Source organism: Eubalaena glacialis, chromosome 17, assembly GCF_028564815.1.
Source record: "Eubalaena glacialis isolate mEubGla1 chromosome 17, mEubGla1.1.hap2.+ XY, whole genome shotgun sequence".
Classification (NCBI taxonomy): Eukaryota; Metazoa; Chordata; class Mammalia; order Artiodactyla; family Balaenidae; genus Eubalaena; species Eubalaena glacialis.
This window is the reverse complement of record NC_083732.1, coordinates 11,968,377-12,256,734: the sequence shown is the minus strand read 5'-3', so window position 1 is coordinate 12,256,734 and position 288,358 is coordinate 11,968,377. Positions and strand designations below refer to the sequence as shown.

Here is a 288,358-nt window from a genome sequence, read left to right as displayed (position 1 = left end):
TAGGCGTGCGGGCTTCAGCAGTTGTGGCCTGCGGGCTCTAGAGTGCAGGCTCAGTAGTTGTGATGTACAGGCTTAGTTGCTCCGCGGCATGTGGGATCTTCCCGGACCAGGGCTCGAACCCGTGCCCCCTGCATTTGCAGGCGGATTCTCAACCACTGCGCCACCAGGGAAGCCCCTGGTTCCAAGTTTTGGCAATTATGAACAAAGCTGCTAAAAATATCCATGTGCAGGTTTTTGTGTGGTATAAGTTTTCTTTTTTTTTTTTAAATGGCATCTCATTTTATTTATTTATTTTTAATTGGAGTATAATTGCTTTACAATGTTGTGTTAGTTTCTGCTGTACAACAAAGTGAATCAGCTATACATATACATATATCCCCTCCCTCTTGAGCCTCCCTCCCACCCCACCCCCCAATCCCACCCCTCTAGGTCATCACAGAGCACCGAGCTTGTCTCCCTGTGCTATACAGCAGCTTCCCACTAGCTACCTGTTTTACACATGGTAGTGTATATATGTCAATGCTACTCTCTCAATTAGTCCCACCCTCTCCTTACCACCCTGTGTCCACAAGTCCATTCTCTACGTCTGCGTCTCTATTCCTGCCCTGCAAATAGGTTCATCAGTACCATTTTTCTAGATTCCACATATATGTGTTAATATACTGTATTTGTTTTTCTCTTTCTGACTTACTTCACTCTGTATGACAGACTCTAGGTCCATCCACATCACTACAAATGACCCAATTGTGTTCCTTTTTATGGCTGAGTAATATTCCATTGTATATATGTACCACAACTTCTTTATCCATTCATCTCTTGATGGACATTTAGGTTGCTTCCATGTCCTGGCTATTGTAAATAGTGCTGCAGTGAACATTGGGGTACATGTATCTTTTTGAATTATGGTTTTCTCAGGGTATATGCCCAGTACTGGGATTGCTGGGTCATATGGTTTTTTAAGGGACCTCCATACTGTATCAATTTACATTCCCACCAACAGTGCAAGAGGGTTCTCTTTTCTCCACACCCTCTCCAGCATTTGTTTGTAGATTTTTTGATGATGGCCATTCTGACCAGTGTGAGATGATACCTCATTGTGGTTTTAATTTGCATTTCTCTAATGATTAGTGACGTTGAGCATCCTTTCATGTGTTTGTTGGCCATCCATATGTCTTCTTTGGAGAAATGTCTATTTAGGTCTTCACCCATTTTTTGATTGGGTTGTTTGTTTTTCTGATATTGAGCTACATGAGCTGCTTGTATATTTTGGAGATTAATCCTTTGTCAGTTGCTTCATTTGCAAATATTTTCTCCCATTCTGAGGGTTGTCTTTTCGTCTTGTTTATGGTTTCCTTTGCTGTGCAAAAGCTTTTAAGTGTAATTAGGTCCGATTTATTTATTTTTGTTTTTATTTCATTACTCTAGGAGCTGGTTCAAAAAGGATCTTGCTGTGATTTATGTCCAAGAATGTTCTGCCTATGTTTTCAATTCCTTTGGGTAAATACCAAAGAGCACCACTGCTATATCATATGGTAAGAATATGTTTAGTTTTATAAGAAACTGCCAGACTGTCTTCCAAAGTGGCTATACCCACGAGTGATGGGTATAGCATTCCCATGAGTGATGTATGAGAGTTCCTGTTGTTCCACATCCTCACCAGCACTTGATCTTGTCAGTGTTCTAGATTTTGACCATTGTAATAGTTGTGTAGTGATATATCATTGTTGTTTTAATTTGCATTTCCCTGATGACCTGCAATGTGAGGCATCTTTTCATATGTTTATTTGCCATCCTTATATCTTCTTTGATAAGGTGTCTGTTAAGGTCTTTGGTCCATTTTTCAATTGGGTTATTTGTTTTCTTATTGTTGAGTTTTAAGAGTTATTTTTATATTTTGGATAATAGTCCTTTATCAGATGTGTCCTTTGCAAATATTTTCTCCCATTCTGTGACTTGGCTTCTCATTCTCTTAACATCATCTTTCACAGAGCAGGAGTTTTCAATGTTAATGAAGTCTAGATTATCAATTATTTCTTTCATGGATTGTGCCTTTGGTATTCTTTCTTTTTTTTAAAAATATTTATTTATTTATTTGGCTATGCTGGGTCTTAGTTGCAGCTCGTGGGATCTTCTTTGCCACGTACAGGATCTTTAGTTGCAGCATGTGGGATCTTTTAGTTGCAGCATGCAGGATCTTTTAGTTGCAGCGTGCGGGATCTAGTTCCCTGACCAGGGATTGAACCTGGGCCCCCTGCATTGGGAGTGTGGAGTCTTAACCACTGGACCACCAGGGAAGTCCCTGGTATTCCTTCTAAGAAAGGCATCACTATACGCCAAATTATCTAGGTTTTCTCCTCTATGTTATCTTCTGGAGTTTTATAGTTTTGCATTTTACAGTTAGGTCTATGATCCATTTTGAGTTAATTTTTAGGAAAGTTATAAAGTCTGTGTTTAGATTCTTTTTTTTTTTTTTTGCATGTGGGTGTCTACTTCCACCTTTTTTAAAAGATTTAAAATTATATAAAATAATATTTAGAACTATATTATTGAATTTATAAAATATATAGGTGTAATATGTAAAATAATAACAATAGCACAAAAGTGGGGAAGAAGGACTAGAGTTAAATAGGAGTAACATTTCTATATCTCACTGGAATAGTGAGTGTCAATCTGTAATAGATCCTGATAAGATGCATATGATAAGCCTTAGAGCAACCACTAAGAAAATAACCCAAAAAATCATGAAAATAATAATTAAAGGAATTAAAATATTAACTAGAAAATATTCACTTAATGCAAAAGAAAGCAGTAAAGGAAAAATAGAGGAGCAGAAGAGGCTTGAGACATATAGGAAAGAAAAAGTGAAATGGCAGACAGAAATTCAGCCATATCAGTGATAACATTAAATGTGACTGGATTAAATAATCCAACCCAAAGTCAGAGATTATGAAACTGGATTTAAAAAACCAGATCCAACTTTTTGCTGCCTACAGCACACTTTAGATTCAAAGATACAAATAGATTGAAAGTGAAAGAGTAGAAAAAGATTTATCAATGGGTCAAAGAAAACTCAGCAGGGAAATAAGAAAATGCACTGAGATGAATAAAAATGAAGATACAACATACCATAACTTAAGGGATGCAGCTAAACAGTGCTTAGAGGGAACTTTACAACTATAAATTCCTATATTCAAAAAGAAGAAAGATCTCAAGTCAATAATCTAACCTTCTACCTTAAGACACTGGATAAAGAACAAACTAAACTCAAAGCAAACAAATGGAATGCAGTAATAAAAATTAGAGCAAAAATTAATGAAATAGAGAATAGAAAAACAGTAGAGAAAGTTCAATGAAACAAAAAGCTGGTTCTTTGAAAATATCTACAAAATTGGCAAATCTTTAGCAAGATAGACCAAGAAATAAGTAAAGAGACTCAAATTACTAGAATCAGAAATGAAAGAGAGGACATTACTACTAACCATAGAAAAATAAAATGGATTATAAAGAAATACTGTGAACAATTGAACATCAAATACTGTAAGATGAAATGAAAAACTTTCTAGAAAAACACAAACTACTAAGACTAACTCAAGAAGTAATAGACAATCTGAACAGGCCTTTAACAAGTAAAAGATTGAATCAAAACTACTCAGAAAGAAGAACCCAGGCCCTGACTTCACTGCTGAATTCTACCAATGAAAAATTAATACCAATTCTTACGAACACTTCCCCAAAATAATTACTCTCTTTTGAGCAATTATGTTGTTTTTAATTTTAAATATGATAAATAATGTTATAATAGGCACCCATATGCATAAAAGATGAAAAGACCCTTATCATTTCTGGTGCTTTCCTCAGGATAAATATAAAAATCTGGAGAGGAAGTATTTTGCAGTATTAACAATCTTATCTCGGAGTGGGGGAATTATGGGTGATTTTTATTTTTTCTACCATTTTCTATACTGTATTACTTTTATAATCAGAAGAAAATTTAAAGTATAGCCTTTATATTATTTACATTTACATGAACTTGGAAAGAATTAACTAGTTGAATATAATATATATCCAGAAATAAATGATACTACTAAGAAATGTTCAGGTCTTCCACTATTGATGTGAATAAAGAATTTACCTTATTGCAGAGACCATTAAAGTGTATAGAAGCTGCAAATGAGAAAGGAAGCCATGATGACTAAGTTCCTGGTATGACACTAGCACGGTGCTAAGTTTTGTAAGACGTATGAATGTCTGATAAAAGGGCCGATATCTAGCAGGACCTTTTTACTTCAGTAATTTATAATTGAGACATGGAAAGAATAATAAGAAACAAACAAAAATGTATATAAAATCATTCCAAATGGCACATGGTTAGATTATATATTGCTCGAAGTCTTGGACTATACCTGACCCTTCTTTTTATCTCCCATACACTTAGGAGGTGCGCAATCATATTTGTTGACTTTTTTTTATCAAGTGCTCAATAGCATGTAGGCTCAAAATCTTCTACCAATGTAAGACTGTATTGCACTTTTGTGAAAAGAGACTTTAATACATAATTCACTATAACTATAACATACTTATGTAAATATATCCATGACCATTAATTATTTAATGATCCCATTGCATGTTAGTCTCTGGTAACAAAATGAGAAATTGCCCCACATTCCAAGGAATATTTTATCAGCATATAAACACTCCTTCTGTAAATGTCTGTCTAGATTTTTGCTCCATTTTCTGATCCTTCCAGAGACAATCAGCAAAGGTATGTGTGGTCAGGAACCCATGTGCAAAAGGTCAGTTGACCAGAGAGCATCAGTAGTGCCGCTGACTGGGAGAGGCCTTACTAGCTCAGGGTGGGGGGATAGTTGGAACAGCAGTAAGATTTGAAAAGTGGTTTAGGCCAACCCAGCTGCTCTGGAGGCAACTCGCAGCCCTAGGATTTAAGAAACATCCCAGAAAAAAAAAGAAGCATTGAGAACTTTTCATTTGGTGGATGGGAGCCATTGATCAAGAGGACTTGGAGATAAATTCTTAGTTTGGCCTTGCTTAGGATCCCCAGGCTGGTGAGTTGTAGAAACATGGTAAATATGATGAATTCTAAACCCCTCAGCCTGTCATACAAGACCCTTTAACAAACTGGCTTCCAACTTCCTCACCAGTCCTGTCTCCCAGCTCTCACCAACCTCGGTAGTGACACTTCTCACCAAGGGGCAGTCTAGTGTGGTCATAAAGATCATGCTCTGTGGGGCTGCACAGCCTGGGCCTCCCGTCCCCTCTCTGTTGCTTCCTAGCTGAGGGACCTTGGGCAAGTTGCTAACCCTCTCTATGCCTCAGTTTCCTCATATGTGTAGTGAGGGGCATGTTAATAATCACTGTATCTTCCTCACAGGATTAACGCGAGTGCAGATTAGATGAATTCGCCAGTTAAGCACCAGTAAGAGTCAGCCGTTATTATTCTCCCTAACCGTTCTTGCACATTGCCACATTTTTTTTACTTGTAGTTTGCTCGGTCTAGAATTCTGTCCACCTTGCTCCCTCCACTCTGTTTCCCTTCTTCCACAGCCAGGTGCTCAACGGCCTTTAAATTTCAACCAAAGACTCCCCTCTCTCAAATCCTCCTGCATTCTACCAAAGTATTCATTTCTCTTCTGGGCCTCCAAAGTATTTATTCATTACTTTTGTCCTCTTTGCATAAAAAAGAATCGCTATAGTACATCTGTGATGGAGGCATGAGGGCTCAGAAGAGAGAGGCTCAAAGAGCTTCTATCATCGTATTGCAAAGGAAGACACTATGCTTAATTGTGAACTTGAAGCAACTAAAGATGGAGAGAATAAGGGTTTTCTGCAGTTTGGCATAAAGTCCTGATTACTTCCTTCTTAAAGACATTTCCAGTGCCTTCTGTTCACATGGACAATAGGAAACAGAAACTTAAATTTCATCTCTGAATCTAGGAAACATCTGTAACCCCAAACCACATTATACTAGGAGGGAAATCAGATGGAAGAATGATAAATGACTTAGCAGAACACAGGGAGGTCAAATCTAAGTGCCTGCAGAGGTGATACTGGCCAGAAGCAAGCCAGTTTGACTCACAGGATCCCAGTATGGCTCAGAAAGCGGAGACACCAGCACCCTGAAAGGTGAGGATGTTAATAAGAAGTGTTAATAAGAAGAAGATCATTGAGAAGTTTGTAAAAGGAAAAATTGAGTTGTCACATCTTCATTCCTACCTCTCTCAGCCTGGTGACCATCCCTCTGGAGAAATTTGAACTAGAGAGGATACTAACGAAGAGATTGGTCAGGTGAACAAGAGTAAAACCAGGATTTTAAGCAAAAGTCTGCATATTAAAGCTCAAGAGCCCTGCCAGCACCCTCCCTTTGCCCATTCTAAACGTGAGCATCCAGGTTTTTACCTTCTGGTAGGGGACTGGAAGATTCTTCCGTGGAGAAGCTGACCACACGCACCAGAGGAAAGTCCTTTAGCTATTGACATAGCGGGTCCACAATGAGAAAGCATGCTGGCCATACCCCTACACCAGGGTTTCTTAATTAAGCACTACTGACATTTTGGACCAGATAATTCTTTGTTGGGGGAGCAGGAATAGAGGGGACACTGCTGTCAAATGTCCCTGGGTGGTGGGGTGGGTGGTATAGAGAACTACTGACTGACAGTGACGCTTATCAGTCTGCAAGCCACTCCCTACACAGAGTTTCTAATCTACTTTCTTGTGTGTCACCAGTTCTTTGAGCATAGCCTCTGACACAAAAGTTAGAGACCGAAAGAAATCATAAACTGTAATTAATATCCCCAGAGAGATAAGGGAAGATGTTTCATATTTAAACAAGAAAAATATGTTATATAAAAGGAACAGAGAATAAGAACTCTTCTTTTGTTTTGTTTTGTTTGGGGTTTTCTTGGCCATGCTGTGCAGCCTGCAGGATCCTAGTTCCCTGACCAGGGACTGAACCCAGGCCCTCAGCAGTGAAAGCACAGAGTCCCAACCACTGGACCGCCAGAGAGTTCCCAGAATAAACTCTTGAAAATAAAAATATCATCAAAAACTTTTTAATTTGATAGAAGTGTTAGAAGGAAAAGTTAAACAAATCTCACCAAATGTAAAACAAGCAGACAAAGCTTGAACATAAAACATAAGAATATTAGAGTACCAGTCCTAGAAAACTGGTACCACATCGAACTAATAAGCGTTCCAGGAGGAAAAAAGGAAAACTAAGTGGGGAAAGTTACCAAATAATTTGAGAAAATTGTCCAAAACTGAAGGACAAGAATTTCCAGATATTAGTGGCTAAATGCCTAGTAAAATAGATTTTAAGAAAATACCCATATCAACTTCACTATATTGAATTGTAGGGGGAAAAAAAGGAAGATCCTAAAACCTTCCAGAGAGAGGAAAAACACAGACATACAAAAGACTGGGAATCAGAATGGCATCAAACTTTTCCATAGCAACGTTAAAATTAGAAGACAATGGATCAATGCATTTAAAAATCTTTTGGTAAATGATTTGTATCCCTGGATTTTATACCCAATCAAATTATCAGTCAAGATGTTTAGGATAAGTATGGCACAGAAAGATTAGTCATAGATTAAAAGAAAAACTAGGAAAATTAAGGAAAGTTGATTATCAACTGGAAAAATAGAAAAGGTAATCATAGTACATTTTTCTGATTCAGCATTGAATATTTTCATAGTCAAAGCAGGAAAACATTGAATATAGAATAAGCAAAACAAAAACAAAGCTAAACTAAACTGAAAGCCCCTGTGTTGTACAAAATCAAGAGGATGGAGAGTGGAGAGGAAAAGGGTGTGAGAAAGATAAAAATTCTCATCTGCCACAGAAAAAAAAAAATAACAGAGGACCTCCATTTCTGGTAATATGGTGGTTATATGCTGAAAACAATTGAGAGTCCTGGATAAAAGGTAAAACATCATCTTTTTAAAAGCATTAGTGAGCTGATAAAAGAAGAAAAGAATTCTCAGGCCACGTGTTCCTTCTCCATAAGGCTGGGACTTCAAAAGTCTACACCCTCAGAGCACAGGTGAACTGTAAATAAATCTGTACTCTCCTTCCCCCCAGGGACTGTGAGGAGAATCACACAGCAGCGTGGGTCTATCCCTCAGAGCCCAGCAGGAAACAGCACAACTTTAACTAAGGAATTAAAGAGAATTAATAATTAGTCTATGTATAGAAGTGTGAGCAGGGTTTAGGGAAACCAACAGAAGATGGGGAAGAACCCTGGTGCTAGCAATTGCAGGGAGCTCTTAACACCTCTAGGCATGAACAGTGGGGTTGCCAGAATCCAAAGAAAGTGCTGTTTGAAGAGGGTTGCCAGAGAACACAGCCACTCATAGCCCCCAGCAAGGAGCAAGCCAGGGATCCCACTTTCTTCTCACCCCCTGATGTCCTACAGGTTCTTCTCTGTGCAGGCCTGAGACTTTCACTGTGAGCATTTTTAAGGCAGGTTCTGACCTTCAGTGAAGCAGGGTTCTTTACTTACTGCTCTGAGCCCACATCAGACCCTTTCTCATGGACGGCCATACAGCTCACAGAGAAGGCTGTCATTGAAGTCAGCTGTCTCCCAGGTCCAGAATCAAATTCGGTGTACACTTTAACTTCAAGTCTCATCATTTCTTTAGGGAAGTTCCTATCTGAGACATGCTTGTTAACATGCAGCTCTTTTGTAGAGAAGAGATTATTGATGTATAGAAATTGAAATTGATCAGCTCTGGTTTTCAGATTTGTCCTTTTACCTAGAATTGCTTTGCTTACTTGCCACCAACTAGTTATCTCTTGCAAAATGATCGTTGGTTGTGATCATTATAACTTATGTAATATATACAGCATCCTACGAAGACATTTTGAATGGCTGTTATTTCTTAAGGAACTCACAATGAGAGACATGATTGTGGAAAAACTTAATTGCACTTCAATGTGAGAAATGCTATAATAGAAGCATAGAATGAAGGATCTTCATTTTGATATCATAAGCCCCAAATACTCTATATCTGCTTAGCTGCATAGAGTCTAAGTGTAAAAGATAAAAAAACTAGTTCTTTCAAGATTTTAAAATATCTTTTACCTGTTCTTGTACTTAAAGGGGAGAATCAAACGAAAAGCTAGTTCTTTCTAATTTGTCCTTTTTTTCTCACTGAAAATGCATAGAGAGGTGATGTAAATGTAAATGTGGTTATAAAAAGTTACAATTATGAATAATTGCTACTGTCAGTTATGGATCCTGATAAATTGCTGATATATAGAATCATTAAGATAATTGGCAGTGGAACGTTATAAAATCAGATACTCCTTCCCTAGGAGATTATTATGGGGAAATAGCATCAGAATAGAGAAAATGAAGCTGATTTTATTTGGGCTTTACTGTCTTTCACTGAGTAATGTATTCTTCATAAAACTGCATAGTATGGGTCAATTTCTAGAAGGTTTACTTTGACGGGGAAAGGAGAGCAAAACTCTGGGAAAAAGAATGTAAGTCCAGAACCAGAAAGCGTCTTCACATTTTAAAGAGTTGTTTTGTATTTCTCATATCTACACCAAGGACGAAGAAAATATAAAATGAATTGTGGAGAAGGGAGATGAGGAATATTAGTTATGATCTTGGGAACAGCTGTAGGAATGGAGATTATGGGTCATTTCACTGGGCTTCCCATTTTAAGTCTGGTTTATCTTAGAGATTATATCCGGCCCTCATCTCGAAGAGTCAGTTATCAGTAGGACATATCTCAGTGGTGCAAGTTGTAGACTGTATCAGGCATTTGTGGTGCCTTGCACACATGCACCAGTTCATCTGATGAGAGTTTAAGCTATAGTTTTACTGAGATACTAATTTTATCAAAATTGTAAGTTTTGTTTTGTTTTAAAATGACTCTACTGCCAGTGAGGGTGTTGTGAAATAGGTTAATGTTCAGGATTTCAGTTAATAGATGATGTTACCAGCACAAGTAACAAAAGAAAAAGTAGATAAATTGGACATCATCTACATTAAAATTTTTGTGCCTCAAAAGACACCATCAAGGAAGTGTAAAGACAGCCCACAAATTGAGAGAACATTTTTGCAAATCATATACCTAATAAAGGACTTGTGCCTGGAATATATTAAGAACTCTTACAATTCAATAATAAAAAGACAAATATCTCAATTAAAAATGGGCAAAGGGTCTGAATGGACATTACTCCAAAGAAAATGTTACATGGCAAACAAAGCACTAGAAGAGATGCTCAGCATCATTAGTCATCAGGGAAATGCAAATTCAAACCACAGTGAGCTACTACTTCACACCCTATAATCAAAAAGGATGGCTATAAAAAAAAAAAAGACAGCTAATAATAGGTGTTGGCAAAGATGTGGAGAAATCGGAACCCTTGTACATTGCTGTTGGAAATGTAAAATGGTGTAGCCACTTTGGAAAACAGCCTGATAGTTTCTCAAAATGCTAAACGTAAACCTAGCAACCCCACTCTCAGATATATACCCAAGTGAAATGAAAACTTATGTTCATGGGAATTCCCTGGCAGTCCAGTGGTTAGGACTCTGCGCTTCCACTGCAGGGGGCGAGGGTTCGATCCCTGGACAGGGAACTAAGATCCCACAAGCCATGTGGCAGCGCAGCCAAAAATAAAAAAGAAAAGAAAGAAAACTTATGTTCACCCAGAACTAGTACACAAATGTTTAGAGCAGCATTATTCAAATAGCCAAAAACGTCCATCAATTAATGAATAGATTTTTAAAACTCCTGCATGTCCGTACAATGGAATATTATTCAGCAATAAAAATAAGTGAAATATTAGTAGTAGGTACAAGGTGGATGAACGCAGAAAACATAATGCTTGGTGAAAGAAGCCAATCCAAAGGACCACATATTGTATGATTCCAAGTATGTGACATGTCCAGAATAGGCAAATCCATAGATACATGAAGTAGATTAGTGATTGCCTAGGGTTGGGGAGGTGGGAGGGAAATAGGAAGTGTTTGCTAATAGGTAGAGATTTGGGGGAAAGAGGGGATGAAAATGTTCTAAAATTGATTGTAATGATGGAAGCACAACTCTGAATATACTAAAAGCCATTGAACTATAAACTGTAAATGGGTGAGTGGTATGGTATGTGAATTATATAATATATCAATAAAGCTGTGATTTAATAATAGGGTAAACTAAGGTGTGGCGAATATGGAAACTCTCTGCACTATCTTCCCAATTTTTCTATACATCTAAAACTATTCTAAAATAAAACATTTATTTAAAAAATCATGATGTCACCATCCCCAACTATTGCTTAAAATGATGGAGGTCCAGTATGGGGAGATCAGTAAACTGTTGAAGAAATATTGGCTTTGGTGTGTCGGTCAAAGTTCAATCAGAGAGGCAGAACTACTAGGAGATATGAATATATACAAAAGAGGATCAGCTACAGCAGACATTATGTAATTGTGAAGCTGCTTAATAAATCTCTGTAAGGCTGTTGTCTCTGCTTCTGATGCTGAAGATTGATGCAGGCAAATTGGAAGGGAAGATTGACATAAGTTTGGGGAAAGCAAATACGAGCTAGAGCCCACAAACATGAGCTGGAACCCAGGAGGGTGTACTGAAATTTGTGTCAGGTATTGTTGCTTCTAACCTTGATGGTGTTGGTGTTCTGTAGAAGCCAGTGGAAAGCTGAGCTGACACTCTTTCCCCAACTTGGAGGCAACAAGGTGGTGCAAGCTGATGCCCCATTTTCATCAAAAAAGGTGTGAGTGGGGCTTGTTAAGCTGAGCAAGCAAACTCACCTGTCCCATGATACACCTCAAAAGGAGGCTGCTGCTTTAAAAGAAGATTAAAGAGAATCTGGACTCTTAATATAATATCCCAAATGTTCAGGATATAATTGAAAATTACTTGTTATATAAATAACCATGAAAATTATAACTTACATAAGAAAAAACAATAAAAAGATGCCAACACTCTTTATGCAATACTGTTTACTGCATTTGTTTATCCATTCTAGCCCTGTTAGACTCATCTGACAAGGATTTTAAAGCAACCATCATAAAAATACTTCAAAAAGTAGTTACAAATTCTCCTGAAACACATGAAAATATGGAAAATCTAGCCAAAAAAAGTTATAAAAAACCCAAAAATTTTGAACTGAAAAATACAATTCAGAAATAAAACGCTCAGTGGATGGGTTCAATAGTAGAGTGATGACAGAGAATGGAGTTAGTACCTTGAAAACGGATTAATAAAATTTATCCTATCTGAAAAAACAGAGAGAAAACAAACTGAAAACAACAACAACAGTATCAGGAACCTATGGTACAATAACAAAAGAGCTAACATTTGACTCATTGAAATCCCAGAATGAGAGAAAAGAGAGAGTGAGACTAAAATAATATTTGAAAAAGAAGGGCTGAAAATTCCTCCAAAAATTTTTGGGGAAATATAAACCTACAGATTCATGAAGCTGAGAAAGCCCCAAGTAGGATAAAACCAAATACATTGACATCAAGTAAATCATAATTAATCTTCTGAAAACTAAAAACAAAGAAAAAAATCTCGAAAGCAGCCAGAGAGAAATGATGCAATATTTACAAGGGTACACCAATTCGAATGACAGCAGATTTTGCGTCTGAAACCATGGAGGTCAGAAAAAAGTGGCACATTTTTCAAGGCCTGATAGAAAAGAACTGTAAGCCATGAATTTTATATCTGTCAAAAATATCCTTCTGAAATGAAAGGGAAATGAAGACATTCTCAGACAAAGGAAAACTAAAGAATTTCTTTGCTAAAAAAACCCTACCCTTAAAGAATAGCTATAGGAAGTTTCTGTAAACAGCAAAGGAATGATAGCACAAGAAGGCTTGGAACTTCAGAGAGAAATGAAAGAACATCAGAAGGGATAAAAATGGGGGTAAATATAATAGATTATCCTCATACATTTCTTTTTTTAAAAATTCACTTTATTAAAGGATATAATTCAGTGATTTTTAGAATATTCACAAAGTTGTATAATCATCATCACTATCTAAATCCAGATTATTTTCATCACCCCAAAAGAAACCCCTTACCCATTAACAGTCACTCTCTATCCCCAACTCCCACCTCTCAGCTGCTGGCAACCACTAATCTATTGATACTTTCTGTCTCTATGGATTTTCCTATTCCAGGCGTTTCATGTCAGTTAGATAATATGATACATGTCCTTTCGTGAATGGCTTCTTTCATGGACCATAATGTTTTCAAAGTACAGTCAGCCCTTTGTATCACCAGGTTTCACATCCGTGAATTTAACTAACCGTGGGTCGAAGTTTTAGTCCAACTGTGGACTATTTTACATTCCCACAAGCAATGTAGAGGGTTCTAATTTCTTCACATTCTTGAAAACTCTTGTTATCATCTGACTTTTTGATTACAGCCATCCTAGTTGGGATCTCATTGTGGTTTTGATTTGCATTTCTCTGATGATTAATGATGTTGAGCATCTTTCCCTTTGCTTGTTGGCCACTTGTGTATCTTCTTTGGAGAAATGTTTGTTTTTGTATATGGTGCAAGGTAAGGGTCCCATTTCATTCTTTTGCATGCGGATATCCAGTTGTCCCAGCACCATTTGTGGAAAAGACTAATTTTCCCCCATTGAAACAGTGGGTACCCTTGTTGAAAATCAATTAACCATAAGTTTCAGGGTTTATTTCTGGACTCTCAATCTATTCACTGTAATCCTTATGCCTCATGTTTCTCTTAAATCATTTTGATGGTGAAAGTAGAAAGCATAACACTGTCTGATGTGGTGCTCATTTTATTGTAACACTTAGGACAACCATATTTTAAAAGTGGAGAGGATAAAGAAGCTTCAATAGAAGTAAGTTTTCTATACTTCACTCAAATTGGGAAAACATCGATACCAGTAGATTGTGAGAAATTACATGTGTATATGTAATACCTAGAGCAACCACTAAGAAAACTATATAAAGTGATACACTAAAACAAAACAAAACAAACAGTAAATAAATCAAGATGGAATCTGAGAAATATTCAAGTAACCCACAGGAGGGTAAAAATAGAAACAGTGGAATGAGAAACAGGAAACAGATAAAAAAGAAATTATAAAATGGTAGACTTAAACCCTAACATATAAATAATTAGTTTAAATGTAAACGGCCTGACTATATCACTTTAAGGACAGATTGGCAGAGTGGATTAAAAAACATGATCTGACAATAGGCTGTCTACAAGAAACTCACCTCAAATACAATTACATAAGTGGGTTAGAGATAAAAGGATGGAGAAAGATGCTTATATCATGTAAGCATTATTTTTTTTAAAAAGCAGTAGTGGCTATATTAATATCAAGTAGACTTTGGAGAAAAGAAAATGACTAGAGACAAAGAGAGACATTTTATAATGACAAAAGGATCAATCTACCAGGAAGACATAATGATTCTAAATATAACAGCACCAAACAACGGAGCATCAAAATACATAAAACAAAGGTATTCCAGTCATCCTGTACCCACTCCAGGAAAGGGGCTGGGTGGTGGGCTAGAACAACATGTGTAATTACAGTGGGTTTAGGACAAAGTCTTACATGGCTTATCACAGCTGGTATGCAGGGAACCAGAAGACAAGAAAAGATACCACACTTAAGAGAGAGCTCCAAGGACCAGAGCCAAAGACACATGTCTAGAGTAGTGGCCACAGGAAGAAAGGCTTTAGATAAGGGAGTCAAAGACTCAGAGAGCTGGGAACATAGAGCACAGAATTGTAGGTTGAAACACACAAGCAGTAGTATGAGGGATTTCTTGCTACAGGTGAACAAGTGCCATGCTCAGACTGCATGTTGCATGAAATCCATGGATACTTTTAAAAGGCCTAGGATAATGAATTGGGAGATTGGGGTTGACATATATACACTAATATGTATAAAATAGATAAGTAATAAGAACCTGCTGTATAAAAAAATAAAATTAAATTCAAAAAAGAAAGGCCTAGGACATCATTAAAACTTGCAGATGAATGAATTATGACCTAAACTTTTCCCAAAATAATAAAAAAGTCACTAACATTGATTGAGCACTTACTATTTGTCAGGCGATAGTAACATATATGCATTATCTCGTAATTTTCACAATGGCCCTATAGTATTAGTTTTTGTTTGCTGCTGCAACAAGTTGCCATAACCTCGATGGCTTACAAGGACACAAATGTATTATATTCCAGTTTGGTAGGTCAGAAATGTGACATGGGTCTCACTGGAATAAATTTAAGGCATTGGCAGGGCTATGTTCCTTCCTGTACATTCTTGGTAGGACCTGTTTTCTTTGCATTTTCAAGCGTCTACAAGCTACCCACATTCCTTGGCTTGTGGATCTCTACCCATCTTCAAAGCTAGCAAAGGTAATCCAAGTCCTTCTCACATCATATCAACTCTGACCTCTTCTGCTTCACCCTTTCACTTATAAGGATACTTGTGATTATACTGGGTCCACCCAGATAATCCAGAGTAATCTCCCTATTTTAAGGTCACCTGACTGGCAACCGAAGTTCCATCTGCAACCTTAATCCCCCTTTACCATGTAAGGTAGCATCATCATAGGTTCCAAGCATTAGGATAGGGATATCTTCAGAGGCTATTATTCTGCCTACCATACCTATGAAGTGGGTTCTATAATTCATAATTTTAACATCTGAAGCAGTGATTTCCAGCCAGGGGTGATGTGCAATGTCTGGAGACATTTTTGATTGTCATGACTGGGGGGAACTTCTACTGTCAACTAGTGAGTAGAGATGCCAAACATTCTACAATGCCCAGAACATTCCCCCACAATAAAGAATTATCAAAATGTCAGTAGAACCAATGTTGAGAAACCCTGGTCTAAAGAAACTGAGAGTCAGAGAGAATAAGTATCTTGACCACAGTCACAGCTAAGTTTCAGAGCCATGATCTGAACCCAGGTCCACCTGACACTTTCCAGCTTTGCCACATGCAGTACTGTGCCATCAGTTGTCCTGTGACAAGCAAAACTTAATGGCCCCTCCATGGGTGGATTCATACACAATGATATGAGGACTTCTTTAGTCTCTTAACTCTGAACATACAAATGTCCAGCTCCAACTAACCGGTGCCTTGGTGATTTGGACAATGCAGTCTTGTTCAGTAGTTGAAGCAGGTGTAGTTGTTTCATGGAAGCATTCACTCAATATAGTTCACTCAGGCCTTAGAGTAATAAAACCAATATGAGGAGTAGCATGCTCTCTCAGTGCTACAGGTAGGAAAGGAATTGGTCCTGTAAGATGAAATATCATGTCAGTCTTTTGCTTCTTTTTACCCATCTCCCTAGTTTGTGTTGCTTCACTTACCAGAATGTCAGTTGCTGACAACATTCAGAAATATGTGTTTCTATGAGGATGGATAAATACCAGAGTCTGTGCATTCTCAGTACACACTAAGTGTGAACCTTGGAAAGTCCTATCCCAGCATATTTATATAGATGAACCATGTATGAAAGTAACGCATGACATTTATCATCCAGCATGTGAAGAAAGTATTGCTTTAGCATAATGCAACAAAAATTAGATTGTCAGTCACAGATTTTTTAAATGATAACATATTTAGCTGTTTTCAATAATCACGTCATTAACAACCCGTTGCATCTGAACATTAACATTGCATAAGCCATTACATCATTAAATAAACACTGAAAATAATTATAGCAAGATTATTATTTTCTATAGCCACATGTTCCCTGAAGCTCCAAGAATTCATTTGAACATAATTATGGCATCTCAACTGTACAAATATCAGCATGAACTTAAAAGACTTTAATTAGAGAACACCTTTAGCTTTCATTGGGTAAACAGTTACCTTCCAACATCAATAACAGCAATTTACGTAATTACATATTTGTGTACAGGGTTTAGTTGGTCTAAATTATTTAACAGTTTGAATCAATTTTACTGCCTTATAGAGGTTCAAACTCAGACTATCACAGTGCCACCAAAAAAGAAAATAACATCAGCTAAATGTAACATGACATACATGTGAAGGAAGTTGCAGATCTTTAAGAAGTGGTCACTAATGATCTAAGGCTCCATAAAAATCAGTCACCCTCTGCTTACCCTGAGTTGTACTGATTAGAAAATTAATCCATTTTCCAAGAAGCTCCAAGAAGCTAGTGATTTTCTCAAGGTCACCCAGCTCCCAAAATCAGATCTAAGACCAAGTCTCAGGTCTTCCAATTCCAAGCTACTTAAAATAACAGATCACATCTTCCTCATTCCTGTTCCACCCTGAGGGGCTTGCTTAGTGTCTGGCACAGAGTCAGGTATCTGCTGGATTGAGTTCTCAGTCTAATACTCCATTTACTCACCACACAAACGTCTTGTTTTATGTTCAGAGCTGATATTCAGCTAAATTCCCAGGCTATTGATCCCACCTCTGGACTAGCCAGTAATCCAAGAACTAAATGGAATTTATTGACCTTCTGGACCCTGCAGGGTTACGGTCAGTATCCATTCTGATTGTCAGGTGTCCCTGCCATAACTACTGTTAAAGGCTGTGAACATCACCCTGGTTTATATCTAACAAACTTCAAACTTTACTTTAAGTAAGTTACCTAACCTCTCCTCTCATCTTAAAATGAGGGTGAAAAGAATAATGGCTCTCTTCTTAGGATCGTAAGGATTATATGAGATCATTTGCTTAAGGTACTTAACACAGTGCTTGGCATACAGTAAATTCTTAATAAATGTTAGCTGTCATTAGCTTGCTAGCAAAAAATTAGTTTCTTAAAATGAAAGAAGCCAGTACACAGCTATTTAAGATGCTCAAAATGCCCAGATTCAATATTCAAGATTCAATACATTTCACATTTTAAATGATTTTTTATGTAATAAGAGTAAGAATAATTATAACTGTAGAATTACACTTGGGTAGAACCTTTACTAAATAACGTTTAAAAAGTGCTTTCTTACACATAATTGAATTTATACCATGAACTAAAAAATAGTGGCTAGCCTTAGAGATCCTGTTAAAGATAACTTCATCTTAGTCAGAAGGGGAGTTATATATGATTTTAATTTGAGGAACACTAAAGAAAGCTTAATGCACAATATATTTCTCCAATCCAAATGCCACAGTGTCTGAATTCCATTACTGTAGTAAAGATAATAGCTTTATTTTTGCCAGCTCCTCCTTTAAAACGCCATTACTTCTTGAACTGCTGATAGCTCAGGCCATATATATATATATATATTTTTTTTTTTTTTAGGTTTTTATCATATATATATATATATTTTAGGTTTTTATCATGCCTACTGCCCAAAATGACTCTGGACTTCTTAACACAATGTAAAACAGGACAATTAGGAATAAGAACAGAAGTCATTTAAAAAGAGCAGAAAAGTACGGAATGCCAAACTTTGAAGAGTTAAAGTTGGGCACTGAATTTATTTTAATATCTTGGAAACTGTGGCAGAAGTTGGAAGCATCTTGTGTAACATGATCTACATTTTCTGACCCAAAAAACAAACGAACAAACAAAACACCAAACACATTTGTCTGCAAACACAAGTAGTACCAGAAAGATTGCCACAACTCCTCTAGCTTGAGTGTGAATCTCTTAGAATTGACTCCTCATCTTAAGGGCAAGAGGTCAAGTGTGGAATTTAGACCCTTCTCGTCTAGTTAGGATTCTCCTGTCACGGTTGAATGAAAATCTGCCTGCCTTTGTCTGGTTAACTTTTGCCCTTCCTATGCATGTCATATAAAACCACAAGATTGACCAAAGTTAGTCTCAGCTATTAAAATAAAAGAAAATGTATTACAGTTAATTTAACATGTATAAATTTATTATTTATCATCAATCACACTAAAATATAAGATAAATTCTAAGTAGAGTACGAATAATGATTATAGCAATACCACGTGTATAAAACTTTACAGTGTACGAAAATGTTTTCACAGACATTATTGATATGCATTGATTAATTCAACAAATATTTATTGAAAATTAATTATGTGTTAGGTATTTGTGCCCGGAGAGAATAGTATAAAATATAAACATGGTTCTTGCCTTCTCAGAACTCACAGTTTAGTGGAGGAAGTTATACCTTGAAGAAATTCCTAACCAAGTAATTAATAAATTACATTTGTGATAAGTACCATGATGGAGAGTCTCCGACAGGGGAGCCAGACCTAGACTAGGGCACTGGGGAGAGTTTCCCTGAGGAAGTGAAAGGAAGGTTGAGACCTGAAGAATGAATGAATCAACGTTAGCAAAGAAGAGTGTGAGCACTAGAAGCCAAGGAAATAGCTGTGCAACAGGCCTGAGTTTGGAAGGGGTGCAGCCTATTCTAGGCAGTGATGAGAGAACACCGGGGTGGCTGGGCATCCAGATCCCAGAGACAAGTCACATAAGAAGAGAGAGAATAGGCAGGGAGGCTTGGGCTCACATCATGCTGAGTTTTGAAGACTACCATCTTCTGAGAAATTGATCATAGGACCTCATAAATTAATACATACTGGTGGATAGTGCAGGGCAAAGCCAGGCAGTAATGCATGGGTGGGTTCCACGTGGTTTCATTTAGTCACATTAAGGAAAGTTGAATGCCCCATATCAATCCAGCTGGCTACAAACTACAGTAGCTAACAGCTATAGAAGAGTTAACTTGGCTCTCTAAGTATCTAAATGACTTCAGAGAGTCAGTCAGGGTATTGGCGGTTAACAGTCAAGCTTTCTCACCTTAATTCCAATTCTGACTCATGGCTTTATGACTGTGGGCAAACCTTTAGCTACTCTGAGCTTCAGCTTTTTTGTTTACAGAATGGAGATAATTTTTGCCTCACCTGGTTATTGTGAGGATTAACAAAGGAAAGGACTTTGCAATGATAAAAATAAATGCTCAATGTTTATAGTTTTATGATTCTGACTCATGCCATGTTTTCCTTAGTGAAAGTCTTAAGTAATATTTTATTATAGAAGGTTTTAGAATGCCCTCTTTCATATGCTTAAAAGATAGCTTGGTGTAATAGAAAAAGCTTTGGCGTTGGAAACACCTGAAGTCAAATGCCAGTCCTGGCACTTCCTAGCTGGATGACAATGGGAAGATTGAGCCTCAGTTTTTTCATCTGCTAATTGGGGACAATAGATTATACCTCTGTTGTTATTGTAGGTATTCAATGATATAGCATTGGTGATTCTCATACTATAGTGCCTATTACATAGCAAATCTGCAGTAAATGTCTGTGCCCTACTTCTAGCTCTCTTTCTCCAAGGAGAAAAAAATTTCTGTGTTGCATTTAAGAAAGCAGGGTAGACTAGTGCTTCACAGACATCAAATATGCATAGGAAACACTTGGGGATTTGCTAAAATGCAGATTCTGATTTGGGAGGTCTAGGATGATACCCAAGATTAGGCATTTCTAACAAGCTTCCAGGTCATGCTGTCCCAGCTGGTCCACAGGTCACAGTTTAAGTGTCAAGGGTCTAGATGATCTTCCTAGTTTACTAATATCATCAAACTGCTGTCCACATCAGAATAAGTTAGCTAATATTGGGATGTATCTTAGTAGGCTTCCATGCTTCCTGGAAAAAAATTTAGGGCTTCTTATTGTTTGATTTCATTTACATTTCTTGATCCAGAAATAAGAAACATATGCCTAGAAAATCTAGGTGAGATAGAAAAATCTAATAAGAATCATTTTTAATATAGAAGTTTGATGATCACTCATTTGAGGGTCTCTCAGGCATGCTAAGAAAAACTAAACATGAGCAAAAGCATGCCCATTGCAAGCAAAAACAAAGTTTGTCTTGCTTTTCAACTAAAACAGTGATTATGGAAGCCAAGAAATTACTCAAAATATGGCAGAGAAGGCAACAAAGGATAAAATTCTTCTTTTGTTTTTATTGTGGTAAAATATACGTAACCTAAAATTTACCATTTCAATCATTTTTAAGTATAAATTCACTGGCGTTAAGTACATTCACATTGCTGTGCAACCATTCACCACTATTTATCTCCAGAACTTTTTCATCATCCCAAAAAGAAACTCTGTACTCATTAAATAATAATTCCCCATGCTCCCTCTCTTAGCCCCGATAACCACTATTTTACTTTCTGACTCCATAATTTTGACTCTTTGGGGCTCCTCCCACAAGTGGAGGCATACTATATTTATCCTTTTGTGTCTGGCTTATTTCACTTAGCATAAAGTCTTTAAGGTTCATCCATGTTGTAGCATGTATCACAATTTTATTTCTTTTTAAAGCTGAACAACATCCCAATTGTCTGTATGTATTTGCCACATTTTGTGTATTCCATTCACCTATTGATGAACTTTGGAGTTGTTTCTACCTTTTGGCTATTGTGTATAATGTTGCTATGAGCACTGATGTACAAATATCTTTTTAAGTCCCAGCTTTCAATTCTTATGGGTATATGCCCAGAATGGGATTTCTGGGTCGTATAGTAATTCTATTTCTAATTTTTTGAGGAACCACCATACTGTTTTCCACATAGGCTGTACCATTTTACATTTCCATCAGGAATGCCTGTCTCTTCTGAAAAGAAGAAAAATCATGTTTTTCAATAAGGAATCATTTTTTAAAAGATGCCATGGGGGGACTTTCCTGGTGGTGCAGTGGTTAAGAATCCGCCTGCCAATGCAGGGGACACGGGTTCGAGCCCTGGTCCAGGAAGATCCCACATGCCACGGGACAACTAAGCCCATGCGCCACAACTACTGAGCCTGCGCTCTAGAGCCCACGAGCCACAACTGCTGAGCCCGTGTGCCACAACTACTGAAGCCTGTGCGCCTAGAGCCCGTGCTCTGCAACAAGAGAAGCCACCACAATGAGAAGCCCACGCACCATGACGAAGAGTGGCCCCCTCTCGCCACAACTAGAGAAAGCCCGTGTGCAGCAACGAAAACCCAACGCAGCCAAAAAACAAAAAAAAACAACAACAAAAAAAGAAGATGCCACGTGACAGCAACTCCCTCCTAAAATGCACTACCTTTTAGGGCCTCTGATGAGACAAATGAGCCGATTTTGCTGACTTTACTTACTTATTATTTACCACATATTTTCCCCAGAACTTTATTTTCTTTTTGTTTCTCCTGGTTCTTCAAAGGACCTCCTTTAGACAGGGAAGATAGTGTGCTTGTAGCAGAAAGAACAAGGCATTTTGACTGGTGTATCAGAAAGAACAAGGATTTGGGGCTGTAAGATCTGGGTTCTAATCCTGACTCTGCCCCATACTGGGTGTGTGACTTTAAATAAGTCACTAAGCCACTCTAAATCATTTTCCTCAAGTGTAAACTAGGAACAATAGAAATGCCTTCCCCATTGATGTGGAGGCCAAATGAGGCATGTCATTGATTTTCATGGAAGAAAGTGAACCCCAAGGCAACACCTCCCAACCAACACACACACACACACACACACACACACACACACACACACACAGAGTAAACTTCAACAGAGCAACTCCACTTTTATTTTACCTATTAGTTTTCCCTGTGAGACTGATTTGAAGAAACAGCTCTAACAGAAATTGAAAACCGTTGAAATATGTGGACATTTCTCTCTCATTTTTTCTTTTTAAGTAGTTTTAACTGTTTTTGCTCTCTCCTGGCCATCTTCATACATGCAGGTCTCTTCTCTAGTGGAGAGAAAGTGGAACAAGGCAACTCTTCTTTTAACCCCTTCCACTCCTCCCAGATAATTTACTATTTTTCTACTTTCTTCATTGCTAAATTCTTATAAGGAGTGACCCTACTTTCTGCTTCTATTTTCTCTCCACTACTCTCCTTTTACTCCCTTACTATGTGAATTCCGGCCCGAGGATTCCGTTGCAACTATGCACTTAAGCTCAACTTCTCACTAAATTCCATCCCCATTCTCTTAGCAGCTTTTGAAATAGTTTACTCCCCACTCTCTTCCTCGAAACCCCTTTCTTCCTGGTGTTCAGAGATGCAGTGAGATTCTGGCATACCCCCTTTTTCCCCGGCAGCTGCTTCCTGGACTCCTCCTGTCCCAGGACAGTGGTGGGCCCCCGAGGGTCAGCTGTCAGCCCTCTGCTCCTGTCCCCCCAAGCCCTCCCTCAGAAATCTTGTCCAGCTTCACAGCATCAGCTGTCGCACTGTGAAGACCCAAGGTGTAACTAGGACCACTCCTCAGCTCCAGTTCCCTGGCTTCAATGACCTGCTGGACTTTTCATTTCACATGTCTGGCCCTGACAATTGCTGATTAAACCATTTACCTAGACCCAAAATGCCTCCCGCTCCAGACTTCCTGTTTATGTTACGGCATCGGCAGTCTCGCTGTTCTGAGAGTTAACATCACCCTCATGCTTGCTGATTCCTTGTCCTCATCCCTCTCCTCCCATGTCTGATCCACCACAAGCTTCCACTGACTCTTACCCCTCAATGCTTCAGAAACCTCTTCCTCCTCCTTCACCCCTTCCTCTGGCGTTCGAGTCCAGACCCTTTAACAGGACCATGGCAGTCGTCTGCAAAGACTTATCTTCAGAGTCCGTCTTCCATCAGCTTCTCCCGTGCACCATTTCTTTACTTTTGTCAATCTCCTATTCAAAACCTTTCATTTCTCCCTTTGACCTCTAAGACACAATTCAAACTCCTTAATCTGGCACGCTGTGCCTTCTACAACCCGACCTCAACTTACTTTTCTGAACCTATTTTCTGTCTCCCTTACTTTAAGTTGTATCTTACTTTAGTCAAATATATGACCTCACTGACTCCAGTTCCAAGAAGTGAGAGTTCTAAGAAGAGAGAGTGCTATAAGTTTATTTTAAATAAAAGGCCCAACGCTGGTCTAGTTGGCTACCGTCTAGGAGTCAGGGTCATGCTCAGGTTTGCCTTCTCTGAGTATGGATAGAGGAGTTTTCTACCTTGGAAGTACAGGCAAGGAGAAAATTATTGCTAGTACTGAGAAAATGCTAAGCCAGTGCCAGCACCAAGAAAAGGGTGGGGGCAGGCTTTACCCGCTCCCCCTGACCCACCCTAATTGTCATACATCTTCCTGTAATATGTGTGGACATAAATGGTCACTTGGAGCTTCCTCAATCTTTTGCAAATATAGTCTCTGGTCCCCTCCCCCACTGCGACAGGCTGCAGCCCAGAAGCCCCTGCCTTCTGAGATATCCGAGACCAGTCACTGAAGATCTGTACAGGGATGGTTCCTTTGTTGGACATTTGACTTGGCCAAAATGACAGCTAAATTAAGTTTATTTGCATATTTTGTTCTGAGGCTACAAAATATGATAATTGTACTAAAAATATTGAAACTAAAATTTGATATCCCTTACATACAGGATTGGTCCAATATTTTGCTCTCTTGACTCTCTGATCAATTATTAGGACGAATAACAGACCCTACTGCGTATATGAAGCCCGAAGGACACTAGTTATGACAACTCACTTTTATTTACCTCTTTACCAAGATATTTTGGATTCTATGTTGTCCTAAATAAAAGCTCATGTCAAGTTTATTCATGTCATAGAATAAATATTAAACTTTAGCATAAATATGAAGAACTATTTTAAGAGAATGGAGGAAATGTAGTGACTCCAATGAACAGGTGAAGAACTTGATATTGAAATGAATTTGTCAACAAAGTAAGAAAGAACATGGAAGTGTCTTCACATTGTGTAAGGGATAGAAATTCTGTTATCTAAAGAGATGTTGTAGAGCAACTAAGTTAAACAGTCTTATTTTTCTTTTTTATAGCTTTATTGAGATAATTCATATACCATAAAATTTACCCATTTAAAGTTTAAAGTTCAGTGGTTTTTAGTATATTCACAGAGTTGTGCAACCATTACAAGAATCTAATTATAAAACATTTTTGTGGGTTAAAAGAAGCCTGACAACCTAGCCCCTGACAACCATTAATCTACTTTCTGTCTCTGATATGCCTATTCTGGACATTTCACATGCATGGAATCATACAATATGTTTTCAAGGTTCATCCATGTTATAGCTCATGTCAGTATCTTGTTTCTTTTTATGGTTGAATAATACTCTGTTGTGTGGATATGCCACGTTCTGTTTGTCCAGTTGATGGATATTTAGGTTGTTTCTACTTCTTGGCAATAATTAACAATGCTGCTGAGAACATTTATTTTGGTGTGGACATATGTTTTCATTTCTCTTGTTTGTATACCTAGTTGTAGAATTGCTAGGTCATATTCTAACACATTATATGCTATATGATATACATACATATATATAAAGAATATATTAAACACTATATCTAAAATATATTAAATATATTAACTTTATGTTTAATATTTTTAGGAACTGCTAAACTATTTTTCAAAGTGGCTGCACCATATTACATTCCCATCAGCAGTATACTAGGTTTCCAATTTCTCTTCATTCTTGCCAACACTTGTTATTGCCTGTATTTTTTGTTTTAAGTATCCTAATGAGTTTAAAGTAGTATCTCATTGTGGTTTTGAATCATTCTTATTTTTAGCAAGAGGAAGCAAGTCTTGAGTCTCGTGCTTTGTTTCCCAGCTAGTCATGGGCAAAATCTGATCTATAGAGCTGTGTTGTCTTAGAGAAAGGTATGAGAAAATACCTAACTAATTGTCAGTTTTAGCTACTAGAAGGTGGCGATTTAGGAAAGGAAACGGGGAGACTATTAACTTTTTTCTTTATGTTCATCTATTGTTAAAATGAGCATTTTACGTATATGTTTTGCTTTAATAATTAAAACAAAACTATAAGAAAACAAAATGAGAAAATCCGTGTCTTCTGATTTCCAGTTCTGTAGTTAATCCTTTGGGGGTTTGGGTTAAAATCTTTTTGTGTATAACGATTACCTATATATGTATATAAGTTATATAATATTGATATTAGATAATACATTTAATAATAGACATATATAAAAACTTACTTAAAATACTGGCAGGGTCAAACTTGGCCAAATAGAATCTGAGTATTCTGTGGCAAGTGTTACACAATGGCTAATGATTTGCTGGAATGTTTGAATAAAAGTGTTACACTATCAGTATTTTCAGATTATAGAGCATTTGCCTGGAAGAAATTTGTTTTTTTGTGAGTAAAATGCAGTAGAGGTATAATGGTTCATATTCTCCTCACAATCCTTGAACAGTTTAATAAACAGAAAAGGCTTTTGACTTGATAAGCACCAAGCTGCGCCATTTGGCAGATTTGCGGCCATGCTTCTGGGGACTGATTTTTCTGATCTGGTGTAACAGTCTACAGAAAGTCATTCATACTGGCTTAGCCGTTCACAAACCTCTACTGAGTCATTCTTCCAACACAAAGAACACAATAGATTTAACTAATTGCAAATACTTAATGGCAATAAAACCAACATGTAGATTAAATGTAGTTCCTCAAGTGGATAAAATTTATGAAATTTTTAAAAAAATGAAGCTTAATGCAACTTCTGTATATCTTCTCAAAACTTTTTTGATAAAATATTTTTTTTTTCCTGAAGTCTTGGCCCAGAGGCCAGTGACCTTGGTAACTGTTTTTTTTGTTTGTTTTTTTAAAATATTTATTTATTTATTTGGTTGCACCGGGTCTTAGTGGTGGCTTGCAAACTCTTAGTTGTGGCATGCATGTGGGATCTAGTTCCCTGACCCCGGATCGAACCTGGACTCCCTGCATTGGCAGTGTGGAGTCCCATCCACTGCACCACCAGGGAAGTCCCCGATATAATATTTTTTATACATCCATGTTGCATTAGGATGTGTGGAAAACATGACAGATGCAAGCTGTTTCCCATAATTGGATTTTCTAAATGCTTTGTTGTGCTCCATCACAATTTGAGCAAAACTGTCTAGTAGTTCTTTTAGCAGAGCTCAAGCAAAAGAGAGAGAAAAGCAGACAGGGCAGGATCTTAACAGAGTCTCAATCCAGTTATTATCATTAATCAACTACATACTGCCTGTAAGATTTATACTGGAGAATGAAAACCTGATAATAAATACTCCAGAAAAAAGGATCTATCTCCAGAATGAAAAGATAAAAATTCAAGCAGCAGCGGAAGTAGAAGACAGTTTCTTTGTGCTTTTCCTGCAATACCATTACCCTTTCATTATGAAGGTCGGTCAATTGGAAACCAAGAGTGAATAGCACTTTTGAGGGCTTTGGGTACATGTTTGGGATAGACAGGATCAGAAACTCCCAGATCTCAAAAAGATAACAAGGAATGCAAATTCCAGACACAAGAATCTACCACCAACAATGTGCCTTTGCTTGCCCCGGAAATTCAGACCTTTGGAATGAAGAGCAAGAATTAACTAATCATCCTAACAAGAATTTATAGAGGCAGCACCAAGAAAACTGGTTCTAAGACACTGTAATAATCTATAGCTTGACATGTCACTGACACTTAGTTACACTTTCTGAGGAGCTGAATTTGTACATACACTTGAAATGAAAAGTAGGCTCCCCTGGACAGAACCCTGCTTAAGTAGGTAGGAAAGACAATTCAATTCAATAATCCACTGAGTACCTTACGTATATGTTTTGGGCTTGTGTTGTTTAGAGAAAATTCCTCTAATATGAATGGAAGAATTCATAAAATATTCTGGTGACAAAAACACCCTCAAAAGTAAGTTTTTAAAAAAATGTTTAACATTAATATTCCTCCAGTGCTAAGCAACTAATAGTATATTTTGGAATAGGAGAGAAGAAGTGAAGCTCAAAAAATACAGTAAAAATTTAAATATAGAAGCAAGTCACATACTTTCCCTTATGTAATCTCATCTAAACCTATGACCATCATATCCACCAAGAGAAAATATGTTTTTATTTTTAAAAAAAGATACGTCTTACTCCTTGCCTAGCTTATAGCACCTTGATTATTTTTATTTTTACTATTTTTCTTACTAACTTCATTTCTTATTTGATTAGCTCATTGTGTCAGATGCCAGGAATCAGCTTGACTTAGATCATCTCATTTCATTCAGAGGCAGATTCAGGTTTTGTACAGATGCAAGCTTACATAATTGGGGGCCCTTCTTTAAATAAAAGAATACAAAATTATGGGGCTTCCCTGGTGGTCCAGCAGTTAAGACTCCACACTCCCAATGCAGGGGGCCCAGGTTTGATCCCTGGTCAGGGAACTAGATCCCACATGCCGCATCTAAAGATCACACGTGCCGCATCTAAAGATCACATGTGCCACAACTAAGACCCGGCGCAGCCAAATAAATAAATAAATATTAAAAAAAATAAAGTTATCTGTTTTTAAAAAAAAAAGAATACAAAATTATGAATGCAAAATGAGGTTAAAAATTAGAATGATAATACAAATTACAATAAGTTAAAAACATACTAATGCTGACAAATAACCATTAATAATGCAAACTTAAGGAAAATTACATGATATTTTTATTAATTAACTTCCTGACATACCATTATATTACTTTTCTTACACATTTTTTTGGTTTAATGCACTTCGGTAGCTTCTTTATACAACAGCTATTTTGTAATATCATCTTCTATAAAGAGAATAGAAAAGTAATTCAGTCTTTCTTGTGGTATAGTTGATTAAAATTTGTTGTACATATTGAGACTTGGGATGCATAAATCATCACAACCTCATACACAGACATACTTGCTATTTTTAGTACTGCTGCAAGTTTGTGGCCTAAAATCAAAAGAATTTTGATCAATTCTATTTCACACAATTCTCATCACAAAAGAAAGACATATATGGTGTGTTGTTAATTGTACATTACATCATCATATATATTCCAACTGGAAAGCCATGGTTATGCCTAGGCTTCTATGCAAACTGAATCCTCTACTCACAGTTTTATACATCTGATGATTGGAAGAATTTTCCACACACTAGCTTAGGACATTTCAAACACGTTTCTCCACGACTTGCCTACACAATCCTGGTAAGAGGTGTGATAGGACCCATTCATGTTGTATAAACCCGGCTTTGCCCCTTTATGTCATGGCGCCAGGTAGCTCAGCATAATGGGAGTTACAAGTTTTCCTGGAAGCCATTCCTTCACCAGGACACCTAGCTGTAACTTAACTTACCACAGAAATGACTGCAAACCACATAAAGATACCCTATGAGACCTAAACTAACAGTATCACCAACTTAACTTCCACTTACCAGGATCCTATAATGTCCACAGCCACTCCAGCACACCTAACACAAGGACAAACACTACAGGGGGCAAGTCAAAGGGGCGAGAGAGTACTGTTAACTGAGGGTGGCTTAAATATCTTCATTTTACAAATTTTGCGAAAACATATGGCACGTGAACACATTGCTTAGGCCTTTCCCAAAGCCTTGGAAAGACCGGTGTAAAAAGAGGACCTGAAGCTTCAGCATCCCCTACTTTAACCCATCTGCTCCTGATCCCATCTTTTTTTTTTTTTTTTTTTTAATAAATTTATTTATTTATTTATTTTTGGCTGTGTTGGGTCTTCGTTGCTGCGTGCGGGCTTTCTCTAGTTGCGGTGAGTGGGGGCCACTCTTCGTTGTGGTGCGTGGGCTTCTCACTGTCGTGGCTTCTCTTGTTGCGGAGCACGGGCTCTAGGCGCGCGGGCTCAGTAGTTGTGGCACATGGGCTCAGTAGTGGTGGCTCGCGGACTCTAGAGCGCAGGCTCAGTAGTTGTGGCACACGGGCTTAGTTGCTCCGCGGCATGTGGCATCTTCTCAGACCAGGGCTCGAACCCGTGTCCCCTGCATTGGCAGGTGGATTCTTAACCACTGTGCCACCAGGGAAGCCCTCCTGATCCCATCTTATCTCACTTCTGGAATGCTCACCCGGAGAGGCACACATGGAGAAGCACATACATCTCTACACAGAAATAAATCATTATTTAAAAGAAGTTAGTCTGCTTCTCCAGAAGAAAGAAGTTCACTTCCTATTATAGCGAATAAACTTGACAACTAACTGAAGCCATATTTCTCTGAGACTTCAGGAATTTTCAGTAGAATTTTCTAGGGACGATGAAGGGAAATTACCTAGTTGAGAGAATAAGGAACAAATACCATGGAAATGAAGCCCAGGCTCAGTCAGGGAGAATCCTCTGAGTGCCAGCTCAGCCAGCCTGCCTGGACCGCTAGCCCATGGCTGTTATCACAGGGTGAGCCAGGCAGGGCACCAGGTAGGGCCTGGAAGAAAGGAGGCCCCACTAGGGGAAATGGGAAACATCAAAGAGGAACTGGGCTATCTCCAGAGTTAATGCCTGGGGCAGATTTTACCAGGCGCCCTAAAAGAAATCTAGATGCAGAATCCGAGACCATCCCAGCAGGTCGGCACAACTGAAAGGAAAACCAGCAGTGTTGAGAAAAGCGTTTTAGCTCCCTACAAAAAACTTTCCTTCCAGATTAGATCAAGACTTATTTGTACCTGAAAGCAGACGTGATTAGATGATTTCTTACAGCATTCGTCATCAATCTACGATAGCATATGAAAAAAGGATGAAAATTTATTCTCAGGGGAGGATGAATGACAGACGTGTGGATTTGAAAACTATTCTTTTAATGCTCTATAAATCTTATAGGCTCTTTAAGCCTTTCAATATTTAAGATGTTATAATTTTCCCACTTGAGAAAACAGAAAAGAAGCAGTGAGATGATTTTAAATGTGCCTTGAAAATACCATAGAAAAATCACCGAAATGTTATTCTCTAATGTATTTTCTTTAGGTTCTTCTCAATTAATTTTTCCATTTCTATTTGAATAGGAATATGATAGAATTTTCACAAGTATGATTAAGTAATATGTAAAATCTGAATTCATAACAGACCATTAAGCTAGGAAAACCAACACTTCTTTTGCAGCAGTCTCTCTACATAAATATTACAGCTTTAATGATCCTTAGAACACTAAATTAGAAAAATCATGGAACTTCAACTGTACCTAATATTTTCATTTCCTAGGAGATTTGACCTCCTGACAAGTTAAAGCTTTCCTTTCCTTTTATTTCTCCTTTGTAATTGTAAACTCTCAACAGTTTTCTCACGTTCATTGTCCTGGTGATGTCACATCTTCCATGGCAACGCTTTGTCAGTCTATTGTAAATAAGCTACAAAATTCTTGGTTGTATTTTTTTTAAAAATTATATAGTTCCTTAAAATGTCAGATATTATATCTGTCTATTTTCCCCAAAAATTGAATGAAATATTGGGGGTGGGATACTTTAAAATATGAGCAGAAAATGAAATTTAGGCCAAACTGGGAAGGTCAGATAACAAGCTAGAGATTTGAGTAATCAGCGCTAAGATTATGTAACAACAACGCTTTCCTCTCTGGCCCTTCACACTTGATGTTTATGAACCCAGGCTTAGTTAAATGTCACCCAAGGAGGTAAACGGCAACAATGACTTTTGAAAAATGAGCTTTTGAATAATGCCATTATTTTAAGAAAGAGGATCTGAAATTGCAACCACACAAATATATATTTACCTATCAACAGGACTGGAAAGTAACATGCAAAAATGAAAAGAATTGGAGCGTCAGGGGTGAGAGAGTAATTTTTTTTTTTTTTTAAGTTTTTAACCTCATTGTTCTCTCAGCATCTCCATAACAATGATTTGAATCATGGGTGCATCGTTTGGTTAAAAAAAGAGAATCATGTAGTCTGGCTTTGCTGCCTGCGACCTCTCAACCCGGTGCATCTGGAAGCCAACAAGAGAGTAGCTGTGCTCTCAAAGGAAAGACTAAATCTGGGAATTTATTTCCATACCTCACTGCGAGGGAAGCAATAACAGAAATCATTTTATAAGCTTAACACCTCTCAAGACAAAGGGCTAGACAATAAACAGCTGAGTCCTCTCCCCCAACCTGCTCCAGAGGTTTCTTTTTATTTCTTAGCTCTGAAAGAGAAAGCTTGTCCCACTCCTAGTGACAGCTATCTATGACAGAAGCTATGTGGACCTTAATTCCAAGTTTTAGAGAGTCATCTACAAATTCAAGGATTTTGTGAGACTTTGATAAAATAATAAATTATCAATTTCATTCTTTAATGGTTAGAAAAGAGAGGACAGCACTGAAGTAAAAATGGCATCATACCACCTTAATAAAGCATTTGTCTAATTCTGAATTTAAAAACAGCATTCATCTAAATGCTTAATTGTTATAATGAAGAGTTAAGACTTGAGACGGGAATGATACCTGTGTTTAAAACATATTTAAGGAATTAACAGAACCTTGACATCACAAAAGATTCAGAGTTGGGTGTATAGTTTGCCTTTCAAGTCTTGTCTGTTTCTGGAACACTTCTGATGATTTTATCTCTTGTTAAGATGATATATTTAGAGCAGCAGTGCTTTTGAGTTTCCTTTCTCTTATTCTTTCCATTTTCTCTCCTTTTTCTGTCCCACTGTCTTCCTTCCTTCCTTCCTTTCTATCTTTGTATCTATCTATCTATCTACCTACCTACCTACCTATTTATCATGGTTTTCCCAAGTATCTCTTCTCTGTCTGTTTTCCTGAGGGACCAGAAAATTGGATTCATGCTATGGCTTTGTTAGCAGTTAAAGTCTGTGACAGGGAGAAATTTTTATTAAAGCTGGGACTTGTCAGATCTGACTTTATCCTATATAGATTCTTTTTTTTTAATTGAGATATAATTGACATATAACATTGTATTAGTTTCAGGTGTACAACATAGCCATTCAGTATTTGTATACATTGCAAAATGATCACAATGAGTCTGGTTAACACTGGTCACCGTAAATAGTTACATTTTTTTCTTGTGATAAGAACGTTCAAGGTCTACTCTCGGGAGTTCCCTGGCAGTCCAATGGTTAGGACTCTGCCCTTCCACTGCAGGGGGCATGGGTTCGATCCCTGGTTGGGGAACTAAGATCCTGCATGCGGCGCAATGTGGGCCCCCCCCCCCAAAAAAATCTACTCTCTTAGCTACTGTCAAATATGCAGTACAGTATTATTAACTGTAATACTGTAGTCACCATGCTGTACATTACATTCCCATGACTTATTTATTTTATAACTGGAAATGTGTACCTTTCAACCTGTTCACCTAGTTCTTCTGCCCTCCCCCCCCCCCCGCCTCTGGCAACCACCAGTCTGTTCTCTTTATCTATGATCTATGACCCCCCCCCCTTTTTTTTTCAGATTTCACATATAAGTGAGATCATATGGTGTTTGTCTTTATCTGACATCTTCACTTAGCATAACGCCCTCTACGTCCATCCGTGTTGTCACAAATGGGAAGATTTCCTTCTTTTTATGGCTGAGTAATAGTTCATTGTGTGTATACACACACGCGCGTGCACACACACACACACACACCCCCCACATCTTCTTTATCCATTTATATGTTGGTAGACACTTATGTTGTTTCCATGTCTTGGCTATTGTAATATTGCAGTGAACATGGGGGTGCAGATATCTTTTTGAATTAGTGTTTTTACTTTCTTTGAATAAACACCCAGAAGTGGAATTGCTGGGTCATATGGTAGTTCTGCTTTTAATTTTTTGAGGAACCTGCATACTGCTTTCCATAGCAATTACTCTTGTAGAGACTAGATCTCCCAAGAATCTTCTAAGGTAGGATGCCAGGCCAGAACTTATTTGCAAAACCATATATAAGGACAAATACACAAAAGAGTTTTGAGTTCCATGTATGAAAAATATCACATAAATAATAGACTGAAATTTCTCTTAGCAGCCTTTGATACTCAGTATTCCAGGCTAAGCCATCTATTTCCTTTCTCTTTTACTTTAATAAGTAACAAAATGAAAGCTAAATAGTCCTAAGATCTCTATCATTATTCTACATGCTCTAATTTTTGAGTTGATATAAACTAGTAAGAAAACTGTAAGCTTTTTTAAATTGATAAACAGAAGATATGGAAGAAAACTTGGGGGAGGGTCTGTAGGAAAGGTCCTCAGGAAAAGAAAAAATAGAGAAAATTAGATGAGGAAATAAATCATCTACAGGGTAAGGAAAAGGAAATTTTCTAAAAGGGAGAAATAATGAGAAGCTGATGACAGAACAATTGAAGGCTGATTACCCCTTATAGGAAAGAAGTTGCTTCTGGCATGATGCTGAAAAAGCAGTAACTATGCTCATAAGACTCAACAGATTCTCTTTCATAGAATTATAGTCGACCCTCAGTATCCACAAGGGTTTAGTTCCAGGACCCGCCTGATACCAAAATCCTCAGATGCTCAAGTCCCTTATATCAAATGGCTGTATTATAGTCAGCCCTCATATCTGCTGGCTTCTCATCCAGGGATTCCAGATATGGAGGGCCAACTGTATCTTGTTGTAACTCGAAATATCCTAACTTTTGATGAGTGAGAATTTGCTTTTCCTTGGGATAATAACTTCTTTAAGGCTGATTAATAGAATGGACAATTTCAATGGCTTTTCATTTTCTACTAAAATAATTAATTTTATGACACTGAATTCTATTTCAAAAGCAATAAGCCCAAGTGATTCAAATACCATCTTCAATGCATAATAATTTTTTAATGGAATTTCTGCCAAAAATACTTAACTGGCTAAAATGTAAATGAAATCAGGAAAGTAAAACTCACAAAATCAAAACAAAGTGCATTCTGGAAGTAGAGACAGAAATAATAACCTTTCCCACCAAACCAAACCAAAACCAAACCCTCTTTGAAAGAAACTTTATGTTGAAGGCCACCAAAACATGGATCTGGCAAATCAGCAGTTGGAATGGAATCCCAAGGGTTGAGAGGAGATTATTCTTGAGAATTTTGCTGTGCCATTTCTAGAAGGTTTCATTTGGAAAGACAGTGTCTAAAGTACACCAATGTTCACTGCTTTACTCGAATTTAGAGTTAAAGGCAGTCTGATGAAAACAGATGCCTTGATCTGCCACAATAATCTTAATGACTGTCATCAGCAATACCACAACTCTCTCCTTGAAGCAAAAAGGAAACCAGTTTGGCTTGCAGTGTAGGTCTTATGGATATCTTTGGGCCAGAACTGGACACTGCAAGGTCACAATGTGGTAGCCAGACATGTGTTTCTAAGCAGTGTAGCTTAGAAAGACAACCAGTATTGTTAAGAGTGTTTTATGTCTAATTTTTAAAATGTTAGAGAATGCCCTGTGTGGTCTTGGGCAGTTCACTAACCCTCTTTGAGGCTTGTTTTCTCATCTGTAAAATGTGAGTAAAAATACCTACTTCACTGGGTGGTTGTGAGAAATAAATGAGATAGTATTTACGAAGCACTTAACAAAGTACTGAGTACATAGAAATGACTTCAGTAAATGGGTAACTTCACTATGTAATAATCAAACTTGACCTATCCAGCCTTGCAGAGACTGTCCTCTGATAATAGTTTTTGAGCAGATGACCGCTGTAAGTCAGGAAGGGAATTCCAGAGAGCAGAACCAGGATTTTGCTGGGAAAGCAAAAGATCTGATTGGAGTAACATAGCAGAGGCAGCCATACTTGGGCAAGAGCAAGAAAAAGATGGAAGGAAAAACTCATCATGAATATTTTCAGAACTCATAATTAGTTTTTGCTAAGAGATGCTGGACATACTCTGGATTTTGATTATAGATTTCGGGGAATTCTTAAAGCTGGAGGGGAACTTAAAGAGATCATTTCTCCAAACTTATTTTACAGATGAGGAAACTGAGGGCTAGACAGATGAAGAACTCTTCTGAAACTACATGATCAGTTAATGACCACAGTGGGTTTCAGAACTGCCGACTTTGATTCTAGTGTTTTTTCCATGACTTAATACCCTTCGTCACATAAAAGTGAGCAAGACTTCATGAGAGGTTTGGACAGGTGCATTAGGGTCATTTGCACCCAAAGGCAATGGTGTCATTAGCATAAGGAGAACAGAGGAAGAAATTTGGGCAGGGAAGATGATCATTTCCACTGTAGATTTAGTGAGTTTAAGGTTTAAAGAGGCAACTTGGTGCAGAAATCTCACAGGCAGTCAGAAATAAGGGGCTGAAACTTGAGAGAACCATAGGACTGAAGATGGGAATGGAGATTTTGGAGTCACGTTCATAGAGGTGAGAGAGAGCTGAAGCAGTGGAGAGATGGCCGTGGTGGAGGGATATGTGTATCTGAGTGTGTGAATCTACACTCTTGTCAGTAGTGTAGACAAGAGAATAGGGTCCAGGAGAGATCTTTGGAGAACATCTGTATTTAGGGGTCCGGAGAGATCATTTATGTACACAATAAATAAAATCATACCATGCAGAAATGGGAGTGCCTTAAGAGAAGTACAGATGGTCTTACAGGACCTCCTAAGAGAGAGATTGCTTCCAGCTGAGAATTCAGGAAAGGCTTCATTGAAGATGGATATTTAAACTGCATCAGATGATATGTGGGATTCGAACTTGGGGAACCTGGGTGGGCTGGATGGGAAGGAATGGGTCCTCAATTCAGAGAGAATAGCATGAGCAAAGACGTGTAGACAAAAGGGCAAGGCACTTGTGGGAACAGAAGTTTAGAAATGCTAGAGTGAGGGCTGTGAGGATACCAGTAACTCCGAAGACTCCGAGTCATGTGAGTTGTGCAGAAGCCAGAGCATCCTCTCCCCTCACTGCCATTTCTGGCCACTTGTTTTCCAGAACAATTGGCGTGTTTTTTCACTGGTAAGTTTTATTCATGCCTGTGCAAACAGTTTTATTTCTACTTCTCTGAGAATTTTCGTCATTGCTGCATTTGTTAATAAGTCTGAACAGCCTGATTTCACTTAAACGTGATAGAGTGCGGGAGGGGCATCTGTGGGTTATTTGTCAGGTGAAACTCTCCACAGATTAAGGAAAACATTTATTCCAGTTATCTCTTTCATGAGACTGAACTTTGTCTAAAGTAAAAGCAACTTGTTTCTTGTGGTTCCAGAGGTATTTTTATTTATTTATTTAATTTATTTATTTTTGGCTGCGTTGGGTCTTCGTTGCTGCGCACGGGCCTTCTCTAGTTGCGGCGAGTGGGGGCTACTCTTCGTTGCGGTGCGTGGGCTTCTCATTGCGGTGGCTTCTCTTGTTGCGGAGCACGGGCTCTAGGCGCGCGGGCTTCAGTAGTTGTGGCACGTGGGCTCAGTAGTTGTGGCTCGCGGGCTCTAGAGCGCAGGCTCAGTAGTTGTGGCCCACGGGCTTAGTTGCTCCGTGGCATGTGAGATCTTCCCAGACCAGGGCTCGAACCCGTGTCCCTGAATTGGCAGGCGGATTCTTAACCACTGTGCCACCAGGGAAGTCCTGTTGCCCATTTTTAAACTGAGTTGTTTGTCCTGGGAAAATTTTTTTAAAGCTTTGACCTTGGATCATTTCATTTTCTAGAGTCAATGACCATTATTACTAATTATATTCACTTATTTCCAAATGAACAAATTTCACTTTCAACTTAACTGAATTTTGAATACTGACTCCTTTCACTCTAAGAATTGTGAAGTTTTACTAATTCTTAGACAATGTGAGATTTCTAAATACTGTAAGTAGAAGAATTATTTTGGTTGCATTTAAAAATTGATTTGATACTGCTAATATATACATAATATTTTGCTATACCTTGTAAATTTTTAATTATATAAGTTGTTTACCTAAAAAAAAATAATGCTGAGATTTTTCAATAGCAGTTTCATTTTTATTCCTCAACTTTACAGTTATTTTGTTTTTGAGCTGTGAATAAGGTGTTCTAAATGGATGTTAACTGGTTTATTCAGAAACTCTGGCTAGCATCTGCTCTAAAGAAGTTCACGGGCGGACTTTCCCGGTGGTCCAGTGGTTAGGACTCTGCACTTTCACTGCCGAGGGCCCAGGTTCAATCCCGGGTCGGGGAACTAAGATCCCACAAGCTGCATGGCGTGGCCAAAAAAAAGGAAGTTCAGTGGATGTGGAAGAACCCCATGATTCTGTGATTTTTAGCTTGAAAAGGGGATGATGTTTGTTGGCTTAGATGGTTATCTATAAATAACCACCATCTCTCTTTCAGGCTATTTAAAAGCTGTTCAACTGATCTCCTTGCTTCTACTTTTTGTCTAGAAACCATTGTCTACAGAGCACCCAGAGAGATCTTTAAAACATACAAATCAGAGAATGTCACTTCTCTGGTTAAACAAAACAAAACAATAAAACATTCCAGTGGCTTCCCGTCACACTTAGAATAATATCCAAATCCTTAACCAGGCCTATCAGAGCCTACATTGATTTGGTCTCATCTCCCTTCCCTGCTTCTCAGTCACTGTATTCCCTCGACATCGGCCTTACTCACGTGCCGGGTGTTTGTACTGTTTCCCTCTATCAAGAAAGTTCTTCTGTACCCACTGATCCTTGCCTAGCTTACTTCCTTACTTCATTCAGGACTCAGATGTCATCTTCTCAATGATACCTTCCATAAACTTCTAAATACCACTTTCTAATACACTTCCCTGTTTTATATTTCTTCACAGCACCTAAAACTAGCTTGTTACGTGATGCTATGTGTTTATTTGTTTACCACTCTTCTCCATTAGAGTTTTCACTTCATTCAGACAGGGACCTTTCTCTGTCTTATTTTATCTCTAGTGACTAGAGGAGGGCTTAACACATAGTAGTCACTCAACGACTATTTAATGAATAAACAAATGAATGAACAAACTGGAATTGAAAAAATTTTAAAGGACTCTTTCCCTCACCCCAGGTATTATAATTTTGATAAAAGCCCTGAATATTTTGTTTTTTGGGGACATCTTGCTTTATTTATTTATTTATTTATTTATTTATTTATTTATTTGGCTGCATCGGGTCTTAGTTGCAGCGCATGGTCTCTTTGTTGCAGCATGTGGGCTTCTCTCTAGTTGTGGCATGCAGGCTCAGTAGCTGCAGCACGCGGGCTGTAGAGCACACGGGCATAGTTGTCCCGCAGCATGTGGGATCTTAGTTTCCCCCACCAGGGATTGAACCTGTGTCCCCTGCACTGGAAGGCGGATTCTTAACCACTGGACCACCACGGAAGTCCCAGCCCTGAATATTTGTTTCCTAGGACTGCCGTTCAAAGTTTCACAAACTGGGTGGCTAATGGTAAATTTTATGTTATGCTGTATAACCTGGGTGGCTTAAAACAAGAGAAATTTATTCTCTCACAGTTCTGGAGACCAGAAGTTCAAAATCAAGGTGTCTGCAGGGTTGGTTCCTTCTCAGTGCTCTGAGGGAGACTCTGTTCCATGTCTCCATGCTAGTCTCTGGTGACAGCCAGTGATCCTTGGCTTGTAGATGCATCTGTCCAGTCTCTGCCTCCACCTTCACATGTTTGTCTTCTTATGAAAACACCCGTCATAATGGATTATGGGCCCATCCTAATTCATTGTGACCTCATCTTAATTTAACTAACTATATCTCTAATGACCTTATTTCCAAATATGGTCACATTCTGAGATACTGCGGGTTAGGATCTCAATGTATCTTTTTTTTGTGGGGGGAAGGGGTGGGGAGGAGCTGACATAATTCAACCCATAACACCCTGTAACCAACTGCTTTAAGATCTTCAATATCTCATTACTTGAGATATCTCATTATTTTTAAGAAGATATTGGACCCTAAGACAAGACACTGGAATTAAAAGTATAGGAAATGTAAATAACACCAGTGGTTTCTTTAAATCTGTTACTATTTCATATAAAAATGACAGTTAACAAGTTCAGAGATACTTATTAGTTGGATAAAATGTTTAGTAATCAATTTTCAGGTCCACTTTAAAAGAGTTTGCTGTTTTGGGGACTTCCCTGGTGGCACAGTGGTTAAGAATCCGCCTGCCAATGCAGGGGGCACGGGTTCAAGCCCTGCTCTGGGAAGATCCCAGATGCTGCAGAGCAACTAAGCCCATGCACCACAACTACTGAGCCTGAGCTCTAGAGCCACAGCTACTGAGCCCGCGTGCCACAACTACTGCAGCCCGCACACCTAGAGCCTATGCTCCACAACAAGAGAAGCCACCGCAATGAGAAGCCCGTGCACTGCAACGAAGAGTAGCCCCCGCTCACCGCAACTAGAGAAAAGCCCATGCACAGCCAAGAAGACCCAACGCAGCCAAAAATTAAAAAAAAAAATTTTTTTTTAATTGAAAAAAAAAAAGAGTTTGCTGTTTTGAATAATGTTCACTCTGTTCAACATTTTACATTATTATTGTGCAGGGTGTGAAGGAAAAGGGCCCTATCCTTTATAACTATTCTTCTCCAGAGATAGCAGGAGAGAAGGGTATTTTAAAAAACAGAAAGTAAATCTCAGGCAGGCGTACACTTAAATATTTATAACTAGAGACCAAAATTCGTGCTTCACATTTGCCAGTTCTCCCACGTCCCTTAATTGAACAGATGGGTTTTATACTGTGCCCTAAAAAAACAAACAAAAAAAACCCAGCTAACTTGATTAGTTTTTTTTTAACCTCAAGTGTGGAAATGTACTTAGAAGAATTGATCCTCTGTCAAACATCTCCTGCTCCAATTCAGATACACAGAAGTTGAGTAACACGATTGTATTAGTTTCCTTAGGCTGCCGTAACAAATTACCATAAACTGGGTGACTTAGAAAAACAGAAACGTATTCTCTCATAGTTCTGGAGGCTTGAAGTCCAAAATCAAGATGTTGGCAACGCCATGCTCCCTCTGAAGGCTCTAGAAGAGAATTTGTTTCATTCCTTTCTCTTAGCTTCTCGTGGTCGCTGGCAGTCCTTGATGTTCCTTGGCTTGTAGACTTAACACTCCAATCTCAGTCTCTGTCTTCACATGGCTTTCTTCCCTGTGTTTATGTGGGCCTCCAAATCCCCCTCTTCTTATAAGGACACCAGTTGTCGGGTGTCAGGCCCACCCTAATCCCATATGACCTTATCTTAACTTGATTACATCTGCAAAGACCCTATTTCCAAATAAGGTCATAAGTACCAGAAAAACTATGTAACCAGAAGTTAGGACTTAAACATATCTTTTGGGGAACACAGTTGAACTCACTATAATTATTTTAATTTTTTTTAAATAAATTTATTTATTTTTGGCTGCATTGGGTCTTTGTTGCTGCACACGGGCTTTCTCTAGCTGAGGCGAGCAGGGGCTACTCTTCATTGCAGAGCACAGGCTTCTCATTGCAGTGGCTTCTCTTGTTGTAGAGCATGCGCTCTAGGCATGTGGGCTTTAGAAGTTGTGGCACATGGGCTCAGTAGTTGTGGCTCACGGGCTCTAGAGCGCAGGCTCAGTAGTTGTGGCTCACGGGCTTAGTTGCTCAGCGGCATGTGGGATCTTCCCGGACCAGGGCTTGAACCCGTGTCCCCTGCATCGGCAGGCAGATTCTTAACCACTGGGTCACCAGGGAAGCCCTATTTTAATTTTTTAATGAGAAAAATAATACATAGTTTTTAGAGTTCAGTAGTTCTACTATATTATAATAAACCTAGGAGCGTCTTGTTCCATCCCAATATTCTACCAGTTCCTGCTCTGCTGAGGCAAGAATGTTCACTGTTTTAAATTGCTCCTAACAGTATTTAGCTCCATATTATTAACTCACATCCCAATTTTAGATATTATCTATTAATAGATATTATTGGGTTTTTTTTTTTTTGGAGGGAGGATTCTCTCTATTGTTTCTGTTTCTTCTTGTTTGTTTTTCTGTTTTTTCTATTGTCTCTCATTTTATGATATTTATTCAAATTCTGGTAATGCTTGATTGTTCTTTCACATTTAAGAATGAGACACTGATAATGCTATTTGTAACTCCATGTATATGGGTAGGACTTACCTTAGATTTATGTGTGGACCCACTTATTTGGTTGGAAGACTCCAAACTGATAGAACCTGTAAAACTTTTGCCTTCGATAGGTTCACTTTCTAAAAGAGAAATCTTCCAACCCCTTGCCTCAAGGATATTAACTTGGCTGTCAACAAGTAGACAGATTCTCATTTATTCCACTGCTTTCTATATGGTACTCTAACCCCACTCTCAGTTCTGCCTGGTGAACCCATGTCCAGAGCCTGTTTGGTTCAATCTATCCAATCTTCTGCTGAGGTGAAGGAGAGCACAAGGTTGTGGAGGAGATCTGGGGTTCTAACCACTTGTTTTAAAGAACTTCAATTGATCTGTCTCTTTTTCAGCCCACTTACATCCTTGCCTTCCAAAACAGCTAGGGCCTCTAATTTCTGCAGTTATTCTGGGCCTTTGCAGCAGGAATTGGCTGGATGTAGACCTCCCCATTTGTAAGCTTAGGTTTTAGCTTTCTGTTCTGCCAAGACGAGTACAACTTGTCCATTCCCTTTCAGTTTCTAGAAGACAAACTTGTCAGTTTTCATTTCCCCTTCTTTTCTCTTTGTCTCTCTGGGTTTATGCCTTATTTGCTTCCTTCAGTGTCATTTAGTTAGGGTTTGGGGAGGGAACAATGATGGATGCATGTATGTAATCTGCTGTGTTTAGCCAGATGTCCTCTGACTGATTATTTATTAGTATACCACCAAGAAAGGTGTGCTTGTCAATTAGTGTTGAGCTACTAAATAGTCTAGAGCAACCAACCCTCAGGTGAAAATTTCCTTCAATTGTCTTTTATTTCATTAAACATTCATCATTGCATTTTGAACATTTTATTTTTATTCATAGTTTATATTTTTAACAAATTAATTTTTGTTACAAAATAGCATGTTTATCTTAGAAAACTTGGCAAATAGACTTGATCAAGAAAACATTTTAAAAGAAAAGGAAAAACCATAATCCGACCACTTCTAACATTTGGGGGATGTACCTTGGGGACTATTTGGAGGGAGTATACAGAGCTTACTTTATAAGCATTATTAAGTAGAGAAATTGAATTAATAATTTTAAATCCTCCATAAAGAAAAATCCAGGTCCAGATAGTTTCACTGGTGAATCCTATCAGATATTTATGTAAAAAATGATACCACTTGTATGCAAAATCTTTTAGAAAATAGAAGAGTAAGGTTTATTTCCCAGCTCATTTTATGAGACCAACATCACCTTAAACCCAAAGCCAAACAAAGTTAAAAAAAAAAAAAAAAAAGAAAGAAAACTATAAGCCAGCGAGAGCAGAGCATATATTATTTTTAACAATTTAACCTACCTGGGGCTGCCTGAAGGACTGGTCTCTGCTTTGTCTAACTTGGATTTCAAGCAGGAAGAAGCAGTAAATGCTGCTCAGGAAAATTAAAGGGAGACTGGCCCACAGATACTTGGAGTAAGAGATTATGGGTAGAGGCCCCAAAAAGAGACACTTTGGGATATTAAGACTATTAAAAGCAGCTGTATACACAGGGAAATCAAAAAAGTCAAACACAGCCCCAAGCAAGATGCACGTGCAGTAAAGACCTTATGATTTCTCCTTGGACTGATCCCAAAGCTTAGAACCGAGGGTCAGGTAATTAGTGACACATTTCCCTGACACAGGACCAGTCTACAAAGTCTGAGATAGGTGGCTATTTTTTAAATGTCCAGTGATCAACAATTAAATATCACAAGACATAAAAAGAAACAGGAAAACATGACCCACTCAAAGGAAGAAAATGAAGTGGCAGAAACCAGCCCTGAAAAAAACACAGGCATCATACTTAACAAAGACTTTAAAACAACTGTTTTTAAATACATACAAGTTGCTAAGGGACAACACAGACAAACAATTAAAGGAAATCAGGAAAATGATATATGAACAAAATGAAAATATCAATGAAGAGGTAGAAATTATAAAATGAAACCAATAGAAATTCTGAAATTGAAAAATGCAATAACTGAATTGAAAAAAATAACCAGAAGTGTTCAATAGCAGACTTGAGCAGGCAGAAGAGTCAGCAAACTTCAAGATAGGATATTTGAAGTCATCAAGTCTCAGAAGCAGAAAAAAAAAGTTGAAGAAAAGTGAACAGAGTCTAAGGGAATCAAGTGGACCAATACCTGTATTACAGGAGTCCTTGAAGTAGAAGAGAGAGAAGGAGGCAGAGAGGTTACTTGAAGAAATAATGGCAGAAAACTTTTCAAGTTTGTGGAAACATGAATCTACAAATCCAAGATCAATGGACTCCACTACGATAAAGGAGACCCACACAGAGACACATTATAGTCAAACTGTTGAAAGACAAAGAGAAAATTTTGAAAGCAACAAGAGAAAAGTGATTCCTGATATATTAATACACGAGATCTTCATTAAGATTATCCACCAGTTTCTCAAAAGAAGGCTTGAAGTCCAGAAGGCAGTAAGATGATGTTTAAAGTGCTGAAAGAAAACAAAAAAACAAAAAAACTGCCAACCAAAAATTCTACATTTGGCAGAATCATCCTTCAAAATTTAGAGAGGAATTAAAATGTTCCAAGATAAGTGAAAGCCGAGGGAGTTCATTCCACTAGACTTGTCCTATAAGAAATGCTAAAAGCAGTCCTTAAAATTGAAATGAAAGGACACTAGACAATAACTTGAAGCCATATGAAGATATAAAGATCTCCAGTAAAGGTAAATACATGGACAAATATAAAAAACAGTATTATTGTAATTTTGGTCTGTAACTACACTTTCCATTTTCTACAGGATTTTGAAGACAAATACCTAAAAAAATAAGTATTAATTTATGTTAACTGGTACACAATACATAAAGCTAAAACTTGTGACATCAATAACATAAAGTGGGAGGAGAGCTGTAAAAGAGTACAGTTTTTATAGTGATGGCAGTTAAGTTGGTGTCAATTCAAAATTAATTGTTACAGTTTTAGTATGATATATGTAATCCCCATTGTAACCACAAAGAAAATATCTAATGAGAATGGAATCCAAACATGCCACTATGTAAAAATCAATTAAACACGAAGGAAGGCAGTTTTAGAGGAAATGGGGGTCCAAAGAACCATAAGACATATGGAAAACAAATAACAAAATGACAAAGTAAGTTCTTTCCTATCAATAATTACTATAAATGTAAATGGATTGAAATTCCCAAACAAAAGGTATAGATTTACAGAATAGACTTTAAAAAACATGATCCAACTATATGATATCTACAAGACACTCACTTTAGCTCTAAGAGAATGCACAGGTTGAAAGTGAAAGGATAGAAGAAGATATTCTATGCAAATAATAAACAAAAGAGAGCTGGGTGGCTATATCAATATTAGACAAAATCATTTTTTTATTGTAGTTGATTTACAGCATTTCAGGTGTACAGCAAAGTGATTCCTTTTCAGATTCTTTTCCATTGTAGGTTATTACAAGATATTGACTATAGTTCCTTGTGCTATACTGTAGGTCCTTGCTGTTTATCTATTGGGTTGGCCAAAAATTTCGTTCGGGTTTTTCATGTTACAGAAAAACCCGAACGAACTTTTTGGCCAACCCAATGTTTTCTATTTAATAACGTTTATCTGTTAATCCCAAATTCCTAATTTATCCCTGCCCCCTCCTTTCCCCTTTGGTAACCACAAGTTTGTTTTCTGTGTCTGTGAGTCTATTTCTATGTTGTAAATAAGTTACTTTGTATCATTTTTTAGATTCCACATATAAATATCAGTTAATATTTGTCTTTCTCTGTCTGATTTACTTCACTCAGTGTGATAATCTCTGGGTCCATCCATGTTGCTGCAAATGGCATTATTTCATTCTTTTTTTATGGCTGAGCAGTATTCCATTGTTTATGTATACCACATCTTCCTTATCCATTCATCTGTCAATGCACATTTAGGTTGCTGCCATGTCTTGGCTATTGTAAATAGTGATGCTATGAACATTGGGGTGCATGTATCTTTTTGAACTAGAGTTTTCATCTTTTCTAGATATATGCCCAGATATATAATCCCAGGAGTGGGATTGCTGGATCATACAGTAGTTCTTTTTTTTTTTAAGAAAACTAATACTGTTCTCCATAGTGGCTGCAGCAATTTACATTCCCACCAACAGTGTAGGAGGATTCCCTTTTCTCCACACCCTCTTCAGCATTTCTTATTTGTAGACTTTTTGGTGATGGTAGACAAAATAGTCTTTAGGACAAAAACTGTTATGAGACAAAGAAGAACATGATATCACTATTAAAGAGACAATTCACCAAGAGGATATAACAATTACAAATATATATCCATCAGACATCAGAGATCCAAGTTATATGAAGTAAACATTAACAGAACTGAAGGGGAAAATAGACAGTTCCACAGTAATACCAGGAGACTTCAATACCCCATTTTCTTCTCTTTTTAAAAAAATTTTTAATTGAAGTATAGTTGATTTACAATATTGTGTTAGTTTCTGATGTTCAGCAAAGTGATTCAGATATATATATATCTTTTTTAATATTCTTTTCTATTATGGTTTATTATAGGATATTGAATATATGTCCCTGTACTGTACAGTAGGACCTTGTTGTTTATCTATTTTATATATAGTAGTTGGTATCTGCTAATCCCCAACTCCTAATTTATCCCTCCCCCACCCCCTTTCCCCCTAGCCATGAGTCTGTTTTCTATGTCTGTGAGTCTGTTTGTCTTTCATAGATAAGTTCATTTGTATCATATTTAAGATTCTACATATAAGTGATATCATATGGCATTTGCCTTTCTCTTTCTGGCTTACTTAATTTAGTATGATAATCTCTGGGTCCGTCCATGTTGCTGCAAATGGCATTACTTCGTTATTTTTTATGGCTGAGTAGTAGTCCATTGTATATATATACCACATCTTTGTCCATTCATCTGTCAAAGGACATTTAGGTTGCTTCCGTGTCTTGGCTCTTGTAAATAACGCTGCATGAACATTGGAATACCCCATTTTCAATGATGGATAGACAACTAGATAGAAGATTAATATGGAAATAGATGGCTTTAACAACAATATAGATGAATTGGACCTAACAGACATAGATAACATACAGAACACTCCACCAAACAGCAGTAGAACATACATTTTTCTCAAGTGCACATGAAACATTCTCAAGGATAGATCAAATACTAGACTACAAAGCAAATCTTAATAAATGTAAAAGGATTGATATTATACAAAAGAATCTTCTCCAGCCCTTGTGAAATGAAGTTAGAAATCAACAGCAAAAAAACTGGAAAATTCAGAAATATGTGGAAATTGACACATCCTTAAATGTCAATGGTCAAAAAATAAATCACAAAGGATATTAGAATCTTGAGACCATTCAATGGGGAAAGGGCAGTCTTTTTTAACAAATGGTGCTGGGTAAACTAGATATCCACATGCAAAAGAATGTGATTGGACTCTTACCATACACCATATACAAAAATTAACTCCAAAGGGATTAAAGACCTAAACATAAATTGTAAAACTCTTGGAAGAAAACATAGAGGAAAGCTTCATGACTTTGGATTTGGCAATGGTTTTTGGCTATGACACCAAAAGCACAAGCATTAAAAGAAAAAATAGATAGATTCCATCAAAATTCAAAACTTTTGAGCATCAAAGTACACTATCAGGAGAATAAAAAGATCACCCAAAGAATGGAAGAAAATAATTGCAAATTACATATCTGTTAAGGAATTAATATCCGGAACATATAAAGAACTACTAAAACACTACAAATAAACAACTCAATTCAAAAATGAAGAAAGGATTTGAATAGACTTTTCTCCAAAGAAGATATGCAAATGATCAAATAGCACATGAAAAAATGCTCAACATCACTAATCATTAGGGAAATGCAAACCAAAACTACGAGATAGCACTTCACATCCACTAGGATGGCTATTATCAAAAAACAAATTACAAGTGTCGGAAAGGATGTGGAGAAATTGGAACAATTGTGTATCTCTGGTGGGGATGTAAAATGGCACAGCTGATGTGGAAAACAGTATGGAAGTTCCCCCCAAATTTTAAATATAGAATTACCATATTATCCAGCAATTCCATTTCTGGATATATGTTTTAAAATTGAAAGCAAGGGGCTTCCCTGGTGGCTCAGTGGTTAAGAATCCGCCTGCCAATGCAGAGAACACGGGTTCAAGCCCTGGTTGGGGAAGATCCCACATGCCACAGAGCAACTAAGCCCGTGTGCCACAACTACTGAGCCTGTGCTCTAGAGTCCGTGAGCCACAACTACCGAAGCCCGTGCGCCTACAGCCCGTGCCCCGCCACAAGAGAAGCCACTGCAATGAGAAGGCCGCGCACCGCAACAAAGAGTAGCCCCCGCTCGCGGCAACTAGAGAAAGCCCGCACGCAGCAACGAAGACCCAACGCAGCCAAAAATAAATAAATAAAATTTAAAAATAAAATAAAGTAAAATAAAATAGAAAGCAGGGACTTAGATATTTATACGCCCATAGTTCATAGTAGTTCATAGTAGTAATATTCACAGTAGCCAAAAGGTGGAAACAACCCAAATGTCCATTGACAGATGGACAAATTACGTATAGATATATGAATATTATATATGAATATATACGAATATTATTCAGTCTGAAAAAAGAATGTAATTCTGTTATATGCTACAACATGGATGAACCTTGAAGACACTGTGCTAAGCGAGATAAGGTGGATACAATCAGATAAATACTGTATGATTCCACTTATATAAGGTAACTAAAGTAGTGAAATTCACAGAGATGGAAAGTACAATACTGGTTACCAGGGGCTGGGCAGGAGGAAATGGTGAATTATTGTTTAATGAGTACAGTTTCATATGGGGATGATGAAAAGTTCTGGTGGTGGTGATGTTGCACAATGTGAATGTAGTTAATGCTACTGACTTCTACACTTAAAAGTGATTAAAATGGTAAAAGTTATGTTATTTATATTTTATGACAATAAAAAAAATGAAAGGCTGGGTGGAGCTCAGAGCAAGAGAAGAGTATGTAAGGAATCCATACTGCCATATAAGCTTCTCTGTCACTTGGGCTATATGACCCAGCAGATATGCTGCTGTGATAGGTTAGGGATACCATATAAAGCCTTTGGTGATCCTCTATAATTGAATCAGTGCAGGCTTTTAGGATATTGGAACAAAGCTATGTCATCTTCTCTACATAACAATTCCCCTTTTGAGAAATTATTCTTGCTTCCGCTGGGCCCTAGTAGAAACTAAATGCTTGATCACGAACTATCAAATTACCTTGTGACCTGAGCAACCCAAAGTGTACTAAATGTATTCTGATACACCAAACCATAAAGCTGGTCGTGCCTAGCAGCACTCCGTCAAGTGGAAGTGGTATACATGAGATCAGGCTCCAGCAGGTCTTTTGAGGTGCAGGTAAATTTTATAATCTAGTGGCCCAGATGCCCATCATTCCTATTACTACTACAATGTCTCCTCCCTCTCAACTTTCATCTAAGGTATCATGGGGAGCCCCCTATCTCCTGTTGAGTGATAGAAGAAAAAGATTTTATTTGGGACTGTCTTACAGATAGTTCTGTATTCTGTCGTGCAGAAAGTGGATAGCTACAGCACTATGACCACTCTTTGGGGGTAGCCCTGAAGGTAGTGAAGAGAAATACTCCCAGCGGGAGAACTTGGAGCAGTACTCCTGGTTGTTCATTTTTTCTGAAGAGAGAGAGCTAGATATGCAGATCATACTGATGGGCAGTGTCTGACTGTTTGGCTGTATGGTCTGGAACTTGGAAGGAACATAATTAGACAATTGGTGATAAGGAGGTCTGGGAAAGGTGTATATGTGGATAGATTGAATAAGCAGGGTGTGAATATATTTGTGTCTCATGTGATTCCTAAGAGGAGTCTCATTAGAGGATGATCATAATAATCAGGTGGATGAGATGATACATTCTGTGTATGTCAGTCAGCCTTTTCCTCCATCTACCCCTGGTCTTGCCCAACAGACTCATGAACAACATGGCCATGGTGGCAGGACGAGGGTTAGATGTGGCTTCAGCAGGATTGATTTCCACTCAACAAGGCCAATCTGGCTACAGCTATTGCTAAGTGCTCAAGTTGCCTACAGCAGAGTATAAGACTAAGCTTCCATTTCCTGGAGGTATCGCTTAGCCATCAGGTACATTGCATTAAGCCTCTTCCATTATGAAGAAGCAGCCCTTTTTTTCTCCCTGAATAGATACTTATTCTGGAAATGAGTTTCCTTCCCTGATTGCAGTGCTTCTATCAAAAGCACCATGCATGGACTTACACCATCACACTGTTCCACCCAGTGTTACTTCTAACCAAGAAACTCCTTTTACAGCAAATAAAGCAATGGGTTCCTGCTCATAGAATTTACTGGTCTTATTATGTTGCCTATTACCCTGAAGTAGCTGGCTTAATAGGATGATCAAATTGCCTTTCTCTTTATTGTGATAAAAATTACAATTTTAACCATTTAAAAATGTACAATTCAGTGGCATTAAGGACATTCACAATGCTGTGCAACCATCACCTCTATCTAGCTCCAGAACTTTTTCATTACTCCAAAAGGAAACCCCATACCCATTAAGCAGTCTCCCCATTCCTCCCTCTCCCCAGCCCCTGGCAAGCACTAATTAGCTTTCTGTCTCTATGGTTTGCCTATTCTGGATATTTCATATAAATGGAGTCATACAATATTTAGCATTTTGTATCTGGCTTCTTTCACTTAGCATGTTTTAAGGTTCATTGGAATGGCCTTTTGAAGACTCAATAATTAATCGTACCAACTGGGTGGCAATACCTCGTGTAGTGAGGATAATATTCTCCGGGTTTTGGCATATGTTCTAAATCTAAATGTATATTCATGATCCAGGAATCAAGGAGTGGGACTGGGAGTAGATCCTCTTACTTTTACCCCTAGTGCAAAATTTTGCTTCCCAGTCCTGCAACTTTGGGCTCTCCTGGTCCAGAGGTCTTCGTTCTCAAAGAAGAATGTTTCCACCAGGGTACAAAGCAAGAGTTCAATTAAACTGGAAGTTGAGACTGCCACTTGGCCATTTGGGGAGCCTTGTGCTAGTTAACCAACATGCAAAGAAAGGGGTTACTCTACTGCCTGGGGTGATTGACCCTGGCTACTAAGCAGATTTTGAGTTGTTGCTACACAATGGGAAAAGGGAGGAACATGGCTGGAATGCAGGAGATTCTTTGGGGGTGCCTCTTAGTACTTAGTACTCCAATGCTCCGTGTTATGACAGTGGAGAACTACAACCAAGAGTACTTTTACCGATAGCAGTAGAACCTCTGCTGGCCCAGATCCTTTAGGAATGAAGGTTTGGGTCACTCCACAAGGCAAGTGGAGTGACCCACATCATTTTCAGCTGAGATGCTTGCTGAAGGCAAACGGGATATGAGACAGGTCATGGGAGCAAGAAAATAGTTATAAATAGTAATTATGATCATGTTGTCAGCTGCAGATACAAGGACTATAATAGTTCTGAGCATTTTTCCTAATTTTGATATGAATTTATCTGTGTATTTATTAACCAATTATTTTCTTTTTCTCCTCTCTCATTCCCCTATGATGTGTTAATAGTAGGTAAACTTATATCTTAGTATATAAGTTACAGGATAGCCAAGGTATATACTGTGACTTGTCAAGAAGAGGAATTAACATCACTCAAAGACTCCATCCTCTTGGGGAAGGAGGGAGCTGTTTTGGGTTATATGAAAGAGAGTTGCATCATATGGACAGAGGCATGATTTTGCTATCGTCTTTATTTGAAAATTAAATACAATTAAAAGAGTGTGTATGGATGTCAAGTTGGCAAGTGTTGGACTGGGCTGGTTATGTTCTGACAGCTTAGCTAAGTTGGAACTACATTTCCCAGAATTCTCTTCCTTTTATAGTTTTGGTTATGGTTGGCCACAATAGAAATTTGCAAAAGGATTAAAAAGTGGAAGTGAAGCACCAGCCATTACACTTGAAAGGTCCCTGCAGCATCCCAGGCACCACTGTGATTTTGCACATGATCCACTAGCTCTCCTCACTGGCAAGGGGGCAGCTCCTCCAGCTTCTCTGCCCTCTGGAGGAGGAACATGTGTGGCAAATCAATCTTGCTCTCCCTCTCTCTCACTGTCTCTCTTGCGCTCTCTCTCTTGCTCTCTCTCCCTAGCTCTCTCTGACTCGCTGTGTATATACCCTATAGGTTCTGCTTTTCTGAAGAACCCTAATACACTCTCCAATACAGTAAACAACACTGAAAACAGCTGAAGTTCTGGTCTTGAGCAACCACACGGTGTGGTGGAAACGCATGGCTCTGAAATCATACAGAACAGAGTTCAGTGGCACAAATGATTTATGGCCTCGAAACCTGATTCCCCATCTGTAGAGTTGGGATCCAGTTTTTACTTTTGCAGCTGTTGCGTAGGGCTAAGTTAAACACTGTATGTAGAATACCTATCACAGTTCGCAGTGGGTGCGTAGTAAATGTTAGCTCCCCTCTCTGCTGAGGGAGATCTGAGTCTTGTTAAATGATTTCATCAAGTCTCTTAGATGTTATTAAATATGACAGAGTTACTTGGCATATACTGTCTGATATCATGCTTTCTGGGTGTTTAGATGAACACAGAATTCAGACATTATTTGAGGTAAGTTCTGCCATTTATCTGTGGAAGATCTAAGGCAAGTCATGTTTCCCTGAGCCTCGTTTCAATTTAGAAACTATTACCTCATGGGGTTTTTGTCAGACGTAAATACATGGGAGAACTCAGCTTAATCACAAGTATACAGAGGATGCTCAAATCTGCTAGACATCGTGGGAGTAATTAGGGTTTCAAAGATGACTTGGGTCAGTTGTTGGGAGACAGGCTGGGATCTGCTGCAGTGGTTACACCTGGACCAACAGCTCCTCAAGCAAGAGAACACAAAGAAACAATAAGGGACTAAAAATAAATGCATGCATACACAGCTGGGGCAAATTATGAACAACAAGCTACAAAAAGACCAAAAACCCAACTGCCACTTCTGAGGTGTCCGGAGCAAAAGCAGGGTACAGTGCATGATCCCTGCACACAACACCGTCAAAGGGGTGGGTAGACTGCCTAAGCCACCCCCCCAGCACGACCCCAGGATCCTCCCCTCCCTCACCCCATCTAAGGGACCAGCTCAGGACTTCCCCCCCTTCCCCCCTCCCGCCCGCCCAGTTAGCAAGGGAACCTGTTACTTGTTTTCACTCCCTCCTGCAGTAGCAAAAGGCCCAATAAAGCCTTGCTTGAGCTTCCCGTCTGGCCTCTTAAGAACGAGTACAAGAACCCCGGTTGGTAACAGTTTCGCTGAAGGGAAGCTTACCATCTAGTGAAGACAAAAATCCATGAAACCACATTGGAAGTGATATCCTTTTAATAGTAGAAAGCAGACAAGTAGAAAAATGCCCACGAGAAGGTAGAAAGTTTTAAGTGATATAAAAGAAACAGATGTCATGGAAAGACGATAAAAGGTCTTGTAGACTTCTGTTGATCTATGGGATCAAGAGCACATGTTACCTGATCTCATCGGTACTGGCTATGCAGTACTTTCAGAGACCTGCCACCTTGCCAGTGGCTGGCTGGGCATAGCACAGAAGTGGAAGCCTGGGTGACCTGAAAGCAGAGCCAAATCAACAATTTTGCCAGCAGGGGAAAGCTTGTTCAGGCTGATGTCCCAGAGGCTGGAATGCACTTGAAACAAAGGGTTGCAGCTGAAAAGCTTTGATGGTTTGGGAAGAAATGTGACAAAATGAACCTGCAGTTTACAAACCACGTCAAGAGTTATTTTCTCCTGCCTTCTACAAATCAAAGCCAAGAAACGAAAACACTTTTGGTAAAAGGGCATTCAGTCTCCTTTCCCCCTCTGGCTTCTCATTTTCATCCTTCCCTTCTCATATTTTCCAGTGCATACTCTCACTTCTTCTTTTTCAGTCTTGGTGTTCCCCCCACCCCCACCCCTCGCCCCCTCCCGACGCCCGCGCTCTCGGCTCCGCTCTTGGCCCCTCCGCCTGGGACGGCCCTGGGGCCGCACCTGCCAGGGGAGCGCCCATCCCGACCCCGCCGGGGGACTGGCAGTGACGTAGCGGGGAGGACGGTGCCCGCGCGGCCCGCTGACGTCACTGCCGCAGCGGTCCCGAACGAAGCCCAAGAATGGGAATTCGAGGGAAACACGGCGGTGACCCCGCGGTCGGGGCTGGGCGCAGCGAGTGGGCCGCGTGCTTTGGGTTTTTGGAGCCGAAAAGCCGGAACCGCGCCTCTAGTGTAGGCTGAGCCCACCCCACACCCTCAGCGCGCCCGAACGCCAGAGTTTAGCGATAAGGGGAATGTCCCGAAACGGCGGGGCCTCGTGCGCACGCGCCTTGGCTGGGGGGCCTGCAGGACGAGGATTGGTGGGGGAGGAGGGCAGCGTGAAGCGGGAGAGCACGGTGACTGAGCGCCAAGGTGCGGCACAGGAGGAGGGCAGCTCAACCCCTCCGCTGCTAGCCGGTCTCCCTGGACGCTGCGGCGGCGCGGGGCCTGCGGCGCAGCGTCGTGACGTCACGGTGGCGGCGGCGGTGGTTGGCGCAGGGTCCGCGGCTGCAAAGTGTGAATTACGCCGGGCTCGCGCTGGCGGCGGAGTGAAGTCAGGCTCCGGGGGAGGGGAGGGGAGGGGCAGGACCGCGGCGGCGGCGGCCGGAGCTGGTGGCTGCACCCGAGCCCCGCGCGCCCTGCGTCTCGCCGCTGGCTCCAGCAGTCTTTTCTTGCACCGGTTTGCTCTGTCCTTGCTCCGCTCCTGCGCCGCTGGCCCCGGACCCTCTCCTCTCGGCCGAAGAGCCTGGCGGCGCCGGGGTTCCCCCTCCGACTTGGCTCGTGCTGCCCCCGCTTACACCCCGGAGCCGGGCGCGCGCTACTCTTCGTAACCGTAGCCGCGGCCCCCGCAGCGCCTTGCCGCCGGCAACCCGGGTGGAGTGTTGGGGTGGGGGAGGCGTGAGCGCGGCTTCCCGGCCCGGGGTCGACGCCCGCCCGCCCTGCCCCCGCCTCGGCCCGGAGCCCCCGAGCCGCGGCCCCTTCCCAGCGCAGGGGCCGGCGGCCGCGGCAGGGCGGGCGCCGCGCGGGGGCAGGGCGGGCGTATTCAATGGAAGTATGTTACCAGCTGCCGGTGCTGCCCCTGGACAGGCCGGTGCCCCAGCACGTCCTCAGCCGCCGAGGGGCCATCAGCTTCAGCTCCAGCTCCGCGCTCTTCGGCTGCCCCAATCCCCGGCAGCTCTCACAGGTAAACGCCGCCGCCGCCGCCGCCGGTGGCCCACGCCTGGGGGCTTCTCTGTTGTTTCCCTCCTCTCACCTGGCTTCACCTCCGCGACCCCTACTCCCCAGTCCTCGCCGTTCACCCCAGATCCACCACTGCCCATTGTTCGGGGATTTCTAGTCTGCCCCCTCGATTCGAGAGCCTTTTCCTTGACCCTCGGGGCTTCAGCCCCCCGGCCTACTCAAGCCTGGACTGGGGTGGGCTCTGGGAGCCCTGCAGACCCTTCCCAGGCCCGCCCCGCTCCGTGCTCAGCAGCTTAAGACTCAGGAATGACTTCGTCTTCCTCCCTTTCTCGACGTCTCGGTCTGGAAGTTGGGACTCTCTTCGTCGGCGGTGGCCCTGGGCACACCTGGCCACCCTCACGCCCACACACCTGTGCTGGGTGCGCGCCTCACCTCCCGCAGCTCCCGCGCGCCCTGCGGTGCTCGGACGGTCCTGCGGTCCTCCGAACAATAGGCCGATTCCCGGTTGCTCTTCTCCCCGACTCCTTCGATGATGTGGATGGACCCTAAGTGGTATCGGTCTCCAGAGTGCTTCCTCGAAGCTTCGGTTTTCGTAAAGTTGATAGCCAGGAACCAGTTTTGTTTTTAATTGGATAAGGAGGTTTTAATAGAAAAACTACTGATGGAGCACTCCCAGGAAGACTTTGTTTTGAATGGTCCAATACCGGTTGCTCCTGAGAATTTCGTGTTTTGTTTTTTCTATGGTGATGCTGTTGGCCCAGCTTCTACTTCTGGCTGATTTTGATTGCCGGATTTAAAATAGGGAGGCTAAAAGAATTTTGTTTTGTTTACATTTGAACTGAGTGAGTGCCCTCCATTTCTGCTGCCAAAACGTCACATGTTCACGATCACTTTTTAAATCACGTATATTTATTTTTCCTGTTGATTAATATTAGCTTCTTTTATGGGGTATATGTTTTTCTCTCCTGTTATATTGTAAATATTTTGAGCCCGGTCTGTATTTCTTTTGGTTTTTACTGGTAATGTGGGTAGCACCCGATAGAGATTTACTTACCGTAGGTGTGTCCAGTAAATATTTGCCATTTGCTTCTTTGCCTAAATTGTTTGTAGAGAGAGAGCAGTAGCCTATATTTGGGTTTCTCTGTGAATTGTTTTTATTTAAAATCAGACTTCTTTCGCAGGACAAGGTGGTATGCTAATGAGGTCAGAACCAACTTGTAAAGATTACTATAATATTAAGTGACATCTAAAAATAATGCTACATAGTTACTTTTAAAGTTAGGTCCGTGATCTGCCTTTACAGTACTGCTTAAAGCATTTTCAGGTTCCAAATTTAATACTGAAGAGATACTAATGCATTAAAAAGGTTTTTAATGGCAGTAACTTTTTCATTTCTTATATCAGCAGCACATGACTAATACCCATTTCCGGTTCAGTCTAAATAATCAAGGCAGTCAGTAATCATTTGTAAAATTATAAAATGTGAATAAAGTTACTTGTGCTCCCCAAGGAGAAAATGAATGAGATGGGAGATTCCAAGGGAGCTAAAACAAGTCAGGCTGATGTCAGGGAGTTTACCTGATGTCTTAATTAATCCACAGAGACCAACTTTAAGCTCCATTCCTTCTTGACTCATTTCCTAGCCTTAGATTTAAATGGGTAATGGAATTTTAAAAATATGATTGGCAGATAAAGCAAATATTGTATAGTCACATCATACTTACTATTCAAACTTAAAAAAATTGTTTGTACCCCAAAGTGAAGTGTATAGGAACTTCTGAAAATTGGACAGAAGTTTTCCTGAACTAACACTTTTTTCAAATTAGCGATGCACAACATTAAAATGACAGTAAACTTACCATGATGTTGAATGGGTATATTTATCATTATCAAGACTTTGATTATCATTTAATACTAAAACATATGTCATAGTGATTTCTTTAGGGCCAGATCGGAATTTGTAATAGACTGAACAAGAGGTAGAAAATCTTGGAATCTTATTCAGAGCTCTATAAAGTAAATATTTGGTTAAATCAAAAGCTTTCTTTACCCTTGAATCTTCAGTTTCTAAGTCTTAAGTTACAGGAATTATAAAAAGTTTGGGTGGTTTTATAGTTTCATTTAAAAGACTTTAAGAAATCTGTTTTTCTTTTTCTTTTTTTTCCCTTAGGCACTAAATAGAACAGTTATTTATATTAGAGTACTTGTATTTTAAAATATGTTCGCAACTAGCAGTCTTTTCAATTTTCATTGTACTATGGGAGCCCAGTTCTTAGTAGGGACTTAGTGATATTGGTTGAATGAGTGAATGGCTAATGAAGTTAACTCTGACTGAGCATCAGTTGAGAATAGGACATCAACGAAAGGACTTTCATCCAGGTGTAGCAGTAACTCTTTTATCCAAAACTTGGCTATCCAGATTTTAACAGATTCAGGAAGTAAGCGAAGACTCTGAGCAACCAAAGTAGATTTGGAGATCCTCTCAAAGCCAGTGTGTTTTAGGCAAAATTCTGACAAACTCGTTTTCCAAGTAGCAGCAGATTTGAAGGGGGATGGGAGGCTGCTAGAGTCAGGTTCATACTGATAGCAGCAAAAGTTGACAGCTGACGCACCAAGGGCTCGGGATCAAAAGAAACACTCTTCAAAGCCAAAAACTTTTAAAAAGGACATAAAGTTTGGCATCTTGAGTGTTATACAACACAGTTATGTTTTTGACATTAATCAAAATAGTATTTAATAGAGTCTGTTTTTAAAAGTTGAAAGATTTGTACTGTTTAAAAAAAAAAGAAAAATCTCCATGCCGAACAGTTTAAGTGTTGATGTTTAAATGGACGAGCCCGAGTTATCTGGAAAATTCATTTATGTGGAGCACCAACTCTCCCAAGGATGCCAAGTAAATGAAGCATTAACTTTTTGTTTTAAACCAGGTCATGTACTACTTTCTCAAATGGTTAATACAAATTTTTTAATTACTTGAAAAATAAGGATAATAGAAGATGACTGATCATTGTTTTCGCCATTTGGGGGATATCTGTTGTTGATAGTTGAATATAAAAACATTCATCTTGCAGAATACGTTTCTTATTTGGAAAAAAATATTGTGAGAGCAGAAGTTATCTTGTTCACCGCTGTGGCCACATTGCTTTGCATAGGTAGGTGTTTATTAAGCATGGAAGTTGAGTTAGTGTATTGATAGCATGCCAAAACACCGCACCTGGGATTATTTCAGTCAGATTTTCTATGCACTGGAAACAAATCTTATTTGGGTTAGAAATCTGAGGTTTAATTTTTAAAATTTAACATAAATCTATGATACATATTATTATTGAACAAAATTTTGGGATCTAACATGTAAACATATGCTTTTAATACCATAATAAGCTAAATTTGATTTCTAATTTAGCATCTGTATCTTTTTTCTTAAATAGACTTGATTTTTTTAGAGCAGTTTTAGGTTCACAGCACTGAGTGGAACACGCAGAGATTTCCCTCACCTGGAACATGCATAGCTTCCCATCATCAGTATCCCCAACACGAGCGGTACATGAACCTCCCTAATACATCAGTATCGCCCAGAGTCCATAGTTTACCACAGGGTTCATTCTTGGCGTCTTTTTTTTTAATCCAGAAACTATTCCACAAATATTTACTGAACACCTCTGTGAACCAGGTTCCTTGTGTTAGGTGCTGAGAAAATGTAAAGAATTAGTAGTTAAAAAAAAAAAAAAAAAAAATCACTTGTGAGCCTGCCAACCTAACCAGGTTTTTCTTTGAAGCATTGCCTTCCTTATTCATACACATTTTTCACCTGTAGTCACAGTCTACATCTCTGTTGTCTTTGGTAATGTTCTAAGTATATGACAAATTATCGAGGTCCTGTATGTGCCAGAACAGTTCAGAGCCCCTTGGGTAAAAGTTGGTTTCTCCTTGAAAAAGCTTACAGGATTGTGGTGGGGAAAATGGTATGCTTATATGTGATGTAATTTTTGTACTGGGGTTATCAAGGTGTAATGAGACTACAAGAAGGTCTACCTAAATTTCCTGGGTAAATCAGGGGAAGCCTCACATGGTAGTTGAGCCTTAGGCTAAGGCCTGAAGGTTAAGGAGATGTTTCTCGGTAAATGGGTGCATGTAGGGGAGGAGGAGAGAGGTTGGCGCAGGTAGCTATGTAGATCAGCACTATGAAAAGAAGTTTCTGTGATGATGGAAATGTTCTCTGCAGTATCTAAGATAATAGTCACTAGCCATATGGCTAGGTGAGCCCTTGAAATATGACTAGTTTTGACTGAGGGATTGAATTTTAAATACAGTTTTGTTTAAATAGCTCCATATGGCTAGTGGCTACTGTATTGGCAGAGCAGGTGTGTAGTGTGCTTAATGATGGTTAGTAGTGATGTCATGTTGATCTGTCCGTAGCACATTCTCCGGATGCGGAACATGAGAGCTACTTTCAGGTTGTTGCTGTTGGCTGCAAAACTTCATTTAATACCTTCATGCAAGTTTGATAAAGTCCTTAGAGTGGAAGCACTAGATTGGGTCGAGAGGTAGGAACACTTTTTGGCTTTCTAGAATTCTCTCTTCTTTTACAGTGCAAAGATGAATGAGCATATCCCTTTCATCTCCAATCACGTAGTATTAAATTGTAATACTTATATGTTAAATAACCATTTTATAAATATTTTATAAACATTTATATAAATGTTTTACTGCTTCAGTAGATGTGCTGTGGTACACCGAGTTTGTTTTCACTTGCAGTAAGCAAGAGTGTACAATTTCTCAACTGTTTTTTGTAGATTTGCATTACCTCTTTTGTGACGTTTCATTTGCATATCCTGTGCTTATTTATGGAGGCTCTTATATATCTAATATGAGTTTGTAAATTGCATCATTTCAGATATTGTTAGCATAGTTGTTGCCTTTTCACAAGCCTGCGTTCAGAAGCCAGTACAGGGGTCGTGTGAACAGTGGTGAACGGGGGAGTGATTCTGTTCCTGACACCTTCCTCCCTGCCCACTCCCAAGACACTCCTTTGGTTGGGACCTTGGTTTCATTTTTCTGTTTTCAGAAATGCTTCGTATTTTGATTTAAATTCAGTACTACCGTGTTTTGGCTTGTACTTCAGAACAAATATGTATTTATACTATACTTCAAATAACATGCTCAAGCATAATATTAATGTAAATTGATAGTGTATTTGCACTGCAGATTTGATTGTGGAGTAGGGTGTTCAAATTACTGGTTTATAAGTTGTCATCAGGAATACATGTAGTCTGTGGCATGTGAATTGAGAGGTTTTAGACCTATGTCCAGATTTTGCTGCTTTGTTGCAATGCCTAGAGTTCTGTCAGTTGTACATACTGTCTACTCAAAAAAATTTTTTTAAACACAAATGTCCTGCAAGAGATAAAATATTAAGCTCTTTGCAGGAGTTAGGAAGATTAGGGCGCCCATTTTGGGTGGAAAGAGGGAGAGGGATGTACCGTCCATTCTCTTCGAGGCAGTTTGATAAGACTTCTGCTAACACTTTAGTGTAAATTTCAGCTCTTCCTTTCCCCTTCCCTCCTTCCCTCCCTTCCTCCCTTCATTCCTTTTTTCCTTTTTCAGAAAGGATTACAGCAGTTTTAGAGAATTGACTTCTTTTCTGGGGATGGATATAGAGACAGGCTTGGAAGAAGAGAGCTGAAGAAAGGGAAACGGACAAAGTTTAGCTTAACTCAGTTTTTGTCTGGGATCATTAATAGTCATAAAGACACCTAGGAAATTTAGATGATAAAGAACCCTCATTGCATGCAGATCCTCTTAATGAATTTAATTTTTTTCTTTTTCTGTACTAAAGACTGTGTGTATCACATTTGTTGTGTGGCTATAAAATCTTTCTAATTTTGTTAGAAGTCTCTTGACTCAATATCTTTAGTGGAAGTTTTCTGGACATTCTTACATTCCCTTTGGCCACTCCAGAAAACTTCAACAATTAATTTTTAATCTTCTAATTTAAAAACAACTCAAAATATTTTTTTCTGGCTACAAATTGCTCATATTTTATGATTATTTTGAATTGAGAGACAATTGAGTGCATATTCTCTTCCACATTTAAATGGCCTGTTCTTGCCTGAAAATAAGGTAGACCGTTAATTTTTACATTGTTGCCAAATATGCCTTTCAAAAGATTATTCACAAGTAAATGATCTTTTTGCATGGTTGCATTCAGATGTAAGTGTTCATGCGATCAGTATGTGAGGAAAGGAATAAAAACTAATTTGTAGATGAGCCTTCTAAGCTTGCGGGGCTTCATTTTGGCTGCTGGCAGGAAGCCTTCTGAAGGGATCTATGCCACTGATCCTGTGGTTGACATCAGAGTCTCTCTTGCTTATAATTTTGAGTAGGAATTTTGGATTATTGCTCCATGCCTCCACCTGCTGGTAGGGATGGCTCTTCGTTTTCTGAAGATGATGGCTAGAGGGAGGAGAGGGCAAAGGCAGGGCATAATTTGGGGAAGAAAAATTATTAATCAGATAACTAAATTTCGGCAAAACCTACTCTGTTTCTCGAAGTTTTGAGTAGACCAAACTCTAGCTCAGGACCATGTAAAGTACTTGGTAAACAGTGCTTAATAAAGATGCAGTAATCTTGCTTCAGTATTAATTATAATTATTTGTTTCCATTTATTGAGGACCTCCTACATGCCAGATACTGTAATTGATGTTTTTAATCTTTACAAAAGATTACTTTATGAGATAATTGGTAGTACTCTCATTTTCACCAAGGAGTGAGTAAACTGAGCTTAGAGACATTAAATCCCATTTTTACCAAGAAGTAAGTAAACTGAGCTTACAGGCAAGTTAAATCACTTGTCTGAGGCATCAGGCAAGATCTTGGAGAAGAGCCTGTCATGTTCCACACCCTTACTTTCAAACTGGTCTCCCGCATTGGTGAAGGTGAGTGGAATATAGTTAGACTTTTAGGTTTACGGATTATAGATTTTGTTGGTTCATTGATCTTGATAAAGAAAACAAATTTGATGATTTGAGACGATTATTTGAAATGATAACCTTCGCTCTGGTCTTTTCAAACCATGTCTGGAATATTTTGTTCTAGATGCCATGTTCTAGGAGGAGATGATTAAGCTAAATCAGACTCTGAAGATAGTGACCAGGGTGGTAAGGTGATTTGAAAACTGTATTGTTTGACAGGTAACTGAAGAAATTGGAGACATTTAGTCTGGAGAAAAAAGACTCAGGTTTTGGGCCAGGAGGGGCGGGAATGGAGGTGGGGAATGCTTGGTGAGAGATGGTGGAGCATTGCTGTCTTCCAGTATTTGAAGGATTGCCATGTGAATGAGAGGGAGGAGAAGAGGATTAATTTAGATTTTGATTGGTTGTATGTTCTTGATTGCTATACCCTTTTCCTACTTTGTGAGGTCAGTTGCTAATATACAGGAAGAGATCCAAGCTTAAAGTTGTCACTTGTCCAAGGGCACACAACTAGGTACTGGAAATGGATTAAACTGTGGGTCATTCTGACCCTAAAGCCCATGCATTCTCTTCTACTTCCTCGTACTGCGTGGAAAAAGGATGTTACCTCAGAGGGTAGATAAGGACCAATAGGTAGAAACAATAGAAATAGAAAGGGAGATCTTGTGTTTAAGCACACTAGTAATAGAAGAAATGCAGGTTAAAAGAATGATACTGATTTTTGCTTTCAGATTGACAAATTTTTAAAAAATAAGTGTATAGCTTGAAGATTATACTCATGTAACACTAGTAGGAGTCTAATTGTTTTACGTTTTCTGAAAAGTAATTTGGCAATTGAATAAAAAAATTAATACTTAGAAAATTAATACTTTCGCTTGATAATTTACTTTTGGGTATCTGTCCTGAGCAAATAACTAGAAATGTAGATAAAGATTAATGATCTTCAAGGATATTCATCATGTATTTATCACTGAAAAATTGAAAACAAATAATTTATAAATGGTTAAATTAACTATAGTATTTCTTATTGTGAGTATATGGTATTTATTTTTATATTGTGTGACCACTAAAATGCATTGAAGAATTTAAAGTATGTATAGTGTAAACAGTTTACAAATGGCTAAATAAATTTTAGTATTTTCTACTATTTCTGTATTGTGTACCCACTAGAATACTTGGAAGAATTTGAAGACTATTTAATTGCATGAAGAATTGCTTACAACCTTAAGCTAGCAAACAAACAAAAAAAAACCTCAGGGTATTTACAGATTTATCCCGATTTTGTTTAAAAATAAATCACAAAATATATACATATTCACATACTGTGCATGATTGCAAAAGGAAAAAAAGCCAATATATGTCCCAAAATGCTAACTGAAGTTATCTCTGGATGCTGAGATTATAAGTAATTTTTAACTTTTTGTTTAGAATTTTGTGTAATTTTACGTGTTCTTCTTTTCACATGAATCTCCGTTTTAACTACAATAATCCTAGAAAAAGTCAAACAAGTTGTATTTGGGCCCAGATCTCTGACAGAGATGTCCAGAGAGGAAGTACACTGCCTCATGAGATTAAAAAGTCCCGAAAGATACTTGGATGAGGTTCTTGTCAGGGGGTTTGACTTTTCTGGTTCTGTCTGACTTCACGATTCTGTAATTCTTTGGGTGACTCAGCTGTATGCGTGACAGGTATTTTTGTATAGCTCTGATAAGGATAAAGTAGCTTCACTCTCCATGGGAGATGTTGGGAAGTAAATTTAAGTATAGTTATTGTTTTAAAGAAGAGCTGTTGGATGACAGCGCGTGAAGAGATTTTGAACAGTGGCAGTGGTGGAAGGAATAGAGATAGGAAGTCAGGAGTTAGGTCCTCGGAACTGATTTGATTTGAGAGGTTAAAAACAAACAAACAAAAAACTTCACCTTTTAAATTTGGGAAACCAGGTAGATCATGAAGCTAGTAATAAAAATACAAAAGGGAGAAGAGGCAGGTTTTATTTTTCTTCTTGTCCTCTTTTGTGTATGTGTGTGGAGGATTGGGGGAGGGTGGTGGAGTACATTATAAGTTTACTTTTTAAATATGTTGAGTTCAAGTGTCTGGGAGTCCTCCAGGTTGGGATGTCCAGTAGGCAGTATCTTAGGACGAAGGTTAAGACTAATGACATATTTTGACTTCTACTACAAGGGTTTTCAAACATTTTTTGCTCACATATCCCTTTGAAAAACTAGGGGGAAAAAACCCTCAAAAAACTGGATACCTTCTTACATATCTAGAATTTTTCTTCCAAGTGTAATTGTAAATGATGTAGATTTTGGTGCATTATTTAAATCACAGTTTTAAATACATCCAGGGGAATTTTTAAAATTTGATATCCCCATCATCTGTTTTAATAAAACGTGAGCAAGCTCTTAATTTTAACAGAATCTTTACATTCCTTATTTTTCTCTTTGAACTCATTTCTGTTTGACATTCTCTACATATTCTTATCCTAATGTATTCTTTTATACTTGAAAGCATTTTATCAATCACAGTGTCATACTTTTCTACAACAAAAGTAAATTCATTCATTAATTTAATAGATGGAAATAGAAAGTACTTAAGCAGTGTCACCCAGTTCTTCTGAGTTCTATGCAAAAACAGTTATAATTTAAAACATTTGAAATTTCCTGTGTCTGTAAGGCTGTGTCAGATTTATTTTGGATTGAGTTACCAATACAGTGATAACCAGTAGACAATCAAAACAACATGTGAGTTATTAAATTTAATAAGTATTAAATAGTGAAAATTTAATTGGAAATGCATTTTGTTTATTTTAAATCATTTAGAAATCTATTTCATCCATTTATAAGTATTATTAGAAAAGATGAGGTTCTGCACTGATTCTCTTCCTTTTTTACTTTAAAGTATTGAGAAATCTTGTCCACAAATTTAGTAGATGGTAATAAAAAGTGCTTTATTTTAGCAGTATCATCCATTCTTTTGAGTTGACAGCAAAGTGATCCACAATCAAAAATACTTTTAAGGCTTTCTCAAGTAGCACATGGATTTGGTTCTCCTTCCATTTTCATGGAAATAGGAGCTGGTGACCACTTGATTTGAAAAAAATTTGATACCCAGTCTGGAGAGCAATTAACTTTTTCAACATTAATATTTTAAACTCTCCTTTTGGCTCCTCAGCTGTTGTTAGGCCCCAGCTCCACAGTAAGTTTCAGGACTTGTAGAGATTTATGTAGGGCAGAAGAGGAGAGGTGAAAGGGGAGAGGAGGTAAATGAAAACTGACGTGTCAGTAGAATGGTTCTACAAAATTGTACATATGGAAGTTGAAGACCTAGAAATCAATTCCGTTGAAACTCTCCATGCCCAGGTGCTCCTCAGGGTACGTATGCATGACCCAGTTTGTAGACCACTGTTTACTGTATTTCACCTTATTACCTTGTTGCTGTATTTTACTGTTCTCCATAGGCATACAGAAATAATACCTTATACGTCAGGGTTTTTTTTTTCCTGGTTTTGATTGCTCATAATCCTGGATCTCCATACTTAATCATTCTAGGCCTTCTTTAGGAATGGAATCAGAATATTAATGCTTGAAAGAGACCTTATAAGTAATTTAATTTATCTTCAACAGTTTGAAGATTTGATTGTCGAGACTCAGAAAGGTCAGGATTTCTCCAAGATCACACAATTAGAAAGTGGAAAAATTAAAGCTGTAAACTTAGTTCTTCCAACTTTTAATCTGTTGCTTTTCTCACTATACCCCTACTTCCTTATAAAAGGATTGATTTGTAGGATTCCCGTAAGTAGCAGTCTTTCTTTACTGAACATTATTCCTTTGAGTAGCATTTGCTGATAGACCAGTGATTATTTGAACAAGTTAGAGGACAAACACACTCAATTTTTAAGATGTCTGAGTTACTTCTACTTAAAATATAGTCAGATAAAGCAAAACCATTACTGAAAGTGTATTGGGCCTGTTGGGAAGATATTTGTTAAAATGTGATTTGTGTGTAACTTAGCAGGAATAACCTTTTAAAAAGGAACATATATTTCACCTGTATTTCAAAAATTAACTTAAGAATAAAACTTTTTTTTCCACTTTAGGGAATAAAAGAATTTTAGCAAATAAAAGAATGTTCTTGATATACAAAGAGCTCACTCTCTAAACCATTTATGTGTTTACTATGTATGAAAGGGTGAGTGGTAGAATTTTTTTTTTTTACTTCATTTTACTTTTTGCTTGAATTCTTCATAGTGCACATATATTTTAAGAAAAACAATGAAGTTATTGTAAAAAGCAAACTTTTTTTTAAGAGCAGTTTTAGTTTCACAGTAAAATTAAGAGGAACGTCAGAGATTTTCCATTTATCTCCTGTCCCTACACATGCTTATTAGCCTCCCCCATGATCAGCTTCCCCCCGCAACAAAGTGGTACACTTGTTACAATTGATGAACCTAAATTGATATATCATAATCATGCAAATTCCGTACTATGTGTATACATTAGGGTTCACTGTTGGTGTTGTACGGTCTGTGAGCTTGGACAAATGTATAATGAAATGTATCCATCAGTATAGTATCATACAGAGAATTTTCACTACCCTAAAAATCCTCTGTGCTCCGCCTAATTATCCCTACCCCTCAATTCCCAACAACCACTGATGTTTTTACTCTCTCTATAGTTTTCCCTTCTCCAGAATGTCATATAATTGGATTCATACAGTCCTCTGCCTTTTCAGGTTGGCGTCTTTAACTTTGTAATGTGCATTTAAGGTTCCTCCTTGTTTTTTCATGGCTTGGTAACTCATTTCTTTTTAGCACTGAATACTATTTCATTGGATGTATCACAGTTTATTTATCCATTCATCTACTGAAGGACATCTTAATTGGCTTCCAGGTTTTGGCACCGTGAATAATGCTGCTACAAACATCTGCTGGTTTTTTGTGTGGACGTAAGTTTTCAACTCCTTTGGGTAAATACCAAAGGAGTGTGATTGTAGGATCGTATGGGTAAAAGTATATTTAGTTTTGTAGGAAAACGCCAAACTATCTTCAAAGTGGCTGTACCTCTTTGCATTCCCACCAGCAGTGAATGAGAATTCCTGTTGCTCCACATCATCACCAACATTTAGTATTGTCAGTGGTCTGGATTTTAGCCATTCTAATAGGTGTGTAGTGATAGCTCATTGTTTTAATTTGTATTTCCCTGATGACATCTTTTCACATGCTTTTTGCTATCTGTATACCTTCTTCAGTGAAGTGTCTCTTAAAGTTCTATGGCCCATTTTTAATTGAGTTGTTTTCTTATTGTTGAATTTTAAGAGTTCTTTATATACTTTGGATAATAGGTCTTTATCAGATGTCTCCTTTGCAGATATTTTCTCCCAGTGCATGGCTTGTCTTCTCATTCTCTTGACATTGTCTTTTGTAGAGCAGAAGTTTCAGCTTACCAGTTTTGATTTTTTTTTTTTTGGTGGACTGTGTCTTTGGTGCTGTATCTAAAAAGTCATCACCATACCCAAGGTCATCTAGATTTTTTCCTGTGTTTTCTTCTAAGAGTTCTATAGTTTTGTATTTTATATTTAGGTCTATGATTCATTTTGGGTTAATTTTTTTAAATTTATTGGAGTATAGTTGCTTTACAGTGTTGTGTTAGTTTCTACTGTACACCAAAGTGAATCAGCTATACGTGTACATATATCCCCTCTTTTTTGGGTTTCCTTCCCACTTAGGTCACCACAGAGCATCAAGTAGAGTTCCCTGAGCTATACAGTAGGGTCTCATTAGTTATCTACGTTTTGGGTTAATTTTTGTGAAAAGTGTAAAGTCTGTATCTAGATTCATTTTTGCATGAGGATGTCCAGTTGTTCCAGCACCATTTGTTAAAGAGACTATCTTTGCTCCAGACTGTCTTTGTTCTGTTGTCAAAGATCAATTAACTGTACTTCTGTGGCTCTATTTCTGGGCTCTCCATTCTGTTCCATTGATCTATTTGTCTATTCTTTCATCAGTACCACACTCTGTAGATTATTGTAGCTTCATAGTAAGTCTGGAAGTTGGGTAGTGTCAGTCCTCTGACTTTGGTCTTCTTCTTCAATATTGAGTTGGCTATTCTCAGATTTTTGCCTCTCCATATAAACTTTAGGATCAGTTTGTCAATATCTCCCAGGATAACTTGCTGGGGGAATTTTCTGGCAGTCCAGTGGTTAGGACTCTGTGTTCTCACTGCTGAGGGCCTGGGTTCGATTCCTGGTCGGGGAACTAAGATCCCACAAGCCTCATGGTGCAGCCCAAAAAAAAAAAAAAAAAAAAAAAGATAACTTGCTGGGATTTTTGATTGGGATTCCATTGAATCTGTAGATCATGTTGTGAAGAACTGACATTTTGACAATATTGAGTCTTCCTATCTATGAACGTGGAATGTCTCTCCATTTATTTAGTTGTTTGATTTGGTTCATCCAAGTTTTGTAGTTTTCTTCCTATAGATCTTGTACACATTTATACCTAAATATTTCATTTTGCGGGGTGCTAATGTAAATGGAATTGTGTTTTTAATTTTAAATTGCAGTTGTTCATTGCTGGTATATAGGAAAGCTGTTGACTTTGTATATTACCCTTGTATCCAGCAACCTAGCTGTAATAACTCATTAGTTCCAGGAGTTTTTTTGTCTATTTTTTTCCAATTTTCTACATAAATGATCATGCGATCTGTGAACAAAGAGAGTTTTATGTCTTCCTTTCTAATCAATATACCTTTTATTTCCTTTTATTGTCTTATTGCATTAGCAAGGATTTCCAGTATGATGTTGAAAAGGAGTGGTGAGTGGCCTTAGTCCTTGAAGGATTCTTTACTTTTAACAGGGCAATATAATAAGATCTATAGGAAAAAAATTAAGACTACTCAGCAGAAGGTTAGCAGAAGACTCAATCAGTTCCAGGAAGAAATACAAATGTAGGAAAATAGGTTCAACTTTGCTAGTAATAAAGGAGATGCAAAATAAAATAAATAAAAAAAATTTGGGGAGTGGGGGAAACATTTTCTTACTAGCAAAGACTGGCAAAACCCAATCTTAGCAGGGTGTGAGAAAACAGGGTCTTTTTTTTTGTTTTTGTTTTTTAAATTTATTTATTTATTTATTTTATTTTGGCTGCGTTGGGTCTTCCTTGCTGCACGCCGGCTTTCTCTAGTTGCGGTGAGCGGGGGCTACTCTTTGTTGTGGTGCATGGGCTTCTCCTTGCAGTGGCTTCTCTTGTTGCGGAGCACAGGCTCTAGGCACGTGGGTTCTGTAAGCGCAGGCTCAGTAGTTGGGGCGCACGGGCTTAATAGCTCCACGGCATGTGGGATCTTCCCGGACCAGGGCTAGAACCCGCGTCTTCTGCATTGGCAGGGAGATTCCCAACCACTGTGCCACCAGGGAAGTCCCAAAAATAGGTATTCTTATAAATGGAGCTGGGAGCATCATTTGATTCAATCTTTTGGGAATACAGTAGGTCTTTACAAATCAAAATTTTAAATGTGAATACTACCCTTTCTGCAGTCCTATAATTTATCCAAAGGGACAGTTAGAACAATTTGCTAAGATACATGTGAATAGATTTTTGGCAACAATTTGCAATATTGATAATGATGGATGTTTAGGTTATTTCAGTGCTTATCATTGGATATTGTTAAAATACGGTGTTTTAATTCAGCGTAAAACTCTATATCCAGTAAAATGACGCCACAGATCCATATTTGTCTTGGAAAGGTATACATAACAGTTTGAATGGGGAAAATTTTAGCTGAAAAGTGGCATGTATATATTAGCCTGTTGATTTAACTTTCTATGTAATACCTGTATTTGGCAATAAAAACATGGAGGATATTGTATATACCAGTGTATGAATACATACAAGTCTGGAAGGTCACTCAGCAAAATGTTAACAGTGGCTATCTTTGGGTAGTGGGATTTCTGGTAACTTTTACTATTTTTGTACTTTTGTGGTTTGTTGTGTTTTTTGTTTTTTTTTGTAATCAGAGAAATCAGATTTTTAAAAAAACATTAAAAAAGTAACTTACGCTCTCAGGTGGAATACCATTTAAGTAGAAATAAAATTATGAAGAAACTTAGGTCTAGTTAGCTAATAATTTATTATAGGTTGGTCAGAAACGAGTTATTCACTGGCACATAGTAGGTATTCAAAGTGGTTTATTAAAATGGAATTATAGTGGAGGAATGATGTGTGGAGGAATGCATTGCATTTTTAATGGAAAAATGAAGTGAGTTTGGAGGCAGATAGTTTACAAAAAATATTATGCCTATTTCAGAGCTGAGAAGGTAAGCTTTCTGCTATAATATTTGTGACCTGGAATCGTAGAACATCAATGTTAGAAGAGTCTGTGGAAGTCAGCCCCCTCAACATCCAGATAAGTAAACTGAAACCAAGGAGGTTAAAGGACACACTGGGCAATCCGGAAGTCTCTTCTGTTGAACATCCTGATTTTGGCTGCTCAGTTTTTGCTTGAACATTTTTGGAATGAGAAGATTACCACTTTATAAGGCAGTCCGTTTTGGTGTTGAAAGGTGTAATGGGTTGAATAGTGTCCACCAAAAATTCATGTCTACTTGGAACCTCAGAATGTGAGCTTATTTGGAATGAGGATCTTTGCAAATGCAATCAAGATGAGGTCATATGGGTTAGGGCAAGCCCTAAGTCCAATGACTGAAGTCTGTCTAAGAAGAGGAGAGGACACACAGAGCCTCTGACACACACACAAGAAAGAAGGTCATTTGAAGAGGGAGCAGAGATTGGAGTGACGCAGCTACAAGCCAGGAACTCCAAAGATTGCTGGGATACACCAGAAACTACTGAGATGCAAGGAAGGATTCCTCCCTAAAGCCTTCATTCAGAGGCAGCACAGCCCTGCCGACACCTTGATTTTGGACTTCTGGCCTCCAGAACTGAGAGAGAATAATCTGTTGTTTTAAGCCACCCAGCTGGTGGTACTTTGTTACAGCAGCCCTAGGAAACTAATACAAATGGCTTCGAATATTTTAAATGTATTTGTTCGCTCTTGCAATCAACAGATGTTTATGGAGCACTCTTTATGTGCCAGGCGCTTGGCTAGGTATATCAGAGATAAGTAAGACATGCTTCCTGCCTCCATTCCTAGAGTGTGTCCATCAGGAAAGACAGCTATGTAAATACATGATTGCAGTACTTGATTAGGATTGTGTGTGAAGTTCAGTGGCGGCACAGTGGAGTTGGGAGAACCAGGGACGGTTTTACAAGAGACCTTTATGGTTGGTTTGAAACAAAGAGCTGAAATCAACCTCTGTGGGAATTCTGCTTGATTCTGCCACCACTAGTGCTATCACTCCTACCTAGTTCAAGGTAGGTAGCATCCTGTTACTAGAATTCTCTCACCACAGACCAGTCGAAGTAATTTTTATTTTTATTTTCTTATTTTGCCTGCGCCGCGTGGCTTGCGGGATCTCAGCTCCCTGACCAGGGATTGAACCTGGGCCTCTGCAGTGAAAGCACCGAATCCTAACCACTAGAGCATCAGGGAACTCCCCGAAGTAATTTTTAAGATGCAACCAGATCATGCTCCTCTGCTGAAAACATCAATGGGTTCTTATCACAATGAAAATAAAATCCAAACTCCTTTTCATCATACAGCCCCATAAAATCTGATCTCTCCTAACTTCAGTCTCATCTCCTTATGCAGTGATTTTCTTGCTGTCTGTGAACACTGTCAGGTTTGTTCCCATCTTGGACTTTGCACCTGCTCTGCCCTCAGACCCAAGATCTTCCGTGGCTCCTCTTCCTTCAAGTCTCAGCTCACTCTTTGCAGAGGAGCCTTCCCTGACCACCCTATTTAAAAGCCCCCTCCCCCATCTGTCTATTACCTTGTTTTATTTATGGTACGTACCACTAACTGGATTTGTCTGTTTCTGCCTGGCTTCCACCCTGCATCCCTGCCACCATAGAATGTGTGGTCTGGAAGCAGGGATCTTGTTTATACTGTTCGCTGCTTATACTGTTCACTGCTGTGTCCCTAGTGTACAACACATAGGAAGTGTTCAGTACAGAAGAAAGAAGAAAAACTTACTCTTTTAGTCTCATGCTTATCATGTCAGATCATATGTCACCATGACTCTCTTTGGGATGAATCCCAAACTGTATTCTTATAACTTCATTTTATAGTCCCAGCCTATTCCCTCCCCCCAAAAGTGCACCTTCATCTTCATACCCTTTCTGAGCTGCCCTCTGTGGTATTGGAGCTATCTTAATTTCTGAAATTGTGTAATCTTATTTAAGGATGCATTGAGTTTTAGAAAAGTTGCCCAAAGTAACACAGCCATAAATGGTGTTGCTAGGATTTGAACTTAGGTCTCTCCCTGACTAGAGCGCCTTTCTGGTCGTGCGCCTATGGGGGTTTTTGGTGAGTGGGAGGTAAAAATTCAGAATTAAAATAGGAGCCCTGTCCATTTGGACTAGAAATAGCAGACACTTATTATTTGTTTCTATAAAAAGAGCTGCGTGATATTTGTTGAAAGGAATTCTGAAAAGTAACTTTAATTTTTTTTCAACTAAAGTTAATTTGCTTGTTATAAAGAAGAAAGTAAACATCATCCGTAGTCTGCCACCCAGAGACAACTGCTGTTAACATTTTAGAACATTTTTATCCAATATTTTTCTGTGCAGAAATAAAATAATGTTATATCATTTTCCTACACAAATCTTTCTCTGAATTTTGAAATAATTTCCTAGTGTAATTAGATCAAAGCATATTGCCAAATTTTTTTCCAGAAAGGTGACCCCAATTTACATTTCCATGAGCAGCACATGAGTGCCTTTTCATACCTTTCCAATATTTTTGGTTTCCACTTCTTGGATTTTTCTTGATATTAACCTTGGAATACATGTTTATTAGTTACCTACTAACTATCTTGGAATTGTATATATCCATTGCCTATTTTTCTATTGGCAGCTTAGTATATTTTAAATCAGTTTTTGAATTTTATATTGATAATGAAAATTTTGTCATATTTGTGGCAAACTTCCACCTTTTTGACTTATTTTTATTTTTTTTAATTTATTTTATTTATTTATTTTTGGCTGTGTTGGCTCTTCATTGCTGCGTGCTGGCTTTCTGTAGTTGCAGTGAGCAGGGGCTACTCTTTGTTGCGGTGTGCGGGCTTCTCATTGTGGTGGCTTCTCCTGTTGCGGAGCACGGGCTTTAGGCACGCAGGCTTCAGTAGTTGTGGCACGTAGGCTCAGTAGTTGTGGCTTGTGGGCTCTAGAGTGCAGGCTCAGTAGTTGTGGCTTAGCTGCTCCGCGGCATCTGGGATTCTCCTGGACCAGGGCTCGAACCCATGTCCCCTGCATTGGCAGGTGGATTCCTAACCTCTGTGCCACCAGGGAAGTCCCTTGACCTATTTTTAATAAAATGATGTTCTACCTGTACTGCTAAGCCTTTATCTAGTAAGTCTTATCTCTTTAATGATGTAGTCATCAGAGGGAATTTTTGTTAATAAAAGTTTTCAGCATTTTAAATTCTTCCACACAAACTTTTTGTCTTCAGCGTACTAATTTGATAAAGATCTTTTTTATTTTAATAAGTTGTATGGATTAATTGTCAGTAACAAATTATGGCTAATTATCTCTTTGTATTTTAAATATATTGTAAAAGGAAGGTGACATAAGTACTTTTCCAGAATAGAACTAAGAATGTGAAATTGGAGGAAAAATTTTATGCTTGGAAAATATATAGAAAATGAATGACTTGAGAACTTCTGAATGTACTTTCTAAGCATTCTCACCACTAAAGCAATTGGCATGTAACCTATCCCCCTCATGCAAACATTTTTAATTTTGTGATAATAACTCAAATTTTGTAGTAAGAAAAATGGAAAGTAACACCCATTTTACATGGCTTTTCTAAAATCTCTAAAATTTTAGAGAGAATTTATGTCTTACAAACATTTAAGAGGATTTTTAATGGCTTATAATATTAACATAAAAGAGGACAATTTGAAGATAAAAGCAAAAACATAGATTACCTGCAATGTGTAGAACCAACATTTTCATTTTTCTTTCATCATAGTGAAAATACTCCAAATTCATTTTCAGAGAAAAACTTTCCAGAAGTGACTTCAAGAATTTTTTGTGGTTGGCCTCAGTTCATTTCCATTTGAGGTGTAGTTTTAATAACTTTTTCAAGGCTTTCCACATTTGTTTCCCCATCAGTGGTGTTTTTTAATTTCCTTTTTGTCGTTTTTTTGTTTGTTTGGTTAAGTCCCTTAGAGCAGGATTCAAGAGGGCTGTGCAAGAAAAGCCATTGAAGATGTAAAAATAAAATTTTAGAATGTTTATTTATGTTTATTTTTAACCTTATGGTTTCAGATCCTAATTTTATTTATGTTACATGGAGTACATAAAATTATATGTATCTAATTCATAAATAAATGCATTACAAGTTTGGAGACTACTATCTCAGAGAATCTGTTGATTGTAATGTATTTCTCACACGCACGTGTGTGCATGCACACACACACACACAGGTCATGCAGGAACATACACAACATTTCAAAGGGTTCTTGGAGTCCGTCCATCATACCTCTAGAATACTCGCATTCCCGTTTAACCATAACCTGCCTTGCTTCCTGAGTGCACTTAGCCGCAGCTCTTTGTCTACTGATTTATTTAATTTTATTAACCAACTCTGATTTCCATCCTTAAGGTTCCAGCCGAGGGTTAACTCTTAGAAGAGCCACCTTGTGTACCTATCTGTCCTGATTTCAGTTTGGTTAAACTATGAGCTCCTTAAGAGTGGTCACTGTTTATTTAGCTCTGTTCAGCCCAGTGCTTCATACAAAGTAGATATTTAGCAAATGAAAAGAGTGCGTCAAACCTTTATAAAGTCCTGTCAGTGACCCATCCTACAGAGTCCAGCTTCCTGCTCTCCCCACACTCCCTCCTATTTCCCCCTTCCCACAGTGCCACCTCATACGCTGCTGTGGCAACAGTCATTTCTGTCTTAAAGGATCTTCTGCCATCTCAAGGTGGCCACTCTTAATTCTTTGACGACTGAAGAATTTCTGGAGGGCCTCAAAGTGGTAGTAGTATTCAGATCCCCTCATATAAAGCTGGTAAATGACATGGTCAGGATCAGGGATGGGCTTTCAACCTTGAGGACTTTATAAAAGGTCTCTAGGGCTTCCCTGGTGGTGCAGTGGTTACGAATCCGCCTGCCAATGCAGGGGACACGGGTTCGAGCCCTGGTCCGGGAAGATCCCGCATGCCACGGGGCAACTAAGCCCGTGCGCCACAACTACTGAGCCTGCGCTCTAGAGCCTGCAAGCCACAACTACTGAGCCCCCGTGCTACAACTACTGAAGCCTGCGCACCTAGAGCCCGTGCTCCACAACAAGAGAAGCCATGGAAATGAGAAGCCCACGCATCACAACAAAGGGTAGCCGCCGCTCGCTGCAATTAGAGAAAGCCAGCGCGTAGCAACAAAGACCCAACACAGCCAATAAATAAATAAATAAATAAAATTACAAAAAAAAAAAAAAAGGTCTCTGGATTTCTCCTCCTGGGGCTTTGGTTGTTGTAGTGGATTATAGACCCTTGTTGTTGAGTAACCAGGTGATGACTATAGGTAGCCCTTTTCTTCAGTACACTGTGGGATGTAGCCCCAGGTCAACACACCCTCTTTATGCTTTAGCATATAAGTGTGAAACTAGAGAACACTAAGCCGAAAGAAAATGGTTATAAAATTTTTCTTGTTAGAAACTAGACTGCTTGGTTCAGGTATAACACCAGTGATACCCAATAGAAATACAGTGTGAGCCATGTATGTCATTTAAAACTTTCCTGTAGCCACATTTAAAACATTAAAATGAAACAGGTGTAATTGGTTTTAATGTATGTTATTTAACCAACTCTATCCTAAATATTATTAATTTAACATGTAATCAATACAAAAAAGATGTTAGTGATAAATGTTATGTATTTTTGGAGCACACATCTCGGTTCTGACCAGCACTATTTCAAGCACTCCGTAGCCACAGTGGCTACTGATTCACTGGGCAGCGTGGCTCTAGAAATAATATTTTATAGTACATCTTGTTAGAGGGCGCCAAGGCCACCTCTTTTTTCTATAATTAGACACATTTGTTGTTACATTTTATGGGGTTCTGTACATTTCCCCTATTCAAACCTTGTTTACTTATTAGGCTTGGAAATACCAAGATACCAGTATAAGTTAGCTGCATTTTTAGAGAGACTGTATATAGTAGTCCCCCACCTTGTCTGCGGGGAATATGTCCCAAGACCCCCAGGAGATGCCTGAAACTGTGGATGGTACCAAACCCTGTACATACTCTGTTTTTTCCTATACACACGTGTGATAAAGTTTAACTTAAAAATTAGGCACAGTAAGAGATTAACAACAATAATAAAATAGAACAATTATAGAACAATTATATAGAACAATTATAATAGAACAATTATAATAATACACTGTAGTAAAAGTTAAGTGGATGTATCTCTCTCAAAATCTTAGTGTACAAATCTAATGCCTTTTCCATCTTAACTAAGCACTTGAAATGTACTGTGGCCATAACTTTTGCAGTTTGAGGTGTGACAGCAAAACTAGCACAAATTTCTTTTTCCTTCACAATTTCACAGAAGAGTTGTTCTTACCATAGATCTTAGCAGCCTCAGCATACAATTTTTTTTCTTAAGTCAAGAACTTTCACCTCTTCACTTAAAGGAAGCACTTTACGGCCTCTCTCTGGCATATCTGAGTCACCAGCATCACTACTTTTGCACTTGGAAGCCGTTATTAAGTGAAGAATTATTAAGTAAGATAAGGGTTACTTGAATACAAGCATTGAGATACGGTGTTGTTCTGATAACTGAGATGGCTACTAAGTAACTAATGGGCAGGATACGCTGGACAAAGGGATGGTTCATGTCCCAGGTGGGGCAGTTCGAGATTTCATCACGCTGTTCAGAAGGATGCACATTTTAAAACTTGTGTATTGTTTATTTCTGGAATTTTCCATTTAATATTTTCGAACTACGGTTAACTGGGGGTAATTGAAACCGTGGAGTGCGGAACCTGAAATAAGAGGGGACTGCTGACTACTGTAGTTTGAAAAATGAGAGGACAACAGAGTTTTTAGTAGCTCTGTTTTGCTTTCTTTGGGCTTGGCTGTTTTAGTTTTTTAGTTCTGGGGTGTAGGAACTTCAATCTTAAAAGCTATGCTTTTCATAGTGGGGCCAGCTCTTGTCCTTCTCCAGAAGGATTTTTTTAGGTTGAGGGAAGTTGCTGGTGAGAAAAGGCATAAAGCTTCTTGTTGGTTCAGGTTCTGTATACCCCCTTGCACACATGGAGACTAGACTTTGTTTCCTCTAAGAAATACAAATGTGAAAGATGAAGCAAAAGGTTTTTTGTTGTTGTTGTTTTGTTTTTTGTTTGTTTTTTACAAAGTAGAAATAGTTTAGTTATGTGAAGCCAGTCTTGTTTGGGTAAGGCTGCTAGCTAGTACCCTAGAGGAACATGGGTAAATAATTCTGCATTGTTAAAGAAAGAACACAGTGGCAGGGTTGCAGACCAGGTACCTTGGATGTGAACATTGGCCAGAGGATCCATGCTTTATACCACTATGAAAGTGTATAGGATAAAAATCCTTTAAATGTGGGACTTCCCTGGCAGTCCAGTGGTTAACACTCCACGCTTTCAGTGCACGGGGCACGGGTTCGATCCCTGATCAGGGAAGAAAGATCCCACATGTGTCACGGCTGAAAAAATTAAAAATAAATAAAAAATAGTGAAAATTTATTTTTTAAAAAATCCTTTAAATCTGTTTTGAAACCATTTTTTAAGACAGTCTTAAAACAGAATGGAAAGTATTTCAAAGCAGATTTAATTCAACAATTTCAACTTTTTAAATTATCAGACTAACTTAATATTATTGAAAGTTTGAAAGGAATGGTCATCCATAATCCTACCATTATAGCATTATTATTTTTATGCAGTTACCATGTTTTTATATGTATTTTAAGGTAGTTGTGATGAATGGGTACATTTAATTTTGTAGCTTTTTAGAATATGTTACTTTTTAAAATGTGGATTTGTAATGTTACTCAGTAATAAGATACCTTTTTATTTAGTTGTCATACAGTAGCCTGAAAATAGATACAGCCTGGTGAAGTGATTCCATTCCTTGAAGTAATACAGGGATTTCATTTGTCATGGTTGTCTGTGAGTTGCTGCCAGTCTGTGGGAACGGGAAAGAGAGGAAGGTCAGGGCAGTTTACATCGAGGAGGTGAGCAGGAAGCTGTGGTATCTCTTCCACTCTTGTCGCATTGGTGAGCACTTGCGTGGCTCCACTTAGCCGTACAGGAGGCTGTAAGGGAGAAGTAACACAGTAGGAACGTGCTGTACACAGCTTTCTCCACATTGTGGGTTTCCCTAGGATGGTTTTTATAGAACTGGGATTACTGGTCCAAAGAGTATGAACATTTGAATAGAATATTTATTTCTACATTACTTTTGTAAAGCAACCATTTCATTACTCTGGAGACTGACCAAAGGCCAATTGCATAAAGCTTTGAAAAGTGTAATGCTGTCAAACTTGGAGTAAGAAAAATGGGAATCTCTGGCATTCTTGGTTGGGGCTGCGCACATTCCACCCTCCTCTCTCCCAGCTTGGTTGGCATGAGGTTCTGCCAGCAAGAAGCAGGCCGTGAAGACCTCACCTTGAAGAGGGCTCAGCCCTTTGGAGTGGCGGGTGATGCCCAGTGGCATTTTCTGTGGGTGTGGATTTCAGAGGTGCGTGGGAGGGCCAGTGGCTCCGCTCGTACAGCAGACTGCAGTACTGTTTGGGGCAGACAGATTCCTGGATGAGGCTGAGCATAAGCACAGAAGAGATCTGAGCAGGCCCAGGGTGTTCACGTACTTCTGACGGACCCTGAAGTTCCAGCATGCACCTAGGAGGTGTGAAAGGGCCTGAGGAAAGGTAAACCTGGGGCAAACTGGAAAACAGACTGAATTTCGCAGGAGCTCCCCTACCCACGCACATACCCATCAGTAGAGGTGGGAGCCTCACTGGCTCGAGGTGTTTGAGCATAACCTCTGTCCAGTCACAAGCTGACCATGAAATTATGCAAAGCTGCAACCCCTTAGGAAGTCAGGCTTAAAAATAAAAAGATACATTTAAGACAAGACTGAGCAGAGACATCAGTGGTGGCGTATCACAGGGAGACAGAGTTTACATATTTAGCCCAGACATGATACCAGACAGAAACAAAAGTAAGACAGCAACAATACCTATTAGGGGGAAAAGAATCAGAGTCCAGAGTTGCTATATTATATTATATAAAATCCATAGGTTTAACAACAACAAAATTACAAGCCACGGAAGGAAACAGGAAAAAAAGTGTGACTAGTTCACAGGGAAAAAAAGCAGTCAAAAAAAGTGTCTCTGAATGTCCCCAAATGTTAGATTTAGTAATGATTTCAAATCAACTATTATAACTATGTTAAAAGAACCAAAGGAAACCATATTTAAATAATTAAAGGAAAATATAACAACAGTAAATCAACAAATGGAGATTCTCAATAAGGGTATAGAAATTATTTTAAAAAACAATAAAAACCAAACAAACAAAAAACAAACCACTCGCCTCTGTACTGTTCTTTCCCAGGACTTAGAACCTGAGTCCAATCATGAGAAAACAGCAGAAAGAGTGAAACTTGGGATCATGCTACGTGAGCACCTGACCAGTACTCTTGAAAACTGTCAAGGTCATGAAAAACTGAGAAATTATTACAGATTAGAGGAGACTAAGGAGACATAATGGCTGAATGCAATGTGGTATCCTGTATTGGATCCTGGAACAGAAAAAAAGACATTGATGGGAAAGCTGGTGAAATCTGAATAAAGTCTATAGTTTTGTACTAATATTAATTTCTTTCTTTTGATAGATATATCATGATTATGTAAGATATTAACATTAGGAGAAGCTAGGTGAAGCATATACAGGCACTCTCTGTACTGCCTTTGCAACTTCTTTGCAAATCTAAATGTATTCCGAAGTAAAAAGTTAAAATGGAAATTCTAGACTTGAAGACTACAATACTTGAAATGAAAAATTCACTAGAGGGGCTCAACAGCAGTTCTGAGATGCTAATAAAAAGAATCAGTGAATTTAAAGACAGACCAGTAGATATGATTCAATCTGAAAAACAGAGAAAAATGATGGGAGGAAAATGAACAGAGCCTCAGAGTCAAGCATACAACATAGGTGTAATGGGAGTCTCAGAAGGAGAGAGAAAGGTGCAGAAAATAGCCTTTTGGGAAGCTTTCCAAATTTGATGAAAAACTTTAAACTACACATCCAGAAGCTCAGTGAATCTTAGGATAAGTATGAGACCTGTGCCTAGACACAACATAGACAATCTCGTTGAAAGACAAGGAGAAAACCTTGAGAGCAGCAAGAGAAAAAGCACGCATTGCATACAGAGGATCATGGGTATGATCAGTGGCTGCCTTCTCGTCAGAAACACTTGAGGCAGTGGGGTGGCACACCTGAAGTGCTGAAAGAAAAACTGTCTATGAATAATTCTATATTTAGCAAAGCTATCATTCAGAAACGAGGGTGAAATACATTCCTGTGCAGAGACTGAGAGAATTTGTGGCAAGCAGACCTGCCTTACAAGAAATATGAGAAGTTCTTAAGGTTGTCAGGAAATGACACCAGATGGTAACTCAGATCCACAGGATGAAATGAAGACACTGGAAATCTAAATATGTAGGTTAATATGAAAACTTTAAATACATTTTCCCCATTTCTTAACTTTTTAAAAAGGCATTGAGTTATATCTAAAAACAAATTAAGTATCTGTAACATTTCATTTCCCCCCCCACCTCCACCATGTTATAATTCATTCATCCCAGTTGTACACAAATTGTTCCCAGCTGTTTGCCTTTTGGTCTGTACGATCTCAAAATTTTTGGTTTCAGGACCCCTTTCCACTCTAAAAAATTGTTGAAGACTCCAAAGAGCTTTTGTTTATATGGGTTTCATCTATTGATATGTTTTTGCATTAGAAAATAAAATAGAAGAATTCAAATAGAAGAATTCATTTAAAAATAACTGTAATACCAATTGCCTGTTAACATAATGTTTTTTAATGGAAAAAAATCTATATTTTCCAAAGCAAAAAAGTTAATGAGGAGAGTGGCATTGATTTACACTTTGCAAATCTCATTAGTTTTGGCTTAATAGCAGACAGTCTGCTTGGAACTTGTTGCTTTGGCTGAAGTACATGAAGAAAATCTGGCCCTGCTAGTTGGAAAAGAGAGGGGTATTGTAGTAGCCTGTCCTTATAATTGCGGATATTTTTCTTTGATATGAACCAGAACTCAAGAAATGGTAGTTTCTGTGAAGTTAGTTGCAATGTGGGATCTAAAATATATCAGTGAATTTTTTGATTCATTGTTACATTAAACTTTGTTCCATTAAAACTCATTCCTGGGGGCTTCCCTGGTGGTGCAGTGGTTGAGAATCTGCCTGCTAATGCAGGGGACACGGGTTAGAGCCCTGGTCTGGGAGGATCCCACATGCCGCGGAGCAACTAGGCCCGTGAGCCACAACTACTGAGCCTGGGCGTCTGGAGCCTGTGCTCCGCAACAAGAGAGGCCGCCATAGTGAGAGGCCCGCGCACCACGATTAAGAGTGGCCCCCGCTTGCCACAACTAGAGAAAGCCCTCGCACAGAAACGAAGACCCAACACAGCCAAAAATAAAAAAATAAAAATAAAAATAAATAAAAAAGAGAATGAGTTAAAAAAAAAACAAAACTCATTCCTGTTTAAAGGATAATGGAATAAAAAGTTTGCTCTCTGAAGTAATACATTTGGAAAAAAACTATTAGGGTAATCAAGTATTGTGTAAGAATGTCTTTTGAAAGGCTTTTCATTAACTAGCATTTGAGATTTCTAAGTTAGGACTTAGTTTAAACTCCTGGGGCTGGAATCACAGATTTTCTATATCATTACTAGGTACTTAATTTAGAGCTTAGTTATAGCATCATCATCACCACCATCATTATTGTAAAAGTAATACCTCCTTGTGGTAAAATTAAAAAATTCAGAAGGGTATAGAATGCAGTTAAGGAAGCCTTTCCTTCCCAATTCCCCAGAGGTAAGTAGTGTTTATAGTTTCTTGAAGGTTTTTTTGCAAATTTGTTCACATATAAACACCTTGATATGTATGACAAGTATACATAGGAAAATCTTTTTTAAACACGTGGGATCATAATAAACATTGTTCCGTAAATACACAAATCTTGAGCATCTTTGTATCAGTATAGTAGGTATGTCGTTCTCTTAGAGACTGCTTAGTATGTATGTTACTAGATTGGTTATTGGAAGAAAAAAATTTAGTAATAAAGCACCACTGTTAAAATTTGTTCCCACTTAAGTATTGTTCCTGATGCATTATTAACATTTTTATGGGTCAAATACAATAAAATCAGCTGCAAAATGAAATTGCTTATCTTGTAAAAAGTATGCAGGTTTTCATAAAATTCGTGGGTGTGACATTAAAAAATTCAAAGCTATTGACAGACTGCCAACTGAAGATCAAAGATGATAACATACTAGATGTTTTTATTTTTTTTAACATCTTTATTGGAGTATGATTGCTTTACAATGGTGTGTTAGTTTCTGCTTTATAACAAAGAGAATCAGCTATACATATACATATATCCCCATATCTCCTCCCTCTTGCATCTCCCTCCCACCCTCCCTATCCCACCCCTCTAGGTGGTCACAAAGCACTGAGCTGATCTCCCTGTGCTGTGTGGCTACTTCCCACTAGCTATCTATTTTACATTTGGTAGTGTATATATGTCCATGCCACTCTCTCACTTCGTCCCAGCTTACCCTTCCCCTTCCCCCTCCCCGTGTCCTCAAGTCCATTCTCTACGTCTGTGTCTTTATTCCTGTCCTACCCCTAGGTTCTTCAGAACCTTCTTTTTTCTTTTTTTTTTTAGATTCCATATATATGTGTTAGCATAGGGTATTTGTTTTTCTCTTTCTGACTTACTTCACTCTGTATGACAGACTCTAGGTCCATCCACCTCACTACAAATAATGCAGTTTCGTTTCTTTTTATGGCTGAGTAATATTCCATTGTATATATGTGCCACATCTTCTTTATCCATTCATCTATCGATGGACACTTAGGTTGCTTCCATGTCCTGGCTATTGTAAATAGAGCTGCAATGAACATTGTGGTACATGACTCTTTTTGAATTATGGTTTTCTCAGGGTATATGCCCAGTAGTGGGATTACTGGGTCGTAATAACATGCTAGCTGTTTTTTAAGGGAGCCCGATTCAATTGCAGTGAGTTTTGATGCAAATGATTATAGAGAGACCCTTAGGAAAAATGGATGAAGCCATTCAATATTTTTGAAAAGATGATCATTGTGATTGAGAAAAAGACATGAAGGCTGTATTATATTATGTTATCATACAGTTTTGTTGAAAAGCTTACACTAAAAAATAAAGTCAGCACGATTCTTTTTTTTATTCTTAGAATTTGTGCATAGTTAAAATTATAACTTAAATCTTGTTAACTGTAACTTAAACTTGTTTTTACGTGTTATTTTTCAAGTCAAAATCTTGAAAATCAGTTATCATTTTCAATTTTATGATTACATTTTGGTGCTTAGTTTGAGACAGTTCACTAAGTGGCCTTTTCCCAGTATCAGTCATCTCCGGAAGACTAGGAACTCATGAATTCCATTGCATGGATGTACTTTAACTTAGGTCCCTGTCAATTAAGATATTTAGGCTGGCGAATTCCCTGGCGGTCCAGTGGTTAGGACTCAGCGCTTTCACTGCCGGGGCCTGGGTTCAGTCCCTGGTGGGGGAACTAAGATCCCGCAGGCCACGTTGGTGCGGCCAAAAAACAAAAGATATTTAGGCTAACAGTATTTTTTTGTGCCTCTTATAAACAGTGCTGCAGTGAATGTCCTGTGCACATATCTTTACATTCCCATGTATGTCCATGGTATACATTTCTGGAAGGGGAAGAACGTGGGTCGAAAGCTACATGCATTTACAATGTTGCTAGCTCCAAAAGGGTTGCATCAATTGACATTCTCACTACAAAACTATGTATACTTCACAGTGTATTCCTTGTTGTCCAGATCTTTTCTTAAATTAGCATAGTGAGAGTTTGTACAGTGAGTTCAAATAGTGAAAGGCGAGGTGTTGTTGAAATCCGTTTAGTTCCTGAGCTTTGGATGGCCAGAGTAGGGACGGTCTGGACAATGGGGGTCCATTTGAAAACTGATCGTACTCTGGTTCCTGAGTTAGATGGTGAGAGTTTGAATAATGCAGAATACCAGCTGTTTCTTTCTTCTGTCATCTCCATACCCTCACTGGCAGTGAGGTATTATCAATGTTTTTAGTCCTTGACAGCGTGATGGGTTAAAATAAAAAGGTGTCTCATTGGGTCTGTTTCGCTTCTCTTTAGTTATAAGTGATCCTATGCATATTTTTATTTTAATGGCATTTATATTTTAAAATAATATGTAAAATACCTTGTTGTATCATAAGAGTAATTCTTCACCATTAGGGAAATAAATTCGTTTTATAATATTACTAATATTTTATCTAATTTCTTTTTACTTTTTATGGTAATTTTTTGTCTATGGTAGTTTTATTTAGTGAAATGTATAATTTTTCCCCTTTTAAGACTTCTGGTTCTATGTCATACTTATAGAGTATTATCTGCTATGCCTCAAGATAATAGATCTTTCATGTATTCTTCTACAGTCTTTTACATTATTCTTTTGATAATTCTATTTCCACAGTTTGTTTTTCATGTTTTGATCTTTGCTCCATCTCTGGAATTTATTGTGGTGTAAGGAGTAAGGCAGAAATCTAGCTTTTTTCCTCTATTTACTATCCAGTTTCCCCTAAATCGTTTATCAAATAACACACCTTTTCCCCCATGTATTTGAAATGCCGCCTTTATCGTGTGTGAAGTTGTTGTGTCTGTTTGGTCTATCGCTGGGCTCTATTGTGTTTCAGTGAGCGGTCTATTCATGTGCCAGGATTAAACTGTTTTAATTATTATAGCTTAATAATATTTTAAAATATGTAATAGGACTATTCTCCCCTCTTTTCTCTCCTACCTGATTGTGCATGCATGGTTATTATTCTAGAAGAATTTATCATTAGTCAAAAACTCCCCTCTCACTACCCGTAAAATATCCTGTGGGTATTTTTTACTGGGATTGTTGGAATTTGTTGTTTGGGCAAACTGGCATTATTAGAATTAATCCAAATAAAGTGGTTAGAGCAGTGCCTGGCATAGACTAAACAGTCAAAAGAGACTAGCTGCTGTGCTGGATATTCTTTTTGCGCTTTCAATGTATTCACTCCCTCCCTCTTGCTCTGTGCTTCAGGAGGCTGACCTTTATGGACTGCCTCATCCGGGCTGTCTTGCCACTGGCTTCTTGTTGGACTTGGCAGGACTAGTGGGAGATGGGAGGGTGGGAGGGAAGAGAGGTTAGGGTGTATTTCCCAGCCTGTCACCCTCTTAGCACTGTTTGTCTCCTGAAGGCTCACCTTCTGCCTGATGTTTCCTTGTCCATGGTGAGAGTCCTCACTAGGGTCTGGAAGTAACAGTGGTAACAGCTTCCTGCTGCTGTTGCTGCCTCTGGGAGCTTCACCCTGCCCAGTCCTTAGTAAATAGTTCTTTCATGAATTTCTCCTCAGTTACTCCTTGAAGTGTGTCATCAGTTTTCCTGCCAGGAGCCTGACTGATACAGCTGCTCTCATCCTAATACTGAATCTTTCTATTCTAGTCTTTTTTGAGATCCCTCAATAGAGATGAAAACTAGAGTCCATTATCATTTTTGTTGTTTATACCCAGGTTTACTTCTCTTTGGTTGCAATTGTCAACGGAATCTTTTCTCTCATTATGGTTTCTGTTTGTAAATAGACAAACTATTGATTTTTGTATGTTAATTTTGTCGTCAGCTGCATACTGAATTTTCTAATAGTTTTTCAGTACCTTTTCTTGTTTATTTCATAATCACTTGCAAATAATGATAACTTTGCCCTTTTATCTTTACTTCATTGGGAGTATTTATTTGGGAATGGTTGTTTATTTTATTCAAATGCATTTTGGGGCATTTGAGATGCTTAAAGTTTTTCACCTTTGATCTACTAATTTGGTAAATTATCCTAAATTATCTAAAATTAACTTACTGTTATATTCCTAGAATGATTCTTACTTGGTTAAGGTATATTATTCTTTTAATGGTTCTACTTGCTAGTATTTTGTCATAGGACTTTTGCAGCAATATCCCTTACAGAAAATTATCTATAGCTTTCTCTCCCCATCCAGTATCATGTTGCAGTAATAATACTCTATTGGTATCATTCTTGTATTTTTTGAGGCAAGTCAAAAACAGTAAGGCAGCAAAGAAAAGAAAATTTTTTTTAAATACAAAGCTTTTTAAAGCAGTGAGGAAGTTAACTGGTTACCAGGGAAACTAGCATCATACATTGCTAGTTATAAGGATGTCTTTTGTATCAAAGTGGAACAAAATACAATTGTTACAAGACTTAAGATGTGTCTGTAATGAAGTGGTGACACATAATACCATCTTTCACTTAATAGTTCTTTCATCTACTTTGTCTCATACTGTGAAGAGAAATGGGTAGGTATTAGCCCCATTTAACACATGCGAAGGTTTAGGTTCAGAGAGGTTGCTGCTTGCCAGAGGCATAGGGCTAATAAGGTTGACCTCTAGACCTAAAAACCAAATCTTTTGACTCATGGCCAATGCTCCTTTACTTCATTATCTTTAAGAATAGAGTTAATGCAGTTTCACGGATCATATCACATACGTATTTCAAAATGGGAGAGATTTTGGCTTAGAGTTTATGTTTAAAATGATTATGTGAATTCCGCACTCTTCTTATAATGCATATTATAATTCATTTTCTGCCTGCAACATCTTCCTGGGGGTAGTGTCAGAGAACAAGGTTATAACTTTGTACTATAGATAGTAGCACAGAATCATCCGATTTAGAAACTGGAACTACCTTCCTACCTGCGGAGAATTATATAGGCTCTACCTGGATACAAATGAAATAAAAATAGTGTCTTCTTGTGTTCATGAACAAAAAACACTAAATTTCTTCCTTTTAAAAGCATAAATTGTGTTTTTCTTCATTACTAAGGTAATACATGTTCATGATGGAAAATTTAGGGGAAAAAATAGTCATGCAAAAACTATAAGAATCATCTGTAATTCTACCACCCAGAGATGACAGTGTGAACATATTGGTGTCGAGCTCAACAATCCTAGTATCTGTCTATCTAAATATATTCTCTCTTTCTGTCTCTTACTGTGCATAATGTTTTATAATCTTTTTTTAATTTACATTATCAGTAATTTTTCATATGGAGTATTTTATAGCAGTATTTCAGATACTTGAGGTTTTTTTTTTTTTCTAAATAAAGTCTTATTAGAAACCCAAATATATGCAGTATTCTACTGGTAAATTTGGTAAATGCTAATTTATAGCTTCATTATGGGAATAAAAAGGTTGGTTGAATGAACAGAAAATTTGAAATTGGGTTGTATCCAGTGGCGTGCTGGGAAGTGTTTATGATGACTGGATCTCTGAGTTGTGGTGTTTGCCAGTTTCTGTAGTGTCCTTACTCTTAGCATGGTTGATATGAAGCTCTCGATGTAAAATCAGTGAACGAGATGTTGGGACAAGTGCAGAACTGGCTGTCTTGAGCCAGTGTGCGCAGGCTCCAGCTCACCACTCATTATACAAATAGAGTGTTGTTAGTTGCAGGTAGCAAAAAAACTAATTCCAGTTTCTGCAAACAAAAGACTTACCAAGAAGACTCAGGAGTGGCTCCAGATTTGGTTAATTCAGCAGCTCCGTATCATCATTACTGACCCAGGTTCTTTCTGTCTTTCTGTTTTGCTAGCTTCAGTATGTTGGAGTTGTGCTCATGCCATGGCTGCACAGTGGCTTTAGTAGTTCCATGTATTCAGACATGACAGCTTCCAGAGGAAGAAGTGGGCTGTCTTCCTCCCTTTTGTCTCATTTTAAGTTCAAAGAAACCCATCCCATGAGGCTCTCCGCCGCAGACTTTGCGTCACACCTGTTGTACGTGGCCATTTCTAACTCAGTCTCTGGCAAGAGAGATGGACCCATTATGACCGGTTTGGACCAGTCAGGGCCCACTCTTCAGGGCTGAGGCTGCCTGCACTCCCCTGAAGCACATGGCTGCCCAGACACCTGAACAAAATGTTGCTTTAGGAAGGAGGGAAGGAGGGGTGGATATTGAACATACAGCCAACAGTGTTGTCTGCACAGGGTTGTGGATGGCTCTTCCAATCATATTATCAGCTTCGGTATTTATTTTTCTATTTTATTTTGACTGTGTGATAAAATTTTTCATTCATCGAGAAAAATTGCAAATATTAACAGTATTCTTCTCAACTCATTCTATGAGGCCAGCATTACCCTGATACCAAAACCCAACAAAGACATCACAGGAAAAGGAGACCACAGACCAATATATCGTATGAATATGGACACAGAAATCCTGAACAAAATACTAACAAACTGAATCCAACAACATATATAAAGAATTATACACCCTGACCAAGTGGGATTATCTCAGGAATGCAGGGTGGTTTAACGTTCAAAAATCAATTAACGTGAGTTGTCCCTGGATCACGGGAGCCTGGCCGTGGCGGGCTGCACAGTCTCCCGGGAGAGGCGGTGTGGAGAGTGACCTGTGCTCGCACACAGGCTTCTTGGTGGCGGCAGCAGCAGCCTTAGCGTCCCATGCCCGTCTCTGGGGTCCGCGCTGATAGCCGCGGCTCACGCTTGTCTCTGGAGCTCGTTTAGGCGGCGCTCTGAATCCCCTCTCCTCGCGCACCAGGAAACAAAGAGGCGCAGGAATGTACCTCTATCTCCAGGAATCAAGAGCATGTCACAGGAGTTCAAAAAAGAAAAGTACAGATTTTCCACAGTCCACAATGGGATTACATCCTGAGAAACCCACTCCACACAGCTTGGCTTGTGGGATAGTTCCCGACCAGGGATTGAAACCGTGCCCGCTGCAGTGGAAGCACGGACGGGCTGCTAACCACTGGACCACCAGGGAATTCCCATCATTTTATCTTTTTAAAAATATATGTACTCTATGTGGTTTTCCTAGAGTTCTCAAATATAGTATTTAAAGAAATGGTTTTCAATGATTAGTGTGTATAAAAATAACTGGCATATTTGATAAAAATGCAAATTTCAGAGTTGCATTCTTAGAGAATCTGATTCTACGTGTATGACGTGGGGCATTTTTCTTCACCTCTAATTATTAATTTGAAAAAAACACTCATATTTGAATTAGCATGAAAAGAGAAGCCATTTTCTTTATTAGGGTGTTCATCTATGATCTTAGGACAAAGATTGAAGACAGCTATTCTGGTCCCCAAAGAATCTTAATGGATATCCTAAGTTCAGATCTTTCATTTTACCGATGCTGGCCTAAGGCAGTAATAAATCATGTTTCAAACAGTACACTGAATAAAAGAAACTACAAATACCCTTGGATCAATAGCCTGGGGTTTTATCATTATACTATAATTACTAACATAATTTAACTCTAATGCCATCTAAAATTGAGTTTAATTACCTAAAGAGAACAAAATGATGGAATACAGCATATGAGCTAAAAATTACAAAAGTTATTTTGACAAATATAGACCTACAGTGGAAACATTTTCCTAACTAGGTTAGACAATTAGATAGCCACTTGAACTTCACATTAGCAATCTGAAATCACTAAAACATAAAAGGGTAGGCAATAGCTTTGTCAAATGGTAAATATTACTGGGATGTTGTTCCATAAATTTAAAAACAAAAACCTCCTTTTCTATCTTCCATCATCTGGCTACCGCATAATAACCATTTTTATTTTTTAAATTCTACTTTGACTGTATTTAGTTTTAATAAACTTCTTATTCTTTATTCATCTGTTGGCAAAAATCCTTGTTATTTTACCACTGAAACTTTATCTTTACCTGATGCATTTATGTCATCTGCCTAAAGGGAGAATGATTGAGACTACTTAGTAGGAATGGCTGAAATTTTTACAAATCAGTTAAAATATTTTATTTGAATGTTTTTTTATTCCTTGATTTTCAAATATACTGCAAATATTTTCAATAAACTGTATTTCAAGCTAATGGTATCAATATAGTAACCTAAATAAAACAGTAAACTGAGGCAAGCTCCAAAAAAAAAAAAAAAAAAAATCAACATAATAACCATGTCAATAATAATACACCCAGAGAACTAGGAATAGAAGTGAACTTCCTCAGCCTGATAAAGGGTATTTATGAAAACCCATAGCTAACATCCTACTTGATGGTGAAACTTTCCCCATAAGATCTGGAACAAGGCAGGATGTCCAGTCATGCTACTTCTATTCAACATTGTGCTAGAGGTTCTAGCCGGGTCAATTAGGCAGGAAGAAGAAAAGGCATCCAGATCAGAAAGGAAGAAGAAACACTCTATTCACAGATGACATGATCCTCTTTTTAGAAAATACTAAGGAATTATTAGAACTAATAAATTAGTTCAGCAAGGTTGCAAGATACAAGGTTAATATACAGAAATCAGTTGTTTCTATACTCTAGAACAACTGAAAATGAAATTAAGACAATTCCATTTACAGTAGCATTAAAAAATAAAATCCTCAGGTTGTTTTTTTAATATTGAGTTGTATGAGTTCTTTATATATTTTGGATATTACCCTTATTGGACATATCATTTGCAAATACCTTCTCCAATTCAGTAGGTTGCCTTTCCGTTTTGTTGATGGTTTCCTTTCCTGTGCAAAAGCTTTTTAGGTTGATGTGGTCCTATTTGTTTATTTTTGCCTTTGTTGCCTTTGCCTGAGGAGACAGATCCAAAAAAATACTGCTAAGACCAGTGTCACATCACATACTTGTCTGTTTTCTTCTAGAAGTTTTATGGTTTCAGGTCTTACATTTAAGTCTTTAATCCATTTTGAGTTTATTTTTGTATATGATGTAAAAAAAAATGGTCCAGTTTTATCCTTTTGCATGTAGATGTTCAGTTTTCCCAATATCATTTGTTGAAGATGCTATCTTTTCCCCATTGTATATTCTTGCCTCCTTTATCGTGGATTAATTGAACACATGTGCATGGGTTTATTTGGGGGATCTCTATTCTGTTGCATTGATCTGTGTGTCTGTGTTTGTGCTAATACCATACTGTTTTGATTACTGTAGCTTTGTAGTATAGTTTGAAGTCAGGGAGCATGGTACCTCCAGCTTTGTCCTTTTCTCTCAAGATTGCTTTGGCTATTTGGGGTCTTTTGTGGTTCCACACTAATTTTAGGATTATTTGTTCTAGTTCTGTGCAAGAGGCCATTAGTATTTTTATAGGGATTGCACTGACTCTGTAGATTGCTTTGGGTAGTATGGGTATTTTAACGTTAGTTCTTCCAGTCCACAAGCATGGTATATCTTTCCATTTATTTGTGTTATCTTCAGTTTCTTTCATCAATGTCTTATAGTTTCAGAGCACAGGTCTTTTTTTACCCATTGGATAAATTTATTCTTAGGTATTTTTTTTTGATACAAACAATCTGGCTGACAAATGGGAAGAGGACGCAAATAGGCATTTTTCCGAAGGAGACGTACAGATGGCCAACAGGCACATGAAAAGATGCTCAACATCACTAATCATCAGGGAAATGCAAATCAAAACCACAGTGAGATATCACCTCACGCCTGTCAGAATGGCTTTCATCAGAAAGACAAGAAATAGCAAGTGTTGGTGAGGATGTGGAGAAAAGGAAACTCTTAAGCACTGTTGGTGGGAATGTAAATTGGTGCAGCCGCTATGGAGAACAGTGCGGGGGTTCCTCAAAAAGTTAAAAATAGAACTACCAGGGGCTTCCCTGGCGGTCCAGTGGTCAAGACTCCACATTCCCAATGCTGGGGGCCCAGGTTCGATCCCTGGTCGGGGAACTAGATCCCACATGCAACAACTAAGAGCCTGCGCACCGCAACTAAGAGCCTGCATGCTGCAACTGAAGATCCCATGTGTGCAACTAAGACCCAGCACAGCCAAATAAATAAATAAATATTTAAAAATTAAAAAAAAAATAGAACTACCATATGATCCAGCAATTCTACTTACAGGTATTTATCCAAAGAAAACAAAAACAATAATTTGAAAAGATATACGCACAGAAATATTCATTGCAGCATTATTTACAATAGCCGAGATATGGAAACAACCTAAGTGTCCATCAACAGATGAATGGATAAAGAAAACATGGTGTTTATTTTTATACATAGATACATACATATATATATGTGTGTGTATGTGCCACACAGTGGAATATTACTCAGTGCTGAAAAGGAATGAAATCTTGCCATTTGTGACAGCATGGATGAACCTAGAGGGTATTATGCTAAGTGAAATAAGCCATACAAAGAAAGATAGATACTGTATGTTTTCACTTATATGTGGGAATCTAAAAAACAAAACAAATTAACAAATATGAACCAGACTCACAGATAAAGAGAACCAATGAATTGGGGGGTGGGGCAATAAGCAAAATAGGTAAAGGGGATTAAGAGGTACAAAGTACCAGGTATAAAATAAATAAGTCACAGGATATAATGTGTAGCACAGAGAATATAGTTAATATTTTAATAACTGTGATGTGTAATGTATAAAAATATCAAATTACTCTGTTGTACACCTGAAACTAATATAATATTGTAAGCCAACGATACTTCAATTTAAAAAAAAAAGAATGAAATACTTAGGAATAAATTTAACAAAAGAAGTGCAAAACATTCTCTGAAAACCACAAAACATTGAAAGAAATCAAAAATCCAAATAAATGGGAAAATACCCTATGTTCATGGATCAAAAGATGAAATACTGATAAGGTGGCAGTACTCCTCAAGTTGATCTATAGTTTCAGCACAGAATCTCAGCTTATTTCTCTGTAGAAATTGATAAGCTGACTTGAAAATTTATATGGAATTGCAAGGGACCCAGAATAGCAATAAACAATCTTTCAAAAAGAGAGAACAAAATAGGAGGACTCACACTTCCTGATTTCAAAACTTACTAATACAAAGCAACAGCAGTCAGGACAGTGTGGTACTGGCACTTAAGCTTGCAGTACTTACCTTTTGTACTTAAAGACATATAGATCAATGGAATGAATTGAGAGTTGAGATAGAAACCCATGTGTCTTTGATCAACTGAGTTTTGAGAAAAGTGCCCAAACCATTCAATGCGGAAAGAGTACCTTTTCAGTGAACTGTGGTAGAACAACTGGATAGCCACATGCAAAAGGATGAAGCTGATCCTTATAAGTTAAAATGGATCAAAGATCTCATTTTAGGAACCGAAACTATAAAACTTAGAAGAAAACATAGGGTGAATCTTTATGACCTTGGATTTGGAAAGGATTCTTTGATCTGAAAAACGCATGAGCAACAAAAGAAAAAAATAGTTACATTAGATTTCATCAAAGTTAAAAACTTTTGTACTTCACAGTACACTATCAAGAAAGTGAAAAGACAACCCACATAGTGGGAGAAAATAATTGCAAATCATATACCTAATAAGGGAGTCATTTCTAGGATAGAAAAGGAACTCGAGGGACTTCCCTGGTGGCATAGTGGTTGGGAATCTGCCTGCCAGTGCAGGGGACACGGGTTCGAGCCCTGGTCCAGGAGGATCCCACATGCCACGGAGCAACCGGGCCTGTGCGCCACAACTGCTGAGCCTGCGCTCTAGAGCCTGCAAGCCACAGCTACTGAGCCCATGTGCCACAACTACTGGAGCCTGTGCTCCGCAGCAGGGGAGGCCACCGCAATGAGAGGCCCACGCGCCGCGGCGAGGGGTGGCCCCTGCTTGCTGCAACTAGAGAAGGCCTGTGTGCAGCAATGAAGACCCAACACAGCCATAAATAAATTTTAAAAAGGAGACAATGCAATTAAAAAATGGACCAAGGGTCTGAATGGTCATTTCTCCAAAGAAGATATACAAATGGCCAAAAACACATGAAAGATGCTCCAACATCTTTTCCATCAGGGAAATGCAGATCAGAACCACAGTGAGAGATGGCTAGAATAAAAAAATCAAGATAGTAAGTCTTAGCAAGGGTGTGGAGAAATCAGAACCCTCGTGCACTACTGGTGGGGATGTGAAATGACACAGCCTCTTTGGATAGCAGTTTGGCAGTTCCTCAAGATGCTAAACATAGAGTTACCACATGACCCAGCAGTCTCACTTCTAGGTATATACCTAAGAGAAAGGAAAACGGGGCCACACGAAAATTTGTACATGAATGTTTATATCAGTAACAACATTATTAAATAACCAAATGGTAGAAATACCCTGAATGTTCATCAACTGATAAACAGATAGACAAAAAGTGTTATGTCCATAATGGAATATTATTAAACAATAAAAAGTATTAAATTTCTGATACATGCTACAACTTGGGTGAACCTCGAAAACATGCTGAGACACAAAATAAGCCAGACACAAAAGGTCACATTGGGTGTGATTCCATTTATATAAAATATCCAAAAACTTGATTGCTGTAAGGATAGAAACAAGATAGGTCGTTGCTGTGGGCTGGGGGAGGGAGAATGGGGACTGACTGCTCACAAGTATGGGGCTTCCTTTGGGGTGAGAAAAATATTATTAACAGTGGTGATGGTTGCACATATGTGCGACTACACTGAAAACCATCGTACTGTGTATTTAAATGGGGGAATTGTATGATTTGTAAACTGTATCTCAAGAAAGCTGTTTAAAAAATCTTAACAGCATTTTATTTAGAGATTTCCTTGCAGTTTCAGAATATTTTTAAATTAATGATCCAGAAGTTTGAAGGAAAAATAGTCGGAAATGTTAGTTTCAATGTATTGTCAGTAATAATATCTAAAATTTTGTCCATCTTGTTTGTCATAAATATAAAGTCTGAAAAGTAAGCCAAAGTTGTACTAAGCATTAAAATTATAATATACAACCCCAGTGTGTTCTTACATGTTCATCTGTTAGTATAAAACTGCTTCGTTTTAATGAAAATATATGCTGAACAGATGCATCTGAGCTTTTCCTTGCATTTGTTTATGGAGCTTAGTTCCTTTGGTGGAGCACAGTTTTACACGAGGAACCATGCACAGGCACAAATGAAAAAAGAGAAGGTTAATTCAGAGCCCAAACTTTGCTAATCAGTAACACGTGTATGAAACAGTCAGATCCATATACAGAGATGCCAGAGGATGGCCTAATTTAAGATATATGTGAAAATATGTTACTCTGGGAGCATAAATTAATATTTTGGTAGGAGTCCCCAAAGAGTTAAAATTTAAATGTTTGAATATGTGCATTTTTTGAGAAATGACTCACATAGCATAAAATTCACCCTTTTAAAATGTACAATGTGCTTTTTAGTGTATTCGCAAAGTTTTGCAATATTGTACACCTTCACTACGATCTAATTTCGGAACGTTTTCATCACCTAAAAAAGAAACTCTACCCACAGTCATTCCTCACCCTCCCTCCCCAGCCCCTGCAACTAGTCATCTACTTTCTCCCTGTATTTACATGTGGAATATGTGCATTGTTTTTACTACAAATTTGAAATAGTTAAAAGTATCCAAGAATTAAACTAAATCTTTTTGAAGACAGAACATTTATGTTTTATAGCATTCACTTTAAATGATTGTAGGTAGTCCATATTTCACTTTAGTAATCAACCAGTCAGTCAATTACGGTAATTTCCTTAAGATTATTTCCTAGAAGTGGTATGACTAGTTAAAATGTTAGGTGTAGATTAAAGCCTTTTGATAAACATTGCCAAACTACCTTCCAGAAAGCTTATATCAATTTATACTCAAACAGTAATGTAAGAAAGACTCATGTAAGTTGTAAAGTATAATAATACAAGTAACTAAATTTGTATATAGGGAGAGAGGTTCATAACTGCCTTTCAATTAAATGTTTACTTGTCTAATTTTGAAAATTGTTTTCTCCTCAACACTTCAGAAACTTTTCAGTGAACAGGAGTCAATTTTTAAATCAATTGTACTTGAAACATTACCTCAAATTAGGAATGCAGCTGCATAGTACCAGTTTGTATTCCAGGTTCAAAACAAGAAACTCTTTAAATATATCTTATTCATCAGTTGTAAATTGCCTGTACTTTATGTAACTGGCTCTTAATTGTTCATACAATAAATCTTTCAACTGTATCAAATTACGTATTTCAGTTAGTTTTTTTTTTTTTTTTTTTTAAACGCTTCCTCAGTAAATCTTGAAATAAGCCATTTGGATGGCCCAAATGACTGATTATTTTTCTCTTTATACAACTGCATCTTGGAGATGTTAAAACTGATGTGACTTTCCCAAGTGGAAGGGAATTTATTCCAGATAGAGGAAATGAGTTGGGTACAGGTGTGGCAGTGGTCATGTCCAGGCTCTGATCAGGAAATTGTGAGCAAATTATTTGGTTGGAATTGGGGTACATAAAAGGTGAAAATGAGATAATAAGGTTAAATTTGTGCCATAAAAGGCAAATATTAACTGGCTTTCTGTATCTTCTTGGTAATAAAAAATAATGCTGCTAATAGGGTATAGGGGAGGATGCATGATAAGGTGCTGTGTATGCAGTTTGATGAGAGGGTTAAAGATTTTGTGCTCTTTGGAGTGTCCCCCTTTTAACCTTGATCGTATAGGTTTTTCTTATATCAGTTTTTCTCATATCAGCTTTTCCCCTTCAGTTTTATCAGGTTTTTTTTTTTTTTTTTTTTAAGTGATATGATGGTGTACTGAAGGGGGCATATCTCTTTCAGAAGTGTGTGTATTTGGGTGGGGATGAGGGGGAAGGGGGAAGGGCATGCATACACACACACCTGGCCTTATCATCCTCTGACCAGTAGTTCCTAATTGATAATGGCAAATCCCAGAAGAATCTGGGATTTTGGCAAGGGATTCATGAATCCACATGTATTTGCAATAGTAAACTTAAAAATACAAACTCATACATATATATATTATTGTTTTTCAAATATAAGTAGATACACCTGTGATTAATTAAATCAAATTCATTTAAACATAACTACTGAACTCTCAGTGTTATATCACTTTGTATTTTCTCGATCAGTGGATATGTTTTATATTCTTTTATGAGATGGTCAGTCACATTAGTCAGCCACAAGAGGACACATGGGAAAAGCTCACGAAGAAACAAGGTGTATTATGCTCACGGGTCCTAGAGACAGGAGCCCTGGTACGCCACACAGGGCCACGTGGGAAAACACCAGGGTGGTCAGAAGGCAGAAGACAGGAGTGAAGGGAAAGTTAGGCCATGGCCTCTATTCAGGTTTCCTAGGGAAAGGCAAGGCAGGGCAGAGTGAATGGTTCAGGATTGGTTAATTTGAATCATTTTGCAGGCTTTGGGCTACAGGAGTGGTCCCTAGTTGCCTGGTACCTGACCCTGGGATGATTAGTTGTTTTGAGATGCAAGGGTCTGATGGAGGTCTGGCTCTGGATTGGCTGGTTTGTATAATCAAAGACATGCTTCTGGCTATCTTTAAGAGTTGGCTATCCCATGGAGGGGCAAGTCTCCCCAGTCAGAAAGGTTTTTAAGATGTCAAAACAGCATTATATGCGGATAATAATGGTATAAAATTACACGCAGTGCGGGATGTCAGAAGAGTAACCCGTATCATGTGAGGTGCACGGACTATTGGACACTTAGGAAGGTTAACCACCGCCTATGCCTGCCATGTCTGATCTACAAAAGGGGTAGAATTGTGACTTAGACCCTGAATTACTTGGGCAAATTTCTGATTGTTACGTGCCTGCCTGTTTTTGATGCCACTGACTGAAAATGGACTATTACCATTGGGTAATGACTGACAAAAATTTGATAAGGGGAGCATTATGGTCAAGCTTTTACCATGAGCAAAAACAATGAGTAAATGAGTTGTTTTTTTTTTTTTAATTCCATGGCTGTCTTACATTGTAACTTAGAGAACCTGCTAATTTAAATAGGAGCTAGGTTGATTAATGTCTGCTCTGTAGAGAGGGGAAAGCCATTTTATAGAATTTGATTTGAGTCTTTGATATGCCTGAATATATTAAAGCACTGGTTAGACAGTGTTAAATGATTTTTAAAGGCTTATATATTTTAGTTAATGACCCTTCCCTTGGACTGTGTTGGAGAATTGGGTAAGAACACCTCGGTGACGTTCCTGGATTATCTTTAAGCATACCTTAGCTGTCTACTTTCCCATTATCCAGCTGGAGGAAGCCAAGGCTTTTAGAATGTAACTTTTGTATCAAGACTCCATGATAGGAAGGGTAGACCTCAGATTTGAACCCATGATCGCGTACGTGATCCAAAGTCTCTGCTCTCCTGGTTCAATTTTAAGAAGATAGTTGTTGGCATGAATTTCAAACTTAAGAGAATTCCAGACTTTGAGGAAAATTAGATGAAAATATTTTTCCTCTGTACTTTTAAAATTGTACTAAAATACGCCTAACATAAAATTTATTATTTTAACCATTTTTAGATGTACAAACCATCATTTCTCTCCATTTGCCCAGCTTTCTCATTGGCCACACAGAAACTGTGTACCCATTAAACAGTAATTGTTAGTCCCTTCTTTCCCAGCCCCTGGAAACCTCTATTGTGCTTTTTGTGTCTATGAAGAAAATTTCTTTGTAATGAGAGAATTTGTTGATGTTAGATGATATAAATTAAGTTTTAAATTTCTTTGTAGAGTGTTGATTATAAAGGCATTTCTTTTGAACAAAGAAGTACCACGTACTTCAATGTAAATTAAAAGTTATTTTTGCCCTTTTAATTCTTTGCGTGTTCTGTTTTAAACAAAATATTATAATTACGTATGCAAAGTACAGAAGCCTTCCTGTTCTCATTTTATTAAATGTAAACAAATGGTGTTAATTTAAGAGAAAATAGTTCTTTTTTCTGAACCTTACCAAATTGCTTTTTATACATTGTTCCAGTTCGAGCTCCTTAAGGTAACATTAGTCTTAATTGCCTTTGCAATTAAGTTCATCAAAATGGTAGCAAATTCAAAAGATGACAATCTTTTTGCTAGCCTGCATAAATTTGTATCATGTTCTCCTAGCTGATGGTTGTCAAATTGCACATGATTTGATTCAAGCTATTTTTTTAAATGAGCACAGAATGTTATTATTATTGCTCATTGTATTGCATTAGCAATAGTTACTGGGAGGTGCTCTATACATTGTCCAGACCCTGGGCTTTGGGCTTTTTTTGTTCGATATACTCAGGAGGTTGTGAAAAACGCAGAGTTCAGGTTCACCCACTTTACTTTGACCTTGCAGTGAGAGCCAGCTTCAGTACTCTGCCTGCCTTTATGCATTCCTGCCTTTACGTAGTTTTTGCCTGAGTGTTCCTTATTTTATTACCAGCTCATGGATTCATTTCAGTAGGTATTTTCTGTATTGCCCAGCATTTTCAGTTGTTTTCAGTGGTAGGGTCCATTCTCTAAACTAGTCTGCTGTTGGAAATGATCCTGTGATCAAATGACTCCTGTGATCTCAGAGACTTAAACCGAATCATTACAGCCACCAGGTAAATAATAATAGGAATAGGAACACAGGTTTTGTCTTATTAGCTATAATTTATTCTTGGCTGCTTCTTCCAAATCAGTGTCTGTTACAGAACCGGATGGCAGAATTTTTAATATTATCTGCTGTATCTTGCTTTCATTTTGTAAAGGAACTAAGGGAGCCTAGATTGGAGGAAGTGGCTGAACCAAAAGTTCCTTCTCTAGCCTAGGTCTGGAAGAAACTATTACAAGCCCTACAGGGGATGCAGTTTGAAATTTGTTGAGCATTGGCCTTCTTGTCACTTGCTTTTTGTGTTACAGTTAAAGCTGCTTCTTATTGGCTTTAATGTTACAGAGGTATAAGAGGGAATGTTATTTATATTTGTGTGAGAGAAAATAAACGCGTGGGGATGCGCTGTTTAGTTTGAATAGTTACCATTTGCGAGTTTTGGTCTTTTGCCCTCCCAGACCTTTCCTGTTTGTAAGCCTGAAGATTTTGGTTTTAACCGTCTTATCTTCTCTCCTTGAGTAATCTTACCACATGGTCTTGAGTGCTTGGGAGGGGATTACTCCCAAATCCCTTCTTCAGCTCACCACAAGCCAGACTCCTGTATGGACATTTCCACTTACTTGTCCCTGGGGCACTGAGCCCTCTCCTGAAACAGAGCACATTAGTCTCCTGAATCCTGTCACCTTTCTCTGTTCCTGTGACCGCTACCCTAATCTCAGCCATCGTTTTATTCTGGATTAAGGCAGCAGCCTTCTTACAGAGCTCCTGACGACTGAAGTCTTCCACTGTATTAATCCATTCCATCCACTGGCACCCAAAGTATTTTTTCCAAAATATAATTTATGCATCACTCTCCTAAATAAAACCTTTCAGTGGGTTCCTTTTGTCCTTTGTACACAATTCAGACCTGTCAATATTGTTGCCAGTCCTTATTCTCTAGTCTCAATCCCTTACCACTCCCACCTTCACTTTGCACTGTAACCTGTACTGAACTTCCTTTGTGGGCGGGAGGGAATAGATTTTGCTCCTCTTTTTGAAATTAAACTTTATGGAGGTATAATTTATACAATGTGATGAGTTTTAACAAATGTGTACACCTATGCAGCTACTATCCTAATCAAGATACTGTGCTCTTCAATCACCCCCAGAAGTTCCCTTGGGCTCCTGCCCCAGACCACCACTACTGATTCGTTTTGCTTGTTTTCGAACTTCATATAAATGGAATCATACAGAATGTAGTCTTTTTTTCCTGATTTTTTTTTTCACTTAGCACAGTGTTTTTTGAGGTTTATCCATGTCATTGCACATATCAGTAGTTTCATTTTGTTGCTGAGCAGTATTCCATTGTATGGATATACCACAGTTTATTTATCCGTTAATTAGTTGTTGGATGCATGTGTTGTTACCAGCTTTGACTATGGGCATACGTCATTTTATTGCACTTTGCAGGTATTGTGTTTTTTACAAACAAGATTTGTGGCAACCCTGCATTGTCAAATGATGGTTATCATTTTTTTTTTTTTTAGCAATGAAGTATTTTTAAATTAAGGTATGTACATTGTTTTTTTGGACATAATGCTATTACACACTGAATAGACCACAGTATAGTGTAAACATAACTTTTATATGCACTGGGAAACCAAAAAATTCATGTGACTTGCTTTATTGTGACATTTGCTTTATTGCAGTGGTCTGGAACTGAACATTTAATATCTCTGAGGGATGCCTATATGAATGAAGCTATGAACATTCAGGTCATTTTGGGGACATATGTTTCATTTGCAGAGTTCTAATTGCTCCACATCCCAACACTAGATATTGCCAGTCTTTTTAATTTTAGCTATTCTTGTTGGGTGTGTAGTGGTATCTTGTGGTTTTAATTTTCATTAAATTTAATTTTCATTTAATTTTCATTTCTCCAGTGATTAAACATGTTGAGCATCTTTTCGTGTGTGTATTAGCTATTCGTATATCTTCGTATATCTTCTTTTGTGACTTTTCTGTTCAAGTTTTTAGCCTATATTTTAAATTGAATTAGTTGTGATTAAGATATGAGTTGTCATTAATATATGTATAATATATTCTGGATCAAATCCTTGGTCATATATTTATATTGCAAATATCTGAGTCTGTGGTTTGCATTTTCATATCTTAACACTGTCTTTGAAGAGAAGTTTTTAATTATAATTAAGCATAATTAACATTTTTTATGACTAGTGTTTTTTGTATCTAGAAATCTTCACTTAACCCCAAATCATGAATATATTCTCGTACTTTTTCTAAGAAATTTTATTGTTTTAGTCTTTATGGTTAGATATAATGATCTGTGTTAATTTTTTGTATAGCATGAGATCGCACGTTGAGATTTTTTTTTCATAAGTTTATATAGTTTTTCCAGTGCCATTTGTTGAAAAGATTACATTTTCCCTTGAATTACTTGGGCACCTTTGTCAAATATCGGTTGACCACATAAGTGTGGGTCTGTTTTTGAACTCTGTTGAGTTCTGATGCTCTACGTCTGCCTTTGTGTAAAAACCACATTGTCTGTAGCTTTAAATTAAGTCTTGAAATCAGGTAGTGCAAGTCCTCCAATCTTCTTTTTTCTTTCCAAAACATTTTTGGCTATTCTAGATCTTTAGTGTTTCCATATAGATTTTAGAATTTGCTTGTCAGTTTCTTTAAAAAAAAAAATGCTGGAATTTTCATTGGGACTGTGTTGGATTTATAGATTAACTTGAGAAAAATTGGAAACAATATTGAGCCTTCCAATCCGTAAACATGTGTATTAGTTTCCTAGGGCTGCCAAAACAAAGTATTACAAACTGGATGGCTTATAGTACAGAAACTTATTTTCATGGTCCTAGAAGCTAGAAGTCAGAAGTTAAGGTGTCAGCAGGGCCATGTTCTCTCTGAAGGCTCTTGGGGAGGAATCCTTCCTTGTCTCTTCTAGCTTCTTGTGGTTGCCGGCCATCCTTGTTATTCCTTGGCTTGTAGATGCATTACTCCAGTCTCTGCCTTTGTCTTCACATGGCCTTTACCTTTGTGTGGTTGTGTGTCTGTGTCCAGATTTCTCTCTTCTTATAAGGACATGAGTTATATTGGATTTCAAGCCCACTCTAACCCAATATACTGTTATCTTAAACTTGATTACATCTGCAAGGAACCAAATAAAGTCATATTCATAGGTACTGGGCGTTATGACCTTGACAAATCTTTTGGAGAAAACACAATTCAGTCTAGTAACAGCATGATATATTTCTCCATTTATTTAGGTCTTTAATTTCTCTCAAAAATGTTTTATAATTTTCATTGTACAGCTCTTGCTCACATTCTATTAAATTTGTCTTAAGTATTCATGTTTGTGGATGCTATTGGAAATAGTATTTTTTTAATTTCATTTTTCAATCGTTTTTTACGAGTATATAGAAATGCAATTGATTTTTATATATCAAATTTGTGTCCTGTGACGTTGCTAAATTTTTATTAGTTCCAGAAATTCTTTTGTAGGGTTTTTATGATTTTCTATATAGATGATAATATTGTCTGCAAATAAAAGACAGTTTTTCTACTTTCTTTCCAATTTGTATGCTGTATGTTTCTTTTTCTTGCCTTAATGCATTGGCTCTGACTTTAAATACCATATTAAAGATGTAAAGCAGACATCCTTGTCTTTTTTGTGATCTTAGGGCAAAGGCATTTAATTTTTTATTTTTAAGTATGATGATGGCTGTAGGTTTTTTAATAGATGTCCTTTATCAGATGAGGGAGTTTCCTATTATTCCTAGTTTGGTAAGAGTGTTTAGCATAAATGAGTTGAATTTTGTTCAGTGTCTGTATCAGTTGAAATGATTATGTGATTTTTTTTTAATTCTAGTATGTTGAATTACATTTATTGTTTTTTTGAACAGAAAACCAATTTTGGATTCTTGGGATAATCTCCACTTAGTCATAATGCATTTCCTTTTTATATATTGTTGGATTTGATTTACTAATATTTTCTTATAGATCTTTGTGTCTATGTTTATGAGTGATTTGGTTTATGATTCCCTTTTGTAATGTCTTTGGTTTTGGTATCAGTTTTTCTTTTAGTAATTTTATTGTGATGTAGCTTGGTGTGACTTTCTTTATGTTTCTCCTATTTGGGGTTCATTGAGCTTCTTTGACATCTGGATTAATAGTTGTCATCAAATTTAGAAAATGTTTAGGTAATTTCTGTTGATGTCGTCTATAGCATTTAGTCTGCCGTTAAGCCCAACTGCGAATTTTTAGTTTAGATGTTGTATTTTTTAGCTATAAGTGATCCATTTTTTTTTAAGTTTCAATTTCTTTTTTCATAGTGTGCATGTTTTCTTTAAAATCTTTGGATATATTTACAGTAACATTGTAAAAGTCCTTAATCTACCAATTCCATCATCTTGTTCATTTCTGGGTTTTTATTGACTCCCCACCATCACCCCGTTTGGGGTCACATTTTCTTGTTTATTCTCCTAATTTGTTATATTTCACTTGTCATCTTTAAAAGAGTGTTGAGTTTTGATCTGGTAAGCAATTTAGTTACTTGTGGATCAGCCTGATCCTTTTAGGCATATTTTAAGCATTATTAGTGTGGGTCCAGAACAATGCTGTCCAGTAGAATGTTCTGCATTGATGGGCTACATTTGCCCTCCTCCTGTGCTATGGCATTTCTTGGGTCGCTATGAAATGTCCCAGGTATTCTGTGAGAGCTCTTCACTGTGGTTGGTGGGGACCAAATGTTTCCCAACTCCCCTGTAGTTGTTCTTTTCCCAGCCTCATGGTATCTCTTTCTACACATGGCTAGCTTAGTATTTAGCCAAAGACTCAAGGAGACCCATTTTCGGACTTCTGGAGCCCGTTATCTTCACGGCTCTTCCTGTCTGGTACTCAGCTCTGTAAAATCCAAGTATTGTACCCTCCCGGAACTGCAGTCTCTGTGTCCTCAGCTTTGTGAGACTTCTTGCTCTGCAGGGTTACTCTGCTCTGCTTTGGGGTTTGGTAACTGCTTTCAAGAAACCTGGGCAATTATAGGTCTCACCTTGTTTGTTTTCTTCCCCCTTCTCTCAGGGATCAAAGTCCTATACTACTTGTGTAACATCTGAAAGCAATGTTTCACATAGATAGCCTAGTTCTCTAGTTGTTCATGATGGGAGTGCTGGTCCACTACCAGTTGTCCTATCATTTATTGAACCTTGTTTATATTTTTATAGACAAGCCGTGGTTTTGCTTACCTCGGATTTTTGCACATACGGCTTTTTCTGTGCTTGGAACTCTTTCCCCCACCTCCTGTGTGACAAACTCTTATGAAATCATTTAAGGGTCAGATTATGTGTCACTTTTTCCCAGTGGTCTTCCTAGCTACTACTGAATCCTGGGTTAAGTGTCATATTTGGCACTCATAGCATCTTACATTTGCTTGTAATTGTGGTTATTTGTTATGATTGTTTGTAGTCCCCACAAAAATCTGAGCTGTATGAAGGCAAGGACTGTGTCCATTTATGTTATATCCTTCATGCCCAACACAGTGGAGATCTCAAAATCTCTTTCTGCGTCTCCTTCTGTCCCTTGCAGTACTATATGTGGAGATGAAATAGTACTATTCAGTGTGCCTCAAGTATACTTCAGAAATTTTTTGTGCTTCTACTCTGATTGGTTTGGAGAGGGGAACAATTGTTGACAGTTGGCGTTTCCTTTTTAAATTTGACCAATCTCTGAGAGAGTAGTATTTTTCTTCTTTAGTATTTGTGTTATAAATATTTTGATATATATTTACCCACAAGTAGTGGTCAGTTCGTAGTATTATTTTTAGCGTGAAGTTTTTTTCCTTACCTACAAATAGTTCTCATTTAAAAATTATCTTTTGAGATAAATACCAGTAACCACTTAGATGTTAGTAACTTTGAGGAAATCAGTATGGCTAGGTCTGTGGGGTGTGGTGGCGGATGAATTTCCCATTGAAGAGCCTTTAATAACAGCTTTCTTAGAAAGGCTTCTTTGATTATGAAATCGAGTCAGGTATAGTATTGTGGGATCTTAGAACTGGCAGAGACCTTGAAGGTCGTTTTTTCTAGCCTGCTCCACAACCCCCTTGACAGAGGCTAGTTTGAGGCAGCTCCTTTCAGTTTCCATGGTTCTAACTGTAGAAAGTTCTTAGAAAGTAATATTGAATCAAATTCTATTTTCCACAAACTTGTACCCATTGGTCTACTTCCACCTTTCATAATTTCACAGAATAAAGCTGAACTCCTTGGCTTATTTTATCTTATAGCAGTTTATATATTATCCTTATCTGCATTTAAAAATGTTATGTATGAATGCATCTTCCAGTGTAATATGGAGAACTGAATTCAGTCTTATAAATGTGGCCTGTATTGAGAACAGTGGAGTATCCTTGATTTGGATACTTATCTGACTCTCAGTGCTTCCTAAGATTGCCTTTACTTACTGTCTCTTATTAATTTAGAGTTTAAACATTCTGGCCTTTTTTTTTTTTTTAAGGGAACTTGTAAACTCCATTTCCACTGTTCCATATGCATGCAGTTTATTTTATATTAAAATTCATACTTCATTCTCTTTTTAAGTTATTTTGTAATTAAGCACGGTAGCTTATACTTTGTGTTTTATATGCAGATATGATATGCATTAGTCCGATCTGCATCCCAATAAATAAACTGTGGAACAAGACAAAGTCAAATGTAGAGTTCTGTTAGCTACCTCTAGAATTCTTCCACTAGCTTGATATCCGGTACTTAAACTCTGGTTATGTTTGTTCAGTCAGCTAGGAGTCAGCCTAACATTGCTCTGTTTTGTTCTCAAGGATGCCTCCAGAGACTATGTGTGCAGCCTTGCTGAAATTAAAGTGTCCGGTGTCTGTGACATTCTCCTGGTCTTATATACTAGCAGCCTAAGTCCAAACTCTACAGTTGTCAAATCTACACCACTGATTTTTTTTTTTTCCTTCTGGAAATTGTGACCATTTCTACTTTTCCATAATTTTTTTTTCTGACAAAAGGTCTCACATATTTATTACTGAGCCAAAGCACTAGTGCAGAAGCACAAAGAGAAAAATCATTTTCCCAATAAAACACATCCAGCTGTTCAGATAGTAGTGATGTTCTCAGAGTGATATGGTAAGATGCAAGTGACCTTGACACAGCATAAATATGTGTGCCACTTCATACGCGAGGCTCCTTATAGACCCAGCTTGATTCTTCTCCAAGGTCTTCTCTTGGAGTTGTACCTAATTTTATTACCAGTTTTCATTCGAATCCATTGGGGGATGGGACGATTCTGCTTTCGTTTCTTGGCCGGGAATCACTTGATCCTGAAAGTCTTGTGAGAAGACATGGCGAGGAGCAAATTCCCATAATTTTTTAAATACTGTGAACAGTCGTTCAATAAGCAAATCTCTGAGTTCTTTTAATAGCATAAAATGTAGTTTTCTGGACCAGAAGACTTGAATGTTTGTAAAAGGTCAGGGTGTTTTTATTATTGAATACTGCCTTCATACCAAGACTAATCACATGTTCATTGCCATTAATTACTATCCAACAGAAAACTTAATTCAGCACTCTAAATCAGTATGACACAAAGGTCTTAATTAAGTGGTAAAACTCCCATGTTACCATAGTTTTAAAATAATTTTTGTTACTTATCAAGGATTAATTTTTTGGTCAGTTTCATATCTCTTGAAATTCATAACATTTGAAAAATAATAAGCTCCGATATGTGGTTTTTAGTAAAAGAAATAAAAAACCCGCCCTGATTTACTATTTGGTATTAATATTGGCTGGAATTCAAAATGCTAAAAGCACAGTTGGAAGGTTTAGACTATAGTATTCACATTTTTCTATTATAAACTTGGTTATAATTTCCAGCAGACACTACATTTGTATAAAGAACTCTGGGATAGGCTCTTCTTGTCAACAGGATTCCAAAATTATAGACACTGATGTCAATGCAGATGAGGTTAGCCTAATTTGGTCAAGAGAAGGACATGCTGAGTCTCTATATGGATAGCTAAAGGCTATTGCCAAGATTGACAGGTGTCCTGTGAGTGGCAAAGAGCCCCAGGGATAAAATTTGCGCTTGGATTACTTCTCTTATGACACAGTGATCAAAGCTGTACCTTTTCCTTCTATAGATCATGCTCCTAAAATAGTGAGATTTGCTTTTAATACCCTGACTGTTCAGATATTACTTTTATAAGCCCCAGAAAGGTAAAGAGTTTTATACTTTTTTCTTACAGTATTAAATTCTGTTTTCAAAAGCTTAGCTGTCTCCTATGCATTAATTTTTCTAGTAGAGTCAAGTGATTTTTTTTGTTGCTCTGTCATGTTTCACTAAGGCTTTGAGACAGGTGAGAAATGTTAAAAGAATACATTTGTTATTATTGTAAAAGAGGTAACTATTTCTTTATGGGATAATAAATTATTTTATATTTAGAAAGATTAATTTTAAGATAATCTTCTAAGAAATAGACATAATATCATAAAGGAGTGTTAATACAATTTGATAACAGCTTTTGTTTCTATTTCGTCTCATTGAAAATTTTTTATTAAGAGAAGCCTTATACTTTATCAAGATAAATTATTGATAAATATTTCATGTCTCAGAATAGGAAAAAGTTTTAAAGCCATTAGGTCCGTGCCATTAAGAAAGGTAAGTGTACTGTTTTAAGAAAAACTTGTATTGCCTGAGTTTTTTGTAAGATTTGAGTGATGTAAATGTGTCATCAGCAACGAAGGAGCTATGATTTTAGGCATAAACTTAGTAGCTATTTCTATTCAAATAGGAAATTTTCTGATCTGGAAGGACTGTGTCTTGATTATCTCTGTATTTCAGTGTCAGACATACAGTAGATATTTAAGGAAGAGGATGCTGGGGAACCATTTTAGGGAGCCAGCCTATTCACTGGTGTGAAAAATGACCTTATTAGCCCTACCAGGCCTCAGAAGAGGTTCCCAGGGCACTGGGCAAGCACAGCACACGTTGCCCTCATGAACCATGTGATTTCAGCTAAGCCCAGAGTTGGGGTGGAACTGGAGTGGTTAGGTCATGATCATTGTTAGGTCTTAATTTTTTAATTTGGACTTGGCTACATGTTATTGAGAGCCTGCTCTGAGTGAGGTATTCTTTTACAGATGTTATTTAACTCCTGTGAAGGGAGGAAAGCAAGGCCCTTACAGGTGGTGATTCACCCAGGTTCACTCAGCTCTTGGCAGTACAGCTGGGAAATAAACCCAGGTTCTTGACTCCAAACCCAGTAGAGTTTTGAGATGGTGGGATAATCTCGACAGAAGTTCATTTAAATGAGAGAATTTTTAGGACTGCCTTTCTTTTTTTCCTGTGTGTCTCAGTTCTGATTCTTTCCCTCTTCCCTTGTTCAATCCTTCACTTGCATTTATTTACTTCTTTTTGGCTCCGCCCTGCCGCATGTGGGATCTAGTTCCCCGACGAGGGGTCGAACCCGCGCCTCCTGCCATGGAAGCTCGAAGTCTTAACCACTGGACCACCAGGGAGTCCCAGTCCTCCACTTTTAGACGAAAAGCAAGTTGAGATTCCTGACCTCACTGTTAACCAAAAAGGCATTTATCAAAGTGTACCAAAAATAACACTATTGTATTTGCTTCTTAGAATTCAACTTTTCGAGCAGCTGACTGGCTGGGAACAGTGAGGATAAGAAGTATTTCTGGGCTGACATCGAGGTAGTAGGCTCATTTGGAGTGTGCAGCCCAGGCTAGCTCGGCAGATAATGAATGATGACCACCAGCAATTCTCCTGAGAGTGGGGCTGATTACATTTGGCTGCTCTGTCCTATTCCTGGGCATCCTTTGAGTTTGCTAGCTGGAACCTTACTGCCCAGAGAGTAATCCAAGACCCTGACAATCTCATGTCACACCTAGTTTCATGACAGACTAAAAAAGTTATCTCCATTTGTGCAGGGATTAGCATTACGGCTTGTTAGTTCAGTAGAAAGAAGATATATATATATATATATATATATATATATATATATATATATATATAATGTATAAGGTGTAGTGGGAAATGTATGGCCGTATGTTATGTATAGCTTCAATTTAGAAAAATTGTGATGTGCATCTGTAATTTGAATTTATGCCTCATTTTGACAGGTGGAGAATTAACTTTAAAAAAAAATAAACTCTTCCTACTGAGGATTGGATAATGAAAACAGCATTGGTATTTGAACTATTTGGGCTGTTTTCAAATATTTTAGAACCGTCATGTGGGTACCGCCACTAGGCAGATGCCTTTGTCTCGCCATGAACTGCAGCCCATGACGTAGTCCTGTCGCATCCGGAGTGTTTCCCAGCCCGTCCACCTCTCCCCCCAACACAGGCCGTGAATGCCTCTCCTGGGCCTCCGCTGTGGCCTCCTGACCGCCCCCCAGCCCCTACCCCAATGAGCTGCACTTGACCCTAACCTGCTAAAGTCTCCAGCAGTGTGGGAGTAGCTTTTAGGATGCAGACGAAGCCCCTTCTCGGGGCCTCCGCTGTGGCGGTCCCACAGCCTGCAGTCCAGCCTCCTCTGCTCTTCTTCCCGAATCTTCTGCTTGTCTTTGTTGTGCGTTGCCATGTCTGTGAGGACCATTCTTCCCATCCTCTTCGTGTTCTTGCCCTTTCAGTTCAGCTCAGGGACATTTCAGGGCCTCTGGGAAGAAGCCCCTGACCTCCTAACCGGGTCAGACCCGGGGCTTTGTTGGTGGTTCCTGTCTCAGGTCCATTGTACTTGTTTCAGTTGCAGTTTTGTATTTATTTGCAGACTTTTTTTTTTAATGTATTTATTTATTTATTTATTTTTGGCTGCATTGGGTCTTCGTTGCTACACGCGGGCTTTCTCTAGTTGCGGTGAGCGGGGGGCTACTCTTCTTTGCGGTGCGTGGGCTTCTCATTGTGGTGGCTTCTCTTGTTGCGGAGCACAGGCTCTAGGTCCATGGACTTCAGTAGTTGTGGCACACGGGCTTCAGTAGTTGTGACTCGCAGGCTCTAGAGTGCAGGCTCAGCAGTTGTGGCGCACCGGCTTAGTTGCTCCGCGGCATGTGGGATCTTCCCGGACCAGGGCTCGAACCCGTGTCCCCTGCATTGGCAGGCGGATTCTTAACCACTGCGCCACCAGGGAAGTCCCATATTTGCAGACTTTGATTAATGTAGACTGACTAAACTGTACGTTTCGGGAGGGCAGGAGCCCTTTCTGTTTTCACTCAGAGATTATACCCCTGGCGTCCAGCAAAGGGCCTGGTACCTAGTTGCGGCTTAATGAATACTTGCATGAAAGTTTCATGAAAAGCTTTTTCTCTGCTGGCTGCTGTGAGAGATCATGAAGATGAATAGAGGCCCACTTTGCTTTCACCAAGCTCACTCACAGCCAGCCGAGAGAAGAATGAGACGCGTAACACAAATATTATCATGTAAGCTAGATTGCAAGTCGGGCTTAGAAATAGTGTACTTTTAATTGCTTGAAAAATGCAGATAGGCTGGCCTTTGTCAATAAATCCATAATGAGTGAATTATAATGTTAAATAGCACAACATTATCTATGAAAGCCCCTAGCATTCATAAAGTAATCCTAGCTCTAAAGGAAATAAAGAGTTGACCAAATTCAGTATTAGAAGTTGAAAAAATAGAATCAAATGCATTAATATTTTTAAATGCCAGGACATTATACCTGTGACGCTGGTCTACGTGGAGGAAATGAGGAAATTTTTAGTACTGCCAAACATTTTTTGGAAGTTATTTGAAAGCATTCCTGGTGTTAAGGTCGAGGATGTGCTTGGGGCCAGCTGGAGACCTCGTTTGCCTACAATTTGTGAGACTGTTAGGTCAGCGCTCACGAAGGTGTTTCCTCCCCTCTTCCAGCTTTACTGACTCTCCTTCCCCAGCGCTGGGCTGTGGCATTAACCACGCGCTGGTAGGAAGGCCGGCTGGCAGCGTTTTCTCAGAGAGTCAGGTGACCCTTGTTTGAAGGCAGCTGCGTGAGGTTCAAGGCAGGCAGTGTCCCCTCTCTTCTGCCTCGGGACAGCTGGTTATTGTCAGATCCTAACAAATCTTCCTTGCCCATTGCTCTCTGGGAGAGGAGGGAGGCTATGCAGGGGGCTTTTCATTGATCCAATGGGAATTACATTGATCTGGTGTCTGGCCTTGGTTCTTATCAAGTGGATCGCCTCTAAGGTAGGCCATCTTTATTTTTAGGATTGTGACATTAATCATTAGTTTATATATGGGTAGGAATGAACTTGCTAGTCAAATTTCTTCTCCTTTTGCCTGTTTTATTTCTCTGATTAAAAGAGCTACACGTTTTACCTGTCAGCTGAGAAGCTTGAGATTACTGCATGTAATTTTTATTCTTCTCCCACCTATTCGTCCTGAAGGGCTTTTTATGGTATCATTCCTTGGTATCGAGGTAGCTTTCCTCAGGATCATTCCTTTAAAGAAGTGTTTACACTTAAAGAAGTTCAACTTTTAAGATTATGGAATTAAACAGTTTAGACATTTGGTGTACGTATTTTAAACATTCTCTTCTGGAGATAGCAAATTTACTGTTGCTTATAAATTTAAAGTATAATTATTGAGGATTTCTAAACAATTAAAAACTTTTTAAAAACTAAATACCACTGTCTCTCATGTTCTCACTTAAGGTCTTCCTGCTGCTGAAATATATGCCTTACTTATAATATGTTGAAAAGAGTAAGATTATTATATATCTGTTGTTTTTAAATTTGGATTCCAAATATCGGGCTTAAGAAATGCTTGCTATAGTATTTCATCAACTGAATCTAGCATTCCGTATTAACTTGTCTTCATTATTCCCTATTAAAATTATGCTATGATTTAAAAAAAAAAAAAGAAAGAAATGCTTGCTAGAATGCTAGCCATTTGCCATCCGAATGAGAGTCCGAAGTAGGAAATACTTAAGATTATACTATTTGAAATTATTTTTCTATACTTGTATAAAAATGATGGTCTTTCATCCACCAGGCAGCTTTTGTCTTCCTTTATTAAGAAATTGAAAAGTGTGAATAGTAACTTAAAATGTATAAGGCCATCACTGTTTGCTAATAAGCAACACAAAAGCTTCTTTTATATTTCTTCAAGCGAGGTTTGAATCCCTGATAATGTAATGTTTTTCACATTTAAGCATATTGTTTTAAGCATAATTGTCTTTTTCTTGAAGCAGTCCTGTTTTCTTAGTGAATACGATTGAAGAAATCTCTTAAAGAAAAACAGTGCACTCAGATTTTTAAAATCTTGTGTTTTGTAAGTTAAGAATTAATTTTGTTGCACTCACACCAATTTACTAATTGTTTTTAAAGGATTAGCTTGCCAAGTTACTGAATGAAGGTCAAGTTAATATTAATAATGCATTAGTTGAATTGTGGATGTTTTCAGAGATTTTTTTACTTTTGTTATAACCACCAAAAAATTTAAATTAAGTTTTTAAACAAAAAGAATGCTAGTATTTTAAGAGTGTGATTTTTTTTTTTTTTTTAATATATTGTTTGCATAGGGAAGAGGATTGGGAAGGATAGTGTTCAGTGGATGGATTCGTACTTGGATAGGCACTCAGGTGCGAACGCTTTCCTAGCATATGTAAGATGAATACAGTCTGAAAAAGCTCACTTTACTGCATCAGAGAAAACTGCTTTCAGAACTTTGGGCTTCATCTTTTGTAGAGTGTTACCATTTTTGTAACGTTACCCAAAAATGTATTTAGTGCTGTTGTGTTTAAGCCCTGTGACCTGTTTACTAATCTCCAAAACCCGGCGTATAAGACCTGCCTCGCAGAGGTCTTATATGAAAGCGCCTGGAGCATTTTCTGGCACAGAGTAGGAGCGCAGCAAGGAGTTAATATATCATTACTTCACCATCTAAGGGAAATACACACGCCTTTGCACAATAGATTATTTTACTGGAAAACCCGAACAAGATAAAAACCATAGCACTTAAAATATCTTTGCTCGGTTTTAAAACATGTCTGTCTTGGGAATTCCCTGGCGGTCCAGTGGTTAGGACTCGGCGCTTCCACTGCCGAGGGCGCGGGTTCAATCCCTGGTTGGGGAACTAAGATCTCATAAGCCGCGCCAAAACAAACAAAAAAAATGTCTGTCTTTAAAAGTTATGTATTGGGGCTTCCCTGGTGGCGCAGTGGTTGAGAATCTGCCTGCCAATGCAGGGGACACGGGTTCGAACCCTGGTCTGGGAAGATCCCACATGCCACGGAGCAACTAGGCCCGTGAGCCACAACTACTGAGCCTGCGCGTCTGGAGCCTGTGCTCCGCAACAAGAGAGGCCGCGATAGTGAGAGGCCCGTGCACCGCGATGAAGAGTGGCCCCCGCTTGCCACAACTAGAGAAAGCCCTCGCACAGAAACGAAGACCCAACACAGCCATAAATAAATTAAAAAAAAAAAAAGTTATGTATTAACTAATATCAGGAACAACTTTTACGCCTTTTGTCATTTACCTTGTAAGTCAGATCTTTTGCGGAAGAGCGGCAATTCACCCTGATGCATGGTTAAGTGTCTTACCAGGGCACTCAGAACTCCTGTCTGTGTGGTGGTGGATCCTTTGGAACCTTAGAGTTTAACTTGTTTATGCTGCGGCTGTCAGTTTCTGATTAGCTCGGCCTCACCCGTGTTTTGACTTACACTAGTTTGCTTTACGAGCTGTTCCCAGGATGGCTAAATTAGAAAAGTCACGAGTAGAAGCTTCTCAGTTATTTCCATTCACTGGTGAGGTGAGGTGGGAATGTGGATGATAGCTCCGAGTGTTTTATGACTGACAGTGTGACAGGGGAATTTGATTAAATTTGTTTTACTGTCTTTATTAAAAACAATTTTACTAGTATATGGCTTTAAAAATGATAGTCTTTTACAAAGATATATGTTAAGTCTGTGCTGCAGTCTTGGTGTATAAAGCACATATAATTATTTTTCAAAATAACATTCTAACATGGAAATCAAATTTTTAACGTTACAATTTATAATTTATAGTATATTTATTCAAAAAGAGTTACTCCAGATTATTTTACCTAGACTGCTTACAGTTTAATAATATTCATTTAAATCTTGGTCTGTGAGGCAATAAATGAGTAAATTATCACTCAGAATGTATTCATTGATGGGTCCACCTTTTTTCTAAGTCCATTCTTAAAAAATTTTTCTGTTATCTCATTTGGATTTGTTTCATGAGAGTTGTGTCTTGCAGGTTAGGATAGCATTTAAGCTAAGTATTTGTGGACCAGGCTTACTTAAATTAGTAATGAATAAGATAACTTGAATATTTTGCACATCCCTAAGTAATTTGTTAAAATACATTAAAATTAAATTCTACCCTTTTTGCCAAGTTTTTGTAATGGTTAACTAATACAGACCCTAAGTTAGTGCCTCTATAAATAAGTCTAAAGCGATTACCTTAAAATAAATTTAGTGTCATAGTTATAATCTAGGTTCTGTTCATTACCCAGTTTTTTACTTAAACTATTTTAACAGCTGATGTTAGTCTTTCTCAATCCTTAAAGTGATAAATGAGACTTTACCTTTCTAATTAGTGGCTCTTTTAGTAAATACCCTTCCCCTTGTTTAAAAAAAAAAGGCAACCCTTCTCCTAAAGAGAACTGTTAGAGATAACAGGTTAAAATTTGTTTCAACAAGCTATTTACCCAATTTAATTGGATACTACTAGTGGGTTGATAGGTCCTGACCATGACAAACTATTACATAATTATATCTGTGGTTTCATGACTATGATTTGGCCGATAGACATATTTATTTCCACATATGTGCTCTCCAGACTACTAGGTTTTCCTCTAATATGGTGGTATTAAGGGGAGTCATGAAATCTAATAAGATAAATATCTTGGGGTAGAGATGGGAACAGCAGGTGTGAGTCGTGCCTTTTAATACCAAGTGATTACAGTGGCTGTTTGCTCCAGAATAAGTAGTTTACCATGAAACACTGCAGGAGGCTTAGGGTCTTCTGTTGGTGGAAGACACTAACTTTATTAAGCATGATGCTGCCAGGAGTGTGTTCTGTATGATTTAGTCCCTGGGGTTTTGAGATCATCCATTTCTTTGTAGATTTCTTTGTAGTACATTCTTACTGTAGCTTTAAATTTTAGTTCGATGTATTTTGTGAATATATAATAAATACACATGCTACAAAATTCAAAAGATATTCATTGAAAAGTCGTCTTCCTACCCTTGTGTCTGTCCTTCAGCTTCCCTGGAGGCAGCCAATGTTGAAAATTAGAATTTTATTTTTGCTTGTGACTTGTGTTCCTTTTATATTTCCTGAACTGTTAGAGTTTTTTGTTTGTTTAAGGCTACATTAAGTCATACAGCAGTTTAATTGATGTTTTTCTCTTAAATGATAAGCACCGAGGAGATAATAACAATGACTAGGGGAGCTATTTTGCATACTAAATCCAAATGAGAGCTTTAAATACAGTAACTTTTCTTTATAATAACAGTAAAAAAAAAATGATTATTTTTCCTTGAGATTTCTAGGTATATGTTGAAGAGTTGTAAATTTCATGCTAGGGGTTTGTGAGGAAAGAAGATCATTAATATGTAAAAATACCATCTCATTTCCTTAATATGTATTTTGTTAATGAAGTCAAGCATTTTTTCTTGTGTTTATTAGTTTATTATTTCTCTTTCTGTGAGTAGTGTATTTATGTCCTACCTGTTTTTCTACACTATTATTCATCATTTTGTAATTGAGTTGTAAGACACTTCTTTTTTCTCCCTTCATTTTTAGGTGTAGCAGGGAAAAATTAGCCCTTTGTTGTATCTGTTGAACTCATTTTTCTTCGTTTGGAGTTTGTCTTTTGCCTATGTTTATGATATATTTTGCCATACATAATTTAACTTTTATGTGGCGAAATTGATTTGTTTTTCATGACTTCTGGATTTTATAGAACAGTTAGAAAGGCCTTTCCTATTTAAGATTTCTTTTTGAGTCGTTATTTAAATTAAAAAAAACTTTATTGAAGTATAGTTGATTTACAATGTTGTGTTAGTTTCAGGTGTACAGCAAAGTGATTCAGTTATACATATGTATATTCTTTTTAGATCCTTTTCCATTATAGGTTATTATAAGATATTGAATATAGTTCCCTGTGTTATACAGTAGGTCCTTGTTATTTGAGATTTTTTTTTAATACAGTCATGTTTTCTTCTAATATTTTCATGCTTTTTATTTACATTAAAATTTCTGTTCCATGTGTAATTTATTTTGGAGTAGGAAGGTAATAATACAGCTTTATGTTTTTCCAGATAACAACCACTTAATCTAACATTTTAAATCAAATAATTAATATTTTCCCCACAGACTTGATTTTTTTTTTTTTTTTTTTTGGCTGCGTCACACAGCTTGTGGGATCTTAGTTCCCCGATCAGGGATTGAACCCCAGCCCTCGGCAGTGAAAGTGCTGAGTCCTAACCACTGGACCGCCAGGGAATTTCCTCTCCCCAGATTTTAGATCCTTTATTTAGCATATACAAAATTTCTGTATATTCTTGGATTTGATTCTAGATTCTCTGTTAAATATTTGTCTATTTCTTTGCAGTGTCACACTACTTTATAATAGCTCATGACGCTAGTTCTATTTATTACTGTTTTTTAAGAATTTGCTTGCCTGTTTATTCAGCTAATATTATTGATTACATTAGAATGTGCTGGGCACTATTCTAAATGTTGGGATTTATTCTATATCTGGTGATACAGCGTTGAACAAAGTCTCTGCCTCCACAGAGGTTAGATTCTGATATGAGGTTTGGTTAATTTTATATTCTAGATGTTTAGTTTGTCTTTATATCAATTCTGTTCATTAATTTATTCATCAACTTAATTTGTAAATGATTATTCACTAATTTATTTACAATAAGTGCATTCAGTCATTTATTTACCAAATATTTACTTAGCATCTACTAAATAATAGTAGTTTTAAGGGCCAAGGATACAATGGTGAATAAGTCAGACATGGTTCTTGCTCTTGTGGAGCTTTTGTTTTAGAACAAGCTAACAAGAGTAGGTCAGCTAGGTGTGCTGTACAGAGCATGAAGGTAGGGAGCTTTGGCGAGGGTGACTGTCTGGTGACTTTAGGTTTGATGGTCTGGGACTGCCTCTCTGAAGAGATGACATTTCATCTGGTACCTGAGAGGTAAGAAGGGAACAATGACGCAGTGATCCTGGACAGAACAGCAGGTATCAAGGCTGTGCATTTGGCGTGGTTGAGGAAGGGCAAGGCGGCCAGGATGGCTGGCTCTTAGTGGTAGAAAGAGGGCGGTAGGACAAGAGGACTGAGGGGTAGGCAGATCATGGAGAGTTAGGTGTTTGGAGTTTATTCCAAGTGTAGTGGGGGCCATTGGAGGACTTCTGAGCAGTGGCTGGAACGTTCACTCTTGCTTCTGTGTGAATGGACTGGGGGCCAAGAGATGCAGCAGGAAAACCAGTCAGCAGGGCAGAACATTGCAGGAGTCCAGGTGAGAGATGCCTGAGACAGAACAAAGAAGTGGAGATCGAGGAAGGGAGATGAGTGTGAAGGTGGAGTTGGCAGAACTTGCTGAGGGTGTTTCAGGTCTTACAAAGGTGTTTTTTTGGTTTTTTTGTTTTGGGGTTTTTTTGGTAATTATATTTAAAATATTTGCAATACTCATTTTTTTTATAATGGCTTTATTGAGGTATAGTTCATGTACCATACAATTCACCCATTTAAAGTGGGTGATTTTTTTAAATTCAGTGCTTTTTGGTATATTCACAGAGTTGTGCAGTCATTACCACAGTTAATTTGAGAACACTTTCATCATTGCAGGTAGAAACCCTGTGCCCATTAGCATTCACTCTCCAGTTCCCACCAACTCTCCCAACTCTAGGCAACCACCAGTCTATTTTCTGATTCTGTGGATTTGCCTGTTTGGGATATTTCATATAATTGGAAACATATGCTTTGTGGTCCTTTGTGACTGGCTCCTTTCACTCAATATACTGTTCTCAGGGTTCAACCATGTTGTAACATGTATCAGTACTTCAGTCCTTTTTATGTCTGAATAACAACACTAGATATTGAATACTGAATAATATTGTACAGCTGTACCGCATTAGTTGGTAGACATTTGGATTGTTTCCAGTTGGGGGCCATTATGAGTAATGTTGCAAGATACTTTTTATACCTGTTTATTTTTAAGCTCAAAATGTATTTTTAAATCTGTTCTCTTTCAGTGACACCCCATTTTTTGTTTTACTCAAATTTCTTTGAGTGCACTAATTACATTTTTTAAATTCTCTTATTTCTTGTAGCTTCTGGGCCATTTGGTTTTTCATTTTGTTCCATTTACTTCTAGCTAAAGAGTTTCTTCAAATGTCTGATGATTCTTGTTTGCTTATTCATTCATGTTTAAATGAAGGGAATAGTGAAGTAGTTGAACTGTGTCTCTCCATCAATTCCGTCTACCTCTGCAGAAGCTCTCTCTTCAAGTGGGCTTGTATGATGTACTCTGACATTAAATTTCCACCTACTGTGTTCCTCACTCTGTATCCACTTCTCCAGTAACGCTTAATCATATTGTATTATAATTATTTGTCTTCCTCACAACTAGAGATTTCAAGAGCAAATGCTGTATTTAATTTCATTTTGTATATCCCAACATCTCTTGCACAGTGCGTCACAGAAAATAATAAATACATGTTTGTTGAATTGAATTTTATATCACATTTTAAATTGTCATGCATTAAAATGTGTGTGTTTTTTTTTCTAGAGGCGTGGAGCTATCTCCTATGACAGCTCTGATCAGACTGCGTTGTACATTCGTATGCTAGGTAAGAATTATTTATTTTGCACCAATATCAGTTAATTTTGTTATCTGCTGTTATTTCAAGATTGAGATATCTTTCATTAGGTAGCTGTTCATCACTGTTTGCAGCAGAAATGACCTATTACTTTGAAGTTGAGTCTAGAAGCCAAAATTAATATGTGAATAAAGAGGGGCATCTTAGAGTTTGGGTAATTGAGAAATCTCTGGCTTAATAACTGGGACTCTGTGATTAGTATACAATTTTAAGTTGCATCCTGATTATTCTTCATAAAAAGAGTCTTAGATTTGTACAGTTGCTGAATACCAAACGGTAACATGAACAAAGACGAGACCGTGGATTACCTGATCACGTAGTCCTGTCACTGGATGTGTTTGTTCTCAGTTGGCTGGTGAGAAGGCCATTTGTCTTCTCCTAGTCTCAGTTCTTAAATCTTTAATGTATTACTCAAGTGATGTGTGTATATATACATATATAATTGATATATATATATAGACACACATACATATATGTGTGTAGTTTCTCTGTTTCCCTCTCTTTGCCAGATTTTTCTCTTCATCCACACACTCCTTGATCCCTTGTACTTTAATTCATACTATTAAAAACATACTATAAAGATTCCAGTAGGCACCTTTACTCATCTTTTCTTACTGTCTTTTCTTCATGACTGCTCTCCTTATACTCAGAATTCCTCACTCAATTTCTATGATATTTAGTCATCCTTATTCTTCACCTGCTTCTGGGGTGGTGATTTGGTTTTGGGGTTTTTGTTTGTTTGTTTGTGCCTCTTTCACTCACTCCTTTTCATAGTCTTAAGCCTGTGTGTTCTCCATGTCCTGTTTTTGCTCTTCTTCCCTTTTTCCCTCTTTAATTTACCTTGTGTATCTTACCTGCCTAGTTCCATTCTACTCTAGCACATATTTTCCCCCAGGAATGTTGAGCCTTTTCTTCTTTACTGTCTCCATCTCTCTCTGTAGACATGTCAGGATTCTGCTCTCCTTAAAACAGAGTTTTGACTCCTGTCTTCTTCACTCTGTAGAACATCTCCACATGGTTATGGGTACCTCACATTTAACATATGTGTTAAAAGATTTGTGTTCCCCAGGTCTGTGATTTTGCATTCTTTCACCATCTCAGAAAATGGAACTCCATTCTTCTGGTTGTCAGGTCAGGAACCTTGGCGTCATTCTTGACTCTTATTTCTTATTTCCTCTGCGTTTACTTCATCACCAAATCCTCTTGGCTGATACCTTCAAAGTGTATCCAGAATTTCACCACCCCAATGCTGTTACCATCCCTAACTGAACCACAGTTACTCGGTTTTTTATCGGTAGCTGTCGTCACATAGTTGTACATTAGATCTCCAGAACTTCCCTTGCGTAACTGAAACTTTGTACCCCCTTGACCAGCATCTCCCCATATCCCCCTCCCCGCAGGCCGTAGCTGTTGCCTCGTTGAATGCACTCACTCCTTAAGTGTCTCCTTGCGTCTACCTGTACGTCTCTACTTGATTCTTGTCTGTGCAGCCAGAGTGAACCTTTTCAGACCTAAGTTAAGTCCATCTCACCCCTCTGTTCTGAATCTTCCGATAGTTTTCTATCTTGGAGTAACAGCCAAAGCTATTATAATGGCCCATTGAAGGTCCAGTGTGATGTGGCCCTACTATTTCTCTGACCACACCTCCTACCAGTTCCCCTCAGTCACCTCACTCCAGCCATGCGGGCCTCTTTGCTTGGCCTTGAACGTGACAAGCATGCTTCCGTCTCAGGGTATTCATACTTGCTCTCCCTACGTCTGGACCCATCTTCATCCAGGTAGCCGTGTGGCTCACTGCTTCACTGCCTTCAGGTCTCTGCTCAGATGTCTCCTGTTCACTGAGGTCTCTGACCACAGTCATGAATCACTTCTCCCCTACTCCTCCCTCCCTGTTCTTCTTTCCTTGCTTTAGTTTTCTGCATGGTGCTTATTACCGTCTTCCGTAGAATGAAATTAGTTATTTGTTTTATTATTTGTGTCACTCCATGAAAGGGTGAGCTTCATGAAGACAGGGGCTTTATATATTTTGCTCACTGCTGTGTTACCTGACATGTAGTGAGTGCTCAGGAAACATCCGATAGAGAGTGAAGGCATCTCCACATGAGAGAAGTGATTAATCGTTGTGGGATGGACTCACGGTGGATGACAGGCACCTTGAAACAAACAAAAAGCAGGAAAGCCTTCCAGGCAAGCGGAATTGCGAGGGCACAGGAATAGGGACTGGAGACTTAAAGGTTATAAACTCGGAGGCTATGGAAGTGTAGTTGGAAAGGTGCTGCCTTTGGAGCCCGCAGAGCTAGGTTTAAACCCTGGCACACCTTTACACTAGCTTTGTGGCATGTGCATGCTCTTAAACATCTAAAAATCTCAGTTTCTGCATCTGAGAATGGGGGTTAAGATTCCTATCTCTCAGAGTTGGTTAGAGAATTAAATGAAATAATGTCTACAAGGCACAAAAAGAGTACCTGGCAGAAGATTGCAGTGGTTATGTTGCTGTATGGAGAAGTAGATCCAAACGTCATATGAATACAGGAAGAAACAGTACTGAGCTTATAAACAACAAAGTTTAAGACCCAACTAAAGACCTTGACTATACCCACTGTCAATGAGAAAAAAGAAGATTGATCAAATTAAACATTTCAGGCAAAATCTTTAACATTTTAATTTTCTGTACATTTAAAAGATTATAAGCTGCTTGAGAATAGGTAATATATTTTCTATTTCTTTATATCCCTTATAGTATAGTGTTAGGCACAGAGTAAACACTTAATAAATATTTGCTTCTCATTGTGGCTTTTTAAAGTTTTGTGCTGAGGATTTTTTTTAACTCCGTGTGAGTAATAAGATACGAGGTTGGATTATCATATACATGAATCATCTTTCAGAAGGTGACTCTAAAATAGAGATTATAATTATTATAGGGGTAGGTTAAAAAAAACCTCATCTAGCCTTATAACTCAGTGCCAAAAATTTGTAAACCCTTTCAAATAAATCAGCTCTTAACTACTTATTCCATTTATATCATTAGTAGCCTGAGTTATGGGTATGATCCCACATAGACCTTTATTGCATGTGGGAGCTTCTTCCTGAACGGCAGCCTTCTAAACTTATGTTTTATTCCTGATTCTGTCCAGGAGATGTACGTGTAAGGAGTCGAGCAGGATTTGAATCAGAAAGGAGAGGTTCTCATCCATATATTGATTTTCGTATTTTTCACGGTAAGTGTTAGCAGATACAGTATTTCTCTCAGACTTCCAGTAAAAGATCTTCATAAAATTATGTAATTTTAATTTCAGATCTTCATAAAATTATGTACTTTTCCAAGGGAAAATGAATAAAAGGAAAAACATGTTTAAAATGTTTTAAAAATACTGGGTCATGATAAATGACACTTTATTTCTAAATAATGCTTGTAAATGTTTAGAGGCAAGTAGAATTGGAAAGTATCAAAATATGAAAGCTGATATGGTTTTTCTTTCTAATTTAAATGTGAAATTACTTTGGTACATTTTTTTCTTTTTAAAACCTATATTTTCAAAAAGTTGTTTTATTCTAAATGTTTTGTCTTCACTACTCTAGATAAAATGTTTTTGTGCAGGTGACGTCATATAAAGGTATCTCATAGTTAACAAGGTATATATCCTTTGGATTTATTTTAAAATGCACATACCCCTGAAAGATGTTTGGTAGAATGCGTATTTTGAAAACAAACATTGTTTGGTTCCGGTGCATAATGGGAGAAAAAGGGAAAAAACAGGACTTCTAAAACCCTTAAATATTAACCATATTAAATCTGTTTTTGGAGGAGTTCCTCTTTTGGTAATGTTGGATAAATTACTTGGATTAACACTACAATTTAAAAAATTAGAAAAACTGGACACAATAGAAAAGACGTGTATTTGGGTGTATCAGGGTGCTGTTGAGGCAAGGACGAGCCAGGCATTTCAGGCTACTTTTCCCCTCAGTGGCATCTGCTGATGCTGGGAAAAGTGGGTGAGAAGCTGAGCAGAGCTTTTGTTGGACACTTGAGGCTAGAAAAACAAAAACAGGTGTTCGTAGCTCACCAAGGTTGGGGAATTGTCCTGGTAAACTCTCTATGCTTCAGTTAGAGACCCAAAGTGCTTTATATTAGAAATAAATCCCAGCTTTAAACTCTCTCAAATAATGATTAGATTAAGGTGGTCTGTGATTTTAGTGCCTCTAAGCCACCTGCTTAGAAGTAAGTGTTAATCCTCTTTGGAGGAAGGAGACTCTTCTGGATTTGGTTTGCTAATATTTTATTGAGAATTTCTGCATTTATATGCATGAGAGAGAATGGTCTGTGATTTTCTTTTTTTATAATGTCTGATTAGAGTGAGTTAGGAAGTGTTACCTGTGCTTCTAGCCTCTGAAAGAGATTTTAGAGGATTGGTATAATTTCTTCCTTAAAGAATTCACCAGTGAACCCCTCTAAGCCTGATGTTTTCTGTTTTGGAAGGTTGCTGATTATTGATTCAATTTCTTTAATAGATATAGGCCTTTTCAGATTGGTACCTTCTTCTTGTGTGAGTTCTGGCAGACATTTACTGTGGGATTAACCTGGTCAAGCTCCTGGAGGTAAATCTCACAAAATTCTGCCCCCCATTCCCACCCCATGACTGGATTTCCCTGGAGTTTTTAACTCTCAGAGAAGCCTCCAGAAGTTCATCAATTATAGTTCAGGTTTCTCTGCCCCGGCACCGGTTCCCAAGGAGGTTTCCATTTGTGAGTCTCTGTGCCAGTAAGTTGTCTCTCTTCACCCGTCTCTCCAATCTTGGGGCAGTGAGTTGCCCTGTGTCCTCACCTCTTCAGTGGATCCTAGAAGAGTTGTTGATTTTTCAATCTGTTCAGCTTTTTATGTGTTGTTAGGACAGAATGGCAACTTCTAAGCTCCTTATATTGCAGATCCAGAAACCAGAAGTCCTATTATGTTATTTTTAAATGAAATGATAAATAAGTATTTTGAATTTTTGTTTTAATTTCTATTATGGAAAATATCCATAGATACAACACACATAAACTAAAGCTCTTTGGGGCAGTAAATAATTTTAAGAATGTAGAAGAGTTCTGGGGTCAACATGTTGGAGAAAGCTGCACAAGAGTTACCTCTGTAAAAGCATGAGGTCCAGAGATTTTACAGGCAAATTATTCAGGATCTTTAAGAGACTGATAATTAGTTTCACAGCACTTTAAATTCTTTCAGATTACGAAAAAGGAGTCATTCAGAGTTATTTTTATAGAGCAAATATAACTTCCAAGAGGCAAATGTAATACTCTAAGTGTAAATGTCTATAAAAAAAATCTTTGGAAAAAATATTAGCAAAAAGAATACCAACAGCATAAAAGAATAATACTCCAGGCTTGGTGGGTTTGTCTGGGGAAGGAAGCGAGAGTGATTCAATATGTAGTTTTTTTCTGTAACAACACATTAGACCTTAGTAACATGGGTTGCCTCCAGGAGAGAAACTGGGTGGCTTGAGGACGTGAGAGAGAAAGAAGCTGTTTGTTGTACACCCTTTTGAATTTGGATTCATGTGAACATATGACTCACTGAAAAGTTTAAATAAAATTGTTTGTAAATATTGTAATACACAAAGATTGGCTCTGAGTAAGGATATCAGTAAAATGGTTAAGTCTCAATATTGACCTAAAGAAAAGCACAGTTGCATTGGGAGTCTCTAGGTTACCCCTTGTCTTCTACTGCATTTAGTGAAAGAGAGGATTTGAAAATTATAATTGTTATAAGATGCTGGAACTCTTAAATAGGAGACATAATGGGACATTTCTGTGGGAGAGGGAAGTTGCAAATGACCAAATTGTTGGAGGTACCCTCTCATGGAATTCAAATAGGATGTTTATCTTCTAAATCATTATGAAACCAGGAGCAAATGATGTAAAATCTTAAGGACAAAATGAGAAAAGTACGACCAAAGGTATCAATGATGGCAGTAAAGGTAAACGGATAAAATATTCCTTCTAAGAGATAAAGATGCGCAGATTGGGTGAAAAATGAAACCTAGTGGCAAGAAATGGTTGAAAGCAGTGTGCAGCAATCCCAGGCTTGAGGATGTTCCCCGGGCTTGGGGATCTCCACTTGCATCCTGACCTCCTGACGTGGAGCCTCTGTGGTCTGGTGTCTCAGGACAGCAGAGGCCACTAGGCTTCTAGATATGCAGATTCTCTTCACGACCCCATCGTGACAAATGTCTAAGACTCTAGGCTGTAGCTGGAAATTGTCACTGTGGAACTGACCCTGTAGTTATTATAAAACAAGAGTATCTCTCTAAGCCAAAATGATAACGTAATTTGGAGGGGTTTTTTAAATAGAGAAAAATGAGTCATTCTTTCCTACTCGTGTCATAGGTTCTGTTTATCACACAGCTCAGAATTCTGAAAAGAAAAAATTTTCATCCAGCGTATTTTGTGAAATGTGATCTAATCAGGGGGTGAGCACATGCCCCTGCTGTGGCTGAAGCCGCCCGAGTGCCGCCTTCAGGCCGTGTCCTGCAGACCTGGCCAGCGCTGCGGGGTGGGCGTAATCCCTCGAGGGCCTGAGCAGTCGGGCTTCAGTAATGTGCCCTCTCCTTTGTATACAATTAAAAATAAGATTTTATTTTTCACAGTGACATAAATATTTGCATGCTGAAGTTAAAATAGTTTCTAGAATGTTCTGAATACAAAATTCTGGATAGGTGTATTAAATTCATTGAAGCTAGAATTTTCTCTGTGTACAGCTCCTCACCCCACGCCTTCTGTGCATCTCTTTGGTTTTACCTTAAACTCACTATCAACTTTCCCTGTTGTAAAATTCTTGTCTCTCTCAGTTCTTTCATTGCTTACATCCAGTCTGCATTCAGTCCCATGTATTTAGTAACCGAAAATAGCTGTCATTCTCCTCTCCTTTCTGTCCTCCTTATCTCCTATCCTGCTTGATTCAGACCTCTGTTACCACTGTCTGGGGTTATTCTGGTGTTCTCTTAACCGTTGTCCTTACTTTTAGGATTCTGTCTTGTAATCTGTCCTCCCAGGGCAGGGTCTTTTTAAAGAGAGAGAAAGCTTAAAATACAGGAGAAAATGCATATCAACAGGTTAGAAACATATATTATACTATTAGTACATTATAACTACTACTTGTCTGTAATTTTGTATTTCTTCTATATGTTCTATTTGTGAGGTGCTGCTGATGTGTGTTTAGGTGCTGGAATAGTTTTAACTTGTTTCTGGATTACGATTTTCTCCACGTCGCACATAATTGTCTTTATTAAATTTGCCTAGAAATTAGACATCTACACTGCAATATTGAGCTTTTTTTGAAAGATTCTTTTATATATACGGTTTATTATAAACAGTGTTTGGGTTTACCATCGCGAGGTGCATTCTCCTCTAGCTGTTTATCCAGTTAGAGAACAATTACAGGCCCCAAAGTTAGCAAGTGAGACCTCAGTAATAATTTTATTATGTAAATATTGCAGTTTTTTCTGCCTTGAGTTTTTGTGGTTTGGATTATCTTTTGTCATAAATCCTTATTCTCATTCTCGTGAGGCCTATAAATGGATCTTCACAATAGGCTTTGCCGTGGGCATTAGTATCATGCAGCAAGTTCTGACTGAGTCTTTCTAAAAGGGTATAAAGAGGCAAAAGAAGAAAATTAGCTGAACACATGAGTACATTAAATACAGAAACAGTGTTCAACTTCACTACTAAACAAATTCCTATCAAATTTAGAAAGTTAAGCAAACGATCAGCTAAGGTGCTAGTGATAGAAGTTTGAGTTATTACAAACTTTTTAGAAGGCAGTTCGTCACGATGCATCAAGAGTCTTAAACATTTTTTTTCTCTTTGATTTCAGCACTAGACATGTGTGCAAAGGGAATAATCTTACACAAATGTCGATGTATGTGCGAAGACATTCACATTGGTCTCATTTATAATAGGAACATGTATTAGGTTGTGGTGTCATTCACCGAAGTATTTGAGGGTAAAAGACCAGAATGTTTATAACCTACCCTCAGATGTTCAGAAAAAGAATCAAGTACACACCACACACACACACACACACACACACACAGTACAAATGGTAAAACAGGTGGATAAAATGTTAACAATGGCAAATCTGAGTAAAGGGTACGTGATAAAGGGTATTCCCTGTACTATTTAGTTTTGCAACTTTTTGCATTTTTTATTCGTATTTCAACACGATCTCTAAACAAAAAGTTTTTAAAGTATGGTAATTAAATTATGCATTTATTAAAAATCATGGGTTTATAGTCGGAGTGCCGATTTGTTAACTGGTATTAGACCAGTCTGTGGTTGTTTATAAAGAAGTGGGAGAATTCAAACTTTGGGATGACGTTTTGAAACTAACCTGTATTCATGGTTACAGGGGGTGAAAAGGGATTTTGAAGATCATGAATCCTCTTTGCCAGGAAGTGTTTGCAAAAGACCTGGTATAAATCTGCAGTCAGGGTTAGTCTGGCAATTTGTCACAGATTCTGCTTTAATCAATAAATTCTACTATAATTTTTAAGTTATCATACAGAAGCTTTCATTCTTAACTAGGTTTTGTTGTTGTTGTTTGGGGGTTTTTGTTTGTTCGTTTGTTTTTTGGTCTCTGCTGCTTTAAGTAGACTGTTCATGCTAACTTCTTTGTGAATTTATCAGGTGTTATTATCTTGGTTCTATGGGGCAAGAAAACAAATTTTCCCAGATACCATCTCTCACTGAAGAGATTTTATGAAGCATTCTTTTACCTTTGTTTGTGTTCTTATTACCTGTGTTATAGTGCAAAAGATAATATATATCATACGTATTTACATAGTTTGAGTTTGAGAAAGGGATTTTTCATGTAAGGAAGTCATTGTTGACATTATTTTAGGATGATCAAAAACATTCCTTGGAATATTGTTTTTTCAAACCAATATTTTCTTTTCTGGGGAGTGTTCCATTTTGCAGTTTAGATAGAACATGTGTATCAGTGGGAATTATATGATGGGTTGTGTTTATTAAGAAATTCGGAAGATCTTAGTTCATTAAAGATACTGCTGAAATTTTCAGATGCTCATGTTAGTCAGAAATTTTTATTCAGCCCAAAAGGAGATGTGAAATTGCTTATTGAATAGAAAGCAGTTTCTGGTTATACTGCTTAAAAAGTGTCATGACAGTCCATGAGTATTCACAGTATGCTAATCACTAATTATTTGTTTAGATAACAAAACACTAAGATTGGTGCTTCTTACTTAACCTCTTTGTCCCTTGTCTGTCCCCCAGAGCTGCACATGGAATCCTGTAATGGTGTTTAGGGCTATCGGATTACTAGCAGATAATGCAGCTAGCTCTTCTAAGCGTGTCATCATTTTATATAACTTTTTGTTTTTTTAAGGATTGGTCCACTTTCTCAATAGGCAGATGATTAGTTTCTGACAAATATTTAAACTTCAGTGTTAATATTAATACTTCTTTGACACCTACTGAAAAACTTCAGCTTTCATCCCATTTTTAGAAGATCCCTAACCTTTCAGACCTGCCCTATCTTGGAATTACTCCCACTAAGGTCCAGATTTCTGGTCCTCCAGCATTTAATAAACTGATTCTTGATGTCCCGCATTCAACTAATTTTAACCTATTTAGTCTCCTGACCTTATGTTGTGAAAATTCGAGGTTCGAGGCACCTGATAATGATGAGCAATATATACACTACCAAATTGGGAGAAGGAGGTAATGGGGGGGGGGGTAGAGAAGAAGGCTGGGGAGAGAGAAGCTGATTGATTAGAGAGTGGCAGAGCTGTTAGGCTGCTTGGCTGGGTGGTGTGAACTGAAGAGTGCCCCAGAGCTGGGTCTCCCTGCCGTGGCTCCGTTGCCCCTGAGCATCACTCCTTAACATGAGAGCTCCTCCTCCGCAGGCTTTCTCAAGTTCTGCTTCCACTGGGCTCTCTGTGGAGAGAGAACCAGGAGCCTCCCTCCTGTCAGTTTCCTCCTTTTGAGTATGTTGGCTTTAGTAACCATCTTTCCCTAGGGTGGATTAAGAGCCCCAAATTTTCCTACAGATATTTTTCTATGTCCAATTGGCCGTACACCTGGTCTCTTGAAATATAATATTTTCACTTTTAAATTAGTTGGACTTAATGAAATGGATTCCATATTGACTTTTTGTCAGAATTCATCTCTTGTTTGCTCTAAATGTAATGCCCCTAAATTTAGTAAATTATTCTTTTAGTTACACATTCTTTTTAGCTTACATAGTAACAAATTCTAATATCTTGAAACATAAAAGCATTATTATAATTCTGCTCCACATGTGTACTTAGAAAAACTGATATCTTCCTTTGAAAGATTCTGGCATGGTTATTAAGTAGTAAGGGAAGCTGCCAGCTTGAAATTTTCATGGAATTCACCAACGCTCATTGACGTCATCCAGACTGGAAGCCGTGGTGTCTCTGCCAACGTTGGACAAGATGTAATACGAGGAGAATGTCTTTTCATGTCCACACAAGCACAGTTTTCCGTTTTCTTTTACTCCTGACACATGGTAATGTTCCATTCTATGTAAATGTGTTTCGCCCATTATCTTGAGCCTTTTTATTCATTTTAGCACTTTATTCCACCCCATACTAGGGAACCTTTCAGGATATTTACATTGTAGCCTAAAAGGCTTTTTAGCCTTACTCATCTTTTTGTTCCTGGTTTCTGGCAGCCTCTGGCTCATTGTAGAGATTGAATATATTCCTGTTGCATCAAATTGACTAGAACTGTATATCTTCTACCAGTTAGACTTCATAGGGTCCCATTTGTATTTCTCTAAGTATGATCTGTATTAGCTGTAAACTGAATTCAGGCTGGCTCCTGCCCTTCTGTTGAATCAAATGTCTCATATTGTCTTTAATATAATGACCCACTCTGAAAGCAGACAGAACTCTGCTTAAGTTTTGCCTTAGACCCTCAGGTGCATTTGATTTTATGTTGTTTCTTATCTTCCTAACAGGGCTGTGTTAGACTTGGATACTTGTTTCATACTTAGTGATATGATCAGAAAGAACATCTGTTTCTGTGTTTATTTTGAGCTTAAAAGCTTATGTCGTACTCATTTTATTGTCTTAGTTTATCTTAGTCTTTAATGTATAGTAAACTCCCACACAAACTCAGGTCCTCTTATATTCCGAAGCTTTTACTGCTTCTTCCCTTTAAGAATAGAAGTTGTTGCGTGGCGTTTCCCTCAGCCGTGACTTTTTCTGTGTTACATTGTTTTTCTTGTTATCTTTCATACTGTACTGCCTGGTCATCACTTTCCTATTTACAAGCGTATTTTTTTTTTTTTTTTTTAGCCATTATTTGTTTGATTTGCTAAGGTGGCTGTCCATGATTTGTAATTTAGTCTCTCATTCAGATGTGAGTGTGCCAGCCTCTACTTATAGTTCTGGTATTATAGACTAAGGTCATATCTGTCTGGAGTTTCTATTAAATTTTAGTTTGTTCCCAGTCATTCATTTATCTTGAAATCATGTCTGGTTGTTTCAGAAACATTTCTGTAATAGTTCATAGTCACAGGAAACAATCTCATGTCCTTTTCCCCTGTCTGTTCATCATGCGTGTTCCTGCCTCCTTCCTCTAACAATCCCCTTGCCAAGCAGTGCCTGTAGAGATGAGTACTGCTGTGCTGAATCGAATTAGGAAACAGAGCATTCTGCCCCACCTGTATGTATTTTTTTTAATGTATCTAGTTTTCCAGGTGATTGTGAAGTGCCTGCATTTGAAAAACCACTGATTTTTGTTTCTTTTTTTGTCTCAGATTGAAAGAATATCTTATCTCCTAGATATCTTCTCTAACTTCATAGCATAAATTAGGGAACCGATACGGTTTGGACCTTAACCTTAATAAAATTTAATGATAGTTTAATTCTGCCTGTCCTTTGGAGAATTGGAGATTTAACTTTAAGCTTTATTTTGTATGTTACACAGTAAGGCTTGTGTGCTTTCTTTTCCTTCTTTTTCTCTCAGCTCACTAATAAGGGAATTAGGAATGTAACAAATAAGGAGCTGTGTTCAAGTCCTAAGTTTGAGCATAAGAGGGACCCAACGTGTCACATATCTCATCTCTGTAGGAGAGTTGGGAGTGATACTGCTCAAGACGTGTTGATTTCCCAGCCCTTTTGTTTCTTTAACCTATTACCTATATTTCTTTTTTCTGTCCATTTTCTAATATGAAGGAGAAAAGAAATGCCGAATCCATAACAATAAGAGTAATCTTTTAAAAAGGGTTTTATATTGACTTTTATCAAATCCTGTCAAAGTGAATATTGAATTCTGCAAACTAAAGTTATAAGAATTGCTTAAGGGAAAGAATATTAGTTTATTCTCATGTTAACATTGATCTAATTTTAGATTATGAGTAGCTCATTTATTTCTTTGATTTGTAGTGAAGCTTGGAATGTCTATATATTTGTTTTAAAGTAATGACGCATGCATATTTTGAAATCTTTAAATATGTGCATTTAATTCTACAGTACGTAAAAGTATACAGTGGTCTTCAGGATGAAGTTATGCTGTCATGAAGAATAAATCTGGCTTTGTTAAAATAAATAGTATGAAGTCATGTGCTTAAAAATATTTAAGCATGAAACCAATGTTATATGTCAATTATACATATTGTTTTAAAAAAATTGATATCTGTAACAACTATAGCCATTAATGTTAGTGTTTATTCTTTGCCCAAAAAGACATATTGCTGTATTATCTCATTTGATTTTTACAACAGTTCTGTAAGACCTGTTTTACAATGAGGAAACTGAGAATCAGTTCAATAACTTAAATAACTTTCCTAATGTCACAAAACTAGTAAAAGGGGCAGGGCTGGGATTCAAAATCAGATATGTAACTCCAAAGCTGATGTCTTTATTTGCCCTGCTGTACTGCTTCTCTGTATCAGAACAAGCTACTCTACTGAAGACCATTGCTCTAAACACCTAGCTGTTTTTTCTGCATTTATCCATGCATGCTAAATGTAAAAATTCTTCCAGGAAAACTTGAATTTAGATGTAGCTAAATGTGTTTATTCAGTATTAACAGTAGGCTTTCTGATACGGCTTCCGTTCTTTTTAAGGAAAATTAAAGAGGAGATTAGAACGAAGAATGTCTTAATATTTTTTATTCAGTTATCATTCAATATGACCTTGCCTTAGACTAGAGTTAAAACCTTACAGCACTGAATTTTAAAAAACATTTTATAACAGTCTCCTAGGGTAATTCATGCTAATGCATCGAAATGATTGTTATGGTTTTAAGGTAGCAGATATAGTGACTGCAGGACTCCCTCTTGTGGACAATTAAAGCAAGTAGTGGTCAAGTCTCAAGATCCAAAGGCTTTTCTGTTAAAAACCTCTTTTGTCTAATAACTAAATATCAGTGACATCTTGGCCATGCCATTTGGATGACAGAGAAGAGGGTCTGTAGGAGAGTTGGGAGTGATTACTGCTCAAGACATGTTGATTTTCCAGCCCTTTTGTTTCCTTAACCTATTACCTATATTTCTTTTTTCTGTCCACTTTCTGATATGAAGGAGAAAAGCAAGAGAAAAACATGGCTTCTAAATTTGCTGCTATCCCACATTTCATTACTGGCTCAGAGAAGCCAGGAGTGGATGACTGGAAGTAATTCCCATGATCATTAAGTAACGATGCTCATTTAGTTTTGGTGGGTTGATTAGTTCGTTCGTGATCACAGAGTGAGGTAATGTGATATTTTAGACGACAACCAGCAGCGCCAACAGTTCTTAATAGTAACTTGATTAAGTCACTGAGCCCTGTCGGCTTTCTAAGCTGGATTGGAATGTAGGTAACCATGTAAACTAGAACAAGCCCGAGACTTAAAATAAATAGTCCTAGCCTGGTGGAAGCTGGACTTTAATAAAGGCAACTTTAATCTGTTGTCTGTTATGCTGTGAAATAAATACTGGTGTGTCTCATGTCACAAAATGAGTTCGTGAGAATCTTGGTTAATAGGGTCAGATTTTATGTAATATGGTCAGGGGGTGAGCCTTTTAGCCATTTAACTGAATGAAAGTACTAGTTTGTTCTCAGGATCTTGTTCCCAGTTCCCCATGTATCCTCTTTTTATCTGTTCCTAAATGATACTACTTATTCAACTTGACACCTTCTCAATAGTGGCCTCTACTTGCTTGTTTCAGTGTAGGAATTTTATTTTTAATCATTATGGGGAATCAGTGTGTATCTGTGTGTGGAGGAGGGCTGGGGGTGGGGTGAAGCAAACCTGAAGAAACTAAAATTTTCCATCTTAACATGATCTCATCATGCTTCATCCTTGATTCATAGTTACTGATTCCCTTTTCTTAGATTATATTTTGGAAGCTATTCTAGGATAGCTCTGGAAACGTCTCTAATTTTCTTTTAGAAAACCTATTCTCCAGTTTGATAATGCGTTTTAGAAGCCATTGAAATGTGCTCCTATGTGCTTGTTCCACTTCTGAGGGTTTGTTCTAAGGGAATCAGGACGTGTGTGAAGATTTAGTTATAAGAATGTTTATTACAGAATTGTTGGTAAGAAAAATGAAAGTTAGGGGCAGCCTAACAGCAAAAAGATTTAGTAAATTATGATAGTTTCATACTTTAGAATAATATGTGGCTAGTAAAAATGATGGCACGTGTAAGTGCCATTTATTGACTTGAAAAGATGTTCGTGAATTTTTAAGTTAAAAAAATGCTGTGAACTGTCTGGGATAAAAGAGAAACTGTATGTTTACGCATATATAGGAAATAATTCATAGAAAAATACCTAGAGCACCAGGCTGTTGATAGTTTGTTGTTTCTGGACTGCTAAGCCTTTCCATGCAACTTGTCCCCATTCTCAAACCCAGGTTGAGCGGAAGAGACGGCTTAGGGCAGCTACTCCCAGAAAGGACCAGGAAAAACATCTTTTAAAGGAAAGGGACAGTGTGGCTCAAAAATAATAGGGTAGGAAGCTCTAGGGGTTGGTTCCTCCATCAAAACAACCACTAAACTGGAAAAAAAAAATGGCAGAATTAACTATTTCAGGACTCTGGACCCTGATTGGACACTTATAACAACCAGGGGAGTGCCTGATGAGGGAGGGGCTGCTGTTCCTTGGCAGTTGAGCAGTGTGCACAAACCAGTGATCATCCCCCGCTCCTCAGCCCCTCGACCTGTGGGGAGAGTGGCCCGTGTTTCTTTAGTGACTTGCTGAAGCCGGGTGGGCAGTGGGGACCTAGTCCTCCAGAAAGTTGGGGTTGTTTCTTGACGTCAGTCTGGCAGATCCTGAGGGTTAGGCACAGATGTTTGCCTTGGTTTCAGCCCTTTCAGCTGCAGAGGCTTTGCCCAGAAGCATCTACCAGAAGATTTAAAGAATCGGTACTTCTCTCCCCACCCCCCCAGCCTTTGGAGCCAGACATTTAAGGGAACTCTGTGTTGGGTCTTTGGCTGACTGCAGAGATACTGTAGCAGGAATTTTAGTGACCACACCCAACAAGGAATAAACAGAGTCAAATAGATATGCAAAGACAAAAATAGTTTGGTCACAAAAGAGTCACAAAACAGATGGCTTCCGCCCACAACAAGCAGAAATAAATAGCCCTGGAAGAGTGAGAGATTAGATTTCCAGTTGCCCCAGCATAATACTCACAATGTCCAGTTCTCAGTTAAAAACTATAAAACATACAAAGAAAATGGAAAGTATGGTCCATACATATGAAAAAGAACTTCACAAAAATCATCCTGAGGAAGCCCATACATTGGAATTGCTAATCAAAGATGTTAAATCAACTGTCTTAAATGCTCAGTGAACTAAAGGAAACCACGGGCAAAGAACTAAAGGAAATCAGGAAAACGTTGTATGAACAAAATCAGAATCTCAATAAATAGAAATTATAAAAAAGAACCCAACAAGTTCTGGAGCTGACAAGTATGATAACTGAAATGAGAAATTCACTAGAGGGATTCAGCAGCAGATTTGAGCAGGCAGAAGAAAGGATTGGCAAACTTGAAGATAAGAACATTGAAATAATCCAGACTGAGAAGCAGAAAGAAAAAAGAATGAAGAAAAATGATGAGAGCCCAAGAAACCAGTGGGGGAATCATCGTGGGTACCAACATATGACTCATAGGAGACCCAGCAGGAGAAAGAAGAGAGAAAGGGGCAGAAAAAATGATTTGAATGGTGGAAAACTTCCCAAATCTGATGAAGACATGGATATACACATCCAAGAAGCTCAGTGAACTCCAAGCAGGATAAACTCAAAGAGATCCACGCAGAGATACGTTATAGTCAAATAGTTGAAACCCAAAGGCAAAAAGAAAGATAACTGGGGCAGCCATGGTAAAAGCACCATAAAAAAAACATATTCAATGCTAGAGCTGAACTTAAAATGCAAATGGGGATTGGAGTGAAAGGGGGAAAAAAGCACTCTAACAACTAACAAACACCGAAAGAGGAAAAGGGAAAGAAGATGGGATATAGAGTGATTTCCTGTATAGTGTTATTTCCTGTTTGTAATAATAAAACATTAAAGGATGATATCTAAGGCTGACAACTAGTGGAAAACAAGTAGTGGAAATATAAGCATATTTAATAAAATGAAGGTATTTTTGCAAATTGTGAAGTTGTAGCAGTGCCCTTCAGTAGAGGATTGGTTAAATAGATTATGGTCCATCCATATGATGGAATACTTTGTAGCCTCAAAATGAGGAAGGTCTCTGTGTACTGATAGGGAAAGAGCTCTAAGATAAATTTTAAAAGTGCAGAACAGGTTATATGGTATGCTGCCATTTACGTAAAAGAAGTAGAAGCATAGTATATAATGATGTTTCCATATATTTGATCCAAAAACTCAGAAAGGATACCCGCAAAACTTTTAAAAGGTGATCATTTTAGGGGAGAGTTTGGCAGTTGGTTGGATCAGAAACTGGGTAGGGGTAAGGTTTTTCACTGTGTTCTTTTCTCCCTCCCTCCTTCTTTCCCTCCTTGATTTTCATTTTTGAAACGTGAGTGCAGTACATATTAAAAATTAGATTAATGAAAAAAAAATCAGATACCACCCCTCCCCCCATTTTGGTCCTATAAGTCTCAGGCAAAGCTTTGAGGTAGTTTTAATTACCATCTCTGCAAAGTCTCATGGGATTTTCAGTTCTTTTTAGAATGTAATCTTCTTAGGTATAGGCTCCTCAGGCCCCCTAGGTGAAGAAAATTCTTTTCACTGGATGATTTGCCATTTCATTTGGACAGGTTCTCTGTCCTTTCTTAGATTGTATGTGAAATAATCAGTAATTGTTAAGGCTGGTTCTATCACTAAGTGAAGGTCTGTTTCTTATCCTGTTGTGTAGGTTATTTGTGGAATTAGTCTTGCTGGAAGGAATTGGGTTCCTATGATGAGTGAGCTTTTCCCCTTCAGTTAATATCTAATATTCATGTTCAACTTAGTATGGTCAAAACAGAATTCTTGATAATGAGTCCCAACTTCAGGGCTCTGTGAAACAGGAAAAAAGACACGAATTATGGTTAGTTTTTTTTCAGTTAAGGAAAATGAGACATTGAGAAGTTGTGACTTGTGAGAAGTCACCTAGAAAATAGGAATAAGGCAGGGGGAGGTACAGCCATGATCTCGTGGGTAGAGCCCTGACTCCCAGACAGTGCCATCTGTCTTAACTATTGACAGTGTGAATCCTGCCATGTTGATGTAGGGACTTAGCACAGTGGATTGAGCCCCTTCAAATGAGGCTTACTAATTTTTTGGACCTTATGTAGTTATCCTCCCAAAGAGATTCTCAAGTTTACTTCAAGGGTGGATTAGTTTGGACATACAATTTGGGAGCAGTGATCCTACTATCAGTGTCCACACACAGGATGCAAAGGAATTGCCAGTGATAAAATTGTTACCTTTTGTGTGTGATTTAAGATAGTAAATTGAAGGGAATGCTCATGAAGTCATGCTTATGACCTTGAACTCTTTTAGGTTGCTTTTCCATAATGAATAGAATATGTGTCTTCTGCAACATTTTTTAGAAACTTTCTAAATGCCTTGGCTATAATGCGTTAATTGTATTGCATTTCTACTTTGGTTTCTAAGGTTATATTTGTAAAATGGGGATGATAATCTTTGCCATCTTCACAGGATTGTTGTGATTATTAAATGGGATGGCAGATGTGAACGTGCTTTTTGTAAAACAGTAAAGTGCCTTGTAAATGCAGAGATGGCAGTACTCATATTGTATTAATTAGTTCTCATCTGCTCCGCATGTATTCGTGTCATTCCACTCTGTCCCTTCCAGGTCCAGTCTTTTCTAGGAATAAGACTAGAAGGGTCATATTAAATACTTGTATTTCTGGGACTTCCCTGGTGGCGCAGTGGTTAAGACTCCGCACTCCCAATGCAGGAGGCCTGGATTCGATCCCTGGTCAGGGAACTAGATCCCACGTGCATGCTGCAACTTAAGAGTTCGCATGCCACAACTAAAGAGCCCATATGCTGCGACTAAGACCCAGCACAACCAAATAAATAAATAAATAAATAATATATATATATATATGTATTTAATTAAATACTTTTATTTCTGTACATTAGCTTTTTTCCCTCTGTTTCTTTCTGTACATACTTTCATCTAAATAAGGACAATTTTGAATAATGGTATACACAGAATTTTATCATAAACAGTCAATAAACCATACTGTAGAGATGTAATAAGAAACTTGTGAGTAATACTGTGGACACACAGGCTTTGTCAACAGATCTGTGTTTTAAAATCTAGTTGTCAGGGACTTCCCTGGTGGTGCAGTGGTTAAGAATCCGCCTGCCAGTGCAGGGGACACGGGTTTGATCCCTGGTCCGGGAAGATCCCACATGTCACGGAGCAGCTAAGCCTGTGTGCCACAACTACTGAGCCTGTGCTCTACAGCCCTCGAGCCACAACTACTGAGCCCAAGAGCCTCAACTACTGAAGCCCGCACGCCTAGAGCCCGTGCTCCGCAGCAAGAGAAGCCACCGCGAAGAGAAGCCTGCACACCGCAGCAAAGAGTAGCCCCTGCTCACTGCAACTAGAGAAAGCCCGCGTGCAGCAATGAAGACCCAACACAGCCAAAATAAATAAATAAATAAATTTATTTTTTAAAGAAATCTAGTTGTCCCTCTATATTGGCTGTATGATCTTATATATAATCTCTTGTAGAGTCAGTGTGCTCATGTATAAAGTGGAAGATAACAATACTCGTTTTTTTTTTTACATTGTTGAGGGCTAGGTGAGATACCTTTTTTTTTTTCAATTTATTCATTTTATTTATTTATTTTTGGCTGTGCTGGGTCTTCGCCGCTGCGCGTGGGCTTTCTCCAGCTGCGGCGAGCAGAAGCTACTGTTCGTTGCAGTGCACGGGCCTCTCATTGCAGTGGCCTCTCCCATTGCAGAGCATGGGCTCCAGGCACACGGGCTCAGTAGTTGCGGCTCGCGGGCTCCAGAGCACAGGCTCAGTAGTTGTGGCGCATGGGTTCAGTTGCTCCGCGGCATGTGGCATCCTCCTGGACCAGGGCTTGAACCCATGTCCCCTGCATTGGCAGGCGGACTCCCAACCACTGCGCCACCAGGGAAGCCCTAGATACCTTTTTTTAAAGCACTTGGAACATTACTTTCACTGAACTTATTGAACTAACCTCATTTCCTCAAACATACTAATTCCAGTTCAAACATAATCGCTTGATATTAATAACGTTACCATTTTGGTGCTAGTCCTTTTAATGTAAGTTACATTGATAAAGATCAAAATTTAACTCCACACTTGTTCTAGATACTCTATTTTAGATCCACTGGGATGAAAAATGAAAAAAAACCCACATAACTGTGCGTTATCTTATTTCTGGCTTCTGTGAGTGTATGGGAACCTCAGAACTCGTCAGGTATTTCAAAATCAGTATGCATTTATTCATTTACTCAATATGTTTTATACATACCTACATGGCACTATTATTAGGCTTTGGAATACAAAGATGAAAAAAAATAATCCGTGCCTGTATTGGAGGTCATCATTTGTTGAAGGAGACAGATAAATAGGCAATTGTAGTAACAGCATCAAAAGTAGTGTGATAGGTGTCTGCACGGGTAGCCTTGAGAACCCAGAGGAGGTGCCTCCCATCTCTCCTAGATGGGGAATGTGTATATATAGGTGTCCAGGTGTGCTTCCCAGGGAAGGTGTCATCTGAGTTGAGTCTGGAGAGAGCCAGAACCTGGAGCATGAAGCCTTTTCTTCCAGGCCAAGAAGATGGAGTTCATTTTAAAATGATGAGGGGGGGGCTTCCCTGGTGGCGCAGTGGTTGAGAATCTGCCTGCCAATGCGAGGGACACGGGTTCGAGCCCTGGTCTGGGAAGATCCCACATGCCGCGGAGCAACTAGGCCCGTGAGCCACAATTACTGAGCCTGCGCGTCTGGACCCTGTGCTCCGAAACAAGAGAGGCCGCGATAATGAGAGGCCCGCGCACCGTGATGAAGAGTGGCCCCCACTTGCCGCAACTAGAGAAAGCCCTCGCACAGAAACGAAGACCCAACACAGCCATAAATAAAAATAAATAAAGAAAGAAAGAAATATGCTTGTACTTTAAAAAAAAGAAAAAGAAAAAGATTTAAAATGATGAGGGATCAGTGAATACTTTTATTTAGAGCAACATAAACTGATTTGGAACTTAGGATAATTACCTAGATGCATACCTCCAAGCAGTGGCATCAACATCAATTTTATTGTCCTCTACATTGCCATCATTTATTTAATACCTATTATATATCTGACTCATATGTATATTATCTCATTTAATCCAGCACCCTTTGAACTAGATATTATTGCCATTATTTTATAGATGAGAAAACACTGGGTGATAGAGGTTAATAGAACAGTTAGTGACTGGACACACAAGAATGTGTTTGATTACCTGTCATTCCACCAGTGGGATGTTAATGGAAGGTAAGATGAGAAATGATGATCTGTTGATCCTTAGTCTTCACTTTCATGTTTTGTATTATGAACATTTCACTTAACTTAGTTAGATTCTAGAATTTAAAGATAACATTCACGCCCTACAGGACAGCTTGTAACCAATGTCTTTTATTTTGTCTGGTGCCCCAGAAACTTTGGTTCATTCTAACACTGCAGGGACACATGACTGTTAGACTCATGGAAAGAAAACATATCCATATCCAATGTGGAACCACATTTTTTTTTCTAGAGTTTTTTATCTTGCAGGATTTTTATCCCTATTCTTTAGAACTCTTACAGGGTATAAGCTACTTTATTCTCCATTCCATCTCCTTTTCCTCTGAATAAAATTCTCTTAAGGAAAGATTTGAAATGATACCTCATTAGGATTTGAGATGTTTGAGTTGTATAATTAATTCTTAAAGTCTCATATATAACTTGGGACCTGGCTTCTCAATATGAAGGATAGTTTGAAACTAGATTTTGTCTTTCTGCTTCATAGTGTTTGTATAGTGTATTGAATCAATGGAGTGAAAGGTAATAATTCTTAGGAAGTTAAAAAAAAAACTGATTATTAATCTAACCACACTCCTCATTAGCTTTCTAAATGCTGATAAAATTGGCGATTTGCCCCTTCATTCTTAACTCTTTAATTGAAAGTACAAATAAAGTAACTCTTCTCTCCTAGAAATATGGCATGGCAGCTGATTAATTTTAAAGAAATATTTGTATGTAACTAGAAGGGGTACAACAAAGATAGGGTATGCACAGTTTTGAGTCGCTCTACTCACCTTTTACTCCTTTTATTTCAGCTCAATCTGAAATCGAAGTTTCTGTGTCTGCAAGGAATATCAGAAGGTTACTAAGTTTCCAGAGGTATCTTAGATCGTCACGCTTTTTTCGTGGTACCAGCGTTTCGAATTCTCTAAACATTTTAGATGATGATTATAATGGACAAGCCAAGGTGTGTATGGCTTTTTCAAGAAGACTAATTTTTAGATAAGTTTAACGAAGCCTTCTTTTTCCCATATGGTACTGATTTATAGAGCCTTTTTTTGTATGTGAAATCAGTTGAACCCATTTTTCAGGTTTTCCCTTTAGAGCAGCTAGCTGTTCATCCTATAATTAGGTATTACAGAGGAAGGAACATTTCTGAAGTAACTAAAATAATGAAAATGTTTTCGATTTATTATAATAGCAAGTAGATCAATAGAAAGTTAAGCTATAAGATCACACTTAACTCTGGGAAGAATATTATGGATTATCTGGTCTAATTTCTGTATTCTGTAGGTAAGAACAGTATGGCCTTAAAAAAAAAAAGAACACTATGGCCTAAATAGTATAAGGGACTTGGTTGAGCTCCCCAAGCTGGTTAGAAGTAAACCCAGCACAGGAAGACTCGTGACTTTCAGTCAAATGATTTTTCATAGTCTCTTGTATAAGTGAGATATTTGGAAGATTTAGATTTTTTAAAAATGAAACTCAGTGATTGTGTGCATTGTTTTCTTTATATAGTTTAAAAGAAGTATGTTAATGAAGGTGGAAGTTAGTTGAGGTTGTTTTTGACCAAATGAGGATTTTTTTAATAATCTTATGTTTCTAATATTTGTAAAAATATTCTTTGACTTAATACTTACAGGCCAGATGTTGTCAGTTTGTGTAGATAGGGTCAGGGTACCCACTCTACGGTTATACTAAAGTGAAAGAATTTGCCTCCCAGTTTGATAAAACAGATCAGTGGAAAAGTACTGATGCTTTCCTTAAATTTTAAAAAGTTCACAAGTTTTGTTTTTTAGAATGAGAACATTATGTGTATCATTGGTTGTTAGTATTATAATCTCAACCAGTAGTACCTTCATGTTGCTTATGTCGATTAGGTCATAAATGTATACAACAGTGAACTTTTGGATACAAAATAAAAATTTTTTCTTGAAAATAAAGTCCAAAAAATTTTCAGGTTACAAATATATGGTGTAATAATATCTACTTGAGTTTTAGGGTTGTGGGATTTATTTACTTGGCTGAAATAACCATCAACCTAAAAATGAATGTAGTAAATGCTATTGACTATTTTATAAGGATATTTAAAGAATATAAATAAATACCCATAAATTGGGAGTGTATTTTCAGAAAACGAATAACAAATAATTTAAGTGTAGTATAGTGTAGGTGTCTGGTGCCTAGGTTCCAGAATCAGACCACCTGACTTCAGATCCCAGCTCTGTTACTTTCTTGCTGAGCAAGTTAGTACTTTTTGCCTCTTTCCCCATCTATAAATGAGGATTGAAAACAATGCCTCCTTGATAGTGTCGGTATGAAGACTAAGAGTGAGTAAAGAGTAAAGCACTTTTAACAGTTCCTGGGATATAGCAAGTATTCGGCTATTATAATTTACTTTTATTCGATTTTAAAAATCTGGTTTCTAGACCATGCAGTGTATGAACCACACTTCTGTGATGTTAAGTTATATTAGAATTCTTGACCGCTCATGGGAGTATAGGAATAAGTCGAAGGGAACACTAACCTGACCTTATACATTTATTAACTGGAAAACAAAATAATAATTGTTTTTTCAAATGGAATTTATCCCTTTGGACATATTCTGGAGCCGTTTGGAAAGGTCATGATTAAAGGGAGAATGATACTTAACATTTCTTAAAGTAAATCAACCACTTGCCATTTTCATTAACTTCCCTGTGGACTGTCTACAAAAGACGGAGAATGTTACTGAAATTAAATTACAGTAGGAATGTTTGGTTTTCATTTCAGTGTATGCTGGAAAAAGTTGGAAATTGGAATTTTGATATCTTTCTATTTGATAGACTAACAAATGGTAAGTGGAGAATTTGACTTACTCAAGTTAATGTATTCTCGAGATTGCTGCACTGATGGTGCAGCCGCTGGTGGGCTGCTGCTTTCATTTACTTAGGTTAGGAGCCCTCTGCTGGCAGAGGGAGCATTGTGGTATTGCTTCTTTAGTGACTGATTTGTAAGCCTAGAGAATCAATCTAAAATTTTGTTTTTTGATTATTACTCTTAGTAGCAATCCAAAGTAACCACTGTCATCATCACTTGGGCATCCCTTATTAATGCTACTGTTACTAATAACCCAAGGCAAACATCACCATCTCATTGTTCTTGGTTTTTCTTTTTTGGTTTCTTTTGTACTGTAGTCACAGTGACATCCTCTGATCTTGCATTCCAGTTTTGACAGCCCCAGATATGTGGTAGATTAATGACCTTTTGAGAGATGGCTTTTCTTCTAGCTCTGGCCCCTAGGCCTTCCTTTCTCTGCGCACTTGAGAGATGGCGTGTTGTGATCAGCCACAGTGGTTCATTCTAGCACCGCTTCCCAGTGGCGGGGTCGGGGGTGGGTGGGGAACAGCTCGTGGCTTCTTGAGGGGGTGTATCAGAATCTACGGAAAGTATGAGTACTTTGAAAAAGACAGGTGATGCTGATCTGTTTACCTCTTTCTGAGTTTTGTTTTGCTTTGTGGGAAGGGTTCATTTTTCTTTACTCTGTTTGGGAATGGGAACAGAATTCCCTTTGAGAATCATTCTTTATTTAGTGTAAAATTCTTGGCATTAAAAAAAAGGTGGTACCTGTAGTCCAACTAGACTTTGCCCCTTTTGCCTTAATATGTTTTAAATGAAGCAGAGTGGAAAGTTCACTGAGAGGAAGTCAGTTCTGATGGTTGAGAATGAAATAAATATGTGATTCACTGCTATACTTTGAAATCACTTTTTTTTTCCTATTTTACTTTGGAATAAAGCTCCTTTCCTAAGAAAGCCAAATATGGGAAATGGACAAGCAAATAGAACTGTATTCATCCAGAGAATAGCATGGGCCCAGCTTTTTAGTATCACTGCATCATTCGCTCTGAGCTGTACGGCCAGGCATAGTGAGGATACCTTTGTGATCACCTTCTAGTTGTCTGTGGACTGCTGACCGAAAATAAACTGGAGCGACCCAGGCACAAGTGTAAAGACAGTAAAGTTCTCCTCAGTGGCAGAGCCTCCCTCCCGCTTCCCTGCCTTTTGTGTTTCCCCCTTTTCTCTTCCTGCTCCCCTCTCTTTTGCCCTCTGGTGACTAGTGTCTGTTCCTCTCCCTGCCCCCCCTTGGGCCTGTCCACACAGAAAAGGCTCTAATATCCTTTAGGGCCTATCAGAGGCTCTTACTATCAGCTGTCCTTCCTTGCAGCCATCCCCTTTTTGAAAATATAGGTGCCTCAGCTTCTTCTAGATCTGGGAAACTCCCCTTCCCTAATGCACCACGACTATTACTTTAGTCATTATCTCAAGGTAAACATAGATAAGACAGTGCCGGCCCGTAACACCTTCAAGGTCTAGCCTCACATAAGCACTAGCAGCTCTTAGCCTATTCTTAGTCTCCTGGGACACTTGTCACCCACTGAAATAGTTGATTGTTTTTCTCTAGATTTTATTTTTAAAAAGAACATCCCTGCTAGTCAGGGGGCGTGGCGATAAAAGCGGAATGAGGGTGACAGTGCAGGATGGGCAGAAGTAGTAGCCACTACTCCACGGCAGTTAACTTAGCACTTGGCTGTCCTTTAATCGCCTCACTCCTTTTTGTGGAGAAGGTGGCCGAATGGTTTCTTCCTGGAGTTGTTAGGGGTTAGTAGAAACGACCCATGGTTAGCCACCCACCTGGTTAGCCAGCCACCTGCTTTTACAGATGGTGATATCTATGTTCAGTTCACTACAGTCACCCAAAAGTTACAGGAATTCTATACATGAAGAGATATTATTGGGAAACAAATGGGCAGAAGAAAATTCCTTTAACTTGCATTATTTAATTGGATCTGCTTTCCTTTCAAAGCTGCTTAGCCTGAAATGAATTCTGGATGATATACGTACATAGTATCCAAGTATATAGTTTTCCCTTCTTGCTATTGATCCGGTGTGTTCTGTGTTTCTTCTCTGGTGATTTCCCAAATGATACTGTGAGGAGGGCAGGGAAGAAACAAAACTCTGATTCCCAGCTTGTCCACTGCAAAGCGGGAAGTAGTTACTATCTGGTAGGATATATTTGATGTTGCTTTTGCAGGAATGAGTTAGGTTACATGAGATAGCAAGATAGGGCTTGTCACCCCCAAAAGTCACTGGCGCATGAGGACCCTCGTTGCCAGGCCTGTGTTATAGCCGTAGCCCAATCCTGCCAGCTCCCAAGTATTGAAGAGAATCACATCCTAAAACCTGTCCAGAGCCATAACACCTTAGGCAGGTCCGTCCTTTGATATATCTTTATATAAAGGGTAACTTTTCTATAAGTACAATTTTCTTTTCCAAGAAGGTGTTTCCATTCTCATATAAAATAACCGCTATGCCTGTTTCTTGTTTAACTTATCGACTAAGCATCATCACTTGCTTTGAAATGTTTCATTGACTTGTGTTCTTATTTACTGGTATTAAGTCAGTTGGTATCTTATAAACTGAAAATGAGAAAAAATGTTGCATACAGTTTTTCATTTTGATATGGGTGGTACACTTTGATAGATTGGTTCTTGTCAGATTCCCCTAGGGTTCTTGGTGGAGGACATTAACATGCGTTCCTTACTGCCATTTGCCTGAATTCCAGATGAGGGTATTTTACCATTTGATTGCAGCTTTCTTAAAACTTATTCTAGACCCTAGAAATTGGTAATTTATTTCATTAGGTTTGGGAAACAATTTTGGGAGAATCCTGTGATTACCTAAATATACAGAATGAATATATATTCTCTTTTTTAAATTGAGGCATAAGTGACATATAACATTATGTTAGCTTCAAACATACAATGTAATGACCTGCTATTTGTATGTACTGCAAAATAATTGCCACAGTGGGTCTAGTTAACATCCGTCAGCATACATAGTCACAGTTTTATTCATTATGATGAGAATTTTTAAGACCTTCTCTCAGCAGCATTCAAATACACAATGCACCCATTTTGTCCCCTTGCCCTACCTCTGACAGCCAACCGCCGGTCTGTTCTCTGTGTCTGTGAGCTCGAGATTTTGTTGTTTTTGTTTTAGATTCCACATATAAGTGAGATTATACAGCATTTATCTTTCTCTGTCTGACTTACTTCACTTAGCACAGTGCCCTCAAACTCCATCTGTGTTGTCGCACATGGCAAGATTTCCGCCTTTCTTATGGCTGGGTAATATTCCTCTGCATATACACCACGTTTTCTTTATCTATTCGTCCATCGATAGGCTCTTAGGTTGATTCCATGTCTTGGCTATTGTAAATAATGCTTCAGTGAAGATGGGGGTGCAGGTATCTCTTTGAGATAGTGATTCCATCTCCTTCAGATATATACCAGCCAGTGGGATTGCTGGATCATACGGTAGTTCTACTTTAAATTTCTTGAGGAACCTCCATGGTTCTCCATAGTGGCTGCACCAGTTTACAATCCCACCAACAGTGCACCAAGGGTTCCCTTTTCTTCACATCCTCGCTAACACTTGTTATCTCTTGTCTTTTTGATAATAGCCATTCTGACAGGTGTGAGTTGATATCTCATTGTGGTTTTAATTTGCATTTCCCTGATGATTAGTGATGCTGAGCAGCTTTTCTTGTACCTGTTGACCATTTGTATGTCTTTGGAAAAATATCTATTCAGATTCTCTGCCCATTTTTTAAAACCAGATTGTTTTTTGAATATACATTCGGAAATATCTCTATATATGCCCTAAGAAAAGTTGGTTGTTACAGTGGTTATAACAGAAACATAGCTCACTTCTTCACAAATGATTCTAGACCACATGGGCTCATGTTTGTACCAGTAGAGTGTTACTAGGATTTGAATGCATTTTTACATTTAACTCCTTAAAGGTAAAAGATTTGGAACGGTTTTTCTTTCTGTTGGAAGGTGATGTGTCGGATGGTTTTTAGGAAGACTCTCTCTTGGTTGCCACCTCCTTTCCAGTGTTGCTTATGCAAACCTTGTTCCAGTTAGTTAACTTTTTTCCTCATCTATGGGCTTCTAAACAGTTGTTCAGGCAGTTCTGGATAATTAGTTTAGCCTGATAGTTCTTTGTAATTCTTCATAAATATTATTACTACAAATTTTCATTGTGGAACTAGTTGGGTCTTTTATACATGTTTGTAAGAATCATAGATTTCTTTCGAGAATACTGGAATCATGTTTATGTTATCGTTATTGTCTGAACGCTGGCAGTAATTTATGAGCTCACACACCTTTAAAACCTACAGTCTGTTTAATTGTTAAATAACATAGCATATGCAGCCAAGGCGCTTTGCTCTGGGACACCCCCATACAGAGCAGCGTGGTGGAGGGATGGTTATGAGGAGGTTAAGTGCAGCCATGTTTTAGTTGCTTTGGGAAATTGAATTAAACTTAGTGTGGATAATTTTCAAAGTTTTCTATCAATTCTAATTATTTTGGTGTCTTTAAAAAAAAAAAACTCATCTATTCAAAAATGTTTATCTTCCAGTTGTTTGGTTTTGGAAAAATAAAACCAAAAAATCTTTTTTTCTTAGAATAGAAAGAACGTGTGATATTTAAAATTCAAAACTGGTAAAATAAGTTGTAAATTTTAGATAGACAAAAAGTAGGACTTAGTACTCTTTATGTTTTATATTCAAACCTATATTTGGAAGCACAGTGCAGTTACATTAGCTTGTATTCCTGCTAATATCTCCTCTTCTTCCTTTTTAGGAAATAGTCTAGTAAGTTTAACCTTTCATTTATTTAGTCTTCATGGATTAATTGAGTACTTCCATTTAGATATGATGAAACTTCGTAGATTTTTAGGTAAGTGATTCTAACCCATTTAACAGTAATAAGATTTATACTGGTACTTGTTTAACTTTTCTCTCAATTATATCAGCTGTTGCTCTGAAACTAATCACCCCAAAGTTAGTGGCTTAAAAAAAGCACACGTTTATTTAGCCCTGAGTCTGCGGGGCTGTGGAGCGCTGCTTCTGGTCTGGCTGAGCTTGGTTGCGTCCCCGCCCTTGACACCCAGTGAGCTGCACAGCGGCTTCGTGGGCCTCAGCTGGGACACCGGGCCTGACCCGGCTCAGCTCTACATGATCTCCTGTTAAATTAAAAGGAGGCAGAGGAGTTTGGCACCATCATAGAGCCACTTTAAAAACAAAAAAGGAAAAAAAATTATTTTACAACAAGCCGAGCTTGTTCAAAGAGCGGTGGCCAGTTGGCAGGAGAGTACTGGCACATCCAGACCCCCGAGCCCAGCCTGGACACTGGCCTGCCTTGCTGTCCGCCGCATGCCGGTGGCCAGAGCCCGTCAGATGGAGGGGGGGGGGCACATCTCTGGGTGGGGGAGCTGCGAACGCCCAGTGCCGCTGGGGGCTGGAGGTGTGTGGTGAGGAGCTGGGTCAGCTTTGCTGTCAGTCTCCCACGTCAGCCACGGCTTTCTCACAAAGGTGACAGTTTCTGTCCTTTCCTAAAGTTTTGAAGGCTAAAACCTTAAAAGATCCAGGTACATTGCACTGGGGTCTCCTCTTTTTCTGATCCCAGAAATCTCGACAGTAAACTTCAAAGATTATTTTGAATATGTTTGAATGTGCAGAGTGATATTTAAGAGCACTCTGCTAGGAAAAAAATTGGAGTCTTCACCAAATAAAGAAAAATGTTAGAAGAAAATTAGCATGAGGATTCTTATTTTTGTAACGAAGGTGATAATATTTTCTTTCCTCTTAATTAGCAAACTAAGATAAATGTATTACCTAAGACGTTGAGAAACTTCTAATGCTTATTTATTTACAAATTGTATGCCTGCAATACTGTACTAACATCTGTTATAAAACACATAAATAGATATTAACACGAGTATTTAGAAAACTATTTTAAAGGATGGGATCAAAGTAAATACAGAATTCTAATGCTCTTCGCCTCTCACGAGCGAGTCCTAGTTCACCACCTTGGGGTTGGCTCCCCGTACCTGGAGATCACTGGATTGAGTGTTAGGCTGTGGGGGCCACAGTGCAGGTTTGGTGGCAGTGGGGACAGCTCTACCCCCTCATCCTAGTCTATTTTTTCGTGGTAGCATAATGCAGACACTGAGCAGAGAAGGCAGGGTTAACAGATCATCCTTCCCTACCACTGAAAAACTAATTGCAGATCTGAAGCTCACCGCACTGATGGAGCATCCCAAGGACCGTGTTCACATTCCCCAACATCTGTATTATTTGAGCCTCATAAAGATTTTTGTTCTCTGATGAATTCCTAGTTCCTAGAACAGTATCTACTACAATGAGTATTTGTTGAATGAATTGTACAGTTTTTATTAAACGGAGAAACTCTTTTTAAATAAAAAAAAAAATAAGTCAGAGGAGTGTGGCACAATGATAGATTGACATTTTAAAAGAGAAAAAAAGGAAAAAATAATTTTATAATTTTGACATGAATACCTTCATGCCATTTAAAGAGTTTCAAACAAGAGTCAAAGTGGTGTCGATGCCTTGGGTATACATGTGAGTTATGGTAAGTGATTATCATCTCCCCGAATCGCAACAGTTAGCTGATAGCCACATGAGAAGGGTAAGTGGAGAATGCATAACTGTTGCAATTTTTGTATTTGTACGTGCCTCCCGTTCGCAGTTAAATTTGGGGTCTTTCTTTTTTCTTTGATGCAGTTATGATCCAAGAAGATTACCACAGTCAGAACCCTTACCACAATGCAGTCCATGCTGCAGATGTTACTCAGGCCATGCACTGTTACCTAAAAGAACCTAAGGTAAGCTGTTGGCATTTACAGTCAGTGAAAATCCTGAGAAAATGCCCTTGATTTAATTTCAAATACTTTTCCTTAAGTGAATGATTTAATCAGACTTAAAATCAGAAGCTTCCTTCACAAGAATGAGATGTAGCCGGATCAAGTTTCCAGGTGTGGCTGTATTTGTAAGTTGACAGCTAGAGAACTGGGGTGATTGTCGAGAGTGACACTGGAGAAGCCCAAGCGAGGGCCAGGCCGTACGGCCCGGCCGCACGTGTCAAGTCACCTGGCGTTTACGCTGAGCTCCACGAGGGCAGGGATGACACTCGTCAGGTCCCGTGATGAATAGGGAGCTACGGAACGGAAGCAGGAGACTTCACAAAGCTATCCTGGCTGTGGGGGGAGAATAACTCAGACAAGACCAGAAACATGCACGCTGCCTGTCAGGAGCTGTTTCGATAGCCTTGGGGCAGGAGAGAGGCAGACGGCTGGTGAGATCTCTTGGGAATCAGGACATGGAGGATGTGGTGTCTGGATGCATCTAGGGGAGTGAAATAGGGAGAGGAGTCGGTGGAGACTGTCCCCGGCCGCCGAGTAGCAGGTGGGAGTCGCTGTGAGGGAGAGAATGTAGAAAGGGACGGGGGGCTGGCAGAGATGATGAGCTCCATTGTGGGCACGTGCGGTTAAATGTATTCGAGCCATATCCGAATGCAGGTGTCTAGTAGAGAGTTGGATAGGAGTCTGAAGCATAGCAGAGAAATCAGAGTTGGGGACCATCAGCTGTAGATGTTAATGGAAGCCGTGTTTGCCCATGGACGTTTCCTGTTCCTGGAGGTTGTAAAGTTACATCTGCCACCCTTAGCCCTACTTCTGAACTCGCCTCCTCAGGGATCTTAGTTCCGGCCAGATGTTGGGAGGGAAGCAGGCTGACGGAGCCAGTTGGTGCTAGTTGATGCCAACTCTGAGAATACAGCCGTGTGCTTGCCAGTCTTCTGATTTTTCAAGAGATGTGGAGTATGTGAAAGTACCCCAATTTTTAAAGTATATTATGACTTTAAAAAAAAAATTAACTTTATTGTGGCATCATTTATATGCAGTAGTAAAATGCATACATTTTATGTGTGTAGTTTTGATAAATGAATACTCCCATGCACCCCAATTTTTTAACTAAAGTTTAAAACAAACTTTGGGCCAAGCCTCAAGTGTCTCTGTTTAACAGTCTTGTGGGAGAAGTTGGTAAGTAATCACCATACAGCCAGGGAAGTAGAATGATGGAGCTAATGGCCACACCCAGCCCGAAGGCAGGCACCCAGCAGACCCAGAGGGGCAGAGAGTGTGCAGGGTGAATGTGGGTACAGACACTGTCCTACCCGTGCAGCTCTGGCAGCACTGATTTTAAACACTTTTTGCCTATGTAGCTCTGATCATTCTTATTTTAAACACTTTTCATCATTAACATACTCAGTGAACTCTTCAGTCAAAGCTTCAGTTAAGGATACAGATAAAATCACTAAGATTTAAAATACAGCAATTCCCTTCTCCCTTATCATAGAGATAAGAAAATAGAAATAGAGTCACTCAGAGTTGACTTGTACCTCTTTTACTTCCTGGTCCTTTACAAGGCATCGCATTGTCGAGTGTTTTCATTCATTTGTTCTGTCCGTTTTCCTGGCGCTAGGAATCCAGTGGTAAACAAGACAGGAAAGGTCCCTGGCCTTCAAAAAGTTGCCCTCCCAGTGGGGGGCAGGGAGGGCAGTCTTTAAACAGATAAACAGAACTTTGACCTCTACTGTGGTAACTGCTGCTGTGAAGTCACGTAAATAGGGTAATGTGCTGGAGAGTGGCTGGGTGGCTGGCGAGAGCTCACAACTTCAGACAGACGATCGGGAACCATATAAACCGAGAGGGAGTGTTTGAGAAGGAGGCAGCCACGGAGAAGAATCCAGGTGCAGAGGGGACCGTAAAGAGAAAGCCTTATATACAGTGTTTAGTGGGAAATCTGCTTCCGTTTGTTTGTTTAAACACCAACTTTTATTTTATGGATTGGTGCTGTTATTGGTTTTTTTTATTGTTTTTTATTTTATTTATTTTTGGCTGCGTTGGGTCTTCGTTGCTGCGCACGGGCTTTCTCTAGTTGTGGCGAGCGGGGGCTACTCTTCCTTGCGGTGCACAGGCCTCTCATTAAAGTGGCTTCTCTTGTTGCGGAGCACGGGCTCTAGGCACGTGGGCTTTAGTAGTTGTGGCACGTGGGCTCAGTAGTTGTGGCACACGGGCTCTAGAGTGCAGGCTCAGTAGTTGTGGCGCGTGGGCTCTAAAGCGCAGGCTCAGTAGTTGTGGCGCACGGGCTTAGTTGCTCCGCGGCATGTGGGGTCTTCCCAGACCAGGGCTCGAACCTGTGTCCCCTGCACGGGGGAATCAGCATTGGCAGGCGGATTCTTAACCATTGCACCACCAGGGAAGTCCTGCTTTCAGTTTTTATATCTTATGATTTATATGTAAGAGCTAATTCCTGGCTCTTCTAAGTAAAAAAAAAAAAAGAAAGAAAAAGATATTTGAAAACCAAGAAATTATTGAAAGTTCCTTCTGTGTGTACTTGTATCAGCTCTAACTTTAGTATTTATTTCTTATGTCCTCAAAGCTGAACCTCAAAATATAGATTATAATTTTGTTCCAGTTGAGCCTAACGGCACCTAATAGCAACAGAAATAGGAATAACATTTGTCTTTTTCAAAAAAATCTAGTTTTAAAAATTGCATTAATGTCATTGACTTCCTTGTCTTTGTTAGGAAACTCATAAAGTTTTTTATCTGATGAAAGATTTTTGTAACAAGCAGAAATGTTGCATTTTTATTCAAAATTTTTTTTGCATGTGTGATTTGTTTTCAAACTTAGAACTTACTTTTCCTTCACAGAACTTTAACAACCCAACTGCTACTTCTCATGTTTCTATTTTTAATAGTTAACTCTTTAATCTGCCTGAGACTGTTTGATGTCATGTGTAAGTCATACATTAATTTTTAACAATTCTGGATTATTGCATTCTCCCAGGCTGGTACACGTCTGTTCTTCTGCCAAAGTTATCATAAAAATATAACACTTCTGAATATTGCTTAACAAATCACATGTTCTTAAGATATCCACAGCCATGCCTACATTTTTATGTCAGGAGGGGATGTAGCTTTATATGCAGGATGCTCCGTGGAGTGTGCCTTCTGTTCATCTTGATTAGTAAGCAGCACTCTTTTTATTTATTTATTTATTTTGGGCTGCATTGGGTCTTCGTTGCTGCATGCGGGCTTTCTCTAGTTGCGGCGAGCAGGGGCTACTCTTCCTTGCGGTGCGCGGGCTTCTCACTGCGGTGGCTTCTCTTGTTGCGGAGCATGGGCTCTAGGCGCGCAGGCTTCAGTAGTTGTGGCTCGTGGGCTCAGTAATTGTGGCTCACGGGCTCTAGAGCGCAGGCTCAGTAGTTGTGGCGCACGGGGCTTAGTTGCTCCGCGACATGTGGGATCTTCCCAGACCAGGGCTTGAACCCGTGTCCCCTGCATTGGCAGGTGGATTTGTAACCACTGTGCTACCAGGGAAGTCCAAGCAGCACTTTTAAAATCTTTTTTTTTTTTTTTATGCTTTTGCATATCCTAAAGAGGAAATAATTGTCTTCACCATCTTCTACCCATTCATTGCGTTTCTCTATATACCATTTACAGGTAATACAAAAATAAATAATTTACATTCTCTGCCCTCAAACAGCTTACACTATTTTAGTGGATTCAGGCCCTCCGACAGTGGTTTTTTTCAGACCAAGATGAACTTGGCGCAGGGGATGGAAAAAAAATCCATTCTGGCATAGAAAGAATATACTAGAATTTGAATCAAAAATTTTTTTATCTCGTATTTTAAAACTTTTCAGTTTTCATCCGTGTTTTATCATGTGCAATATGGGTTGGCTCCGTGTTGTAATCTGTAAGTAAGTATACCTATATTGGTGGCATATGCTCAGAACACTTTTCTACTGTTAGGGCACAGGACCCTGCACGTTTAGAGAGCACTGCCCTAGTGTAAAGCTAAACAGGCGCACGCTGCGCTCTGGCAGCGTTGGTGTGGCGGGATGTGAAATGTGCTGCAAGAATGCAGTCAGTCATTTGTGGGCCGGGGCTGGGCGAGGGCTGGGCCTTAAAGGGAGAGTAGAAGCTTGCCGGGAAGCAAGAGGTGGTTCATGAAAAGTAGGTGTGACACACTCCGGGTGAGCATTTTTTGTCGTTGAAAACTTCAGTCAGGTAAATAAGCTTATTTATTGTGGTTATTTTGTCAAGAATAGTAAATGACTGTGGAGAATAAAATTATAATGGCTAGTGTACCGGATGGCTTTTCCTGAGATGAATACACTGTGTATGCTGTTCTGAACTGTCCATCCATTGGGAGAGGATTTCATTACCAACCTGACATAAACTTCCGCTCCGTGATGACTCAGTAGCTTCCTTCAACATTTGGGACCTCAGTAGTAACCTTGCATTTGGGTTCTTGATTGAAACCCAGTAACCAATTTATTGATAAACACACACCCTCAGTCATAGGTTTGCAGTATTGTACACTTAAGCATCTGTTAGAAGGGTAGATCTCACCTTAAGTGTTCTCACCATGATAAAAATTTTTTTAAAACCTCATAGGCCTTCTCTGACAACAGTAACAGAAATACTCAAATCTCTGTTTGTTGTTTGAAAACTTTTATTTCTCAAAATGGTGGTTTATACTTTAGCTGTCATCTTAATTATGCTAGTTTCAAATGAAGGATGAGGTGCATCCTTGAATTCCACGTGGGCAGGGACACCATTATACCACGCCTGCCGCCAGGGTCGGGAGGAGGCCAGCCCCTGGCAGGCACGCCGTGGCCTGGATGAGCAGTCTGAGACACGTGGCGGGAGGAGACCATCGACACTCATTCGGGGCTGATTTAGAACAGCTACTGTAATGGCGCAGAGCGTGTTTGCAATATGTCTGTAATCAGTTACTCCTTGCCGCACTCCAGCTTGCCAATTCTGTAACTCCTTGGGACGTCTTGCTGAGCTTAATTGCAGCTGCAACTCATGATCTGGATCATCCAGGTGTTAATCAACCTTTCCTTATTAAAACTAACCATTACTTGGCAACTTTATACAAGGTTAGTGCAATTTTATCCTCAAAATTTAATATTCTTGCATTCTAGAAAATGTGTCATGTTTTAAAGAAGTGAAAGGAGTAAATAAATTCTCAATGAATGTTTGAATTTTAATCAGATTAATATTACTTACAAATAATTCTTTATGTTCAGAAAAAGACTTACCATTTACTCAGATATGCCCGGTTTTTTTTTTTGTAGAATACCTCAGTACTGGAAAATCACCACTGGAGATCTGCAGTGGGTTTATTGAGAGAATCCGGTTTATTCTCACATATGCCATTAGAAAGCAGGTAGGTTGGACTAAGACAAAATTAATTAGTTATGAACTGTGGAAATTAAGTTGCAAAAACAACCGTATAAAGTTTTTAAAATTATGTTGTTATATTCAGGTGTTCCACAATTTTTGGGTAAATTATCTTATTTTACAAGTTTACATCAAAATTTTAATAATTTAAACCTGTTCTGAAATACAGTCAGTAGTAATTTTTTTTCAGTGAATTTTTATGAAGGATCACTCATAGATACTATAAAATCCACTCCAAATACACAATGGCTTAGTCATGGTTTACTGCTTATTTATGTAAATGGTATTACCTATTTCCATTTTATGCTCTTTTGAATTAAACCGTAAGTTCTAGCTGTAAAGGTAAATTGGATAGAAAGTAAACAATCTGTATAAGAAATAGATCATTAAAACCTGTTCCAGGAAGTTTTCAAAACTGATAAGACGTGAAAAGCATGCTTTGTATCCTCAATAACATAGTCCTAGAGTCACTGCTAGAGTTATAGGATAAAATAATGAATTGAAAGAACAGAAAATACTACATTTTTTTTTAGAAAATATCATTTGATGTTGAGCAGGCCATTTGAAAGGCTAATAAAAAGCATTCATGTAAATGAGCCCAATATGATAATGATGGTGGTGGTCAACAAAATCTCATGTCATTGGTCCACAAACTGAAGCTTTTAATGATGCCTCAGCAAGAGAAGCTGCACTTAGGAAAACCATGTCAGTGGATATAAACCACCTACTTCTAGAAAAAAGGTGTGAGACATAAAAATACATTTGGGTATCAAGATTTAAGTTACTGTCATTGTTCTTTCCTTTCTCCCTTTCACAATTTAAAACAACTTCATAAAAAAACAAAAATGTTTTTGGTAATGTCCGTGAGAAAAAAGCTGGACTTTACTTTTTATTTTTTTAAATCTGTATTCATGGATACCATTTGGAGTTATGACAGTACTTCTGGTAAGTAAAATTGTTTCTTGTCATAGTACAAATATAAAAACTGCTTAAACCACGCGGTGTTTGTATATATAAGTTCTCTTTTTCTTGACTAAGGCAGATTAAATTGTTTGCTTCATTATTCCCTTTTTATCATGTTTTGCATTTGATGATTAACCCTGTTGAATTCTCATATTTTAGTACAAATAAAAACTGAAAATAAGGAATACTGCGTAATAGCATTCTTTTATGTTTGCTTAGGGTTTGTTTTATTTACTGTTCAATATTGTGAGCCTTTTATTTTTTAATTTTATATTTTTCTGAAACAAAGAATATGACTTTATTCGGAAAGTTGGCAGACCAAGAAGATGGCGGACTAGGGTCCCCAAAAAAACCATCTTAGAGCCTTTTACTCTATTGACCGCTCTTTACTGATGATTATACAAAGATAATGTTTGTGATGGCCCATTGAAACAAGGAATTTTTAAACATTTCTCTTATTTGACTTGAAACAGTTTTTTTTTTTAATATCTTTATTGGAGTATAATTGCTTTACAATGGTGTGTTAGTTTCTGCTTTATAACAAAGTGAATCAGCTATACATATACATATATCCCCATATCCCCTCCCTCTTGAGCCTCCCTCCCACCCTCCCTATCCCACCCCTCTAGGTGCACACAGCGCACCGAGCTGATCTCCCTGTGCTATGCAGCTGCTTCCCACTAGCCATCTCTTTTACATTTGGTAGTGTATATATGTCAGTGCTACGCTCTCACTTTGTCCCAGCTTCCCTTTCCCCAGCTGTGTCCTGAAGTCCGTTCTCTACGTCTGCGTCTTTATTCCTGCCCTGCCACTAGGTTCATCAGTACAGTTTTTTTAGATTCCATATGCATGCATTAGCATACGGTATTTGTTTTTGAGGCGGTTTTTTAAATGATATAATGTATTTGTTATTTGTAGTAACATGTTACCTTTTCCCTTCCAGAAAATTTGGATAATTAATTCTTGAATTTGGCCCTGAAAACATAGTTGAGTCTAAACTTTATTAAATTGGTGGAACTTCATCAGGTTTTAGTCAGACATCTTCAAATGTCTGCAGAAGTCAGTGTGGTTGAATGGGCTGTTCTTCCCCCATCTGACCCTCCTTCTGCCTCTCAGATCTCAGGCACCAAAAAAGAGTCCAAAGTTGTTCACTGCATCCCGGCGAAGAATTTTCTCAAGCAGCATGCCAATCTTACATAGACTTTCTTAGGCATATAATTCCACCTTTAGGCATTCTTTTTGGAGTGTTTGCATATTGGTATTTTCCTACAAACTCTCTTGGTTTTAGTTTTGATTATTTTAGTAGGTTTTTTAAATGCATTCTTTAAATCCATCTTTTTGGTAGGTTAAAAGTTGAATGGCAGTTAGAATATCTTAGGGCCCTGTAAAGCTTTCTGAGTATTAAGACTTAAGGAAAAAGGGCTTCCCTGGTGGCGCAGTGGTTGAGAATCCGCCTGAAAATGCAGGGGACACGGGTTCGAGCCCTGGTCTGGGAAGATCCCACATGCCACGGAGCAACTAGGCCTGTGAGCTACAACTACTGAGCCTGCGCGTCTGGAGCCTGTGCTCCGCAACGAGAGGCCACGATAGTGAGAGGCCCGCGCACCGCGATGAAGAGTGGCCCCCGCTTGCCGCAACTAGAGAAAGCCCTCGCACAGAAACGAAGACCCAACACAGCCAAAAATAAAATATATATATATATAAAAAAATTAATTAATTAAAATAAGATTTAAAAAAAAAAAAGACTTAAGGAAAAAATAATCAAGAAGTGGCTATTCAGTTGAAAGACTTGTGTTTCTCTAATTCCAGACAACAGATGGAGGCTCAGATAGGCGCTCTGATACTGGCCACGGACATCAGCCGGCAGAACGAGTACCTGTCCTTGTTTAGGGCCCATCTGGACAAAGGCGACTTACGTCTGGAAGACGCCAGGCATAGGCATTTGGTTTTACAGGTAAAATGAGCTTGGAAAGATTCTATTTCTAGAGCAAATCATATGACTATTAGAATAAAAATGAAATATTCTCGTGTAGTCTTCTGAGTGGTTAAATCTTGAGGGAAAGCATTTCATTTTATTTTAATAAGTTCTCATATCTAAAAAATGAGAGAGAAGTGGCTGATTTCTTTGTAGCTTTCTGGTTAGTGCAGTCCTATGCTTGCCTCTCCAGAATTATCAAGCGTGTATAACTTGGTTAGTAGGCTTTCAGTGTTTCTGCAAAAATGATTGTTACAACCAATAGTATCGTAAAATCAGTATAAAGGATAATGAATTTCCTGTTGCAACATTTTCTTTTTCTTTTCTAAGGTGTTCTTTTCCCCACTATTAGCGTATATTAAGCTTAGTAAAATTGAAATTTTACTTTTTTCCTTAAGACAATTTTAATATTTTCCTTGCTAGATGGCTTTGAAATGTGCTGATATTTGTAACCCCTGTCGGACCTGGGAATTAAGCAAGCAGTGGAGTGAAAAAGTAACAGAGGAGTTCTTCCATCAAGGCAAGTTACAGTATTGAGTGATAATCTATTCAGTTCATTTTTTAGCATCATATGAATAAAATAACTCAGACAATTGCAGAGTCTAGCAGTAGGTGCCTGATAGTTTTAGTGACAATTCGCAGTAGATGTACATATAACCAATAATGCACAAATTGAGCATCTGTTTTGAAAATTAGCAGTTCTCTTTTGAAATGATCTGATGTGTGTGTAGGCATTTATGAATTAGACGTGGAGCGGGCTGGAAGTTTTTCTGTACAGAAAGATTTTCCTGCCCTTGCTCCATCCTGGTCTTGTGTGGAGGTCATGGCCACATGACCCTGTAAGACATGTTTTGTGATTTAAAGCCAGGAACCAAGGATCTTCGTTCCATGCACCTTCCTTTCAGAAATCTGAGTTTTAAATTAAAATGCTGACAGAATTACAGTCTTGGGATAACACCTAGTAAAAGTTTTCCACCCTCTCCATTTAAAATAGGATGTCGGCTTGGCAGCCTTTTCTATGTATGAATAACTTAAAGTTTAAAAAAAGAACTAATTTAGAAGGCATCGTCTCATGAGGATTAAGTGTGTTACATTATTCCTAAGGAATTTACAGGTGAGGTGAAGACTTCCGTTATATATTTAACCAGTAGGTATATTCCACATTAAGAATTCTGTTTTCTTTTTTAATTTCTAGGAGACGTAGAAAAAAAGTACCATCTGGCTGTGAGTCCACTTTGCGACCGTCAGACCGAATCTATTGCCAACATCCAGATTGGTAACTATGCACACTTAGATGTAACTGGTTTTTAAAATGCCACTGATTTTAAGTTTGTCAAGAAGAGAGAGGTACATCTGAAATATCAGTATTAAAATTATGCCTATTTCTAATTTTTAAATAATTTAAGAAATTTTATTCTTGTTTTTCCTTTTTTTGGCTCTTATAATTTACTCTCATTTGATTTTAGTTCCTAAAAAGCAGAGCAGGTAGCAATAACTTTCTGTTCTAAAATGGAAAGAAAGCATCATTTTCCCATGTGGGAGCCTCATTGGCGTCATTCTGGGACCGCTGGGCCTGACGGTCAGGGGAAGACCAGCTTCCACGACTGCCAGCTTTTCTCTCACCGCTGCCTGCTGGTTGAAGCTAACTCTTCAGCACCTCACACAGGCCCCTTGTAACCTGGCCTCGAATTGTCTCTTCCGTCTTCTCCCCAACACCTTCCCCCCTCGTTTCTCTACAGCAACTTGGGACTCCCCGGGGCTCCCCAAATCCCTGGTGCTCCTTCACTCTGTGCCTCGCCAGGCCCCCCATCTACCTAATAGGCTCCTTTTTCTTGAGGATCCACCTCAGATGTCACCCCCAGAAGCCACCTTTCACTCTCTCCGGGCAGTCGTCCCCCCTCTGGAGGCGCTAGATGCCCGTCGTCATAGCTGCCAGGTGCTGACCTGGCCTTTGGAGGGGTGTTGCCAGGGGCGCGGTCACGTGAGAACTGCTTGTTGAGTGGATTGTGGCTGTAAGAGGCAGCACCGCGAAGGGGCTGTGATTCAAGACTGTGCAGCTTGTTGTAGACGAGCCGAGGGAAGATGGGCCAGGTTTGGGGTGTGCTGGGTGGATTGCCAGGTGGGGGTCACTCAGAAGGATATGGAGGGATGGGCGTAATTTTGGTGGCTGATACTGAGCAGGACCTCTCAGGACGCGGTTGACAATAGTGAAGTGTGTCCAGAAACTTCAGACAGAGAAAGTTTCTAGAAATTCAGAAGATAGCACAATACTGTGGCATAATACCCGGAAAAGAGGACTGTGCTGGAGGGTCAGAAATTCAGAAACAGAATTCTAACATTGTACAGCAGTTGCAGAGGATCCTCCGGGGGAGGCAGTGGGTAGCAATGATCTGGCTGCAGAGGGGGCAGTAGAGATGCAGGAGAGCGAGGCCCAGGCCTGCGGGGACAGCGCGGGGACGCCGGGTCCCCCGGGAGCTCGGACTGGTCAGGAGCGCTGGGGAGGGAGGCGGGAGGGGAGGGGGTGACAGGACAAGAAACCGATCTGCTCTGCCCTGATCCTCAAGGGGAATAACCTTCGAATGCGGACGAGCGGATGAAATGTGGGCAGAGGGGACTGAGTTGAAGAGGAGGGGGTGGCTTGTGCACACGCTCCAGCTTACTTCTTGCCTCAGTAAGTTACTCCCTTGATTCACGAGAGACGTTGCAAATGAGGTTTAAAAAACTGCAATTTTTAAAAGGGACAAGAAGCTAGATCCCTTAAACCGTTCTTGTCGTTTCTGACCTTGTCAGCGTTGGGCAGTTGTGGACCCGGTCTCCCGGGGGCAGGGATAAGGTAGAAGGCGGTGACGGTTGACGTGGGCCGACCCCTCACGGCACCCGAGGACACAGGCGCTGCTGGTGTTCTTTTCCACATAGTTTGCCCAGTTTGTACAGATAACAGGTGCTGGTCTTTCTGACATCAAATCCTAGGTAAAATGGGGCTTGCAGAGACCCTCTTCCTAGGGTAAGTCGGGACGATCAGAATGAACTCCGTGCTAAGCAGCAGTTACTCGGAGCCAGCATATGGTCAGTAGGTAGAAGTCATGTTTAATTAATACGGTTTTCTTCTTTGGTAGGAACACTAGGTCCTGTCACGTACCGGGTAAGGGTGAGGCATTGGACACAGCGTCCTGCGGTATCTGAGGAGAAGAGATAGAGGCGCGTGGGCTGGGACAGTTAAGGGGGTTCACAGGTGGATGAGCTCACGAGTAGCGTCCCGCCACGTGGCTGTGTCCGTGGCCCCGGCCTCTGCATTGTTATCAGGTACTTAAGACCTAAAAGAATCCTGGGTACCATAGAGCCAGAAGTGCGAGCTGATGTGTTGGATGCGAGAAGCAGGATGCAGCTCTCAACCAGTTGGAACAGCAGGAGAATCAAAGAAGATGGATCGCGTGAAACCTGTGGTAATAAGGTTCTGCATTTGGGTGCAACACTCCGGCTGCTAACGACTTGACTGTGGCACCTGGAAAAGACAGGGCTCTGGCAGCTGGCTCAGCCTGACCCGGGGGTGAAGGGGTGGCTTGGCTGCCAGAAGCCGCTCTGCTCTTTGACTGCAGTGATGCCGTTTTCCCGTGTCCTCTCTCTCCTCACTAGACGTAACTTGTGGAGAGCACATCTTGTCTGTCTGTCTGTCCACTGCTTATCCGTGGCCACCCCAGAGCAGTGCCTGGCATCTAGAAGGTTCTCAGTTAACATGTGTGGAGGGGATGGAAGAGATGAAAGAAAGAAATGGAGGACTTCCCTGGTGGCGCAGTGGCTGAGAATCTGCCTGCCAGTGCAGGGGACACGGGTTCAAGCCCTGGTCCGGGAAGATCCCACATGCCGCGGAGCAACTAAGCCCGTGTGCCACAACTACTGAGCCTGTGCTCTAGAGCCCGCGAGCTACAGCTACTGAGCCCACGTGCCACAACTACTGAAGCCCATGCGCCTAGAGCCCGTGCTCCACAACAAGAGAAGCCACCGCAATGAGAAGCCCGCGCACCACAACAAAGAGTAGCCCCCGCTCACCGCAACTAGAGAAAGCCCACACGCAGCAACAAAGACCCAACGCAGCCAAAAAAAAATAAATTTTTTAAAAAAAGAAAGAAAGAAATGGAAGAAAGCCTTATTTCCAATATCGTAACTACTACTTCAGATACCATAATTTGTACACTTAAAAAAATTCAATCATCAGACCATATATGACTTTTCTAATTAAAAGTAGTGGGTGCTTTATTTCCAGTGAGATTTCTTTTGTTGGCTAAACGGAACCTGTGTTTTCTGTGGTCCATGTGGTCTTTTGCTGAAAAGAAACAGTTTTGGAGATGAAGAAAATTTTAAAACTGTTAAACAAGCAGTGATAGAATTTGAATGTACATTTTCCTGTCCTTGATCAAAAGTTTAGGAAGATAATGTTATTTGCTTCTCCTAATAGATGTGATCTGATTGTTAAGGCATTTTCTAGGAGGCTTCTTTCACCCTGTGTAAGACACTATGTAGTATTAAGTCAGCTGTAATGTGGGCTCGAGTGCTGTGTAACCCCGAGATGCAGACAGGCCCGAGACCACTCCTTCTCCTTTTCTGACTGTGAATTAAGGGAGATCGATTGTAGGAACTGTCTGTAAAGTAGGCCCCTGGTACACTTTTGATGTTCACTTTCCTAATTGTCTAAACTAATCTCCTCTGTTCGTTTTAGACTCACACTTTGTGGCATGCGTTTTGGCTTTATAAATCCTGAGGTTCGTAGCAGGCCCACTGTGCTCATGACCAGGTGTGACGATTACCAGCCCGGACGGTAGGGCAGCCGCGCCTCAGTCCGGCCTCGTCACCCGCAGCCCCGGGGGGACCCCCTTAGCCTTGGGCACACTGTGCCCTACTCCTCAGGGTTGAGGGCCGCTGCGGGTTTGCTGAAATAGAAGGATATGGTTGGTGCAGCTGAGAGGAGTCGTCAGAAGAGATGGGCTATGTTTGTCAGTTCACCTTTACTTCAGGTTTCAGTAAGTTACCTAAATAGATTCTTCAGAGAAGATATGTAAATCTACACACACATCTTTTGAAAAAGAAGAGGTAATATTGGAATAGGACCGAAGAGAGTAAACACTATCTCGACGTTGTAAAGTTTCAGAACATCCACTAATACCTTTTCTCTTACTGTCTCAGGTTTCATGACGTATCTCGTGGAGCCTCTGTTCACAGAATGGGCCCGGTTCTCCAACAGCAGGCTGTCGCAGACAATGCTCGGACACGTGGGGCTGAACAAAGCCAGCTGGAAGGGACTGCAGCGAGAACAGTCCAGCAGCGAGGACACTGGTGCTGCATTTGAGGAGCTGAATTCACAGTTATTACCTCAGGAGAACCGGTTATCCTAACCACCACCCCCCCACCCCCCCGCCGTCAGGGGGCAGACTGCCTCTGGAGGTCGTTAGAAATGTGAATGGGGTCTTGAGGTGAGAGAACTTTACTCTTGACTGCCAAGGGAAGTGAATGACGCCAGCATTATTTATTTCCAAGATTTCCTCTGTTGGATCATTTGAACCCACTTTTTAATTATAAGACTCGAACATACAGCAATATGCATTTGGCTTTCGTGTGAAACCTTGAATATGCAAAGCCCAGCGGGAGCGAACCAAAGGGAATAACAAAGTTTTGCAGGAAGTTGTGCGGTGGCCCTCGTGCTTCTCGAAGCATCCTGAAACTTGAACCGAAGCCTTCAGCAGAAATCTTTGGAATTTAACCCGTCTGATGCAACAGTGTGTATCTGTACCTTCCACTAAGTTCTCTCGGAGAAAATGGAAATGTGAAGTGCCCAGCCTCTGCGCCTCTGGCCAGACTCGATGTTTACAGACCAACTCTGAAATATTGGTTCTCAATCCGCCTTGGAGCATGATTGTGAAGGAACCACTAAGAATTTTAAAGATCAAACCTAAACTGCAGCTCTTTCCCCCGGTTTGCCTTTCTTCTTCTTTGGATGCCACCAAAGCCTCCCATTTGCTATCGTTTTATTTTGTGCACTGGAAACTGAGCATTTATCCTAGAGTGCCGCCGAGCTTTCACTCCAGTGCTGTTTGGCAATGCAATTTTTTTAACTCTTAGTTTTTAATTTGGGGTGGGAGGGGCAGAACCCCAGTGTCCTAGCTGTATTATGATTCCGCAGTGAAGACGTTGCATGTTGTTTTCACTAATGTACACTTGACCTGCACATGCAAGAAAAGGGTGGAATGTTTAAAACACCATAATCAGCTCAGGGTATTGCCAATCTGAAATAAAGTGGGATGGGCAAGTGTGTCCTTCAGAGCAAGGGTACTAAAGTCCCTCTCGCAGGGAGTGAGAGGCGTGTTGTGTGTGTGCGGATGTGTGTCTGGGGCACGCTCGTGCATGTGTGACTGTGCATGTGTTCTATTTATCCACGTGGGAGGGATTGGGAACGTCAGCTTTTATTTATTATTTTAGAATGTGACATAATGAGCAGCCACACGTGGGGAGGGGAAGGGAGGTCAGCTGTAACAGATCGCTCCAGATGCCTTAAACTATGCACAAAGCTAAGTGACCAAACTTCTTGTTTTGATTTGAAAAAAGTGCATTGTTTTCTTGTCCCTCCCCCTTTGATGAAACGTTACCCTTTGATGGGCCTTTTGATGTGAACAGATGTTTTCTAGGACAAAATCTAAGGACTAATTTTAAACTTACAACATTCCACTTTTGTAATTTGTTTTAAAATGTTTTATGTGTAGTAAGCACAACTGTAATCTAGTTTTAAGAGAAACCGGTGCTTTCTTTTAGTTCAATTGTATTTCCCTTGTTACTGTAAAGGACTGTTTATTAATTATGTTTACAAGTTTGTTGCAACAGTCATTTTCTTGGGAGAAAGCTTGAGTGTAAAGCCATTTGTAAAAGGCTTTGCCATACTCATTTTAATACGTGCCTGTTGCTGTTAACTTTTGATGAATAAAAACCTATCTTTTCACATTTTCATCTTTGATATTTACCTATAAGTCAGTCCGTTGGAAATCATAACGCTAAATTACTAGGGAAGCAAAGAATTTGCTTCTTGGCTCCGGCATTCGCTCGCCGCACGTTTGTTCAGGCAGAGCTGGGCGCAGGCAGAGTCCTGCGGGCCCGTGTGCTGCCTGCACCTCACGGGTGAGCTAGCGGAGGCCGGGATGTAGTGGACAGAGTCCTAACAGCCGGGAGAAGTCGGCTCTGAGCCCAGCCTCTTGACTCCACAGCCCTTTGTTCCCACGGCGGGAACCTCAGGCCTTCGTGCAGGTACTAACATACTACTCGTATTGGCCTTTTAAAAGTCAAGTAATAAGAAACGGCCACTTAATACTACTTTTGGTATCAGCGTAAGAAAGGTACCACTGGGCCTCTCCTGGATCCTCCCAAGTCCATTTTATTAGAAGGGATACCTGTAAACTTTGAACTCAAACATAGTCATTATTTGCATAGAAGAGTGATGTCTGATAGAAATACAGTGTGAGCCGAGTCAGTGATTGTCAATTTCCAAGGAGTCACATTTTAAAAAAAGGAAAAAGAAACAGCTGGAATTAATTTTATTAATTAATAAATAATTTTATTAATTATTTTATTAATCTATTTTATAATTATATTTATTCCAACATATCCAAAATATTTTATCATGTCAATATGTAGTCATTCTAAAAAACTATTGAGATGTTTTACATTCCTTTTTCTGTTACAAAGTCTTTGAAATCTGGCGTGTATTTTATGCTTACAGCACGTCTCAGTTCGGACCAGCCATGCTTCAGGTGCCCGGTCTCCACATGTGGCTCGTGGCCACCACACTGGACAGCTGGGTGCAGGAGTCTGATGGTGGTGGAGCCGAGGGCCATCTCGGGAAGGTCAGTTGGCCACTTATATGAGGAGTATCATCTTGGCAAATTTGACGCATCCAGTGTCTGATAAGGAAACTCGCAAGCTCACACACCTAGTATGTCAGCACATGGAAAGCAGAACTATATCTCATAGCAAACTCACATTAACCAATTTCACAGAAACTGATGGTTTTTTTAAGTGTTAATAGTTTAATTTACAGTGAGAAATATAACTATCAATCATTCTCTCCCTTTAGGCAAACGTTCTCGGGAAGCCAAACGACGATCAGCCGGTTGCTTGAGCGTGGATTCTGAGCAAGGGAAGCAAGTCGCCTCACGCGTCCTGCAGGGACGGACCTGCTGATACTCGTTTGTGGACCACGGTTCCCCTGAACGAGGCTACAGATTCTCTGCCAGGAGCTGCTTCTCCACGCCTGCCTGATTGGCACATCCAGCAGACATGTCAGACCTTCAGCCTTGCGTCAGCTGAGCCTGCCTGGGCTCCATCTGCCAGTGTATGATTGCTTTCTTCTTCTCTGACCTGTTACATGTTTCTCACTGTTTGATATTCAGAGGATTATCTTCTTACTGCCATTCTCAAGGGGGAGACACCTGAGTGTTGCTCCCGTCTCCTGCCTACACATAAAATAAACCCACTGCAAAGATATGTTTTGTTACATATATATCGTATTACCGTCTGTAGCCCTGCTTCTTCAACAGGACCTACATTCTTTGAACATCGGTTTTCTAGAAAAATTTGAGGCAACAGTACAGTAATTTAGAAGGTCACATGTTAAATAAGTAGTTAAATAGTACGGAAGAGAATGCAAAATTCACATAAATTTTTAAGATAAAACAGGAGACTTCAAAGAATTGTTGAGCGTTGCAGCAGCCCTTTGGGGCTCTGGGCCAGCCCTTAGTCATGGGGGCAGCTCCTCTGCTCTAGGCTAAAGGTCCTCGGAGAGAGAATTGTGGTAAGCCTTAGCTTAACAAAAACAATCTGGTTCCTGGTCAGTATGTGCACTCCGTGAGTGTGGTGGTTTATGATGATCCTCTTTACATAAAAGAAGTAAATATTTTATGTCCTTTGTCCAACCTGGGAAATATGTTTGTACCTTAGGTACAGGTTAGAGGTGCAAATAATTCTCTGAAGATTCCTATGACAGCCTCTCTTTCCAAAATTCTTTCTTGACTCTTAAAGCTTTCGATTTTCTTAAAACTTTAAAATTTTCACATTGGAGGTTTACGGTGTTTTCATGTGTACTTTTTAAAATGTATAAATATTTTGTTTAAATCTCCTCCCAATCAGTATCTCCTGCTTGGGACAATGACCGACAGCTAACCTGCATTCAGTAATGTTTTTAAATAAATGTGACATTAATCACCATACTAGCAGCACATATTTGAAACACATAGTTATCCAGATATGTGCAAGACTTAGCCTGAGCCATTCCTTGTTCGCTAAGGATTTGCAGACAGCCTGTGTCCTCTGGAAGGCCCCCAGTTGTCCATTGTCTCCAGGGGAAGTGACCGCTACTTGGGGTGGACTGCCAGGGGCGCACAGCCGTCTCCTCCACCTTCTTGTCTCTTGTGCTTAGCATAGGGCTAGCGTAAACTGTGCCGTCAGTAAATGCTGAACAGATTAACTTGGTATTGTGTTTCCTTTTTAGCTATCAGTCTATCATCATGAGCAATTATGTGGAAACTAGTCTGTCAATGCCGAAGTCACGTGGCCACAGTATCCGAGTTCCTGTTGTGTGCAGAACTGCACTGGATGTAATAAAGGTATTAAAACTAAATACCGAGACGGGGTCTCTGTTCTCAAAACGTTTGGGTGGCAAAATGATGTGTGGAAAGCATCTGTTATGTAATATGGGAGGTTTCTATATTGCACAAAGTGAGTGTAAAGTGTTGGGGTATTGTTGAGAATGAATGATTTTGTTGGGTTCATGATGAAAATGACACCATTTCCAGTAATTATTGAATCTTATTAACATCTGTGACTGGTAAAATCATTTAGCTTTCAAATTTGATTCTAAAATATGTGTCTTAGCTGTTCACTGTGATACTTTTAGTAAAATACTAATAACTTTCATCAATCACAGTAACATTTTTTTACTTTTACAGCTACGCTAAGTCGTCCTGAACCTATCCTGAAGTCTGGTAGAATGGTCGGGGAAAAAGAAACACCCCCATTTTTAATATTAGATTCTTTTTAGCTGTATTTTAAAACTGAAGCACAGTGACCTATTGGTTTACTGCAGCTTTCCACTGGTCCCATCAATAGTCTTGTTAAGAAAGTTCATCTTATATTACATTTATGTTTAAGCTATGCATTGTTTGAGAATTTTGAGCATAAATTTGAAGTCTTTCTTTACTGTTGAGCCGCATCCTATAAAGAATCGGGAGGCTGCATGGTATCCCAGGGTGCTTTATCTTTTGCAGAAAGTATCATAAAGGAGTGTTTAAAGCTCCTAGTTGAACATGTGCAGAAAACAGTTTCTGAATTTCCATCTAAGAATCCTCACAAGCTAGGGGTTAACTTTTCCACTGTAGGGGACAGAGTCTCCCTCAGATCACTGCAGGGTAACTGGAGCTTTATCTTGAGGATCCATGTTCACGCTAATGAGACAAACCCTATGAAGGCTGCCGAAGCAGAACCCGGGGTCGAAGCGCTCTGAGATGTAGCTGCTTGCTGCATCTGCTTCTTCCCACACGTCTGCTCCTCTTCCTGTCTCTTCTCTACCTTGGAGTGTCTGCTTGGAAAGGCAGTAAAGTTTTTAAAATGTTGTTTTTATGGCTAGATGATAGACTGTGTTTAGGTCTTTTGTCATGTATTAGCGAGTCACCTAATCTTTTGAGTGGCTTCCTAACCTGTAAAATGTCTGCCTCGTAAAGGTAAAATAATGTACCGACACACAGTTCAGTCTCAGTGTCCTTGTTCATGTCCTCATCATCTGTTTTGTATAAACTGCTCGTGGGCACACCTGTACCTCATGGCATGCTTATTTGGGCTCCAGGTACCAACTGTGCCCCTCTCTCAAGGTTTCCTATTCAGATTCCCAAGGGAGGATCTGGACCAGCTTGTCCGGGCTGCGTCCTGAGTCACAGGTGTCTCTGCATTAGCTGGTGCTCCCCTTGCAGAGGGCGGTCTGCGCCAGAGCTGCGTTAGAGAGATCATCGTGCAGAGGATCACGTGCTCTCCACCGTCACTGCTCACACCTGCGTTACACAACAATGTCCCACCACACCTGCTTCGCACCCTTTTTCATCCTCTGATAGCAAGCGTGACTGGCCAATGAAGAGGGACGGCTCCTAGGCCATGGGAACAGAAAGCTGTTCACAACTCTGGTAAAAATCCTGTTGTGAAGAGTGTCTTTGTCCCCAGATTACGGCTTTTCCAGCTGGGAAGACAGCGGTTAGGAGGGACTGGACTGCCCGGTAACAGCCACAGCAGTTTGGGGTGGAATGGGAGGCACTATTTAGCTTCCTGGTCAATGTCTAAATTACACTCGTGTTACTCTCTCAGCTTACAGAAGGAGCTCTCTGACCTTCAGAAGAGGCTGGAGAATCTTCCAGGGGACAGAAGTTTGAGAAGCTCCAGCTAGAGGAACATTAAGTTTTCCAGTCCCTACCAAGTGGACTAAGGACAACAGCTTTCAGGGAAACATCCAAGATTTCTGGATCCTTCCATGGGTATGCTATTTTTATTATCCTATCTGTTCTCAAGTGATCACACTAGTACGAATGAAGAACTAGCCTGCTTACAAGGTTTACAAGGAAAAACTAATAAGAATTTTAAGAAAAAGGCTCAGTGGGGTAGCTCAGAAGAATGCTGACTCTAGGATGAGAAGGGGGAAGAGGACTCGGGAATGGCTAAAGGCTCATGGGAAAGATTGTGACAGTTAACAGGCAGAACAGTGATACTGCTGTAAAACCAAGTGCCTCCTTCTGCCTGGCAATCCCAGAGCTGGTGCTACTGGGCTAACACCTGAAAGTTTAAACTTGTATCTGCCAGATCTAACCTACAGAGAGGAGTCACCAGAGGATGGTTTGTCTCCAGTAGTTGTTACCTCATGTTTTCTTCCTTCACCACTGAGGCACAGACTCATAGGAAATCTTAATACAGCAAGAGGACAGCGGAATTCCCTGGTGGTCCAGTGGTTAAGACTCTGTGCTTCCAATGCAAGGGCTGCGGTTTCGATCCCTGGTCGGGGAACTAAGATCCCACATGCCATGCAGTGTGGTCAAAAAATTTAAAAAAAGAAAAAATGAGGACAGGATTCTTCTGCAGAAGGGCCTATGACTGGGAAGACAACCAGAACTGAAGACTAAGACCTACTGCTCCACCCAGGCCCATGCACAGAATGACACCTTTTCCAGGTGCCAGGAACGTTGGAGAAATCCGTCTACTGGGAACTACAGTGACCTTGTGTAAAATAATGTAATAACTTATTTAGCATGCTGCCATTCACAGAACGTGTTCAAAATCATTATTTAATCCTAATTTTTTGAACTGAGCATTAGTCCCATTTTAAAAACAGAGGTGTGACTTGGCCAGGATCACATACATGGATCGTGTTTAACTCCGGTCCAGCAGCGCTCTCTGACTCACACTCATTATGTATACAGTTGACCCTTGAACAACACAGGTTTGAACTGCATGGCTCCACTTACATGTGGACTTGTTTCAATAAATAATATAGTACCTGTATTTTCACTTTACAGATCTTTAAATTACATACGGGGAGAAGTTTGTGTTTGACCAGAGATCACAGTACATGGAGTCAAAGAAACTAAGGTTTGAGTCCTGATCCTATCCAAACTGTTTCAGCTTCCTACCCACCCTTGGGTGAGTCATTTACCAATTCATTTGCTGTTGAGGCAGAGAGAGAGAGCAATGCGTGGATTTTTGACTGGGGATGAGAGGGAGTCAGTGCCCCTAACAAACACCCATGTTTTCTTTCTTTTTTTAAACTTTGATATGGACCAACTTTAAAGTCTTAATTAATTGCATTTGTTACAATATTGCTTCTGTTTTATGTTTTGGTTTTTGTCCAGGAGGCATGGGGATCTTAGCTCCCTGACCAGGGATGGAACCCACACCCCCTCCATTGGAAGGTGAAGTCTTAACCACTGGACTGCCAGGGAACTCCCGCCCCCCACGTTTTCAAGGGTCCACTCTATAAGAGTGAGTCCCTAGACTAGTCAAAAATCACAGGAGAGAAAACATTACACCAGTTATTTAACTTTTTGAGCCTCAGCTGTAAAATGTAGAGTTTAACTATTTTTAAGATCTTTCACTTCAGGTATTGTGTTGGGTGGGAGAGCCGGAAACTGAATGAGATGGGTGTAGGGGAAGATGAGAAAAGAGCTTGCACCAGTCCTAGAGGTGGATTATAGGCTTGAGAACCCTGAGGAAACTCATCCCAAGTGACTGCCTTTCTCTTTTTAATGATGAAGTCCTTTTAAGAGAAAGATCAATGAGAGGTGATATATTTTAGGCAATATATTTCCACTTGAAAAATGCAGAAAGCACATAATTCTAAAGAAGCTGCATGTATAATATAAAAGAATCTTGCCTATTGTGGAAAAAAAAAAGGAAAGCATTTGTATAGGCATTATGGCCCAAGGAAAGTAAAAGTTTATTTCAAAACAGTAACTTCCTTGTAATTGGAGCACTGCCCAAAATTCAATACTGACACAAATATACATACTTTGACCTCCTAAGAAATTTATATCAAGCGAATTTTCTGAATTCCTTTTAAAGGCAGAATTTTTAAACCATAGAAAACAATCAGAAACAATATAACAACATGTGTAAAATAAGCCACAGTTCAAAGTTAAGCTGAATAACCAAACCATGAAAATTACCTCCACCTAATATTTGCTATTATTTAGAACACTGCACATATTTTCAATAACTTAAGTGTCTTCACATCTCCTAATCCCCCCAGGAAGTACAACTTTCTTTTCACTAGATTTAAATAATACTTCCAAATATTTACTCATAGTAGGAGGTTCTGACATTAACTAACTATGTGTGTTTAACAGAAATGTAGAAAATCATGAAGATACATGCAGCATTTAAAAATGATCACTTGTAGCTATTCCTAAGAAGTCGTAGAGGAGAAAGGCAGTTGTCTACTTCCTAACAGCACCTAAGGTTTACGCTACATAATGTAATTCAGCAAAACAGCATTCTGACCAATGATAAGCACCTTATAGAAAATTCTTTCGCCTATTCAATGTTTCATTATAAAGCTACTATTTTGACCAATATTAAAATTTTTTTAACTCCATTATGCTGACATTTCCAGAAGTATTAGCATTAGCAAGTTATCTTCATGCCATTTATTAAACTGAAAGAAAAAGATGGTACATTCTAGTTTTTACTTTAAAAGAGATTTAATTCAATCATTTGATTCCTCACTATTTGAAAACTACATTTTCTTCCTCAGCACTGGACGGCACTACAGTGAAAACAGTTTCCATGATCCTTGACTTCCCCCTTTAAAGGAAAGCATTATGGAATTTCAGCAGCGAACATTAGCAGGTTCCTACTCAAACCCCATCTCCAAGCCAAGAAAACGTGAGAGAGAATCTAAGGTAAAAAGTTCTGTTCAAGGTAAGAAGAAATTCCAATCTCAAAAACATTTCACTCCAACAACTTGGTTATCCCAGCTGCTCCATCACTGAATAGAAATGATCACTGAAAACAAATGACACTATCAGCACCCTCGTCACCCCCTTGCTAAATCTTATGTCCTGTTTTATATCCAAATACATGCACTTAAAACATCTGTACAGATAAATTAGTGTTAAGAATTAAAAACTCACATCTACAAAGGTCCTTTCTTTGTTCTGAAATCTATATAATTGTTTTCCAGACTGGAAATCTAAACATCTTGGCTACACATTAAAAACATGTCAGAATATAAATATGTTATGGAAAACTTCAGAACGGACCTCCTTTTAAAAGGAAACAGACTTAGAGTGCTTTTGTTATAGCTTAATCCTCTGAGACTTAAAAGGAGACACTAAATTCAGGTATTTACCAAACAGTGTTGATTTCTACTAGCAGAACAGCCCTAATCCACCAACAGCTGAACTAGTAGGATAGTCTCTCTCAGCTCACTATTAGGAAGTTGAAACATTTTCGATTAAAGCCTTCATTTTTCCTGTAGACTTCAACATGTGTGGCCCAAACTAGAAAAGAAACAAAAAAGACACTGGTTCATGTAACAGTAATGATATGCCCCCCTCCCAATCGTGGATCAAAGGTATGTTCTTCATGAAAAACCAAACAGCTAGTAATATTAAAACCTTTATGAATTGACAGGTTGTTATAAACATGATATAGCAAAAGAGTGAAAGACAAAGAGACAACAAAATTAACAATATTATGCCCTAGAAAACTATAATTACCTTAGCAAGAGCCTAGCTTAGTCCAATTTTACTTCTCCGAATAAAAGAAGGAAGGTACAGAGATTCCTTTTCAATGTCTGAAGAGTTTCAAAGATGCTAGAATTTCTAAGATATCTACATCTCTGGAATAGATAAACACATATCCCCCGTGACAGTACCCTGAATAAAGGTAATGTATAAATTAAGATATTTGAGAGCGTCCATGAATCTGCTCAGTCTCCACCTTTGGCATGCCCACAGCCTGCAAGGCCCTGGTCAAATGTCTCTCCCTCTTCAGGAGACTTCCTCACAGGTGCCCTAAGAGAAAATGATCTTTCCTTTCTATATCACAGCATTTTTATTGTCCTCAGATATAAATTTTATTGTAATGAATTTCACTTCATTATACTTAAATAAAATAGCATGGAAAATTTAACATAGGAGACACTAAGCAATGAAACCAGGGGTTAACTTTTGCTTCCTTCTCTGTGTTCTTCTATAATAGGTAATCTAGCTGTAGGTAGGGACTAAATCCTGTAGCACACATCCTTTTGAATCTTGCAGGCAAACACAGCTGAATGTCTTGCAGTGTGCAGCTGTGAAGTGAACTACCAGGCTGTACTAGGAGAGAAGTCTGCCCAGTACTCACCAACACTCTTTCTGACGTGGCCTCTGATTCAGACTTTGGAATTCCTTTTTCAACTTCACCTTGGCTATCACATCGATACCGATAAGCAAACTTCTTTTTCAGAGCCTCTGCTATGAGGGCAGCAGGGTCAGAAACGTCCACTGGTTTGGGCTTTGTATCTTCTTCTGACCTGAGAGAAATGAACATAAACCAAGGGGGCGCTGATCCCTCCAGGAAGCACACAGGGAGCCTGACAGCACTTCTCTGGCGTCAGATACACTTGACAAAGACACTGACACATACTGATGCAGCGAAGTGAAAACCCTAGATTTAAGGCTCGATGAAAGAGCACAAAGGTGCCCCAATGAACAGTCACTCAGGTCATCTCAGGAGCAGAGATTATGTGCTCCTTCAGGGCAATTAGGGTTCCATTCTTCTCCGAAAGCCTGGTGACTACCATAGCAGGGACGTGACACAGCAACAAAAAGCCTTCAAATGCAATTGGGCGAGAAACTGGAAAGTTACCTGCAAGTGTTTATTCTGCTAATCTCTTAGACTCCTGTACATCATTAACTATCTTTTTTAAATTAAAAACTTAGAGCTACTCATGTAGTCATGTTATAAAACAAAGTTCTCAAGAACTCTAGTACTTGGGAGATTGGTTCAAGGTGGCAGAGTAGAAGGACGTGCTCTCCCTCCTATGAGAGCACCGGAATCACAACTAACTGCTGAACAGTCATCGACAGGAAGACACTGGAACTCACCAAAAAAGATACCCCACATCCAGAGACAAAGGAGAAGCCACAATGAGACGGTAGGAGGGGCGTGATCACAATAAACTCAAATCCCATAACCGCTGGGTGGGTGACTCACACACTGGAGAACACTTATACCACAGAAGTCCACCCACTGGAGTGAAGCTTCTGAGCCCCATGTCAGGCTTCCCGACCTGGGGGTCCAGCAATGGGAGGAGGAATTCCTAGAGAATCAAGACTTTGAAGGATAGCAGGATTTGATTGAAGGACTTCGACAGGACTGGGGGAAACAGACTCCACTCTTGGAGGGTACACACAAAGTAGTGTGCGCATCGGGACCCAGGGGAAGGACCCCATGTGAGACTGAACCAGACCTACCTGCTAGTGTTGGAGGGTCTCCTGCAGAGGTGGGGGGTGGCTGTGTCTCACCATGAGGACAAGGACACTGGCAGCGGAAGTTCTGGGAAGTACTCCTTGGCGTGAGCCCTCCCAGAGTCCACCATTAGCCCCACCAAAGAGCTGGGTAGGCTGCAGTGCTGGGTCGCCTCAGGCCAAACAACCAACAGGGAGGGAACCCAGTCCCACCCATCAGCAGACAAGCAGATTAAAGTTTTACGGAGCTCTGCCCACCACAGCAACAGCCAGCTCTACCCACCACCAGTCCCTCCCATCAGGAAACTTGCACAAGCCTCTTAGATAGCCTCATCCACCAGAGGACAGACAGCAGAAGCAAGAAGAACTACAATTCTACAGCCTGTGGAACAAAAACCACATTCACAGAAAGACAACATGAAAATGCAGAGGACTACGTACCAGATGAAGGAACAAGATAAAACCCCAGAAAACAACTAAATGAAGTGGAAATAGGCAACCTTCCATAAAAAGATTTCAGAATAATGATAGTGAAGATGATCCAGGACCTCGGAAAAAGAATGGAGGCAAAGACTGAGAAGATGCAAGAAATGTTTAACAAAGACCTAGAAGAATTAAAGAACAAACAAATAACTGAAATGAAAAACACACTAGAAGGAATCAATAGCAGAATAACTGAGGCAGAAGAACGGATAAGTGACCTGGAAGACAGATGGTGGAATTCACTGCTGTGGAAATGGGTAAATAAAAATGAATGAAAAGAAATGAAGACAGCCTAAGAGACCTCTGGGACAACATTAAATGCAACAACATTCACATTATAGGGGTCCCAGAAGGAGAAGGGAGAGAGAAATGACTCGAGAAAATATTTGAAGAAATTATAGTCAAAAACTTCCCTAACATGGGAAAGGAAACAGCCACCTAAGTCCAGGAAGCGCAGAGTCCCATACAGGATAAACCCAAGGAGAAACACGCCAAGACACATAGTAATCAAATAGGCAAAAATTAAAGACAAAGAAAAATTATTGAAAGCAGCAAGGGAAAAACGACAAATAACCTTATGGGAGTTCCCTTGTATGTTAGCAGCTGATTTCTCAGCAGAAACTCTACAAGCCAGAAAGGAGTGGCATGACATATTTAAAGTGATGAAAGGGAAGAACCTACAACCAAGATTACTCTACCCAGCAAGGATCCATTCAGATTTGAGGGAGAAATTAAAAGCTTTACAGACAAGCAAAAGCTAAGAGAATTCAGCACCACCAAACCAGCTCTACAACAAATGCTAAAGGAACTTCTCTAAGTGGAACACAAGAGAAGAAAAGGACCTACAAAAACAAACCCAAAACAATTAAGAAAATGGTCATAGGAACATACATATCAATAATTACCTTAAACGTGAATGGATTAAATGCTCAACCAAAAGACACAGGCTCACTGAATGGATACAAAAATAAGACCCATATATATGCTGTCTACAAGAGACCCACTTCAGACCTAGGGAGATACAGACAGAAAGTGAGGGGATGGAAAAAGATATTCCATGCAAAGGGAAATCAAAAGAAAGCTGGAGTAGCAAAACTCATATCAGATAAAATAGACTTTTAAAATAAAGAATGTTACAAGAGATAAGGAAGGACACTACATAATGATCACAGGATCAATCCAAGAAGAAGATGTAACAATTATAAATATATATGCACCCAACATAGGAGCACCTCAATACATAAGGCAACTGCTAACAGCTATAAAAGAGGAAATCTACAGTAACACAATAATAGTAGGGGACTTTAACACCTCACTTACACCAATGGACAGATCATCTAAACAGAAAATTAATAAGGAAACACAAGCTTTAAATGACACAATAGACCAGATAGATTTAATTGATATTTATAGGACATTCCATCCAAAAACAGCAGATTACACTTTCTTCTCAAGTGCACACGGAACATTCTCCAGGATAGATCACATCTTGGGTCACAAATCAAGCCTCAGTAAATTTAAGAAAACAAATCATATCAAACATTTTTTTCTGAGCACAACGCTCTGAGATTAGAAATCAGTTACAGGGAAAAAAACGTAAAAAACACAAACACATGAAGGCTAAACAATACGGTACTAAATAACCAAGAGATCACTGAAGAAATCAAAGAGGAAACCAAAAAATACTAGAGACAAATGACAACAAAAACACGACGATCCAAAACCTATGGGATGCAGCAAAAGCAGGTCTAAGAGGGAAGTTTATAGCAATACAAGCTTACTTCAAGAAACAAGAAAAGTCTCAAATAAACAACCTAACCTTACACCTAAAGGAACTAGAGAAAGAAGAACAAACAAACCCCAAAGTTAGCAGAAGGAAAGAAATCATAAAGATCAGAGCAGAAATAAATGAAATAGAAAGAAAGACAACAATAGCAAAGATCAATAAAACTAAAAGCTGGTTCTTTGAGAAGATAAAATTGATAAACCATTAGCCAGACTCATCAAGAAAAAGAGGGAGAGGACTCAAATCAATAAAATTAGAAATGAAAAAGGAGAAGTTATAACAGACACTGCAGAAATACGAAGCATCCTAAGAGACTACCACAAGCAACTCTATGCCAATAAAATGGACAACCTGGAAGAAATGGACAAATTCTTAGAAAGGTATAACCTTCCAAGACTGAACCAGGAAGAAATAGAAAATATGATCAGATCAATCACAAGTAATGAAATTGAAACTGTGATTAAAAATCTTCCAACAAACAGAAGTCCAGGACCAGATGGCTTCACAGGTGAATTCTATCAAACATTTAGAGAAGAGCTAGCACCCATCCTTCTCAAACTCTTCCAAAAAATTGCAGAGGAAGGAACATTCCCAAACTCATTCTATGAGGCCACCATCACCCTGATACCAAAACCAGACAAAGATACTACAAAACAAGAAAATTACAGACCAAAATCACTGATGAATATAGATGCAAAAATCCTCAACCAAATACTAGCAAACAGAATCCAACAACCCATTAAAAGGATCATACACCATGATCAAGTGGGATTTACCCCAGGGATGCAAGGATTCTTCAATATACGCAAATCAATCAATATGATACACCATATTAACAAATTGAAGAATAAAAACCATATGATCATCTCAATAGATGAAGAAAAAAGCTTCTGACAAAATTCAACACCCATTTGAGGAACACCCATTTGAGGAACCTACCTCAACATAATAAAGGCCATATATGACAAACCCACAGCAAACATCATTCTCAATGGTGAAAAACTGAAAGCATTTTCTCTAAGATCAGGATCAAGACAAGGATGTCCACTCTCACCACTATTATTCAACATCGTTTTGGAAGTCCTAGCCACAGCAATCAGAGAAGAAAAAGAAATAAAAGGAATATAAATTGGAAAAGAAGTAAAACTGTCACTGTTTGCAGATGACATGATACTACACATAAAGAATCCTAAAGATGCCACCAGAAAACTACTAGAGCTAATCAATGAATTTGGTAAAGTTGCAGGATACAAAATTAATGCACAGAAATCTCTTGCATTCCTATACACTAATGATGAAAAATCTGAAAGAGAAATTAAGGAAAAACACTCCCATTTACCACTGCAACAAAAAGAATAAAATACCTAGGAATAAACCTACCTAGGGAGACAAAAGGTCTGTATGCAGAAAACTATAAGACACTTATGAAAGAAATTAAAGATGATACAAACAGATGGAGAGATATACCATGTTCTTGGATTGGAAGAATCAACACTGTGAAAATGACTATACTACCCAAAGCAATCTACAGATTCAATGCAATCCCTATCAAATTACCAATGGCATTTTTTACAGAACTAGAACAAAAAAATCTTAAAGAGGAATCAGACGCCCTGCCTTCAGACTATACTACAAAGCTACAGTAATCAAGAGAATATGGTACTGGCACAGAAACAGAAATATAGGTCAATGGAACAAGATAGAAAGCCCAGAGATAAACCCACGCACCTATGGTCAACTAGTCTATGACAAAGAAGGCAAGGATATACAATGGAGAAAAGACAGCCTCTTCAATAAGTGGTGCTGGGAAAACTGGACAGCTACATGTAAAAGAATGAAAATAGAACACTCCCTAACACCATACACAAAAATAAACTCAAAATGGATTAGAGACCTAAATGTAAGACCGGACACTATAAAACTCTTAGAGGAAAACATAGGAAGAACACTCTTTTACATAAATCACAGCAAGACCTTCTTTGATCTGCCTCCTAAAGTAACGGAAATAAAAACAAAAATGAACAAATGGGACCTAAGGAAACTTAAAAGCTTTATGCAAAGCAAAGGAAACTACAAACAAGACGAAAAGTAAACCTCAGAATGGGAGAAAATATTTGCAAATGAATCAATGGACAAAGGATTAATCTCCAAAATATATAAACAGCTCATACAGCTCAATATTAAAAAAACAACCCAATCCAAAAATGGGCAGAAGACCTAAATAGACATTTCTCCAAAGAAGACATACAGGTGGCCAAGAAGCACGTGAAAAGCTGCTTAACATCACTAATTATTAGAGAAATGCAAATCAAAACTACACTGAGGTATCACCTCACACCAGTTAGAATGGCCATCATCAGAAAATCTACAAACAGCAAATGCTGGAGAGGGTGTGGAGAAAAGGGAACCCTCTTGCACTGTTGGTGAGAATGTAAATTGATACAGCCACTATGGAGAACAGTATGGAGGGTCCTTGAAAAACTCAAAATAGAACTACCATATGACCCAGCAATCCCACTACTGGGCATATACCCAGAGAAAACCATAATTCAAAAAGACACATGTACCCCAGTGTTCATTGCAGCACTATTTACAACAGCCAGGTCATGGAAGCAACCTAAATGCCCATCAACATACAAATGGATAAAGAAGACGTGGTACATATATACAATGGAATATTACTCAGCCATAAAAAGGAACGAAATTGAGTCATTTGTAGAGATGTGGATGAATCTAGAGACTGTCATAAAGAGTGAAGTAAGTCAGAAAGAGAAAAACAAGTATCGTATATTAACACATATATGTGGAACCTAGAAAAATGGTACAGATGAACCGGTTTGCAGTGCAGAAATTGAGACACAGATGTAGAGAACAAACGTATGGACACTAAGGGGGGAAGCTGGCGGCGGGTCGTGGTGGTGGTGTGATGAATTGGGAGATTGGGATTGACATGTATTCACTGATGTGTATAAAATGGATGACTAATAAGAACCTGCTGTATAAAAAAAATTAATAAAATCCAAAAATTCAAAAAAGAAAAGAAACCTAGTACTTGGTTTTAGGCATAAAAAATCAAGGGAAGTGAGAAAGAAGGCAAATGTATCCTCACCTTTTTACGGACCGAAGTTTCACGCTGTTCATGTCTTTAAGGATCTCCAGCATATTTGGCATATCAGATTTCTTTGGACTGCTCTTGACCGAAGTCTTTCCAGCACAGGCGTTTTTCTCTCTTCGATCTCTAATCAGATCAATAGCAGATGTGCTTTGGTGGAGCCCTGACGGAGGGAGGGGAGGTGGCGGAGGGGGAGGTGGCGGGACAGAGGGTGGCGCTGTGGCAACAGATGCCGTAGATTCTAAGTCACCTACAGAAACAAGGGAAAGTCAGTTTGATCCTGCTGGTAATAGGCAAATAAACTATTTTAAAAGCAACACTATGTTAAGGACTTTATATCTGAAAACAGTATCCTTAAAAAGAATCGAAGTTACGTAAGTAGAAAGGAAGTTTCAGTTACTTGGTTGGAATCTAAATGCCTGCATCTCAGTCACTGTATCATTTAATCCCAAACTCTCCAGATGGAAACATTCCATTTAACTTAACAGGGCGCTTTTGTGATCTCCAGTGTTCAAGTCTGACTGCTGCCAAGTGTGTAGCTACTTTTAGATGAAACAGAGCATCTGTACTGCACACTTAACTATCTTCAGTATATACAGTTTGACAATTTAGTACTAGAGTAACTATTTCAAAAAAACATTTGATACATTTGTGGTTCATTTTAAGTATATTTACATAGAAGATTTAATTGAGCATTAACTAGAATGTGCATTGACCAAAGTGTGTTTAAAGTTTTAGATTTACTGTTGAACAAATTTCTGGGAGGAAAAAAAAAGTTATAGTTAATTTCCAAAACAAGAAGTAACCAAGAGTTAAAGTGGTTCTAAAATAAAGACCTAAAAATTCATCTTTCTGCATAATTGGAGATTAGAAAGTTGTTTTGGGGGTGAACTATATTGATTAGGGGGAACTCGATGCAAATGAGTTTTACTCAAGGGATTTGGATTGTAAATAGAAGTCTAACATAAATCCCCAAATTATCTCACAATTTATAGCAGTTTTCTAGTCTGCCAGAAGAGGGAGGTAAAGCAAAAGAGAAATGTAATTCATAGGTTAAACAGAAAAGGGTAGGACTTTGGTTTTTCATAAGTTATGTGCAAATTTCACTTAAGTAACACCAGGTGCGGGGAGTGCACTCACCCTCTGCCCATGTTGGCCTGACCCAGGTTGGGTGAGGTTTCCGTGTGGGGTTACATTAAACTCTAGGACCACAAGCAAAGTGGCTCAGAGGCAGAATAACTGTCCTATCCTTTAACCTTTAGAGTTGGCTTACGCTGAGTCTCGCCAGGACTCAGGAACAACACTCGGAAAAACCACCACTACCTACCAGCAGGTTAATGGGCTAGGATTTCAAGGCTATAGTTTCTTCTCCAAAGTGACAGTGCCACACAAATAAAAGCAACAGTAGTAGTCCAGGAGTCCAAGGACCTGAATTCAGTTTCCACTCCAGGCAAGAGGGAGAAAAATGACTACTGAATAGCTACTATGTGGCTAAAGGTATCGTATATAATCTCCACGTTTACTCCCTACCATAGGTAACTACTATCCCCATTTTAGAGCAGGAAAGGGAGGTAGAAAGGCCAAGTACTTGCCTCAGGACATGTAGGTCGGTAAACAGCATTCAACCCTGTCAGGGTTGTTTTTTGGATTACCTCCTGTCTGATGTGAATGGTGCCATTATCACAGACAACTAAGTTTACCACAGCATTCACATGAGTAGCAATTCAACTGTATCAATGTATGTATATGTTGTGTTTTCAAAATACACTCATCATCCTCTCTGACAGCATTAAGATTGTTCAAAACAAACAAAAACTACTTAACCTTCACTGGGTCCTGTACTGGACCATGCAGAGGACTGACCCCTGATTTTCCAACAAGCCCAATGGCTGTTACTTTTTTTTTTTTTTTTTTTAACTTGTACTGTAATATAGTTGATTTACAATGTTGTGTTAGTTTCAGGTGTATAGCAAAGTGATTCAGTTACACTTTTTTTTTTTTCTTTTCAAATTAGTGGCATTCTCCTAATTTCCAGTTTGCTGGTTAAAACAAATGTAGGACTTCCAGACCTGCACCGAGGTTTTGCTGCTCTTGGAGGGTCACAATTTTGGCAATCTGAGCTCTGAGGGCAGCAAGCTCACTTTCGAGGGCACAGATCTTCTGCAGTGCTTCCTCGTTGGCCAGTGTCCTGGTCTGCAGTGGAGGCTCTTCCAGAGACAGGTTTGGTAAGGAAAACTGCCTTCCTGGGGGCTTCTCAAAGAAAGGAAGATCATCCTGAAGGGGTTGCCTTGACCGGATCTCTGTCCTGCAAGGAAGACAGAAGGTTGGCTGTCACAGGCTTTGTTAGGGAATATAAAAAAATCAGCATTTCAAAGTTAATCAGAACACAGGAGAACATAACATCTGAGAACCACTTTTCAGGCTGACCTTACATAAAACCCCTGCTGTAAGTTTCAAAACAACAAAGCACTTGTCAACCTGATGTAGATACACACCACGCCAGGTTTCTTGTTGGCATCATTCTTCTTAATCTTTATCTCTACATTATATGCACAAGCCAGCACTATCCGGAGGAATCACAGATTCCAACAATGTTTTTGCTAATTCATGTTTTGTTTTGGTGGTTTGAACTAAGGTGATGCAACTTTTAATGCTGTGAAAAATGGTAAACTAATTATTGGTTATATTTGACAATCAAATCAAATCAGTAATCCATTAGCCTTTCCCCAGGGTCTTGGTTTCTGCATTTCGATGTCCGTGTTTTCCACTTGTGATAGAATATACCAAACTGCAAGACACACTGTAACAATATGGGCCAAATTACAGCATAAGAAACTGAAAAGGGGGGGAAAAAGTAATTATAATTGAACCCATGCAGTAATTATACAGATGGTCTCATTTTCACTTGAGCTTGAAGAAAGGTTTTCTAATATGCACTGCTTCGTAGGTTGAGAATAAAATTCAGATTTCAACTGTCAATTTATATATTTATCCATTTCCTCCTATTTTCTACAATTAGGTTTTTCCGGCCTCTAAGCCCTTTTCTCTTTTTTCTTCATCCAGCTTTATTGTGGAATAATTGACAAATATTGTGTGTGTGTGTGTGTGTGTATATATATTTCTATATATATACACACACACACACATATATATATAGTACAGCATGATGATTTGTTAATGTGTATACATTTTGAAATAATCACCACAATCAAGTTAATTAACATATCCCAGTTTCCCTCACAGTCTCATGTGGTCATGTGACCGAGCTGTATCTAACAAGATGGTGAGCCACCTCGGAAGGCTGCTTAGAGGGCAATGACTCAACTCTACAAGAAAGAAAGTCCTTTTATCTCTAGCCCTACCCACTTTTCCTGCTCCTGAGAGCCCTGAGAGTCGCTGAAGGCCAGAAGCTAACCTTGACAGGAAAGCCAAAGCTAAGGATGGCAAAGAGCCTGGCTAGTCCCTGAGGACACAGTGGAGCCACTGTCAGCTTCAGACTATCCACTCTGGATGTTTTTGACTTGAGAAAAATAAACTTCCATCACCATTATTTTGGGCTTCTGTTTGATGTAGTCAAACTTAGATTGACTGTTATAACATTCACCAACATTATATTGTATTTTAGTTTTCCTTTAACTGAATATTGCTGTTTTATTTTTGAGAGCTATGATAATTCATTCTACCTAGTGTTTGAATGAATGAATTCTTGGACCTTTAGCTTTTGGTATTTTGCACTGAATTCGGTTGTTTTTCTTCACATCTAATTTTGATTATGCCCTGTTAATTAAACTATCATACAATTTACCTGTAGTATTAATTATTAAACTATCATACAATTTACCTGTAGTATTAATTATTAAACAAAAATATTTGGAGAATAAATGTCCTCGTTATTACCTAACACTACTACCTAGCTAGCAACCAACTTTAATAATACTAACCTCATTCACTTTATTTAATTTGGAATATCTGTGGGGTAGGGAAATATATTTGGCTTGCAAAGCTTTAATTACCATTTCCTTTCTTACCCCACACTGGGAAGAAACAGGTGATGAAATGTCTAAAAAAAGTACATGACAATTAAACAAAGGTAAAAACTTTTATAAGAAACAATACCAATGCTCTGATTAAATACATTAATATGTTCTTTGAAAGATTATATGTTATATAAGTTCAGATGCATGTGCTCTAATCAACCTGCAATGAAGAAAGTAATTTTAATAAGACATTAAATTTTTTTTTAATCACTATGGCTTTTTGTTAATATAACAGACTGAATTCTGATTTCTACTTACCTTTCATAGGGTAGGTCAAATAATTTCATTAAACATCTCTATACAATAAACACATTAAATTACAAGAAGATAGAAATTAGTCAATCTACTGAATGAAGTTTTTTGGGGGGAGGATATTTACATAGAGTAATTTTATTTAATCAGTATAATGTCAAATATTTAATATGCTTCCTCAACTATATTCTTGACAACTGTTTAATAAAACATATTAAAACACTACTTTTAAAATAGTGTTTTAAAATACTATTTTAAAAATACTACTTTTTGAAAGAACTAAGGAAACCACTGGTTGGTAGAATATTGGCAGAGACAGAATTCTAGTCTTGAGAAAAGATCTGGGTAAAATATAGAAATCTCAAATAAATGTACAATTAAAGTATCACACTTGTTCAAAACAACAGTGGAGAAAGGAGGAAGACTGCTAGTAGGAACGGAGACTGTGGGTCTCGAGCAGGAGATGCATCAGAAGCAGAGAGTTCTCAGGACAGAGGACAGATGCCCTCGCCACAGGCAGCAGGGGTGCAGGGGAGGCATCTGGAGGGTGACCACTGGATGGAAGTGGAGCTGAGCAGAGAGAAGCACGAGAGCCTGGAGGTAAAGACTCATCTCTACCCCCTGCCGTCTCCCATTTTCCATGAAAGTTGGATTTTGCTTTGTTTATCTAAACTTACCTAAGAGAATGAATATTTTGTTGGGAACGTAAGCGAGGATGATGGTTTGTTTTCGTATTATGTTTGAGTGCAAAGATTTCATAAAGTCTATATTATAATAGCAAATAAAGATAAATTTTGAATGCCAGAATCTTTAGTGCTATTAAACAAAAAAATGATGTTATAATAACTGTTTTTTCAAGAACTCGTAGTCACTTTAGTAGTGAGTATACCCTCCCAGATCACAGGATCCAAAAGTATTATATCCTTTTACGTTTGTTTTAAAATGTTATCACTCAAGTAAGCCAATCGTCTAATCCCATGAACATTTACTTTTCGATACCCAGAAATGGAACAAGATAATAGGGCAGTTTGGATTAAGAGATCAGTTGATCAGTTGATGTTTGAACAGCTTCCTTTCTTTAAGATATCTTCCAGCCAAAATACATTGTAAGAGGAAATTAACGAATACTTAACAGCAAACTACACTGTTTAAGAAAAACAAGAATTAAGCTTCTACCTCTCCCCATAACTCCTCCAGATGAATTCTATCCTTTTGATTTTGCATCTACTGAGAATTAAGGGATAAGCACTCATTAATCTTGAAAACCAGTGTGCCAGGGTAAGAGAAAAAAAGTTTAGGACCTTTAGCAAAATGATTTAAGTAACAGTGTCAGATCATCTATATTTTATATGTCTACACTATTTTTATAACTTTGGTATAGAGTCTGCATTTCCCTGTGTGAAGTACTGTTGACAGCTATGGGTTCAAACAAATTATAGGAAATGTGGAAGTTTAAATGTGGATTTTTAGAAGCTGGAAAAGGAAAATAATCCTGAAATGATCATGTATTCTCAAAGACACAGAAAGATTTGACATTTACAGAAGCTTGAGAACCAAAGGCAAAAAAATAAAAAGAGTTGCTCTGTAATGTTCTTATATATGGAAAAGCTTAGGTTTTATGAAAATTCTCATACATGTCCCTTCCTTTAAAACTATAAACACACACACACCCTTTTCCCACAGACATCTGTTTTATAAGGCAGTCTACAAATAACTCGTTCTCAGAACCAATCTGTTTTGCCATCCTTCAGAATACAAGGCTATTAAAGAGCTAGAATATAGAGGCAAAAGTAATTCAAACTAAGAAATGCTCTTTTCTACTAAATTTGTGTATAATTCAGAGAAATTTTAAGAAAACAAATATAAAAACAAAAAGAACAAAAGAGGCGTCAAGTACGGATGTCACAAAAGCAGAAGACAAACAGCCAAAGTATGATCGTTTCTTAAACATACTGTCTGCCGCAGACCTACTAAAGACCAGACTTGAGGATACGGGGAGGGGGAAGGGTAAGCTGGGACAAAGTGAGAGAGTGGCATGGACATATATACCCTACCAAACGTAAAACAGATAGCTAGTGGGAAGCAGCCACATAGCACAGGGAGATCAGCTCGGTGCTTTGTGACCACCTAGAGGGGTGGGATAGGGAGGGTGGGAGGGAGGGAGATACAAGAGGGAAGAGATATGGGGACATATGTTTATGTATAACGGATTCACTTTGTTATAAAGCAGAAACTAACACACCATTGTAAAGCAATTATACTCCAATAAAGATGTTAAAAAAAAATACTGTCTGCATACTGCCTTGTGCTGGCGAGATTTCTACCCTTTTTGTTTGATTTGGCTCTGAAGTGCCTTATGGCACAAGGGTGCAGGCTCCCCTTCAGAGTAGCATCCACACGAAGTGTCTGGCTCGCTTACCTTTTCAATGTTAGTATCAAGGGCGGCCACTCTGAAGTACAACATACACAGACATGAAGGGCTTTTTAAGCTCCACTGACTATTTTAAAGAAAATCCTCAATTAAATACAATGTACCTCTGGGGTCCTTTCCCCTTACCTCACAGTTAATGAAAACTCAAAATCTGAGATTGTTTTAAATGAGCCCAGTGCCCTATGAAAGATGGTATTCCCCGGATGACTTTTATTGACTCTCCCTCACTGTTTTAGTTGAGAGAATAGCTTAGAAAGGTACAGAAATACATGCTATTGTCAATAGGGTGCAGAGAAGGGGGGAAAACTGGTAATTTAGTTCCCTGAAAGCACAAAGTTGGGTAGAAAGCTAACAATATTTTTCAAAGTGAGCAAATAGCTGGATAAAGACAACTGGATTAGGGAACTTATTCTGAGGGAAGTAATCCATGAAAGGACCATAGTGGGGAATAGTCAGGACCGTCATGAGGCTGCAGACCCAGATGACTAGTGGGATTCATCGCCTATTCTAGATTCTGTTCAACACAAGTCTCTTGTTTTGTATTTTAAAAGCTGGATCTTCCTATAAGTGATAGTTAGTGGCAATGACATTTCTTCCTTGAATGCAGTACTGTATTGATGTACATTACTAGTTAATGTCTAGTGTCAAATACTTAAGATTAAACTGGGAATGAGTAATACCTGCTGTTTGCGGTGCTGTGAGTAGGAAACCGTCTTGCCCTGATCCTTTGTGTCTCCTGGTCTACACTCGCACCTATGGCGCTGTGGCCAGCCAGCCTGCTTGCTTGCTGAGTCATTTCCTTTGGAGTCTTGTTACTCACTGTCATCCTCTATGAGGTTGGGGTTCTTCCCCGACACTCCTTAAAAAACAGCACATTCCATTTTACACTTGATATCTTTAGTCAAAGCCTTCAGTGTCACTCTATTCACTATTCTTATATCAGATTTTTGTAAATAAGTTCATCTTAAGTCATTAGATTACAAACATTCTGGTATAAGAAAAAGGGCTACCTCAAATACTTTCAAGTCCTATGAACCTGTAAATTTTTATTTAATACATACTCAGTTTGAGATGTACATGGGCACTCAGAATTAAGAATTAGATACAAATAGAAATTAACATATTAATAAAGAATGAACAAAGTGGAGTTAAACTTGAAACATTTCAATATTCCTTAAATAATGTTCTACTCCAGGGAGAAAATGTGTGCAAATGATGGGACCAACAAGGGTTTAATTTCCAAAATATATGAACAGCTCATAAAACTCAACAACAAAAACACAACCCAAATGAAAAACGGGCAGAAGACCTAAATAGACATTTCTCCAAAGAAGACATACAGATGGTCAACAGGCACATGGAAAGATGTTCAACATCCCTTATTATTAAAGAAATGCAAATCAAAACTACAATGAGATACCACCTCACATCAGTCAGAATGGCCATCATTAAAAAGTCTACAAATAACAAATGCTGGAGGGACTTCCCTGGTGGTCCAGTGGTAAAGAATCCCCCTTCCAATGCAGGGGACGCGGGTTTGATCCCTGGTCGGGGAACTAAGATCCCACATGCTGCAGGGCAACTAAGCCCACACGCCACAACTACTGAGCTTGTGCGCCTCAATGAGAGAGCCTGTGTGCCGCAAACTACATAGCCCATGCTCCCTGGAACCCGCACACCACAACTAGAGAGAAGCCCGCGTGCTGCAACTAACACCCAACACAGTCAAAAATAAATAAATACATACATACATACGTACATAAATAAATGCTGGAGAGGGTGTGGAGAAAAGGGGACCCTCCTACACTGTTAGTGGGAATGTAAATTGGTGCAGCCACTACGTAAAACAGTATGGAGGTTCCTTAAAAAACTAAAAATAGAGCTGACACATGATCCAGCAATGCCACTCCTGGGCATATATCCAGAGAAAACTCTAATTCAAAAAGATACACGCACCCCTATGTTCATAGCAGCACTATTCACAATAGTCAAGACATGGAAACAGCCTAAATGCCCATCAACAGATGAATGGATAAAAAAGATGTGGTATATATATACAATGGAGTACTACTCAGCCATAAAAAAAAGAATGAAATAATGCCATTTGCAGCAAAATGGGTGGACCTAGAGGTTATCATACTAAGTGAAGTATGTCAGAAAGAGAAAGACAAATACCATATGATATCACTTATACATGGAATCTAAAATATGACACAAATGAACTATCTATGAAACAGAAACAGACTCACAAGAGAACAGACTTGTGGTTGCCAAGGGGGAGAGGGGGTGAGGAAGGGATGGAGTGGGAATTTGGGGTTAGCAGATACAAACCGGTATATATAGAATGGATAAACAACAAGGTCCTACGGTATAGCACAGGGAACTATATTCAATAACCTGGGACAAACCATAACGGAAAAGAATGTAAAAAAGAATGTATGTGGGGCTTCCCTGGTGGCACAGTGGTTAAGAATCTGCCTGCCAATGCAGGGGACACGGGTTCGAGCCCTGGTCTGGGAAGATCCCACATGCCGCGGAGCGACTAAGCCCGTGAGCCACAACTACTGAGCCTGCGCGTCTGGAGCCTGTGCTCCGCAACGGGAGAGGCCGTGACGGTGAGAGGCCCGCGCACCGCGATGAAGAGTGGCCCCCGCTCGCCGCAACTGGAGAAAGCCCTTGCACAGAAACGAAGACCCAACACAGCCAAAAATAAATATAAATAAATTAAAAAAAAAAAAAAAAAAGAATGTATGTATATGTATAACTGAATCACTTCGCTATACAGCAGAAATTAACACATTGTAAATCAACTATACGTCAATTAAAAAATAAATAATTTTTTAAAATGTTCTACTCCAAAAGCAATCAAAAACTTGATGACAGGGGCTTCCCTGGTGGCACAGTGGTTAAGAATCCGCCTGCCAATGCAGGGGACACAGGTTCGAGCCCTGGTCTGGGAAGATCCCACATGCCGTGCAGCAACTAAGCCCGTGCACCACAACTATTGAGCATGCACTCTAGAGCCCGCGAGCCACAACTACTGAAACACATGGGCCTAGAGCCCATGCTCCGCAACAAGAGAAGCCACCGCAGTGAGAAGCCTGCACACCAGAACGAAGAGCAGCCCCCGCTTGACGCAACTAGAGAAAGCCCATGTGCAGCAACAAAGACCCAACACAGCCAAAAATAAATAAATTAAATTTATTTTTTAAAAAAACACAAAACTTGATGGCAATGCCTATGATGTCTGCTAGAAGCCACAGATTATAGTCTTTAATTTCATCACACATAGTGCAAATGTTATGCTGTGTCTATGTCCAAAGACTACACATTCTCCATAGGCTACTATTATGAAAGAGAACAAGTTAATTATCTGAGACAAGACTATCAGTTATATTGATTCTTTCAAAGGATCTCAATGCTTCTTATAAAAATGAAGATTTCTTTCCAATCCTGAGGCCATTCTGTTAATTCAAAGGGAAATGAAAACGTGTACAGAACAGAAAAAAAATGAGGACTTACTTGTGCATGCCACTGTGCCATAAGTTTTCTCATGTTATCTTTCAAAATTCTCCTCTCAAAGTAGGTATTGGTACTTCCAATTTAGAGATGAAAAAACTGAAGTTCAGTGTATTTGGAAAAAAAAAATCAGCTGTACAATAACCAATTAAGGACTCATGTATGCCACTTTCCCAGAGAGATAATACCGTAACATTGTAACCAACAGTTACAGAAATGCCATCAACAAAGTTCAAGGGAGAAATATGAAACAAATATATTGAATAGCTTTGGCTTTCATATAAATATAAACGTGACAGGCAGGGAAACACTCAAATGGCAATACATAAATCTTGAAAGTACTCTGCTTCATATTATGCTTTTAAGATTTAAGTTACAGTTATGAGTTAAGTTACAAGTTTAAGCTATAAAAAATTGCCATGGAAATGCAGTTAATATCAAAATGACAGATGAAAAAAGACTCAAACTGCCTGGTAAGAGTACTAGTATTAAATAATTGTCAAGACAAAGTAAAATTACATCAACTTTCATCCTTCTATTTTGTCCTATTGATTAAAATACATGATATGCTAAATCTGCTATCTCACCAATCTGTACAAAACACACTTTATCTGGTATGTGAAACTGATCAAATAGAGCTTCCTCAAAGCTCCCATCCTTAGGAAGACGGTGAGACTTAGATGTGTCAGCCTGATTATCAGGATATCAGCCACAGGAACATAACAGAGAGTAACTTTCCCAGCCATCTAGCTTTATTATACACATCTACAGTTAATCACAACTGATGCAAAAGGTGATATAGCACCACACAGCAAAACAAAAAGTCTGCCCAATCTCTCTAGTCACATGGGCCATGTCATTAACCTTGGAACTCTGGGGCCACTTCCCACCTGTCTGTCGACTTCCTCTTCCAGAGCATCGTGCAAATCCAGCTGGGTATCCTCTGTTTCCTTCTCACTTTGTTCAGGTTCAGATTATCTTTACCTAGAATGCTTCCAGGAACCTTTTCAAAGATCCTTTAGCCAATTACTTTCAACATCATAGACAAAATCCATTATCCAAATCCATTATGCCAACTCAATTACTCCATAATCACAATCCCCATGATAGCTACCCCATAATGTCATATCAAGTACAAACATGACACTTGTGTTAAAAGCCCTTTAGAGACTTTTCTAGGAAGATGGAGCAGATGAACTTTTCACTATTCTTCCTCCTAACTACAACTATAATCTCTAGACGTCATATATAAAACAAACGTAAGAAGACTTTCGGACTTCCCTGGTGGTGCAGTGGTTAAGAATCCGCCTGCCAGTGCAGGGGACACGGGTTCGAGCCCTGGTCTGGGAAGATCCCACATGCCGCAGAGCAACTAAGCCCACGCGCCACAACTACTGAGTCCGTGCACCACAACTACTGAGCCCGCAAGCCACAACTACTGAAGCCTGCATGCTGTAAGGCCCACGTGCCACAACTACTGAAGCTCGCACACCTAGAGCCCGTGCTCCGCAACAAGAGAAGCCATCGCAATGAGCAGCCCACGCACCGCAACGAAGAGTAGCCCCCACTTGCCACAACTAGAGAAAGCCTGCATGTAGCAACAAAGACCCAATGCAGGGGCTTCCCTGCTGGTGCAGTGGTTAAGAATCCGCCTGCCAATGCAGGGGACATGGGTTCGTGCCCTGGTCTGGGAAGATCCCACACGCCACAGAGCAACTAAGCCCGTGCGCCACAACTACTGAGTCTGCATGCCTAGAGCCCATGCTCCACAACAAGAGAAGCCACTGCAGTGAGAAGCCTGCACACTGCAACAAAGAGTAGCCCCTGCTTGCTGCAACTAGAGAAAGCCCACGCACAGCAATGAAGACCCAACGCAGCCAAAAATTAATTAATTAATTAAAAAAAAGACAATGCAGCAGAAAAATAAAGTTAAAAAAAAAAACAAGAAAAATAAAAGTGCAAAAAAAAAAAAAAGAGAAGACTTTCAGGCAGAGAGAAGGCAGACTGAGTTGGACCTTGGGATCCAAAAGAAAAAGAAAAAAAAAAAAAAAACCCAGCATAGGAGTGAGTTCCTTGAGTTTCCTTTTACCTCATACATCCCAGACTGAGCTCTAGAGTAACAGGTAACCCAGAAATGCCAATGGATGCAGGGGAAAAAGTCTCAACAAAAACCTGCTCTCTTAGCCAAAGGACCAAGAAAGGGGCAGCCTCCCACAATCGATAACTTATATAAAATAACTGCTCCACTCCAGCCAACATCACAGAAAACGCTGCAGCCCCACCTCCACCATGCAACGGAGGCTAACTTCCCTCTTTTCTAGGCTGTAATGAGATGCCTCAAACCCTACAAGACGGTGTCAGAGGAAGCAGGGACTTACCCACCTCCCTGTAAGACAGTGGAGACAATCTGGGGTGGGGGGTGGGGGCAGAATTACACCCCATCCAGCATCAATGAGGCAGCCTCCCCTATCTGCTAGGATGGTGCCCCAGGAGGCCTCGTGGGGAGCTGGGGCACCCACCACCGCCCAGCAGTAACATGGAGCACTGCCCTGGGGGTGAACGGAGGCCGAGTGGGAAACCTGGACTTCTGCTCCCACCTGGTAGTATCAAGATGGCACCCACTCCTCCCTTGCTATTAGTGAAAGCCAGCTGAAAGAAAAAGCTGAAATAAGATCCAAAGTCTCAGATACTCAAAATATCTAGATTTCAGTAAAATCACTCTTCATGCCAAGACTCGAACACAAACTGAATGAAAAAAGGCAATCAATAGACGCCAACTGAGATGACAAGAGATGTTAGAATTATCTGAGATTTTAAAGCAGCTATAATAAAAAGGCTTCAATGAGCATTTAGCAGCACCCTTGAAACAAATGAAAATAATAGTCTCAGCAAAAAAAAAAAAGGGGGGGTGGGGAACCAAATAAAACTTTTAGAACCAAAAAGTAAAATAACGGACTTTCCTGGTAGCACAGTGGTTAAAAGTCCGCCTGCCAATGCAGGGGACACGGGTTCGGGCCCTGGTCCGGGAGGATCCCACATGCCACGGAGCAACTGAGCCCGTGTGCCACAACTGCTGAGCCCGCAAGCCATGACTACTGAAGCCCGCGTGCCTAGAGCCCATGCTCCGCAACAGGACAAGCCACCACTCACAGCAACTGGAGAGAGCCCGCGTGCAGCAGCGAAGACCCAACACAGCCAAAAAAAATAATAATAAATAAATAAATTTATTTAAAAAAAAAAAAAGTAAAATAACTGAAATAAAAAACACAACGGATAGGAACAAAAGCAGAATGGAGAAGACAGAGGGAAGAATCAGTGAACTTAGAGACAGAACAATAGAAATTATCCAATCTGGAAAACAAAAAATGAACCAACTAGGAAAAAACATGAGCAGAGTCTCAGTGACCTGTGTGGCTACAACAGAAGATCTAATAATTGTGTCATCAGGGTCCCAGAAGGAGAGGAGTAAAACGGCAAGGCTGAAAAAGTACTTTAAAAAAATAATGGCAGGGCTTAGTTCCAGCCTGATGGGCGCCAAAGGCAGGCCAGTCTGTGGCCAAACAACGAGGCTACATTGCAGCGGGACAGCAACTGCGACCACGCTGTGGGCCCCAGACAGGCAAGGAGACAAGACGGCAGAGTAGAAGGACTTGAACACACCTCCTCTCACGAAAACACCAAAATCACAATTAACTGCTGAACAACCACTGACAAAAAAGCATGAAACCTACCAAAAAGGATATTCAACATCCAAAGACAAAGAACAGGCCACAACGAAATGGTAGGAGGGGCGCATTCATGATACAATCAAATCCCATACCCACCGGGTGGGCAACGCACAAACTGGAAAGTAATTATATCGCAGAGGTTCTCCCACAGGAGTGAGAGTTCTGAGCCCCACGTCAGGCTCCCTAGTCTGGGGGTCTGGCACTGGGAGGAGCCCCCAGAGGATTTCGCTTTGAAGCCCAGCAGGGCTTGATCGCAAGAACTCCACAGGACTCGAGGAAAGAGAAAGCCTACTCTTGGAGGGCACACACAAGGTCTTGTGTGCACCAGAACCCAAGGAAAAAGCAGTGACTTCAGAGGAGCCTGGGCCAGACCTACCTGCTGGTCTTAGAGGGTCTCCTGGGGAGGTAAGGAGGGCTGTGGCTCACTGTGGAGACAAGGACACTGGTGACAGAGGTACCAGGGAGTACTCAGTAGCATGAGCTCTCCTGGAGGCTGCCATTTTGACACCAAGTCTTGGGCCATCCAACAGCCTGTAGGCTTCAGTGCTGGGACACCTCAGACCAAACAAACAATAGGGTGAAAACACACCACACGCATCAGCAGACAGGCTGCCTAAGTCTTTCTGAGCCCACAGCCACATCTAAACACACCCCTTGACATGGCCCTACCCACGAGAGGGAAAAACCCACCAGTGGGCAGGCACCAGTCCCTCCAACCAGGAAGCATGCACAAGCCTCTAGACCAGCCTCACCCACCAGGGGGCAGACACCAGAAGCAAGAGGAACTACAATCCTGCAGCCTGCAGAACAGAGACTGCAAACACAGAAAGTTTGACAAAATGAGACAGCAGAGGAATATGTTCCAGACAAAGGAACAAGATAAAACCCCAGAAGAACAACTAAGTTAAGTGCAGATAGGCAATCTACCTGGAAAAGAATTCAGAGTAATGATAGTAAAGATGATCCAAGATCTCGGAAAAAGAATGGAGGCACGGACTCAGAAGATACAAGAAATGCTTAACAAAGAGCTAGAAGATGTAAAGAACAAACAAGCAATTGAACAATAACTGAAATGAAAAATACATTAGAAGGAATCAATAGCAGAATAAATGAGGCAGAAGAACAGATAAGTGAGCTGGAAGACAGAATGGTGGAAATCACTGCTGCAAAGCAGAATAAAGAAAAAAGAATGAAAAGAAACGAGGACAGTTTAAGAGACCTCTGGGACAACATTAAACACACCAACATTCACATTATAGAGATCCCAGAAGAAGAGAGAGAGAAAGGGCCTAAGAAAATATTTGAAGAGATAAAACTGAAAACTTCCCTAACATGGAACAGGAAACAGTCACCCAAGTCCAGGAAGCACAGAGAGTCCCATACAGGATAAACCCAAGGAGGAACACACCGAGATACATATTAATCAAACTGACAAATATTAAAGACACAGAGAAAATATTAATATTAAAAGCAACAAGGGAAAACCAACAAATAACATACAAGGGAATCCCCATAAGGTTATCAGCTGATTTTTCAGCAGAAACACTGCAGGCCAGAAGGAAGTGGCACAATATATTTAAAGGAATGAAAGGGAAAAACCTACAACCAAGGATACTCCACCCAGCAAGGCTCTCGTTCAGATTCAACAGAGAAATCAAAAGCTTTACAGACAAGCAAAAGCTAACAGAATTCACCATCACCAAACCAGTTTTACAACAAATGCTAAAGGAACTTCCCTAGGTGAAAAAGAAAAAGCCACAAGTACAAACAAGAAAATTACGAATGGGAAAGCTCACCAGTAAAGGCAAAAACACAATAAAGGTAGGAAATCATCCACACACAAATATGATATCAAAGCTAGTAATCTTGAGGAGAGTACAAATGCAGGATATTGGTAATGCATTTGAAATAAGACAGCAGGAACTTAAAACAATCTTGTATACACATACTATGAGGTTTTGCTATACCAAACCCTCATAGTAACCACAAACCAAAAATCTACAATAGATATACACACAAAAAAGAAAGAGAAATCCAAACATAACACTGAAGATAGTCATCAAATCACAAGAGAACAAAAAAAAAAAGAAGTGAAGAAAAAAGACCTACAAAAGCAAATCCAAAACAATTAACAAAATGACAATAAGAACATATGTATCAGTATTACCTTAAATGCAAATGGATTAAACGCTCCAACCAAAAGACATAGACTGGCTGAATGGATACAAAAACAAGACCCGTATAATATACTGTCTACAAGAGACCCACTTCAGACCTAGGGACACATATGGACTAAAAGTGAGGGGATAGAAAAAGATATTCCACACAAATGGAAATCAAAAGAAAGCTGGAGTAGAAATACTCTTATTAGACAAAATAGACTTTAACATAAAGTCTGTCAAAAGAGACAAAGAAGGACACTACATAATAATCAAGGGATCAATCCGAGAAGATAAAACAATTGTAAATACATATGCACCCAACATAAAAGCATCTCAAAATATAAGGCAAATACTAACAGCAGGATGAAAGTAAAAGAATAGAAAAAGATATATTATGCAAACATTAACCAAAAAAAAAAACCAAAACAGTTCTGACTATATTAATATTAAATAAAGTAGAACTTAAGAGCAAACAAAATTATCAGGGACAGAAAGGGACATTATACTACAGTAAAAAGATAAAAGACACAGTAATCCTAAATATGTATGCACCAAACAATAGATCTCCAAAATATGAAAAGCAAAAGCTGATAGAAAAGAAAGGAGAAATACACAAATCCACAAATACAGTTGGAGACTTCAACACCCCCTTCTCAACAATTGTTAAAACAAACAGAAAATCAAGAATGATACAGAAGAATTTAGCAACACCATCAAACAACAAGTTCTCTTTAACATTTATAGGACATTCCACTAACAACAACAAGAGTACACATTCTTTTCTAGTACCCATAGAACATAAACCAAAATGGCCCATATCCTTGAGCCACTTAAAAAAACCTCAACAAATTTTTAAAAGAATGGAAAAACACCCTTCAACAACACAGGGGTTAGGGGCTCCAACCCTCCCCGCAGTCCAAAATCTGCATATAAATTATAGTCCTCCCTCCATATCTGCAGTTCCTCAGTATCCACAGTTCTGCATCTGCAGATTCAACCAACCTCAGATTGTGTAGGACTATAGTACTTACTACAGAAAAAAATCTGCATATAAGTGGGAACACACAGTCCAAACCTGTGTTATTCAAGGATCAACTGTATACAGTTTATGTCCTCTGACCACAACAGAATCAAACTAGAACTCAATAACCAAAAAATAATAGCAAAATTTCCAAACATTTGGAAACCAAACAACAAACTTCTAACTTCAACAGTTAAAAGAAGTTGTCTCAAGGGAAATTTGAAATACAATGAACTGAATTAAAATAATATATCAAAACTTGTGGGATGCAGCTAAAAGCAGTGTTGAGAAGGAAGTTTACAGCACTAAACGCTTATATCAGAAAAAGAGGATCTGGTTCAGGATGGTGGAGTAGAAGGACGTGCTCTCACTCCCTCTTGCAAGAGCACCGGAATCACAACTAACTGCTGAACAATCATCAACAGGAAGACACTGGAACTCACCAGAAAAGATACCCCACATCCAAAGACAAAGGAGAAGCCACAATGAGACGGTAGGAGGGGCGCAATCACAATAAAATCAAGTCCCGTAACTGCTGGGTGGGTGACTCACAAACTGGTGAACACTTATACCACAGATGTCCACCCACTGGAGTGAAGGTTCTGATACCCATGTCAGGCTTCCCAACCTGAGGGTCTGGCAACAGGAGGAGGAATCAGACTTTTAAGGCTAGCAGGATTTGATTACAGGACTTCGAGATTCAGAGAGAATCAGATTTTTAAGGCTAGCAGGATCTGATTACAGGACTTCAACAAGACTTCGACAGGACTGGGGGAAACAGAGACTCCACTCTTGGAGGGCACACACAAAGTAGTGTGCGCATCAGGACCCAGGGGAAGGAGCAGTGACCCCATAGGAGACTGAACCAGACCTACCTGCTAGTGTTGGAGGGTCTCCTGCAGAGGCAGGGGGTGGCTGTGGCTCACCACGGGGACAAGGACTCTGGCAGCAGAAGTTCTGGGAAGTACTCCTTGGCGTGAGCCCTCCCAGAGTCCGCCATCAGCCCCACCAAAGAGCTCAGGTAGGCTCCAGTGTTGGATCGCCTCAGGCCAAACAACCAACAGGGAGGGAACCCGGTCCCACCCATCAGCAGACAAGTGGATTAAACTTTTACTGAGCTCTGCCAACCACAGCAACAGCCAGCTCTACCCACCACCAGTCCCTCCCAGCAGGAAACTTGCACAAGCCTCTTAGATAGCCTCATCCACCAGAGGACAGACAGCAAAAGAAGAACTACAATTCTACAGCCTGTGGAACAAAAACCACATTCACAGAAAGACAGACAACACGAAAAGGCAGAGGGCTATGTACCAGATGAGGGAACAAGATAAAACCCCAGAAAAACAACTAAATGAAGTGGAGATAGGCAACCTTCCAGAAAAAGAATTCAGAATAATGATAGTGAAGATGATCCATGACCCCGGAAAAAAAATGGAGGCAAAGATCGAGAAGATGCAAGAAATGTTTAACAAAGACCTAGAAGAATTAAAGAACAAACACCTAGAAGAATTAAAGAACAAACAAACAGATATGAACAATACAATAACTGAAATGAAAAAAACACTAGAAGGAATCAATAGCAGAATAACTGAGGCAGAAGAATGGATAAGTGACCTGGAAGACAGAATGGTGGAATTCACTGCTGCAGAACAGAATAAAGAAAAAAGAATGAAAAGAAATGAAGACAGCCTAAGAGACCTCTGGGACAACATTAAACGCAACAACATTCACATTATAGGGGTCCCAGAAAGAGAAGGTAGAGAGAAAGGACCTGAGAAGATATTTGAAGAGATTATAGTCGAAAACTTCCCTAACATGGGAAAGGAAATAGCCACCCAATTCCAGGAAGCACAGAGTCCCATACAGGATAAACCCAAGGAGAAACACGCCAAGACACATAGTAATCAAATTGGCAAAAATTAAAGACAAAGAAAAATTATTGAAAGCAGTAAGGGAAAAACGACAAATAACATACAAGGGAACTCCCATAAGGTTAACACCTGATTTCTCAGCAGAAACTCTACAAGCCAGAAGGGAGTGGCATGACATATTTAAAGTGATGAAAGGGAAGAACCTACAACCAAGATTACTCTACCCGGCAAGGATCCATTCAGATTCGAGGGAGAAATCAAAAGCTTTACAGACAAGCAAAAGCTAAGAGAATTCAGCACCACCAAACCAGCTCTACAACAAATGCTAAAGGAACTTCTCTAAGTGGAACACAAGAGAAGAAAAGGACCTACAAAAACAAACCCAAAACAATTAAGAAAATGGTCATAGGAACATACATATCGATAATTACGTTCAAATGCTCAACCAAAAGACACAGGCTCACTGAATGGATACAAAAATAAGACCCATATATATGCTGTCTACAAGAGACCCACTTCAGACCTAGGGACACATACAGACTGAGAGTGAGGGGATGGAAAAAGATATTCCATGCAAATGGAAATCAGAAGAAAGCTGGAGTAGCAATACTCATATCAGATAAAATAAACTTTAAAATAAAGAACATTACAAGAGACAAGGACACTACATAATGATTAAGGGATCGATCCAAGAAGAAGATATAAAAATTATAAATATATACGCACCCAACATAGGAACACCTCAATACATAACGCAATTGCTAACAGCTATAAAAGAGGAAATTGACAGTAACACCATAATAGTGGGGGACTTTAACACCTCACTTACACCAATGGACAGATCATCCAAACAGAAAATTAATAAGGAAACACAAGCTTTAAATGACACAACAGACCAGATAGATTTAATTGATATTTATAGGACATTCCTTCCAAAAACAGCAGATTACACTTTCTTCTCAAGTGTGCACGGAATATTCTCCAGGATAGATCACATCTTGGGTCACAAATCAAGCCTCAGTAAATTTAAGAAAACTGAAATCATATCAAGCATCTTTTTGACCACAACGCTATGAGATTAGAAATCAATTACAGGGAGAAAAAAGGTAAAAAACACAAACACATGGAGGGCAAACAATATGTTACTAAATAACCAAGAGATCACTGAAGAAATCAAAGAGGAAATCAAAAAAAACCTAGAGACAAAGGACAATGAAAACACGACAATCCAAAACCTATGGGATGCAGCAAAAGCAGTTCTAAGAGGGAAGTTTATAGCAATACAAGCTTACTTCAAGAAACAAGAAAAGTCTCAAATAAACAACCTAACCTTACACCTAAAGGAACTAGAGAAAGAAGAACAAACAAAACCCAAAGTTAGCAGAAGGAAAGAAATCATAAAGATCAGAGCAGAAATAAATGAAATAGAAACAAAGACAACAATAGCAAAGATCAATAAAACTAAAAGCTGGTTCTTTGAGAAGATAAACAAAATTGATAAACCATTAGCCAAACTCATCAAGAAAAAGAGGGAGAGGAGTCTAATCAATAAAATTAGGAATGAAAAAGGAGAAGTTACAACAGACACTGCAGAAATACAAAGCATCCTAAGAGACTACTACAAGCAACTCTAAGCCAATAAAATGGACAACCTGGAAGAAATGGACAAATTCTTAGAAAGGTATAACCTTCCAAGACTGAACCAGGAAGAAACAGAAAACATGAACAGACCAATCACAAGTAATAAAATTGAAACTGTGATTAAAAATCTTCCAACAAACAAAAGTCCAGGACCAGATGGCTTCACAGGTGAATTCTATCAAAGATTTAGAGAAGACGTAACACCCATCCTTCTCAAACTCTTCCAAAAAATTGCAGAGGAAGGAACTCTTCCGAACTCATTCTATGAGGCCACCATCACCCTGATATCAAAACCAGACAAAGATACTACAAAAAAAGAAAATTACAGACCAATATCACTGATGAATATAGATGCAAAAATCCACAACCAAATACTAGTAAACAGAATCCAACAACACATTAAAAGGATCATACACCATGATCAAGTGGGATTTATCCCAGGGATGCAAGGATTCTTCAATATACGCAAATCAATCAATATGATACACCATATTAACAAACTGAAGAATAAAAACCATATGATCATCTCAATACATGCAGAAAAAGCTTCTGACAAAATTCAACACCCATTTATGATAAAAACAATCCAGAAAGTGGGCAGAGGGAACCTACCTCAACATAATAAAGGCCATATACGACAAACCCACAGCAAACATCATTCTCAATGGTGAAAAACTGAAAGCATTTCCTCTAAGATCAGGAACAAGACAAGGATGTCCACTCTCACCACTATTATTCAACATCATTTTGGAAGTCCTAGTAGCCACAGCAATCAGAGAAGAAAAAGAAATAAAAGGAATCCAAATCAGAAAAGAAAAAGTAAAATGGTCACTGTTTGCAGATGACATGTTACTATACATAGAGAATCCTAACGATGCCACCAGTAAACTGCTAGAGCTAATCAATGAATTTGGTAAAGTTGCAGGATACAAAATTAATGCACAGAAATCTCTTGCATTCCTATACACTAATGATGAAAAACCTGAAAGAGAAATTAAGGAAAAACACGCCCATTTACCATCGCAACAAAAAGAATAAAATACCTAGGAATAAACCTACCTAGGGAGAAAAAGACCTGTATGCAGAAAACTATAAGACACTTATGAAAGAAATTAAAGATGATACAAACAGATGGAGAGAGATACCATTTTCTTGGACTGGAAGAATCAACATTGTGAAAATGACTATACTACCCAAAGCAATCTACAGATTCAATGCAATCCCTATCAAATTACCAATGGCATGTTTTTACAGAACTAGAACAAAAAATCTTAAAATTTGTATAGAGACACAAAAGACCCCGAATAGCCAAAGCGGTCTTGAGGGGAAAAAACGGAGCTGGAGGAATCAGACTCCCTGACTTCAGACTATACTACAAAGCTACAGTAATCAAGACAATATTGTACTGGCACAAAAACAGAAATATAGATCAATGGCACAGGATAGAAAGCCCAGAGATAAACCCACGCACCTATGGTCAACTAATCTATGACAAAGGAGGCAAGGATATACAATGGAGGAAAGTCTCTTCAATAAGAGACTGGGGTGGTGGTGTGATGAATTGGGAGATTGGGATTGACATATATACACCAATATGTATAAAATGGATAACTAGTAAGAACCTTCTGTATAAAATATAAATAAAATTCAAAAATTCAAAAATTCAAAAAATAGAGAAAGTCTCAAATTAATAATATCAACTCTCACCCAAAGAACCTAGAAAAAGAGCAAAATAAACCCAAAGCAAGCAGAAGGAAGAAAATAATAGATAGGAGCAGAAATCAATAAAATTGAAAACCAAAAAAAGAAAAAAAGAAAAATAAATGAAAGAGAAAGCTTGTTCTTTGAAAAGATTAATAAAATTGACAAATATTTAAAAAAGAGAAGGCATAAATTACTAATGTCAGGAATGAAACAGGGGATATATTACTATAGACCATGTAGCTATCAAAAGGATAATAAGGAAATACTACAAACAATTCTATACACATAAATCTAACCAGTTAGATGAAATGGACCAATTAGTTGAAAAATACAAACTACTACATCTCTTCCAATATGAAATTCGTAAGATAGTCACATAAGTCTATTAAGGAACTTGAACTCATAATTTTAAAAACACACCAAAACTCAATTCCACCTATGGCCAATTAATCTATGAAAAGGAGGCAAGACTATACAATGGAGAGAAGTCTCTTCAATAAATGGTACTGGGAAAACCAGATAGTTACATGTAAAAAAATGAAATTAGAATATTCTTTAACACCATACACAAAAATAAACTCAAAATGGATTAAAGGCCTAAATGTAAGGCCAGACACTATAAAACTCTTAGAGGAAAACATAGGCAGAACACCCTTTGACATAAATTGCACAGCAATATCTTTTTCAATCAGTCTCCCAGAGTAACAGAAGTAAAAACAGAAATAAACAAATGGGACCTAATTAAAGTCAAAAGTGTTTGTACAGCAAAGGAAAACATAAACAAAACAAAAAGACAACCCACACAGTGGGAGAAAATATTTGCAAACGAAGCAACCAGAAAGGGAGTAGTATCCAAAATATACAAGCAGCTCATGCAGCTCAAAATACAAAAAAACACCCAACCCAATCAAAAAATGGGCAGAAGACCTAAGAAGACATTTCTCCAAAGAAGACATACAGATGGCCAAGAAGCACATGAAAAGATGCTCAACATCACTAATTATTAGAGAAATGCAAATCAAAACTACAATGAGATATCACCTCACACCAGTGAGAATGGCCATCAATCAAAAAATCTGCAAACAATAAATGCTGGAGAGGGTGTGAAGAAAAGGGAACCCTCCTACACTGTTGGTGGGAATGTAAATTGGTATAGCCAGTATAGAGAACAGTATGGAGGTTCCTTAAAAAAAACTAAAAATAGAGCTACCATAAGATCCTGCAATCCTACTCCTGGGCATATATCCAGAGAAAAACATACATGCACCCCAATGTTCACTGCAGGCACTGTTTACAATAGCCAAGTCATGGAAGCAACCTAAATGTCCATCGACAGATGAATGGATAAAGAAGATGTGGTACATATATACAATGGAATATTACTCAGCCATAAAAAAAATAAAATAATGCCATTTTCAGCAACATGGATGGACCTGGAGATTATCATACTAAGTGAAGTAAGTCAGACAGAGAAAGATATGATATTTGTCTTTCTCTGTCTGGCTTACTTCACTTAATATCATATGATATCGCTTATATGCAGAATCTAAAATGAGACAAATGAACTTATAAAACAGAAACAGACTCACAGACTTAGAGAATGAACTTACAGTTATCAGTGGGGAAGGGTGGGAGGGAGGGACAGATTGGGAGTTTGGGATTGACAGGTACACACTTCTATGTTTAAAATAAAATGCCTTTCCGTGAAAAAATAATAATAATAAAATAAATACATACATACATACATACATAAATAAATCTCACCAAAAAGAAATCAACAGGTCCAGATGGTTCACTGGATAATTCTCCTAAATGTTTAAAGAATTAACACCAGTTCTATACAATCTCTTCAGAAAATAGATAGCTTCATTTTTTGAAGCTAGTATTACTCTGACACCAAAACCAGACAAACAATCAGAGACTTAATTGTAAAACATAAAACTATAAACTTGAAAAAAACAAAAACAGGAGAAAATCCAAAGGATCTAACATAGGCACAGAGTTCTTACACTGACACCAAAAGCATGATCCGTAAAAGGGAAAAACGAACGAATTAAAATATAAAACTTTTGCTCTGTGAAAGACCCTGTTAAATAGATGAAAAGATAAGATTTAACTTGTCCTACTTGCCCTACATTTGGGAGAAAATGTTTACAAACCCACATATCTGAAAAATGACTCATATCTAGCATATATAAAGAACTCGCAAAAGAAAACCCAGTTAGAAAATGGGCAAAAGACATGAAGAGACATTTTATTCAAAAGCATATGAAGATGGCAAACATATGAAACGATGTTCAACATCATTAGCCAATAAGGAAACACAAATTAAAATCATGAGACGCACAATACACACCTATTAGAATAGCAAAAAAAAAAAAAAAAAAAGGAAAAAAGTAACATCATCACATGCTGGTGAGGAAGCAGAGAAGCTGGCTTAGCCATACACTGCTGGTGGGAATGTAAAATAATACAGCCATTCTGGAAAATAGTTTGTCAGTTTCTTTAAAACTAAACACGCAACTACCTTATGACTCACATAAACCAACAATTGCCCTCATCGGCATTTATTCCGGAGAAATGAAAACTTATGCTGGCTCAAAATCCTGTACACATTTACATTAACTTTACTTATAAAAGCCAAGAACTGGAATCAATCCAAATGTCCATCAACTGATGCATGGTTAAACAAACTGTGGTCCATCCATACCAAGGAATACTACTCAGTACTAAAAGGGAAGGGACTGCTGATACACACAGCAAGCAATCTGGATGAATCACTAGAGTTTATGCTTAGTGAAAAAAAGCCAGTCCCAAAAGGTTGTATATTGTATGATTCAATTTATATAACTATCTTGAAATGACAAATTGTGAAAATGGAGAACAGATAAGTGGTTGCCATTAAGGAGGGGTTGGAGATGGAAGTGAAGTGGGTGTGGCCAAAACAGGGCCACAGGAGGGGTTCTTGTAGTATGGAAATGTTCTGCATCTTGACTTAACCAGTGTCAATATCCTAGTTGCGATAGTGTACCATGTTTTGCAGGATGTTACCACTGGAGAAAACTGGGTAAAGGGTACAGGAAATGCTTCTGTATTCTTTCTTGTAACTGCATGTGAAGAATCTACAATTATCTCAAAAAGTTTAATCAAAAAAATAAAATAAACATCTTAAAAAAGAAAGGCTCTTTACCTGCTAATCCTGCAATAATCTGGTCTGTTCATCTACTGCTATGTCCTCACTCCTACTTGTCATTCAAATCAAATTCCTTCTTTGCTCTTGGATTACTTAATTCTTATTTTATTCAGCTAATACCACTCAAATGAAATTACTCTCTTGCTAAAGTCAGTGATAATCTTTCAACTGCAAAACAAAATGGAAACTTGCTAGGTTTTTGGTTTACCTAGCCTCTAAGTACCTGACACTGATGGAAGTTTACTCTACTTCCCTGAAGCTCTCCTACCTCTGCTTCCATGACAACACTCTCTGCTGGTTCTCCTTCTGCCTCTTGAGCTACTTCTGGCAGGTAGGGGAGTCCCTTCTTTCTCTTTTCTTTTTTTTTTTCTCCTGATTTACTCCCAAATGCCAGCTTTATCCAGGATACAAATGCTCTTCATGTCTTATATGTGCTCCTTGAGTACTCTGGGTACCAGCTGTTCTATCCACATGTTGAAGGGCAAGCATTCTTTATCAATATCTAGCTACATAAACTGTCTCTAGAGCTACATCAATGTCCCACAGGAAGCTCAAACACAGCATATTACACACTGGAGTACCTCTTACTCCCACCCTCCAGAAAGAAATCTGTTTTCCTATATTCTTATTAATTGTTCCACCATTCTCATATCCTAGCCAGAAACCTGGGAGTTATCCTAGACTCTTCCTTTCTCAACCCCAATACCCAAAAAGTTTCTTAAAGTTTAAAATTCTTCTGAGTATCTCTTGATTTTGTCCTTTTTCTCCATGCCTTCTGTCGGTTTCTTAATTTAGTCAAACTCTTATCATCTCTTATTTAGCCTATTTCCTGACTTGGCTCCCTTCTATTCTTTACACTGTTTACAAGGAAATTTAACTAAAATACAAATTTGATAATATTACTATGATGCTTAAATTTCTTCCATCGCTCTACAGTGTTTTCAGGAAAAAGTGTAAACTTCTTAGCCTAACATGTATGACCTTTTAACCTCGACCTACTTTCCATATTCATCTCCTACAGCTTACCCTTCTCTGCTACTCTCTAGCCTCATGGAGCCATTTGGAGTTTCCTGAACATGCCATGTGGCCTCCTGATTAGTACCTTTAATCACATTCACTTTACCTGGAATACAGCCTTCCTAGTTGAGTGGCTCCTACTGCCCCTCAGCACTCAGCTCTATCATCCCCTCCCCCTGAGAAGCCTTGCTGAACCTCTCATCCCACAGTGGCCTTCTGTATTTATTTAGTAGTCTTTCCAGTATCGCTATTATTGATTTCCTTTTGTAATCTCCTCTAGCAAGTATTTCCAAGTATTCCTGGAAAGCTGGGACTGTGTCTTATTTTATCTATGTATCCTTGATGCCTAATAAGAAGATGATTCCAATGTATCATCTTAAAATACTAAATACTGCATCTCAGCTCTGATAGCCATCCAGACTAACCTTCGTCTTGTTAAACACTCTCCTTCTTCGTTGGCTACCCATCCAACATCAGCAAAAGACACCACTGCATCCTCTCCTGGCTGGCTGGGGCTCCACTCTGTTGTAGGGCTGGTAAGCTGTGAGTTACAAATAGGGAAAGTTCTTCATCTAGCACCAAAATGGTAGAATAAAACATTTTATTACCTAAGGAAAATCACCAGCTCTAGCATTACAAACACATGGACAGTTTCTAGCATTTCCATTGAAGGTCTCCATGAAAGAGACCTTTAGTTATGTCACACTGTTGTTTAATAGTGCATGCAATCTCTGAATTATAATTTAACTCATTCAATTTTTATTTTACAGGTCAAATGAGACTCATTAAAAAAAAAAAAAAACCTCTGTTCATCCTAAAACATTAAGAAAATTTTTAGAATTTAAACATTATAAATCATTCTTTTCTGAAGAGATTTAGTAAAAAGTATAGTGACCAATTTGTGCTAAATCTGGGAATATTTTAAAATGGATATTATATAGATACACTGTTACAATAATGAAAATACATTTTCAAATATCATTAGATCTCTTGATTTTTAAATTAAAGTATTAACTATATTAAAGAACCAAAAATACAAATAGCAGTAGAACAGAATTCTCTAGCTAACCTTAAAAACCTAGATGAAGGAACAGAATATTCTGAAATAAATATAACAAAGAAAAAGCGTGCAAGTTCTGAAATTGACCTTCAAAAAATGGAAAAATAACTTAATTGAATTAAATTTAAGTTTTGTTATAAGAATAATGCCTCAGAGCCAGATGGCCAATGAATAATAGTTATCAGATTAACGTAATACTTCCTACAAGTTGAAGTAAGGTTTAAATAAAAAAGAAAATGCAGACTTTTTAATTGAAGAAAAACATTTAAGAGGCCAAAGAGATTTACATGTATTTATCAGAAAGCTTCTACAGTAACCCATGCTTTGTTTGAACCTTCTATTATCATTGCCAGATGAAGCTTTTGGAAGCTACACTTAAATAATACTTGTTCCTCAACTGTAAAATATACCATACAAACACATAATACTAATATGGTTAAAATTTTTAAATAATATATCTTTAATTTTTAAATAATATATCTTTAATATTATGAATAAAATTTTAACTAAACATATTGGTTACTGGTATGTGCATGCATTCAGATATCATAATTACCCAACATTATCAACTTCATAGAGTAGTAGTAGAAAATTGACATTTTAACAACAAGATACTAAGAATATCAAGTATTTAAAATGCCTTAAATGGCTTTTGGGAAGGATGGGGGTACAGGCAAGAAAGAAAACAAGTATATTAGAAGAGTAGAGATTTAAGAACTTAATCCCGGGCAAAAACAAAAACAAAAAAACTAATAACGGAATTAAGATGAAAAAGCTTTCAAAATACCAGTGTTTTAAGGCACACAGTGGAGTAACTGTGGTCAGAAGAGAAAAAAAGTATAAGCCTTGCAGTATAAACAAACAAACAAACAAACAAACAAAAGTATAAGCTTCAGCAAGTACATTGTCAAGGGATATGATCAAAGAAAAATCAAAAAGAAGATTTTTCTACTTCTCCCTTATACGTTTCAGAAATTTATCTAAATAAGTCAATAAACAGTTTTCAGTAAATTGGTATCTTGTACAACTTAAATAATATAAATGAACTGGGCATCCCATCTGGTCTCAAGAGCCTGCGAATCTGGCAATATTCTGTTTCTATCCATTACTGAGAACAGAATGGTATATTAATACTCCCATAACACTATAAAATGGAGATTCTAAGTGGGTTACATGGAGATTCGGGAACAGGAAGGTCCCCCAAGCTCTGTGGAAGCTCCTAGAAGATACAGTATTGAATGGGCTGTTTTGTACAAGTGACAAATCATAAAGGTAAAACCTGAATGGTCCCTTCCTTAAGGTGCTAGCTCATGAAGATCAATTTGGTTACCTAACTCTTTATTTAGAAAATAAAATTTTGTTCCAATACACTTACTAGTTGGTAGGAAGAAAGGTATATTTTTAAGATAAATAAAAATCTAGTTTTGACCTTAAGACTTCTCACCTTCCCATAAAAGCTACAAAAATTGCTGTTTTCTTCCCAGATATTTTTGCTCATAAAAGGAAACAAAATACTTTTCTAAGAATACTCAAAAATATAAGTTAAACCCATTCTGTGACAGCCTTTCAAAGTATTTTATTTTATAATGTAAAGATCATACAATATTTCTCAATTTTACCTCTGTAACACTTCGCACATTAAACATGAAATGTTGCTTTTTGCACAAACTTTAAAACAAAAACCAATTATTCCATGGACTTAGTCTGTAATCTTACTGAGCACTGATTATATTTAATCACTGAAATAATACCATGTCTGTAACATGTACTCAATGAGATGAGAATGTTAATGATACTGTCAAGAACCAATTCCAGAATTGATAATACCTGTATCATTTCTAACTGACATCCTGCCCCACAAAACAAAGTAGTTTTAGTATTTAAGTCACATACCTACATTATAACAGTGATTTATGCCACCAAAAAAGAAGCCTAACAAAGTCCCTGGGGAAACTCATACAAAAAACAAAATAAAACTGAAAAAAATCTAATCTTTTTTTAAAAGGCCACTTCAGTTGTTGCCGAAATGGGCACTCAGTAGCATAAGAATGAAACAGGAAGTACAGTTCACCTAGTAAAGTACTAGTTTAGGTGAGGTCAGTGTAGGCAAGGGGACTGAGGGCATGGAATTCTTGGAGGTATGATTTAGACACCACAACTGACATGCATGGATGATGGATGGGAAGTTTGAAAAAGAAAAGGTCAACTTACTGAAGGTTCCAGCAAGGTCCTGTCCTACCACAGCTATTGTTAGTAGGGGAAAAAAAACAATGACAGAAAAAATTTTTTTCAAAATCAAGGGCATTATAAAATTTAAAATAAAATTAGTGCTTATTGATTTATCAGTATCCAAATTCCTTTCAGAAAGTAAGAAAAGCATTTCATTCAGAGCAAAATTCAGTAAGAGCATTGTATTTTTACTGATCTTAAGAAATTCAAATCAACATGTGAAACAATTTAAATTATCCAAGATTCAATTATATTTCAAGAATTTTACTGAAGTAATTTTAGGTAATTTTAAATATTCTGATAATGTAAAACTACACTGAAGAAATTGATTTAATAAAATGCATAAAAGAAAAATATAAAGCTTGTACAAAAGTTGAAATACTTAGAATAAACTATTAGAAGAGCTCGCTTTGTCCTCATGTGACTTTTCATAAAATAAACACACTGGGAACTAGGATTCTCTCAGTTTCTTGCCAAAAACGGTGTAACAGTAAATATACTCAGTCTATTTTACCACCTTTTGTTTACAGCCAAATGCAAAACATGGATTCTTAAAAGCAACACGGTAAAAAAACTTCTAGATTTTTAATTACAGATTTAATTATTCCTCTTTTTCTACCAATTCCTGTCATAGTAAGAAAAACTAAAAGCAGAATTTCTGCATTTTAATATACGACATACAGTGACACCAATAGGCCAAGAGGTATACCTGAGTAAAGAACACCAAACTAAATATTCTAGCTGAGACAGACACTAATATTGCTGAGTAATGTGGTCACTTTAAAAAAAAACTGAGCATTTATTAACCCTTCCTATTCATGACACACCTAGAATGGGGGAGGGAAGGAAGGTGAGGGGAGAACAGGGAGAAGAAAAAGGACGAGAGAGACAAGAGGGAAGGAAACGTGTGTGTATCTCTCAAAATAACCTAGGAAGGTAAGTAACAGTATCCCCATGGAAAAACAAGTCTATAAGAAGTCAACTACTGAGAATGAATAAAACATCACAAACATTAGTTATTTACTGAGTTGGGCTTCAAATTACTATGCCATGTTACCAAATTTATAAAACATAATGCATATATCTGGATTCAGTTACCCTTAAGGGCCATTTCATAGCTAAAAATATCAAGAAATGGACATCACATACAGTATGACATCACATGCTAGCATAGTCCAGATCATCAGACAGTAACTGGGAAAAATATGAAGTTTAACAATGAATTTTAGTATGAATCCAGGTACTTATCCTCAGATGGCTCAGACATCAAAGACCACGATACCACACTACGATACCACACTATGTCTCCCACCTCACTAGCTCCTGACAGAGGGGGCCTTGTCTTAGTTCCTCAACAGTAACTTCTGTCTTGCCTCAGGACCTCTGCACTTATTGTTCTCTCTGCCAACACTGCCCCACCTCCATCCCTCTCCCTAACTCTTTGAGGGGCTGGCTCTTTTTAATCCTTAATTGTCATTCCTCCAGGGATGCCTTCCCAGACCACCACTGTTAGTCTCCCCATGCTATACCAATTTTTCCTTCACTGCACTTAGTACAAATTATAATTTTATGTTTATTAGCATATTTCCTTGTTTAATCCCTCTCCCACTGAACCATATCCCAGTAAGGGTAGAGACTGTGTCTGTTTGGTTCACCACTGACCAACAGCACCTAACATAATGCATGGATTTCAAGTTGATTTGCTAAATAAAGATGGGCTGCCATGTGCCAGGCGGCTGTTTTACTTCCACCTTTAGTCACAGTGTGTGGACTTTAGTGAGAATCTTATTCATTACTTGTTTGGTTACAGAACATTCCCTCCACCACCAATTCCAACAATCACTCTTAGCAATCCAAGAAAATAGCCTGGGGCAGGGTTTCCACAGGAAGCAAAGGTAATCCAGGTTAAATTACCCAGAGTTCTGCCAGTTACTGAGCAGGGATTCAAACTACTGTAGCACAGGGAGTCCCCACCCTCCCCTTATCTGATGGTCTGCAAGAGCACTTTTTTTTTTGCCTTAGATTTTTCTAAGTGTAGTATTTATTACCCCAATAAGCCACACTTAAATTCCATGTTTTTCTTTAACTCATAAAATTTGAAATTTATAAAAATGACCCCAAAGGTGCTTTAGTGATTACTTTCATAATTTGCCAATAGATAATTATGTTACTGCTGTAAACTTTCTTTAGCAAAATACTAAAATACAATCTGTAAATGAAGTCCTCAAACTCGGCTGCATAAGAAGCTTCTGAAGAGGTTTTAAAAAACAAATGAAAAAAAAAATCGAATATACGAAATTCGGATTTAGTAAGCCTTGGATGACACCTTATATTCTTTATATGTTCCATAAGTGTTTTTGTGAGGAGGCTGGGGCCTTGGAAGATGGGGCCTGAGCATGGATATTTTATTTTTTAAAGCTCCTGGTGACTTAATTATGCAGCCAGTATTGAGAACCACTGCAAATCAAAACCTCTGAACTCCATTCCAACAAACAGAGCAAAGAAACATTGAGTGCTTTTATATGTTTTTTTTAACATTCATTACCTCATTTTATTCCCAGCCCAATATTCATTGGGCCCATTAACTGGATGAAGGTGTAAATAAATGTGCTGATCTGTATTCTGATTTGTGAACCTATAAATATACAGAAATCCAATTTGTTTAAAAAAAAAAAAAAAAAGGCAAAAGTTTTGGGAATTCCCTGGCAGTCCAGTGGTTAGGACTCCAGGCTTCCAATGCAGAGGGCATGCGTTTGATCCCTGGTCGGGGAATTAAGAGCCCGCATGCCAAGCGGCACGGCCAAAAGTAAAAAAAAATCCAATCTGTAAAATCAGGGAGTTAACTTAGACAACCAAGTAAGTTAATCTGCTATTCTGCTGCAAGGTGGCAATAACAATAAAATCCCACCACTAGCATACTTTTATTGTGCACTAATTATGTACCAGTTACGATATTCAGGGCTTTGCATGGATTATCTTGTCTAACCCTCACAACACAAAGTAACATGCCTGTCTTGCCCATCATTTATGTGAGAGTCTTACTTGTCCGCAGATATGTGGGTCAGCTGACAACAATGAAAAGATGGTGTGATTTAGAAGGAACATACTGAGGCTTAAGATTTTGGAGGTGAAACTGTTGTGAGGGCGACCAACTTGAGGTGATTCCTATTGAGTGCTGGGTACAAGAAAAGGAATAGAAGTGAAAGTCAACAGGAGCAGAGGAAGAAAAGAAAATATGAGACTAAGTTCCAAAAGACAGTGAAATCACCCAGGACAACAAAGGACTGGCTTTGACTACTAACTCCTGCTTCTGAATTGACCCATGAACACCTCATTCTCAACCTCATTCTCAAGTTTAATCTATTTCAACTTCTGTCTCCCTCCCTGCGTCCCACAGTGGTTCCCCAGTTCCAGACTTTCTATAGCAGTATTTACTCATGTTGGACTCCTAGACAGTCCAAATACATTCCATATCAAACCTCCAAATGAGCCAAAAAAAATAGCAAAAATGAATTGTCAATTTTATTACTCTTAAACTGCATCCCTTATATTTTTTGAAGACTCTACATTTTTTATATTTCTGATAGATGTGGTAAAAAAAAAATTAAATTAAAAAAAAACAGAAGATACAGAAGAATGATAGCAGATTTAAAATATCTAAATAAGTAGCAGATAAAACACTCACTTTAAGATTGATGCTGAATTTGAAAAGATGCAGCATGCTACAAAACTACCTGGAAGTAAAAAATCTCACTATAAACAAATGTCTTCTGTTTTCTACTACATTCTCAAGTAGGTCACCAACATTTTTCTTACCTTACTCCTCTCCTTTATGTTAATCTTTTTTCAAATGCAGCTCCTGTACTAATCCTAAAACTCTTATTCTGCTCAGACGCTTCTAAGTGACTAATAACATTGAGAAAGAGAATCCTGCCAAGAAAACGCACTTGGCCCTAGTACTTCGGCCCACTGACTGTCAAGGCAGATTTGGGTTGCTACCAGAAAATGCTGGATTATCTCTACGTCCTTTCATACATCTCTAGCCATGTGAACACAAATGCTGAAGCAAGTTCTCCTGCAACTAGGTCAAGCAGATAAATAGATAAATTTTTAATGGAATGGAGCAATCAGAAGAAAAGTTACTAAGTCTTAGTTAACACAATAGTTATTTGAAGGAAACTGGCAAATAAAGCAATCAGCAATTGGTGTCTCAGTGAACTGAATTCTCAGAAATTGTGCTTGAGAGAATTACTATCATAGGTTTCTCTATTTTGATTTTTTAAAAAAGCCCATCATTTGATAAAAATTACTTCTGTAAAGTTCCAATCTGTCAATCTCTAGATTGATGCACAAAGGTCTTGCCAGTCAATCTGCAAGTGGGCATAACAATGACCAACCTTGTTAGCCAACCTGAACAAATGCTAATTTCTACCGCTTACTTAGAAACAGATTTTTAACTCTCTCTACAAGGAGGAGTGATTTATAAGTAAGACATCTAATAAGCTAGCAGGGGCACTTTTGAATTATGATTTAAACTTATCTTCCACATTTCACATGCTAATCAATTATTTAAAATTGGTATAGATTATCTGCTGAACTTTATATACTTAAATGTTGAACTAAAAGATTTTCTTATTACTACTGTAGAGAATTACTGAAAAACAAGAATAAAGCTATGTGATACATGTCTCACACTAAAACAACCGTAAGGAACAAAAACCCAAATCAAGAAAATAGGAACTTATCTCCAAGCAGAGTTGAGCTACTCCTGATTTGGTGCTAGAAGACAATGCTCAAGGTCACCTGGGAATTAACAACTGCTTGGCTTATTATATGCTTCTAAGTCTGCGTATGTATTCTTAAGGATAAATGTCTTACAGAGCTTGAATAATCACTTCACAGAGGAACTAAAATTAGAAAGACTTTACCGTGGTTTTTATCCTCTTTTATTTTATTGATAGCAGCGTCAATAGTAGGGAGAGGTTCAAAAAGTACTTTTAAAGCTGTCTGGCCTATTTACATCACCAATGTACATATTAATATAAAATTTGAAATATATAAAATACAGTACCTGAAACTGAACTCTTGGACACTGAATCAGAGATAAATTAGTACCAATTTTCCTTACGATACTTCGAGATGAACCATATGGCTTCCCAGACCAAAGTACCTAAGTAGGAAAAACCAAAAGTTTAATTACAAGACTTACAGAACTGTTAATAGAAAGCACTGGACAATTATTTGCATGACATGCTGACACATTAATTATGGGATCACAAAGCTCTATATGTTACGGGAAATGAGCTAATATTTCTCAATTAAAAATTAAAGAATATATACAGCAGGCTGTTACTAATGCAGTAAAGTTCAATGTAAGGCATTATATAAAAATGTAAAAGAACAACTAGTGGAAGTTCCCTGGTGGCTCAATCCCTGGTTGGGGATCTGATTCCACAAGCCGTGCAGCATGGCCAAAAGGAAAAAAAAAAGAAAAAAAGAACTACTAATAATTGTAAAATAAAATTACATTAGGAGTAAAAACTCTTATCTATTTTCATTAGGTTTTCATACTACTCTGCAGAGGAAACTATTTTATCTCCTCTGCTATATTTTTAGAATTTTATCTATAAGTTTTTCAAAACTACAAGCTACTTATAATAGACTTTCAAAACAAATGCAAATCAGTACAAAGTTCAGAATCTGAATTTGTACGATGCAGGATGCTGCATTTTGTTTGCTACACAAGAAGGCCTGGCCAAGGGTGAGGGGGGGCCAAAATCCAGTTGTACTACATCTTCTTGTGAGGCCTTGTCTCAGGGGAAAGGTGTCTTTTCCTAATTTATACAAAAGTACTAAATAGGTTAGTGATAACCCTAATGAGCAGAATTTTTCAGATGAAATCATAATACACAGAGGACATTATGCTATGCTTAAAGCAAAAACAAACACAAACCTCCAAAGCAAAAAGCAAACAAAAAATGCACAGGCAGAATGTTAAATCATTACGAATTGTACCTTGAAACTTCTCCCCAAGTATATGCTCTTTCCTTAAAGAGAAAAACTATTCATCTGTTTTGAGTGCTATACCTGAAAGCCTGGACAGAAGAGGTAGAGAGAGGTGGTATACTATTAAAAGCAATTTGGAAAAAAAAGAATGAGAATGATATGACTATTTACTAATTCATTCAACTGAGATATTCAATTGCATCCTAAAACTATTAAATAAATAGCACCAAATCAGCTGGCATGTATTCTGAGCAATGGACACTGACCCCTTTTTAAAGTCACTCCATGCCCATTCTAATTTAAAGAATGGAATTACAGTATGACCAAGCAATGTTACTGTAAACAGTTGGACCAAGCAATGTTACTGTAAACAGCCATGGCTCCAACACATAACCCTAACTAGACCTTTAGACCATTCTAAAAGCATGCACAACTTGTAAAACGAGCATAGAAGCAATCTGACTTCTTAGATTTTAGCAATCAAATCCAATTTAAGGTTAACAGTATGAATCAAAGTGAGGATCATGGGGTATAATATATAATACCTCTGGCATCTGCCTCTGCTCATATAATTCTCATCATCAATATGTTCAAAGTTTTAGATAAATAACAAGGACCTACTGTACAGCACAGGGAACTATATTCAATGTCTTGAAATAACCTATAATAGAAAAGAATCTGAAAAAGAACAGATATATACAAATATATGTATAACTGAGTCACTTTGCTGTACATCTGAAGCTCACACAACACTGTAAATTTATACTTCAATTTTTTAAAAATGGATTTAAAAAAATGTTCAAAGTTTCACTGTTTACCTGGGAGAGTTCCAGAAAGTACTATAACCTACACTGGCTACTATAACCAACAAAAACTATAACTCCTGCTTTAGAAATATAAATTAAAAGGATGGACAGATTGGAAAACTGGTCAGTGGAAAGATAAGACATCAATACTGAAATAAGAATATTAAACAAAGAACATAAGAGGTAAAGTTACTGTGAAGCTTAGAAGAGAATTAAGCGGAGTTCAGGAAAGCAAATCATTCAAACCAATGATCATACAGAGGATTATCACATGAATAGTGTTAATAACACATGAGGACTAAGAGGAGGAAAATCATCTGACTAGAGGAAAAAGGGAAGAATCACAGTCTTACAAACTCAACCTAAGAGGCCAAGAAAAGCAAGAGGGAAGAGATATGGGGATATATGTATAGCTGATTCACTTTGCTATAAAGTAGAAACTAACACACCATTGTAAAGCAATTATACTCCAATAAAGATGTAAAAAAAAAAAAAAAGAAGAGGCCAAGAAAAAATAAGAAGGGCAAGTAATTCTAAAACAGACAGTATTTAAGCAAACTCTTTACCTTATACATGTTAATAGGCATCGATCTTTTAAAACCATATCCATAGGGCAACAGTAACTACACCATTCAATCATTTCTCGTGTCTTCTATTTAGCCATAAGCCAAAACTCTCCTATGATGTAGGAGAATGCTATTTATGCATCACAATGTGACAATTACATAGTCTAATGTGAATCTTCCATCCCTCCAGTAAGCAAAGATCTTAACTGCAGATGAAGAGGACAAAAAAGCTCACGAAGAAAAGTTCAAAAAGGACTTGCCAAGGTCAGAAACTAAGATTTCTGCCAGCTTTTAGCCTTCCTTGCTATGCATGCTTCAGGGCTAAGTTTCAACTATTATCTTCCCATCTGCTTTATATCAGAAGGAAAGAATACCAGGTGCCTTCAACAAGGGAAGGTGGCCAAAGCTTCAGTTTTTACTTATAAGGAATAAGTAGACTATTTAGGCTTTTGATACAAAGTTAAGGAAAGTAAAAGAACAGATTGCCTTATGTGATTATTTTTTCAAGTATACACAGTGGACTAACATAATGTTGTCCTGTTACTTGTGAAAAGCATAGCATTTAGCACCAAAAATTATGAAGCAAGAGTCTATATAAGCTAATAACTGGGATATTTAGAAAGAAGAGGAGCCATAACCTTTACTGGATTGAAGAAAAAGTAAGGGGAAGGAGCAGCTAACTTCCAAGAAGTCTAAAACTAGGTCTTAACTTTATTTTTTCTATTCAGCCCTCATGGAGGGGGAGAAATTGTAAATGGCTGTGAAGAAATAATGAACAGATGGTATGGAAAGTCACCATCTGTGCATTGGGAGGCTGTACGGCCCAAGTGCATCTCCTACCCTAACTGGTGGCTGAACTGTGTCTTGTCAGTATACTCATTTGGAGAAGGAAAGGCTTCCTCTAAAGATGAACTGTCATTAATATCTTTTCAGATCTAAGAAAGAGGGCAGGGAGAAAACTGTCATTACTAGACAATTCGATTTCATTAATAAATAAGAATTGGGCTTCCCTGGTGACACAGTGGTTAAGAATCCTCCTGCCAATGCAGGAGACACGGGTTCGAGCCCTGGTCCGGGAAGATCCCACATGCCACAGAGCAACTAAGCCCGTGCACCACAACTACTGAGCCTGCGCTCTAGAGCCCGTGAGCCACAACTACTGAGCCCGCGTGCCACAACTACTGAAGCCCGCACACCTAGAGCCCATGCTCCGCAACAAGAGAAGCCACCGCAGCGAGAAGCCCGCGCACCACAACAAAGAGTAGCCCCCGCTCGCCGCAACTAGAGAAAGCCCGTGCACATCAACAAAGACCCAACGCAGCTAAAAATAAGTAAAATAAATTTATTAAAAAAAAAGAAACAAGAATTCAATTCCATTAAGAAAAAATTAAGTAACAGTAATTATTATTATTATTATTTTTTAATTTATTTATTTTTGGCTGTGTTGTGTCTTTGTTGCGGTGTGCGGGCTTCTCACTGCAGTGGCGTCTCTTGTTGCAGAGCACGGGCTCTAGGCACGCGGGCTTCAGTAGTTGTGGCTCACGGGCTCTAGAGCGCAGGCTCAATAGTTGTGGTGCATGGGCTTAGTTGCTCCGTGGCAGGTGGGACCCTCCCGGACCAGGGCTCGAACCCGTGTCCCCTGCATTGGCAGGCAGATTCTCAACCACTGCGCCACCAGGGACGCCCTAATTATTATTATTAAACAAAAAAACTGCTTTGCTTTATTCATAAGAACTACTGATAAATAATGTAATAATGAATCTGTGGGGCGTGCATGTTTGCATGTCCGAGTCTAGTAATGACAGTCCATAGCATCTAGCAACAGAGTTTGTAAGTGATGACAGCAAGGAGGAGGATGACAACAGGAAAGCAATTTGTTCTTTTTTAACAATGTGAAATGCTATTGTCGAAGTGTTGAAGTGTGAGGCTGGAATCTGAAACTGTCATCTGTCTCACCATGATGACTGCACTCAAGCTTTATATGGTAATTCATTTCTTAAAGACTAGTTAAATCTATATTTCTATCTGAGAGTCACCATTTAGCAAGAAAAAATATACACTTAATTCTAATCAAATGTATTTTTCTCAAGAAAAACTATGTAATATTAACCCAAGGTTCTTTTTCTGATATATAATTTCACATATCCCTGAAATTATACACAAAATTATGTACATATACAACATTTTTCTGGGAAGAAGGTCCATACCATTAATCAAATTTTTAGGGAGTCTAGGACCCAACAAAGTATAAATTCTTAATTACAAGGGAACCAGAGGAAAATAAAAAGTATGTGTTGGGAAGAAGGGGGTGGAGATAGGAAGATGAAATTCTATAACAATTTTGAAATCCCCAACTGAAGACAACCCTTCCCTCAGTTCTCTTCTTCCTTATCTAAACTCCTAGCCACATTCACATTCTTCCTCCAGAACAGAAGAGGGAAACAAGGTTGCAATTCTTAAGTACTACTGGAAATATATTCCTAATACAAATTAGATATTTGCTGTAACTTTTCAACATAAAATACTGAGATGAACCAGAATCACATTAGTTGCATAGCTTGCTTTCTCTAGTTTAAAAACATTTTTACTTAAGGGCATATAGTAATAATAGAATGAGGAGAAAGTTTGGACAAACGTGAACACAGCTGACCCTTGAACAATGCTCAGGTTAGGGACACCAAACACTTCCCCCGCTTTCCCAACAAAATCCACATATAACTTTACAGTTGGCCCTCCTGTATCCGGGTTTTCACATCTGCAGATTCAACCAACCATGTATCATGTAGTACTATACTACTTACTACTGAAAAAAATCTGCATCTAAGTGGATGCAAGCAGTTGAAACCCACACTGTTCAAGGGTCAACTGTATATAGTTTTAAATTCAAACAAATGTTGAGGCCAAATGGAACGCAGTGAAGAGAAAACATAAAGGCCACGGCAGCATATAGGTCTGGTTTTAAAAGTAGGCTCTACCATTTATTGTCTGTATAAAGCTGGCAAATTATTGATCCCTCTATGTTTCCCTTTCCTCATCTATAAAACGGGAACAGTATCTACCTCATAAGCCTATGAGCCTTAAATGAGTTAAGGTAGGGGCTTCCCTGGTGGTGCAGTGGTTAGGAGTCCGCCTGCCAATGCAGGGGACGCGGGTTCGAGCCCTGGTCCAGGAGGATCCCACGTGCCGCAGAGCAACTAAGCCCGTGCGCCACAACTACTGAGCCTGAGCTCTGGAGCCTGCAAGCCACAACTGCTGAGCCCACGTGCCACAACTACTGAGGTCCACGCGCCTAGAGCCCATGCTCCGCAACGAGAGGCCCTGCAATGAGAGGCCCACGCACCGCAACGAAGAGTAGCCCCCGCTCGCTGCAACTAGAGAAAGCCCATGTGCAGCAATGAAGACCAAACGTAGTCAAAAATAAAACAAATAAATTAAAAAAAAAAACTGAGTTAAGGTATTTAAATATAACATGACTTTAATAAATACTGTCTTCTTCCCCTTCTATTATACGAGGTAGCAAAGTACACTAAAAAGAGGATTTTGGAATCAAAATTGGGTTCATATTACAGCTCTGCCACTTATTAGTAAGGTAACCTTGCACAAGTCAGTTAAACACTCTGAACCTCAGGTTTTTAATCTGCTAAAAAAAAAAAAAAAAAGTGTTGTTCTAGTGAACACACAAAATACATGTAAAAGACTGGGCATACTAAGCCGATCAGTGATAGCTATTATGATGGTGCTGATGTGTACAGTAAAATACAAAGAGCTAATCATCGCCAGCTGGCCTAATGGCAAAAACAAAACGCAGATCTCAAAACCTGCATTTTTTTTTAAAGCAGATAAAAGATACAGAGAATGAAGACATTTTCTGCTCTTGAATACATTCAAATATAGTATCAAGTTCACTTATATATCAAAGCAGTGAGAAATATGTATTTATCATTGAAAGATGGAACTAAAGTTTTTTTTTTTTTATATTCAGATTACTCTTAAGCAGCAGGCTAAGAGATCCCAGAAACTAAGATAGAAAATAACTCCAAAGGGTCAAATTGCTTAATGTTAGGAGAAAATTTATTTTTATATAGATTTTCAGTTAACTGATTAAAGGTGATGATTATATGTTACATAAAAAAATGATCTTTCCATCTATTGGTAGAAAAGGCCCTCAGTTGTGATTACAATATTGGGAGCAAGTTAATGCTCTCTTACCTGGTCCATTCTTTGATGAAAGGCATCCGTGTTACAGCTCAAAATGAACAAAGCTAAATAAGTAAACTAAGCTAAATAAAGTGTGTTATCTGTTCCTGAAACAAAATTCTGCACTTTGGCCTCAATCAGCACTGGTCACATTGCCTGACTTGGGGCGGGGGCAGGGGGATGACAGAGCAAAACAGTAGGAAATTAACTGTCATTGAATGTACCTACACTACATACAGGCCACTGTGATAGGTATTTTACATACACTGCCGTGTAATCCACAGGTTCATTGTGCAGTAGTAGTTCTTCCTACCTGTAATTTGTAGATGAAGAAAGTAACTGGCAGAGATAAATTTCATACCCAGGTTTGTTTGAATCCAAGACCTACAATCTTTCCACTCAACTACACTTCTTACTAAAATTGCAAATAAATAGCAATCATAAACTGTAAAGTTTCACTTTTGGGGAATCATTAGCAACAAAAGCTTCCTGACTTTCTGAAAAGAAATTCTTTTGCTGTCAGTACTGAAATGTTAATCTACCCTATGTAGCCAAATGATGGTAAGTAGCAATTGAGAAAGGTGGTATACTGCATTAAGTGAAGTTCAAAACATGAGAAGACGTAACTGAAAAAGATGAAAGTATTAACTTTACAAACCATTTTCCTATTGTTTATCCGAAAGATAATACTCAAAATTATGTAAATATAAAAAAGGGTAGGGACTTCTCTGGCAATCCAGTGGTTAAGACTTTGTCTTCCAATGCAAGGGGTGCGGGTTCGATCCCCAGTCGGGGAGATAAGATCCCACATGCCTTGCGGCCAAAAAACCAAAACCTAAAACAGAAGCAATATTGTAACAAATTCAATAAAGACTTTAAAAATGGTCCACATCAAAAAAAAATCTTTAGGGCTTCCCTGGTGGCGCAGTGGTTGAGAATCTGCCTGCTAATGCAGGGGACACGGGTTCGAGCCCTGGTCTGAGAAGATCCCACATGCCGCGGAGCAACTAGGCCCATGAGCCACAACTACTGAGCCTGCGCGTCTGGAGCCTGTCCTCCGCAACAAGAGAGGCCACGATAGTGAGAGGCCCGCGCACCGCGATGAAGAGTGGCCCCCGCTTGCCACAACTAGAGAAAGCCCTCGCACAGAAACGAAGACCCAACACAGCCAAAAATAAATAAATTAATTAATTTTTAAAAAGTCTTTAAAAAAAAAAAAAAGCGGGGGGGGGGGTAATGTTATTTGGTTCTTTGCTTTTTATCTCCAAAGAAAATAGATGGAACTTTGTGGGACTGGGGAAACAAAAAGTTCAACCTTCTCTTAGCAAGATTCAAAGAGACACAAAATAAAAACAAAAAAGTAAAAGTAGTGCATTAAAAAGTATACTCATATTCAAATTATGTAACCTGCCTATATCTTTAATGAATACAACGTAATTCCATGTCACCAATGACACTGAATGTGAAAATGAGAAACAAATATTCCACAAAATATGCTTGGCACAAGTATTGCTCTAATAACTTTACACTGGATCTGAAAAAAAAAAATTATGTATTAGTAGAAAATACTTTTTAAAATGTCAAGATCTGAACATCTTTGGCACAGAATAACCATATTACACTAATTATTTTTCTTTGTATCTATAGTTGTTATATTTTAGGAGACATGACTTACCTTTTAAACAGCTGTGTGATAAACCACATTAGAAGAGCATTCAATATTAACAGTTCTACAACATTCAGAGTTGTCAAGCATTAGTCAAACATATTTTATTCAATGATTTCTATATACATTTAAGCCTTTTCCTCACTAATAACAAATGCATTGCTTTTAACAGTCACATGAATATTGGTTAAGTTTTCAATGTAACCAACCCATCCCTTACTTAGGATGCTGGGTAAAGATTCACTTCCCTGATTTAAATAGTAAGCAAATTAAATACTACATAAGTTGGCCATATACATAAGATTCATTTTTCTCAGAAAAAATTCTCAATGTCTGGATTTTAAAAATGAATTTCAAGCACTCACCGATTGCATGCTTCCAACCTGTTGAAAAACCATCCTAATTAGGCGTTTAATCCAGCCAAGCATTTAGATGGCAAAGTCTCTCCAAATTTGCATTTCAAGTACTTCAGGCATACATAGCAGCACATGGTCCATAAAGCACACTGAAATTTTAAAATGTAAATACTGAAGTGAAACAATTATTATTTAGAATCTTTACTGTCTACAACACATCTCACAAAGTAAGTTCAGTCTACATCTTAAACCTTTGTGTGAATAAATTTACTTAACAAAAAAAATTTTCAACTAAGACCCAACGCAGCCAAAATAAATAAAACAAATTTTTAAAAAAAAAGAAAAAAAATTTACTTGTGATCGCCTTTAAATAAACTAATGGTACAATTTTTTTTATTTTTTTAAGTAGTTCTTTTCCAGTCAGGGTTCTACCTTGGAAGCAACAAAAACCTACTGTGGCTGACATAAGTAGAAAATATATTTATGGAAAGACACCCAGTAGACAACAATCTTAGAAGACACTTATAGGCTACACAGCCAGGAAAGACATCCAAAACTGCAGCAGAACTGGTCTTGGAAGACACCACTACAACTGCTACTGCCACCCCAGACAGAACAGAATCTACCAGGTCCCACTTTCCTGTCCCACTGGCTCCTGAGGTGCTGTCCATACTGGCGGCATTAGCTTGGCCGAATCCACCTGGCTGTAGTTACATGCCGATTCCGGCTCCCACCAAAATCATAAAGGAATTCCGGAAACATGAAACAGGAATTCAGAGGCCAGAAGGTCAAAAATAATGACAAACCACACTCACTGGCACTAAAACCCCTGCCACTCACCCTCCTCACCTCCCCGTCAATATACTGTATATCTGATAGAATTATGAACTCATATGGCATAAACCAGTTTACCTGAAGTGTTGGTCTCCAACATGACAAGTTTACACCAGACTATAAATCAATGTGCTGCTTCCTTGTCAAGGAAGACTTTAAAAAAAAAAAAAAAAAGCAGTACTTAGTCAGCAGTCCCCAACCTTTCTGGCAGCAGGGACCGGTTTCGTGGAAGACAGTTTTTCCACGGACGGGGCGGGGGATGGTCCAGGCGGTAACGCGAGCGATGGGGAGCGGCAGATGAGGCTCCGCTCGCTCGCCTCCTGCCATGTGGCCCAGTTCCTAACACGCCGTGGACCAGTACCGGTCCGCGACTCAGGGGTTGCGGACCCCTGTACTTAGTGATATACTTGATTTACATTCTGATATAGGCTTATCCCTTTGTGGACCAGAAATAACGTTTGTGGTCTACACTTTGAGGAGAACTTGATGAAGAATTACAAAGAATGGGGGGGGGGGCGGATAAAGTTGCCACAAATATGCCAGACACTGGGTGAAACATGAACTAGAAAGAGCCCAGCCCTAAGGACAGATCAAAGTATGCAATGAAAGAGTTCTAAGCGCTGACAGGAACATATGATTTATTGATAACTAAGAAATGGTCGGGACTAGAACTTTGGTGAGACATATATTTTAATATTACCAACATCTATAATTGCCTATAAGAATGAATATTCTGACAGGTAACGGGAATAAAAAGTGCAAAGGGCCAAAAATAAGCTGGAGATGACTGACAAAAAACTGGTCCGAGAAAAAGGATGGTTTTATGTAATTGGAAAACCTATCACTTTTTAAAAAATTGAGATATAACTTACACAGGCAAGTGCACAAACTTTAAGTATGTCCAGCTTGATGAATTTTTATGTATGTATAAACCCGTGGAACCTCCATCCAGATCAAGATGTGAAACATTTGAAGAACCCCAAGAGCTCCCTTGGGCCTCTACCCAGTCGATATCCATGCCTCACCTATCTAACTACTACTCTAACTTTTACAGCCTATCACTTTTGCAGGCTGTATGTACTCTTCTGTGTCTGACTTCTGTCACTCAACATTGTCTGTGACATTTATGCATATAATTTGCGAATCACAGTTCTTTTTCACAGATGTGCAGTATTTTGTTGTGGTACTATACCACAATTTACTTGCCCAGTTTACTGGGGGCTTTTTTGTTTGTTTTTTTGTTTTACTTTATTGGAGTACAGTTGATGTACAATGTTGTGTTACCCAACTTACTGTTCATGAACATTTGGATTGTTTCCATTTTTTAGCTACCATAAATAAAGTTGCTGAAACAATTCATACACATAACATAGCAAGGTACACATAAGAACTAATTTCTCGGACTTCCCTGGTGGTGCACCGGTTAAGAATCCACCTGCCAATACAGGGGACACAGGTTCGAGCCCTGGTCCGGGAAGATCCCACAGGCAGAGCAACTAAGCCCGTGCGCCACAACTACTGAGCCCATGAGCCACAACTACTGAAGCCCACGCTCCTAGAGCCTGTGCTCCGCAACAATAGAAGCCACCGCAATGAGAAGCCCGCACACCGCAACGAAGAGTAGCCCCCGCTCACCACAACTAGAGAAAGTCCACGCACAGCAATGAAGACCCAGCACAGCCAAAAATTAATTAATTAATTAAAAAAAGAAGAAGAACTAATTTCTCTTGGGACCTCCTTGACAGTCCAGTGGTTAAGACTCCACACTTCCACTGTAGGGGGCGTGGGTTCCATCCCTGGTCGGGGAACTAAGATCCCACATGCTGCGCGGCACAGCCAAAAATGAAAAAATAACTAATTTCTCGAGTCTATACCCAGAAGTAAAACTGCTAGATCATAAGATTATATAGATATATAGATATATCTATATATATCTATATTATAGATATAATTATATAGATTACATAGATATACAGATTATCTATAGATCTATAGATAGATAATCTGCAGCAGAACTGCAGATATATATATCTATATATCTATATATATAGATATATATAGATATATATATATATATAAAGGAATTCCGGAAACATAAAATATATATATATATTATATATGTTTATATATAAACATATATAATATATATATATTTTTATGTTTATATATAAATAATATATAATATAATATAGATATTATATAATATATTATATATATTATATATTATATAATATATATAATATATTATACATTATATATATGGAAAGAACCCAGTAGACAACATATAGTATATATTATAATATATAATATTAATATATATTATATTATATTATATATATTATATAGTATATTAATTTATATATTATAATATATATTATATATTATAATATATTATACATATATACAATATATTATACATATATAGTATATATGTAATATATATTACATATATGTAATATATATATTACATATATGTAGTATATATGTAATATATATGTAATATATACATATATACAATATATGTATACATATATATAAAATATATAACATATATATTATATATATGGAAAGACACCCAGTAGACAATATATATTATATAATATATATATTATATTATATATAATATATATATTATATAATATATATTCTATATTATATTTTATATAATACATATATTTTATGTTTATATATAAACATAAAATATATATAGATTATATATCTATATATATTATATCTATCTATATATAGATTATATAGATATATAAATCTTTTAAAAATCTGTAGAAACTAACATTTTTCTGAAGTGGTTGTACCAATTACACTCCCGTAAGCAGGTATATACAAGAGCTCTAGTTGGTCTATAATTCTTGGTATTGTCAACAGTCCATACTTGGTATTGTCAGTCTTTTTAATTTTAGCAGTTTTAGTAGCTTCTCCACAGGTTTTGGGGACATTTTGATACCTTCCATTAAGAAGTGTCTTTCGATCGTTTTTTTTTTTTTTTTTTTAAGATTTCTTTTGATGTGGACCAGTTTTAAAGTCTTTAATGAATCTGTTACAATACCGCTTCTGTTTTATGTTTTGGTTTTTTGGCCTTGAGGCATGTGGGAGCTTAGCTACCCGAGCAGGGATGGAAACCGCATCCCCTGCATTGGAAGGCGAAGTCTTAACCAGTGGACCACCAGGGAAGTCCCTTTCGCTCGTTTTTTAAGTCAATAGTTTTTTTTAAACTATTTTTAAAAATTATTCTTGCCAGGAAGGAGTCTGCGCTAGAGATAAAGATTAGGAAGCACTGGCTTAGAAAAAGGAGATGCAACCTAAGAGTGAATGGGCTAACTCGTACAGAGTAAGAAATGGAGCCAGAATAGAAGCCTCAAGAAATACTTGCGCATCAAGCAGAGAAAACAAGAGTCACTGGGAAAAAAATGATCAAAGAGGTAATAGAAAAATGAGAGAGGTATTGTCACCAAAAAAAAAAAACAAACAAAAAAAACGGAAATTTCAATAAGGGGAATGGTTCTTGTTACTGATAAACAGAAAACACAGAGTAGAGGTCACATAGTCGGGGGCCTGCTAGTTACCCTTTCCTCCAAACTTCTCCACTGTGCTCTCTGGAACCCTGTTTGAAGGTAAGCATCCCCTCCCTCGCTGAACTGAAATTTGGCTGTCCCTTTAGAATGCTGCTTCAAAGCCTTCTCAAAGGGTCCTGTGCTTGCTTATTCTCTCCCACTTTGTATCAAGGCTGTTTCCAATCAATTACTGCTCTAAGCTCTTTGAAAAACCCTCCCTCAAAGGCAAAACTAAAGTGACAACAAAACAGAGCAGTGGTCACCAGGGTTATTAACTACAGCAAAGCACAAGGGAGGTTTTGGAAAAATGGAAGTAGTCTACATCTTGATTGTGGTGGTGGTTACATGACTGTGTTCAAAGAAATGCCTGCCAAAAGGAGTGAATTTTGCTGTATGTAAATTATACCTTCATTTAAAAAAATAAAAAGCTCTCCTTAGGAAGCACTGCTTTACCACCCTCTGTCCCTCGTTAGGGTTGACTTAAGGACACTTGAATCATTCCCTATCGCTCAGCTATGACTTCAACCGAGTCTTCTTCTCTACTCCAAGTCCTTTCCTAAATGGAATTCTGCACTTTGGCCTCATTAGCACTAGTACACCAATAAACATACATTCTTGCTGGTGCTAGGTGATCATAATATTCACAGAGATGATGCATCCAACAGAGCACTGTTTGAGTCTATTTACATAAAGATCTAAAACAGGTAAAAGTGAAAGCGATCTCATCATAGATTATGAATTTTTTTTTAAATTTAAACTTAGTTTTTTTTGTTTTGTTTTTTTTTTAATTGTTGGAGACAGAGGTAGTAACTGGTAGGAGGCCTGAGAGGGATTTCTGAGGATGCTGGCAGTGTTCTATTTCTTGACATAGACAGATACTTGCACGTGTTTACCCTGTGAAAGCTTACCAAGATGTACACTTACATACTTTTCTTAATGTAAGTTATGCTTCAAATAAAAGTTTTAAAAACACACAGAGCCTTTGACCAAGTTACGCAACTTTCAGGAATTTCTTTTGCAGAAATAAAAGCATTATACAAAAAGAATATATACAAAGATGGGGCTTCCCTGGTGGCGCAGTGGTTGAGAATCTCCCTGCCAATGCAGGGGACACGGGTTCGAGCCCTGGTCTGGGAAGATCCCACATGCCACGGAGCGACTAGGCCCGTGAGCCACAATTGCTGAGCCTGCGTGTCTGGAGCCTGTGCTCCGCAACAAGAGAGGCCGCGATAGTGAGAGGCCCGCGCACCGCGATGAAGAGTGGCCCCCACTTGCCGCAACTAGAGAAAGCCCTCACACAGAAACGAAGACCCAACACAGCCAAAAATAAATAAATAAATAAAATTAAAAAAAAAAAAGATATAATGAAGTTAGATGCTTGCACCTAATGGTAGAATCACCATTCATTCAAAAAAAAAAAAAAAAAGAATATATATAAAGATATTTTCTGCAGTGCCTTTTCTACTCACAAAACTAGGATCAACTTTAAATGTTCACCAATAAAACACCTGTTAAATAAATTACTGTATATGCATATTACAAACTTTATGCATCTATTAAAAGTGAGTTACAGTCTATGTAATGACTTGATGGTATATATATGATACAGGAAGAGTAATATACTAAGTATGATTTCATTTCTGTAAAACAAAAAAAAAATCTTCGACCTTTTCATTTATGAAAAGATATACATCAAACTCTTAAAACTGGCCAGAGTGGGTAGAAGTAAATTTTTCTTTGTATGGTTTGTACTGTTTAGACAATGCTACAAAAATACATGTTTTAATTTTCATTTAAAAACAAAATCTAGGGACTTCCCTGGTGGTCAACTGGGTAAGACTCCACGCTCCCAATGCTGGGGGCCCGGGTTCGATCCCGGGTCCGATCCCGGGTCGGGGAACTAGATCCCGCATGCATGCTACAACTGACAGTCCGCATGCCGCCACAACTAAGAAGCCCACATGCCGCAACTAAGACCTGGCGCAGCCAAAAAAAAAAAAAAAAAAAAATCAGTTACAAAAACCAAATATCTCACCTTGCAGCTTTCACTCAGACACTCCTTGGACCATACTGAGACCTTCAGTCTCCTCCCCTGCACTTTCCGACGACCTAATCAATCCCTTCCCACTTTCACTTTCTTCTACCTCATGAAGCCCCAAATCACTTGAACCACTGCTTTGTTAGTATTTTCAACTCCTTTTTCTACTGTTTTGTTTATTCTACAAGCCAGAACTTGATGAGTCCACAAGCCTACACTTCCTACAATTGGGCTGTAGAAAAATGACTATATCTCACATTTTGATGTTGCTACAAATGTACTACCTCTGGTCTCAACTGGGCCTTCACTGCTGCCTAGCATTCAGGAAAATCTTACTTTCTGCTCTTCCCACTCTTCCATTCTCCAGAGCAGCTATTTCAAGCATTCTCCATGCTACCCAAATCTCTCTAACCCTTGCTCCATCATTTCTCGGCAGATGACCCAGCTTACTACTTTAAATAATAGAGAAGTCTTCTGACAGAAAATCCCTCAACATCCTGCCACGCCACATGCCATACACACAGCATCTCTGCATCCACACCTATTCTGTCTCTCTAAGTCTGTCCCCCATTCTCTCCTGTCCCTCCTTCCAACTAAGTGCTCAGGATTATACCCCCCCACCCCCAACCCACAGGTCTCATTACATCAGCTCCATCCTGTATTACATGGATTCTCTTTCTTCTCCCCTGTTAAATTCAATCACATGCTACCATCTGGTTTCTCCCATCTTCTTTTAAACCAAAGAAATCTGAAACTGAGCTCCTTAACTTTCCTCCTAAATCTGTTGCTTATATGTTCCCTGCCTCAAAATGGCACACCTAGTCAGTTATTCCTTCTTTCTCGTTCATTTTCTACAATCAAGTTCTATTTTCCCTCCTAAATATATCAGATTCCATTTCCATTGCCCTTACTGCTCTTCTAAGTCTATACTATTGTAAAAATCTATTAACTAGACTATTTGCACCACCCTCTCCCCTGATTTTGCTATCCCTTTCTATCCATTCTCAATACCAAAGTAGGCCCTTTATGATTTGGTCATAAAGAGGGTTTTCCTGAGCAACCAGGATTAGGGCCCTCCTGTATGTATTCTCTTACATAGTGTATTAAAACAATGTACCTAAACTGCTTACCTCCTCCACTGCACTTCAATCACCGTAAGTGCAAAGACTATCTCATTCATCACAGTGACCCCAGCATGTAGCACAACATATAGGATATAACAGTTGCTCAGTTAATATGTGAATATTAAATGAAAGGCATCTAAGCCCCAAGCCAGTGCCTTTTCTATACTGTCTCAATTTCAAACAGATATCTTAAGAGGACTTTTACTTCTATTTATAGGTGAACTAGGTAATTTCAGACAAACCCTCCTCTCACTGAGGACAAGTAAACTAGGGGACAAAATTTTTAAAATCAACTATTTGAAAGCATCAGAGAACTATTAAGGCAGAGAAGTATAACCAGGCCAAGAGCTGGTTCTTTGAAAAGACTAATAAAAAGAATTGACCTCTAATGAGATTTACTGCAGAGAGAGAGAAAAGGCACTTTGCCAGTATCAGGAATGAAAAAGGGGACATCACTATAGATCTCAAAGGCATGAAGAAAATCATAAAAGGCCAAACAAACCTGTAGTGTAAGAAGTTACAATGGTGGTTACCTTTGGATGGGGTGGGTAAGAGTTGGAAGGGAGTATAAAGGAGCTCTCTGGAGGGCAGACAACTTTCTATTTCTTAAACTGGGTGGTCTCTGCATGGATATTTGCTTTGTGATCATTTATTGAGCTGTATATTTATGTCTGTGCATCTTTCTGCGTTACACTTTGTGTGTGTTATACTTCACAAGAAAAAAGGTTTAAAAAAGATAGCTAAGAATCAGGCTGCACTTTGTTTTCTAGGTTCTTTATGTATGTGTATGTGTGTGTGTTTGTAATTATATGATGACGGTATAGGCTTATAGTCGAGTCTACTCTAGCGTAGACCAGACATATAGAAATATCGTGGTGGGGTAGCTGGCAAGGCAGGAGAAGAGAAAACCAAGAGTAAAGGAGAAACAGGTAAACTGTGAAAACAGACTTTCTTTTCCCGCCACAAATATTATGAAACTATGTGTGTGCAGGTAGACCAATTAAAGTGTATAGCAGTCAAATCAAAGATAATACAACATAATATTGTTTCAACTAATGCAGTGTATGTTTTTGAGATACTTATAATAAAAAAAGTTATTAGCAATAGTTTCACAATAAACCTGTTAGCAGTGATACCAAAGTTGTCATTAAACTTAAAATTCCAAAAACTTTAAAAGCTACAACAGTACGTGAGGCTTATTTTTATAAGGTCTTTTGGAACTATTCAAGGAAATGGTCATTTAATTATCTTTACAATATAACAGAAGAGTGTGACCATTTCATTCTGGGGTCGGAGGAGTCTAAAAAGATTAATAGACCATTCTTAGTTATTTGGTTGGCTAAATTATTGGAATAAGGTTTCCTGTTCTCAGAAAACTAAGAGATCAGGTAAACCATATTAGTGCATCCCAAACGACAGTCTACATTCTGGCTGCAAACAATGATGCAAAAGAAAAATAAGGACCATGAAGTAAAAAACAAAAACAAAAACTTATTCAATTTAAAGTTACTGTCCTTTATTTTGAGAATATGTCCTTCTTACGTTTTTGGTATGAAAATGTTTTTTCTTTTAGGATGTGGGGACAGTAGATGAATGTTATTTTTGATTTTTTTATTTTAATGCTTACTTATAATAAAAAGTTGTCAAAGCCCTACCCTACTTTCTGGAAATTAAGCTTGAAATTCAAGTCTAGTGACCACTGCTATACTTCAAGTCAGTCTGGGCTGAGACTTTAAGTCAGAACACTTACCACACTATAAAACAATGACATAGTACTCAACCTATGGGTACAATTTACTGGCAATATTCTGAATTAATATTCCATACTATTCATGCAAATTAAGTACACTGCTACATTCCCAGTACTTAGCACAGAGTCTGACATATAATAAGTTTAACTTTTTTCAGTCCACAAATGAATAAATCTCATGACCTGTACTACGTCTCTCAAAAACAAAAAAAAAAGCTGTTTAGATAAGAAACCTAAGAACATAATCTAATTAAAACTTGATGAAAATTCTTTCAAGTTAATGGGCTATAGATATGAAACTAAACTTCTAAAGGACATTTTCTGTAACATTTTTAGGAGTTAACTTTCTCTCCGTATGCTATAAAAGAGGTTAGAGGTAGCTTTATATTTCCATTTGAACTAAAGATGTGCCATTTTCATGTGAGGATCTCTGACATATAACCCTCCTGTGAATGAGATAGGAATTTCCTTAAAGTGTTATTTTAAGTATTCCCATGCAAATGAATTAAGTATTCTGGCATCAATTTTAAAACAATCTTTCGAAAAGACTGCTCAAATATCTTAAGTAGTCCTGGACATCAGTAGAAAAAAACACTCACACTACTTGGAAGTCAATAATATTTTTCACTAACTAAAAGTGCTTCCTTGGGCCAAGCAAATTGATGAAAATTCACTATAAACGTGATTTTTATAAGTTGTGTAATAATTACTGTCCCCTACATATTATGTATATAAAAAATTCCCTTATGGAAAAATTCAGTAAATTATACCTTCATAAGTAAAGGTGTTTACTTTTTTTTCAAGTTTTAACAATACTTTTTTTTTTTTTTTAATTGAAGTATAGTTAATTTACAATGTTGTGTTAGTTTCAAGAAAGATGTTTAGTTTTTAAAAGCCAGTAAGGGTAGTTACTGAAGTATTAGTTGTAAAAGAGAAACTCTAGAGGCAAACTAAATGTCCATCAATAAGGAAATAGTTAAATTCAACATACCCATTCTAAGTTTATGGCCATTAAAACAAAAAGCTATACATGAAAGGATTTCATGATAAAAATCTAAATGACTAACACATATGTGATTCTGTTTTTAAAAAATAAAACAAAGCATAGAAATAGTGGTGAGGGGCTTCCCTGGTGGCGCAGTGGTTGAGAATCCGCCTGCCAATGCAGGGGACACGGGTTCGAGCCCTGGTCTGGGAAGATCCCACATGCCGCAGAGCAACTGGGCCCGTGAGCCACAACTACTGAGCCCGCGCGTCTGGAGCCTGTGCTCCGCAACAAGAGAGGCCGCGACAGTGAGAGGCCCGTGCACCGCGATGAAGAGTGGCCCCCACTCGCCACAACTAGAGAAAGCCCTCACACAGAAACGAAGACCCAGCACAGCCAAAAATAATTAAAAAAAAAAAAGAAATAGTGGTGAAATAGATATTTTATGTACACATGTACACAGAAGAAAAGATTTGAAAAGATACCAAAGCTTAACATTGCTTGTCTCTGAAGCTTGGTGATGGAATTCTCTACCTTTTCTTCTTTATATTTATGCACTTCTGTATCATTACATGGTGAGATTACAGTATCACTTTTTGTTTATCTAATTTGTGTAAGTTGTATCAACAGTAAATAAACATAAAAGAACAGATGAACAGCTGAGTAGTTAACATTTCAAAAAGCAGCTATATAGTAATAACACTCATCACCAAGACTGCCCAAGAAAACAAAGGGGTAGAAACTGAAGTTTATCAGCACTTCAGAACCTGCTGCACCACTGTACCACGCTGTCTCTTCCCCTCTCTCTTTTTTTTTTTTAATTTGTCTGCACCACGCGGCATGTGGGATCTTAGTTCCCCGACCAGGGATGGAAACCCTGTACCCTGCATTGGGAGTGCAGAGTCTAAACCACTGGACTGCCAGCGAAGTCCCTCTTCCTCTCCTTCAGAGTATTTTTTTTTTCTCCACTCCTTTCCTTATATCCATACATTCACCAGTTACCAACTTCTATTTCCACCAGGTTAATTCACTAATTGCTTCACATCTCAGGTGAAGCCATTTTTGACTGAGCCAGCTCACTATCTTCTTATGAGACTGTGATCATGTCACTTCTTTGCTCAAATTCAAACTCCTTAAACTTGGCACTCAAGTTCCTCCATGCGTGAGTCTAACCTTACTTCTAGACTTTTGAACTACTCCCCTACAGTAGGAATCCTAAACTCCAGTTTAACAGGTCTTCTCTGCTGTCCTCCGAACAAGCCCAGCTGTCTCTTTCTAGTCCTTACTCCTCTAAAACTACTTGAAGATGAAGATGCTCTCTAAGAAGTAATATAAGATAGAAAAGATGAGGGATACAGATTAAAGTATCCAGTATACATTGCCAGTATATGCTAAGTGCCGAAAGAGGTAGAGATTATTCACTGATACATAATTTTTTCCCTTTCCCTTCCTCTTTAACTGGACATATTCTATAAAATAAATGTTTTAAATTCTATTTACTGAACTACTCTTATATACTTTGCTCATAACTTTAAATTCAATTGTATTAACCTTTTATTGTTTCAAAGAAACAAAAATACCTATCTTACTACTGTACGCATAAATACCCAGGGTTTTTTTTTTTTCCTCCCCCCATTATGGATTTGTAGCTCAACAGAATTTCCCACAGCAGTTAATTTACTCCACAATTCTTAGGACATTCAATTATGGTTAAAAGAGCAAGAACTTTGCAGTGACCAGGGTCAGCATCCTAAATTACAGCCCCCTGCCACTTACATCAGTGTGATCGCAGGCAAATTGCTTAACCTCTCTAAGCCTCTTTTCCCCTCACCTGTAAAATGGGATAATACCTACTTCACACAGCTGTTGTAAAAGTTAAATGAATAGGTGGAAACAATTTCAGTGCTTCATACATACCAAAAACTCGGTAAATATAAATTATCAATACAAAAAAGATTTTAATAAATAATCAATACATAATGCTACTCAAAAGCAGTAAAGCTACAGACAAAACTAGATTATTTGGCACCTTTGTTTTCACTGATTCTGAAAAGCTGAGCACCAGGTAATGAAACCGCACCGTCAGAGAACTGCCCACATTCTTGCAGCGCAAACTAAATTAACGCTGTCTACGCCTGCAAGTGTGCCTCATTTTACTCAACCTCTCTAGAAAGCAAATGACTGGAAAAGAAGTATGATTACTGATCATGAGAAATATGTAAAAGAGATGAAAAGATATGTCTGGGATACACTTCAAAATAACCCGGGGAGAGGGAGCAAGCCTGGCCATTTAATTATACTTGCTGAATTGGTGAAATTGAGTGATGGGTACACCGAGTTCTTTACACTATTCTCTCGACCTCTGTAGAATTTGCAGATTTCCATAATAAAATGTGTTTTTAAATGTCCAAAGGTCGATTTTTTTTTTCCCCCTTGGGGCTTAATGCAAATCCTGGTCCTGGTCCGGAAGACATTGGGAAAGTCCTGGGCAGCGGAAAGTGAAACAGTAACGCTGGCCAGCGGAGGCTGGTTAACCCTCCCCGGCCGCCCGGGAGGCGTGCTCCTCCCTCCGAATCCCCGAGGCCTGGCCGGGAGATGCGCCCGCCAAGTCCGGCCGCCGGTCCCGGGAGAGAGCAACACCCACGGGAACCGCAGCCAAGGGCCTTCCAGACGGCCGGCGGGCCAACTGCGGGCTCCGGACGACCGACCGAAGCCCGGGGGCGGGGCGGGTGAGTGCCAGCCTTCGGGGCAAGTCGGCCAAATTCCCTCTGCTCCGCCAAAGCTCCAGCCCCACCCGGGTCCTCAGCCACCCCGGCTGCCCCAGATCCTCTCCGCCTCCCTCCAGCCGCGGCGCAGACACCCAACCGGCCCGCGGAGCCCGCCGGCCTCCCCGCAAGCCCGAGCCCGGCTCCCTCAGCGCCTACCCTGACTGTCATCAGGGTTTCCCACCGCCGTCTGGCCCGGGGGCGCCTCCTCAACCCCAGGCCAACCGCTTTCCAGAGTCGCTAGCCCCACTTTACCTCGGCCGCGCGGCAGCCAGGAGCCCCTTGCCGCTACTCCGGCTTCCAGCTTGGATGACTCGCGGCGTCACTGCCAATCACCCGATCTCCGCCCCAAGCCCGGGCCAGGCTGACCAATCAGCGGTTTCCTCCGGCCCTGAGGCGGGCACTGAGAGCGGGAGCGGAAAGCCAGATGACCGCCGGAAGCGCCTGGAGCGGCCTTTCGCAGTGTGCGCACGCGCGGGGCTCGGCGGGGGCGTGCGCTTGCTCGTGGACCTCGCTTTCCGTCTTCACTTCCCTGCCCTGGGAAGTGCCTTGTAAACCTCAAGCTCTAGGCGTGTAGGGAGAACCACATGATGAATGTAGCCGCAAGTGTGCATTACCTTGAAAGAAGCTGTGAATCTTAAGCCCTTGTTAAGCTAACCAGTGTGGAGCTCGTTCATCCCGCGCTGTAGGGACTTGTGCTCACCCGGCTTATCTTCTGCTGCCTTTTACAGACTTCGTATCCCCGGTGTGTTTGTCTTCAGGGAGAGTGAGGGTGTGGGGTTGTACAAAGTGCCTGATGGATGAGGATTTTACTTTACTGAGTCTTCAGTTCCAGCATCTGTTTAGTCTGATCCATTGCGGCACATGGTTTTTAATAGCTGAATATCCTAGGACACTCTGGATTGCAAATCATTCTGTCATGAAAATATGATCACTACATTTATAGCTAACAATATATTAAGCATGGTAACGTGTGTAGTACTGATAAAAGATTCACAGGTAGAATGAGAAACCTATTTCTGTATGGCCTTTCAAGGGGCTGTTGCTGATTGGCTTGATTAGCTGCATCTCTTACCCTCCCATTGTAATTGATCCCAGAGGTCAGTCTGCAGACAGCGGAGCGCCGATGTTCTTATCCTGGGACCCGCAGTCTCTCCCTGGCGAGGGCTTCCCTCCTTCAGCAAGAGCATTAATTCATTTACTCAACAAGGGCTTGTTGGGGCCCACTATGACAGTACAAAGATTTTAAAAAGCTTTGAACCACGCCCTCAGTGAGCCTACAGGCTAACAACAAACACCTTATATAACCAAATGTTATAATGGAGGGGCCTGGGAGACCTGCCTAAGCCTGCCCCGGGTTCTCAGCACGTCTGGAAGGAGTTAATGCTTGGGCTGGGATGAAAGAGCAGCATCTCCTGAGCTAAAGGGGCGGGGCAAAGCATGGCGGCATTTCTGACAAAGTTCACCTGTTTCTCCTGAGATCTTTCCAGGGTGGAGGTATGCTAAGCTAATGAAGCTTCTCCCCGGGCCCCATGACCTGCAACAGGTCTTTCCAAGACCCAAGGTGGGCCCCTAGCACCAATTTCACCTTATCACATGTAGCTTTCGACTCTTTTTAAAAGGAAGATGTCTTAAAGCTCTCCTCAGCGGGGATTGGTTAAGGCTTTTTTCCGTTCCAATTTCCTTTCCTTCACATTTCCCTTCATCCTAGGTACCCTGGAGTGGCCGTGGGCATTTGGGGAACCTGCGTGAGGGAAAAAGAGTTTAGATGAATTTGAGCCACTTCCCTAAGCTATTGCTGACTCTCCCGGTGTTGGAATGGCTTCCAGGAATACTCCTAGCCGTGCTTTATTCCATCTCACAAATGGATGTGTCCCGTGGCACCTAGCACTAGAAGTATTTAGCTGGTGGAAGAGAAAGAAAGTTTGAAATGTGCTCAGCCAGAAGCTAACCTAGGGGAAAATCTTCCAGTTATCACACTTTTAAAATTATAAGTAGGATGCTTTACTTTTTGTTTTTAATGAACTTTATTTTGGAATAACTAGGTTTACAGAAAAGTTTGCAAAGATAGTACAAAAAGTTCCTGTGTACTCCTCACCCAGTTTCCCCTAATGCTAACGTCTTACATTATCATAATACATTTATAAAACTAAGGAGCCAACACTGGTACAAATTCCAGACTTAACTCAGTTTTTACTAATCCTTTTTCTGTTCCAGAATTCAATCCAAGGTGCCACATTGCATTTAGTCATCATGTCTTTTTAGACTGCTCTGGTCTGTCAGAGTTTCTCAGTGTTTCCTTGTTTTTCATAACCTTGATGTGACCACGACAGTCTTGAGGAGTCTGGTCCAGTATTTTGTATAGTGTTCCTCAATTTGAATTTGTCGGATGTTTTTTCTCACGACTAGACTGGGATTATAAATTTTGGGGAAAATACCGTATGGGTGGAATGCCCTTCTCAGCACATCATATCAGGGGTACATGATGACTTAATTATTGCTGATGTTAACCCCGATCACCTGGACCATGGTAGTGTTTGCTAGTTTCTCCACTGTAAAGTGGCCTTTTTTCCCCTCTTTCCATATTCTCTGGAAGCAAGTCACTAAATCCAGCCCACACTGAAGGAGAGTAAGAGATTAAGCTTCACCCCCTGGAGTAGAATATCTATACAAATTATTTGGAATTCTTCTGTAAAGAAGATTCGTCTCTCTCCCCACCCCCCATTTATTTATTTGTATTCAATAATTTATTTATAAATATGCATGTATATTTATTTTATACTTCATTTTATATTCTATATATGATTTTTATTTTGTTGCTCAAATTGTTCTAACTTGACCATTGGAAGCTCTCTTAGGTTGGCTCATGTGTCGTTTTTGCTTTTTTTAATTTAATTAAATTAATTTATTTATTTATTGCTGCACTGTGCATCATGTGGGATCTTAGTTCCCCGACCAGGAATCGAACTGCTCCTGCATTGGGAGCGCGGAGTCTTAACCACTGGACCGCCAGGGAAGTCCCTCCTTTTTTGCTTTTTGATCATCATCTTTTTTCTTGAACTACAAGAGGCTCCAGGCTGATCTTGTACTTTTCCTGCCCCAGCAGTAGAGTCAGCCATTTCTCCATTTCTTCAAGGAGTCCTGGAATGGTATTTAGAAATCAAAATCTAGATACTGGGTGTACTAGTTGCTCCTGGGATATCATTGAATCTAACCTCTCCTGGTGCACATATATTACCGCCTTGTTTTTTAATTCTTTGTTTACATCCCTGTGATAGGCAGCCTCTAATATGGCCCCCAAAGATCTCTGCTTGGTATTCATGCTCTTGTGTAATCTCCTCTCCTCTAGGGTGGATTGGACCTAGTGACTCCTTTCTAATGAATAAACTACAGCAAGAAAGATGGGACGTCATTTCCAAGATTAGGTTACAAAAAGATTGTAGCTTCCATCTTGTTTGCTCTCTCCTGGTCTCTCCTTCACTCACTCTGAGAAGCCATCCACCATGATGTGAACTGTCCTATAGAGAGGTCCACATGGCAAAAAACTGAGGGAGGCCTCTGACCATCTGTACATCAGCCTATAAGAAACTAAATCTTGCTAACAGCCATATGAGTGAACTTGGAAAAAGATTCTCTCCCACTTGAGCCTGGAAATGATTGCAGCCCCACTGACACCTTGATTACCTTGATTGCAGCTTTGAGAGAGACCCTGAGCCAGAAACATCCAGCTAAGCCACACATGGATTCTTCATGCACAGAAACTATGAGATAATAAATGATAATTGTGTTAAGTTGCTACGTTTTGGAGTAATTTGTTAGGAAGCAATAGATAACTAATACAATTTCTGACTCCATAAGATCAGTGGTTCTTAAATTTCACTTTGGAATTTGTTTAAAAATGCATATACCCATAGAGAGGCATGATTAATTAAAAATATATAAAATATGATTCCATATTGATTTTAAAAGCATATATGAATATATTGTAATATGCATAGAAAACTCTTTGGAAGGATATATATAACAAAATGTCAATAGGGTTCCTCTCTGGGTGGTAGAATTATGGTTTTACTTTTCTGTATTCTTTTCTGTATTTCAATAACTTTTGTATATTTAATATGTGTTAACTTGTATAATAAAATTAAATAAATTACAAAATAAAAAAAAAATACATATACCCAGGCTCCTTCCCAGAATCTTAGGTGGTTGTTCTGTATAGCTAATTCTTAAAATGTAGAAGGTTACAGGGCAATCCATTTGGGGATTTTAGAAGACAATAGACTTTTCTTTTTAGTGTATCTGATCCTGGAATTCTTTACCCAAATTAATGGCTCAGCTTTCTTGGCAGAATCCAGAATAACTGAAATTTCATCTGCTAGTTGAAGTATTTATTATATAGAGGAGAAAAAAACAGCAGAGTTCTCTCTTACTCAACATACAGGCTTGAAAAAGTCCGTTGACCTTTATATGCCTCCAGATTCCTAACAGGAAATTAAACGATTATAATGCTGTTATTTAGGCAAAGAGATTTAACATTATTGAGTGTATATTAGGCAACAGAAAGGTGACCAAGGCCAGATGTGGGCCAGTTTCCTCGCAGAGATTTAACAAGAGGTTAGATTCCCACTTGTTCATTTTGGTTGATGGTGAGGCAGAATTCTATTGTAGAAAGACTGTGGGCTTCTCAGTCCTATATTCAAATACGCCTCTGCACTTATCAACTGTAAGTCTCTGCAGGTCTCAATTTCCTGACCTCAATCTCCTGACAGTGGGGAAAATAGTCACCCTCGAAGGGTAGCCCTGAGGACTGATTGTGTAACATTTATAAAATACTAAGGGCAATGCATGCCTTATCACAAGGGCCCAATTAATAATAGCCATGAAGGACAAACAGTCAGTTCATGTGATTGTGACCCTGATATTAGTAAAGTAAGGGACAGACAAATGTCCAAATGTGTCCATCAGTCTGTTTCTCATATTAGGTTTAAGGACAGCCCTATTTGGTGAGACAGGTTGAATAAGCTGCAAGCCTTACACAATACTTTCCTTGGAAATCGAGACCCTTTCTCTAGTTCTGCTTTTTGACAGCTCTGATTGCCTGTCTATAAAAAATATATCACACTGAAATGGGCCTCAAGAGGTCCTGAGTTAGAATCTAGGAAAACCTAGCTGGTAAAAGACCACTGGGTAGGACAGTGAAGTACCCATGTGAGGGACACTTTAAGACAAAGGGAGGCTGGATGTGTCTAGGAGAGGTGCAGCTGCAGGACTACTGGTCAGAGCTAACTGGTGGGCCAACATGATCTCACATGAGGGGACAGTCAGAAGATGCCGGTTAATGCCTAATAAATAGTTCAGGGCTATTGGCTTCAAGGCAGGTATTGTTAAGAGAGAATAATGTTTAAATCTGCTTCAGTCATGTAAATCTCAGTACAAACGAATGTGTTTTACCACGGTGTCCAATGAAGAATTGTTAAGCTATTGTGATTTAATCATGTACTATTGGATATATTTGGTTGTTCTGAGCCTTGAAACTATTTTTCTCAGATCAGTGTACAAAGCGATCTGATGTACAGTATATCCTTAAAGATGTATATCCAAATAGGTCAAAAGGTCACTGCGTTCCAGAGATTGTGATATTTCCTTCTCTAAACCAGATCTTGGGATAGACACTGACCCACAGAGCTCTTTTTTATGTTTTTAAATGGTTTTGTTTTTAAAACTGTAATTCTGGGGACTTCCCTGGTGGGGCAGTGGTTAAGAACCCGCTTGCCAATGCAGGGGACACGGGTTCAAGCCCTGGTCCGGGAAGATCCCACATGCCGCAGAGCAACTAAGCCCATGCACCACAACTACTGAGCCTGTGCTCTAGAGCCCATGAGCCACAACTACTGAAGCCCGTGTGCCACAACTACTGAAGCCCGTGCACCTAGAGCCTGTGCTCCACAACTAGAGAAGCCACTGCAATGAGAAGCCCACGCACGGCAACAAAGAGTAGCCCCCGCTCACTGCAACTAGAGAAAGCCCGCGCGCAGCAACGAAGACCCAATGCAGCCAAAAATAAATAAATAAATAAATAAATAAATTTTAAAAAAATTGTAATTCTGGAAAATGTTAAACATACACAAAAGTAAAAAGCACAGTACAATGAATCCTCATATATCCATCACACAGCTTCAACAACCAGCCACCTATTCCTACTGGTTTCATCTATGCTCTTTCTTGGCCTCTTTGACTCTTTTTGTTGTTTCTCTTTTAGAGGTGATGCCAGGGAATAAACCACAAGGCTTCATACAAGCAAACTCTTTGATTCTCTTGAAGCTAATCTCAGGCATGTCATTTCAACCATAAATATTTCTGTATGTATCCCTAAAAGATAAGGAGTCTTTTTATTTTATTTTTGTTTGTTTTTTATTTTGTATTTTTTTTTTGGCCACACCATGCGGCTTGCGGAATCTTAGTTCCCTGACCAGGGGTTGAACCCGGGCCCCTGGCAGTGAAAGCGCCAGGAAGGAGTCTTTTGAAAAACATATCTATACTATTATCAGGCTTGAAACATTAATAATTATTTCTTAATGTCATCAATTCAGTGTGTACATTTACCTGGTTGTCTCATTTATCTTTTATTTTTTTTATTGTTGGTTTCTTTGAATTGGAATGTTAAACAAAGCCACGCATTACATTTTGTGGATACGTCTCTGAAATCTGTTTTAATCTACGTAGCACGCCCCCCACGCCCCCCCACTATTTCTTGTTTTGTTTTAGTGAAGAAACTGAGACTTTTGTCCCATAGAAATCTCTTGTTGCGGAGCACAGGCTCCAGACGCGCAGGCTCAGTAGTTGTGGCTCATGGGCCTAGTTGCTCCGTGGCATGTGGGACCTTCCCGGACCAGGGCTCGAACCCATGTCCCCTGCATTGGCAGGCGGATTCTTAACCACTGCGCTACCAGGGAAGTCCTTAATTTCCTTTTCTTAATGACTTTCTAATATAGTTTTCATAATGTTCCATGGTCTTTAGCTATATCATCATTTACTAAAACATTCCACTATTGATATGCATTCATTTGATGTTGGATTTTTTTGTTGGCGTTGTTTCAGAGTTTTGTTTTTTTTTTTCCCACATGAACAATGCTGCAATAAACGTCTTTGTTCTTACTGTCTTTATATACTGGTGCTTTTTGTTTCTGTGGTTTAGATTGTTGAGAAATGAATTGCTGTATCAAATATGAATTATTTTTAATAATAGATTTTTCTAGATTGCGTTCTAAAAGGCTGTAATAATTTACATTTTCACAGCATTACCTGAGAGTCCTCTTCCTACCCAGTATCCCCACCAGCAACTTTGTGTCATTTTGATTTTTGTTAGTCTGATCAGCGTCAAGTGATTATTCTCATTGTTACATTAATTTGCATTCCCTTATTACAAGTGAATTTAAATGTCTTTTCGTGTTTATTGGCCATATGGATTTTCTCTTGATTAAATACCAATTTATATTCTTAACCCAATTTCCATAGGGTTATTTATGCCCTTCTTGACAACTTGTAATCAATTTTTTTTTTTGGCCTAGTGGCTTGTGGGATCTTAGTTCCCCAACCAGGGACTGAACCTGGGCCATGGCAGTGACAGCACCAAGTCCTAACCACTGGATGGCCAGGGAACTCCCAATTTGTAATCAATTTTTGAATGTTACTATCTGCCCACCAAGTTGCAAATTTACCCCCAAATCTATTATCATTGACATTGCTTGTGTATCTTTTTTCCATACCAAAAAAAATGTTTTTTTAAAACAAGTCAAATATGACCATTTCTTCTTTTTTATAAAAATTTCTTGGTTCCCACTTTCGTTTAAGGTCTCCCCTACTTCTTTGCTGTAGTCTCCAAGATTTTCCTAAAGGATTTTTAATATTTTATTTTTTATGCTTGAGTGTTTAATCCATCTGGAATTTAATATTTTGGTAAATGAGGTAATAATGGATACAATTTTATATTCAGTGCTTCTATTTATAATTATTTCTCGTCCTTTAAAATTTTCTATTTTGACATATTTTAAAGTCTACATCAGTATATGTATAGCACTTGTGAATAAATAAATACATATACATATATCAGAGCTATGTGCTCAGAAAATTTTTTTTAAGCTGAAAGGGATGCTTGATCAAAGAGTTTTGGAAACCATTGCACTAGACCATGAGCTCTTTGAGGGCAGTGATTATGTTTTTCCGCATCTTTGAACCCATTGCTAAGACTGTCTCTGGCACATTGTACGTGTTCCAAAAATGTTTGTTAAATAATTGAATGAATAAAACTGCCATTATGTGATTCATGTGTCTTAAGCAACACAGCCATTGAGAAACTGGACATTCCAGCTGTGTCCTGCCTGAGGTTAAACACAAGCAATGACTCACAATGGCAGGTAGTATAACTTCACTGGTGTTGAGTTCATACATTTTTAATATGGGGATATAAATTCTTAAAACCTTAGAAGACTTTCCTGTGGCTTACAATCCATAGTGCTTATGAAACTGGTAATTATTTTTTGTGAATACATTCCCTGCTTTTTAACATCAGTCACCTACTCTCTGTAATGGCAGTTTGCTAGGAAGAATTGGTCTTTTTGATACCGTAAAGTCAGAAGTGTAACTATATTTATTTATTTATTTCCAGCTACAAATGTTTATTTTTTTACTTTTTTATTTATTATTTTATATTTTTATTATTTTTTTTACAGTAGGTCCTTGTTGGTTATCTATTTTTTTTAATTTTTAAAAATAAATTTATTTATTTTATTTTGGCTGTGTTGGGTCGTTGTTGTGGTGCACGGGCTTCTCATTGCGGTGGCTTCTCTTGTTGTGGAGCACGGGCTCTAGGTGTGTGGGCTTCAGTAGTTGTGGCACCTGGGCTCAATAGTTGTGGCTCACGGGCTCTAGAGCGCAGGCTCTGTAGTTGTGGTGCACAGGCTTAGTTGCTCCACGGCATGTGGGATCTTCCCAGACCAGGGCTCGAACCCGTGTCCCCTGCATTGGCAGGTGGATTCTTAACCACTGCACCACCAGGGAAGTCCCTGGTTATCTATTTGAAGTATGGCAATGTGACATGTCAATCCCAAACTCCCAATCTACCCCTTCCCCCCACCCTTCCACCCTGGTAACCATAAGTTCATTCTCTAAGTCTGTGAGTCTGTTTCTGTTTTGTAAATAAGTTCATTTGTCTTTTGGTTTTTTTTAATTCTGTATATAAGCAATATCATATGATATTTGTCTTTCTCTGACTTACTTCACTCAGTATGATAATCTCCAGGTCCACCCATGTTGCTGCAAATGGTATTAGTTCATTCTTTTTTTACGGCTGAGTAATATTCCATTGTATATATGTGGAAGTGTGACTATATTTAACTTTAGATTGTGAACTTCTAAAAGTCAAAAACTCTATTGAACATATATTCTGAGTGGTGCCAAAAACCTATATCATCAATAATTAGTTGGGAAAACCCCAAATGACTTTTCCTTTTCTAATATACAAATTAATCTCAGCAAAAATAGCAAGTTTATTTTCCTGGGTTATTGTTTTTGATAACAGTACTGAACAAAGTTTAATTTTCTCAATCAAATGGGCTATGTTTAACCTGACTCTGCCCTTTGTACTTCTTATATTTTTTACAGTTTTCTACATTTACAATTCCTTTTTTTCCTATTTCTTTCTTTCTTTTTTTTTTTCAGTTCCAGCAGTTAATTGGTCTGGCTGATTTTTACAAATGAGGCTGGTGCTTCTATCACTGGACATCATGCACCATCTCTTTTCTCCTTTTTATTTTAGATTCGGTATTCACTTACTACCACTCCCTCTTGTGACTTTGGAAAGTAGCAACCAGCCAGACGTGTTTTTGCTATAGGTCAAACGGTGTGAAAGAGATCTTTTCTACTCAACTTTGCCCCTTTTTGCTTGAGCTTATTAAGAGGAAGAGAAGGATAACGAAGGACAAGTGAAGGCAAAGGAATTTGGGCTGAAGTAACCGTTTGGTTTTTAAATTCACTTACAGACGAATCAAAGTATTGGAGAAACATTAGGAGAGACTACTGTACAGCCGGGGATATTTATTCTCACTCACACTCTTTCTCCATTAGAGGCCTCTCAAATTCCTTCGGACTTTAATATAGGAGGTACGTGGCAGAATCAAACTGTGAAAGAGAATTCAGAATTTTTTCAGTGAGGTTATTGAGTGCAGCGGAAGCATTATAATCAGACTGGCCTGTGGGATTTAAATTATACTTACATTTAGAGATATATTAAAGAATATAAAACCTATACCTAAACAACAAAAACTTCAGTGACTGCCATGAATAAAACAAGAATTTAAACACTTACTTTGATAAACTAAATAGAAGACAATGTTTTAAAAATACTTCTTCACGAATTTGAGAAAATTCCCTGATCATAAGGCTCTTTTTCCTTACAAAAAAAAAAAAAGTTTCGAAAAGAAGTTTCTATTTAAAAGAAACAAAAAACTGTACTTTGCTACCTTCGCGCTGCTACGAAGACAGTGCTACTGTCCTCAGTAAAAAGAAAAAAATTTGAAAAGATTCTGAATTAAGACTCACAGAAGCCAATGAAATATTACAAAGCTGCCCTATTGGAACCGAAAGAGTTGCTAGAGAAGTTACGTTCAATTTGAATTTCTGAAAGCCGGAGTGGACAGGTTCCTCTACCGCAGGAACGCTGGGAATTGTAGTCGGGAAAGCCCGACTGCTTCTCAGGGGGAACCACGTTTCATTGCTTAGCGCTTAATGGACGGAGAGTCGTTTGGTCCAATTCACTCTTCCCGGGTTCTCCCTAGACCCTCCTGGTCAACGCTTCGGGTATTTCCCTTGTTCACCAATGAGCGCTTTAGTCTAAGAAGGCCTTCGAGGATTGGATGTCTTACTCTCTGTGGAATGGTATTAGCCAATGGGAGGGCAGAACCGGCCGAGGTGGCTGGGTCATGGGGGAGAGTCTATAAGGCCTTACCCTGCCAGCGTCCTAGCTTTTTTGGCTCCTAAAGTCAGCAGGGTCGTTTGTCATCGCCGAGGCCGCGTCTGCGAAAGGAGGGACTCGCTCCGCGCCTGCTGGTTCCTCTACGTTATCCGTTGGTGTGGCCCTGATGCTGCGGCAGGCTCCGGATTCCTAGAACGCTGGAGCGGTAAGTAGGGTCCAGCGACGGCAGACAAAGCGGTGGAGCCGGGAAGGCCGCAGAAAGCGGCCCCTGCACGCAGGCGGCCAGTCTGCCTGGGCGGGGCGCTCTGCCTGCCTTGAGGCAGTGCGTCCCTCCAGGCGCTTTAAAGCTCTCTGCTCCCACGTGTCCTGGGAAAATGTTAGCTTTGTTCACTTCCTCCCCGTCCCCCTTGCACGTCCGATTTTCACAAACCCTAACATTATTAATAGGTGTCATCTCACTTCTTCATCCCTCCAGGTTGTTCTTTCGTAACTTTCTATTAGCTTTGTGCCCCTGCGTGTCTACTAAGAGCAGAAGGACATGGTTGGGTTCGGCTTCATTCAAGCGAGACCAGCGTTCACATCTCTGTATTTTAAAAACAGTTCTTGGGGGCGTTTGTGCCTACAGCAGCTCCTTTCGTGGTAGTGTACTTATGTGTGTACCCCAGCACGTGGCCAAATAGAGGTTCCCACAGGATCAAGTATTGTTCTTGTTTGGTAATTGCTGGTACTGTTAGCACCATCTGAAGTTCTTATTTTCTTTGATCCTGACAACCACTCAGGATTATTATGAGAGGAAGCTGAGGCTCAAGGGAGGTAACCCAACTTCTCAAAGAGTTAGTTGCTAGTAAATGGCGAGCCAGATTTGATGTCACTGCTTACGTTGTTTTTTTAAAAACTCGCTTAACTTAATATGGATTTAAGTTGTGGTTGTGTAGCTCTGTGTATTTATATTAAACTCTGTATATGAGAGCTAAATAATTCTTTGAGTTGAATGGTACATCTTGGCTGAAAGAAAATCTTTCAGGCAGCTGCCTAATTACAGGTGCCTCGCATCTATCACTTAACTCCTAGCTTTTTAAAGTGTCATTCTGGCAGCATAGACCTCACCTGGGAGCTTGTTGGAAATGCAGAATCTCAGACCTCACCCCACCTACTGAATTAGAATTGGCTTTTTAAAATAAGATCCCTTAGGTGACCAGAGTGCCTGTTAAAGTTTGGGGTGCATTCATTGTCATAAGGATTTGTTTGCCGGAATTGAACTAAACAAAAGAGAAAGTAAAAGGTATACCTTGTGTTATTCCCTACATTTTCCTGGGCAGATCCTAATTTGAGCCCTCTCCTTCTGAATGGGCTGATAAGGTTAGAAGTTTTAACTCTTGGCTTCTGTTCATCTCAAAGGAACAGGAAAGGCTATAACTTTCAGAATCATTCCCACTGAGTGGTTCTCTAAGTACTCCTTAGATGAGAATGGAGCGCTCCAGTTTCAAGGCCAGTGTTGTATGCAAAACGCCATTACTCTGGGTATTTGGTTCTTAAATGTGACTTGGTTCTTGGACCTTTGGGCCAGTGATGATTTGTGCTGGTGACAGCACATAAAGTTCATGCGTAAGCTGGCTTGTAAACAGCGATATTCAGGATGTTGATAATAGAAGCACCTAAGAGGCAAACCCTTCAGTCTTATTTCTGTGAACAGTATTCAGTCTGTTGCTTTTTTGTTAAATCCTTTTTGAAATTGCTGAAGTAACTATATTTTCATTTTGAGAAAATTATCTGCCAAATACTATCCTGTTGAAGCCTTGTTTTCTCTGAGTCCTTTATTTTACGCTTGCTTGCAAACTTCAAAAATTTAACTTTTAAAGTATTTTATCTGGGATATGATTTTTTCCCCCATGTGTTATGAGTTAAAGATCTTAGCAGTGGTTTTATATTGCTTAGAAGTTATTCCAGTACCCTTTATTGAATAATCTTACTATTTTTCATTGATTTTTGACTCCATGTAACTTACAACCATTATTTATTGAGCACTTACAATGTGTCACCTAAGCCTTTTACGTGTATTGTTATTTCATCTGGACAGTATACCATTTGAAAGCTGCTATGACTAATCCCATTTTACAGATGTAGAAACTGAGACAAAGAGTTTAGGCGATCTGCCTAAAATCACATTTACCAAGTGGTGGAGTCTGGGTCTGATTCACGTAGAGCCTGCTTTCTTAGATGGACTGTATAAACAGCTTTCCTGGGAGAAGTATCTCTCAACTACCTCCCACCCCGTACTACTGCTTTACTCTTTATATCTTTGTATATTTCAATATATGGGAAGGCCATTTCAGCTTTATTACCTTTTTCCTCCCAAATAACTTTAGTAGGCTGTCTGGAGTTACAGAATAATTTCCCAGCCCGCCTCCCCCAGTTGGCATGGTTTTTGAAATTAGCATTAAACTAACTCATTACTTTGTGGAAAGTATTTACACCTTTATATACTTTTTTTTTTGGCCCTGCTGCATGGCATGCGGGATCTCAGTTCCCCCACTAGGGATCGAACCTGTGCCCCCTGCAGTGGAAGCACAGAGTCTAAACCACTGGACTGCTAGGGAATTCCTCCCCCAACACCTTTATAGTCTTCCTAATAAGAAATATATTGTGTAACTTGGTTAATGGAAGTTACTATTTTTAACTTTCTGCATCTGTGAAAATTATTCCTTGTTATTTTGTATTTCGGCTTGTATGTTTATCATGTTACATTTTCTAAAATATCTTGTTTACTTTTGTGGGAAAAAGGTATGCTGAGTTTAAAAGGAAGGTATGGGAAGTGGAACGACTGCTGACCAGTTTAGGAGATAATAAATAAGCTTTTAGCCCCGTTCTGTACTAACTAGCTTTTGTCATCTGGGGCAAATTATTTAACTTCTCTGTGACTGTTTCCTTATCTGCCAAATGAATTACCTCACCTCAAAATCTGTTTCATTCTTCTGAGTTTGGCCCACTCAGGGACAGACAGGTGTAGTTAGATTCGGTTCAGATCCACCCTGATCTCGCAGACTCCACTGGCCTGAGGCACAGGGTGAGGTCCCCTTCTTGGCTTCATTGTTCATGACCTTCTTTGACTCCCTCCTTCTTCTTAAGGGATGTTATCTTTTGTAAACCCAGTAAACTGGGTTTTGTTCACAGATGATTTAGAAAAAAAGCTGTCAGCCAGCCACTTTTCCCTGAGACACTTGTCTTAGGCTCCAGAAGTGTTCTAGAGGAAAAAAACACTGGCAGTGTTACAGTTTGAGAAGTGTAGCAAAGGTTATAAGTTTGAACTGTAAAGATCTTGTTTATTGTGACTTTGGTGTTAAAATATGTATTGCTAAAAAGTTTATTGGAATAATGAGGATGACATATGTTCTTTAAACATTGTGCACACATAAATAACTTGATTTTTTTTTTTTTTTCTTTTTAGTTAGCTTCCTATGTTCTCTAGACTGGAATTGCCAAATGCTTTAAGTTTTTGTGATTTAGATTCATCTGTTTCTTTCTGAAAGTGCTGTGATTCTGATTATTTAACAAATGCCATAATATACCTCACCAGTCTAGAACTAATTTTGCCAACCATTTCTACAGAATTTAAGAAGATTTTGTTCATGTGTATGGCATAGAAGATGAATTCGTCCTCCTCCACCATGAATGAAGAACCTGATGCTCTCTCGGTAGTTAACCAGCTCCGGGATCTAGCAGCAGATCCATTAAACCGAAGAGCCATTGTCCAGGATCAGGGATGTCTGCCCGGCCTTATTTTATTTATGGACCATCCCAACCCCCCTGTCGTCCACTCGGCTTTGCTCGTAAGTTGCCTTTAGTAATTTCAGTCTCAGTGTTATAATTTTGCAATTAAGGAGAATTTGAAAAAGTACTAGATGACATGGTAAAAAGTTAAAAGTGTAGAGCAAATAATAGTAAGTTTGTATGTATTTCTGTATGTGCAAACGTATGTATGTGTAGTCTTCTTACACAAATGGTAGCATACTATATTGTTTTTATTCTTTGACACAAATGGTAGCATACTACATGCATGGAATGTTCTGTAACTTCCTTTTTTCACTTAAGAAGAAATCTTAAGGATTATATTATATCAGTACAGAAAGACACTCAAAGAGGCACTTATTGTTTTGTTTTTCTTTTGTAATAATTTTGTTAAGATGTAATCACATACCGTGCAGTTTACCTAAAGTGTACAATTCGATGGGTTTTAGTGTATTCACAGAGTTGTGCAGCCATCACCACCATCAATTCTAGAACATTTTCATCACCTCAGAAAGAAACTCTGCTCTTTACCTATTGTTTCTCAGCCCCATCCTCTTTCCCTAAGCAGCCATGACTTCCTCTTTCTTTGTATTTGCGTATATCTCTGGCAAAAGTGCCTGTATAGATTTTATATAAATGGAAGCATATAATATGTGGTCTTTGTGACTTGTTTCTTTCACTGAGCATGTTTTCAAGGTTCATCCACATTGTAGCATGTATCAGTACTTCATTCCTTTTTATGGTTCCTTCATTCCATTATATAGGTGTGCCAGATTGTTTATCTGTTCATTAGTAGATGGATGTGGCACTTGTTTTAATACAAGATGGGAAGGAAAGATAAAGGAGAAGAAAAGAGAAAATATACAGGATCATAGCTAATAATGCACAAGGAATTACCATATTATGAGAAATATGGGGGCTAGAGAAACATGTTAAAGAACAATACAAAGCAATCAGGCAAATACAGAATGTGAAAATTTCTGGAAGACAAATAATCCAGTTCAGTGAACAATAAATTGCATTAAAAAGCAGTTGGGGTGTGTGAAAGGCATAGCAGTAACTGTTACAGATTTAGAGAGACTTAAGGGACATATCAGCCAGGTATAATATGTGGACCTGACTTGGATCCCAATTTGAACAAATCAACCATAAACGTAGTTTTAGATAACTTGAAATGAATGTGGACAAGACAGTAGATAATATTAAAGAACCACTTATTGCTTTTGCAGGGTATTATAATAGTATTATCATTAAGTTAATTTTTAAAAAAAATTAGCTTCTTAGGGATATACTGAAGTATTTACAAATGAAATTATATGTTCTGTGAGATTTGCTATAAAATGCTCCAGTGTGGTTAGCGGCAGGGGAGATGGATGAAACAGGATTGCCCAGTGGTTGATAATTGTTGAAGCTGAATGATGGATACATGGGGGTCATCACACATTTTCTCTACTTTTGTGTCTTCTGAAATTTTCACAGCAAAAAGTTTAAAAGAAAATTACTGTCATAGAAAATTTTAAACTCATTATCCTTTACTTAAGGACCCATGATCAATTCCCATTTAGTGTAATTTCACAAGTTCATACAGAAAAATAATATAGGCTGTTTCTTTTCAAAAATCAAAGTACATAATACAGATTTCCTATTTTACCTTCATAGAATGACGTTTATTTAGGCAAAACAGACATTGATATGAGTGAACAGTAGTAACAAATGGGGAAATTTGCGTGGCCCCTAGTTTGGGTCCTATTTCAATGAGAATTGGAATAAGGGTGAGAGGAGAGAGTGTGTTGGTCTCTTGACAGAGACTTGGGGTTGAAGGGGGTTGTTTATTTTAAATAGACTAGACTTGAACTTACTTAAATTCAGAAGGCAAGGGGCTGCTGGAGTGGGAAAGGTTTGAGGAGAAGGCTCTCACAGTTGGTACAGAAGATGGGAAAGGTTGCTAACTGCGGAGGATGGTGAGATTTGTTCACAAGCGTTGAGGGGCTGCTTAGTTTGGCAACGCTGAATTGATACGAGGCTTACAGCTTATGAAACTCCTTTTTCACCCTGCTTCAGGCCTGCCATAGGCCCTGAGAGCCAGATAGTTGGATTTGTTTGGGGTTGATTCTTGGCCAGGCAAGTTGGTAATTAAGGGAGTTTAGGATTTTGGCAAGAGAGTAGTTGAAACAATAGACTGTAGGTGCTAGGCTGAATAGGAAGGGAAGTCAAGTCGTGGAGGGACCTAGTAAGGAGAGAGTAGAGGGAGCCAGGGGCTCAGAGTTCCCAGAGAGGTTGAATAATATGTTGGTGTTCTCATAATTTCATTTTATCTTCACTGTTGACTTATAAGCTATACCTTTTTGTTTTTAATTTTTTTAGTGGTTGTTCTAGGTTTACATTATACATCTTTAACTTGTTACAGTCTGCTTCATGTATAATGTAAGAATCATACAACCGTATATTTCCATTTCCTTCTCCCATCCTTTGTGCTATTTTTTTGTCATATATTTTACTTCTATGGATGTTTAAAAAATCTACAGTATTTTTTTCCCTTTTACTCTAAGCTATTATCTTTTAAAGAGATTAAAGTTTTAAAAATCAAGTGTATTTTATATTTACCATCATATTTACCATTTCTGGTGTTCTTCATTTCTTAATACAGATTTGTATTTCTACTGGTGTCTTTTATTTTCTGCTTGAAGAAGTTTAACATTTTTTGTAATGCAGTTTTGCTCTTGGCTTTTTTCCCCTGGTGCTTTACAAGATGTTTCATTTTCTTTTTTTTTTTTCTTTTTTTTGTTTGGCTGCACCGAGTGGCATGTGGGATCTTAGTTCCCCGACCAGGGATCGAACCTGTGCCCTCTGTGTTGGAAGCGCAGAGTCTTAACCACTGGACCGCCAGGGAAGTCCCGTGGATGTTGTTTTATCTTCTGGCTCAAATTATTTCTGATGAGAAGACTGCTGTGATTCTTACCTTTGTTCCTCTCCATATAATATATAAGCCTTTTTCTGGCTTCTTTTGTGACTTTATCAATGGTTTTCAGCAAATGATTATGATGTGCTTAATATGGATGGTTTTCTTTGTGTTTTGGTTTTGTTCTTGTTTTGCTTGGGATTTGTTGGTCTTGGATCTATAGTTTTCATCAATTTTGAGAAATTGTGATTCATCATTTTTTCAAGTTTTTTCTGTCTCTTCCCTGTCACTCCTCTCGTGGGACTCCAGTTGTATGTGTTTTAGATACCTCATGTGGTCCCACAGGCCACTGTTCCTTTTTTTTTTCTCTCTCAGTCCTTCGTTTTGGATAGTTTCTATTGCTGCATTTTAAAGCTCACTGATCTTTTTTTCTGTAGTGCCTAATCTGCTGTTAATCCTATCCACTGTGGTTTTCATTTTAGACATTATGTTTTGTCCTCTGGAAGTTACATTTGGGTCTTTTTAATATCTTCCATTTTTTTTCTCACCATACTTAGGTTTTTCTACTCGTCCTTGAGCATATGGAACAGAATTATAATAGCTATTTTAATGCTTTTATTTTATGATTTTACCTCTGTCATATCTTGGTCTGTTTCTATTGATTTTTTTTTCCCCCTTCCTGATTATAGGTCATATTTTTCTGCTTTTCATGTCTCGTAATTTTTAATCAGGTGCCAGACATTGCAGATTTTATCGTATGGGCTTTGGATTTTTTTGGTATCCCTATAAATATCCTTCAACTTTGTTCTTGGTTGCACTTAAGTTACTTGGGATCAGTTTGATCCTTTCAGGACTCCTAATGGGATGCTCTTCTGAGGATCCACCCTGATCCCTCCTGCATTGTGAGGTCTTTTCACTTGTGGCCGGTGGTGTCATAGACTCCGCCCAGCGTGAGGTCCAGGAATGGTTTTCCCTCTTTCTCGTGGTTTTAGTCCCTGGCCCTTTGGTCTTTTACTCCAGGCAAGTGCAAGCCAGCATTCAACCACAGATTCTGGGGGACCCCGCCGTAGAGCTCTGGAGCTCTCTTGCTGCGCTGATCCCTCCTCTCTGTTACTCTGCTCTGCAAATTCTAGCTGCCTGGGGTATTTTCTGACACCAGCCAATGTCCTCTGTGGACACCAGCTGGGTGACCAACAATGCAGTTTTGACACTAACCACTCGGAGTTAGGTATCAAATTCCCCAGGTTTAAGACTCAGTTCCACAAGACTGCCTTCATTTCAAAGGCCAGTTGCGAGTATCAGGTCACCCATATTTCTAACAGAGCAGCTATAAATTGGGTGTTCCAGTGACCCCCTCCTCAGTTCAGTAATTTACTAGGATGGCTCCAGAACTCAGGAAGCCACTTTACTTGCATTTACCAGATTTTTATAAAGGATACACATGAACAGGCACATAGGGCAGGATCTGGAAGGGTCCTGCGTGCAGGAACTTCTGTCTCCGTGGAGTTGGGGCACACCACCCTGGCAGGTGGATGTATTTACCAAGCCAGAAACTCTGAATCTCCTTGTTCAGGAGTTTTTATAGAGCTCAATTTCCAGCCCTTCCCTACCTCCCAGGGCAGTGGGTGGGGCTGAAAGTTCCCACCCTCTAGTCACTTGGTCTTTCCAGTGACGAGCCGCATCCTGAGGCCATCTAGGGGCCACAGCCTAACTCACTTCTTCAACATGAACTCACCCAAGTGTGATCTAAAGGGCCTCCTTATGAATAACAAACTCCTATCAAAAAATTCCAAGGGTTTTAGGAACTCTATGCCAGGGCCTAGACGAAGACCAAATATGTATTTTTTATTATACTACTCCACCCTAACCTCCCCAACTCTGATCTCTGTCTCCCTAACTTGGCAAGACCACTGGACTTCACTGGGCTTCCCTCTCCCTGTGCTGCAGTCTGGAACTGCTTCCAAAGCAGGAAGATGGGGCAGTTGTAGGATCTGCCTCTTCATTTCTCTGAGGGACTCCAGTCCTGTGCTGCTTCTCCTCCAGTTGTCCTGTTTGTTAGTTTTTTTATGAAGGGAGGGCAGTTCCCTTGGCAGTTAATCCTTTATGGACCAAAGTGAAAATCAAGGTAAGACTAGTTACAGAAAGGATAGGAGATTGCAGTCAGAGACAGGTTGTTGGATTTGTGATTTCATGGATGGTACCATTTTTGGTAAGGACCAGGCACTTTGGAAATGTAGTGTAGAGGACTAGTAAGAAATGTGAAGGTCAGTGAACTGAGAGGGCAGTTTTGGATGGTGTAGTTCACAGAGGTATTCCCCTGCGAATCAGGTACTAAAGTCTGCAGTGAATGATCAGAGATCAGGAAGTCTGTAGAACAGCTAATAAAATCCCTCAAGAATCAGCATGTGAAGGAAATACTTACAAAAATGTACTTTAAATCTTAAGAGAAAAGCATCCTAGAAAAGTTAAATTCACAAAACAGGAATTTGTGAGAGTGAGTTCATCTTTTGGTTTTCAGTTTAAAAAAAAAAAAAGACATTTTAAAGGTGTTTTATAAAACTAGAAACAGTTCATTCCATAAAGGGGGTTGTATGTTTTGTCCCTCTCAGCAGTTTATTTTAATTAATATGTAAAAAGCACCTAGGGAAATGTTGGCTATTGGGACTGCTCCCTGAAATTAATAAATGGACTATAGCTCCTTGTATCCTTGTCAAGATGAAGTGGTGAAAATAAAACCAAAACAGCCTAATTTTGACCTTGCAGATAAGTTGGGAACCTTCTTTTCAAAGAGCAGATTCAGCTACTGCAGCTCAAAGGATTATTTTTGTCCCCTAGAAGACTGCTCTGCTTATCACATTTAAAGAAGAGTTTCTAAACATTCAAAACCAATTGGTTCTAAAAGCAAAACCCTGTTTTTCACTCTTTCCTCTCGCAGTAGGTTAGTAGTAGGTTTAATTTTGAGTAGTCTGTCATGTGGACTGACCTATTCCTGCTCTCGCTGTAGGCTCTTCGATACTTGGCAGAGTGCCGTGCTAACAGAGAAAAGATGAAAGGAGAGCTGGGTATGATGCTAAGCTTGCAAAGTGTTATACAGAAGTAAGTACAATAGATAGTGTCTCCTCATGGAGTAGAAAAGTGGGTCATGTTACTTTACTGAAATTTGTACTCTAATGTGACGGCATACTTTCATGGGTTATATGTCCAAAAATGTTCTGATGGTCAGTGTTGTGATTATTACTGAACGTTGATATTAACAATAGTCCTTATGAAAATGCTAAAATTTTATTTAAAATGTTGATACACATTGTACTTATGAATAATATTTCTAAAAAGAGACAATCCTACCATGTATGAAGTTTTGTGAAGTAGATGTAAATGGATTTGCTAGTAGTGCAACACAGGTGGCATTTGAAAATGTGCAGCATTATAGTATAGTACATAATTCTTTTCTTACTTCCTCGCAGTCTTACTCGAAAGAACCTTGATCTGTATCATGACAAAAAGGGCTTTTGGTGAGATTTTCCTGAGAATCATTGAGATGTCTCTTAGAGATTTAGAGCCATTTAATTTGAATTTTAGCAAATGGGTGGTTTTTAATTGTACCTTTCATCTTATGAAGATTTTTATATCTATCATCTCATTTTGCTATTTACAGCTTTTTGAGGTAGGTTAGACAGATAATAGTTTTATGGGTGAGAAAATTACAGAGAGGCCGAGTTTCTTATCTGTAGTCCTTCAGCTGTGTTGCCTCTGGGAATGTCTGGTTTTGCTCCTTTCCTAGGCCTTGCTGATTTCCTTGTAGAAGGCTAGAAATGGAAGATTAAGTGTTTTGATATTTCCGCTGTGTCTGAAAGCAAAAAAACTATGCTGAGGCTTTATCTTAGTTGACTTTGTATCTTGATCTTATTCAAGACATGACTGCCTTTAAGACTATAATAAATAGCCATTTAATTTACTGATTTTTAAAACTTGCAGTTTCTTTGGCTTGAGTGCTCACAAAAGTTCTGTAATTCCCAAACACTGTAAGTTAAATTGTATCAGTGGACAACCATCCAAACTGACTTCCAAGGCAATGTATTTTTTTTCTTAGTGTTCTTGGCTTCTAGATAAATTTTATTTTAATAATCCTTTTCTTTTTTTTTAAATCATGCTACCCCTGATAGGTGCCTTGATCTTTAATAATGACAAGTTAGAGACTGAAGGGTTTTTTTTTGTTTTTATTCAGGTGATCAGTTAGGAATAAATATTAGAAAATATTGACTGGCATCAATTGTATTAATCATTACCTATGGTTTGAGGTCAGTTCCATTAGTAAAATTTGGATTCCAGTTCTGACTTGAGACAAATGGTCTCTTTGACCCTTAGATTCCTTATCCATACGCCTGCAGTTAACACCTTCAAAGTGCTCGATTCAGTGGGATGATACGTGTAGAAATGCTCTGTAAATTCTGAAGTGTTGTATAAAATATGAGGTTGCATTGTTCTTGTTCCTAGTATGTTTTAATGGCATGTAATTATTTTTAACTGGCATATTCTTTTGGAAATCGTGACAGGATTAAGCATAATATGGAGGCTTCTGTAGGATTATTTTATTCATATGATGAACTTAAGATTGTGTATTTCTTTAACAGTTTTGGTTATTGAAGCTGAAAATACGTGGTAAAAATTTTTTAATGTAAGAAATTAGATGAAAAGTTAATGTTGATATTAAAATATGCTTCCAATTTGAGCTTTAAAGATTTAAAGCAAGTTTTAGAGGTACTACAGATTTACCCTATAAAACAATTTCTTAGCTTGGTTGGCTAAGGTTGTGGTATGTGCATATGTATGTGTGTATCTGTAAATGAGAGATACATCTAAAATATTGGGTTGGCCAAAAAGTTCGGGGTTTTCCGTAACATCTTAATGTTAGGGAGACAACTTGTATTTTTTTTTTTTTAATAAATTTATTTATTTTATTATTTATTTATTTATTTTGTCTGTGTTGGGTCTTTGTTGCTGCGCGCGCGGGCTTTCTTTAGTTGCTGCGAACGGGGGCTACTCTTTGTTGTGGTACGCCAGCTTCTCATTGCGGTGGCTTCTCTCGTTGTGGAGCACGTGCTCTAGGCGTGTGGGCTTCAGTAGTTGTGGCACACGGGCTCAGTAGTTGTGGCTCGCGGGCTCTAGAGCGCAGGCTCAGTTGTGGCGCACGGGCTTAGTTGCTCCGCAGCATGTGGGATCTTCCCGGACCAGGGCTCGAACCCGTGTCCCCTGCATTGGCAGGCGGATTCTCAACCACTGCACCACCAGGGAAGACCAACAACTTGTATCTTTATAAGAGAAGTATTGTGTCAGTTCAGGTCATTATCTTGCAATGTCATCTGGGAAGGAGATCTTGAGATGGAGTTAGAAATGGAAGAGGTTTATTGTGAGATATGGTCTGTGGAGATAGAAGGGAATGAAGAAGGATTGGACTATAGTCGTTAGACTGCAATGCAGATCTGACATCTGTAAAAGGAAAGTGAAGAGGAAACCGAATGGGGCAAGGAGAGTCTCAGATTGCAATGCAAATCTGACAGACAGCTCAAGGGGGAGCTCCAAAGCGAGGATCACCCTGTAGATGAGTCTTGCATTGGGCAGAAATGGCCAGGCCCTATAGTGCCCCCGCTGCCCAGGCATTGGGTGGGGTCTCCCTGGGAACGGTCAGGCCTTGGAATGAAGGATTGATGGTGTGAGAGATCTCAAAGCCACTACTGCTGGTGGCTCTACTATTCTACTCCCTGTAGCCAAAGGGCAGGTTTTCTTCTTAAAGGGAGATCCAAGCAGTGTGTCTCCACGGTTTCCACAAGCAGCTTCTCTTTAATACAAATGAGGTATATTTTTTAGGACACTGCAGTGATCGTCGCTGGCTCCTCCAGCAGTAAAACAGGTATGCATTCATTGCATACGCCATTATAATTTGGTCCTATACCCCTCTCAAAAGTGGAGATATGATGTAATAATTTTTATATATATTTTCCAGCTCATTTGGCTGTTGGAGATATCAGATTTGAAGGTTACCTTTCAAGCTTTTTTAAAAGTCACCTCTGTTTACCAAAATAATCATCTTAGAATTTATCAGTTACTGTTATCAGAAGGTCAATAAAACTATGTGTTTCAGCTTATAAACATTAAGACTGTGAAGTATTAGAATCAGGTTTTGGTTCAGCATGTTTAGCTTTGTGTTGTGAATTATCTCATGGCTTGGACATGATTTTCTTTTTTTATATATTTATTTATTTATTTTATTTATTTATTATTTATTTTTGGCTGCGTCGGGTCTTAGTTGCGGCATGCGGGATCTTTTGTTGCGGCACGCGGACTTCTCTCTAGTTGTGGCTTGCGGGTTTTCTCTTCTCTAGTTGTGATGCAGGGCTCCAGGGCACATGGTCTCTATAGTGGTGGTGAGGAGGCTCCAGAACGCCGGGGCTCCAGGGCACGTGGGCTCTGTAGTTTGTGGCACGCAGGCTCTGTAGTTGTGGCACGCGGGCTTAGTTGCCCCGCGGCATGTGCGATCTTAGTTCTCTGACCAGGGATCAAACCCGAGTCCTCTGCATTGGAAGGCGGATTCTTACCACTGGACCACCAGGGAAGTCCCTCATTTTCTTTTTTTAAGAAATTAGATTGCTCTGGCATTATTATTTTCTCATTTACTTTTTTCTTTTGGGTACCTGTATTAAAAATTCTTAAATAATCAAAAGGAAAAGTTTTTATCATATAGAGCAGGGTGAGTTTTATATATGCATAATTGTTTTGACACTGTAGACATATTTTCTTTAGACATTATTTTGCATTTTGACATCTGTGTTGGCAGATACAGATGACTGATTTACTACTATTCCATTCTTATATAGGTCATCTTGGTAAGCCATAGCACAAGAGATCTATATTATATACCCCAGTTGTTTTCATTGATGTGGCTGCCCCATGACAGCTGGGCAGTCAGGGTGGGATTCGGATCAGTTTTTCTCTCTGTTTAGGAGTACTGAGTTAGGGGGAGATTTAGCTATGATTCTGTGGAACTATACAACTAGGGAAGCAGCAAAAGGATCTTCCCATACCCCAGTAAGACCCATAGAACAAAGAAAATCTGTTGTGGAGGGATGCTGCTTTATTCACTGAAGAGAAACCTTCATCTGGAGTGATCAAAGGGGAAACCAGAAAGCAGAAGTAGGTGGGGAGAGTGGAGGTTATTCTTAACATGAGAAGCAGAGAGCAGTGTTTTATAAAATAGGAAAAATTCTGTGTATTAAAATTTTTGCCCTTTAATCAAATTATGTTTTGCTACAAAATTTTGCTGAGATTTTAGCACGTTATTCAATAGCAGATTTGACTTAATGTTTAGGTCAAATTGGTGCTTACAGATCGACAGTTGGATTGATTTCAAAGGCACTGTTACTTTCAGTTCTTCAATTGTGAAGAGAATTTTAAGTTCTCTGTCACTCAAAATGAATCTGGTATTGTGTTCTAATTTTAATCTTCCATAAATGAAAACTTGTCCTTAGAGGTTAGAACCTTTTTACATTTTATTTTTAACCCTGGATCCTTTGTGAAGAGAATTTTTGAAATGTCAGTCTAGGAAATATCTAAATGCAGTTTAAGACATTTGTTAATTGCTATTTCAGGAGTAATACTTCTGATACAAAATGTATTTTATAAAAGCACTTGTGAATATCTAACATGAAGTATGCTATAAATAAAAGTCACTTTAATAAAATGTGGCATCTCAACTTTAAAATACCTCATTTCATCCGGAGAACTTCCTAAAATTCTAGATTTTGAAACAGTGCCATAGTAATGGTGGTCTATTATTCTTGCTAAAATCTTGGATGAAAAGTATGTGCTTCATTTCTTTATGCCTTTTTTCTGTGTTCTTTTATTTTCTTTAAAATACTATTTTAAAATCTTATTACAAGTACACAGTATATGGTTTATTTATAAAAATTCAAAAATATAAAAAAGAAAACCCATAATGCCATTTATCTTTTCATTTAAATATGTTTATACATACATATTTTTTTAAACTTTAGTTTGAAATGACATCAGACTTTCAGAAAAGTTGTACAAACAGTACACCGATGCCTAGATAAGTACACCAGTAGTCCCCAGATTTTAACATTTTACCATTTGTTTTACTGTGTTTTTGTTTTTTTAAATATTTATTTATTTTGGCTGCCCTGGGTCTTAGTTGCGGCACGAGATCTTTGTCGCGGCATGCGGGGGTCTTTTAGTTGAGGCATGCGGGCTTTTAGTTGCAGCATGTGGGATCTAGTTCCCTGACCAGGGATCGAACCCAGGCCCCCTGCACTGGGAGCACAGAGTCTTAACCGCTGGACCACCAGGAAGTCCCTTGTTTTACTATTTGAACATTTGCTTTATTCTTTCTCCATACATGTTGTTGTTTGGTATATATGTCTTCATAACTTATATATAGTCATTGTGAAGTATGTATTTTAGGAGAAAAAAATGTGTCCTTTGTCATGTTTAATGCTTGGATTTGGGGCTGGAATCCTACTTTGTGTGATATCAGTACACAGTTCCTGTTCTCATTGTTTCTATTTGCCTCATCTACACTTGCCCATTCCTTTATTATTTTTTTTATATATAAATTTATTTATTTATTTGTTTGTTTTTTATTTTTGGCTGTGTTGGGTCTTTGTTGCTGTGTGTGGGCTTTTCTAGTTGCGGTGAGTGGGGGCTACTCTTTGTTGCAGTACGCGGGCGTCTCATTGTCGTGGCTTCTCTTGTGGAGCATGGACTCTAGGCACATGGGCTTCAGTAGTTGTGGCACACAGGCTCAGGAGTTGTGGCTCACAGGCTCTAGAGTACAGGCTCAGTAGTTGTGGTGCACGGCTTAGTTACTCCACGGCATGTGGGATCTTCCCGGAGCAGGGCTTGAACCTGTGTCCCCTGCATTGGCAGGCAGATTCTTAACCACTGTGCCACCAGGGAAGCCCCATTCCTTTATTTCTGAATCACTTTTAGTTGTGTCTTGTTTTGTGAGTCAAAATGAAAATCTTTTAGTGGGGGGAATAAAGTAGGAGCTTGGGATTAACATACACACACTACTACATATAAAATAGATAACCAACAAGGACCTACTGTATAGCACAGGGAACTCTATCTACTCAATAACCTATATGGGAAAAGAATCTGAAAAAGAATGAATATATGTATATGTATAACTGAATCACTCTGCTGTACACCTGAAACTAACACAACATTGTAAATCAACTATACTCCAATAAAATTAAAATAAAAAAAGAAAATCTTTTAAATTAGTGAGCTAGGTCCATTTATATTTATTGCTGTTACTGATATATTTCATCTTAACCCATTTTTGTTGTAATTACCATGTATATTATAATAGTTGTGTTTCTGTGCCTGCTGTTTTCTTCTTTTATCTTGAAAATTTCTTCTGATTTGTCTTATTGTTATAGTGGTTACCTTTGTACTTATAATTTAAAGAAATGTTCTAAGTTTTCTGTTTTCTTATTTAAACTTTCACCATCTTGCTTGTTAGGTTTTTTTTTTTTTTTTTTTTTTTTTATTACTCAAGCTTCATTTTTTTATTTAGCTTTCTGACTCTGCGCTTGTGCTTTCAACACTTTCACAACGATTTTCTGCTCCTCAATGAGGAAAGCATGCTTGATCCTGTCACGGACACATTTAGCACACATGGAACCACCATAGGCCCGGCTAACATGTTTTTTCGTTTTAGACAACCTTATAAGAACTTTAGGTCTCACAGCACGAACTCCTCGAAGTCGGCCTGGGCACACGCCACATGCAGATTTTGGTGCTTTCCCAACTTTCTTGGTATAAAGGTAAACAATTCTATTACCAGGGGTTCGGGACAGCCTGGTTTTGTTAGAGGCTGTATTGTAGGACAGCCTACGACGGTATGTCAAATGCTGAACCATCCTGAATGCCTCTAGATACTGTCCCCGGAAGAGACTTGTTAGTTTTAGTGGTAATCTTTTCACTCCCATAGTCAATGACTTTTTCTACTTTTCCCTTTTCTTCTCCCTTTTCCTTTCTTTTTTTAAGTTGCATTATTTCTACTTTATCAGAACATTTATATATTCTATTCTCTTTTCCACTTTAGTTTTAAATTTAGATCTACAGTTAAATGTGTAAAATGCTCATCATCAGTCCTTCTGCTGAAGTTTTCCCAGTCATCTCTTTGTTGGTTGAAGCTTAATTCCCTAGTAGATTGCTCAAGTAAGACTCTAATATTCCTTGAGTTCTTTCATGTTTAAAACTCCTTTTCTGTAACCTTGATACTTGAAGGACAACTGGACTGGATCCATGGTTCACCTTTTGTTTTCTTGTGATTCTTGAAAATGCTGCTCCATTTTGCCTTGATTTTTATGTTGTTTTCTGTAAAGTTTTTAGAACAGAGGGTGGCAGCTTTTTTTCTGTAAAATAAAAAGCCAGATAGTAACTATTTTAGGCTTTGTTGGGCTCACAGTCTCTGTTGCGGCGCTCAGCTCTGCCCTTGTGGGTCAAAGCAGCCAGAGATGATATGTAAATGACGGACTTTTGCTCAAGGATCATAGTTTTCCTGCCTTTGGACTTCATTGTTACCTAAGCAGAGCTGTTGACTGCCTTCTTAGAACCCTTTTTAAATTAGGATTGTTTTTGCATTGAAAGATGAAGGATGATTTTCTGAGTTGCATAAATGTTATAAGAACACTTTTTCTTAGTGAACAATACAGAAAAAAAAAAAGCAAAACCAACTCCTAAAGGAAAAGTTGTGAAGATCTTCAAAAGATGATAGCAAGTCTTTAACATTAAAATAGTATATTCACTGCTTTCAGGAAGTATATGGAAGTCTTAACTGGCTTTTATAGGCAGTATAAAATGTTATTAGTAGCATCTATATAGAATTAGAGTGAATTGGTATTTATGACCAGTGAGGAAATACATTCAAAATGAAAATTATTTTTGATATATAATGAAGATCAGAGTTCACCTTTCAGTTGTGTTTTATGAATAACATTTTGAACATTTTCAATATAGATAACTATTTAGAAAAAGTGTTGAGGAATCAATATACTTCATTATGGAATAGTAAATTATTGAGAGCAGAATTCCAATTATTTAGATGAAAGAGCTTTTCAAGATAGTCTTTTCTCAGGTGTCATATTTTAAAGACTGAACTAAATCCAGGGCATTAATCAGGTCTTTCAATTTTCACTTGCCTAAGAAGATTAGGGCAGTTAATACTTGTTTAATTATACAGTCTTTCTTATGTTTATGGCCAACTGTACCATGTGACTCTAGACTTTTTGTACTTGAATGTTTTGAATCACAGTATTTGAATAGTAATTTTTTTTTTTTTTTTTTTTTTTAAGACTAAGATACCTGCTTCCAAATCTGTAGATGCTCTTGGCCTTTTCTTTTTGGTTTTAAAAGCATTTTTAAAAAATAAGGCAATAATTATTTATAATTAATTTGTTGAACAGCAACATGCATAGATATTTGTGATACCTCATATAGTGCCCAGATCAAGAAGTAACTTCGTTTTTTTTTTTTTAACATCTTTATTGAAGTATAATTGCTTTACAGTGTTGTGTTAGTTTCTGCTGTATAACAAAGTGAATCAGCTATACGTATACATATATCCCCATATCCCCTCCTTCTTGTGTCTCCCTCCCACCCTCCCTATCCCATCCCTCTAGGTGGTCACAAAGCACCGAGCTGCTATGCGGCTGCTTCCCACTAGCTATCTATTTTACGTTTGGGAGTGTATATATGTCAGTGCCACTCTCTCACTTCGTCTCAGCTTACCCTTCCCCCTCCCCATGTCCTCAAGTCCATTCTCTAGGTCTGCGTCTTTATTCCTGTCCTGCCCCTAGGTTCTTCAGAACCATTTTTTTGTAACTTCGTTTCTACTTCATTTTTGCTTATATGCTTTTGCAAATTTCATTTTGCCTAAGACAAAATTTTACTTAGCTTTAAGGGATATCTGTGTCTATAGAGGTATTCCCTTAACTGTTTCGTAGGAAGGGCAGCAATAAAATTAGTCCTATGAGGTATACCAGAAAAACATACTTAGAACAACAGTGGGACCATCATGTTGATTTGACTATGTTATTCTTTTAAAATCTTTTGGTTTTAAGTAGATAGAAATTGAAAATCTTCCAGAAAGGAATTTATTACTGTATGAAAATGATGACAGGGCTTCCCTGGTGGCGCAGTGGTTGAGAATCTGCCTGCCAATGCAGGGCACACGGGTTCGAGCCCTGGTCTGGGAAGATCCCACATGCCGTGGAGCAACTGGGCCCGTGAGCCACAACTACTGAGCCTGCGCGTCTGGAGCCTGTGCTCCGCGACAAGAGAGGCCGCGATAGTGAGAGGCCCGCACACTGCGATGAAGAGTGGCCCCCGCTTGCCACAACTAGAGAAAGCCCTCGCACAGAAACGAAGACCCAACAGAGCCATAAATAAATAAATAAATAAATAAAAATTAAAAAAAAAATGATGACACTTTGAACTATGAAATAAAGGAAGTTAAAAATAGTGGTGGTGGGAGTATTTATTTCCTATAACCATTTTTGCAAGTCTGTGGTCTGTAATTGCTTTGTTTATCTAAGTAGATGTAGCCTGTGTGACTCTAGAAATAAAGTATAGATCAGAATGAAGAAAACAAGGTTTTGCCAAGTTGAGGAATAAAATTACAGAATCAGTAGACGTGACAAGACTACTTTGTTAATTTATATGTTTCTTTTCAAGGACTACAACTCCAGGAGAAACAAAACTGCTGGCCTCTGAAATCTATGAAATTCTTCAGTCTTCCAATATGGCAGATGGTGATAGTTTCAATGAAATGAATTCACGTCGAAGGAAAGCTCAGTTTTTTCTGGGAACCACAAACAAACGTGCCAAAACAGTGGTTTTGCATATAGATGGTCTTGATGATACGGTAAGACTTTTATAAACACATGGTTCATAACATGGGAGAGAGAAATCATGTTAACTGGTTATCTCAGTGTCACCTGCTAACAATCTTTAAGAATAAGTCCCTGGCTTCCCTGGTGGCACAGTGGTTAAGAATCTGCCTGCCAATGCAGGGGACACGGGTTCGAGCCCTGGTCCAGGAAGATCCCACATGCCGTGGAGCAACTAAGCCCATGCGCCACAACTACTGAGCCTGCGCTCTAGAGCCCGCGAGCCACAACTACTGAAGCCCACGTGCCTAGAGCCCGTGCTCCGCACCAAAAGAACCCACGACAGTGAGAAGCCCGCAGACTGCAACTAAGAGTAGCCCCCGCTCGCCACAACTGGAGAAAGCCCACATGCAGCAACGAAGACCCAACACAGCCAAAAATAGATAAATAAAAATAAATAAATTGAAAAGAAAAGAATAAGTCCCAATATTAGCATTTAATTCTGATAGAGGGGCATTTTGTGCTTAATGGGTCACTTATTAAAAGGACATAACCATTGTAAATATTTATGCCCTAGTAATAGAACTTCAAAGTATATGAAGCAAAAACTGACAGAAATGCAAGGAGAAATAAATTCACAGCTAGAGCTGGAGATTTGAATACCGTTGTCTCAATTAATAGAACAAGTATACAGAAAATCAGCAGGGATATAGAAGACGCAACACTAACAACCAACTTAACCTAACTGATATTTATAGAAAGCCCCACTCAGCAGCAAGATAATATTCATTCTTTTCATGTGCATATGAAACATTTACCAAGATAGACCATATTGTGTCCCATAAAACAAGTCCTGATTTAAAAGAATTAGAACCAAGCAAAGTGTGTTCTCTGAGCACAATGAAAAGCAAGTTAGAAATCAATCACAGAAAGATACCTGGAAAACCCCCTAAGAAGTTTGGAAACTAACACATTTCTAAAATAATCCATGGGTCAATGAAGAAATCAAAGGAGAAATTAGGAAGTATTTTGAACTGAATAAAAATAAAAATGTGGGGCTTCCCTGGTGGCGCAGTGGTTAAGAATCCACCTGCCAGGGCAGGGGATGTGGGTTAGAGCCCTCGTCCAGGAAGATCCCACATGTCGCGGAGCAACTAAGCCCGTGCGCCACAACTACTGAGCTTGTGTTCTAGAGCCCGCGAGCCACAACTGCTGAGCCCGCATGCCACAACTACTGAAGCCCGTGTGCCTAGAGCCCTTGCTCTGCAACAAAGAGAAGCCACTACAATGGGAAGCCTGTGCACCACAACAAAGAGTAGCCCCCACTCTCCGCAACTAGAGAAAGTCTGCACGCAGCAATGAAGACCCAATGCAGCCAAAAATAAATAAATTAATTAATTAAAAAAAAAGATGTAGTATCAATTTGTGGGAAGCAGCTAAAGCAGAGTTTAGAGGGGAGTTCATTAGCACCAAATGCCTGAATATTTATATACAAAAAGGAAAAAGTCTCAGTGACTTAAGCTTCTACCTTAAGAAACTAGAAAAAGAAGAGCAAATTAAATCCAAAGTAAGCAGAAGAAGAAAAAAAAAAATCAGTGGAATGGAAAACAGAAAAATCAATGAAATCAAAAGCTGATCTTTGACATGATCAATTAAATTGATAAACCTCTAGCCAAATTGATCAAGAATAAAAGAGAGAAGTCACAAAATATCAGTATCAGAAATGAGACAGCATTGCTATAGATCTTTTAATATGGACACTGAAAGGAAAATAAGTGAATATTTTGAATAACTTTATGCCAATAAATTTGATAATGTAGATGAAACAGGAGAATTTCTTGAAAGATGGATTGCCAAAGCTCACTCAAAAAGAAATGGATAACCTGAATGAATAGCTCTATGTCTATCAAAGAAATTGGATTTGTAGTTAAAAACCTTTCCATAAAGACAATTTCTGGCCTTGATATCTTCATTGGTGAATTCTACCAAACGTTTAAGGAAAATGTAATACCAATTGTACTGTCTTTTAAAGTATTATACAGTAGTAGTTGTACAGTGTAGTTTTTTCTGAACTCATTCTACCTTGTCTGCTTTTTTTTTAAATATTTTTATGTGGACCATTTTTTAAGTCTTTATTGAATTTGTTACAATATTGCTTCTGTTTTGGTTTTTTGGCCACAAGGCACGTGGTATCTTAGCTCCCTGACCAGGGATCGAACCCACACCCCCTGTATTGGAAGGCAGGGTCTTAACCAGTGGACTGCCAGGGAAGTCCCTTGTCTGCTTTTAATATTAGCTACTCAAGCATTCTTTTGATTATAGTGTGTATCTTCTATTTGTGTCTGTATTTCACATGGATTTCTTATAGGCACCATATAGTTGGGCCTTGCTTTTTTAATCCAATCGAAAAATTTCTACCTTTTAACAGGAGTGCTGGGATCATTTGCCTTTAATATGATTATTGATATGACTGGATTTAACACAACCATCTTGCTAATTGCTTTCTATTTGTCCCATGTGTTCCTTGTTCTCTTTTCCTCTTTTTCTGCCTTTTGGACTAATTGAAAGTTTTTTATGATTGCATTTTATCTCCTTTGTTGGCTTATTTGCCTTAATTCTCTTTCCTTCCTTCCTTTCTTTTATGTTGGTTGATTTAGGGTTTATTTTGTGTATCTTTTTTTTTTTTTTGAATTTTATTTAGGGTTTATTTTCTGTATCTTTAACTTATCAGTCTAGCTTCAATTAACACTAATCACTTCATGCATGAGACACTTAACACTATACTTTCATCTGCCTTATCTCTGCCTTTGTGTTCTTGTTATATGTTTTACTTCTGCATATGTTATAAACCCCAAATTACTTTGTTATTACATTAAATATTCTTTTTTTTGATTAAAAAAATTTTTTTGTGGTAAATTACACTTAGCATAGAATTACCATCCATCTTAACCATTTACAAGTATTTAAAGACATTAAAAAATAAGAGTATTTTCTGTCTACCCACGTATTTACCATTTCTGGGGCTCTTTATTCCTTTGTGTAAATATAGATTTTCATCTAATATCATTTTCCTTCTGCCTGAAGGACTCCATTAACATTTCTTATAGTAAGTAGTACAGGTCTGCTGAGGATGGACATTTGGCTTATTTCCACCTTTGGCTATTATGAATAATTCTGCTGTGAACATTTATGTACACGTTTTTGTGTGGATATATGTCCTCAGTTCTCTTGGGTATTTTCTTAAGGGTAGAATTGCTGGATGATACGTTTAGCTTTTTGAGCAACTGCCAGACTGTTTTCCACAGTGGCCGCTGCATTTTACATTCCTATCAGCAAGGTGTGAGGGGTCAAGTTTCTCCACATCCCTGCCAACATTTCTTATTTTCCATTTCTTAAAAAAAATAGCTATTCTAGTGGGTGTGAAGTGGTATCTTATTGTGATTTTGATTTGCATTTACCTAATTACAATGATGGTATCTTTTCACGTGCTTATATTGGCCATTTTTAGTGGTTGACTTAGGGTTTATTGTGTATGTCTTTAATTTCTCACGGATTTTCTCTTTTGGAGAAATGTCTGTTCATTCTTTATCCATTTTTTAAAAAAATTGCTTATTATTTGTCTTTATTCTTTTTTTAAAATAAGTATATTTATTTATTTTTGGCTGTGTTGGGTCTTCGTTTCTGTGCGAGGGCTTTCTCTAGTTGCGGTGAGCAGGGGCCACTCTTCATCGCGGTGCGCGATGCTTAGCTGCAAGCCTAAAAATTTTCCAGGCAATAAATACGCCGCTGTGCTGGTGAACCTCACTTCATTTGCTTTCCTTCTCTCGGGGGTGTCTGCTTTCCAACACCTGGAAATCATTGTTTTATTCATTTTATTTTGTCTGTATTTTTAGTTGTTTAAGGCTTGAGGGTAAATCTGGTCCCTGTTACTCCATCTTGACTGGAATTGGAGGTCTCCCTGAAGTTATCTTGAGCAGTGATAAGTTATATACCTTCACATATTTAGGGGTGGCAACTGGTGGATTACCACTTATCTCTTTAGCTGTGCCAGGTAGGTTACATTGGATTATCCACAGCTTTTTCTAATTGTGGTATTGGGGCACCTAGCCCTCAGGATTTAGGATTCAGTAAACAGGGGTTGGGGAAAACTTTTCATATGCATATTATCCATGACATTGCCAAATAAGTTAACAACTATCTTATCGAAACTGGGACCACAAGATCCCAAAAAGTTTCTAGAAAGCAGGTTCTGGTAAATGTAAATTAATTGAATGAAAGATATTAAGATATATAAATTGTCACCAGTACCATTTGTTTAATGTTAATGAATGAAAACAGTACAGTTCCTTTTTAAAGCTAGCAGAAACCAAATAATAAAACCCAACAAAGCTCACACACACAAAAATATAGGCCACATAGGGGGCTTCCCTTGTTGCGCAGTGGTTAAGAATCCGCCTGCCAGTGCAGGGGACACGGGTTCGAGCCCTGGTCTGGGAAGATCCCACATGCCGCGGAGCAGCTAAGCCCGTGTGCCACAACTACTGAGCCTGCACTCTAGAGCCCGCGAGCCACAACTACTGAGCCCACGTGCCACAACTACTGAAGCCTGCACGCCTAGAGCCCGTGCTCTGCAACAAGAGAAGCCACCGCAATGAGAAGCCTGTGCACCGCAATGAAGAGTAGCCCCCGCTCGCCACAACTAGAGAAAGCCCGTGCGCAGCAACGAAGACCCAGTGCAGCCAAAAGTAAATAAATAAATAAATATATTAAAAAATATATAGGCCACTATATCTTAAAAATGTAATTGCTAAAATCCAAAAAAAAAAATTAAAAAAGGCAAGTTAACTCTGAAACTGTACTGTAATGTTTTGGCGGCATAACCTGGCACCTAGTATGTGCCAGGCACTATTTTAGGCACCAGGGATACAGCAGTGACCAAAATAAGCAAAAGTTCTCATAAATCCTATGTTTGACTTCTTTAAGCTAATCTCATAGTTGGAGGAGACAGTCAACAAGCCAAGTTTTATAGTAGAAGTGGTAAGTTCCATGGACAAAAATAAAGGGAAGGTAGCTAGGGATTGCTGAGGGGTGGGATGGTGGATTATAGTTTTAAATAGGATGGTTTAAAAATCCTCTTGGAGAAACTGACATTTAACCAAAACTTAGGAGTGAGCCAGTGGATATCTGTGGAAGAGTGCGTGTTCCCAAGAAAGGGAGCCATGAATGTCAAGCCTTCACACATAGACAACTAAGAAGATACCTAAGTAATAAAAGGATGTGTCCTGCCGTATATTAAAATATACTATTAAATTTCTATAATAAAAACGATGCGGTCTTGACAAAAAAAAAATTAAAAGAGTAAAGAAAGTCCTGGGGCTTCCCTGGTGGTGCAGTGGCTAAGAATCCGCCTGCCAATGCAGGGGACACGGGTTCAAACCCTGGTCTGGGAAGGTCCCACATGCTGAGGAGCAGCTAAGCCCATGCACTGCAACTGCTGAGCCTGCGCTCTGGAGCCTGCGAGCCACAACTACTGAGCCCACGTGCCACAACTACTGCAGCCCATGCGCCTAGAGCTCATGCTCCGCAACAAGAGAAGCCACCACAATGAGAAGCCCACACACTGCAATGAAGAGTAGCCCCCGCTCTCTGCAACTGGAGAAAGCCCGTGCGTAGCAACAAAGACCCAACGCAGCCCCCCCAAAAAAAACAAATAAATAAATTTTAAAAAAGAGTAAAGAAAGTCCTGAAACAGACTCTAGGTATATATTAGAACTTATCCTATGATAAAGGAAGCATCAGACATAGTTTGTTCAATAAATGGTGCCAGAAAACTGACAGTTTTGCAGGGATGGAAAGGGAAGGGGAGGGGGAATCTTATCAGATACTAAAAATCCAAAGTGTACTAAAAAGTCAAATGTAAAATATTAAACTGTGAAATTAGAGAAATCTAGGCTTCTTTAAGCATAAAGGCAGTGGAAGAAATTGCTTTAGGAAAGAGCTCTAGTTTAACAGTAAAGTTTTTGCTTTGTCAAATGTATTCTTAAAACGTAAAAACAAGTAGGAAAGTATTTGTAATGAATAATTGACATCAGGTTAGTGGCCTTATTACCGTGTGTAAAATAGATAGCTAGTGGGAACCTGCTGCATAGCACAGGGAGCTCAGCTTGGTGCTCTGTGATGACCTAGATGGGTGGGATGGGGGGAGGGGGTGGGAGGGAGGTCCAAGAGGGAGGGGATATATGTATACATAGAGCTGATTCACTTCATTGTACAGCAGAAACTAACACAACATTGTAAAGCAACTATACTCCAATTAAAAAGAATAAAAATTAAAAATATATATTAAAAAAATCAACAAAAGAAAATCTAACAGGAAAATGGGAAATTCCCGGAAGAGATGTAATTTCCAGTAAATAGTATCAGCTAACATTTATTGCAGTACTTGCAGGTACCCTTCTGGTGTGTTAACTCATTTATTTTTCACAAAACTATAAGGTCTACTTATAGTCCAGTTTACAGATGAGGAGACAGAAGCACACCAAATTTAAATAGCTTCCTGGTATAGTAGAAGTGGTAAGTGAAGGACATGGGATTTGAATCTAGGCAGCGTGGGTCTAGCTGCAGAACCCCGCTCTTAACTGCTGCTTTGGACAGCTACGCAGGGAAACATGTCTACTCTCACTAGTAATGAAAGCAGTGTACATTATTTTAGTGTATGTATCAAGGCTTTTAGAAAGATATTCCTGATTTTGGATTGTCACAAGCATTTTTCCCTTTGCTTTATTTCCTCAGCTGCAAATCATGCTACTATGGAGCCTTTAGAAATTGGAGAGAGGCTACTATCTACATCTTTTGAATTGATACACATACACTCTTTCTCTCTCCCCCTCCCCCTCTTCCTCCCTCCCTCCCTCCCTCCTCCTCCCTCCTCTTTCCTCCCCCTCCCCTTCCCTTCTCCCTCTCTTCTCTCCCCCGCCCCGACCCTTCTCCTAGCAATTGCCAGGCAGTTAACTTTGACCCATCTACCTCCTTGCCCAATTCCTAATTTTATCTGCTTATGATTCTTAAAACCTAATCTTGACCCTCTGTCCCCATCAAGAAGTTACCCATCCTTCGTAGCTAATTCTTGATCCTATTTGCTCTGTTGAAAATCTCATGTTTACATCTTGGAATTGGAAACCCCACCTTTACCTGTTGCAAATGTGTTAATTTGTGTTAAAATAAAGATGAATTGGCCTCATGAATCTGGTTTTTCACTGTCACACATAGTTGGAATTTAACGTCAGACTCTTGTGATAAACCAGGCAAGTTGTTTAACGTTTATATTTTTTGGTTTCCTCACATTTAAAATAAGGAAACAGATTAGACTAGTAGTATCCTAACTTTCATGTTGTATATGCTATGCAAACTTCTGTTCACTTTTAAGTTCACCTGGTGTTGAATATGTGGAAGAGATAAACATGGACCTTTTGGGCACTAATCCACCAAAGGGGCTTTGCAGAAGGGGCAGTGCAGTACATGAGCCCCTGTGGGTCTGTGCACTGCCGTGCACCACTGTATGCGAGACCCTTGCCTGAATAGTGTTGAAACGCAGAAGTGGAAAATAGTTTAAGTAGGAGATAAACAATGATGTGAGTTGTTTTGAAGGATGTGGGAATAAGTTTGAAGACTGATTTTATTCAATAGAAGAGAAGAATGAATCAGGTAATAGAAGGCAGTGCTTCCTAGGCTATGACCCAGAGACTTGGTGTCATTTGCTGATTCCTGCCCCCTCAGAAGCACTGAATCGGAGTCTGGTCTCATTACAGAAACAGGATAATTTAGAGATGTTGATTTGATGTATGGGCTGGAGGAGGAGGGAGGGATGGGGAGAAATGGAGTTACTTTTTAATTCATTTTCTCTTTGGATCTTGTGTTTAAGATGACCACTTGTTATCCACGTGGATGTGTTTGTAGACAAATGAAAATAAAATCATATTGGAGGTAGACGTCTGTGCTTCTACATGGTAGTGATGGTTGAAGTGATCTGAATAGTCTACTGAGGGATGAAGTAGAAAGAAAATCACTTAGTTTTAGCACTGGACCTTGGAGATAAAATGAGACAGAGACGAAATACTCAGTGGTGTAAGCAGAACACCAGGGTAGTGTATTATTAAGAAGTCAAAGAAGCATTGAAGGGCATATGTTATATTGTGTTGTCAGAGGAAAATGAGAACCAAAAAGTGGATATTGATAACCCTTGAGAATGCAGTGGTAACCACCGAGAATGCCATCAATGAGGGATGCGGTGATATAAATACCAAGTGATTTAAAAAATAGTGACTCATACACTGAATGCTCACTAATTCTAACTTCAGTCTGTTAGAATTTATCCCTGGAGGTTTTTAAGCTAGAGCAGGGGTCAGTAAACCCTTTCTTTAAAGGGCCGGATAGTAAACACTTCAGGTTTTGCAGGCATATGGTCTCTGTTATGACTACTAACTCTGCTAGAGGGTGAAACTAGACTTGGACAACATGTAAACAGACAGGTGTGGGTGTTTCCAATAAAACTTTATTTACAAAAACAGCTGTTGGACCGTAGTTTGCCCACCCTTGAGCTTGAGGAAACTCTGCTTTTCAGCATGTTTTCTGTATTACTCTTCCATTCTGTTTGGTTTAAGATTTAAATTAACATTGGCAAATTTATTTCTGATTAAAATGATTAAAATTAAATATTAGTAATGAAGCTTGAAAAAAATCTAGCAGGAATTACTATTTTGTTGGATCTTATAAATTTTCATAAACTTGACTAAGCACCACCCTTTCTGTGCCCTCAAATATGTGATTGTAGAATTGAAATAGGGACATTTGCTTTCCCTGGCCCTGTGTTCCCTCCTTTTCCCCAAATATAAAGACTAGTTCAGTGTTGTTTGATTTGATTTATTCCCTTATTATTTTGCTAGTTTTAATAACAATTTGCTTTTACTTTTTCAGTCTCGGAGAAACCTGTGTGAAGAGGCTTTGTTAAAAATTAAAGGCGTTATTAGCTTTACTTTTCAAATGGCTGTTCAAAGATGTGTGGTGCGAATCCGTTCAGATCTGAAAGCAGAGGTTGGTATTTTAAATGGCTAAATATGCTTGAGGTTACGGGTAAACACATCAGTGTTCAAAATTGTTGTCTTTTTATCCTGGCCTAGGCTTTGGCATCAGCAATAGCATCAACCAAGGTTATGAAGGCTCAGCAAGTTGTGAAAAGCGAAAGTGGAGAAGAGGTAAAAGCTCTATTTAGTTTACTTTATGCTTGACTCCCTCTTGATTATCCCTTGTAGCCAGCAGATTGCTAGTATTTCTAGACTAATAGCTGCTGAGTATATAGCGATGTGGCTGAGTCAGATTATCCTAATGTTTCTTGGTTAACAGTTAACACTTTTAGAAATATAGAGAGATCTTTGGTGGATTTCAGAATCTCTCAGACTCTGTTCTTGATCTCAGTGGAGATGTCTTGCTGATTTTATGTGGAAATAAAGGATATGTGGTTTCCTTGCATTGGTTTTTAAATACTTTCTAACCCTTAATTGGTTTTGCCAGTCCAAAAATAAAGATCCAATCCCATTGTTGGGCAAGTATATATAGTGATAATCTTTGCATCTTGCTACTCTTTCCACTAGCTTTGTGATAGGGAAAAGGAATCTATATGGCTTTAGCTCATTTGAGTTTCCATAGAAAGGAGGTTCATTGGCCCTTCAGGGCCCCATCGCAGCCAGATGCTTGTTTTTGTCATCTTTAAATAGAGGTTGAACATTTATTCCTGGAGCCTCAGGAGAAAAGCATCAGAATTTTCGTGTGTACTTCTTCCTTCTGTGCTTACATAGTGCTCAACAATTGGGCCTACCTTCATAGAAGAGGATACTTTTTAAAGGAATATAGCCTCTGAGAATAAATATGGTGATTAGAATGAGAAGTAAAGCTGACTTTTAACGTATGACATGTACCTATATCAATTAGGTTGACTTTGTAACAACTCTTAACATGCTCTCTGCATCAGATGCTGGTCCCGTTCCAAGACACGCCTGTGGAAGTAGAACAGAACACAGAGCTGCCCGACTACCTGCCTGAGGACGAGAGTCCCACAAAGGAGCAGGACAAAGCAGTGTCCCGGGTGGGCTCACACCCAGAGGGTGGAGCTAGCTGGCTGAGCACAGCTGCAAACTTTTTATCCAGATCGTTTTACTGGTGACTTCAGTTTGGGGCTCAAGGACTGTGTAAACGAACAAGGGGCCAGTTTTCCATTGTTGTGGTGAACTGTCAAGTGCAATTTGCAATAAGTTATCATGAAAAGTTTCTAGATTACATGATTAAGAATGCTGCATTTTACATTTTACTGGACATTTTACCCCACTAAGTGGTAAAAAGGACAGAGGCTACAGGTGGAATTACTTTGTTTATGAAGGTGTTTTGGTTTTGTTTTCCTTTGTTTAAATTGCCTCACTTTTTAAAAAACATGGGTCCACTGTTAAACCAAACATGTATTTGTGCAGCTTTACATTTTATTTTACACAAAGCACGTGATTAGGAAAACTTGTTTTCTCAAGCCTCAGGACCTATCTGAAGAGAAGTTTGTTGTTTTTTTTTTAGCTCAAGTTGTGCATGAATTACTGAACACTTTTCTCTGCCTTTTCTCGTGAAAGATACTTGCTTTGGTACTCTTTCTTTCTCGTGAAAGATACTTGCTTTGAAAGCATTTCTCATAATTCCCCTTTTGTGCCTTTTTTATTTTGCCAACCATGTTTATAGAAAGGACGTTACTAGTGACATTTTGTGAATTAAAACATATTCCTTGCAACGTAACAAACCCCTAAAAATACAACTCTACAAAAACTTGGCAATCTTATTGGTTATAATTTTTAAAAGATTAACACAAAATCAGTCGAGAAGGAAACATGTATGTCAGCAAAGTGTTATTGGAGACTATCTGAATGTGACCAAATGTGGTTCTCGTTGACTACTGTTCAGTTTGGTTTATATCAGCTCTTGAGAATTATGTCCACCCTAATATTCGGAGTGACTGTAAATGGTCTCTAGGCCTTACTTTGTGATTACACACTATCCCCTGCTAAGAAAAAAAAAAAAATTGCTTGGCAGATGCGTATTCAGTAGGTGTTTCCTTGTATTGCCTTTTGTGAATTTATTATGAACATGCAGTCATATTGAATGAAAAGAAAAAAGACTCAAATTATTGCTTATAAAGAAACAAAGCCAGCATTTGTCCGTCCACTTAAACTTTCTGCCAGAAAAAAAACAGGACTTCAGCAAAGGTAAGATAAATAAATATAAATATATATACATATATATTTTTGGTATAGATTTAAGAGCTAATTACATATATGTTATGCTTTATTAAATTTCTGAAATATTTGGCAACAAAAAATTTTCTTTTGGAAATCCAACTAACTCCAGATAAAGTTTAATGCTAATATGATTCAAAACTAATAGGAGGAAATGGAAAACTTTTTTCATCAACATGTAGAGCTGCTATTTTACTCCTTGGAGAATGTGAAGTGAAAATTGGACCCTGGAGGGTTTCCTTGCATTTTCATTGCTTCTCTTTTAGAGAAAACTAAAAGCATCCAGTGTCACTGGAGAAGAATTATTGTAAAATAGTTTGCCAATAAGAATCTTGAGTTCAAGAACATTGTGACCTTATGGAGGGAGGGGTGTGGAGGGTATGAAGAGTAATATTTTTTCACCTGGGCTCTGATTCAGATGATGCGCACAACTGAAAATATAAGCTTTCAGGGCATGTATTACTTTAAATGCATAGTACAACTTGCTGCCAGACCAGATGTGTTGAAAAAAAAAAAACAAACAAAACCACCTCCTTTCTATAGCCATTGAAACAAAGTTTACTGTTCTAACAGGTTTGTATTTTATTTTGCATTGCCACACATCTGCTTATTTAAAAAACGACATCCTTTTGATAGTAATTGTTCAGCACAAGTAGGTATTACAGCTTGATGTTTGTGTGTTCTAATTCTCAGTGTTCTTTGATTCCAGGTCTTATATATAGAGCAGTTAATGCAACTGTAACAGCATTTTTTTGAAATATATTGTAAAATAATAAAAGGTAACATAATTAAAATTGAATGGATATTGCATTTTTGTGGTATAAGCATTACTGATTTCGCTAAAGCCTGTTTGTATCCACACTGCCCGGCACCTTCTCCTCACTCCCTGCAAGTGCGTTACCCGACTCATTCCCGGGCATCTTCCATTCATCTCCTTCCCAGCACCACACCTGCTTCTTCCTGGCTTTGGATCAGTGCCCCTGTACATATATGCATTGCAGTGTTTATCGCGTTAGATTAAAATTATATTTACCAGTGTCTGTCCTCGCCTTAGCTCTTTGAGAACCGAGGAAGTCTGTAGCAGTACCTGGCTAGTATTTAGTGCTCAAATATTTTTTTAAGAGAATGAACAAAGAATTTTTTTTTTTAATCAGTAAAACATAAATGGAGGGTACTATTTAACTCGTTGGGCAAATAGGAAAAATGTCAGGCTGTATTTTTTTTTCTTTTCTGGGCATGTTTATTTCTGGCTGATTAATGCTAGGCAAATTCCCCCATTTATTTTGTCATTTGGTTTTTATTTTTTCAAAAAGCAGGGGAAGGGGTATAATGCTCCATTGAATGAAGTTAAAATTAACTTATAATATCCTGATTCTTATAGAATTATTTTAGGAGAATATTACATATATATAGTACTGGTACAAGTATAAGATGGAATTATTATTACTGGAAGTTTGACATGATTCTCTTCTTGTCTTTGATTCTCAAGCAAGACACTGTGCCTTTCTAGTCACACTTTATGTGACTCATCTTTCTGTATCCAGTCAGAGGGATTTTTTTTTTTTTTTTTGAGGCTAAGTCCTCAGCTATTTGATTTTTGTCTAAATGTTGGCCCTTGAAGAACTCATCTCTTGTCTTCATGTACCTCTGTGTAGATACCTTCTAAATCTCCATTTACTATCATCCTTGAGAGTTCCACTCTCCTTTGCTGCACCTATCAAGTGTAAAGTCCGTGAATTTTTATTTCTCTTAGAACTGAGGTCATGCAATAAATTTCACAAGAACTAATTGTGTGCCAGGCACTGTGCTAAGTGCTTTACAAATATTTGTTCATTTAATCCTTAACAACTATGAGGTAGGTACTGTTATGTCTTCATTTTATAGATGGGGGAAAATGAGACAGAAATTAAGTAACTCATTAGTCCCAGGTCGCAGAACCAGTAAGTGGTGAAGCCAGGACTAGACCGCGTGGCCTGGCCTGGTTCCCGAGCCTCCGCCTCTCACGGGCAGCCTGCGTCCTGGGTCCCCTGCTGAGCCCTCCCGTGTCCCACCACCGGCGTTCCAGTCCAGTGACTTCACCCGGGTGTCTGTTAGCAATCCAGAACTCTGTCTGGAGGCCAGAAGAGTTAGGTACGTGAAAGAAGTGAGTCTGTTTAGGCCACAGCATAGGAAAACACACAGAGTGCCCAGCCTGTCTAAAGAGAGAAACCACGTCTTCCTCGCGTGGATTGTGGGCTTTGAACAATCAGAGCTTCTGGACTTTGTTGCTTTTCCAGACCCTTAAAACACTACCTGAGCCACAAGAAACATGCCTGTGGCCAGAAATTGGCTACTTTTACTTGTAGAGTAGCCACATTCTGATGTGTCAGATTAATCTTAACAGTACCTTTGTCGTTTTTCTGCTTTAATGTCAACAAAGGCCTATGGATTAGTTTGTACTGCTTTGTCCAGCACCAAAAATGCCATGAGAGCTTAGCCCCCAACCTAATCTTTCATACGTTCTGCAGCATTACCACAGCCTTTCTATATGTGAGGCACAGTTGTATATCTCGTTTCAAAAACAGTCTGTTTTTTAAAAATATGAAATGGAGACCTAGAATTTTAATCAGTGCAATAAAGTTTGTAAAACTTAAAAAAAAAAGTCTGCTTTATTTCGGCTTGCCTGTGTATTATAACCTAAATATTCTGTATTCAGCCTACCCTCTAGATTTGCTCATATTCTTTCTTATCTAGAATTTCCTCCTTTACACTCTCATCTCCTTTAAAACATTTTCTTATGAAAATTATAGAAATGCATAAAGAAGACGCAAGTCATCTGTCCATCCTACAAATGGACAATATTGATAACAGTGAATATTTTGATTTATTTTGTTCTCACTTGTTTCGATTGGTAGGAAGTATACACTTTGAGTTTTTTAACATGTTCAAGATAGGTATCCAGTGATGAGTGACTCTTCCTTTGAACCTTAGTCACCTGGTTCCCCTCACCAGGGACAGCCATTGCTACGAAGTTTGTGTGCCTATCAAGGATAGTCTATAAATTTACCAACTTTTTCATGTTTTTGTCCCACACAAGTAAGATAATGCCCTGCACCCTACTCTTTTCACTTAAAGTGTATCTTAGAAAAAAAAAAAAAAGTTTCTTAGAAATTACTCTATATCCCTGTATAAAGTAGCTTCCTTCTTTCACAACTTCACATTGTTAACATTCTAATGTTCCACTGTTTATTTAACCAGTGTTTTGATTATAATCCTTTGCTTCTACAAATGTTGCTACGTAAATATATCTGTAGAATGGATTCCTAGATGTAGAATTGCTACGTCAAAGGCTGTGAGGGCTTTTAATTTAGATAGTTCCTGCTTCCTTAGAAATTATTCCAGTTTCCTCTCTCACCAGCAGGATATGAGGTGTCCTGCTTTCCTTCATTCTCTCCAACTGTGTTATCTCATATTTAGCCCTTTGTGGTCTAAAAAAATGGATCTCTTAAGATTGAGAGTGAGCTTTTTATGAATTTAAGAGCTGTTTGAGTATTTTTTTCTGTGAGTTTTCTCTGTCCTTTTTCATTTTTTGGTAGGGGGAGAAGGATTTGGTTTTTCTTACTGGACTTACAGAAGTTCTTTAACACGTTAAAGAGATATGCCCATTTCTTTAAAAATATTTGCAACTTGCACACTGTACAACAGTATTTCCCACTGCTTTTTATTCAAATCCATTACACCCCTGTGGTCATTTTTCACCCCATGATTCTTTCTCTTAACTGCTATGGTACTTACTTAGGTTTGGGACCTGTCATTTATGGTCCGTTACTTTCCATAAGTATGTTCTTACTGAGATCAAGATCTGTAAGGGGAGGGAGTATTTCTTAGGTTTTCTTAGTGTTTGCCACACTATGGAGTGTAATACTGTGTGTGCCGGACATTTGGGGAGTGTTTACGAATGAGATATGATGGTAAATTAACAATGATAGTAGTATTTCCATGTCGAGGGGATGGGTATTTGGTATTTTGAGTCTTCTCTTGTTTGGATTCATTATTGTACTTCTGGATTACTGCCACCTGCTTCTTAGTAACATTTAACATTACTTGAGCGTTAACTACATTCCAGGCCATGTACTGGGGCTTTTACTTGTGTAATCTCCTTTAATCATCCCAACGGTCCAGTGAGCTGGGATTTTAGTACTCATTTTACAGAGGAAACTGAAGGTTGAAAATAAAATAACTGGAGTTAAATATAACAAATAAGTGTCAGGTTTGGGGTTTTTTTGTTTTGTTTTGTTTTGTTTTTGGCTGCGCTGCGTTGTCATGCAGGATCTTAATTCCCCGACCAGGGATTGAACCCGTGCCCCCTGCAGTGGAAGCATGGAGTCTTAACCATTGGACTGCCAGGGAAGTCCCCAGGTTTGAGATTTAAATCTCAGAGGTCCTTCTTAGTGACCAAATAGTTGCCAAAATAATTATATATTTTTATTTCCTACTCTCCTAGCTTTAAGCCTTTAGTGACTTTTATTGTGTCAAATCTAAATTATTCTTATGTTCTCAATATTCTCTGTAACCTGTCCTCTTCTTATTGATCTGACATTCTTATTTTTAGTTGAATTGACATCTTTAGTCTTCAGTAAATGCATTCTTTTCTCATGACCAAATTCTATCTATTCTTCAAGGCTATTCCACAGAGCCTTCCCTGCCCACTTGGGCTGTTGCCAATCTTTCCTAACCATTTAAACTCTTTCAGCGTTAACCTGGTCTGCTGTACCCTTGACCACTTAGTTGTGTCTTTTGTCTCTTCATTCCTAAGTGTGTTTATTTTGTAAGTTACAACAGCAGAGGTCACTTTCAAAGCTGTGCTTCCTCTTGCCCTGCCCCCTTCTTATCAAGCCCACCTTGAAGCCTAGCTCCAAGCCTCCTCATTACTGATGGCTTCGGGACTAGCCTGTTTCCCAAGGTTCTTTTCTAATCTATTCTCTTCCGATAAGGACTTTAACGTGAAAATATGAGTTGCGTAAGTATCCATTTTCTCATGTTTAAATATTCCAAGTGGAAGGATAGTTTATTAGGACACAGATATTTCAGATATCCAGTTACATTTTCAGAAGAAAAAGTAATCTTGTGATTGGTGGGGAAAAAGGGAAAACTTTAGCTTAAGATAAATGCACTAGAAGACTGGTAGGTAAGAAATGGACAAAGAGAGGCAGTACATGGAAAATCAGTCACCCTGACCTTACCAATGAATGAAAAAATAGGGTGAAAACCCTAAGGCAGACTGAAAGAGTTGAGCTAGAAGGCAGGGCTCCATTTTAGGAGATACATTTTAAGGGAAAAAGAATCATTACCTCTCTATGTAGAAAATCAGAGAAAAAGTGTACTGCTTTAAGGAAATTTGTATGTAAAAATAAAGCTTTGTAAAACTTTCTTTACATGGGCATTTATACTTTTAGTTTTGATTTTATTGATTTTTTTAATGTATCAAGTTCTTCCGGGCAATATAAGGTCTTTTTTAAAAAAATTAGATTCACATGACACACATGGAATTAAAGCAAGATGTACCTAGTGAGAAGAAATCCAAGTGTTTCAGGTCCCACTGAGAGTTAAATTCAGTAAAAAACACTAGTTTTTTACTGAAGGACGATAAACAATGTATAAAGACTTTTGGATGAAGATACTTATGGTGCTTGGTATTAAGGACTACTAGTCTTTTATTTAACTTCTTGTGGAAACGTATGTAGTAAAACTCTTGGGGATGACAATCTACGGGAATTTTTTCTCACTCTGTGATTGGATAGTAAGTAGCAAGTGTAGGCTGGTAGAAGGTAGTGAGTTAAAATGTATTCTAAATTAAGGTCCTGATCACCGAGCTATTAGCTATGATACAGGATGGGAAAGCAGATAAACTTTTTTCCTTCATTATACCATTTCTTAGTGTTGTCATAGCAAAATAGGCCAAGCAGATGGTTTGTCACCTCCATAACTTATGTTAGAAATACAAGTTTAATACTAGGAAAAAGAAGATACTTTCCTTACTCTGGTTGGTGAAGCTCAGTGGAGACAAAGTGATGGAGAAATGCCAACAATTACCAACTCGTGCTGACACTTAAGGGTATTTTTCAGTTAGGTCATTAAAGTTAGTTATTAAACATTTGAAAACCTATATTGTCCCAGTCATGGTGCCGATGGGTGGAGTTATAGACATGGTCCTTCGTGGGGTTCATGGTCTAGTGGGAAGGAAGGAAGATCATGGAACAGCTCATTACAAATATGATGCACCTGGAAGTAGTACAGGAGGTTCGGGAGACCTGATGTTGTCTGGGAAGGGGGATGGAGGAGTCAAGATAGGCTTCTTGGAGAAATTAAAGTTTAAGCCAGAACTTGAGTGATGAGCAGGAGTTCATTGGCCACGTTGGACAAGGAGAGCATCCCAGGCAAAAGGAACAGCATTGTGAAGGCTAAGTAAGAGTAAGGCTGATGTGTTGAGTCTAAGATGAGACGGAAATGTTGGTGGAGGCCAGATAAAACAAGACTTTGTAGGCCCTTTTAGTCCCTGAATATTTTGTTTCCTCTACTAATGCAAATAGTTCAATTGCTATTAAGTGTTTGTACATTAATAAATTAATAATAACTACCATTTATTATGCTTCACAGTTGCCAATCGCTCTTGTTTAGTATTCATTTGATCTCAATACTTCTATGAGGTCTGTTAATTTAAAAAAAGTGGATTTGGGACTTCCCCGGTGGTCCAGTGGCTAAGACTCCGCGCTCCCAACGCAGGGGGCCCAGGTTCAACCCCTGGTCAGGGAACTAGAGCCCACATGCCGCAACTAAGAGTTTGCATGCCACAACTAAGATCCCGAACACGGCAACGAAGATCCCTCGTGCAGAAGGAAGGGAGGGAGGGAGGAAGGAAGGAAGGAAGGAAAGACTGAAACATGGGTTTGGTAATTGGTAATTTGCCCAAGAGATTACTTAGGCTACCATGTGGAGAATGGGCCTGAGAGAAGAAGAATGGATTGGAGGATACCACATTATAAGGCTATTACCATACTTGCAATGCAGGGACAATGGTGGCTTGGACTTGGTAAGGAGCAGTGGGCATGGAGAGAGGTGTCACGTTTGAGAGATTTTTTTAATGCATTATCAGAGAAGGACATGGTGATTCGTTGTGAGGGGAGACCCCCAGGATCCTTAGCAGCTGCACTATGGGCTTGTTGGACACTGAGCTAGGAGACACTAGAAGAACAGGATTGTGGGCGAGGGTGTTGATGAGGGATCTAGGGACGCGTGCTTTAAGACAGGAGAGACTGAGATGTTTAGGTGTTAGTGGGATGGATCCTAGAGAGAGAAGATATAGAAAAGAGACATTTAACGTAGAATGAGGTTCAGAAGCGAGTGTCGTCCAGAGGAAGGCTGGAAGGACTGGTCTTTGATAGTTGAACCCTGGATCCTTCTCTAAGGCTGAACAGAGACTTGCTGGATTGGCCAGTTAGGAATTTTCTTATATTACTATTCTTAAATTCCTAGTGGACTAAGGAGACAAGTTGAATTAGTTTTATCTTAAGCCTATTTAAAATTAACCAGAATGAGAATGTGCTCAGTCTCAATACTCCAGTCACTCATATTTTTTATATTAGCATGGATGAGTTTATTTCCATGAAAGATCATCAGACTCCTAGATTACGATCTGCTTTCTCTGATCCTTTCATTTGATCCTTGCATCTAGTTCAGTGGGTCTCAACCCTATCTGCACATTAGGATTATTTGCCTGCTTTTTAAAATCTTTATTGAATTTGTTACAATATTGCTTCTGTTTTATGTTCTGGTTTTTTGGCCGAAAGGCATGTGGGATCTTAGCTCCCTGACCAGGGATCGAACCTGCACCCCCTGCTTTGGAAGGCGAAGTCTTAACCACTGGGCTGCCAGGGAAGCCCCTATTTGCCTGCTTTTAATAAATAACATTGTCCCCACTCCAGATACTTGAACCAGTCTCTGGGGATGGGGCAAGGGCATGGGTATTTTTTAACAGCTTTGGGGTGATGCTAATATACAGCCAAGGTCGAAAACCATGAATTAGTTCTTGTACTTCTAAGATCTAAAGATCCTGTGAGAGATGTTACTTTTTGCTCAGTTCAGGAAAGCCCCTTTCCTCCAACCAACTGGTTTCAGAAACTGCTCAAATTGAAATTCAGAGCAAAAGCTTATATACAAAACCTTTGATGTTTAGTTGAATATCTTTGCTGTTTTATTAGTTACTCAGCTTTTGTATGATTTTTAGTATACTCATTTTGCCCTTGGGCTTATTTCTGAAGTGTTTCCCGTCATAAATGTCAGGGTAACCTAAATAGCATCCAGCATGGTGCCACCTATTTGATAGCAGATATTCTTTATAGATTTGAAGTTTCTTAACCTTGAAAATTTTTTATTTCAGCCCCCAATAGTATTACCTGTTTTAAAATATTTTGACAACACATATACCCACAAATGTTCGGATTCTCCAGATATCCAGAATCTAGGTCATGATCCAAGTAAAAATATATTAAAAGGGCAAGAATATAATTCAAAAATTTCTCAAGGCACTGCTGGGGAGAAGGTTTAAATTTAATCAATTGAATACTTAAAATGGACATAAACATTTTAGAGCTAGCAACTATTCAAAAGCATAAATGGTTTAGGATGAAGAAGCCTTTGATAGTTGTAATAAGCTTGAATTGTTATTTGGTATATGTTATAAATTACAACTTCTACTATTACATAAACATGGAATTATGTTGGTTTGTGAGGCTTGGTTAATGGGTGTCACACAT

At 38.6% G+C, this 288,358-nt stretch overlaps 4 protein-coding genes and 1 long non-coding RNA gene across 9 annotated transcripts; 3 read left to right on the top strand and 2 right to left on the bottom strand.

The window, feature by feature from the left end:
• The first annotated feature begins 54,895 nt into the window (after positions 1-54,895).
• Positions 54,896-165,628, top strand: PDE7A (phosphodiesterase 7A). The gene is made up of 13 exons (XM_061171358.1): positions 54,896-55,042; positions 119,567-119,627; positions 122,792-122,875; positions 141,456-141,607; positions 143,413-143,476; positions 148,332-148,427; positions 150,275-150,375; positions 155,378-155,509; positions 155,708-155,799; positions 158,586-158,730; positions 159,175-159,271; positions 159,947-160,027; positions 163,930-165,628. The coding sequence occupies exons 1-13, from the start codon at positions 54,905-54,907 to the stop codon at positions 164,136-164,138; spliced, it is 1,452 nt and encodes a 483-aa protein (XP_061027341.1). The 5' UTR covers positions 54,896-54,904; the 3' UTR covers positions 164,139-165,628.
• Positions 165,629-165,888: 260 nt separating this feature from the next.
• Positions 165,889-167,039, top strand: LOC133076992 (uncharacterized). Its single transcript, XR_009697657.1, has 3 exons — positions 165,889-166,035; positions 166,508-166,631; positions 166,862-167,039. It is a non-coding gene; the product is annotated as an uncharacterized LOC133076992 (long non-coding RNA).
• On the bottom strand, positions 166,317-238,013 carry MTFR1 (mitochondrial fission regulator 1). 5 transcript variants are annotated; one of them, XR_009697656.1, is made up of 9 exons: positions 237,930-238,013; positions 224,619-224,758; positions 216,084-216,182; positions 208,149-208,264; positions 183,217-183,452; positions 181,145-181,397; positions 174,661-174,829; positions 173,663-173,813; positions 166,317-167,042 (listed from the first exon to the last, which is right to left on the bottom strand). XR_009697656.1 is itself a non-coding variant. In XM_061171708.1 (8 exons), exons 2-8 carry the CDS (start codon positions 224,679-224,681, stop codon positions 173,745-173,747), a joined length of 933 nt encoding a protein of 310 aa, XP_061027691.1. In that variant the 5' UTR covers positions 224,682-224,758; positions 237,930-238,013; the 3' UTR covers positions 172,273-173,744. The 5 variants fall into 5 exon arrangements, 4 of the variants coding, with proteins under 4 accessions (XP_061027691.1, XP_061027692.1, XP_061027689.1 ...); XM_061171708.1 differs by lacking the exon at positions 166,317-167,042 and having other exon boundaries at positions 172,273-173,813; positions 183,289-183,452; XM_061171706.1 differs by lacking the exon at positions 166,317-167,042 and having other exon boundaries at positions 172,274-173,813.
• Positions 238,014-248,643: 10,630 nt separating this feature from the next.
• ARMC1 (armadillo repeat containing 1) lies at positions 248,644-280,185 on the top strand. The gene is made up of 7 exons (XM_061171616.1): positions 248,644-248,848; positions 252,250-252,470; positions 258,333-258,424; positions 268,088-268,277; positions 277,216-277,332; positions 277,419-277,493; positions 278,267-280,185. The coding sequence occupies exons 2-7, from the start codon at positions 252,288-252,290 to the stop codon at positions 278,456-278,458; spliced, it is 849 nt and encodes a 282-aa protein (XP_061027599.1). The 5' UTR covers positions 248,644-248,848; positions 252,250-252,287; the 3' UTR covers positions 278,459-280,185.
• LOC133077105 (large ribosomal subunit protein eL34-like) lies at positions 264,911-265,296 on the bottom strand. The gene has a single exon (XM_061171788.1). It carries the CDS (start codon positions 265,267-265,269, stop codon positions 264,916-264,918), a length of 354 nt encoding a protein of 117 aa, XP_061027771.1. The 5' UTR covers positions 265,270-265,296; the 3' UTR covers positions 264,911-264,915.
• Positions 280,186-288,358: the final 8,173 nt, after the last annotated feature.

Bases quoted from the DNA above. Each gene is read 5' to 3' on its own strand.
- MTFR1 (XM_061171706.1), bottom strand. From the start codon at position 224,681: ATGCTTGGCTGGATTAAACGCCTAATTAGGATGGTTTTTCAACAGGTT. The intron at 216,183-224,618 runs GTGAGTGCTTGA...TTTCCTACTTAG, and splicing joins AGGTTGGAAGCATGCAATCG to GTACTTTGGTCTGGGAAGCC. The intron at 183,453-208,148 runs GTTAGTCTGGAT...TCTTCCTTGCAG, and splicing joins GAGTGTTTAACAAGACGAAG to GACAGAGATCCGGTCAAGGC.
- ARMC1 (XM_061171616.1), top strand. From the start codon at position 252,288: ATGAATTCGTCCTCCTCCACCATGAATGAAGAACCTGATGCTCTCTCG. The intron at 277,333-277,418 runs GTTGGTATTTTA...ATCCTGGCCTAG, and splicing joins GTTCAGATCTGAAAGCAGAG to GCTTTGGCATCAGCAATAGC. The intron at 277,494-278,266 runs GTAAAAGCTCTA...TCTCTGCATCAG, and splicing joins AAAGCGAAAGTGGAGAAGAG to ATGCTGGTCCCGTTCCAAGA.
- PDE7A (XM_061171358.1), top strand. From the start codon at position 54,905: ATGGAAGTATGTTACCAGCTGCCGGTGCTGCCCCTGGACAGGCCGGTG. The intron at 55,043-119,566 runs GTAAACGCCGCC...TTTTTTTTCTAG, and splicing joins ATCCCCGGCAGCTCTCACAG to AGGCGTGGAGCTATCTCCTA. The intron at 141,608-143,412 runs GTGTGTATGGCT...TTTTCATTTCAG, and splicing joins ATTATAATGGACAAGCCAAG to TGTATGCTGGAAAAAGTTGG.
- LOC133077105 (XM_061171788.1), bottom strand. From the start codon at position 265,269: ATGGTTCAGCATTTGACATACCGTCGTAGGCTGTCCTACAATACAGCC.